Source organism: Misgurnus anguillicaudatus, chromosome 3 (genome assembly GCF_027580225.2).
Source record: "Misgurnus anguillicaudatus chromosome 3, ASM2758022v2, whole genome shotgun sequence".
Classification (NCBI taxonomy): Eukaryota; Metazoa; Chordata; class Actinopteri; order Cypriniformes; family Cobitidae; genus Misgurnus; species Misgurnus anguillicaudatus.
Window position 1 is genome coordinate 3,008,973 of NC_073339.2, and position 277,403 is coordinate 3,286,375.

The following is a 277,403-nucleotide window of genomic DNA, read 5'->3' on the forward strand; positions in this document are numbered from 1 at the left end:
GAAAACTTTCTGAACTATCCAATCATGGCAATGTCATTTAGTTCAGAGAGAAATAAAGAGATAAAAAAATAATTAACAGCACAATTGAATTTCTATTTCAACAAACCACCATTGTGGGCATCAGTTGCATTTCATCTGCTCAATTGCATTTTAAAGGACACCCCCCAAAAAACGTCTCAGGTTACGTATGTAACCCTGGTTCCCTGAGAAGGGAACGAGACGCTGCGTCGCCATAGCAACGCTTTCGGGGAACGCCTCGGCATGACTAATCTGAAGCACGTGTAAAACATAAACAATGATGAGATAATTGTATACTGACCGTGCGGACCAGGGGTATAAGGCGGCATCCCACACAAACACACTCGCTACAAGTGCCGAAGCAAATGCCTGCAGGGATGCAGGGAGTATGGCATGGAGACGCAGCGTCTCGTTCCCTTCTCAGGGAACCAGGGTTACATACGTAACCTGAGACGTTCCCTTTCGAGGTCGCCATAGCAACGCTTTGGGGAACGACCCTAAGGCCTCAGTGGCAGCCATACCCCGAGTAGAGTGGGCACTCACAGCGATGGGTGAGGGTATACCCTGATGTTCATAAGCCAGTGAGATAGCATCCACCATCCATCTGCACAAAGTCTGCTTGGTCACCGGTAAACCTTTTCTGGGTGAACCAAAGCACACAAATAACTGCTCGGACTCCTCCACTGAGCAGTCCTGTAAATATATGTATCCAGTGCTCGCACAGGACACACCAAATTCAGCTTTTCCTGGTCCGTGCTCCTGAAGGGGGGAGGACAGAGGGCCTGCAGAACAATGTGCCTCGGCACATAGTTCAGCACCTTGGGAACATAACCTGGCTTTGGGTATAGAAAAGCCTTAGCTATCCCTGGCGCAAACTCAGACCTGCAGGGGATACTGACAGGGCCTGAAGGTCCCCCACTCGCTTAAGAGAGGTAATAGCAGAAGGAACAGTCTTAAGGCCAGAAACCTATCTGGCGAAGTCTCAAGTGGCTCGAATGGAGCTAACGAGAGCCCTTCCAGCAGACCGCTAGGTCCCAAGTAGGCACCCGAGTGCCACAAGGAAAGCGAGCCACTTATGGGTGTCTACCCACTGATGAGCCTTTCACAAGAGTATTGTAGGCAGAAACTGCTGCCGTTAAACCTTAATGATGGAAGGAGTAAACTCAGAAACGCTCCTGCAGAAACCTCAGAACTACGTCGACAGGGCAGTAAACTGGGTCTGTCAGATGAGCTGATAACCAAGAGGTGAAAATTTCCCACTTAAGGGAATAAAGTTTCCCCGTGGAGGGACAAACAAAACGGGGGGGGGGGGGGGAGGCATACAGACGTAGCCTCGGCCACGCCTGTACCATGGAAAACCACAGTGGGCAAAGTGTGGTGTCCTGGGATGCAAACAAATCTACCTCTGTGCATCCAAACCTTTTCCAGATGTGGTTCACCACATCTAGATGAAGTCTCCACTCCTATCGGAGATGTCTGTTGTCTCGAAGGGGCATCTGCCACATTCAGGTGGCGTGGTATGTAGACTGCCCTCAGAGAGTCCAGAAGTGTATGGTAGGCAGAAACTGCTGCCACCTATACCTTAAAGGTGGAGTAATGATACGGTCTCCACAACCTCAGTTGGTAGCATGACATTCTTCCAAAGGAGTATGGTAGGCAGAGACTGCTGCCACCTAAACCTTAGGGTGGAAGGAGTTAACCCAGCAGAGAATTGCTCCTGCAGAAACCTCAGTACCACATCAAGGGGCAGTTGACTGGGTCTGTCAGGTGAGCTGAACACCGAAAGTTGAAGTTTCTCTACTTTAGGGCATAAGCTTCCTCGTTGAGGGAGCTCTGAAGTAATCATCTGGTTCCCACAACCTCATTTGGGAGCATGAGGTCCTTCCAAAGGAGCATGGTAGGCAGAGACTGCTGCCACCTAGACCTTAAGGGTGGAATGAGTTAAGCCAGCAGAGAATTGCTGCTGCAGAAACCTCATTACCACATAAACAGGGCAGTTGACTGGGTTTGTAAGAGGAGTTAAACACCAATAGGTGAAATATTCTCCACTTAAGGACATAAAGCTCTCTTGAGGGTTGTCCAGACGAGATATGAGGTCCTTCTAGAAGGAGTATGGTAGAGGCAGAAACTGCTGCCACCTAAGCCTTAAGAGTGGAAGGAATTAAGCCAGCAGAGAATTGCTCCAGCAGAAACCTCAGTACCACATAAACAGGGCAGTTGACTGGGTCTGTCAGGTGAGCTGAACACCATGAGGGGAAGTTTCTCCACTTAGTGCCTAAGCTCCTGGGGGAGCTCTGGAGTAATCATATGGTCTCCACAACCTCAGTTGAGAGCATGACATCCTTCCAGGAGTATGGTAGGCAGAGACTGCTGCCACCTAAACCTTAAGAGTGGAAGGAAGTAAGCCAGCCAGCCAGCCAGCAGAGAATTGCTCTTGCAGAAACCTCAGTACCACATAAACAGGACAGTTGACTGGGTCTGTCAGGTGAGCTGAACACCATGAGGTGAAGTTTCTCCACTTAGTGCCTAAGCTCCTGGGGGAGCTCTGGAGTAATCATATGGTCTCCACAACCTCAGTTGAGAGCATGACATCCTTCCAGAGGAGTATGGTAGGCAGAGACTGCTGCCACCTAAACCTTAAGAGTGGAAGGAGTTAAACCAGCAGGGAATTGCTCCTACAAAAACCTCAGCACCACATAAACAGGGCAGTTAACTGGGTTCAACAGGAGTAAAATATGGTCTCCACTAGGGCTGCACGATTAATCGTTTTTAAACCGAAATCGCGATGTGAATGGATGCGATTTTCGAATCGCAAGAAATGCGATTATTTCGATTCAAAACAATCTAACAATCATCTAGTACGCAGTTTTTGACAGTTCGCTTCATGCGCATTTTACGTTTGATGCAGTTTAGACCAATAGAGTGCATGAACACTGTGGTGCTGACTACACGTCATCACACCATTTGGAAAACATGAGCGCGAGCAGCAGTTCAACTCCTCAACAAATTGTACGGCCATATGATTTCCGCGATGAGGAAAACACGGACAGAATCGCGAAATTCATACAAATGGAATTAAATGCACAACGTGGAATGTCATGAAGTCGGCAGATTTTGGATTCAGTCATTTTAAAAACGCATTATAACTCATTAACCGGCAAATGAAAGAACAGAAATGCGCGAAAACATTTCCCTTTTGTGTAATGTTGGACTTAAAGAAAGGTGTATATACGTCCGTTTCTCGTCATGCATCGCAAACAATGACAAGCGCCTCATCAGACTATAAGCAGGTTTCATTAAAGCCCGGAACACAGCAGACGAAAGAGGTACATTATACTTTCTTGCACGCGCACATCTGCACCGCTTTGAATATTTACAGGCATGAGGGTTCATGAAGCGCGCACACAGAGAGAGCAGTCAGCACACGCGTGATCACTAAACTTAAGTTTTCCTTCTTGTCTAAGTGAACATAAACAGCTGGATGTTTATCAGTAGGCTATATTGAAGCAGAGCAGTTTTAAAGCTGTCTTGTGTCTTAAAGTGACAGTAACCTGGTGCTTTCTGTGTCAGAAATGTTTATAACACACCAAAAATTAAAATCACTCCTTACTCTTAACTGAACAAGCTTCTGCAGCTCCACATTTAAAATCCTACAGTGAGGACTGTGCAGTCTTTTATTTGTATTTTTTGCTTATGTTAAATCATAGATTCTAATAACTAATATATTTACATTTATTACAGATGCCTGAAAAGTAAAACAAGATGAGTATAGTCTTATGATTAAAAGAAAAACTAAACATTTGCTTGTAAGAAGCATTGTTGTAGTGACAGCCAAAATACATTGGCCTATATGTTATTTTAAATAAAACTTTCAAAAAAAATTTTTAAATTGTATTTTTTTTATGTTCTTAGATTTAAAAAAAAGTTTGTCTGCAGAATAGCAAAGTCCTGCAGACAACTTGGTAAAATGTTTAAGAGGTTTTAAATAAACAGTAGCACAGCATCTTTCTTTGGTGCTATTAAAACCACCACAACAAACCTGGATGTACCTCTTTTATTATATACTAATGAATCGCACTTTAAATCGCGAATCGCAATTTTGATCAGAAAAATCGCAATTAGATTTTTTCTCCGAATCGTGCAGCCCTAGTCTCCACAACCTCAGTTGGGAGACCTGAGCCTACGAGCCTGGCCCCCTTAGAGGCCAAACCGATAGGCCATATCTCTGGCAAGCTTCCTCCAGAACTTCTGTGGCAGAGTGATTGTGGAAAAAAGAAAGCCACATTGGGCAGTGTGTGCGGTCCTGAGACGCAAACAGATCTACCTCTGCGCGTCCAAATCCTCTCCAAATGGGGTTCACCACATCTGGCTGGAGTCTCAACTCCCCAGCAATGGGTGTTGCCATACAGGGCATCTGCCATATTCAAGTGGCCTGGGATCTAAATTGTCGTCAACGAGCACAGTTTGTCCAGAGAACACAATGCCATTATCCCAAAATCAATAATGTAGTGAAGTTTTGGACGTCTCGGCCTTCCATACTGTACTGCAACCTGTGGGGAGTGCGTCTGTTGTCAGTGTCACACCAGCAGCACGCACCCAAAAACAGGCCTTAGAATGGAAACCAAGGTTTTCTCCACACCACCAGAGCACGCAGGCAACGATGCATGATTTTGATAGCAGATCTCCTTAATAATTTATTAATCAACCACTGATGTGATGTCTATCTGGACAAGTACATGATGGCTTCTCAGGTCTGGAAGGAAATGGGAGTCCAACCCATACCACCATCATTTCCAAGGCAATTTCAGTGCCATATCTGATGAGTTTCAGCGATTTTGATTCTTTTGGCTTTCCATAATCACAACAACCTGTGAGGGACGCGTCTGTTATCAGTGTCACACATCGACAACGCGCACCCAACACAGGACCTTGGGACAGAAGCCATGGCTTTCTTCCTGTTCCCAAAGCACGCAAACAACGGTGCGTAACTTTGATCGTGCGAGATGGGTTTCCCCTCAGGGAAAACCCTCCCATGTTGAATGGAGACATAAGCTCTAATGTAAGGAATCAGTCCTCGGATCTGATTGCATCACAATCGGTTTCAGTCACAGCATAGAACTGAGCCGCATCACTGAACGATTACAAGTCCCCTTCTTTTGGAACAATAAAGTAAAGGCTGTAAGCTGTCATTTCTCTCATGTGGAGGTTCTACAGCCTCCTGCACAAGAATTCAGCCATGCTCCACTACTGGAGCCAGCTGTATGCAGGTGAAGGTTAATGGCGGCTGCCTGTCGTACTACACACCAAAGGGAAGCAGGCACCATAAATGAGGTGAGAGCTGCTTTGATTCAATAAGAAAGTGAGTACCACGAACGAAGACGTCACCCGCCTCAGCAGATGAGGGTCTCGAATCTTAACACACAAAATCATTATCTGAATTATGGCGCGCCAGCGGCCGATCAGGAGAATAAATGCTGTGCACAGCTGTACAAGCAATACACCGCATAGACACAAAATCACTGTTTGACTCATCAAACAGTGACAAACAGCTCATGCAGGCTGTGACAGGCAGATATACATACATAGCCTACACATACAGGTGTAAAAACGTATGTATATATAATACGTTCATACTGTAAAAAGAGGAGGCTTCACATGGAAACTGCATGTTTAGCCTTAAACAGTAAGCGGATTATAAAGATGATCCATCTCTCCGGAGATAGACAGTTGAAAATATATGGCTCTCACGCAGGGCGCCTTCCTGATCCGGCGAGAGAGAGAGAGAGAGGGAAATCATATGGCGACTCCCACGAGTGCAACCGCCGCTAAGAAGCTTCCTAGAGAGAGACAGATGTCACGGGTGTAGGCGAGGATACCGCCGCCTGCACGCACGAGTGCAGTCACCACTTTGCCTCGACAGAAGCGGGACCGGATCCGTGAGGGCGTGAGCCTGAGATATCCGGAGCTGGAGCGCAACACGTGCATGGGAATGCTCACAGTGCACACAGCCAGTTTCCCCAAAAGCCAACTGTGCGTGCTGCGCTCGAAGACACATATACATGTGTATCCTTGTCTGTGATATTGTCCTAATGGAAAACGCGAATGCCTATAAAACTGCTTGCCATTGTATTTAGGGAGCTTCAAATAGCTTTTAGGCTAACCGTATGCATACGGCAGCTGTTACGAACACTGGTCATAGGATTATATAATGCTGACGTTGTTCCGTGATTTTGTGGTATTTATAGGAGTTTTATTCAGCGACCACCAGTCTGACGTTTGGACGCGACGCGTGCTCATAATGCCGCAAGCGAACGCAGGTCATGTGATCAGCCGAACAGCTGATCATAGCTGGACAGGGTGGGTTTTTAATTCTCATCTCCATAAATATATGTAGTAGTAAAAGGCTAAAAATCAATATCCATTGCTGATAGTTTCTCGTCATTGTGGAGAGCGCATTTCATGGTTGCATACGTTTATGGTTGTTAACGCGGAGTTTCGCAGAATTTTCGTCAGCGAAAATAAGAAATTCGACCCAAAGCACTTAGTTCCAAACAGTTCACACATGACTTTTATGTGACCGGAGAAGTGTTTTTTTGTAAGTTTTGTCAACATTTCCGTTCACTGGGAGCGCAAAGATACATGCCCTCTCTCATCCATGTCTCTTTCACTGCACCTCTCCCACGTGCACGCGCTCTATTATCTGACCGAAGTCCGTACACAAATCCTCATGTATTTGTTCAGTTTTATGCGTTATAAGCGAGCTGAGGCAAACTAACTATCCCTCGCATTTATTATAGGGCACTAGGGTGTGTGAGGTACAGAAGTGGGGCATTTGGCATGTTATTCAGAATTCTTAAGTTGTTTTTTGATCAGTATTGCTGTTTACATTTTCCTTGTCTTCTTATTAAAGACATTTGCTCTACAAGAGATTAAGTTAAGTGCACTAAAACTTAGACCTAAGCATTAAATAGGTTGTAAATAGTTGGTTACTTTCATGGATAAAGTAAAGTGTTCCCCTTGTTATGCTGCTTGGTTGCTGCTATTGTGTGCAATGGTGTAATTATTATTTTATTTATGTATTTTAAGCAGCACTGGATTTTCTTACTTGTTCTACCTCACCTTTTCTTACTATTTGTTAAATATAGTTCAGTAAATGTTCCTTTTTTTAAATTAAGAGTTGTAACATTTGGTTTTATCATTGTGTCATTTTTATGATATAAACTGAATGAGAAAAAGCAGTATCGGCTCCAAATATCGGCTAAAGAAAATCGGCAGCCTGTATCGGTCATCGGCTAAGGCTGATGGAAAAAAAATCGGTATCGGCATCGGCAGTGTCGGCGCCAGAGAATACAGAATGAGCGGGCCTCCTGTTTTACTAGGGGGGCACCTGGTTCATCTTATTATTTTATTATTATTATTATTATTACTACATGGCACTGTAAAATGCTTGGTACTGATTGGCCAGTCGCAACATTCAAAGGTATTTTATTCCTTGAACAACCGCCTGAAACACAGCCTCAGGGTACTGCGAGCGAGTCACGTTAACAGGGACAGTTTAATACCTACGAATTAATACAGAATAAATATGCATAATTAATAACGTATATGAGATTGTATTTACAATGATTAAACCGAATGTTCGTCTTTTGACTTTTAACTTGTTTTAACGCGTCTGGAAACGTTTTCCCAGAAGGTTTGTATTTCTTAAAAATAAGCTAATAAAAGACATCAAATCAAAATGTTATGTCTATATATTTACTCATATAGCAACTAGCCGTGAAATTAGCGGGATTGTTACAGCCAGCCAAGTTGTTGTCGCAAATAAATCCCTCACTATAGTAAAACCATAACTTATATTAATGACGTTAAAGTGCAAGACTGGATAACTCACGCAAATCATAAAGACCAGTACATAACCAAATAACAGCAAAAGAAAACAATGTTACTGACATATCTAACACCAGAATGAACTATGCGTTTACCTTCAGAAGAGCTGCAGGAGACGAGAGGACTTAAAACATTTTAAGAAGATCCTTTTAATTGTCGCGAAATTTCTTCGTCTTGCTCAAAAGCCAAGACTTACAAGTATACATTATTTAGACAGAAAATGAGTTCTCACGCATGGTGATTGAGCCCCCGAACGTGACAGTAACTTTCAGTGCAGACAAAACACTGGGAAAGCACAAGAATTTGTGTTGTTCAAATGTAGTGGCTGCGTGTATGTAACTGGCTGACTATGTTAGCATTGCATTGTGGGTTAGTATTTTAATTATTATTTTTTATTAATTATACTCCGAATTTTAATCAGTATTCATTGTATAACAAAATGTATTTGCAGCACATTTTTTAAAATTATTAAGTTCATTGTTATTTTGAGAAGTAAGGGGGCACAGTGACTCAAGTGGCCGGGCCATGCCCCCTAGGGCCCGCTCGTGGCGCCGACACTGGGCATCGGCACAAAAAAATCCATATCGGTGGATCCCTATTTTCTATATACATAGCTCAAATTCATTGCATTTTCCTGTTCTCTTTTGATTGACAGGATATATCGGCCATGACCAACAACATGCAGATAACAAACACTGAAAAAACTTGTGGACACCGGTTGCACATGATTCAATTAATTAACATTCATTTAATTTTAAGAAAACTTGTTTAAATCATGTTGAACTGATGTACATAATTAAATTACGTCACATTTCATTGGGGAAAAAACTTACTTAAATCATGTGCAACCAGTGTTTTTTCAGTGTTCATACATACATACAGCGAGTGCCCTAAAAGTGTCCTAGCCAAAAATGTTCTAGCCAATTGGGGGCCGCGAATTGGTGCCAGGGAGCCACAGTTTTATGACATTTTGTAAAATCCATTAATTTAACCTCAAAAACTAAGGATACTAACCAACAGCACTACTTTTTAATGAAACAAACCATATTAAATTATACAATGTTAAATTTTAAGATAGTTTTTGTCAAATTTTCTTTGGGGGGGAGCGGAAGAATGCACCGTAAACAAGGAGGGCCGCACGCTGAAAAGTTGGGTTGAACACTGCTGTAAAGGGTTGAAAACAGTGGCGAAGCTACGGGTGGGCCTGGACGGGCCTGGGCCCGCCCACTTTGAGTTGTGGCCCATCCAATCAGAAGGCCATTTTCCCGACAAATGTGTTAATAATTCAACAAAAATAAATAATAGTACTACGAATAGACGTCTTATCACACTATAATTTCATATATGTAATAAAATTATAAATATAATTAAAATATAAAATATAAGTGCAAGTTTGCATGTTCAGGCAGTTTCGCAGTTTTCTTTTACCCTATAGGTGCACACGCTTGTCAACATGAAACGTTGAATATGATTCGTCAATCATTGTTAGTTCCGCCTACACGTGATTGAACTGAATTTGAAAATAGCGAGTCGCAAATCATCGAGTTTAACAGCCTTTCCACGATGACATCTGCTGTTGTCTGTTTACTTTTGGAGACAGAGACTATACATCACTCATGAAAATGTTGGATAACTGAGGACATCTTTTCAAACGTCGTCAAAATGAAACAAGCTCTTATTACTTTGATAATGACGTCATGCTGTGTCAAAGACTGTTCTTCACCACATACTGTATAAAAAACATGTAACGTTACGCTCATCGATGATAAATGCGCGTCTGAGAAATGTATTTCTGCTTTTCTTTGCGCGAAGGGACATATTATGATCAAAGATATTGGACTTTGTTATTATGATCGAGACTTTCTCCATCTTTAACCAGAAGCCCCGTCTCAGACTAATACAGTAGGACATCTAAAGGTGAGTTCAGACATTTTCGTAATGTTTATAGTGGTGTCAGTGCTATTTACAGTTTATAGTCAGGAGTATTACTCCAGTCAACTATTTAAGGGGGCAGACTCTGTCTTGTGTCATATGCTGTATTATTTACTGTTGTTGGAATAAAATGTACACTTAAATGACAACACATGCAATTTTGTATTGCGCCATGTTGTTTGATGGCCATTTTCTCATTAAATAACAATCTCTCAAACGAGTTCTTTAGTAAAATCAAATCACTAACGTTACCTGTTGAATCTTCGTATCCTATGACGCTTTCACGTCATGCATTTTGCTGACAAGGAATGACATATCATTGTTCGGAACTATGTTCACGTAACGTAAATAACGTAAAAACGAATTCTTTTACTAATTCAGTTTATATTGAGTTCTGTGTTTTCAAGTGGATTAATAATTTGGTGTGGCACTGCCCATAGACTGTATAAAACAGGCACAGCCCCACCTGCCCATATACTGTAGACAAGCTACTGTTGGTTATTAATAAGTTGTTTTATAATTTTGGCTTAGGTAGTGTGCACACCAAAGTTTTTAAACATGGCTTTGGTTGCTGTGATACTTGAGCTGTGAGCCGGTTGGTTGTTGTGATAGTTGTCCCGCCCTTCGTCCACTGTGATTAAACGGACGTGTGAGAACTTACATTGACGAGCTGAGCTTTTTCAATAAATGGACAGCTGCTGGCTGTTTTGAAAAACACCATGCTTCCATTGAGAAAAAACATACGCCCAGCACGGGCGTAAAAACTTTGTTGTGCACGCCCCCAGTTTATGTACATTCTATGCTTTGCCCACCCTGTTTTAATAAGGCCCACCCACTTAAACATTTCTGGCTTCGCCACTGGTTGAAAATGGAACCAAACACGTTAGGGGAAAATTCTCTGTTTGCTGAGACATGTGAGTGAACTATTGTGAAAAGACAACAGAAGAAACAAACCTGAAGAAATAAAAGCATCATCATGACTGTCATCTTCCGTAGTGTGATCTTCATCTGCTGTGGTTTCTCTTCCCGTCTCCATCATGAGGTTCGAGGAGTCCGTGAGTTTGACTGAACACATGTTGAGTTTGGTCTGCAGGATCTGCTGCTGTTCTCCAGCGTTACAGACAGAATCCAGAGACTCTGTGGAGGTTTGATCAGTAGATTCATCATCCTGTAAGTCCTGATTACTGTCACACACTGTAGTGTCCTGAGCGTCTGTGTGCTTTGACTCAGTATAACAGAGTAAAGTCAGACTGAGCTCGGAGTCCTGTGTGGAAGATTCACAACAAACACACACAGAGTAAGATTAGAAATGATTTGATGTTGTCTGATTCAGGTAAAGGATGTTTAAGCTGTACAAACCTCTCTCTTCAGTCCTTCATCTCCTCTTAATCTCAGCTTTGTCTCCAGTAACGCCACCTCTTTCTTCAGCTGAGAGATTTCTGTGATGAAATCATCAATATCCAGCATGGACAGATCAGTTCCTACTGATTTACAGCACATCACATCCATCATCAACACTAAAATACACAGAGACAAGACTCTGTTTACACTCAATAAAACATTCAAGAGAGAAAAACACGGAGAATACACCACACGCGAGCTCTTTCTTTCTTTCTTTCTTTAGTGGGTTTATCGGAGACTAAAGAGCTGCAGAGCGCCTCCTGCTGTACTGGAGAGAGAAGACGCTCAACAACGTCAGACCATAGACTGTAAAAAATATGGACGACGCCTCTTCGCCCTCTTCCATTGGTGAAAAGTGAAGCAGGTGTCGTGAGCAATTCGGTCCCCCCGGGCAATTCGGTCTCCCCTAGGACCCCGCGCGACTCCATTGGCTGAAAGAACTCCTCATGGGTAGTTTTCTTAGCGCCTTATTACAATTCCTACAAAATCGCGTTATGATTTATGTAGTTAGAACGTTGTTAAAATTATAGTTGATGTCTTTTAAATGATATGTTTCATATAGTAGTATATAAATGAGGCTATAGGTGGGAGATCTACACATTGCTTGTGTCATTTTATTATTAAGATTATTATACTGTACCATTTACACTTTTGACTGTCTACTTATACAATTACTTACTCATTAATTACTTATACAAAACACGATTACTACATAGTTGAATCACACATTTAAATTATAATTATAAGCCATGATTACTACACTTTTACTATTAAAAATATATATTCCGTAAGGTATGTTAATAATTTACAAAAAATAAAAGTATTGTTTTTGTAAAGCAGATGATGACACAAAAGTACTGACGTGTCTGCAACATAAATATTAGTTTATTATATTGTTTTTTTTAGTTAACTTTTATTTTTTTTTAAATGTAATGTTTCTATTTTATACAACATAATTGGCTTGCTAGCCGCGTATGCAGACGAGATATTGCAATGACACATTTTTGAGCAGGCATTAGTGCTAGATACCAATCGGGGTCCTAGGGGAGACCGAATTGCTCGGGGGGACTGGATTGCTCATGACACCGCCAGTTGCCCGATATGGCGCTGACATCTTGGGTCTTGAGTCTGCGCAATAGCGATTTCGGGACCAGTCATGCGCAGTAGTGAGCAGGAAGGGAAGGCGCGAAGTCAAAACCCCGCCCTCGCTCTCGTAGAATGCGCATATCACACGATATCGCAGCTGTCAGTCATGACGTGACACCACCGTTTTTATATCATTAAATAACTAACTAAACACAAACCTATTTTAAAAACAAACATTTGAATTTACACCAGCGTGATAAAAACTACATTACATGACAGAAACCAGCTTCGGAAAAAAGATAATTGAAGTGTAATTAATTTTTTTTGTTGGTCTCAAGTCCCATTGAATAACATGGGGAGGCGGGCTTTATGACCTATACTGGGACCCGTCACTGGGGGGCGATCGAGACGTTTTGGCTTCACTTTTCAGGGCTTGTGCGGCACGCTTGCGTCAGACTCATACTGGAATATTATAATACAGGAGTGGGGAACCCTGGGTCCTGGAGGGCCACTGTCCTGCAGAGTTTAGTTCCAACCCTCATCAAACACACCTGAATTTAATTTCCAAGGAATCCTGAAGACTTGAATTAGATTTTCAGGTGTGTTTAATTAGGTTTGGAACTCTGCAGGACAGTGGCCCTCCAGGACCAGGGTTCCCCACCCTGTTATAATACATAAATACATTTCAATTATAACACTAAACATATTATTACTGCAGTGCAGCCCTAAATATGGGTTACAATTCTAAAATAAAACACGCAGCGTTAGTAATAGAATAGAAAATGCAAAGAAGTTTAAAACTGAACTATAATGAATGACCCTATATGGGTCCTCTTATTCAGCAATGAGTAATAAAACACAGAATTCACTGAGATGGGCTATAAAAATAAACACAAAAAAAGAGAAAGCAATTCAATTCAAATTTGTTTATATAGCGCTTTTCCACAATTGTTTAATTGTTTCAAAGCAGCTCTACATTAATAAAAGCAGGAGAAATCACAGTAAAATCTGTGGGCAACATAAGAAGCAGAATATGCTGTAGTTATGTTACCAGTGACACCGACCGAAGCTCCGAAGCGTGTGTCAAAAAAATGAACCGATTTTCATTGAAGCTTTGGATCGAAGCTTGATTCGTTCTGGCAAAATCACGTGACCAATGACTCCGAAGCTTCGTTTCACATCCACCCACGTGACTGCTTCGTTATCTGATTCAAAGGTTTAGAATTGTGCGATGCGCGGCGCGCCCTCATGGGTTGTATTGGAGTATTGCATTACACGGAATCGATAACTGTATAGTGAGTTTATGATTATATATATATATATATATATATATATATATATATATATATATATATATATATATATATATATATATATATATATATATATAGTAGTAAAAAGCCTTTTCTGCACCACTTAATACCATGATATATATTTTTAATTGGTATACAATTTAAACTTTTGAGACAAGGTCTATCCTTAATTTGTTATTTTTGTTTGGAGTTACCATTAGCATGAAATGGAACATGCTTTGGTCATGTATTTAATATATTGTTACATTTATTTATGAATATATCCTTAATTTGTCCATCCATTAATTTTTGCTTTTATAATTAATACATTGTTTGGTTGTGGAACATGCTGTGATACAGCACTTTCACCAGCAGAGGTCCTCATTGAGCTCTGATTTGAAAAGCTTCGAGTAATGAACCTTTTTCCGATACAATTGGGTTGAAAGCTTCACTGCTTCAAGAAAGCTTCACGCCATCACTAATATGCTGCAGCGGATAAGATTAAACATATTAGTCATGCGTAGTAATAATGTAACATATCCCTTACAAAAACTGACCATGGTTTTACTACAGTTAAAAAAAACATGGTTAAAACCATGGCAACCCCAAAATAACCATGGTTTCAACAACCATGGCTTTCAAGAACCATAGTTAAACCTTGGTTGGTGTAGTAATACTACACTTTTTCCCCAAAAAACATGGTTAATTTTCGTAAGGGATAGAAGACAGCTGACTCTCTATGAGTTAAATAAATCTCCTAGGAGAAAAATAAAAACTATTTTTAATAAGAGGAAAAGTCCCTGTATGTTTTCACATGCTGGTTTGGTGCTTGTTTAGCTGGTGGTCACCAGCACCAAAACACAACATATGCTGGTATGCTGAAAAAAATACATAAAAAATTCTAACAAAAGGTTTCTCAGCTGTTCTTTGTTGTATTAGGTGTCCTTAATAACATACTAAAAGTTTACCCAAGTTTGACCACTAGAAAGGTGTAATTTTCAAGATGGCGTCCAAGATTTTTGATATTGCTTGCCTCATTGAAATGTTGTTGGCAGCACAATGTATTCCATTTTGCTCAAACAAAATACATCCTTGACTACTTAAACCACACACCTGACCATTCATTTTCAATCGGGGTAATTTTTACCCCCAAAGGGACTATTTAAAAGTCACAAAATCTTATTTCACTGAGATGAAGGGAACCATGTTTTTAAACTAAATAAAAGTTGCTTGGGGGTAAGATTGACACAAAGGTTAAATATATGAAGTTTCGTAGCTTAAGTTTTTATGTTTTTTAACATATCTAAAGTTCAAACCAGAAACCCAAGATTTCCACTCCATGCAACTGTCAGGACTATAGCACGGCAGCGCTTCAGTAAACCCCGCCCTTAATACGCCTACAGGATCTAATGTCCTACGATTCTGCCCGTTTCAGCATAAGGAGGAAATCATTTTAATTTGACAGGAGACCCCAGATGAAAAAACCCAGCATCATCAAATCATTTGGACTCTATTCTCTCTCTCGCACGCATGCGTGCGTGTGTCACAGTGGTTGCTCCGCAATTAAAATAAAATGTCAGTTATTTTCTCATTTAATTTTATTGTATGTATGCGAGTAGCTATTTTTTATTTGACAAAATAAAAAAAGTGCACTATTTTGGGCTCTAAAATAGAATGTTTAATAGAATGTTTAAAATGTTTAAAATTGTGTGAATGTTGGTCACATTGAGGATGTTGTACAGGTTCACCCCTTCATTTATCTGTATGCAAAATTTGCATTGTGTTGCATTTATTGATGGTTATTGGACTAAACAAATAAATGCCCCAAATAGTCATTTTCCTTTCCTATGGGTGCCGTCAGCAAAACCCTAAACTTTTGGTTGATCAAACCAGAATTTGCTTACCCTGATCAAGTCGGTTCCAAAACACCAGATAAGAGTTAGTAAGGTCAACCTAATACTGGTAACCAAGAGTTAATGCATGCACACAGGGAATACATTAAGACTTTTTCGAATTCAAACATACCCAGGTATGTCACATAACCAACTGGAATACCCCCCTGATGAACACAATGGAAGATATTTTGAGAAATATTTATAACCAAACCGTTCATGAGCCCTATTCATTATGGAACAACGAATACTATGGTTTGGTTTCAAACATTCCTGAAAATATCTTCATTTGCGTTCATCAGAACAAAGAAATGTATACAGATTTGTAACAACAGAAGAGTGAGAAAATGATGACACAACTTTAATTTTGGGGTGAACTATCCCTTTGAGTTTTTCATTTTCAACAACTTAACATTGTTGAATGAAATCTAGCTTTTTCTGGTATGCTTAGGTGGCAAACGTAGAAAAATGAGTTAAATTTTGTGCCGATCAAGGGGTGCTGTTGGCAACAGTGTTGGGGAAAGTTACTTTTAAAAGTAATGCATTACAATATTAAGTTACTCGCCAAGAAAATAACTAAATGCGTTGTTAATATAATAAGCAATATGCTTGCGTTACTTTTAAAGGGCGATTTATAGTCGTGCGTAGGTCCTACGCCGTAGCTATCCGTAGCCTGACGCTCACCTCACAAAATATCTAACAGCGCGTCGGATCTACGCGGACCGCAAGCGCTGTGATTGGTCCACCACATTCGAGACGGTGAAAACAAAGATGAGCAAAGTTGAGGAGTGATTTAACTCAAACTGCAAGATAAGTCGCTGTTTATTTACTTCCATCATTGCTGGTCTTCTCAAATCATACACAACAAGTTGCTATTTCTTCTTCGTTTGTGGGTTAACTTGCTTAGCTTCTTCTTCTGTGACTTCTTCTGCTGCTACTGTGGTTACACGCGTGTTTACTGCCTACCAGTGGTCTGCGGGTGTGTTTGCACGTCGACGTGGACGACGAAGCAAAAGTATAAATGAAAACCGACGCGGAACCTACGCCGTAGGACCTACGCACGACTATAAATCGCCCTTAAGTTACATTTGCGTTACTTTTTCTTACTTGGCTGAGGCTTGATCTCTTTCAGGCCTCGCAAAAAGTTTAATTCAGTACATTATTTTATTTTTAAATCGAATTAATTAAACTGAAAAGTAACTCGGATTACTTTTTTTAAAAAGTAGCTCAAATATTAATGTGTAAATTTTTAAAGTAATGCGTTACTTTAAAAAAGTAATATTATGTAATGCTGGTTACTTGTAATGCACTGGTTAGCAACGTAGCTGGTTGGCAATGGGAAATTGCAACTTAGTTAGCAACTATATGGTTTTGGGAAACACATCCCAGATTAGGAATATATGGATAATTTTTCCTATAGTTTAGACATAGTTCCCATGTCCTGTCTGGAAATCACTAAATCTGTGCTCAAATATCAGCTCTGTTGTGAGAGTTCATACTTCAAATCAACCATGAGGTAGACACAGAGATGAAGTGATGTTGAATCAAATAAAGATGCTTTATTGAATCTTAGTTGCATTCTCGATGCTCTGACTAACTTTGACTAGAAGCAGATTTAGAAGATGTTTTATATTTATATATATTGTTTTATAACATTATCATGATGTTAAGAAAACCTTGCGATCTAGTCCATTACATAAGATTTGAATAAAATTAAGAAAAATAATGTAGAATAGAATAACTAGATAGAATAAAATGCATATTTTGTCTGGTTGTTGCGTTTGGTTGCACTAATATAATATACTAATATATGTATATATTTATCTGGCAACTTCATATTTGGGCATCTGCTACAGTCTTCTATCCACTCCACTATAGTACACAGATCTGTAGCTGTGTTGAAAAAGTTGATGAAGTCAACTTTTTTAAAATAACTTTCTCTGTCTGTGTTGCTTCACTGCTGATTCTTGCCATACTTATGTTGATAAACTGCGCGCGCATACATTGCCACGTCATAATTTTGTACAAACAGTAAAAGGGTTTATAGGCTATCTGAAAAGAACGAATCAGAATCTGGTATTTTAGAGAGCCGTGTAATAAAACACAATAATTAAAATAAAGGTGAATGATAAAATAAATGAATATGTAAGGGATAATCAACGACTCGTGCATTAAAGGATTTTAAACGCATGACACGGAGACAAAGAACAACCCAAGACGCTGTGCTGTAGATTAACATCGGCTCCGGGAACATGACGTAATGCTCAAATCTCATTGGTCAACCAAATTTGACACGATGGTTAAAAAAAAACATCATTTATTTTCGTCGCAAATAACCAATGTAAAAATCATTAATAATAAAAGCTATTGTTTTCATAGCATGTTATAGCGTTGACATTCATGCAGAATAGGACCTATACACGGTCAGTCTGGAAAGTCTTTTAGATGCTATGATGATTTCAGTGTATTTGTTCATCAGTATGTTCCTTCTGATGCCTTTGAAGACTTTTGGCATGAGTGAATTTCTTCTCACAGATCGAGCAGACGTAAGGTTTCTCTCCTGTATGAAGTCTCTCATGGGCTTTTAAGTTACCTGACTCTGTAAACGTCTTCTCACACTGACAGCATTTGTAAGGTTTCTCTCCAGTATGAACTCTCTGATGGGCTTTAAAGTTAGATGAATGAGCAAACATCTTCTCACACTGAGAGCATTTGAAAGGTTTTTCACCTGTATGAGTTCTCTGATGTTTCACTAAATGTTGACGTCGACTGAAACTCTTCTCACAGACATGACAGTAATAAGGTTTCTCTCCAGTGTGAAGTATCTGATGGGCTGTAAGAGTAGTTTTACGATTGAATCTTTTATCGCAGTGTAAACATTGAAAGAGTTTCTCTTTAGTGTGAATATTTTGGTGTCATTTTAATTGACTTGAACCCCTAAAGGTTTTTCCACATTCACTGCACTGATACGGACTGTCATTGGTGTGTGTAAACACATGTGTCCTCATATTAGATATTTGGCTGAATCTCTTCCCACAGTGAGGACACTCGTGTGGTTTTTCTCCTGTATGAATTCTCTGATGAACATCAAGATTGCTTTTGGTTCTGAAGTAATGGCCACATTCAGTGCAATAGAAAGGTTTTTCAGCATTGTGTGTCCTCATGTGAAATCTCAGATGAGATAAGCAGCCAAAATCCTTCCCACACTGCTCACAGCCAAACTTCTTCTTCTTCTTCTCTCTGTGCTCTTCTGAATGAAGTTTCTTCTCTTTTAAGGTAGTAAAGCTGATCTTAGATCTGGTGAGGGTGAAGAGTTTCTCTTCTGTGTGTTTTCTCTCTAAATGTCTCTGTGAGCTCAATGTCTCTCCACCGGTGATGCAGGAAAGAGTCGAGGACGTTATCTCTCCATCCAAACATAATTCACTCTTTACATCTGAAAGAAACACGAAACAATTAAATTCACTTTTATTTACACAAAGAAAGATGAATTGAGATGCTGTATCTTCTTCTATATTCACACAGAGACAGCTGTCAGTCCTGGGTCATTGCACATCAAATAAACCAAATTATGGTAACATAAACAGCCTAACATAAAGCCTCTTTGGTGAGGAAATACTTTCTTCCACCACGGATAAAAGAGACACTCCAGATAAAGAGAAAACAATTATTTTCATTGCTTTATTCGCAAGGATGACATGATGTGAGATTATTGCGCTAGTTCCTCGAAAGTTTACATCCAGGAGCTCTGATCTTTGAAGGGATTACGGCACAGGGATAATCACTTCTGATTGGGATTGACAGACAGATTTTGAGCTAGGGAACTGATAGACACACGTGAAGTGTTTAAAAACAGCATTTGTGCCCGTGGATGCAGTGCCGGCCCGAGCCTCTTAGGGGCCCTAAGCAAAATTTGTTTGGGGGCCCCCCTCCCACCACATTTTTCATAAAAAAAATAAAGAAATTACAAACATTTATAAAAATAACAAAGTTGCACATTAAGTAAGGTCTAAAATTAGCATTAGGTTCAGAAATCAAATCAAATGAATCATAACACTGTCTTTATTGTATGAATTAAATACAATTATTATTTTTTAGAGCTACAAAAGTGATTTTCTTGTTGTCTAAGTAGGTTAATTGAGGTTACTGTCTCTTTAAGAGAAGCACAGACCTGGTTTCTGCCTAATCTATACATAAACCTAAGACATAAAGAAATGTTTTATTGGAAAGTGGAGATCATTTTGTTTATATGTGCCCTGTCAAGAACAGAACGATTTTATGCTCGCTTGCTTTTTTTTGCTTTGCTGAAACGCGTCTCCACATGTGTGCACTACTGAGTGCACTTAAGCGCGTGCGCACACAGACGGATAAAACGTTACGTTGTTTTTTAGTCCTCGTTTCCTCAAATGTATGTTAATAGACTACAGTATGACACATACATTCATTCATTTATATTACTTGTATAAGTTATTTAATTGTAAAAAAAACGATTGGGGGCCCCTTGGTGGCCACTGGGCCCTAAGCAGCCGCTTAGTTCGCTTATGCCTCGGGCCGGCCCTGCGTGGATGTGTGTGCGCGTGACCAATGACCATTCTTTCCAGTCAGAGATATGTGAGCGTATGGCTCAACTAATTTTAATGACCTATGGACGGTTTCATTGGATGCACGTGCGCTAACGCGATACACGTCTGGATCCAAACTTTACTTCTGTTTTCTTTTTTTAATGGTCTGACTAATTGCTAAACTGATCGCCACGACAGCCGCTTGTTTATGTTGTTACTGCTGAAACCGTCTATAAACAGGAGGTGTCAGAATGATACAAAGAGTATGCCGTTACTGTGATGATACTTGTTGAATATTGCATGGCTAGAAAAGGCTCTTACCCAATCAGATTCAAGTACCAGAAAGAAGAGTTATATTTGCCTTTAACTACTAAAATTCATTGATAGAAACACATTTAATATTTTCATTGTGTAATACTCATTTTAACCTGTGGAGGCCGCCATTAAGTTTATATGACGTTTAACAACAGCTAACTATGGTAAAAACTATAGTTTTTTACGTAAGATTTTTTTTTATTTTCCACACACTCTTACTTCACCTTTAACTTTAACTTATTACCTTTATTTTGATCTTTCATTAGTATGATTTCTGTAGAATTCTTCATGTATGTTACACTCTGTAAAATGTGATGCTGTATTTTTTATGAAATACGACCAAATACGGCCACATGCTGTCTGTGTTTATAACTCTCATCTACTGTTTTACATTATTTTATCTACTGATTGAAGACTCGACAGGTTTTATTGCAACCATTTGACGTCATGTATAGAGATGAAAAAAACAATGGCAGCCTCCTATTAAAAAGATTTTTGAAGAAGTTTATTAAAACTATGACATTTGTACTTTTTTATTTTTACATTCATATTGCTAATCCCGGTGTTAGTCTATTAAACTATACATGATGGGTTTATAACCAGGGTACCTTTAAACAATCACTCATAGCTTTCCCTCTCTTAACCTACAATTGTTAAAATTTCACCATGTCATGAGTTTTCCCAGATCGCATCACTTATGGTAACACTTCTAGAATGAGATGAAGACATTTTTGTGTCTTTTTTAAAAGCCAACATGCCTCAAAAATATGTCATAATCTCGCCTTTAAGATTTTTGAACCTTTTTGTCTTTTGGTATGTGACTTAAAACTCCCTTTTATAAAACCATGACAGTTATGAATAAAAATACAACTATAATTGAGGATACATACCTGAGAGAAAATCTCCATATTAACCAATGTTCTTAAAACTTTAATCTTGCAGCCCTCCTCTGTAAAATTAAGGCCAGACATGCTTAGACTTTTTAATCTTGGAATCACAGGTGAATAACACAATGCACCTTTAACCATCTGAACCAAACCACCAGGAACAGCTTTTAACAAAGCCAAATATAATGACTATAATAATGTTATAATTTCCACAAAAATTTTCATAACTAAGGAAATTTCCTTCTCCATCCATAATGTGTACAATGGACCAGACACCTTTATCCATCCAGTCCTGAAAGAACACTGATTTCCTATTGATAAGGATACACTTATTATTCCACAAAGAACAACTATGTGGGGAAAAATTGTGTTTGTATATCAGTTTCCAATACAATAATACCTGACTATGAAAAGAAGATAATTTACACTTTAGCTTTGAAGGCTCAAAATCACATCTTAAAAGAAAATCAATTCCTCCAAAAGAATCAAAGATTTTTGAAGAAAAACTAGACCAAACAGAATGTTTATTCCTAAGGAAAGCTTGGAGCCATCTCAATTTAAGTGTCCCATTCATAACATCAAAATCAATAAAATTCAAACCTCCTTCACTGATTGGCTTTACTACATCTGATTTTCTTATGTAATGGTGTTTGTTTTTCCAAAGAAATTTATACTGAATTTGATTTATATCCTTAATCCACCTGTCAGAGATATCTAAAGAATATGCAGGATAAATCAGCCTAGAAAGTATTTCAGTTTTCTGTAATAAAATTCTGCCAAAAATGGAAATATCCCTTTGTAACCATACATTTAACATATTTTGACTTTTGGTTATATTGTCAGCCAAATTCATTTTTTCTCTAGTTTTTGTGTCTTTAGTAATAACAATACCTAAATATTTTACCTCATTTTTAAAGGAATATTAAATAATTGAGATTCAGTCCGATTATGCACCGGTCGGGTGGCTCGCGCACTTCCACGATGCCCACTCGCGCACCTCCAGGCACCCCGACCCACTCGCCGAGGCCGACCGAGGTGCGCCGTCCCGGCCGCGGACCGGTCGGGGTCCCCCCTCGGAAGGGACAGTAGTGTGAACAGGTGCCATCGGGTATATAGGGGAAGGGGTCCTCTCGAACCAGGCCTTCGAACCCGCGCGGACTTAGCCCGGCAAGGCTCACCCTCCCCGGCCACGGGGTCGGCCTCTGTCCCCCTGGAGGTCCGGCACCTCCAGGGTCCCCGACCCTGCCTCCCCTGCCCGAGGGGAGGCCTCCGAGGCGGGCCTGACAGGGCGGCCCTCCCTCCCGGTAGTCCGGTTCCTCCAGGGTCCCTGACCCTGCCTCCCCTGCCTGAGGGGAGGCCTCCGAGGCGGGCCTGACAGGGCGGCCCTCCCTCCTGGAAGTCTGGTTCCTCCAGGGCACCCGTCCCTACCTCCATAGCCCAGAGGGGTGACTCGAAAGCGGGCCTGACAGGGCGGCCCTCCCTCCTGGAAGTCTGGTTCCTCCAGGGCGCCCTTCCCTACCTCCATAGCCCAGAGGGGTGACTCGAAAGCGGGCCTGAGAGGGCGGCCCTCCCTCCTGGAAGTCTGGTTCCTCCAGGGCACCCGTCCCTACCTCCATAGCCCAGAGGGGTGACTCGAAAGCGGGCCTGACAGGGCGGCCCTCCCTCCTGGAAGTCTGGTTCCTCCAGGGCACCCGTCCCTACCTCCATAGCCCAGAGGGGTGATTGGAAAGCGGGCCTGACAGGGCGGCCCTCCCTCCTGGAAGTCTGGTTCCTCCAGGGCACCCGTCCCTACCTCCATAGCTCAGAGGGGTGACTCGAAAGCGGGCCTGACAGGGCGGCCCTCCCTCCTGGAAGTCTGGTTCCTCCAGGGCACCCGTCCCTACCTCCATAGCCCAGAGGGGTGATTGGAAAGCGGGCCTGACAGGGCGGCCCTCCCTCCTGGAAGTCTGGTTCCTCCAGGGCACCCGTCCCTACCTCCATAGCTCAGAGGGGTGACTCGAAAGCGGGCCTGACAGGGCGGCCCTCCCTCCTGGAAGTCTGGTTCCTCCAGGGCACCCGTCCCTAACTCCATAGCCCAGAGAGGTGACTCGAAAGCGGGCCTGACAGGGCGGCCCTCCCTCCTGGAAGTCTGGTTCCTCCAGGGCACCCGTCCCTACCTCCATAGCCCAGAGGGGTGACTCGAAAGCGGGCCTGACAGGGCAGCCTTCCCTCCTGGAAGTCTGGTTCCTCCAGGGCACCCGTCCCTACCTCCATAGCCCAGAGAGGTGACTCGAAAGCGGGCCTGACAGGGCGGCCCTCCCTCCTGGAAGTCTGGTTCCTCCAGGGCACACGTCCCTACCTCTATAGCCCAGAGGGGTGACTCGAAAGCGGGCCTGACAGGGCGGCCCTCCCTCCTGGAAGTCTGGTTCCTCCAGGGCACCCGTCCCTACCTCCATAGCCCAGAGGGCTGATTGGAAAGCGGGCCTGACAGGGCGGCCCTCCCTCCTGGAAGTCTGGTTCCTCCAGGGCACCCGTCCCTACCTCCATAGCCCAGAGAGGTGACTCGAAAGCGGGCCTGACAGGGCGGCCCTCCCTCCTGGAAGTCTGGTTCCTCCAGGCACACGTCCCTACCTCCATAGCCCAGAGAGGTGACTCATATGACCTCTTATATTTGATTTCCCTATTTTTGTGTGAGCATACCAGTGAACACCCCTGACCACTCGGTGAGTTTCACGTCTTTGTAAACGAAAGTTTAATATGCATTTTAGGAAGGATTGTTCCAGTGCACCATTAAACACATTGTAAAGGTAGGAGCTGAAACACAAACACCCAAAAGTTCTCGGGGCAGCCACAAATGTCGAAATTTCAGTCAAAACCGTTCTATTTCATCATAAACAATCTGAAAACAGGGCTTTAAGTGTAAAATACCGAACTTGTCCTTTAGACATGATATTTATCCTTGTAATGAGTTTCTCCGACATAGATTTAATATGGAATGTAATGAGTGCACTTTTTGTGAAGCAGACATTGAGTCTTTGGAACATTTATTTTATTTATGCAATTTTTCAAAGAAATTCTGGGATGACCTTTATATTTGGTTAAGTTTGAAATATGTAATACCTGACTTTAACTTTAAAACGATCAAATATTTGTCTTTTTCTATGAATTACGATCTTGAATTTTTGGTGAACAATGTTGTGCTGTTGGCCAATTACTTCATACACAAATGCAGATTTTTTAAGAATCCTCCTACTTTCGTACTTTTCCATAAAGATTTGATGATCTTCTTCAAGTCGTTAAGATTTGTGTATAACAAAAAAGCCCTTAAATTGTATAATCTTCTTAAGGTATTTTTTGATGAGAACCCCCTTGTCTAAAATCTTTTTTTTTTTGTATTTATTTTCTTTGTGTTATCTGTGTTTATTATGTTTACTTATATTTTATGCTGCTATTTGGACTTCTTTGCAAACTATTAAGATGTGTATCTTGAATGTTGTTTGGTTTTTTGTATGATTGTTTAAGCAATAAAACTATAAAAAAAAAAAAACATACCTGAGAGAATAAAATCATGACCATCATTATGTTTGTCTTCATATTTATCTGCTGTGGCTTCTGTTCTCATCTGCATTTGGTTTCCACAGTCCATCGGTTTGACTGAACACATGTTGAGTTTGGTCTGCAGGATCTGCTGCTGTTCTCCAGCGTTACAGACAGAATCCAGAGACTCTGTGGAGGTTTGATCAGTAGATTCATCATCCTGTAAGTCCTGATCAGTTCCTGATTTACAGCACATCACATCCATCTCATCATCAACACTAAAATACACAGAGACAAGACTCTGTTTACACTCAAGAGAGAAAAACACAGAGGATACACAAACACATCACACACGAACTCTCTCTTTCTTTTCTTTCTTTCTTTAGTGGGTTTATCGGCGGACTAAAAAGCTGTAGAGCGCCTCCTGCTGTACTGGAGAGAAAATACTTCATTCATCTCTCATTCAGACATAAACGAATTACTAAACTTACAATTACTACAGAATACCTAAGGTGCTTTAAATTAAAAAATTTTATAAATCTAGTGTGACTGGCCCTTAAAGGGGACATATCATAACAATCAGACTTTTACAATGTTTAAGTGCTATAATCAGATCCCCAGTGCTTCTATCAACCTAGAAAATGTGCAGCATGCGGCCTATCTTTGTGTTTATCTACATATTTTTTCCCCGCCAGCGTTAAAAAAAAAATAGTAGCCAGCTGCGCCAGCATATTTTATGATTTTCACAAAGGTTTAAGCCTTCCAGAATTTTTTTTCTTTAAATAGACGGTTTCAGCAGTAACAACATAAACAAACGGCTATCGTGGTCCTCACGTAACTTCCGGTAAACTCAGTGAAAAATAAATAACAACAAAGTCCTTTTGAAGTAATTTATTTATATTACATAGATTACATAGGAACCCAAAACATTTGTTATTTTTGACGAGGTATTGGTTTAAGAGTTCAATTTCAGCAACTAGTCAGAACATTAAACAAACAGAAACCGGAAGTAAAGTTCAGACCAGACACTTAACGCGTCACCGCATGTGCGCCCAATGAAACGGTCTATAAGCGTGCAATATATGAAATGAAAGAACAGACCCTCTGCTTTAAAAAAACAAAACATTTAATCCTACCTTTATTTGTTGTCTTTTATATCACATCTCAAATATGGGTTGGTTTCTTAAAAAATACAAATTTTTGAGCAAAAAGGTGAGATAATTGCATTTTTGTGAAGGACTTTTGATAGTGATCCAATTCAGAGCGATGATCAAAACATACACAGAGTTTGAACTGTTTGCCCTAAGGGGATACGTCCGCGTTTTATAGGTTGGGTAAGAGTGGCACCTGGTGGATAATAGCGGAAATACGGTTTGCCGGAAAAACTTGTCATTGACAGGAAAGTGTTTTTTCTTAATTGATGAGTTAGCTTGTCAATGGCAAGGGAAGAATTAAAATCACCATCATTCAAGATTTAAATTAGAAAGGATCCCAATGTGCTTTTCCTGGTTTGTCTGATAAAATAACATTATTCAAGTCTGTCATTAAATATGTTTTGGTAAGAGAATATGAAAAGACAAAGAGACAGTGTGAGGAGTTAAGCAATAATGTAATATTTTTACCCTCTTTATAAGCCCTTACGAAAATTAACCATGGTTTTATTGTGGTAAAAGTGTAGTTACCATGTTTTTTTGTTTTAACTGTAGTAAAACCATGATTAATTTTCGTAAGGGAGAATATATCACAAATCTTTATCATCTCTGTAATCAATCTCAATTGTTTCTCATTTCTCCTAAGCAATGAAATTAAATAAAGAAAAAAATTGACATTTGTATTAAAAGTGTTTTCTTTTGAAGAGTAAATTTTGTGTGTAATCTAAAATCTCAGGTGTATATCTTGTAAATATCTCAATCGGATGTTTTTAATATTTTTAACTGTTAATTCTGTAAGGAGAAATCAAAGGCTTCAAAATGAACTCAATTTCTCACCAAATTATTGATTGCAGATGTGTTTTCCACATTCAGTTTACAGGCATCTGAAACAAAACCGATACGATACTTAATAAGAACATGACTGTAAACCCCATAACGTAAAAGCTGATTGGGCAATAACATCTTGCACAACGTAAAAACACATCCCACATTACTCTATAGATTTTACTGTAACTCAAGCACAAGTAGATCCACATGTAGCTGTTCTCTACCTGCAGGCCTGGATTTATTATGGCTGATGTCGTATCCTCAGGGCTTTGCAAACTGATGCTGAGCTCCGCCCTCTTCACGTGTGTCACCACAGACAGGTCGATCCAGTCTGACACACGAGTCCATCAGCAGCATGACTGTCTCTGTCTGTCTGTCTCCACACCTGCTTCAAAAGAAGAACCATACCCGAGGTTATACCGTTCCAGGACGCTGTCACGGTAAGAATGCTATAAACATACAACAAAACTATTCACTTTTTGGAATTTTTATTAGATAAAAATTTTTGCTTTTGAAATGAAGATGAGAAGACAATTTAAATGATTCAATTTAAAACTTGTGAGATACAAATTCTGCTTTAATGAATGAGAGAATGAAGAAACACACCATGTACCTCCACTTAACTATAGTATAGATAAGTACATAAATATATACAAATACATATTGAACCACTTTCTAAAATGCCATATTTGCTATGATTATACTGCATAACTTGTGCCAATGTGTAAATGTAAACTTGGTATGTCAGCATAAAAGAGACACGAATGTTAAAGACTATAAAAGTTTCTTATACTGTACAAGATGTATCTAACCATAGTTTGAATTTGTATTTGTATATTAATTTATTATTATATCATTATTAACGACTGTGTTTAAAACTTGCATTTTTTGTTTTTATAAACAATGTTTTGAGCAATAGCTGAGAACTAGTTAAACACGGATTAACTGAGAGCAGAAACCATCAATCTCAGTTCAGCCCACTCATGTCTGACACAGAGGAACCAGAGGAACTTGAGTGACTAGTTATGAGTTGGGCGGGACTTAACCAGAAAATACTGATTTAGGACTGAACTAAATGTGTAAATAAGATGTTTAGAAAGATAATAATTGAAAATAAAGTTTTCAGATGAAAGACTATGTGGTAAAATGTATTTCAGATGTAAAGCAAACTCTCATTATAATTTACATAAGTAATGTTATTTTGTTCTTTTCATTATCATTTCCTGAATGCCTCAGGCTAAAGTTTCATAGGTGCTTATAAGTTTTATTCAAATGTGATGCTGAACATGACAGAAATTATACAAATGATCCGCTGTGAGACGTAGTGTTAATTTTGTCACCTATTTTTAATTTCGTCTTAGTCTTAGTCTTGTGCATATCTTTTTGTTTTAGTCAAGTTTTAGTCGACTAAAAGTCTCATCATTTTAGTCTAGTTTTAGTCAAAAGACAACTCGAGGTATCTTAGTCAAGTTTTTGTCGACTAAAAGTCCCGTCATTTTAGTCTAGTTTTAGTCAACTAAACGTCTTGTCATTTCAGTCTAATTTTAGTCAAAAGAAGACTTAATACATCTTAGTCACGTTTTAGTTAAAACATTTTTATCTCTTTTTTTAAATAAATTATTTCTGAGATTATTTCTGATAACCATTTCAGTCAAATAGTGTTACACACATCTCAAATACACTTGTTGAATGATTTTTGTTGAATGCAACTTTGTTAATGGCGGTGCCGTATCTCTATAGCATGTAAATTGCGTCAACATTCATTCAGTGATGGGCGATAGGAAAGCACCCAGACAGCGATCAGTAACTTATAATAAGCTTTTGTCCTCACAATATACTGTACATTCAGAATACTTGAATAATGTTATGTACATCAACAATGTTGGTAAATAGCGATGTGGATCAGAAAGACAAGCCGTCTAAGTTACTAAAGACAACAGGTGCACGAGAATACGACACAAAAACATCAACACAATGCTGCATAACACTAAACTTTTTAGCTGTTTGTGAAATATTAATCATAATCAGTGTTGGCTCATTTTACACATGAGACTCTTACTGACCTGATCGCGGATGCCTTTTCCATAGTAGAATCGCTGCGTGTGCAATTGTTGAAAACCATATGAAGATTATTTGATACAAAATCCAATGGAAACAACGGAGAAATATCAACATTTCTCATATGTAATACGTTTGTGGACTTAAACTGCAAACGGATGATATATTGTGAACACTTAGCATGGAGACTTCAGCAGTGCAAGCTCGTTTGGAGTTATGACAGACGCGCAGTTTCATAATAAGAGCACGCAGTCTTTTTATGAATGAATTCACATTTAAATATGACCTCATTGCATAAAATGTAGTAGAGACGATTGTAGACGAAAATGAAGAGAGATTTTATCTTAGTTTTTATTTTATGCAAAACATTTTAGTCTCGTCTTTTTTCGTCAACAAAAATGCATTTTAATTTGGTCTTAGTCAGCGTTTTTGGACATTGGTGCAGTCTCGTCATCGTCTCGTCTTAGTCATGGAAAAAAAGGTCGTTGACGAACATATTTCGTCTCGTCTCGTCTGACGAAATTAACACTAGTGAGACGAACAGTACAGCTTCACATTATCAGAAAAAAGATTACAGCCTCTTGTCTAATAAATGTTTAATTTCTTTCTTTTAAGGACAGTATCATCCATTAGCACAGTCTACAAGCAAGACCATTCGGCCATTGTAGGTTCCAGCCGTCGGCATGAGCATCCCTTCCAAAGACCGTAAGCCAAAAAAGCCCCATTACGTCCCCCGTCCCCCCGGAAAGCCCTTCAAATACCAGTGCTTCCAGTGTCCTTTCACCTGCAACCAGAAATCCCATCTGTTCAACCATATGAAATACAACCTGTGCAAGATCTCCATCTCCATAACTGCTAAACCGAACCAAAGTCCCATCCAAAATTCCACATCATCACCAAACGTCCAGTCTGCAATGGAGCGCAATGGCTCGATGTGTGCCAATGATGAAACATTCTCTGTAGTGGAAGTGACCTCGACTAGTACTGACCATGTAGGCGGATCAAACTCTGAACCATCTCCTCAAAACGGGGACACACAAAAGGAAGCCGATCTTCATTCCTCAGACCCGATGTCATCCTCTATAGGTGACTCCAAGGACATTAAACCCGTGTATAAACCCGAAGCTCTTCTTCCACAACACGTGTATAACCCTGCGACCATCTGGAGACCCCCGATCTCATTCCCACCCAGCACTGTAAGTCCTGAACACAAATCACATCTACAAGACAAAGAGTTGGATTTTCCTTATCACGGTGGCGTCATTCCTGGATATCATTCCTATGTTATTCCATCCCCTCTGCATCCACTCTACAATCAGTATCACCCCTATCTACAGCCAAGCAACATTTATCACTCCACCCTGCCACACCCGCACCTCCTCCCGTACGCCCTGGAAACCCACAGACTCCACCATCTGTTACCAAGGGAACTGTTGCCAATGAATTCTCTATCACCCGTCTCTGAAGAGTATTTTAGGCACCATTACACATTTCTGAGCTATAGCCAGAACCATCCACATGACCAAACCCTTCCCGCCGCACCCTACTTTATCCCGTACTCACAATCAGTCCGTCATGCGATGGATACGGAGAACATTGCGAGTGAACACGGGTATGAAGAGAGAGAGCTCAAGACAAATAAAGAGCTACAGGTGAGCCCGCAGACCGGCCGGTCGGCTTCTGGATCACCAGAGAGACCAAACCCTCACCATGGTTCCCAGGAGTCAGCGGATGCAGTGTCGACCAGCCAATCCGAAGAGAGGGATGGGGATATACAGATAAATGGTGATGGTCAAAATAGCACTGAAAGGTAACATTATACATTTGATTTAATTGATTCAAGCAAACTTAAATAAAAAAATGTTTATTACTAAAACATTAATTTCTTGTCTTTACGAACAGGTCACCAATGTTCACAGAGATGGAGACTGAAGCTAAAAGTGTTGATGATGTCATAGTTCCTCTCAATCTCTCAAGAAAATGTCAGATCAAAAGTGATGCTTCACCTCAGCAGTGGTTTCCCCTGAATCTGTCTGTGAAGTCATCGACAGCTCCATCAGCGAGCCAATCACAGAACGGCTTGAGCGATGAGGAGATTCTGGGTAGCATGACATCACAGGTGGACGATGATGTCATTGTGGAAGATGAGACAACGGCTGCGTTTGCTCTCTGCCAGCTGGCCCAATCCGTTCTGACACCCATGAGCAGAAACACAAACATCTATTCATCTCTTTCAACTGCCTGTGATGAGCCAGAAGCCCACCGCTTTCAAAAGCCAACACCCGATTGTGATCAAACAGAAGCAACTGATACTCCAACAAACATTAACTTCACAAATACTTCTCCAGATCTCAAATCAGATCTGGACATCACCGCCCCTGCATCAAACATGAAACATTCAAAGAGGAAAACACGTGCATCACACGGCACCAAAAGAAAACGATCGAGTGGCCTTAATAACCGCAACCTGAGGAAAAGAACTTGCCATTAATCTCAAGACTCAAGACATTTTAGACAATGTGGTGATATGAATTAAACTATACTAAAGTCCTCCTGATCAGACCGAAATTAGTTTTTTTGGGGGGTGCTGCGTTGTCAAACTATGAAGTGAAACACAATGTATTATATTTATTTTTTTAAACTACTTTGTTTTTATTGTTAATGTTGTCACGCTTCTGGATTAAAAAATAGTCAATAAAAAACAATAATGAAACACCGAAACCTGTCAAAGCTTCTTAAAACAAAAAGTCTGTTTTAAGGGGGCAATATAAAATACATGTGCAGTATGTCCGGTCTGTTACGCAGAATAACAAACCCATACAGAAGGAAAACAGGTGCATGTGAAACCTGCTAAACCGCTAAAATGCAGTTATAATAACTAGCAGGTCCAGGCATGTTAGTTAAGGGAGACTGTTAAACCTGTCGCTCTCTCTCACATACAGACAGAAGGGTCATGAAAGTGTCAAACCACCTACACATAAGATCATTATATTACTCATTATAGTTCAGTTTAAACTAACAAGTTAATTATAATGCGTTATAGCTCATCTGAATATCAAAATGGTTTCATATCCGAACTGAAATGCTGACAACTGGTTTAAAAAGGGACCACTGCTGTCATACCAGGTAGAGTTTCAGTACACAGTAAGTATGGTGACTTTAAGACGAAACATCTACAGTATCTGCCAATTCCAGATATACACGCACCAATAATGCATCAGACATGTGATGTAAAGAATAAACAATAAAAGAAAAAAAAGTGGTCAAGTGATCCCAGCTAGCAATAGACATAATCTTTTTGCTTTGTCTTTTCTGGGGACTGCTTGGAACCTTCTTGAAAATCCCTGGTCTAGGTTAACCAATGACCTGATACGGTAACCCACTTCTAGTGAAAATAAATGTAAAATTGGTTATGTCATTTTTGCCTAAATATCTTGCTAACGTATGACAGTCGATGTACACAAAGTCAACAGTGATTACAATGAGTTTGGTTTAATTTATTTATTTTTGGGCTATGATTAGACATCTATTAAACTGTCATTGACAGCCCAAGTCTTGTTTTATCCTAGACATGTAAGCTGTGATTGGACGGCTATAAGACATCTTTTAAATGCAAAATTGCTTGCTGAGATTTTGTGGATCTTTAAAACATCTACAAAGAAATAAACAAGAAACATAAACAGCATTAAAAGTGACATTCATTTATTAGTGCCATTAATGTACACCATTTATCTCATAGAGGATTAAAAGATTCACCTGGTTAACCTGTAATATGTAATAATTTAATCATATTTACCAGTAGTGAAGTCTAGTAAACTGGTACTTAAATTATTGTTTTAGAGAGAAAAGATATAACAGCATAAGATAATGGTGCGTTCACACCAGACGCGGAAGTGGCGGCAATCGTGAGTGATTTACATGTTAAGTCAATGCAAAGACGCGAATAGGCATCCTGCGGCATGTGTGAATTGAGTGTTGCCTCATGATCCGCATGGGTTAAAAAAATCTGATCTTTTTTGGCAGATTTTCGCCCGCGTTAACCAATCAGGAACATAAGGCGAGCGGAGGCAGAAAAACAAAACAACAATGGAGGACAATCATCATCACTACACGAGACATCTTCGTACTTTTACAGGAATTAAAGCAACACTATGTAGTTTCCATGTAAAAATGACTTACAGCTCCCCCATGTGGTTGAAAAGCGCAACAGTGCCTGGTATCAAACACTCTTCTGCAGGCAGGGGGAGGGGCGGGGCTGTGTTTCCTACCCTCCACCTGCCACTTTCAGAGTGTGCTTGTAGCAGCTAGGAGGCTGCTCAGGTTGCAGCAACAGTACAATTTGTCCAGTTAAAAGTTGTTCTATCACTGAAATAATTTTAGAGACATTATTTAAAGGTAAAAAAACTACATCGTGTTGCTTTAAAAGGATCTTGTTTGGAAGAGTGAGGAGGTCGAACAATCTGGTAAGTTTACTCAATTTAAGCTATATAAGCCCCTCCCATGACGTGAATTTACGTGTGAATGTGTCGAATGAATAGATTTTCATGCGCGACTTTGACGTGCGAATGAATCAATTAAACTCAAAATGTTCAAGTGTCCAACTACGCGTAAATAGCGTGTTTTTGCCGCCTCTTGCACGTCTGGTGTGAACGCACAGTATGTCTGACATACTGCAGCCTTTATAAAACATTTCTTCTTTAAGTCATTCATATTCTCTATTTGAACAGACATCAGCTGTGAGTTTCATTGGCTATGTGGCTTTCAGCGGGTGGCACTCCTGAGATCCGAACAGGAAGTGAGGTGCCAGCCCCGGTGCATTGTGGGACTGTCGGTGAGACAGTCTATTTACAATCAGTGCTGGATCTGGTACATCAAACAGGCATCCACAGATACAAGGCAACAGAAAGTACATAAAGGTGCAGGAGAAAATCATGTATGATGCATATTCTTGGTTTAAGGTTCATTAATTTAATGTTCCTGAAATTTCTTCTTGCGTATGCGTTTCAGTCCCATACATCTAAGGGCTGAGGAGGAGACATTCAAACCCTTTGTAGCAGCATGCTGTTTCTGTATAGCAAAATAAGTTAAAGCCAATATTGTATTAAGATCAACATTTTACTTGTGTAACATTCAAGAAAAAGAAAAATGTGGAGCATAAATTGATCTGATCTATTAAAATCTGACTGGATTGTAAATAGTGTTGGTGTTATAACAGTATGATACCAGACCTGACAGGATTGTGGAGAACCAGAAGCCCCCCATTTCTTTAAAGAGGGGCAATTGATCCACAATCATCTGTTATTATTGCTGTAACCTTATGTAACCTGGCATATTGGCAATATTATAAAGAGGCTGCATTAGTTTAAACACTACCTAACTAGCTGTTTGACAAATGGTTAACACAGACCAATAGCGTGCACCGTCTGAAACAGGAAAGTTGTGATTCAATTTTAAATAACGTGCACTGAACGATCGTGCTGGAACATGTACTGGGAAACAGGCTGAGTTTGACATCATATTGACCTGATATAAATGCTGTAATTTTATATTTCGGTTATCATACAGAATGCATATGGGCATTTGAATGTAAATTAACTTAATGTGTAATATCTTATTGGCAAGTGTTTATAGCTAAAAGTAACAGTAAGACTGTATCATTTAAAAAGTCTGCACCAAACACGAAAGGAATACATTCAGTTCAAAAGAAGTGATTTCAATCTGGATTCAGATCTCTTTCTCTCAGAGGAAGGGGTTGTGGCTCTGGTGATGTGGGTGTATGGTGGAGGGCTGGACAGAGGCGGTGCACAGAGGCAGCAGGGGTTGAGGCAGGTTACTGGGCATGTCCAGAAGGCCGTGGTGAGGTTGGGTGTACGATGAGGTCAGAGACTGAGGTTTCTGCTGTATCAGGGGCAGAGGTAGGGAGGCGCTGTAGGAGAGGGCGTGGCCCGACAGGGGAGAGGTGGAGTTGGGTCTCATCTGATTCAGAGTCAGTCTGGGTTGGTCAAAGTGGAAAGGGTTCGTGGGAGAGGGTGCGCTCAGACCTGCAGAGAAGCAACGAGCGATCAAGTATTACACGCGATTTGACTGTACAGTTAGTTAGGTGTAAATGTTTAATACCTGAAAGGAAAGGGTTTTTGCTCTTGATGGGTGGGTTGCTCGGGATAAGCGCGTCCAGGTTTACGAGGGAAGCGGCCGTGGGTCCGAGGAAAGCTTCGGGGGTCCGGCACGGTCTGGGGGTCAACCCGTCCAGAGGAGGTCCCAGACGAGAGAGGTCAAAACTATCTGGACTGTCACTTTCCCTGCCGTTCATCTGAACACCAGTGACCTCAAACTGCTCAACGTCTGAAGAAGTGAGAGATACTGAATCAGCGAGAGGAAGAACATATTGTTTAGTATAGAGAGTCGAAAAGCACCTGCTGGACTTTCACAACGAGGGCTGAACACTCGGTTTGGCCCCTCCTGCTTGACTCCAGGCCCCTCCTCATCCACCTGAAGCTCCTCCTCCTCTTCCTCATGAATGCAAAATGGGTCCATCCCACCCAGAGCTACATTAGAAAAGAAAGCACATACCTTTAGAAAACCACAATCATTTGCATTTTTAAGGGAATAACATTTTAATAATATAATTTTTGTGCCTCATAATGGGTTCAACATAGCAATATTACTTTAATCCATTGTTAATACAGCTTTCTTGTAAAAACCTGCTCGTGCTGGACTCCTCCAGGCCTGTTCTGCCGTATTCATTGAACTGTTTGAGGGTGAGGCTTCCCAGGGATCACAAGGTGATTGGTTGTGGCCCCAATGATGGGCGGGACTCCCAGAGGAAGGGCGGGTCTTCCACGGACTACCGATTCCAGCTGAAACAGAAACAGCATCTCACTGGTTTGATATCCAAAAAGAGCACATTCATTTTTTTAAAGTTATGTTTTCGGGTCGTTTTTTGCCTTTATTATATAGATAGTATGGTAGGAGAGGACAGGAAAGTATAGGGTGGAGAGAGGGCTACGGGATCGGCAAAGGACCTCGAGCCGGGATTCGAAAGTGCGTCTGCACCATATGTCGGAGCACTTGCCCACTACACCATTGGCTCCGACAAAAGAGAACATTCATAAAGGAAACCTGTGACATCACTGACCTACAGTCTCCCAGGGGTCAGAGGTCACAGGGCATGTGGGTGGGGCATCCCAGGGGTCATCGTCGGCAGGCACAGCAGACGTGGGGCCAAATATATCAACCAGATCGATCACAGCCGACTGTGAGAAAAAAGCAATCATCACTCAACAGCCAATGACACCTCAGAGGATCAATAAGACAGTACTCGCTTACCCCTCCAGTTCCTGAATCTCTCTCGCTCATCTCCTCTTGAACTTTCGGAAGTCGACCTTCGTCTCCGTGATGGGTACGTTGATCCTAAGAGAGAAAAAAATAAGATGATACAAATATACTAACATGAACGCACCAGAAAACCCTCACAGATCAGTTCTTAAGAGAAAGAGGTTAGTGAGATTAAAAGGGCTTTCACATGAACAGGAGAACGGGAGGACAAACATCTCCAGCAGCCCAAACTTGACATTTGAGAAGTGAGAGAAATATCATTAGTGAAACGATAAATATCGTTAGGATTTGAGTGACAGGTGAGATTGAGATGAGGTTAGCCAATCATAACATACAGTACTGACATCTCAAAACACCCCAATGAATTCTTATAATTAATACTGATAAAGTATCAATGTAAGCAACATTAACCAACATAATAATGTACTGTGTGATAAAGTGATACAAAAAGTTCATCAGAAATGAAAAATCACACACTTTTGTTTCTCAGACACCTGCACAGAGTCACCTGGAATCCACCTGCATCTCCATCTACAGTCATGATACACAGAAGAGCAGGTTTAGTCATTGTAGGTTTAGATTTGAGATGGAGATGATTTGGGTTCAGAGCTATCGTTTGACTTGTGTGTCTTGGATTCTACTTGTATAATTCTGATAGTCGTCTGACAGTTATTTGTCTTCTCTGGAGCTTGACAGACAGAAGCCACACTGGTTCAGTGAGTAAATGATGACTGTGTGTGATTGTGTGTCAGGTTTAGAAGGTGATGAAAACTGCTACACTGTGGGGAGCAGATGATGGTTCCTACAAGGAAAATAGCTCATATAATGGTTGAAACTGCAGAAATGTTTGTTTGAGGGTTGTGTGTGTGTACCTCTCTGCTCATGGCCAAGGCGAGCTGTAGCTGAAGTTCTTCTTCTCCACTGGTTTGAGGTCGAGTCTGTTCCAGATCAGATGCTCTCGGTGATGACGACGATGCTGGCAGACAGATAGACAGTTACTGTCAGACAGGCAGTCAGAATAGATATGATCAAGTTAGACGGTTACAGACAGACAAATATACTCAGATACAGATAGAAAGGCAGATACAGAAAGACAGCCAGTCAGATATACTTAGTCAGATACAGATAGACAAGTACAGTTGACAGACAGATACAAATAGACAGGAACAGTCAGTCAGACAGACAGACAGACAGACATGTACCTCAACAAAAAAAATTGTTCTAAAAACGTTCCCTAAAAGTTTCCAACGTTCCCCAAAATGTTCTGCAAACGTAAAAAGTGTCCAATTTTCTTGACGTTCTAAGAACGTTTCTGGGTTGTCTGAATGTAAGAAAAAGGTTACATTCTATCATTTTCAAACTGTTATAAAACATTATTTCTGAATGTTCAGTAAAAATATTGCTATAGAAAATACAATTCACTTAGTTAATTCACTTAATTCAAGTTTAGATGATGATAATTTGTTTCATTTTAAGTCACCATTATGGTGATTAGTGTTTGTTTTATTTGGACCTTGACATTTTGCTTGCTAGTTTTTCCCTGGTTGCATTAACTTTGTGTGTATAAAACACATTTGTCATAGATATGTAAAGTTAGTGCAATTCTATGGTTGTTGGTACATAATGGTAATCATCTTTATTTTGTCTTATAAACTTATCAAAACTTATAGGTATCAACAAATTACAAATCTCATCCAGGACTCCCAGCATGCACTGTGGCATAGATAAATAATGAACCTTTTAGAATTTTCTTCATCACCATTGTTGAGATTCATACACTGATTCTTGATGTTTGTGCTTCCAAAATATATAGCGGTTAATTGTTGCCCAAAGTTTCTAAAATCCTTAATGAAAAACTGCTGGGAGTGTAAAGAAACTTTTGATGAGTAAATCAATTAAATACGTGATTAGGTGACTACCTTTACATTATCAAAACACTTAAATTTATAAACACAAAGTTAATGCAACCAGGAAAAATCTAGCAAGCAAAATGTCAAGGGTCAAGATTCAAACTAAAACAAAGATTGATCACCATAAAAATGACTTAAAAATTAAACAAAACATCAACACCTGTGTTTTTAAAGGAATATGTTTACAAAACAGTCAGAAATAATGTTTTATAACAGTTTTAAAATAATAAAATGCAATCTTTTCTCTTACATAACAAGCAAAAAATTAAATATAGAAAACAGTTGTTTAAAACATTTTGTAAACATTAAAACATGACACTGTCATACTGTTTAAAAATTGTAGAATGTAACATTCCTCTAACGTTCAGATAACTAAGAAACACTTTTAGAATTTTAAAAAACTGGACACTTTTTACGTTGGCGGAACATTTTTGGGAGTTTGGGAACTTTCAAGGAACGTTCTTAGACCTTTTTTCTGTTAGCTGGACGGAAATACAAATATACTCAATAAGGTACAAACAGACAGATACAGTCTGTAGACAAATAAAGTCAGTCAAATACAGACAGACAGGCAGATATAAACAGACAGACAGACACAATAAGTCAGACAAATATTGTCAGTCTGCAGTCAGCAACATAATCAGTCAGATACAGACAGATACAGAAAGACAGACACAGCTAGTCAGTCAGTCAGTCAGTCAGACAGACAGACAGACAGACAGACAGACAGACAGACAGACAGACAGACAGACAGACAGACAGACAGACAGACAGACAGATACAGTCAGACAGACAAATATTGTCAGTCAGTCAGACAGACAGATACAGTCAGACAAGTACAGTCTGCAGTCAGCAACAGACAGACATATAAATATAATCAGTCGGAAACAGAAAAGATGCTTTCAGTTAGACTGACAGATAAAGACAGACAGCTTTATGTTACAGCTCTGGTAGTAGGTTATTTGTTATGTCATTGATTTCTCCATAAGTGTTTGTAATGAGAGAGTTTGTGTGCATTTATTTTTAAACAAAAAATGTGTCAGAAACTGTTTAGTGACAAACAAAAGTAAACTCCGGCCATTTAAGTGTGCAGTATCAAATAGTTCATAAAGGGTCTTTGGGAGGGGTGTCCCTGATGTTCAGACTTTCTTCTAGCTATACATTATGTCAGACTCTCCACAGCCCTGTCTGTGATCACTCTCATATGCATTGTGACCTTTAGTCTGGCACTCTCATGATCCACAGACAGCTCTACACAAACACCAGGTGAACATTTCTGTCTACAGGAAGATTTTCCTAAAGTGACAGTGAGGTCAGAACCCTCAACATTTGATTTGATCAATAAACAAAAAAAATGTGTATAGTGTATGTATAAGTGCCGTATGGACTCACAGTTAAATGAAGATGGAGATCCTCTGGACTGACTCAAGTCTTCTCCGTACAGAGCTGCCATGCTGGGTTGACTGCTACGTCTGCTGGGGTACGCGGGTGGCACTCCTCCCACCCCTCCGCCCCCCGTCATCCTCTCTCTGGTTTTAAGGGCCTGCGCTCTCTCCTGACGCAAACGCTCCTCATCCCTCAGCAGAGCCACCAGCTGCTTGGCTTTCTCGCGCACGTTCACGCCCTGATCTCGCCCGTCTCGGTCCACGTACTGGAAGTCTCTGAGTGTCTGAATAGTGAAGGCGTTCTCGCGACACTGCTGGGCAACCCGTTCAGAGCCCGTCTTAGCCAAATAATCCAAAAGAGTCAAAGCCTAGACCAGACAAACAAAAGAGGGTGATATGTTTGTAGTTACACTTCTATCAGATTACATTAGATCATTAGAAATGTATGCAACAGGAAGATTATACAGCAGTTACTCGGCACATAAATAACAATGAGGCTCTATTAGGATGATGGTATCAGATCTGAACATAAATTTATATGACAGAGCACTAATAAACCTGTCCAGAGAGTTTCCCATCTGTCTAGACAATGATATTTCATACCAATTCGTACTTATTTTACAAAGTGGCTAATTTATATAAATTAGTAGTATGATCACATACATACATTTTTGACTCCTCTGATGTTGGGGTTAGGGGCAGGGTTTCGTTTTTATATATTTATGATAATCGTACGTTTTTGCATGATTAATTTTGTACAAATTCATACGAATTAGCCAACTCATAAAATATGTATGAATTCTCGTGAGCTCAGGCTGGTCTAGAAGTGGTATAAAAAATGGATGGATGGACAACTAATACAGTAACAGTTTTAATTTATAGTATTTAAACATAAAAGTCAACATGGGGACATTTGAGAAACTACCGAGTAGTGACTAATGTGAGTCTGCGAATAATTTTGTGAATTAATGCATCTTTATTTTGTCTAGATGAGATCATGTATGCTTATTACACTTGGATTAGTCATAAATCTGTGTGTTACAGTGTATCATTGATCACGCTGTTTATTATATAACAAGTGTGTTACACCTTGTAAACATGTCTCCAGTTCTTGCCGTGATCATTGAGTCGTTTCCACACCATGGCCATGACCTCGCTGAACGCCACCACACTGAAGGTCAGCTCTGCTATCTCTGACATCAGTGAACTTGACGGACCCCAAGGGTCATTGGATGTCGCCTCTCTCACCTTGATTTCAGCATCTGAGTAGTTGTGCACAATGTTCTTTACCTGTCGCCGCAGGGCCGAGGTCGTCATGGCGACTGTGAAAGTTGTACGTGGGCTGTTCTTTGGCGTATTGGTATGAGATGAGGTGGGCATACAGTCACTTTAAAGAAAGAGCGAGTGAGCGCTGAGAGAGAAGAGAGATTAGAAGAGAGATTTAGTGGGAAAGAGAAAGAGGGGAAACAGACAGACAGACAGACAGACAAGCAGGCAGGCAAATAAATAGAAAGGCAGAGAGACCCACAGACAGGCAAATAGACAGACACACAGGTAGATAGACAGGCAGATAAATAGACAAACAAATAGACAGGCAGGAAAATAAAAAGACAGACAGATAGGCAGGCAGACAGACAGACAGACAGACAGACAGACAGGCAGATAGACAGGCAGGCAGACAGACAGACAGACAGACAGACAGACAGAGAGACAGACAGATAGACCAGCCCAGTCTCCTGAAAATGCGTATAAATAGCACGAAGTGTAAAACTCGTGCAATACATACGCCAAATTCCACTTTGGCGTGCATATGATACACAAGTCCTTCCCATTCACTTGGGCGGGGCATCTTTTTTTGTCGTTTTATTTGTTGGTTTCTCAATTTTTTTGCTTTTTTTTACCATTTTCGCTTTTGTTTAGAGTTAGAACAACTTTTTGTTATTTAAAAATGACATCCTAACCCAAACCCCAACTCTAACCCCAACTCCAAGCGACCATGGCTTAAATATGGACAAAAACATAGAGAAACCTGTATATTAAATAACCTTATTAAGCAAATCTGAAATCTAACCCTAAACCCAAGCGAAAATGGTTTAAAAAACAGAAAAAAATTGAGAAACCAATAAATAAAACGACAAAAAAAGATGCCCCGTTTAAGTGAATGGGAAGGACTTGCGTGTCGTGTGCACGCCGGAGTGGAGTTTGGCGTGTGTGTTGCGCGAGTTTTGCACTTCGTGCTATTTATACGCAACCTCAGGAGACTGGGTAGGATAGACAGCCAGGCAGAGAGGCAGACAGACAGACAGAGGCAGGTAAATAAATAGAAAGGCAAATAGACCCACAAGCAGGCAAATAGATAGACAGATAGATAGGAAGACAAACAGAGGAACAGACAGGCAGGCAAATAGAAAGACAGACTGATAGACAGACAGATACATAGACAGACAGATAGACAGGCAGGCAAATAAAAAAACAGATAAATAAACAGACAGGCAGGCAGACAGATAGATAGACAAACAGGCAGACAGACATACAGAGAGACAGACAGACAGGCAGGCAGGCAGACAGAGAGACAGGCAGACAGATAGGGAGGCAGACAAATAGACAGACATTCAGACAGACAGACAGACAGACAGGCATTCAGACAGACAGACAGGCAGACAGACAGACAGACAGGCAGACAAAGGAACAGGCAGGCATGTAGACAGGCAGGCAGACAATCAGGCAGACAGGCGTACAGAGAGACAGGCATACAGAGAGACAGGCATATAGACAGACATGCGGGCAGACAGACAGACAGACAGACAGACAGGCATACAGAGAGACAGGCATACAGAGAGACAGGCAGACAGAGAGACAGGCAGGCAGACAGATCGACAGCCAGCCAGACAGAAAGGTATACAGAGAGACATGCATACAGAAAGACAGGCAGACAGACAGGCAGTCAGACAGACAGAGAGACAGGCAGACAGACAGGTATACAGAGAGACAGGCAGACAGACAGACAGACAGACAGACAGACAGAGAGACAGGCAGACAGACAGACAGACAGACAGGTATACAGAGAGACAGGCATACAGAGAGACAGGCATACAGAGAGACAGGCAGGCAGGCAGACAGACAGACAGACAAGTATACAGAGAGACAGGCATACAGAGAGATAGACAGACAGACAGAGTGACAGGCATACAGAGAGACAGGCAGACAGAGAGACAGGTAGGCAGACAGATAGACAGACAGACAGGTATACAGAGAGACAGGCAGACAGACAGACAGACAGGCAGGCAGACAGACAGACAGACAGACAGAGAGACAGGCAGACAGACAGGTATACAGAGAGACAGGCAGACAGACAGACAGACAGACAGAGAGACAGGCAGACAGACAGACAGGCAGACAGACAGACAGACAGGTATACAGAGAGACAGGCATACAGAGAGACAGGCAGGCAGGCAGGCAGGCAGACAGACAGACAGACAAGTATACAGAGAGACAGGCATACAGAGAGATAGACAGACAGACAGAGTGACAGGCATACAGAGAGACAGGCAGACAGACAGGCAGGCAGACAGACAGAGAGACAGGCAGGCAGGCAGGCAGACAAACACGCAGACAAACAGGCAGACAGAGAGCCAGGCAGGCGGACAGGCAAATAGACAGACACGCAAATAGATCAAACAGACAAATTGCATATTAGTTCATTTTACCTATAAACTACATTAATTAAAAAACGATCATCAAAAAACTTCTTTATTATAATCCATTGTCATGCATGATTTCTCCAGAAGTTGAGGTTAAAAGTCAAGCACCCACATACTTGGAGGAAACTTTGGAAATCATTTTCAAATAATAATACATAGAATATATTATTATATAATGCATAAAAGCCTTTGAATATATAGGCAGTCCAGCTCATTAAAAGTCACCCTGTCATCTTTGTAGCTTGAGCAGAGCGATTACAGTTTTCAGAGTGATCAATAATTCAGATCCTCTCTGCAGTTGCACTTCTCATGAAAACACAAGCACAAGAGATGAGAGCTGGGTGTCCAAAACCCTCATCAGGTCCAAAACATGCCTAAATTTAACCTGTCAATCACCCGTATGACCTTGTGATCGACTACAATAACAGCCCACCAGATCTGATTTTCTATAGCTCAACTGAAAGAGAGTAACAACAGCAAAGCCCTGGATTCAATTCTTAGAGAAAATGCAAACTGATGTACTGTGGATCTACAATGCAAATGAATAAATATGTGTGTCACTATTGCCTGTATTATCATTCATGAGTCACAGACTCGTTGTGAGCGTATAAAAACACACACAGTTTATCTGCCGCCCACCACAGAAACATTGTAAACCCCAGACCTGCTGTTACACATGAGCAAGATGTTTCATCTCTCCACGTTCACGATTCATCTGATCAGTTCACTTTACACCTCGCTATGAAAGCTATACTAAACAATACTAATTTCTTTCCTTTTTCTTAAAAAAAATGCCAAAAAGTTACAGCAGGAGATATGATGCTATATTGCTATCAAAGTCATCAAATGATAATATTAAGATCTATAAATACAAAATAAAGCCATCAACCTTGTGAATATTGATCATGCCCTACTGTCTAGTGCTGTTAAATGTTTTTACCCTCAATGCAATGATTTTATCTGCTTGCAAAATTTAATAGAAGTGATAGTGCAGTTAAAAATAAAACAGCTTAGTCTGATGTGAAGACGTGGAGGACAGAAGAACACAGACTATAGATTCAGCTGACAGAAGACTGTGTTGACCTTCACATCACACATTCATCATGTCATCTTCTGTATAAATCAATCCTACTACACTTTCCACTTCTCATTCCGTTCCTCGTCCCATTGTGTTTCCCACCTAAGCCTCTAATCCACAATTTCTCTTTTTCAGAGATCTGGTATTTTCTGGGATACAGGACACCCTGCAGAGTACACCGTTAGAGAGAAATGATCAAATAATGTCACTGGGGCTGACTGTACCCTTTCAAAACTTACACCTTGGCATCTAAAGAGTTCCCAGCTAGCAGAAAAAAGTTCTAAGAACGTTCCCTGAAAGTTCACAAGGTTCCCAAAAACATTCTGCCAACGTTAAAACTGTCCAGTTTTCTTTAAGTTCTAAGAACGTTTCTGGGTTGTCTGAACGTTAGAGGAATGTTACATTTTACCATTTTTAAACGTTATGACAATGTCATGTTTTAATGTTCACACAATGTTTAAAACAACAACTGTTTATTATATTGACTTGTTTAATTGTTATGTAAATGATAGAGAAACATTGCATTTTATTATTTTATAAAACATTATTTCTGTTCACTTCACAATTCACTTATTAGGTTTAGATGTTGATGTTTTGTTTCATTTATAGTCACCATTATTGTGATTAGTGTTTCTTTTAGTTGGACCCTTGAAACTTGACTTTTGCTTGCTAGTTTTTTCCTCGTTGTGTTAACTTTGTGTTGATGCACAGCATTTGTTATGAACGTGCAAAGTTGATAGTGTGGTTCTGTGGTTGTTGGCACACAATGGTAAAGATCATCGCCTAATTAATTTACAAATCAAAAGTTTATTTTCTGTCAATAATGTAAATGAGATCCAGCACTTTCACAGCAGTTTGTCATTAAGGAGTTTAAGAAACTTTGGACAAAAACATTCCGCTGTATAATTGGGACGCACAAACGCCAAGAATCAGACCACGAATCTCAACCATGCCGACAAATAAAATTGTTTAAAAAATCCTTATTTATCCATGCTGCAGTGCATGTTGGGAATCCTGAATGAGATTTGTAATTTGTTAATACCCAGCATGCATTGCAGTATGAAGTTTTTCATTTGATTGTCGCCATGGTTGAGATTCGTGGTCTGATTCTTGGTGTTTGTGCGTCCCAGTTATACGGCGGATGTTTTTTGTCCAAAGTTTCTTAAACTCCTTAATGACAAACTGCTGTGAAGGTACTGGATCTCATTTGCATTTTTGACAGAGAATGAACTTTTGATTAGTAAATTAATTAGGTGATGATCTTTACCATTTTGTACCAAGCACCACAGAATTACACTAACTTTTCATAACAAATGTGGTGTATTAACAAAAAGTAAACACAAACAGGAATAAACTAGCAAACAAAAAGTCAAGGGTCAAGAGTCCAACTAAAACAAACACTAATCACAATAATTGTGACTATAAATGGAACAAAACATCAACAACATCTAAACCTAATGAGTGAATTGTGTTTTCTACAGCAATATATTTACTGAACATTCAGAAATAATGTTTTATTAAATAATAAAATGCAATGTTTCTGTCATTTACATAACAATGAAACAAGTCAATATAATAAAGAGTTTTAAACATTGTGTGAACATTAAAACATGACATTGTCATAATGTTTAAAAATGGTAAAATGTAACACTCCTCTATACCTTCAGACAACACAGAAACACCGAAACGTTTTTTTGGGAACTTTCAGGGAACGCTCCCAGAACTTCCTTCCGCTAGCTGGGTTCATATTAGTACCTCAGAGTATAAGTATATATCTGTATAGAGGTACATATTGGTACCAAATCTATACTAAATTGTAAATATTGGGACCTTTATAAAGGGCACTGTCCCATTAATGACTTTTTGGACCATTTTTCCAGACAATGTACAGTTTGATCTCACATCAGGTCCATGACACACTTTCCCACCCATCTTTGGCCCACAGAGACGTTTAATTCTGTCAATGGGCTTTTACACTGTCATTACTGAATTACTCCATTTTCATATTCTTACTTTCACTCACAGAATAAAAGATCAGAGATTTATCTAGCAAAGTCTTAAAAAAGTGACAGAACTTCACTAAGCTCCCATAATACTACTGAAAGAAACTTTAAAGTGCACCTAATTCATTGCTTCTTGTGTTTGCGTATTATTTTTACCGTACATTTTTGTAGCTCCAGATATCTCTGCTTTCCTAAAACGCATAGATTTTCTACAAATCTCATTGATTTGAAAAGCGCTTGTGCCTGATTGGCCAGCTAATCTGTACTTTGTGATTAGCCTGAATACCTCTGACGTCAGCCGGAAATGTGACACCCCTTACTATGTTTGAACTGTTTACTTTGGGGTTTGTACCTTTTGCATATCGTTAACATGTAATAATACACACCAAAGAAAATGTTACAACATGAATCGGATGATAGTTGCTCTTTATAAACTTATCCTAGTCCCAAACTAAAATGCATGTTTAGGTGTATCTTCTTCTTGTGACGGATGCGGTCTAACTCCCACAAATCTAATTCACACGTTTTGGCTCTGTCCTTCACTATGTAATTATTGGAACAACATTTTTAAAACCCTGGCTATATTTTACTGGAAAAGAGAAAATTGAACCAAATGCTCTCACTGCACTGTTTGGAATCTGCCCACACTACCAATTGCCAATTGGGATTGCCTTTGCTTGCTAGGTGACTTATATTGCTCAATTGGAAAACTAGAATCTTTACTTTTTTTGTAAAGATCTCTTTTGTTTCTTTTTTTATGAACAGTGTATATTTATAAATGATTATTATGATATTGATGTTTGTTCTGTATTAATGTATAATGTTTTTTTTATCTTTACACATTACTACGCATACTTGTACCTTCGGTCTATGTAAACAACCCTCTGAAATTAAAATCAATAAAAAGGGGGAATAAATGCATTTTGTGCATGTATGTTTGTAAAAACCACTTAAATGTCCTAAAATAACTATAAGGCTTAATCCCGGATTAATATAAACCCTGTCTGTGAAACTGCCCCTAAAAAACATCCTGGTGCTTCAAACCAAATGATGCCATAGACCTCATCTGAAGAACTTTAAATGTAACATCACACCCCTCTTAAATGAACAATAGCCAACTCCAAAACTACACAATGATTTTGTTCAGGTGAACTAAATGTGCTTTATATCTAAATTAAAAAACTGAATCAACCCAACATTGCCAAAAAGTACACAACACCATCAGTCCAAAGAAACAGAATGAGTGAGAGAGAGATACATAGAGGTCACGTAGAATGAGTGTTTATGCTAATGTGGGCCTTCAGCTGTACTGCAGTATCACAAGCATTACAATACACACAGAATATACTTACACACATAATCCACTAACATAACGACATCATCACTCGTACAGTATACAGTCGAATAAGATTAACGGTCCTGCTCACCTGCAGCATCATTTCACTGTCCAGCCGAGAGGGGGGAGAGAGAGAGAGATGCGCAGATCCAGCAAATATTAGTCGTGTATCTGTCTCTATCAATTGAGCGATGAAGTGATGCTGCGATAGAGCGCGACGCGGGCCATCCACACACGCCTTCCGCTGACACGCGCTCGCACATGCGGCGTGTGGAGGAGCAAACCGTCATCACGAGAGAGAGAGAGAGAGAGAGAGAGAGAGAGAGAGAGAGAGAGAGAGAGAGAGAGAGAGAGAGAGAGAGAGAGAGAGAGAGAGAGAGAGAGAGAGAGAGAGAGAGAGAGGTGGGTGGATGCTCCACGCGCAGTCAGCATTTAACCGCATCATGACCGGAGTCCCGCAAGCACAATGAACTGATGAATATAAACAGGGGCGCTGCTAAGGATTTTGGGCCCCATGAAAAGAATCTTGACACGGCCCCCAACACAGCTGAGACTTTTTTCATATTAATTTACATAAAATCATGCGCTTTTATGGTATTTTGACTACCAATGGGGTGAGAAAATTTTAATTTAATTTTGAATTAAGTGTTTAAGAAAAAAGAAGTCTTATTTCACAATTTTTTTCTCACCGCATTGGCAGATCATTTTGCTCGTTTTAAGGACAATTTCACTTAAATTGTATATTAATTCGTCTTAAAACTAGACTGATTTACTTAGGTCATTTTGCTCATCAAGAAAAATAATTTAAGAATTTTTAGATATTTCTACTGAAAACAAGACAAAAATACTAAGTAAGAAAGTCATTTTTTGCAGTGTTGAATGTTTAACTAAAACTGTGTATTGTTATTTTTTCCAGCGTTTTCTTGAACTAACATGAGGAGAAAATTGAGTTCCCTTATCATGCACTTTTAACACTAGAACGGCCACCAGTAGTCATTTTAACCGCAACATTTAAACCTATGCATTGCAAAAAATGATTTTCAAGAAAAAAATTCTTAGTTTTTTTTTTTTTCAGTAAAAATATCTAAAAATTCTTAAATTAAGATGCTTTTTCTTGATGAAAAACGACCCAAGAAAATAAGTCTAGTTTTGAGACCAAAAATATTACATTTAAGGGATTTTGTGCATAAAACAAGCAAAAAAATCTGCCAATGGGGTAATCAAATTTTTCTTGAATTTAGTGTTTAAGAAAAATGTTCAAGATTTTTTTGCTTACTTCATTGGCAGATTTTTTTGCTTGTTTTATGCACAAAATCCCTTAAATGTAATATTTTTGGTCTGAAAACTAGACTTATTTTCTTGGGTCGTTTTGTTCATCATGAAAAAGCATCTTTATTTAAGCAATTTTAGATATTTTTACTGAAAACAAGACAAAAATACTAAGATTTTTTTCTTGAAATTCATTTTTTGCAGTGTGGTAATTATCTTTAACACTAGAATGAACAAGGGGTCATTTCGACAGTTTGAAATTTGCAATAACTTTGTCTAAATAAATCACGTGCATAAATACACGTGCTTACTTGTCGAAAAATGCTACCGTAGAGACCTGGGGCCTTCTGTACAAAGCGTGCGCGTTAGTTGTCCACTAACAATTTAGGCCTACTTACAAACCCACCTTGGTAACATAATGTCGAGCCTTTGCCTCTTTCACTTCTTATTTTTTTCTCTTTCCGTTTTTGACTTCCAGATTTTTTAGGCATTTTCACTTCCTTGTCAGTCAAGTTGATATTCTGCCGGCACTATAAGTGAAGTCAAGCTGTGTTGCCTGGATTATACTATTTGGGCAGACTAAACCATTTTATGACAATTGAGAGGGGGGAAAGGGGCCCACAGACGTTTGTGTTTCCTAAACAAATACATTTTTTGATACCAGGAAACAGCAAATAGAATAATTTAAAGTTAACAATTTTGGGGGCTTCTCTGGGCCCCCTCTTACTCATGGGCCCCGAGAATCGTCATTGTTTACCCCCCCTTTACAGCACCCCTGAATATAAATGTTGTCCTTTATTGAAATATTTATTTGGTGAGTTGATTCCCAGCAAGCAAAAACAGAGACAGTTAAATGACAGATTAGACTTTCAGACCAAATGTGGCCTTGCTTTAGCCAAAATTGCATAAATAATCTTTTGACAGTTTCTGAATCTGATTTTCAATAAACCAAACAGACAAATTTAAAGGTGCCATGTCAGATTTTTTTAAGATGTAAAATAAATCTTTGGTGCCCCCAGGGTACATATGAGAAGTTTTAGCTCAAAATACCATATGGATGATTTATTATAACATGTTAAAATTGACACTTTGTAGGTGCGAGCAAAATGTGCCATTTTGAGTGTGTCCTTTAAAATGCAAATGAGCTGATGAAATGCAAACACTGATCACCATAATGGTGGTTTGTTGAAATGAAGAATGTCGTTGCAAAACGAGATAAATCCATTTTTTTACATTTTTGTCAAAACATGTTTATTATTATGTTATCATGTTATTATTTTGTTTTATGGTGTAACTTAGCTGTATATTTGAAGTTATGAAGGTTTAAATCAAATCAAACCAACAGCAGTTGAATTGATGTTAATTGGAATGCACAACCAAAAAACTAGATTTCTAAAAAAATAAAAAAACGGAGTTATCTCGTTTTGCAACGAAACTCTTCAAATTGAAACTCAATTGTGCTGTCAATTATTTTCTCTCTCTCTCTCTGCATTAAATGGCAGTGCTGTGGTTGGATAGTGCAGATTAAGTGGCAGTATTATTGTAATAAGATCCCCTTATGATATCATAAGAAGATACAAATTTCAATGACCTAATTTTTCACATGCTTGGACAAAAATTATGTAATAATATTACTTTTCTGAAGTAACGAGTAAAGTAACGCATTAGTTTATGAATGTACATATAAATATTTGAATTTCTTTAAAAAAAGAAGTAATGTGAGTTACTTTTCAGTTTAAATAATTTGATGTAAAAAAATGTACTGCATTAAACTGAACGTATTAACGTAGATAGCGGGAACAGTTTCAGTCAGAGAAGATGTTGGGCCAGAGCTTGACATATGCAATTTTTGAATGCAGAACTTCTCAGTCAAAAAAGCCACCTGCAAGGCCTGAAAGAGGTCAAGAAAAAGTAACGCAAAAGTAACTTAAAAGTAACGTGAATATTACTTTCCATGAAAAGTAACTAAGTAACACAATTAGTTACTTTTTTGGGGAATAACTTAATATTGTAATGCATTACTTTTAAAAGTAACTTTCCCCATTAGGTGAGCCAAATTTCAATGATCTAATTTTTCACATGCTTGCAGAGATGGTCTACCAAAACTAAGTTACTGGGTTGATCTTTTTTACGTTTTCTAGGTTGATAGAAGCCCTGGGGACCCAATAATAGCACTTAAACATTGAAAAGTCCGATTTTCATGCTACAAGACCTTTAATAATCGCAGAACTGCCATGAAGTTCGTTTACTGTAAAAAGTATAAAGGCAGACAGAAATGTGAAGGTTATTCAAATGTTTTGAAAGAGTCTTGTTGAGCCTCTTCGAATAGATCACACAGAGAATCCATCATCCTCTTCATCAGCACAGACACCTGAAACACACAAACACACACACATTATGTGCAATTTGAATTATGTGACTGAAAATTGTATTCATTTTATTCAAGTTAAATTCCATTTTTACTCATTTTAAATGTATGCATGCAAATAATGTTAAGAATGTTTTGGCAATGTGCATGCAGCAGGCATCTATATCAGCTTTGTTGTGCATTTCATTCATGCCTGTGTATGCAGCAGTCGTCTGTATAGCTGATGTGTGTGCGTGTCAACATCAAGGCTAAATTCTCTCTCTCCTCTATCCATGATCTCCTCCGGCACGTTCCCACGTTCCTAAACACACACAAACAGTTTTAAAATGAGCGTGTGTGTTTGCACATATTTTTAAGTGTTAGAGTGTTTATACAGTAGCTGTGAATGTTAGACAGAAAGAGAGACGGACAGACGGGACGGTCACATCGTGTGAAAACATGCACCTGTTCTCCACTGAGAGTCGTTACCGTGAAACCCACGCACATGAGTCAGCGAAGGGGGTAAGACTGTAGTGAGCTGCCTACCTAGAAACACATATGTAGGCACGATCTCGAACACAAGAACCTTCTGATCGGAAACATTATGCTGTCTTTGACTAAACCTAATACTAGAGACATACAGTACTCTAATGATACTGACTTGTGTGATGCCCTAAACTGTGCACGATAAAAGAACAGGTGACCCAGACTGCATTAAATACATGTTGAGTTGCAAAAATGTGTTCATGGTAAATCATTTTAATGTTTGTACATTAAGGTACAATAAACAATTATGCTACTGTTAATCTGGGTCTTGCAGTAAAACGCATAAAAATGTAAAAAATCTGTAATGGTTCGACTGTAATCTGTTGTGTCTGCTTCCCCCTGCTGTTCATCATTTGCACCTCCATCACTGCAGCTCTGGTTCCTCCTTTCTTCACATCTTTCAGCAGGTTCACTCCTCCTCCTCTCTTCAGCTCCGCCTCCTCATTCTTCATCTGCTCAACTGTGGATCATCATGAGATTTGTGTTGTTGTCAAGTCAAAAAATGTGTTACTGTACTACATCTGCTACCTAATGTTTGGGACATATTTCACTTCTTTAGTGCACATAATCCCTAAACATGTTTTTAGGTTGTGCACTCGCATGTTTGTATGCACATGCATGTCAGAATATATAATGTATGTGTGCATGTACTCACAGGTGTGGATGTCACTCCAAACATTGTTTTCAGGAAGTCCCAGTGTATCTCTCAACCTTACAGACTCGCTGACCAAACCATCCACCAGCTCTCTCCATAACTGCAGACTATAAACAACACGCACGCACGCACGCACGCACGCACGCACACACACACACACACACACACACACACACACACACACACACAATCACTTATATTTTTAAATGATGACATTTCACAGAGACATCTATTAATTTTATACATGGTTTAAACAGTTTCAGCTCACTTTTAGGCACAAATTTATTACAAAAATATGGTAAAAGGTAAAGATATCATAAAGTATATAAAGTATACTGTATGTCTCTTTTACTTGATGTTGTGTGTGTCTCTCACCTGATGTTGTGTAGCCTTGAAGGAGACGTGTATATCTGCGGTCGCTGTAATTGTCTCAACAGTAAGTTATATTGACTCAGGCACGTCTCTTTGCTCGGACCATCTGTCTGCTCATCTGTCTCAGGCAGGGACAGCGCCATCTGATGGACATCACACACTGGGTTTTAAACTTTAAAGGTGACATAGAATGAATGAACGGAGTATTTATCCTTGTTCTGTGATGTGACGTAGACACATTTTTTTTTGTTTGGGTCTGTAATGCCTTAGAAGCTTCCTAAAAACCTCTCTCAGATAGCTATATTAGGGTAGGGGATTTTAAACAAGTGGTTTTGCACATATTTGGCTCCCCCTACTGGCTTAACTTGCAATCTCATTACTGATTGGCTAAATTTGCTGCCACTCAAAAAATGTAGCCAATTATTTTAAAGTGGAGGGGCAGTTGGATGCCTGTGATGTCATAAGCATCAGTTTTTCAGATTGGGCTGTTTTCTGGCTGACATTTCTAAAAGAGGAATTTCTATGAGACAGAGATGTTTAGCACTTTTTGTATGTTTGTGAATGTGGGTAGACTACCATTATTCAACAAAGACAAGGTAAAAATGGTTTTTCATTCTCTGTCCCCTTTAAAGGTATCATTTTATGAGATTTTTCTAAAGATGCAAAATAAGTCTTTGGTACCCAGAACGCACATGTGACGTTGTAGCTTAAAATAGCCCACAGATAATTTATGAATCTAACTTATAAATTGACTCAATTGTGCTGTCAAATATTTTTTTCTCTCTCTTTCTCTCTGCACTAAATGTCAGTGCCGTGATTGGATAGTGCAGTATTATTGTATTAAGACTCGCTCCCTACATCACAAAACAGCCAAAATCTGAACAACCTAATTTTTCACATGCTTGCAGAGAATGGTTTACCAAAACAAAGTTACTGGGTTGTTTTTTTCACGTTTTTTCGGTTGATAGAAACACTGGGGACACAATTATAGCACATAAACATGGAAAAAGTCAGATTTTCACAGTTTGACCCCTTTAACGTATAATATAATAATATAATTGTATGAGTTATAAAGCTTACACAAAAAGATTTCGATGAGCAGAGCTTTATGCCTTAAAGGTGTTGTGTGTAGATTTTTAATGTCATCTTGCGTTGCGACTATGAAGTGCAACCAACGGGTCAGTCCACAACTTATCGAAACGCGTAGAGAAGCTACGGGTGCCACCACAGGACAAACATGTCATTGTCTGAGACAACGTAGTGACAAAATATGCTCTATACTGCAGTTTGTCCATTTATGGCTACTGTAGAAACATGGCGGCACGAAAAGGCGACCTCCATTTAAGGGGACGCATGGTGTATGTAGATAAAAACGCATAATTTTAAGGTAATAAAAACAATACAGTTCCTATAGTATTTAAGGTCTTTGTTAATAAAGTTATGTATATTATATTGCATTTTTGTCAAGAGATCCTTTAAAAAGTTACACAGCACACCTTTAATAAAAACTTTTAGTTTACTTTAATTATTATTGTTCAGCCTATAATAAAAATTATACCATTACACTAATTATACATGGGGCTACTGAATGCTTTATTCTGATTGGTTGAGAAATGTTCCACTGGTGTTGACAATTTTTTCTGTAAAACCCTGTCACGGCACTAAGCTACGCGCATTACCACCTTCGGTGTGCTTTTTTTTCAAATAAGTTGCCTGATGAAGATCAGTTGATCGAAATGTTGCAACGCAACTTTCATAAAAAAATTGTTCTTTGTATATTTTGAGACTTTTTGTCGTCTTATCCTACGCACCTATCTATTGACTTCAGGTGTGCGACGCTAATTTGTTTTTGTTTAAATAATGCACACCCATCAATAATTCCTTACTAAATATATAAATATTTTTTTTTTATAAAATGAAGACCATTTAGAGCATTACAATTTTTTGCATTACTTTCATGACGATGCACAATAATGCACCTAAAATGTCATTAGTTAAATAAACAAAAATATACTTCCTTTACCTTGATACTTTTATTTATTTTACTGTACTTTTATGATTTTGTGTTGTATTATGACCTGCACCTGTTCATGACAGATCTTGATGATCCACTCAACAGCAAATTAACCAAATCTATTCAATTGTTTTATCATATTTAAACTGCACCCCTGTCGGTGTGTATTACCTGTCTAAAGGTGTTCAAAGACAGATCCCACGCCTGCCCTGACCTATTGACCTGCTCCCATAACCTCTGTAGCGCCTCCACAGGCTCACGGTGGTACTGCAACTGTAGAAAAATATTTCCATAAAAGAAAAACACAGAAAAAAACCTATAATTTGTTACAAAACATGAAGTATGATTAGAAGAACAACATGTTTCAGGTTGATCGTCTTGGAGAGGATGGTCTGTCAGTTCCAAGGTTCAATAACGCTGTACTTTGCCGGGTACACGTGGGACCCAACACATGCTGAGCTGTTCCCTGAGACCCAGAAACATGTTCTGGACTAAATTACACAACTCAAGCAATTATCCACTTAATACAAATGATTACCGCTGTCCTTCATCTCTCTGCCAGGTTTGTGTGTGAATAGATGGTAGACAGAAAGACAGCAAAAAATAAGAGAATTAAATTAAATTCATTTAATTGTGAATTATAAAACCCTTTAAGCATGCTGATCGTGTTTAACAAACATGATTTTGTGCTTGTGTATAGTTTATGACATTTTTGCCGCGCACATTCAAGATCACAAATGGAAACACAACAAAAATTCACAACTTCATATATATAAAACCCATAATACATAACCTTGACCTAAATTATTTACTTGAAGTACCCCTTGAAGATATTTAATAGCATTTTGCATGTTTAACTTAAAAAACAACAACATTAATTTTCATCAATTTTGAAGTTTCTATCAAAGTTTTTTACATAATTATTGTTATTTTTTACCTGTTATTAGACAGAAAACATTTTAAGTTCTCAGTTTTCTAATACATTGTAGTGTTGTGTAATAATCATGATATTAAGATTAAACAAATAAAATATATATTTTGATATTAATAAGTGTTTTTTTTTTAATTTTTAAATTATTAATTTACATTTTATGATTTAATTGTAATTAATTGTGTTTTATTACACTTCCGGTCATATGGTATGGCAGGTGTGCGTGGTCCAGGAAAAGATTGCAGCGATAAGTAAATAGCAACATGACCCAACTTCCAATTATCAAATCAATTTTCAATGGACGAATTAAATTTGTCATTTCAGAAGCCGTCGTTTCACTCTGACGTCACCACGTGGAAAATAAAACAATCGCTACTTGCATTTTTTTTTTCATTTCTTTTGAACATGTTGAGATTTTTTATTTGTTCATTTTCTGTTATAATATGTTTGGTTACTAATGGTCATGTTCTGAAGAAGAAAAAAAAGAAAAGAATAAAAAAAAATTCATTCATTCATTCATTCATTCATTCATTCAATTCATTTCATGGCGACTTTAAGAATATCGGACATGGACATAAATCACGGCAAGGAACGCAACTTTCTTGTGCACATGATCGACAGATAATCTAGGCGCTCTCTCTTTTTTTAGCAAATTTCTTCCTTTTCTATTTTTAAATTATTTATTTACATTTCATGATTTAATTGTAATTAATTATGTTTAATCAACTCACAAACCCCCTGCAATTCCCTCATGAACCCCAGTTTGGAAAACCCTGATATAGTAAGAGGACAGGGTGTCAATCTTTGTGTGATTCAGCATAATATTACGGCAAACATGTTAGTGAGTCACCTCTAAGTAAGATGACTATTTTGTACAATGGTGTGCTGGGTTTGTATTATGATAATAACGTACATTAGGATTTTGTGTGTAGAATTGCTCCTCTTCTGTTATGTAGAGATCATCCGGTGAGCTTGGCCTGTCTGGAGTACAAATCCCGCTGACTACATCCTTCATGATCCATCTACACAACCATATTGCTTCTTTCTGCTGGAGCTTTCTCTACACACACACACACAGACACAATTTCATCATAAACACACACAGACACATCTCACTATATGTATAAATACTCTATCTATACACACACACCTCCAGTGCTGCTCTCTGGTAGGCGGTTCCGTCCTTGTCCAAGGCCACACCCCTGAATGTGACTTGCAGTGAAGCTCCGCCCATCAGTACAGGGTGTGTGTTGAGTTGCCAAACTTCAGTCATGATGCCCGCAGATGCACTCTTAAAGATGACTGTGATGTGTTTGGTGCTGCCTGGTAATATCACAGCTGAGAGACAGACAGCGAATCATATTGTGTGTGTGCGCGCGCATGTGTGTGTGTGTGTGTCTGTGTGCATGTTTACCTTCAGTGTTGTTAAAGTAGAAGTGTTGAGTGTGTGTTTGTGGTTGAGTCACTTTCTCCCAGCTGTAGTAAATGGCAGTACTGCCTTCATTCTTTAACTCCAGATCATTGCTCACACTTTCTCCTGTTACTGTCTCAAACATTAACCTCGCTGTGACACCCCGTTGTCCCTATACAAACACACACAATCACACAGACACAAAATAAGGTTGTGTAATTACATTAAAACAATGTCACGAAGTATACAGCTGTTCCAAAAATGATGTGTAACTTTAAGTCATTAATATGTAATGTGTGGCCACAGGCTTCCCAGATAGCAAGCAACTATTTAAACAATGTTAAAAATTGTTAATTTGTCAATGTTTATCCAAATGAATCAACATTATGTTTGCACCCTCCATTAATATTGGAAAAATATACAAATTTCAACAAACACCATTATGGGGATCAGTGTTTGCTTTAGTTTTTTTTACTTAAATGTTTTACTTAAAGTTACTAAATTAATCCAACTTATTGTAATACATAATGACTCATATGGTGATATAACAGTTTGGTCATACAGTCCACCCTTTGACTACCCTACTCCTCCTCTCTCTCTGCACCTGGTGGGAGGACTTGGTGCCGGTCCAGCGAGCTAGTTCTCCACAAAACCTCAGAGCAGGAACCAGCTCAACATCCATGATGACATCATCATACAGCGCCAGAGGATCTCTGGAGGGGAGATAAAAAGATAACCACTATTCAAAGAATATAAAAAGCAAACCTTAAACAACCACAATAGGGTTAAAGACAATATTTAGTCCTACATGTTTTCTTTCTGGTCTTTAGGACTCCCTTCTTCCTCCTTCTCTTCCTCATCCAGTAAAGATGAAGATCCCACTGATGTCGAGGTGAAGGGCAGACCTGAGCCAACCACCTCCAGCCCATCAATGTCCTGAAACAACCCACATGAATGAAAAATCACAAAAGATCTCAATTGTTTCTTCCAGACACTAATGTTTCCTGTACAACATTCATAAACTATGCTGAGATTTTATAATATACCAAACACAACACCAAATATTTTACATTCATTTTTTCTCAGATCAGAAATTAATTTTTCAAAACACATTGTTCAACGTCCACATCATCAATTCAGTTATGCACAACATAAAAGCAAATTCTCATAGTTTTGGACAAATTTCAAATGCTTTGATACAATAATGCAGTTGATTATGTACAATTGTCTGCTGTTTGCTACATTTTCAATTGCATTTTTATCAAAATACTTTGTACTGGTTTCTGTTGAATGAAACATTTAGGAAGTAGTTCATCATATAAGGCATTTCATGCAAAATTGTTGACCTTTTTTTGTCTTTTGTACATGTGAACTGAATTGATAAATTGCTGTCAATTGAATCTTGAAATTTAGAGATACAGAAAATGTGACATGTTTTGTAATTTTTTACTTTTTTTATTGTAAAATATGCTTTTTAAAATCACAATGTGTGTAATATGTTGGTATATTGACAACATGGCAAAACATTTTGACTCTCTTATTCATGATGAACAATGACTTGTCATTTTGATGGGACTGACGTGTTCACTGATGTAAAATGTAAAAATTTACTTTAGTTACATGATTTGCAGGAAATACATGACGTTGTACAGTTTCTACAAATTCTTCTGAGAAATGCACTTATTATTTAGCAATTAAATTTAAGAATGAATTGAAAAATGCTCCAAAGAGACTAAACCTGCATAGATGAGACAAACTAAAAGCTCCATTAAAAGAAGTTCAATAAGTTGAGAAATAAATACCCCATTGAACCTAATGGATTATTTGTAATGCTAATGTAAGATGTTTGTTTGAATCTGCAGATAAAGAGTTTGGTGCATTAAGAGTCCATGGAAAAGTACAGTCAGTCCAATAAGAACAAACAGAGCAAACACGCACGCACACACACACCACACACACACGCGCACACACCTAAAAACAGCAGCGTACCACACCAATACTTTTATAAATATTCATAATGATAAATGTTTAGTCAAATCAACTTGTTCTTCTACATAACTCCAGAACAGATGTTGTAGTGTTTGTATAAACACAGACTGTCTCTGTTCTCTTTCTTACACTCGGTTTATTAAAGTGTCCTCATTCTCTCATGATGACAAAGCAGGACGATCTGTGAGTTAGTGCCTAATAAGACGGTCCATCTCAAACACTCACACATGCTACACAAATAACTCACAAACAAAACATACAACAGAAGTGAACCCAAGACATCCATTTAATAAACATACACAAGTATGTGTGTGTTTTCACGTGCTCATGTATATTATTTTGTGTTTATGTGTTGATAATGACTGTTGGCAATGCACACATCTGTTCTGCTTGTACATGATGTTCTGTTGAGTTAATAATATAACCACAGACTAACACAAGCATCATTACACTGCTGGTCGGCTGTATGTGTGTGATATCTGCGTATTAAATTGTGAATGGCCTTTCTTCTATAGAAACAGCATGTGTCGGCAAATATGATGTCAAATTAATTGCCGTTGATTCTCGTGCGCAGCCGACAGAAAACAGTTCACGTGACAGTGCGACACTGAAGCAGTATATCGAGTAGGTCTGATGTTACACCTGTAAATGGATATAGATGTGGCTAAATGGAACAAATGGAACCCAATTGTAAGAAACTCATGCCGTGTTAAATCTGATTCACGTTTCACACGTGTTTTCTGTGCTGACAAGACGTATGATTAAAAACCAGAAGCGTGACTGAAATCAACTAGTGCGTCTCGCTGGAAAATGGGGTCTTGGGTGATTTAGAAGAATCATATTTTAAATTTCGAATGATTTTTCATAAATTTTTGTGTTGTAATGCAGGAAACTGAGATCTAAAGGAAGGTTTGGAGAGGAGCTTAATTGTGTAAACCTGTCAATCACAACGCAAAACATCTACTTCACTCACCAATGTGATGATTCTTCCCTCAATACACAACCAAATTTATTTCTATTTATAAATCACTTCATTATTAACCAATTCAGGGTATTAGAGTCAAAAAGTTCTAAGAAACACTGTTATGCCAACATAAAAAGTTTTTTTATGTTTTAAGAAGGCTTACTGGTTGTGTAAATGTTAGATGAATGTTACATTATAACTTTTTTAAACATTATGTCCATGTCATGTTTCAATCTTTTGTATATTTTCAGAATTTATTTTCTTATTATGTAAATGATAGAGAAATTCTACATTACATTCTACTATTTTAAAACTGGTATAAAACATTATTCTTGAATGTTTTGTAAAAATATTGTGGTAGAAAAAAAGTCACAGTTATGGTGATCAGTGTTTTTTTTTGTTGGGCTCTTTTCTGTTAGCTTTGTTGTTACAACTTTAGGTTAAGGGACAACAGGTTTTTCCCTGCAGAAAATGTACAACTGCAAACCTTGGTTTTGTATAATTCAAATCTAAGGTGCATCTACAGTATAATTTGTTTTATAAACTAGAAGAAATGTAACAATAAAGTTTGAAATGTCTCAATGACCAAGAATGTGGTTGTTAAAAGTGATATCACTGTAATATCTGCATTGTGATCTGTCACAAATACTGCTGCATTTACACTCATGTTTAAAATAACTCCATCCAGATGTTTGTTTTCTAATGTGGCACAGATCGGACATGACACACAAACCAGTGGACTCATTCTTGACTCGACTACAACACATGTAAGCATGAAAAAATTGAGTGGATTCCTATATTTTTAGATCATTTAGGCCACATTTATATGTGAAATTAAATAAAAAATGAATGGGATTCCGCAATGAAGGCAAACATTTCAGATGTTCCTGTGTCAAGACACGTCATACGAAAAAACTTCAGTGAAAAGTTTGTGTTTGTGTCTTACAGGTGGACTAAAGCTGATGTCTCTCTGTGCATCCCTGAGCTCAAGGCGACGCTGTTGCAGGTACAAACTCCGATCCCAGCTGCTGTTAACATCATCACACAAGAAGTTACCTACACACACACAAACAATGCATGCACATCAATATAAATATCACACAAATGCATCTGGTGAAAATTACTCTTAGTTGTATGCTAAACCCATTCAAAACCCATTCATAAATGCAGGTAAATCTATTTCCTTTCTTTTGATTGAATCAGAAACGGCTCATCCTTTATAAAAAAACAAGCATGTGAATCAACAACAATCAATATATTGTGTATATTCTGCATCCAGTATTATTTTTGATAGAGGATGTCCGTGTTCTCCCCATTAAACACAGTCAGTTATGATGATGATGTTCAAAATAAATATTATTTTTCGGACAGACTGTTGCCATAGAGACAGAACATGTGAAACAGATTTGTTGTTGTTTACGAAGTCTGGAAAACACATTTATTCATGTTAAACGTGTCTGTTTGGCAAGACACCATGTTGCACTGTGAGAAAAGATGTTATAGAGTACCAGTTTGTCATTGCCTTAAAAGCCCTAGGCTATATCTAAAAGGTGAGTTTTTCCTAAATGTTTTTGCACAGGTATTTTCAGATGTTTATCTGCTACTACAGTTGTATTTTTGAAACGTTTTTATGTTTAAACCCACTGAGACTCAATGTTGCATTGGGGACATTAAAGAAATGTCACTGGTTTCAGATCTGTGCTGATGTACATTGGCCTTAGTTTAGTACCTGACTCCAGACGTGTTGCGTGAGGATGTCCGATGCGAGTGAGGGGTGGAGGCTTTCCCCTCTCCGTTTCAGTAAGGGTGGCTGTTATTCCACTCAGCTCGTCTCCAAAATGCTGGGGAATATTCCAGAACTCACTGCCCGCGTGCCGACCCTGACAGAGACATTAAAGTCAAAACTTACTTTAATTAAATCCTTTAATAAATTGATGATTCTTTTTTCTCCTCTCTTTTACAAAAAAATTCTAGAAGCACTTCAAATGATTTCAGTGAAAAAATAATGTGGTGTTTAGGTTAAAGAAAATGTTTCAGCGGTGTGAATGTCTTATCAAACACTTTTATTCAATGTACCTTTTAGTGTAATTCAGGTGACAGTGACCTTGGTGTTGCTATGGCTAGCTTTCAGAACTAACTGTGTCCTACCTAAAAGCAAAAACTTTCAAATGTCAAGGAGGAACTAATCAGAGATTTTACTGCAGACAATGTGACAGTAATAAAAACTATTACAAGCCAGCCATTGCAACAATAAAGTTAAGTCAATGATGGTGATGCTATGTGGGTGTGCCATGTAGCTCCATTGGTATTGCATTAGTAGCAAAAAGGTAATAGGTGCGATCCACAAGAAACACACATACTTGCAAAATGTACAAATAAACGGATAGTTCACCCAAAAATGTAATCACATATGTTGCTCACACTTTGAAGAATGTTTATGATCTGGGGCACCATTCACTTTCATGGTATCATTCTTTCTACTATGGAACGGAATGGTACATTCTTCAAAATATCTTCATTTGTGTACAGTAGAACAATTCTTTTATAAAGGTTTGGAAAAGAAAGAGGCTGACATAATTTCTGGGTGAACTATCACTTTAAATGCATTCAGTTACTGTAGGCATCTGCGAAACATCTAAATGTAAAAATATAATTTTGCGTAATTGTGTTTTATTTATGCATGGATGTTTATTAATTAAAATAAATAATCTTGTCTAAGATAGGATGCAATTATTTGTATACAAATTTTCCTGAATGCGAATGCTTCCTACACGTTTAAGACGGTGTATAAAGAAAACGTGATGGACAGACAAGAGAAGACAGAGATGTTGGTCCTACATTTCCTCTGTTGATGAGATCTCTCTGTTCCTGAATCTGTCTGAATCTGCTAGACTGATTCATCAACAGATATCCCACTGGCTTCTGCAGTAATCCTACAACACACACAATATCAATAAAGCTTATTACTTCACCTCGCATGTAAAGTACCCAAACCGCCAACGTGCCTCCTCTTTGTGTTTGCGAATTCAATTTCAGCTGAAGATTTTTGCTTTGGATGAGATGAATGTCATCATAATAGACTAATGCAGGATATAATCCCATTACAAAACCCATGTTTTGAAGTGTGCGCGTGTTTATGTTTTTATGTAATGATAAACTGTATGGTCACTGTAGGATGCACATGCATATAAATATACGCTATAAGAGATGGTCATTGATTTGGTCAGGAGGGGGCTTTAAATCCAACTGACTCATCTGGTTAACTTCTCCATATAAGGAGATAAAACCAAACACAGAAAAGAAGACCAGTTATATAAAGATTTCTCATGACATTTAGTAGTGGGTAGACATATATATATGGTTGTGAATGTTGGAGTTTCTGTACAGACATACTGTAAAAATGATAGTCGTCCTGAGGTCAGCTTGTGTTAGTTGTTACCAATGAAAGCGCAGCATCTGTAAAAAATATCGGCGCTTGGGAAGGTGCAGAGAGTTTTTTACAAGCTCAGCCCTAAATGCTCAGTGGTTTTTACCAGCCGCCAAGAGTTTAAAATGTTTAACTTTGGTTGAAACGCTGATGTCATCAATGTCACTTCATTCAGAATCCAATCACAGTAAAGGAGGGGTGGGACAAATACCATACCAACCAACCAGTGCTTATGGCACAACAACTGATTAACAAAGCATAATTACCGGTAAAAAGACAACCAAAGAGCTAATCACTGGCAAGCGCCCAAAGTCTGCATTTTTAGAAAAGGGTCTGGCTTTTTTAGTTGAGTTTAATCTACAACCCCAAATCAGAAAAAGTTGGGACACTGCAGAAATTGTGAGCAAAAAAGGAATAATTTACAAATCTCACAAACTCATACTCCATTCACAATAGAACACAAACAACACATCAAATGCAGAAAGTGAGTGACTTTGAAATGTCATGCCAAATATTGGCTCATTTGTGATTTCATGAGAGCTACACATTCCAAGGGGAGTTGGGACAGGTAGCAATGAGAGGCCATAAAAGTTGGATGTACATACAAGGAACAGCTGGAGGAGGACCAATGTTTAGGAATAGGAATGTTGTCCCATTCTTGTCTAAAACAGGCTTCTAGTTGCTCAACGGTCTTAGGTCTTCTTTGTCGCATCTTCCTCTTTATGATGCACCAAATGTTTTCTATGGGTGAAAGATCTGGACTGCAGGCTGGCCATTTCAGTACTCAGATCCTTCTTCTACGCAGTCTTGATGTTGTAATTGATGCAGTATGTGGTCTGGCATTGTCATGTTGGAAAATGCAAGGTCTTCCCTGAAAGAGACGACGTCTGAATGGGATCATATGCATCTAGAACTTGAATAAACCTTTCAGCATTGATGGTGCCTTTCCAGATGTGTAAGCTGCCCGTGCCACACGCACTCATGCAACCCCAAACCATCAGAGATGCAGGTTTCTGAAAAGAGCGCTAATAACAACTTGGGTTGTCATTGTCCTCTTTAGTCCGGATGAAATGGCTTCCCAGTTTTTCAAAAAGAACTTCAAATTTTGATTCGTTGGACCACAGAACAGTTTTCCACTTTGCCAAAGTCCATTTTAAATGAGCCTTGCCCAGGGAAAACGCGTGTCCTTCTGGATCATGTTTAGATATGGCTTCTTTTTTGACCTATAGAGTTTTAGCTGGCAACAGCGAATGACACGGTAGATTGTGTTCACTGACAATGTTTTCTGGAAGTATTCCAAAGTCCATGTTGTGATTTCCATTACAGTAGCATTCCTGTATGTGATGCAGTGCAGTCTAAGAGCCCGAAGATCACGGGCATCCGGTATGGTTTTCCGGTCTTGACCCTTACGCACAGAGATTGTTCCAGATTCTCTAAATCTTTGAATGATATTATGCATTGTAGATGATGATAACTTCAATCTCATTGCAATTTTTCTCTGAGAAACTAAGAAAACTATTTTTCGCTGCAGCATTAGGGGAATTGGTGATTCTCTGCCCATCTTGACCTCTGAGAGACACTGCCACTCTGAGAGGCTCTTTTTATACCCAATCATGTTGCCAATTGACCTAATAAGTTGCAAATTGGTCTTTCAACTGTTCCTTATATGTACATTTAATTTTCTGGCCTCTTATTGCTACCTGTCCCAACTTTTTTTGGAATGTGCAGCTCTCATGAAATGCCAAATGAGTCAATATTTGGCACGACATTCCAAAATATCTTACTTTCAACATTTGATATGTTATCTATATTCTACTGTGAATAACATATACGTTTATGAGATTTGTAAATTAGTCCATTCCTTTTTTACTCACAATTTCTACTGTGTCCCAACTTTTTCTGTTTTGGGGTTGTATAGACTGTATAAAACATCTACCTGTCACTTAAGTGAAATTCTAGTCATCAAGACATTTATGCGGAAATTTGTGTCATAAGAGGGGCTTCTGCAACTCCAGCCGCTTCCTGTAATCACGTCACTCAATTACAGTAGAGCAAGCTCCTGATTGGTTAATGTGATGCGTTTTTCCAACAAAGTTCAAATTTTTCAACTTGTGCATTTGCTGACGCAATGCTCAATTCGCACAAACTAGACGCGCGAATGAGCCGGAATTACATCTACAATGCCGCGCTAAACGCCTTATTCGCGCCGTGAGACCTCCAGACACGCGTCAACGTGTTCTTACATTGAACATTGAAAATCACTTAAAGCTCCCGTTCTGTCTGTGATTTTGAAGCTTTGATTGTGTTTATAGTGCACATTATAACATGTGTTCATGTTTCACGTGTAAAAAAAACTGCGGTATTTTTCACACAATTTACTTATCTGTATAGCGCTGTTTTCACCGTCCTCAAAACAGGCTGATGTCTTCCATGTTATGTGAAGTCCCTCCTTCAGAAATACGTAACAAGTTCTGATTGTGTAGTTTGTTTAGTGTGTTGTGATTCGATAGCAGCTTAGCTTAGCAGAGCAGTTTGAGCCAAAGCTGGTGACTGACGTATTCCTGTGGGCGGAGTTTAGTCAACGAACTGTTTTACTGACGCCATTAAAGGAAATAGAGGGCTGTAGTCCAAACCGACCGTTCGTTGTAGGCTTTTAAAGAGGAATTCTATTGAAGAAAATAGATCGCCTGGCAGTGAACTTTGAGCTTTATCATTATATAGGTATTATTTATGCTATTATAGCAACATTACACACTAACTAGGGTTTAAAAAATGGTATCAGGAAGAACGTGACCTTTAACATTGAAATAACTCGCGCTTGACGCCTCTACCCGGCTGGTCTGAACGCAGCATTAGTCACTTCTGTGTTGGATTCACGAGAGAGACCAGAAGGTTGCCCCTTGGTTCAAACACTTTGGTGGACACATGGCCTTAGAATGACATCTGATAATTACACGTCTACAGGTGGTCCAGCTAAACAATATGAAGCCTTTACATTTAAATAATGGATTTCTGACCCCTGAAATTGCTTGTAATTTGAAATGCGATAAAAGTCACATTGGGACATAAAATTATCTGCAACTAGGTACTTTCAGTCGAACAGGTGAGACTCACGGGAAATAAAGTCTTGCTGTCTGCGTCGCTCAGCCATGTGCCGGTACCAGTGCTGGAGGGCGTGGCTTTGTTGTGACTCAATTTTGGATTGGTCGTCGTTTCTCTCACGCTCCACCGGATGAGTCGCAAGTTTCTGTTGGTTCTGGATCTTCTGTAACAGCTGAGAAAAAGCATCCAAACACAAGAGGGTCTCAATACTATAAGTAAACAGTGGCGGCCAGTGACTTCTCTTCTGAGGGGCACAAGTTCAAAATATGTGTTCGGAGTGTCATGTGGGTGGTTCGCATTGAAAGGGTTTATGATAAAAGAGTCGCTCACGTTCACAAAATACTTTCAAGAAACTACTTAACTCTAAATATCTGGCAAACGTGAGCGTCTCTTTAATCATAAACCACTTCGAAGCGTATGCAGCAGGCACATATGTTGACATGACATGTGATGCACATAGATTCACATGACGCGCCAAACACATATTTTGACATGACGAGCCACACACATTAGGGGCTAAATACATGTGACAAGCTTCGCATTGTGTTCCCTTGAAAAAGAAGTCACCGGCCACCACTGTAAATAAATATTTTCATTTACATTATAATTTAATATTTTAATTGCTTAGAATATTAATATAATTAACATGATACCTACAATGTATGCTAATTGTCGAAATGTCTCACAAAAAATATATATTGTTTTTTGTAAGTAAGTTTCAATTTAGTATTTTTTAACAAGATAATCTACATACAATTCCTTTAGTACCACAAATTTACTTTATTGGAAAAATTGCATTGAAATTAATTTTTTTCTCCTGTCCTCACCTCTGTGTCACCTCTCAGTTCCATCTCTCTCTTAAAATCCTCCAGGCTTCCCAGAATGCTGTGCGGTAGGACCATCCCCTGTGTGTCAAACCGTGGCCCACCAGGACCTTTAAACGTTTCAGATGAATTTCTCTAAACTCCAGAACATCAATCACACTGATTTTCCTGCAGGACTCAAACCCATGTTACCTGTGCAGTCGAAAGGCCGAGGAGAAGCATCCTGTGGGAGAGGTCTCGCTACGGTGACCCAAACCTTCCTGCTGACCTCGTCTGGAGGGCGTGTCTTACGGACATATACACGGGTCATTGATTTGGGTTTCCCAGAATCCGTAGGGGGTTTAGGGACTCGCAGCTGCAGAGATACGAGATACAAGAAAACTAAAAACACAAAATGCAAACATATGTCATCATGAGGAGATAAAAATACAGAAGAAGCCATAGAAGCCCCTCCAGACACTGACAGTAATTTGCAGCAGCATCGAATTTGTCAAATTCATTCATGGAAAAGGAAAGTTTACTGAAGGACATGTTTTTGTAGAAAAACATCTCATTCAGAATCTCAGAAGCTATTGCCAGTAGTACTGATAACCAAACATATTAGAACATCCAGACAGATGAATGCCCATTACCACTAACAATACAGCCTTCAGTGATGAAACCAATGTCGGTGTGAATATAATGTACTATATAACACACATACACACCCTTTCCAGGTCCTGTGCTGTGATGCTCAGATTCTGGATGTCATGTTCATTGAGAGTGGAGATCGGATCCGAGTCAGAAGATGAGATCTCATCTTCTCTTACTGGCTTCTTATCTGACAAAGAAGAAAACAGGATGAGACATGAATGAGAGTTGATAAGGGGCTCAACACAAACTTATGCAGCTCCTCAGTCTTAATATGTAAACAGGTGCATTTAATGTTTTCTACATAAAATTACCCTACAGAATGTATTATATGATTGATGTAGCAATGCCATGCCTACTTCGTGGTTAACCTAGTTTAACTGTAATTACTATGCTTTTTGAGGTTTTTGTATTTAAATAGTTAATTTTTTAAAGGGTGATAATGATGTGACACCTTTGTAAATGTTTTTAGCTGATGGTAGATGTTAGTTCATCCAGCTTGATCTCATGGGAATTTGTATACGTATTTTACAAGTTAGCTAATTCATATGAATTTGTACGAAGTGAACTGTACAAAAACCTAATTGTTATTATAATAAAGAAACCCCACCCCTAACCCCAATCATGTCATAGGCGTGAAAGCAAATCCTACAAAAACTTATTGGTGTGGTGATACGAATTAGGCACTTCGTAAAATACAAATTAACATGAGATTGCGTTGGTTCAGCAGCATCTATTTGGATATTTTAGCATCTAATACAGAGACATTTAGATACTGTCAAGTGTGACTTTAAAGGGCACCTACTATGCAAAATTCACTTTTAGAAGGTATTTGGACATCAATGAGTGTTGGCAGTGTTTGAACACAACAACCCTACAAAGAAAGAAAAACGTCCCCCTTTTTAAAATCCCCATTAAACCAAAGCAGTGTCATTAGACACGCCATTTTGATTCTCTTTAATGTGACATCACATTGATAAAGCCCTGCCCACAGTCATTGACTGACAGTTCTGCATTACCACAGGTTACACCCTCAGTGAGGTGTACACTTTCTGCCATATCTCAAGAATGAGATACTATTGTCTCCAACTGTATTTACAGGAATCAGATCTACTTTAAATGAAAGCGCATACTAGCTGCGTTTCCATTGCAAATTTGCACAAAACATAGCGTTATTTTCTAAATGTCGACAAAAGACTATTGCGAAATGATAGCATTTCTATTAATTGATGATATGCAATAGGTTTACTAATATCACATCCACTGCACTAGGCATTATTTTTAATGAAGGAGACGTAAGAGTATTATCCAACTGTTAAGGCCAAGGAAAGTCCCTTATACTTAAAGGGGGGGGGGGGGGGGTTAATGGTATTTCAAGCATTCTGACTTATTAACACAGTTATAGAGTTGTTTCCTCATGCTAAACGCAGGCAAAGTGTCAAAACAGCAGTTGGACGTGTTACAGAGTATTTCTGTGCCGAATGCACTTCGTACAAGTTTCGGCAAATTTTTTTCGATTATGGTTCTAACTGACGTTTCAGGGGTTTTCGATACGTATCACTTCTTTATATGGGCTTCCCCTGGAAAACTTCCCCCGGAAACCCCGCCCACCCGTCAATCAGCGGGAGACGCTAGAGCTTGCTAACAGCTTATCACGCCACTCAGCTTTGTTTAATTTCAAAAGTCAACAATGGCACGACAAGTGCCAACAAGTGTGTTTTTGGATGTAAGGAGAAGACATCCAGCCTTATGGAAACAATGGATATAGTTTATTATCCGGGGAAGCAGCGGAGTTTTGCATGTGTGTTTGATGCGGTGGATTTTCCCAACCAGGTCATGAGTTGCACGTGGTAAGTAAGACTTCTGTCTTATGTTGGAAATAGTCGCGTCCATATTATATAAATGACACGAACATGTAGTGAATCAGTTAAAACAGTGTTGTATAGTGTTGCATGACTCGTACTCGCTCCTCCCGCGGTATAAATCCTCCTTCTTCATTTTTTCGTACATTATCGGAAAGATTCGGTAAAGCTAATCTTTCTTTTATAAATCTGATTAAACTAAAGACTCTTCAGAGATATAAAGGATGTCATACTACTCTATAGGTACTTCAGATTAACATCAGAAATGCAGAAACAGCGTGTGTTATGGGAGCTTTAAGAGCCGCAATGTATAGGTGTTTCTTAGTAGATTATTTTAAATAAAAAGAGATGTAGGAGTGTTATTCAAACATTATTGGCAAGAAAAGCCTCTTATACTTGGGAGCAGACACGTATTAAGATGTTTTTGGGAAGTTTTAGCATATGGCGTGTCATCTTCAAGTAATAATTATGTGATCGTGGTGATATCAGGTACTTGCATCAGGTGACCTAAAAATGTGAATAAACTGTTTCTATTGCAGTTTTGTGAAATACACCTTTTCCAAATTGCCTCAAAAACCACCTCATGTGAGCATAAAAACTTTTTTTGCGATATATGGGAGTTTTTGAAACAAATTACCTGTTTCTATTGGCCGTATTTTCAATTCGCAATGTCAATTTGCGCACCTTGAAGGGTAATAGAAATGCATCTGTCTCTTTTGGTAAGGGAGTGAGGAGGAGTAGCTCATTTGCATTTAAAGGTACAGACACAAAACAGTATGTATTTGTTTCTACCCAAATAGGGATATTTTGGACATTTTGGCGTTAATTAATTATATGTGGGGTGTTTTGAGCTAAAACCTCACAGACACACCTGGGCACACCTGACACTTATATTGCATCTGGTAAAAATGGGCATAATAGGTGCACATCAATTTTTTTACTTTGCTCATCAAATATACAAAATAATCAGACATCTGAACATGACCACAATGTATGGAGACCCACAACAAAACCCTACAGTCTTAGTATTATTTCCATATGGAATCACCTGTTGTCATTACACCCAGAACAAATGAAAAGACAAACTTTCAATGTAAATATCAGCAAATCAAACAATGAGGGGAAATAACCATATCTGATATCAGATCAAACACAACAGCGTTTTTTAGCCGTGGAATAAACTTTAAAGGTGTGCTGGATCCGAACAATGCGTGAACGGGCAGTTTGTATGTGTCTGTATATGTTTATATATACACACAATGTTTTTTTTTTACAAAGGAAAAGCCCTCACATCGAAAACAAGTTTGCTAATACACACAGAGAGAGGGAACAGAAACCCACACTGCTAATAGGAGATACTGAGTCACTATTAAACTCCACACTGACCTCACACGCACACATTCAGATCTGCTATGCTGTTATACAATGTCCTCAGCATCCTGTAGAGGGATTGCCGTTGCCACGGTAACGATACAATAACTTTTTACCCAATTCAAACACACACACACACACACACACACACATTAGTGTATGTCTATATCGGCAATGTCTCTCGCTCTTTCCTGCGAGTCAGAACGTCTTGTATTATCTGACATGAATCTCGGCTTGCAGGATTCACAGGGGACACCTGTGCCTCCAAATATAAAAAAACATAACCAGAAACATCTCACTCACTTTAAAGCTCCCAAAGCATCATGGGACATTTGGTGAAGATGCTACATTGATTGTGCAATTTAGGCATTTATCAGATGCTTTATAAGCCATTTATGTCATATTCACATTCATATACATCAAAGTATATATACAGTACAGTGACCAGAACACATATCAACACATTAAAATGTCTGAATGAGCTCAACAACTTTCTGATTTTTTCATAGTACATTTTTTTTTAGTTATATTTGTAGTAAGACTGTAATATTTGCACAGTAAGTGTGATGATGATGATGATGATGATGATGATGAGACATCTCTGTGAACTGATAAATCACACATTAGCAACAGATGCTTTAATCTCATTGCAAAAATGACTCATAAAAGTGTAAAGTTCACCTAGTTAAGTTTATGACCCATTAAATCATAACGTAATCATACGAGGTTTAATATAAAAGACAATAAAAGACAAGAATGAAAGAGACAAGATCAGATATATTCATACCCACCTGAGGGAGATTGAGGCCTCGTTTCTCTTTTATTGATTTTGCTGGTTGACTTGCAAACACTCGCCATTTTAATGTAAATCTTTTAAAGTCGAAATAAAACCTGTCAATAGATATATTATGGTAAAAAGTAGTCTAGAAAGTAGTTAAAAATAAAGTATTTAGGGTTAAAGATCCGTAAGCGTTGTTTACAGCGCTTCCGCGTGCTGGCGTGTTGTCATGGCAACGGACGCACGCGCAGGGTCCTACTACAGCGTGAGAACATAAAATATAAGTACATGAATAAAAGATTCACTTAAAAATAAAATTTCACATCATCTCAAACTTGACAAACAGTGCAAGTCTGTAGTTTTGTTTACTTTTTTTTTTTTTTTACAAAATTATAAACATAATTTTACAGTTAAACCAGGATATAAATCTGTAAAAAATAAAACATGCTACACTTTTACTTTAATAAAACCTTTTCTAAGGAGTTTAGACATGTTATAAATTGTTTATTGGTTTCATATTTACAAACTTTCAATCATTTTAATATTTATTTATTTATATTACTGTTCTAATATTTTCAATTACATTATGGACTTTTAAACTTTACCAATAGCCTAATTAAAATTGATTTTAGACAGCAGCAATTATGAGATCTGGTCCATATCATCGTGCGCTGCTCTGGAAAACGTTTTGTTCTCTGCGGGTACACGCTCCCCGTGCCTGTCAATCACACGGATGACGTGTGACGCACGTATATAAGGCACAGGCTGGCCGAGCGCACTGACATACCTGAAACAGTACGAGTTGGATGTAATCATAATATATCAAACACATCAATCTGCCATCAAATGTCTCCGGTCATGGAGCTGAATCAGAGCGTCAATGCGGCTTTAGTTTCCAAAACCGGCCTGCAGGTGATCCAGCACACGAGCTGTGCGCTTCCTGGTGCCACCGGCTCACCCGGCGTCCTCTTGGCGTACAAAAACGCGACGCAAAGATCTGGCGCGAGCGAGTTTAATCTAAGTGCCTTCTCCAAAGCAGGAATGGGCATTTTGAAACTAGCCACGACGCAGCTGAAGCACCAGGAGAAGAAAGCCCGGGTGGCGAGGGCGTCCAGTATGGACAAACAGCATCTGAGCACGGACAAAAGCCAGTGCAAAAAATCACCTCTGGACCAACTGACCGCGCTGGTTTTGCACGGACACACGCGTCTCCAGCAGCTTGGGAAAGACCAGCAAAGCACCAAACCACAAATCTGCAGGCGCATCGTGGTGCTCGGAGCGCCACGGGTCGGAAAGACCTCAATCCTGCGCCGGTTCCTGCGCGATGAATTTGAGGAAAGATACGAGCCCACGTGTGAAGACTTTCACAGGAAACTGTACCACATCCGCGGGGAAACTTATCAGATAGACATCCTAGACGCGTCAGGGGAGAGGAGTTTCCCTGCGAAAAGAAGACTGTCAATATTAACCGGTGCGTAAAGCAACACTTTAAAAATATAGCATCTATTCATCATGCATTATAGACAATAAAAGTTATACAGCAGGAAAATACCCAAATTACACAAAGCTCAGGGACGTATAAGGTTCCAAAAAAGTTATTTTTTTTTGGACTACACGGTTTTAAAAATCAGAACCTTCAACATCTCCAAAACCTTCTATTTTACGGATTTTTGTAATGCAAACTTATTTTATTAAAAGGTTATTTGGGAAGAAAAATAGCTATTTTATGGCACCACTATGTAAAACACTTTTCAGCAACATTCATTTTTAAAAAGATATATAATAATAATAAACACAACGATATCACCACGACCAAATCTTTTAGCAAGATGTAACACTGAATGTTGCTTTATGAATATGTTCTGTTTATCCAAACTAATCTTCTATCTAATGTGTTTCAGGTGATATATTTCTGCTCGTATTCAGTCTGGATGACCTGAGTTCGTTTGAAGAGGTGCGCGCCCTGCACACGGAGATTGTTTCAGCCAAAATGGCCTTGAACCGATCCAAGCATAAACTCTGTGTGCCCACTGTTATCTGCGCGAACAAAATGGACTTGCCCTCCGAACAGCACGCGGTCTCGCGCACGGAGATGCTGCGCGCTTTCGGAAACGGCTGCGCGCTGTTCGAGACCTCGGCCAAGGACAGTGCGAATCTGGAGCAGGTGTTTGAAGCGCTTGCGAGGCGCGGTGGACTCCCCCTCGAGACCGGACCTTCACAGCACCGCAAGGTGTCTATCAGGTCTTACCATGCGCTCCGGGCGGCGCGCCAGGCGAACAAGGGAAGCAAGGGTGCGGGGAGCGACACTCCATGCGGTGCGCTCTATCCACTGGCCCGCAGACCGAGCTTTGGCACAGACCTGCGGCTGGTTCTGGGTCCAAACGGCAATAGAAAGCAGAGCAAAGCACTGGACAAATGTCAGATTCAGTGAAACCAAAAGACTGAGAGACAGATATATGTGCTTTAATTTAAAGCGAAAAGAAACAGCATGATAATAGGTTCAACATTTTAATGATATCCAACAAACATGCAACTACACCCATAGGATGGAAGCTATATTTAATTTGGAAAGACTTTTTAAATATTTTATTGTAAATTTTGCATCACTGTGTTTTTCTCACAATTCAAATGAAATATGGTGTCTAATCTTACTGTTGTCTATTGGAAATGGTTAAAAAGTTGAATCATTATCATGCAATATTGTATAATATGTATATTATGATTTTTAATAAAACATTTTTTTTACATCATGATGCATAATGTGTGGATCAATTTAGTGATTTTGTGGAAAGCTTTATTGAAAAACGTCATACAGAAGTACCACGAATCATTCATGAAAAGAATGCATTTTTTAAAGCGGATGTGGGTGTTTAGATGACATGATAAATCCTTGACTCCTCTCATAGTTGCATAACACCCTTCACATACTGCCTGCATATGGTTATGCAGTATGAAGGTGGAAATGAAAGAGAGAAGAGACAGTGCATGTAAACCTTCAATTCAACACCTCATTTATTCACCTCCCAGACACTTTCATCCAAAATACACCAGTTCCTCGAAAAAGTATCACCAATGACCTTTGCAATCCATGAATCAGATGCCCAATAAAAGCACATTTCTTATAAATTTAAGGGCCTCATATATTTAGTAATTGGTCAAATACACTATAAGCAATGAATTTCATTTCCAAGAACTTTATAAAAACACTGTAAAATACTGAAAAAATAAAATAAAATAAAACACTGTATCTCCCAAACCAAATCTCCAGTGCTTGAGAGTTAAATAATAACAACACAAAATCTCTAAGCTGGTCTATATCTATCTAAACAATTTTATTTAAAGTTAGTGTCTGTTGTCATTTAAATTAGCCAACAGTAAATTATGGTTAAAGCTCAAATTATTTTAGTGTACTGCAGTACAGTGTATACACACAGATACAAACAGATAAACACACATGCATACAGAAACACACTGTGCTCTATTTGTTTTGGTTAGGGTTATTGTGTGTGAATGTGAATTTGGTATTTATTTGAGTGCTGGTTGACATTTAGGCAATTGAATAAGGTGAGAGGAGATGAATGTTCGTTGTTTAGAGGCTGGAATTAATTATCGCACCTATTCAAAATGACAAATATGAAACACTGACCCATAATGATGAACACTCATGCGTGTGTGTGTTTACTTTCTAAACTTGACCCTGATGTTTTTGTAGACCCTGGGTATGTACACCCACTCATATATTAATACTATTTCTGCAGTATGCATACAAAATCTGCTACATATGCCAAAATGTGCAACAGAAAATCAAATAACTCTGGCCATAATAAAAGTTAGCTGCATGCTTAGTGCAAAAAAGAAATAAGCAAATATTTCTAAATATTTTTATTTCTAGGATGCATTTAGCAGGTCCGGGTAATTGTATGCATATGAAGAGTGTTCATCTTGTGCAGTAATAGATTGTGTTGTACTGTGCACAGCACATCTAACGCTCAGTAATTATTGTCTGATCTCTACACTCATTAAAACATTGAGTGCATCTGCTGTGACAGCGTAATGCAAGAGGAAACATCATCACATTAACAGAGCCTGTATCAGACAACATGAACTCAAACAAACAGTGTGAAATTTTACCTTCTAACCCTATCCATACACACAGATCCATCTCTCTCTCACATGCAATACAGTACGAGTTTGATTTGTATATAGCTTTATTTTATAGCTATATTTCCTTTCTGGCAGTGCATAACAACTGTCGATGAAATACGTCTTTTACATTGACTCCTTCAGAACAGGTCTGGTTGTTTCATTTGTTGAATGATCCAACATCATCCACTTTAAAAAAATGCTATGTATGTATCATTTACCTTTGTACTGTATATGATAAATCTTTAGTGTTAAAAATTTGTTCAAACCCCTAAACAAAACTATGACAACAGCATTAGAAATACAACATTTTCAGATGCCAATGGCACTAAAGGTGGATTTTTGTGGCAATGCTGAGTTGGCATGACAACATAACTTTGCATGACACATGTGTTGAAAAGTTGCGTCCTTCACACGTTACACAGAACACGAGTGTCATCTTCCTTTTCTCTCTGTCACAAAGTGGTACTTTATAGATGTAAGAGAGGAAACATTAAACTCAATGCGAATTTGCCATGAGGAGGAAAGCTGTAACCTTGAGCATCACATATACCGGAGACGGCCTCTTTTCACTCCTACCAGTAACCAATCACCACATAAAACAACTGAGAACATCTTAGCAACCACATAGCAATGCCCTGACAACCACATCAAGACCTTGCAAGCTGAGATTGAGTTATACAAGAACAAACATACCGAGCATACTTCAGATAATGAACAAATCTAGTTTGTGTACCTGAGTGTCTTCTCTGCCAACAAGGCACTGTCTGCAAAGGTCAGTATTATTTACACCTGTTTGACAAAATGACACCTTCATCTGTGCTTGTGTGGATTTGTTAAGCACTGAGTTTAAAGAGGTATGATCTCCCAAAAAGAAAAACGGACACTTTACCCGTAGTAAATCAAACAGCTAATGTGGGTAGATTTACTATTTTTGTTATTATTAAAACTAAATGAAAACAATGCTATCCCCACTTACATCAAACTGATTTTTGAATCAATTATTGTAATTATATGTAATTTATTAGAAGTTATGATATATTCATGGTAAATCATTGTGACTAGACCTTTAGAATGCCAGACCTTTATAGAAAAAGCAAAAGTCACTGTGATGTCCTCATGTCACGCAAAGAGCCGGCTGCGTAAGTACAGATGAGAGATAGACAGGTGTTTGAAGGAAAAGATGGAAAGCTAAGGAGGAGGAGCAAGGACTGGCACGCAAGGACCAGCTGGAGAAAAGCTCCAATCAAGTACTGTGGAAAAGAGAAAAGAAGCGATGAAAGGCATGAGATGGTGTATACGATTGTGGTGTCTGTCTATGACTGCACAAACAGTATGTTCGTCATACATATTGGCTGTTATTGTGTAAATCTCATAAGAAACATGTGGGTCATGCTTCTGATCAAAATAAAAACAACAACAAATCAATGGAGAAAATCTGGCTAGTTTACAAAAAAAATAAAAGGGCAACTTTTAGTTAGCATATGAAAATTTGTATTAAATAAATACATTTTTATGCAAATATAATTTTTTTTGTATACAGACAGACAAACAATTAAACATTCAGTCAGTCATTAAGTCAGTCACCCAGCTAACAGAAAAAAGTTCTAAGAACGTTCCCTGAAAGTTCCCAACATTCCCAAAACCATTCTGCCAACTTAAAAGTGTCCAGTTTTCTTGACGTTCTAAGAACGTTTCTGTGTTGTCTGAACGTTAGAGGAATGTTACATTTTACCATTTTTAAACGTTATGACAATGTCATGTTTTAATGTTCACACAATGTTTAAAACAACAACTGTTTATTATATTGATTTGTTTAATTGTTATGTAAATGATAGGGAAACATTGCATTTTATTATTTTATAAAACATTATTTCTGAATGTTCAGTAAATATATTGCTGTAGAAAACAAAATTCACTTATTAGGTTTAAATGTTGATGTTTTGTTTCATTTTAAGTCACCATTATTGTGATTAGTGTTTGTTTTAGTTGGACTCTTGACCCTTGGCTTTGCATGCTAGTTTTATCTCTAGTTGTGTTAACGTTGTGTTAATACACCACATTTATTATGAATGTGAAGTTATAAGTGTAGTTCTGTGGTGATTGATACATATTGGTAAAGAACATCACCTAGTTATTTTACTAATCAAAGTTTATATCGTTATGGGTTATTTAGACAGACAGACAGACAGACAGACAGACTTTTTACCCCCTTTCCCTGTGTAAGGTGCATCCCTTGAGTTCTCTCCAAAGAAAAAAACCCTCAAACGGAGAATTTGAATTAAACAAAACATATCAAATAATAAAATGTAGTGCTGTATTTTTCTGAGGTTTAATTACACAGAATTTATGATAATTTAATGAATTTTATAAAATGTCAGGAAACTGTGACACCCTGGCTCACCCCCCCATGTTTGGAAACCACTGGACTAATGCATTCATATGTGTTGTAAATGAAATGCTCGAATGATTCAGTATTCATCCGTGTCAGTCCTCAAGACTGTAATTACAGTCTGTCTGTTTAATGAAATGGCTCAAATGCACTCACAGATCTGATATTGACCATGTCCTCATTATCTTTAATGATCAATTTTCTCTTCCTATAAATCTGAAACGTTTAATTCAGCGCTCCACAGATGAGTCTGTTGAACGGATCTGAACTAAAATCTGATCATAGTTCAGCCCTTTAATGCAGGACTATTCATTAGTTTCATATAATTATGTGAGAGGCTTTGGAGATGAAAACACTTTTGTGAGTGTGTGGCTTGGAGGAAGGTGAGCTTTGTTCAATACAATGTGTATCACAGTTGTCTATCAGCGTCCTTCAATATCAAAGCCAGAATTCAATGCATCTCGCACATTCATTTCTGTGTGAATATAACAAACATGACCTGTCTCACATCTTCCATTATTTCACAAAGAAACTTTAGAGCTTCACCAACACAAAAATGAGAGGATTCATTCAAATTCTTCTTCTGTCAAGGCTGTTGCTACTTAAATTCATTTATAGTCAAACAGTGGAATAAAACTTGACTCATAAACCATACTTAACTTTATTGCAAAGCAAACTTTTTAGCAACATAGATATTCAGTTTCTTGAATATTAAAATGAACTGACTTGGTTTGGTTACTTCAAAATCATTGCAAAAACATGGGAAGTTAGAAAAAAGTTCTAGCATTCTATGTCTTTTTTCTTAAACACTTAATTCAAGCAAAATTTTCTCACCATTGACAGATATTTTTTGCTTGTTTCAAGCACAAATTTACTTAAATTGTATTTTTTTGTCTACAAACTAGACTTATTTTCTTAGGTCATTTTGCTCTTTAAGAAAATACATATTGATTTAAGATTTTTTAGAAATTTCTGCTGAAAACAAGACAAAAATACGAAATTAGCAAAGTAATTTTTTGCAGGGATAATGAAACTCATTTATAAAAATACCACAATATTCCTTAAAAAAATCGTACATTACAATTTCATGATGAGTGACACCCCCCGACAAAAAAGTTACAATAGTCAATTCTTGAGGTCCTAAAAAAGCGTGGATAAGCTTTTCTGCATCTGCCTCTGAATGTCGTATTTTTGAGATATTTCTAAGATGGAAGACGTTGGAGATGTGTCTATATCGAAAGCAACCATCTATGGACAAATTATTATTGGACTTATTTAGTTTGGAGCAATTTGGTTCAATAATGAGTATCTCTGTCTTATTGGAGTTTAGCATAAGGAAGTTATTAGCCATCTAGTTACTGATGAAACTGGTTGGTTTCGCTAGGGTGTGAGATGTAAAGCTGGGAATCATCTGCATAACAATAAAAACTGATGTTATGTTTCCTGATAATGTCTCCTAGAGGTAACAGATATAATTAGAAAATAAAAGGGCCAAAAACCGATCCATGCAGTACACCATATTTAACCTGAGAGTGACATGACTTTTCCTCATTTACAAAACAGAAAAAAACCCAGAAATTTACAAAAACAAAAATAAACCATACATAAAAATTAAGTAATTAAAAATGATTATTTTAAATGGTTTGCCTATTTGCTCTCAGTCCACAAACAGTAGCACAAAGATTTGCCTCTTCTAGCCTCCTCTATGTTTATATATACACATATTCTGTATACATTTGTCTCTTATATTTTCATCTTTAATTTTATTGTTATGCTGTTCTGCCAAAGAAAATTTCTTGTTCGTGCAAGCACGTCTGGCCATAAAACTTTTCCGGATTTAAATTCTCCTTACTCCCTTTCTCCAGAAATGCTTTTCTGACTTACAGGAATTGTTTAATATTGGCAAGTTTTATCTAAGAACCATTTTTGACAAGAAGTTCATATCTAGTGTGCATCATATCTGATCTTGTTACAAATCCAGTTTCTCACTATTCTCTATGTTGAGGGAACTTGTTTAGTCTATCACTTTGTAAATAATAACTGCCCGGGTGATGATAGAATTTCAGAAATATAACACCTCTGTATTACTAAAAAAATTATAAAGAATAATTTTTCAGTATTTCCAGATTAAAAAAAGTATACCTTAAGAGAAACCAAGAATGTATTTTTATTTCATACATATTGTCTTGTTACAGCGTATGCACTTTGTATCACGCATGAGAATTCGTACTTAATTTACGATTTGGCTATTTTGTATGAATTCATATGAAAACAATGTTGAAACCACAGCCCTAACCCTAACATCACTGGGGCAAAAGCAAATCATACAAAAAGCAAAAATGTGGGACTCTTTGCTGACAATAGTACTACTGTACCCACTGTGAAACCCAGTCTTGATTTCAGCATGATTCAGTTAGCATTAGTTGGAAAGCAAACATTATCTTGTTTTCAAAATCATGCCAAAGTTGTTGTTTCATGACCCCCCTCTCTCCAGCCACACAAGCTCTCCCATGGAAGTCAAACATATGCGGGTGATATCTTATTGGCTCCATTAACATGATTCCCAAAAACTGATTACTATGACTTCATCTGATCGAACTAAACCGATCCGATATCATCAGAGCTTCTATATTTTGAGTGTTTTTTGTGACATTTTTTTTTAGTGTAGACTTGCACAAATGCCAACGTTCAGTTTTTACTACTATTAATTGTTTTATGTCATAGACTCTAAAAGTGTAAATTGCTAAACTATCTGAGCAGTATAGCAGTAAATCGCTATACTATCTGAGGATCACATGTTATATTATCTTGAATTTCTCAGTTTCATATCAGTTCATCCTGTGACTATATAAAGACACATATGCTGAAACAATCACCATTGCTGGTCTTACTAACACCATCATCACATTTGCTCACAGGTGAGTATTGACATAATTTCATTTGTTTAAATAATGCTTTGAGCTAAAGAAACTCTTGCTAGAGGTAAAGTCCATAAGAAGTTAGTTTCTTTCAAAGCCAAACCTACACTGTTTTTTTTTTTGTAGAAAAATGACTGTAGATTTTACATTTATGTCATTTACTGGCAACAGTTTGTTTAATGTTTGTGAAACATTTTCAGTCTTTATCTTCTACAACAAGTTACTGGCAACCAGCTGCATAATTACAGCTAATTTTTACAGTATTCTCTTGAAACTTCAATAGCTTCATACACTTTCAGAAGAAAATACAAAAGCTGTCACTGGCTGCTTTCAAAAGGTGCTATACTTGATACCTTGATATGTATTTGCATTTGATAAGAATATGTCATTTTAAATGATATTTAAACTCGCACTAACAGAATTTCATTAACATTACAGGCAAAAAAAAAAAAAAAGAAATTCATCTAGCTCAACGGATTTCAATTGGGTATCTGGTAAAAGTAAGACTTTTATTATATCTTATAAAACAAAGAGAAAACAAAGTTAACACCAACCCTTTAACTGAAATTATTTTGCTTTAATTTGATCAGATTCACATTTCTAAAACGTTGCAAAATATTAATGCACATTTTTAATTTATTAATGCATGCATTTTCTTAAAACAGGAAGAGGATAATTCAAATAAATCAAAGTGAGAACACATGGATTTCTTGAAGAAAATAGGCAACGTGGGTTCAGATATGATGGAGGGCGCGGTGGATGTGGCTAAAGCCGTGGCAGATGCTCCGGTGGATGTGCTGAACGGAACTGCAAAAACTATCCAAGCTGCAAGTGATAAACTCAGCAAACCTGCAGATAGTTTCAAAGCTGCAAGTGATGATTTTCACAAAACAGTTTCATCGGGAACCAAGAAGATGTTCAAAAACCCTGGAAAATTTATGCAGAGCTTTGCAGATGGCATTAAGAAAAGGTTTTAGTTGACTGACAGAACATTTACATTCATGCATTTGGTAAACACTTTAAATCCCAAGTGACAATGCATTCAAGGCATTTATCAGTATATGTGATGAACCCATGATTGTTGATTGGCTAAGAAAATGTTTTAGCCTATTAACTACAGACCGACAGAAAGGTACAGGTAGAAATGTGCCCTGATAAACTTCATTAATTCAACTCATTTATTGACCATGTATTAATGAAGTAAATAAAAACACAAGTAGAGATGTCATTATATATTTATTCTCATTTACAATAAACATTTATAGTTTTGAATGTTTGCATTGTTTAAACTTATTCAACAAAAATACCTTTTAAATTGATCTTAAAAACATGTTTTTAAATAAATAAAACTATAACTGAACATTTGCTTTCTTTGCTGCATTTGCTTTTTGTTTAAAAGCTTCTTTAATCTGATTTATGATGTTTTTCACACAAACAGAGACTTTGTCAGAGTCTTGTGACCTCTGCTGGTGGTTTAAAATGACTGCTCAAGCTAGCACTGGATGAGTGCTGTTTTCATCCTAATTATTAACCCATACCTAACCCTGAATCTAAGATTTTGCAAGATTTTTGCTAAAGCTGTATCCGATCTAGCCAAGAAGCTTAGCAAGTTAAAAAAGATAAAAAGAATAAAAACGATCTTAAGGTTAACAAACAATTTTCTTTAAACTGATTTTTTTATTCGGTTCTATTTTAATGACTTATTAGCTGTAAAGGAAAATTTTGTAATATAATAATAAAATGTGAAACTTTCAAAGCAAATATGAGTTTGTGTCCCTTTGCTGAAAATTACATATGCTACCCAGTAAGCAACAATTAAATTTTTTTCAACATTAATGGAGAGTGCAAATGTGTTATTGATTCAATGGGATTAACAATGACAAATTATTCTTTTTTTAAACATTGTTTCATGGTTGCTTGCTAACTGGGTATTGTGCTCCTGTTTTATATTTCAGATATCAAGATTTTGACTTGAATTAATGAATATTGCATCATGATTAGATAGTATACATTTTGATGCCTTATTTGTTATGATTTCTGTCAATCAGAGATGTAATGTGTTTCTTTGTTCTCCTCCTCTTACTTCAGCATCTATCTGTTGGGCTGCAGAAACATTAAGACAAAGGTGGAATATCAAAACATTTCAATGAATAAAACTAAACAAGTGTGTTTTTGTTCCTTATGTGAGGGAATATGGGAGATTCATATTACATTTATATACTGTATTTGTTTTAGTATCATATGGTTTCTTTACTGAGTGTTTTAACTGTAATGCATCTAAGTGGCAACAGCGGCCGGTAACTGCACGATGTGAAGGTTGTCATGTGTGTGTCTCGTCATTTCAAAATATGTGTCTGGCACGTCATGTAAACTTATGTGCGTCTTGCATGATATCAAAATACAAGCCTGCCTGTATCTTTATGATATAAAGAGATTTAAACTTTAAATGAAACAAAATCTAAACCTAAAGTAAGAAAATGACTCTACAAGTAAGATTCAGATAGGTTTCAGACAGACATGGTGAGAAAAATGATAACAGAGCTTTTAATTCTGCTTCAGTGTTACTTTTTAACACTGGGGACAATATATACATCCAGAAGTGTTCATTTAACTCTTGGTATTTTGCTGTATGAGGGCTTCCTGGGGGCTAAGTGAGGGATGCCTGTGCAGGGCCAGCGTTAAGAGGCCAACGTTTTGCCAATGAGCAAACCTGTGCGGGGACCTTAGACTAGCCCTAAGGTGGCCCATAAAGGGCAATCATAGGCTCGCTTGCAGGGTCGGAAGAAAAGTCACCAGGCACCAAGTTGAAATATTAACAGTCTTCTGTCACTTGAATAGACCCAGCTAGCAGAAAAAAGTTCTAAGAAAGTTCCCTGAAAGTCTTCCCAAGGTTCCCAAAAACGTTTTGCCAACATAAAAAGTGTCCAGTTTTCTTTAAGTTCTAGGAACGTTTTTGTGTTGTCTGAACATTAGAGGAATGTTATATTTTACCATTTTTAAACGTTATGACTATGTCATGGTTTAATGTTCACACAATGTTTAAAACAACAACTGTTTATTATATTGACTTGTTTAATTGTTCTGTAAATGATAGAGAAACATTGCATTTTATTATTTTATAAAACATTATTTCTGAATGTTCAGTAAATATATTGCTGTAGAAACACAATACACTTATTAGGTTTAGATGTTGATGTTTTGTTCCATTTATAGTCACCATTATTGTGATTAGTCTTTGTTTTAGTTGGACTCTTGACCCTTGACTTTTTGCTTGATATTTTTTTCCTGGTTGTGTTAACTTTTTGTTAATACACCACATTTGTTATGAGAAGTTAATAGTGTTATTCTGTGGTGATTGGTACATAATGGTAAAGATCACCTAATTAATTTACAAATCAAAAGTTTATTTTCTTAAATGAAAAACTTCATGCTGCAATGCATGCTGGGTATTAACAAATTACAAATCTCATTCAGGATTCCCAACATGCACTGCAGCATGGATAAATAAGGATTTTTAAACAATTTTATTTGTCAACATGGTTGAGATTCATAGTCTGATTCTTGATGTTTCTGCGTCCCAATTGCACAGCAGAAATTATATGTCCAAAGTTTCTAAAACTCCTTAATGACAAACTGCTGTGAAAGAGCTGGATCTCATATACATTATTGACAGAAAACAAACTTCTGATTAATAAATTACTGATGATCTTTACCATTATGTACCAACAACCACAGAGTTACACTATTAACTTTACATGTTTATAACAAATGTGGTGTATTAACACAAAGTTAACACAACCAGGAAAAAAATAGCAAGCAAAAAGTCAAGTGTCAAGATACCAACTAAAACAAACACTAATCACAATAAGGGTGACTTAAAATGAAACAAAACATCAACATCTAAACCTAATAAGTGAATTGAGTTTTCTACAGCAATATATTTACTGAACATTCAGAAATAATGTTTTATTAAATAATAAAACGCAATGTTTCTCTCATTTTGGAGGGTTGGCACCTCAGTATATTTCTGAGCTTCTTCATAGTTATACCCCGTCAAGGTCACTGAGGTCTGGGGATCAGCTTCGACTGATCGTGCCCAGGACTAGATTGAAGACCAGAGGTGGTCGCTCTTTCACAGCAGTTGCTCCCAAATTGTGGAATGAGCTACCACCCCACATTAAAGCTGCCCCTACTCTCCACACTTTTAAATCTCGTTTAAAAACATATCTTTATTCCCTGGCATTCCCTGCACAATGAAAGCTATTGTGGTCTTCGTTGTCATTGTTGGTGTTATTTTATTTATTTGGTGTTCTAGTTTTTTATTGTCATTTTACTTTTATTTGGTCTTTTTACTTTAGTTTTATTTCTTAATTGTAAAGCACTTTGGTAACCTTGAGGTTTGTTTAAACTGTGCTCTATAAATAAAGTTGGATTGGATTGGATCATTTACATAACAATTAAACAAGTCAATATAATAAACAGTTGTTGTTTTAAACATTGTGTGAACATTAAAACATGACATTGTCATAACGTTTAAAAATGCTAAAATGTAACATTCCTCTAATGTTCAAACAACCCAGAAAGGTTCTTAGAACTTAAAGAAAATTGGACACTTTTAATGTTGGCAGAACGTTTTTGGGAACCTTGAGACCGTTCTTAGAACTTTTTTCTGCTAGCTGGGAACTGGCCAGCTCAAATTAGCAAATGGGAGAGACACAGCATCAGTAGCTGTTGCTTTGGAAGCCTATATTGAAAGGTGTTAAAAATGCTGTCTGATACAATTCTTTAATAAAACAAATAACTTACTGTAAGTGTATCATAAAGATCAGATGATCTGCTCTTCAGTTCAAGGGCTGTGTATGTGTTATTACTGGCATCATCATTCTGTAATGAAACAAAGAGAAGATCTTACAACACCAAACAACTGATGGGCATTTTAAGCTTCTAGCATTTGTTTAAAAAGTTGTCATCTGCATCTCACCTCAGGTTTATGTTTAGAGGTTTTTCTTCTCAAACTCTTTCTTTTGCTGTCAATAGAAAACAAGGAACATAAGATTGTTGGTTTGTTTGTTAGTTGATGAAGTTATTTTTCTTGGTGTAAAAGGGACTTTATACACATTTCTTACCAAATATACATCCCAACAATTACAGTAGCTAATGTTCCACAAACTCCAACACAAAGCCCAACTCCAAAAGCTACAGAGAAAGAGACACAACTGGCAACTGAAAAGAAAAAAGAAAATGAGTCATTAAGCAATGCAATCTCTGAAGTGTCAAGCGTGGCGAAACTTGTGAAAGACATTTAAAGTGACAGCATCATAATTTTTCTCCAACCCAATCTCAAGGCATCTCATTTTGTTATAATTACGAAATATTTGATTCATTAATCTGTGTCATTGACAGCCACTGGAGCACAAATGTCTTTTTCGTGTCACTCAGCACACATTTCTTTAAATAGTTTTTCGTGTCTGTGGCACAACTTCCTTTATCGTGTCATTTTACATTTTGTTTTCTCATTGGTGGCCTATTTTTTACCAATGTTGATTAAGGTTGGGGTTAGAATCACTTTCTGTGACATCCTAACCCTGACTCTAACCCCAACTCCAAGCGAGAAAAGTTTCAAAAGTGGAAGAAAAACATTTAGAAACCAATGCATAAAATTACATCCTAATATAAACCCCAAATTTAACCCGAACCCCATGCGACGATGATTTAAAAATAGAAAAAAAGCATTGAAAAAAATATATAAAATGACATGATAAAAAAGTGCCACAGACATGAAAAACTATTCGAGTGACACGAAAAGAAGGCAGTGCTCAAATGGCATGAATAACACAAATAAATTAATCAAATATTTTGTGACTATAACACATCTTGCTGTGAGATTGGGCAGTTTTTCTCTCACTGTCTAGCATGAATATGTTGTATTGGAGCATTGAAATAATTTAATAAAATCATTATTTAAAGAATGACTCGGTCTGTCATACCTTTAACATTGACTGATACAGCATCAGATCTCTGAGATCCATATTTATTCTGAGCCTCACAGTAAAACCATCCACTGTGACTGGAGTTAATGTTAGTGATGCTGTACGTCTGTCCAGATCCAACAGATGATGTTTCATTCTCTTTAAACCAGCTGTAGGTGTGAACAGGTGGATTTGATTCACTGCTGCAGGTCAGAGTCACTGAATCACCCTCCATTATTTCACCAGATCCACTGATGGATGCTGTCACGTTCTTTGGAGGATCTGAAAGGAAGAGATAACATTCTTTTAAAAAAATACGAATATCAAGTTTGTGTAATAAAAATTACTGTAACAATTTTAACTCACACAAGACATTTAATGTCACTGCTGAAATTTTTTTTCCAAGTTCATTGATTGACTTGCACTTGTATTCTCCACTGTGATCTGATCTGATCTTTGATATGATGTAGGTTTGGCCAGATGCAACAGTTTCATTCTCCTTAAACCAGCTGTAGTTGTGAACAGGTGGATTTGCATCACTGCTGCAGGTCAGAGTCACTGAATCACCCTCCATTATTTCACCAGATGGATTGATAGAGATTACAGGTTTATCTGGAGCATCTAATGAAATAGATTATAAGATTATGGTCCTGCTTAACATTTGAGCATCTGACCTTATGAAGTAGCTACTATAAAAAGCATTAAATAGGTAAAGGATTTCTCCATTTTCAAAAAAAAAATCCTGATAATTTACTCTCCCACATGTCATTACGTAAGCATGTTGAAAGGTCACACGTTACATGAAACGCACACTTGCAGACCATTATAAACAATAAACGGACACAAAGACATTAATTAGTATCATTCCACATACAACAACCTCGGACCGTTCATTTTTTCCATACTTGTAAACACTGGAGCGATAGTTTCGCATACTACATGCCTGACCTTTCGATTTGATGACTTTATATGTAAAAGCTGGTGCAAGACGAAAAGTTGTGGTTTAAAAGTGCATATTTATAAGCCATTTTCTTGCAGAAAATGAAAATCGTTTTACTAGATAAGACCCTTATGCCTTATTTGGAATCATCTAGACGTCTTTGAAGCTGTGTTGAAACTGCAATTTTAAACTGCATTTAAACTGTAAACTGTTAAGGTCCAATAAAGTCTATTAAATTGAGAAAAATCCTGAAATGTTTTCCTAAAAAAACTTATTTTCTTCTAGACATAAACATTTTGGATGACATGGGGTGAGTAAATTATTGGGATTATTTAAGAAAGTGGAGTATTCATATAAATATGAACTTACAGATGACATTGAGATATTGATGAGGTGATGTGAGTTTGTGTCCCTGTACAGCACAGCTATAGTTGCCTGCATCCTCTCTTCTTACTGACTGCAGGATGAGTTGATTGTTTCTGTCTGTTCTCTCACTTAATGACTGTGTGTTTTTAAACCAGATGAATGTTGATCTGTCAGTCAGACTGCATCTGCTTTTACATGTAAGAGTCACTGAATGTCCCTCTGTCACTCTCTCACCTGAAGACTCCACCTGAAGATCTGACAACACAACACACATACAGATATCTTCATGTCATTCAACACACATTATTATCATCAGAGAGTAATTCACTTACCTGTGATATCAAGAGTCACTGCAGGTTTTCCAATCCATTTCCCATCAAGATTATAAGTGATGAATCTGAAATAGTATTCGTGTGAATCTGTCTGTCTCACATCAGTCAGTCTCATGGTGCAGTCCTGATGTTTATCTCCCAGATACTGAATCCTCTGACTGTATTCAGAGTCCTCAGACAGATCTGGAGGATCAGGACTGTTAATCTTAGTCCAGAACACTTTCGTGATCTGATGTCCAGTAGGGTATTTATAAGTGCAGTTTATTATCACTGTTGAACCCTTTAGTGCACAGATGGATGGAGAGCTGTAATTCACACCCCACTCATCATCAGCACTATAAACTCCTGAAACACACAATTCATTAATTTGTTTCAAAGGCTCCTTTAACACAAATGCATGATAAACTTCTAAATAAAGCAACAGCTCATGTGAAGTTTGTCATAATAATGGAGGGTGTGAAAAAATAAACAGAATCAAGTATGAAAGTGGAACAAGACAACATCAGGCACAAAGTAACTGCACCATCAAATAATGATATTTAAAGAAAAACAATGACACAATTTATAAAAGTCCCCAGAGAGAATTACATGTAATAATTACCTTGAACAATGAGCAGAAATATCAGAGGAAGAGGAGGAGCCATTCTGAATGACATCATCATCATCAAACACTATATCTGTATAATACAGAAATAACCATGACCTCAACAGTATACTGCACGCTCTTCCCTCTACAAAAATCTTATACACTACTGTATAGTTTATCTTTTATCAGATTAACTCATCATCATTACTTTATCAGTTTATGTAAATTTAACTTGTTTATATAAACAGAAGTTTCTGTATAATGTTTTCATGTTAAATTCTAAACTTCATCTGCAGAAAGAGACAGCAATTAAATTTATGTAGACTTGTCTTACCGTGTTAAAAGTCTGTGTGATCTTCAGGAACTGAATGCTGGACTATATTAGGACATTGGTTTTAAACTGACTCTGTGGTTAACAGTTTTTTTCTCCTTCAGCAACAAGGAAGTACGTCACAGTTCTAAAACATCTTAAAACTGAATGATCAGGTTTTCCTGAAGATATTCAAAGCATACGTCTGTTTAACAATTTTTGTAGGTTTCCAAAAAGTGAAAGTTATTGTATTGCATGTTTATTTTTCCTTCTTTGCCATCAGTTTGTCCCAAACTAAAACAAGTAAATGCTAATGAGAACAGCAGCAAATCAAACAATCAGAGCAAATAGAACAGATCCAGACACATATAACAGAATCAAAACTGCATTTGTAAAATGTAAGCTAAAGGAAGTCATTGTAATCAGAGTCGGCAGCTTCACCTACAAACCACAAGATGTCGCTACAAACACAAGTTTATATTTCTCGGCTCTGTCTGAGTCTTGATGAACCTGTCTGGGCTTATTTTGTTATAATGATCAGCTGATTTTACATTAATCATTACAGAAGAGCAATCAAACTCTCTGACAGACTTCTTACATTTTACTTGACTCTCAAGGCCTTTAATATACATTTGATAAGTATACGTGATACCTGGGGAACATAGATATCACAACAACATTTATGAGAGTCTTGTGACCTCTGCTGGTGGTTTAAGGTTATTGCTCAAAATGTGTCACTTTAAAAAAATCCAGGAGAGTCAAAAAGATCTCAACTGTAGCTTTACAATCAATATGTCTTATATATTATCTACTGTATGAACTTTTGGTTATATTTTAATGACTCATGAGCTGTAAAGGCAATACAATTATGTTAAACGTTTCAAATAAAAAAAAAATGATCATGTGTCTTTATTGTTTAGATTTCTGTCAATCATCAAAGATGAAAGAATTTGTTTCTTTGTGCTCCGCCTCTTACTTCAGCATTTATCTGTTGAGCTGCAGAAACATTAAGACAAAGACAGATTATCAAAAACGTTTTAAAAAATGACCATACTGTATAAATAAAATGAAATGAGTGCGTTTCTGTTCCTCATACAGACTACCCAGCTAGAAATAAAAAGTTCTAAGAACGTTCCCTGAAAGTTCCCAAATGTTCCCAAAAACATTCTGCCAACGTTAAAAGTGTCCGTTTTTTTTAAGTTCTAGGAACGTTTCTGTTGTCTGAACGTTAGAGTAATGTTACATTTTACCATTTTTAAAGGGGTCATATTATGACATATTTTTAAGATGTAAAATAAATCTTTGCTGTCCCCAGAGTATGTATGTGAAGTTTTAGCTCAAAATACTCCACAGATAATTTATTATAGCATGTAAAAATTGATAATTTGTAGGCCTGAGCAAAAGTGAGCCGTTTTTGGGTGTGTCGTTTAAAATGCAAATGAGCGGATGAAGTGCAAACACTGATCACAATGATGGTGATTTGTTGTAATTGAAACTCAATTGTGCTGTCAAGTACTTTCTCCTTTCTCTCTTTCTCTCTGCACTATGGCAGTGCTGTGGTTGGATATTGCAGATAAAGGGGGCGGTATTATTGTAATTCGCCTTACTACCTACCTCACAAAACAGGCAAAATCTGAACGACCTAATTTTTCACACGCTTGCAGAAAATTGCTTACCCAAACCAAGTTACTGGGTTAATCTTGATTACATTTTCTCGGTTGATAGAAGCACTGGGGACCCAATTATAGCACTTAAAAATGGAAAAAGTCTGATTTTCACGCTATGACCCCTTTAAACGTTATGACAATGTCATGTTTTAATGTTCACACAATGTTTAAATCAACAGCTGTTTATTATATTGACTTGTTTAATTGTTATATAAATGATAGAGAAACATTGCATTTTATTATTTTATAAAACATTATTTCTGAATGTTCAGTAAATATATTGCTGTAGAAAACAAAATTCACTTATTAGGTTTAGATGTTGATGTTTTGTTTCATTTTAAGTCACCCTTATTGTGATTAGTGTTTGTTTTAGTTGGGCTCTTGACCCTTGACTCATTGCTTGCTAGTTTTTTCCCTGGTTGTGTTATCTTTGTGTTAATGCACCACATTTGTTATGAACATGTAAAGGTAATAGTGTATTTCTGTGGTAGTTGGTATAATTTAAAGATCATCACCTAATTCATTTACTAATCAAAAGTTTATTTTCTGCCAATAATGTATATTAGATCCAGCTCTTTCACAGCAGTTTGTCATTAAGGAGTTTTAGAAACTTTGGACAAAAATATCCGTTGTATAATTGGGATGCACAAACATCAAGAATCAGACTGTGAGTCTCAACCATGGTGACAAATAAAATTGTTAAAAAAATCCTTATTTATCCATGCTGCAGTGCATGCTGGGAGTCCTGAATGAGGTTTGTAATTTGTTAATACCCAGCATGCATTGCAGCATGAAGTTTTTCATTTAATTGTCACCATGATTGAGATTCATACTCTGATTCTTGATGTTTGTGCATCCCAGTTATACAGCGGATATTTTGTCCAAAGTTTCTAAAACTCATTAATTACAAACTGCTGTTAAAGAGCTGGATCTAATATACATTATTGGCAGAAAATAAACTTTTGATTGGTGGATGAATTAGGTGATGATCTTTAAATTATGCCAACTACCACAGAAATACACTATTAACTTTACATGTTCATAGCAAATGTGGTGCATTAACACAAAGATAACACAACCAGGGAAAAAACTAGCAAGCAATGAGTCAAGGGTCAAGAGCCCAACTAAAACAAACACTAATCACAATAAGGGTGAATTTAAATTAAACAAAACATCAACATCTAAACCTAATAAGTGAATTGTGTTTTCTACAGCAATATATTTACTGAACATTCAGAAATAATGTTTTATAAAATAATAAAATGCAATGTTTCTCTATCATTTACATAACAATTAAACAAGTCAATTTAAGAAACAGTTGTTGTTTTAAACATTGTGTTAACATTAAAACATGACATTTTCATAACGTTTAAAAATGGTAAAATGTAACATTACTCTAACGTTCAGACAACAGAAACGTTCCTAGAAATGATAGCTTTAGCGTAGCGTTGCGCAAGTTCTACCAGGAAACTTGAATGTTACGTCATTCATTTCACAAGGCGCAATCAATCACCCCTGATACTGAGAGTATATAAGCCTCGTACTCACCTGTCTTTGCGTTCGCAGATACTGATGCCAGCATTTACACGCTTGATGTCCAGTGAATATGCTAATGCTAACCTAAGCGTTAGTTACCCGAATCACGCCGATTTAAATGTTGAGTGATTTTATCGGGCATTCGAACTGGTTTCCTGGGATTTTCTCATCTCGTTTCGTTTCACCTGCAACATCGCGAGGAGCTCTCACAGAAGGTTAAAGACTTAAAAAAGGGAAGTCTGCAAGCTTCCTTATGTGTGTAACCCTGCAGTTCACAGAAAAGGATACCACATGCCGTTTCTTTTTATGAACAGTGCAGGAACATTTGGATGATCTGTAAAGTGTAATATTAATATTGACTGTCGCACACTCTGAACGCCCGCAGCAGATGTCAGTAATCATCATTGATTGGCAAAGCGCCGCACCTGCACGGGTTTGGAAGAATGCCGAAGCTTGTTATCTCCTTCATCACAGGATCTTTGTCTTTCGTCTACAATACCAAATGCTCCGCTTATCACTGGTTTTAAACCGTACGCGAATGTTTTGTGAAGCAAAGACATGGAATCGACTTGGATGAACGACTATTGCTCGCGAAAATTTCACACATTAAATACGGCGTGTATGCAATGCATGACACGCTGCAAACAGGCAAATGACGGGGCCTAATGTTCGTGTGTTTCATTGGAATAAGGAATGCGCAAAGTATACGAGCTTCATCTGAACTGTCCCTTTCAATGTTTCCCTAAAAACATCAATAATATAAGGTACTATTTATTCATGTAACAGGTTCTTGCAACATCCTATACCTGCTACGGTACTACAATGCAAGTTGCTTAATGCCTAACAGTATTCATGCAAACTGTTCATATCAAATGCAAATATTCACGTTAGATCTTCACTCACCTGACCCTAATTACAGACTTTAAGGATACGGGGATACGCTATTTTACGAACTTTAAATCTTATGGTAGGACACACCATTAATATATTATTGGAGAATAAATCCTGGTCATACAGCGTAAAGTTTTCAAGCACACATTTTTGTTGCTGAGCAAATCGTAAGTGTGTGTGTGGTCTGGCAACAGTAATGCATATTGTCAATTTTATTGAGCACGGGGTTCAGCATAAATGTTTCCATCTAAAGCTTTGTGCTTTAAGATCTTCAGTTATTTATGCACATGTATAAAGTACGAGAATGCATCAACTTTTAACTGTACTTTTCAAATGAGACTTTATTCCAGATCTCAGTCAACTTCTTATCCGAGCTCGGTTGCGTTGAACATCCCATCTATTTATTTGGATTATCTATTCCTAAAGTAAGCTCTCTTATTCATTATTCTGGATTGGCTGATAGTGCACAGTACATGCTTTTACAAAGATGGCAATGACTATGTCTTACAGCGCTATATGGAGACGGAGCTGAGGTTGTGTGGTGTATTTAATACAATTAAAACGTGCATTGGTGTTATTCCTGAGGGCTTGGCGTTGTTTTGATCGGTGTGCTTTCTGTGGATGTCTCAACAAAGTTGAGCCTGTACACCCTCATGTTGAGTTTGTTTGTTATGCAGTAGACCTCACAGTTGAAAAACGCGCGCCTTGCTTCTTTAAGAACACGACAGGTTGCATCAGTTTGAACCATTTAATCGCATTGTGCTTTGTTTGCGACGCAGGCACCCAGAGCATGCGCATGGGTAGGCTACAGCGGATGTCTGGACACTGGTTTGAAGATGTAATGTGACTGCTAGCTTTTAAATCACAGCACGTAATTCCAATTTAAAGTGCTGTTAAACGTTGGCAACGTATGTTTCGCCAGAAATGGTGGTGCCACCAGCTATAAACACAGAATACAAACACAATTTCCTTGTTTTAACATGGAACCCAATGGAAATAATGTCTAAATATTTCTTCAAGTGGTGTTATGTTTGAATATGGTGGTGTTCGATTATCTTATGTGTTTCAACTATTTAATTTCAATTGTCTTATGCTGTTTTAATGACGTCCAACATGACTGGAGAATTGGAATGCATCTGAAATAACTTGTTTCTAATTTCTTTCTATGTTCTGTTTAAAGCCTGGAATACACCACAGGATTTTGCACTCCGACAAGATTGTAGCAGCAAACGCATTGTGCGGTGATCATGCTGACTTTCTGACACTGTCAAACCCCATTCACACAGACCTCTGGTCCCAGAAAATACCCGTAAAATTGCCAGACAAACATCTGTGTGAACAAAAACTCGTTCCGTTAATCTTCTGGGATCGTTGCCGGAAAGAGGACCTAGTAAGATACACGGGTAACCCTCTGTGTGAACAAGAAGCCGCAAGAATGCCATAAAGGGCGTGTCGAAGTGAGGACGCGCGCGTCATCATCACAACGCAAGTTATGGTTCAGCTCCTTATAACGAGAGATAACGTGCATATAAACATTCACCACGAGAAATGTTGCAAACTAGATTGAAGCAGTTATCAGGAAATGATAAATGAGACACATAAACAATGACGCACGTGCCGTAGTGAGGACGCGCGTGTCATGGCAACATGAAGTTGGTTCAACTCTTTAAAATGAGGGATTTACAACATTCACGACGAGAAATGTCAGCAAACTGGACTGAAGCAGATATCAGGTAAGTTAGATTTTTACTTACTTCGTTGAAACTGAGATCATTCAGCAGCATAAAAGAATATCGCGCCACTTGCTCATTTGAGCCATAATAAACGAAAATACCCGCACGTCATCCCAACAAGATATATCGTCCAGCTCCTCAAAATGCGGGTTTTAAATGCATATAAACAATCACGATGAGAAATGTCTGAAAACTGTATCAAAGCAGAAATCAGGGAGCTCGTCAAATATCCATTCTGAAGCTGAGATCATTCACCAGAATAGAACTGTGCGTTCACGCGCTCCTTTGTAGTCTTATCATAAACAAAAATGCACGCGAGTTGTTTCTGGAGAGAGGAATAATAAATAATATGCAAACTTCAGACACTGCGTAGAAGAGAGGGCGGGACTTTCAACAGGTCACGTGTCTTTCCGGGACCATCAGATGCCGTGTAAACTTGGCAGTGTGAATGAATAAAATAGCAAGCGGTCCCGTAAAATTCCAGGATGCCTGTCCCGTGTATGTTCCGGCAAATCTGTGTGAAAAGGGCTTCAGAAAACTATTGTAGGCTATCTTGGACACAAGACCAGGAAAACGTCCATCTTTGAACTTCTCCCACCGTACGACACTGTGCCACCGAAGAGCCACGATCATAGAAATCGTGATGACTGTTTCACGATGGAAATCTTCGTCTGGGAAAGCCAAAAATCATGCAGTTATAATTCTAAATGAGAACTTTACAAGGAACTTTGTCTGGAATTAGGTGCGGACAATCCACTTACTCTGCATCCTTAAGAAAATAGCGAAACATGCATCAACTTTCCATATAACCACATTACACCGGCTGCTAGGATTTAAAACATTATAACAGCGCGGCTGCATACATGAGGCAAGCTATTTTAAACCTATATACATGTTTTTACACAGACTACGGACATGCAGTTCTATAAGTGCTTTATTTTCAGTGCCTGCATTACCATCAGGGCTCTTTATCGACTTCCAGGAACTCTAATTGCATACGGCTGCAAGGATTTGAACATGCATAATTGCTACATGTACGAGAAATTAGCTTTCGTTAGCACTGGCCCATGCACACTTGCCGTGCGTACGCAGTTGTCACGTTTCACGTCCGCGGTCGTGTATGGTGCGGACTTCAATCGTTTCTGGATTGCCAGTGTGGCGGAGGATCTTCATTCAACAAATAATTCAGAACTTCTTAAGTGCATATCATGTAAGACTATTTGCACAAAATTGTTACGTTTAATCATGCTATTATGGTTAGTCAAAATTTAAGCTGTAAACTTTCATCTAGAAGGCTATTACGTTAGGAGTACGTCCATCTATCAACTGCACAACCCTACTGGTACCGCGCCTCAGTTTTTGGGGGGTCTTAATTTACATCGTAAACGGAGACTTGTATATAATCATCTGTGTGTCATGGCGAAGCAAGCAAGACAAGGCAATGGGTTATTTCTTAAAACCAAAAGGGCACAAAGCAGAACCAGAATGAAGACCAGAATACAGGACTTAAAAGTGATTGACAGCTAACATAATCGACAAAGGACAACTGAAACACAAGGACTGTATATATTCACATTGGGTAAACAAGATATCAAGACACACCTGGGAAACAATCTAGAACAAGGACCAAATAACTACAAGAACTACAGTCATGGATGACATTACAGAACTTCAAATAAAGAGTACTGGGGAAACCCAAGACACGACAGACACCGTGCATTCTTTAGCATCAGTCAGATTTGTTTGTAACCATCTAATCTTCTCCCTACTTTTATAATGACAATATAAAAGCATGTATAGATCAATTGTCTCTCTTCATCAGGAGCCGCGCTCCTAATTTCACTGTATGCAGGAAAACACTATGACATTCAATTCAATAATGGCAAGCAATAATCAAGGTATGTTTAAGCAAATTACTGGTGATGGTGGTGTATTTAACCTTGCTAAATCATGGCCTTTGCCATTTATATCATTTCTTACTCTGGCATATCGTTGCCTTTCAAAGGTCTACGCGGCCTTTTCTCATTAGGCATATCGTTGCTTTCTATGGCCTACGGGGCCTATCTCTGTCTGCACTGTAAAAAAAGTCTGTATTTTTATGGGAAATAGTGTGTATATTTTACAGTTTCTTTCTGTTTTTGTGGAAAACAGTATTGTTTTGATAATAGTACAGAAATGTACTGTGGAATTAGATTTGTAATATAAAATTACAGGAAAAAACTGTTAATGTAAATAATCATGATTTTCCGTTTTTTCAAAGAAAATGTCCTTTATTTCATAGAAAATGTCCTTTATTTCATATGAAAACACTGTTAAAATACAGGGGCCCAAAACATATTTTATTTACAGTTTGGGGAAATTAATTTTACAATGTTTTCTCAGTTTTTTACATGACAGAAAACGTGTGTTCAAATCACAAGAATATACTGTTTAATAAAATGTGTAACATGATTTTACAAAGAAATTCTGTATAAATGTACTACACAAAATATCAGTTTTTAAACAGATTCTAAATGATTTTAACAAAGTAATCATAAAAATACAGTTTCAATTATGAAAAATTAACTGTAAAGTGAAGTTTACTCATTTGTTAATTTTACTTTTGGAAATAAGGCACAAGACCTTCATGACTATTGATTTGAGGACAACTTGATGATAGTCATTTAGGCAAGACGGTTTATTGTTATTGGGTATATTATACATAACTTTACTATAAGGTTGTTTTTCTTCCTCTGCTTTTCTCTTTTTCTCTTCAGCTAGGGTAAGGAACCATTTTGATGCCATAGTTTACTTAAGCCTACCACCGCAACATCACTAAAATAAGTCTTGTTTTTATCTTTATTGAAAGTAACATGAACATTACGTTGTTATACAATACTACATTACGCATAATCCCAAACGTTTCATTTCAAAGCATGAGCAATGAGACGTATTTGACGCACCTCTGCAAGCGCGTCATTAACATTATGCAAATGAGCCCACTCTGCTCCTATTTTGTAATGTTTTCTGTCTTTATTTATACTGATGTTTTGTATTTATTGTCATTTTACTGTCGATTTTGGTGTGGAGAGTTTATCCTGCTATTAAATCCCTGTATTTTTTTTTCACTCACCGTCTTTGTGATGCTTATGTTAATCAGTAAGGTCCCTGAGCATGCAGCGTATATTATCTGCTAAGCGCGAAGCGCTTACACCGTAACAGACATAGATATGTGACCGGAAGGTCTTTGCTTGTTCTGGATGCCAGGCAATTGCGTGTGCTTCCTGATTGGATAAGCGTGATTTTTGTGTCTTGCATTTAGCTTAAAAGCAAGTATTACAAGTAAATATCATTAATTGAACATGAAATGGCTGCATTATAGCAGCGTTTACCCGTATTTATAGTTTTTTTATTGTTGTATACAAGTAAATATCATTAATTGAACATGAAATGGCTGCATTATAGCAGCGTTTACCCGTATTTATAGTTTTTTTATTGTTGTATACAAGTAAATATCATTAATTAAACATGAAAAGGCTGCATTGTAGCCGCGTTTACCCGTATTTATAGATGTTTTGACTGTTTTTATACAAGTAAATATCATTCATTACACATTTAAAGGCTGTACAAATACACAAAAAAAATGTTTTTGTACATTCGTTATTATACAGTCAAAATCTGTATTTTTACGTCACAGTTTTTCCCTGTTATTTGAAAGTAATTTTCTGGCGCCCCTGCTGCCAGAAAATAACCGTTTTTTTACGAGATTTTTTTTTACAGTGTGGCATATCGTTGCCTTCAAAAGCCTACGCGGCATTTTTCTACTAGGCATATTGTTGCCTTCTACGGCCTACGCGGCCTATCTCTATCTGGCATATCGCTGCCTGCTATGGCCTACGCAGCCTATTTCTCTGGCATATCGTTGCCTTCCAAAGGCCTACGCGGCCTTTTCCCACTAGGCATATCGTTGCCTTCTGTGGCCTGTGCGGCCTATCTCTGTCTGGCATATCGTTGCCTTCTAAAGCCTATGTGGCTTTTCCCACTATGCATATCGTTGCCTTCTACGGCCTACCCAGCTAGAAATAAAAAGTTCTAAGAACGTTCCCTGAAAGTTCCCAATGTTCCCAAAAACATTCTGCCAACGTTAAAAGCGGACAGTTTTTTTAAGTTCTAGGAACGTTTCTGTTGTCTGAACGTTAGAGTAATGTTACATTTTACCATTTTTAAACGTTATGACAATGACATGTTTTAATGTTCACACAATGTTTAAAACAACAGCTGTTTATTATATTGACTTGTTTGATTGTTATGTAAATGATAGAGAAACATTGCATTTTATTATTTTAGAAAACATTATTTCTGAATGTTCAGTAAATATATTGCTGTAGAAAACTCAATTCACTTACTAGGTTTAGATGTTGATGTTTCATTTTAAGTCACCCTTATTGTGATTCGTGTTTGTTTTAGTTGGTCTCTTGACACTTGACTTTTTGCCTACTAGTTTTTTCCTGGTTGTGTTAACTTTGTGGTAATGCACCACATTTGTTGTGAAAAGTTATTAGTGTGTTTCTGTGGTTGTTGGCACACAATGGTAAAGATCACCACCTAGTTCATTTACTAATCAAAAGTTTATTTTCTGCCAATAATGTATATTAGATCCAACTCTTTCACAGCAGTTTGTCATTAAGGAGTTTTAGAAACTTTGGACAAAAAATATCCGCTGTATAATTGGGATGCCCAAACATCAAGAATCAGACCACGAACCTCAACCATGGTGACAATTAAAATTGTTAAAAAAAATCCTTATTTATCCATGCTGCAGTGCATGCTGGGAGTCCTGAATGAGGTTTGTAATTTGTTAATACCCAGCATGCATTGCAGCATGAAGTTTTTCATTTGGTTGTCGCCATGGTTGGGATTCGTGGTCTGGTTCTTGATGTTTGTGCATCCCAATTGTACATCGGATATTTTTATCCAAAGTTTCTAAAACTCCTTAATGAGAAACTGCTGTGAAAGTGCTGGATCTCGTTTGCATTTTTGACAGAAAATAAAGTTTTGATTAGTAAATGAATTAGGTGATGATTTTTACCGTACCAACAACCACAGAATAACACTATTAACTTGGCATGTTCATAACAAATGTGGTGCATTAACACAAAGTTAACACAACCAGGAAAAAACTAGCAAGCAAAAAGTCAAGTGTCAAGAGACCAACTAAAACAAACACTAATCACAATAATGGTGACTAAAAATGAAACAAAACATCAACATCTAAACCTAGTAAGTGAATTGAGTTTTCTACAGCAATATATTTACTGCATATAGAAATAATGTTTTATAAAATAATAAAATGCAATGTTTCTCTATCATTTACATAACAATTAAACAAGTCAATATAATAAACAGCTGTTGTTTTAAACATTGTTTGAACATTAAAACATGACATTGTCATAACCTTTAAAAATGGTAAAATGTAACATTACTCTAACGTTCAGACAACAGAAACGTTCCTAGAACTTAAAAAAAACTAGCCGCTTTTAACGTTGGCAGAATGTTTTTGGGAACATTCGGGAGCTTTCAGGGAACGTTCTTGGAACTTTTTATTTCTAGCTGGGTATGCGGCCTATCTCTCCAGCCTATATCTCTGGGGTATATCGCTGCCTTCTATGGCCTAAGCGGCAATCCCATGGCCTCTTATGGCATCCTTCAATGTCAGTAGATAACCATTTCTCTTATCTGTTTCAGGAACCTCAAAGAAACACTGGTGGGTACCGACCATAGCGATCAATTTTTGGGGATTAGATTCTGGCCTGTCTTCATCTTCAGACAGGAACCGCAAGAATCCGTGACCCCCGGATTTGAACTATGGTCGGGGCCTACGCCAAAGAACTATACTGTGTTACATTCTAACCTTGGTTGCTAACTACTGTTAAATCAACTCATATATCAAGTCTTAACCTATCTTCGAGTCTTTCTGGTAGAAATGATAGCTTTAGCGTAGCGTTGCGCAAGTTCTACCAGGAAACTTGAATGTTACGTCATTCATTTCACAAGGCGCAATCAATCACCCCTGATACTGAGAGTATATAAGCCTCGTACTCACCTGTCTTTGCGTTCGCAGATACTGATGCCAGCATTTACAAACCCACCCTCCCTACCACCATCACCAGGTCGGTTCCGTCCATACTCAAGGGGGATTAGATTCTGGCCTGTCTTCATCTTCAGACAGGAACCGCAAGAATCCGTGACCCCCGGATTTGAACTATGGTCGGGGCCTACGCCAAAGAACTATACTGTGTTACATTCTAACCTTGGTTGCTAACTACTGTTAAATAAACTCATATATCAAGTCTTAACCTATCTTCGAGTCTTTCTGGTAGAACTTAAAAAAACCCGGACACTTTTAACGTTGGCAGAATGTTTTTGGGAACATTTTGGAACTTTCAGGGAATTCTTAGAACTTTTTATTTCTAGCTGGGTAAGGGGCCAGTCACACCAAAAGCGCTTTAAACGCTTGCAAACGCAAGGCGCGACGCACTGCCTTTTTTAAAAAAGAGCAGTGCGACGCGGCTTTTCATATTGCTAAGCAACCACCGAGTCAGCTGTCTTGTCAATCAAATATTGAAGCGTGAGCGCTCTTTTGCTGTTAACTATCATATTAGCCGACACTTTAAAAAGAGGACGCTTGCTCTGACCTTGTTTGAGGGTGAGAGGTGCACAAACACGCAGGAGAGAGTGAGCGAGTGGAGTCCGGTTCTTCAAAGCAACTGTAAACTTCCCTCACCACAATGTAAGGCCCGCCTCTCCCCTCATTCGATTGGACAATGGAAGACGCGAATGACGTCAGGCGCTTCTCCGCTCTCAGCGCTCCTTCAAAAACACGTGCGCGGCAGGCGGCAGAAAACCGCAAGGCGCTCGGCGCGCATAAACAGCGCGTAAACGCGCCCTGCCCATAGAATATCATTCAAAAAAGGCGCCTGCAACTGCCATAAACGCTTTTGGTGTGACTGAGCCCTAATTGAATAGAATTAAACTTACTGTAAGTGTATCATACAGATCAGATGATCTGCTCTTGAGTTCAAGGGCTGTGTATGTTTCATTATTGGCATCATCATTCTGTAATGAAACAAAGAGAAAATCTTATAAGACCAAACAAGCGACTGACAGTTTAATTGTCTAAAAGTATTTGAAAATGATTTAATGTTTTTATTGTTACCTCCGGTTTAGAAGTTTTTCTTCTTAAACTCTTTCTTCTGCTGTCAATAGAAAACAGAATCATCAGCATCATGTGTAAATGTGATTTGACTGTTTAGATTCCTCAGACAGCTTTTCTTCTGAAGTTTATAATATGGGATTTAGTGATACAGACACCCTGATCTTCTAAGTGTATAGATTAAGAACCTTATACAAAAGTGAGAAAAAAGTGAAAGCACTTTTATATGACAGTAAAGCACAGAAAATGAGACTTCTTACTAATGAAATTTCTTACCAAATAAACATCCCAACAATTAAAGTAGCTGATGCTCCACAGACTCCAACACCAAGTCCAACTCTAAAAGCTAAAGGGAAAGAGACAGACGTGACAGCTGAAGAAACAAATAAAAGAGAAGTTAAATTTAATCATCAAGTAGCGCTAAGGAAAAAGAAATGTGCCTGTCAAAGTTGTAAAACTCACAAATGACATTTAAAATCACAGAATCAGAAAATGTCATCCCAAGTTATTGCTGGACTTGCACTTGTATTCTCCACTATGGTCAGAGCTGATGTGTGAGATGATGTAGGTGCTTCCAGATCCTAAAAACTCTTCTCCCTTAAACCAGCTGTAGTTTTGAACAGGTGGATTTGCATCACTGCTGCAGCTCAGATTCACTGAATCACCCTCCATTATTTCACCAGATGGATTCACCACCACATGAGTTTGTTTTGGGGCATACATAATAATATTAAGTGCATGTGTTTTAAAAGTTGTATCAAGATATAAAATACTACACACTGTAAATAATTTATAGGCAAAACTACCACACAATCCGAATCGCAATTTATTTAAAAAATATCTTACACATAATGTTGAGAAATCGATGAGGTGATGTGAGATTGTTTCCCTGTACAGCACAGCTATAGTTGCCTGTATCCTCTCTTCTTACTGACTGCAGGATGAGTTGATTGTTTCTGTCTGTTCTCTCACTTAATGACTGTGTGTTTTTAAACCAGATGAATGTTGATCTGTCAGTCAGACTGCATCTGCTTTTACATGTAAGAGTCACTGAATGTCCCTCTATCACTCTCTCACCTGAAGACTCCAACTGAAGATCTGACAACACAACACAGATATAGATATCTACATGTCATTCAACACACATTATTATCATCAGTGAGTAATTCACTTACCTGTTATTAGTGTGATATTCAGAGTCACTCCAGGTTTTCCAATCCATTTCCCATCAAGATTATAAGTGATGAATCTGAAATAGTATTCGTGTGAATCTGTCTGTCTCACATCAGTCAGTCTCATGGTGCAGACGTGATGTTTATCTCCCAGATACTGAATCCTCTCACTGTATTCAGAGTCCTTAGACAGATCTGAAGGCTCTATACCTTCTCCAATTAGTCTTCTGGTCCAGAACATTTTCGTGATCTGATGTTCTGTAGGGTATTTATAAGTGCAGTTTATTATCACTGTTGAACCCTTTACTGCACAGATGGATGAAGAGCTGTAATTCACACTCCACTCATCATCAGCACTATAAACTCCTGAAACACACAATTCATTAATTTTTTCACAGGGTCCTTCAACACAAATGCATGATAAACTTCTAAATAAAACAACAGCTCATGGCAGAAAACATCATCTTTGAGAATCTTATGTGTGTGCAGTTTGTCTTAAGGGTTAATGGAGGGTGTGAAAAAATAAACAGAATCGCACGTGAAAGCGGAACAACACAACATCAGTACAAACTACACCGTCAAACAATGACATTTATGAAAAAAAAAACAATTACACAATTTATAAAAGTCGCAAGAGAGTATTACATGTAATGATGTAGCATTAGTTACTTACTATGAACTATGAGCAGAACTATCAGAGGAAGAGGAGGAGGAGCCATTCTGACTGACATCATCATCAACCAAATCAGTATACTATGTGTTCTTCCCTCTAAAAATGGTTATACATTACTTACAGTATATCTATCAGATTAATTTGAAATAATTAATTTATCAGTTTATGACATAAACAAATGCTTCTCTATAATGTTTTCATGTCATTTGCTATATAAACTTCAATTCCAGCAATTTTTATTTATTTGTGTAGATTGGTCTTACCGTGCGTGTTCAGTCTGTCTGATCTTTAGGAACTGAATGCTTGACCATAATAGCAGACTGACTTTAAACTGACTCTGTGGTTAATAGTTTGTTATCTCTTCAAATGCACACATGTTCTTCCCTCCTCCAGCAACAAGGAAGCACCAATCTGAAACATCTTAAAGCAAAATAATCAGGTTTTTCTGAAGACAGCACAGGATTGTTTAACTTTTGTAGTTTTATAAGAAGTTAAAGTTACCTCATTGCAGAATTATTTGTACTTTTTTCTTTGCAACCATGTAAGTGCTAACATGTGAGAACAGCAACAAATCAAACCACTAGAGCAAACAAAACAGATCCTGATATCCATATACAAAATAATCAGAGGCGGACAGAGTACACATCTTTATTACTTGAGTAAAAGTACAGATACCCCTGGCTAAATTTTACTCAAGTACAAGTAAAAGTACTACAGTCAGATGTCTACTTAAGTAAAAGTACTGACGTACTTGTTTTTAAAAACAATTGCGTATCAAGAGTACATTTTCTAAATATTGCATTACTACTGCCACAGTGCACATTGAACCACGTGAGATGATTTACAGCTGTACAGCAAATGATAGAGCTCTGAGGTCAAATCTGATGCAAAATCAGGAAGAGGAGACACACATCTCGCTCCGTTTGCTGTTTGAGCTCTTCAGATCGCATAATTCAGTGGAAAATTTATATAAATCTTATTCTGTATGACTAAATATTTTACTAACTTGATAATTAATAATTATTTCTCCAAATATGCACAACATTGAACTAATAGTACTGGCAGATTCTGTATATTTTATGTATTTGAACACAAATAAACTGGAGAAGACGAAAATGAATGTTTTATTAGTGATGATTTCTGTTCAAAATAACAAAGATTACAGATTAATTATTTTGCACTCCTGGCTAAAATTAAGAAATTAATGTCACTGCAAACCAGTTTAATCCTAAACAGTGCTCAAATATTGAAGCTGGAGTCTTAAACCTTTCTTGTGATGCTGAGTTTGTCCAGATCAAGTAGTGTGATGTTTTGAAGAGTAATTAATTGTGAACAACAATAATTCGGGCTCACCAGTGATCCCTGCCGCTCGAGGTTGAATTTTTGTAGGCGGTGATGAAGTTTTGGTTAACACAGCAAACACTTGAAGCGAAAACTCTCATTAACTTGTTCAGAAAATTGAAATAGTCTGGCGAGGTGGAGCCACGGGTTGGAACATTCCCGGGATGGACCTGCTGCGCCTTTATCCATTGTGTCATCCATGCTTTCTTCTCTTATCTAAATCTGACCCTGGTAACTTTGGATTTTTCGACCTACTGATTTAATGAATACTGAGGATTCGGACATACTAGATCTGTTCACGTACTATATTTTAGGAAAGTATGCTGTTTCGGATGATACTTAAGTACACGTGCCTCTGAATCTCGTGAGAAATAGTCCAAAATCCCAGTAATTCTCGCCTACCTTTTTACGTATACTGATGTTTCGGACATACTATTTGTTTGCCTACTGCTTTTTGCCTACTACATAGTATGGCAGTATGCGGTTTCGGATTCAGCCATAGAGAGAGAGAGAAAATAATTCACAGCACAATTGAGTTTCAATTGCAACAAACCACCATCATTGTGATCAGTGTTTGCACTTCATCTGCTCATTTGCATTTTAACTTGTTTGACTCTGTGGACCTTGTACCGGGTCCAGAATTATCTTATTTTGACTTAATATAAAATATTTCTTTAATTTTTAATGGTCTGTCATGGACCCAGTACCACATATGAGATACTGTTTGAAAGCTTAGACTCTCTACTTTCTGCAGATATGCATCACGTTGAGATATGTTTTACTGTAAGAAAGTTATTTACAATTAATTTACACTATCACCCCCACACAAAATTTATATGATTTAATATTCACATACTTCATATTTTTCAAGTATGACAAACACAAATGATACACCATATTTTATCTTACGTCCTACTCTAAACAATGAGTCCATTCACAGCATTTTCTTTGGTTGTGTGCATAATTAATCCCTTGCTATTTATTATATGTGCAAAACAAAAAGTAATATTACTATGAAAAATGTATTTTCACACCGTTCAGTAAAATAAGAATAACTTTTGAATGCGACATGCTAAAGAGTTCATTCTTTTTTTGGGTGTTTACTGTCTGCTGCTGCTAACAACCAGAACAGTCTGCTAGAGCACCCAGAACCAGAGTTATACACTTTCAAAGACAGTATTTACAACATAAAAAAAGACAATTTGGTGTTTCATCATGTGAATATCAACATAAATAACACTATTTGTCACAAACAGCAGCTTTTTATGTAACTTCAAAGGGTTTTCTGCTAAATTAAATAAAGATATTGCATTTATTCCAATGTATGTGGTTATGGGAGCACTTCAAATATTTTTAGGCGGAAATTAAATACAAAAAAATGTATTAATCCTCCCATCAGTTGGAGTAAAATAAATTTAGCATTTATTATGATAGAGAAAAAATTTATTTTCTCCTCTGTAAGCTGGCAATTTCTGGAATCAAACAAAACTATCTGCAGGTTTCGTTACCACTCAGGGCCAGAGTTATTAATTATCTGTGGGAAATTTTGAGCTAGAGCTTCAATTACGCACTCTGGGGACACCAAAGATTTAGTTTACATCTTAAAAAATCTCATAATATGTCCCCTTTAAGATGTAAAAGGAATATTTGGTGTCCACAGAGTGTGTATGTGAAGTTTAAGCTCAAAATACCCCACAGATAATTAATTATAACATGTTTAAATTGCAAATTTGTAGGCCTGAGCAAAAGTGTGCCGTTTTTGGGTGTGTTGTTTAAAATGCAAATGAACGGATGAAGTGCAAACACTGATCACAATGATGGTGGTTTGTTGTAATTGAAACTCAATTGTGCTGTCAAGTATTTTTCTTTCTCTTTGCACTAAACGGAAATGCTTTGATTGGATAGTGCAGATAAGGGGGGGGGGGGGGGTATTATTTTAATTCGCCTTGCTACCTACCTCACAAAACAGGCGAAATCTGAATGACCTAATTTTTGACAATTATGGTGGTTTGTTGAAATTGAAACTCAATTGTGCTGTCAATTATTTTCTCTCTCTTTCTCTCTGCACTACATGGTAGTGCTGTGGTTGGATAGTGCAGATTAAGGGGTGGTGTTATTGTAATTGGCCTTGCTATCTACACCACAAAACAGGCGAAATCTGAACAACCTTCACATGCTTGCACACAATTGCTTACCGAAACTGAGTTACTGGGTTGATCTTTTTCCCATTTTATAGGTTGATAGGAGCACTGGGGACCCAATTATAGCACTTTAACATGGGAAAAGTCACCCTATGACCCCTTTAAGGCTTAAAATAATTTAAACAAATCAGTTACAAAAATATTCCCTCCCCCACAGTTGTCATGAAGGACTAAATTCATCAAGATCAAATAACTTCTTGCACCAGGCTGTAAAAATATTTATTTCTGCTGTAAAGTTGCACATTCTAACAACAAAAACAACAAAGCAACAAAGCTTTTTAAAGGGCCCATGGCATGAAAATGTTAGCATTGCCACTTTGTAGGTGTGAGCAAAAATGTGTCGTTTTGGGTGTGTCCTTTAAAATGCAAATGATCTGATGAAATTCAAACACTGATCACAATGGTGGTTTGATGCAATTGAAACTCAATTGTGCTGTCAATTACTTTTTCTCTCTGCACTAGATGGCAGTGCTGTGGTTGGATAGTGGAGATTAAGGGGGCAGTATGATTATAATAAGATCTCCTTATGACATCATAAGAAGGGACAAATTTCAATGACCAAATTTTTTGCTCACACCTACAAAGTGGCAATGCTAACATGTTCATCCCATGGGTCCTTTAAAGGGGTCATAGCATGAAATGTTAGCATTGCCACTTTGTAGGTTTGAGCAAAAATGTGTCGTTTTGGGTGTGTCCTTTAAAATGCAAACGAGCTGATGAAGTGCAAACACTGATCACAATGATGGTGGTTTGTTGTAATTCAAACTCAATTGTGTTATTAAGTCCTTCTTTTCTCTCTCTTTCTCTCTGCACTAAATGGCAGTGCAGTGGTTGGATAGTGCAGATTAAGGGGGCGGTATTATTCTAATAAGATATTTTTGCTCACACCTACAAAGTGACAATGCCAACATTTTCATGCCATGGCCCGTTTAAGTGAAACACACTTGTGGTTTCTATTGCAGCAAAATCAGAGACTTTATTATATTTACATTAATACAATAACATTATCAATAACATTTAAAGAAAATAAGACTATGACTATATAAACTTTATCTGTAGTTATATTTAACTGTAATGAATACAATCAGTTTTATAATAACAGCTCTTGTATGGGCTTACAATTTACTGAATTTGAATTATCTGGCCCTCAATTTTGTGGGAGGGCATCTTATAAGGTATTTGGTTCGAGTCTGGGAAAAACAGCTCTCATCCACTTCAAATACTGTTGTCTGACCTGAACAAGAGATGAGAGAAGCCATTACAGGAAAAACTTTAAAGGATTGGTTAAATTGATTTAATTGTTGACAGTCATACGAGAGAGACAAATAGCATGACGTTTTTATGAATATGGTACACAATGAGAATAGGAAAATTTACCTCATTATTGAGAACACAGTAGACCAGGAAGATGAAGTTTCCTTGCTGTGAGTTCAGGATCAGGAAGAGAATCTCCATCATCTTACTGTTATTAATGAAGATACCCAGAATCCAGGGACAACCAAAAATCATAAACTGGGCCAGAGTTTTAAAAACCGTAATCCTGGAGAGAGAGAGAGAGAGAGAGAGAGAGAGAGAGAGAGAGAGAGAGAGAGAGAGAGAGAGAGAGAGAGAGAGAGAGAGAGAGAGAGAGAGAGAGAGAGAGAGAGAGAGAGAGAGAGAGAGAGAGAGATTTGAAAGTCACATTATGAAAGTGAATTAAGCACTTCTGAAAAAATATAAAAAACTGATTTCTAATGACTAGACCACTTTAAAATCAGGGTGTTTGTTACTTGGTTTGTCTCCTGTGTGAAACATCAAGGTTGAGGTTTTTGAGAGTTAAGTTCAGACTGATGATGATACTGATGAAGAGAATCGTGTTTATCTGCAGAAACAAAACACAGTAAAGAAACAATCACTTTCTTTTGCAGTGGTTTAAACTTCAACTGGTCTGAAACTAAAACTTACTGCAAGAATGAAGTAAACTGGTCCCAGAAAACTCCAGATGAAGCCTCTCTCCACTTTAATCCAGCATCTGTTTACAGAAAAAAAATCTTAAACAGCACCTATAACATTGCTAAAAACGTTATTTTGTATATTTGGTTTAATACAATGTGTATGTGTGGTTTATGGTTTTAAAAACACATTATCTTCGATACCATACATTATTGTTTCTCCATTACTCTCTGCCCTCCTCAAATGCTCTGATTTGTCAAAAGTGGGAGGAGTTATGATAATGACCGCCGTGTCCACGTCAACAGGCCGGGGAAATAAACTGTTGCCTACAATCCGTGTGTTTGTTGTAAGAGATTTAAGTTGAAACGATAACTCCCGTGATCATTTACTTTGGGATTTGTACCTTTTGCATATCGTTAACATGAACTAATACACACTTACACACCAACGGAAATGTAAAATCGTGAATTGAATAATTTTACCCCATTATTAAGTATTGCATTGGGAGCCAATCTTGCAAACATAGTAAGGAGCATCACATTTCTGGCTGAGGTATTCAGGCCAATCACAACTTTCTGGTTAGCTGGCCAATCAGAGGACACTGCACTTTTCAGAACGATGAGCTTTGTACAAAATCAATGTATTTCAGGGAGGCAGGGCATAGAGGAGCGACAATTATTCATGAAAAATAATGTGTTTTTAGAACCATAAACTACTGAAACACATTGTATTACACCAAAAACACAAAATGACATTGTTTTTAGCAACATAATGGGTGGTCTATAAGTTATAATAAGTACCTCTTGGAACATAAAATAATAGAAAAATACAGGTTATGACTCTTTTAAGATTTAATTTGTTTAATTCAATCAACTGACCAATCATATTTATACATACTTATCACTGCCATAACCTTCAGGAACCAGTCCAGCAGACACGCCTACTATAACAAAATCAATCGCATAACCAATCACAATCAAGAATCCCTTGTTAAGCATCGCCCTCTGTCTGGAGCTGATCTGTGATATATTCTTCACACAGATGAAGAGCAGCACAGCTTCAATGAACATCCACACAAAGCAGGAGAGAAAGAAGAAGTGAAGAGCTCCTGATATCACAGCACACAACTCCTGAAGACAGAGTTTAAACAATAAAAGAGATTTTTTGTTTTCCATTAATTTCTTACTAACTAGTCAAACTAAAGATGTTGGTATTCTGTAATCAAAAGTTCTCACCTTGTGAGGTTTTATGAGATTGATGAATTGTTGTGTGAGTAAGAACAGAAGATGAGCAGACAGCAGACTGATGCAGAGGTTGATTCGAGCTACATTGTTCACTCCAGGTTTCCATCGACAGCAAGCAAAAGTCAACAGAGCCAAACTAGTAAACACCAGACCCACGATCACAAACACCACATTCATCGACTCCATCGGCTGACTATTATCCTGAGAAAATATGTCATAACCAGAGGCGGGTAGAGTACCCAAAATCTGTACTCAAGTAAAAGTACAAATACTTATACAAAATTTACTCAGGTATCAATATAATTATTTACTTGAGTAAGAGTAAAAAAGTATTAGATGAAAAACTACTCAAGTAGTTACCCAGATAGCAAGCAAACCATTAAAACAATGTAAAAAAATTATTGTTGATTTGTCAATATTAATACCATTGAATCAATATCACGTTTGCACACTCCATTAATATTTAAAAATATTGTAATTTTAACAAACCACATTATCGTGATCAGTGTTTGCTTTAGTTAATGGATAAAAAAAATTGTTTTAAAACTGCGGTGCCTTAATATGTGTGCAAATGTTATGTTTTTCTGACCATGCGTACAGGAGCATGATGTGGGCACGTAACCTTGATAGAGACAATAGTCCACAATCTCTACTGGTTTATCGCCCACCCATAGAATGTAACTATGTGTTCACAGAGAGGTGGGCTCGTATTCATTCAAGCTCGTATTGATAAGCCAGAAATACGATAGTATTTCCTAGCTCGCACTATAAATGGATATCTACTCTCCTACCTATATAAGATTCAATCCAGGACACCTGCCTCCAATTTTTGGGTAGCTGTGAAAAGCACCATCTGGTGTGTTTACTTTGAGTTGGAGGTGAACTCTGCAAGAAAGTAGACCTCCAGGAACTGGGTTGGTGACAACTGTTATAGAGGGTATGCACGTGACACCACCTTTGGGCGAAAATGACTGCGGTTATGGCAAAAAACAGAGCGGCAGAATTTGTGTACAGTGTAAAATCTGTGAAAACACAAGGAAAACGTGTCTAAATGGGGAAAAAGGTGTTGTACACCGAAAGGAGATGTAAATAGATTGTTCATGCCAACGTCCATTGACCACAGGTGGGTTGACAAGTTGTCAGGTGCACACTACGGCTATCAGTGTTTTAACCCCTCAACGGAGCCTTCAAGGCAGCGCTGCCTGGAAAGCACTCCCTGCCCCCGAGCGTTTCAGCCAATCACAGCACTTCGCCTGTTTCGAGCCTTCCGCCAGCAGTTCCTTCTGGCAGTTCGAGCTCACCGTTGGTCAGGTAAGTAGCGCAGATATCGTAAGATAGAAATGTTACTGTATTTGAATTCAGCTGAAAATGTTTTGAGTGTTTAAGTGATTATGTTTCTGTGTCTGTGTCACAACTTTTTTTGGTGCAGTTTCATGTATTGGTTACTCAGTTGTTTTTTCTATTTTCAAACCCTTGTTGCTTGGGATTCGGGTTGGATTTGTGGTTGGGGTTAGGATGTCATTCTAACCCCAATTCCAAGCACAAGAAAAACAACTGAGTAACCAATACGTGAAACTGGCACGTCAAACTTTGATTTAAATGCAGAGATAAAGCATGAACTTGAGGATAGAAGTTGTCCACAGCATGACGTTGCCAAGTCCTCTGCTTTTTTGAGTTCAGATTTGGGAAACTGTTTAAATTGTTTCCACCAGTTATTTTTCCTTGGATTAAAGTTTAAAGGATTTCGTTTATTAGTTATTTGGGCTGTGAATAGCATTTGGATACTTTTGGACTAGTATTGAATGTCCGATTGAGATGGTTTTGATAAACTAATCTGGCAACCCTGTCAGTGACGTTCGGTTCGGATTCTATAGAATTTACGTGTAAACGGACATTTTAATCAGATTGCGATGTTTCGGGTGCATGTAAACTGTATCATCGTAACCTTCAATCAGATTAAATTCAGTCGGATTGACAAAACTTTGTGCATGTAAACATAGCCACTGTGTTAAATCTACTGCCGTCGTATCTGCATTTGAGTTAGCAGTGTATGGAGTTCTTGTATCTCTTGATAATTTTTTAAAAACTTTATTTAAGTCACATCTGTGTCAAGTTGTCTTACCTCTGATGTTCTGCTGCTGGTTTGCATGATAAGAGCGAATGTTGACAGATGAACACACGAACACACAGTGAAGCTGCTGTTGGTCTTTACAACAGAACAACCATCTACAATCCACTCACTGATGTTCCAGTACACACAGGAAAGATTACCACGGTCGTTTAACTCCTTTACAGTGAAGAAAAGTACATGTGTGTCAGGCATGACTCCAGTGTAAACAAAAAAAAATCACAAAATCTGTGCGTCTTGTTCCCCCTCACAGGGCAGCAGCAACTTAATGCAAACATTTTACCCCATAACCTTGGACACATCACATGGAACTGAAATATACATGTACACTGGACGAAATAAAACCAAACTACCTGACACACTTTTCAATTGTGGTACCGTTTTATAATTAGGCATAATTCGTAGCTATGATGTTTGCTGCATTGCTTTATTTTACACCAAAACTCAATCTGGAGTCATCTGAAGAGTTTGCTTTGACTCAAGCAAAGAAGTGCATTATGTAAGGAATAATGGATGAAGGGCTGTTTAATTATTCAAAATAATTCAGCATAATTCAGGTAATGCAGCATGACGTGAAGCGTGCCGTTACACCACATCAATTATTCTGCTTATACCATGATTACCACAGAAATTGCTCTGGTTGTTATTTTTAAGACATTGGGCAGGTAAGTTGTGCGGTTATTGAAAAATAATGCACACCCGTGAAACATTTTTCAACCAATCAGAATAAAGCATTCAACAGCATCATGGTTTAAACAATAATAAGTGTTATAGCCAGAACGCAAACATATTAATTCACATAAACTGAATCCCAGATCATCATCTCTAACAGACATAATTACACTGAATTTTTTTTGTAAAGTTATATCCCAAGCCCAGAGTAACAGGAGATGACATTCTTCTTCATATTACATTGCATGCGAATAAGTCAATAAGAGTAACTTACTCTGATGTGTTTGAAGGTGAAGTTGACTGGTTTGGTGAGGGTGGTGTTGATGGTTTTAGGAAGAGTAGCTGAGATGACAGTGGACATCATGGTTTTAACTGTGTTATCTGATGTGTTGAAAAAGTCTGGTTTCAGTAGGTCCTCCATTTTATTGTAGCTCATGAAAACCACAGCAGCTGATCCTGCAACAGATACAAGGAAAATCCAATTTCATTTTTAAAGGGGCCATGGCATGAAAATGTTAGCATTCATTGTTTTTTCACACTAATCACAATGATGGTGGTTTGTTGAAATGGAAACTCAATTGTGCTGTCAATTATTTTCTCTCTCTTTCTTTCTCTCTGCACTTTACACATCAAGAATCAGAATACGAATCCCAACCATTATTATTTTTATTTTTGAAACCATGTATTTATCTGCTCTCTGACAATAATGATTGGCTGTGTTGAAATTCTTTAAATAACAACAATATTATTGCATACCTGAATTCAAATTGGCGATCCCAATAAGATCAATTTCTATAGAAGCATTTGATGTGTGGAGCTGAGGGATTTTATTAAGGTTGGCCTGTGGTCCAACCACAAACATTTCTTCCTCTGATTTAAAATAAACAAATAAACAAACACTAATTTTATGCCTTCCAGAACATCATGAGCATGATTTCAGTTACATTGTACATATTTTACATTTATAGTTCTATAATTACATTAAATGATATTTTAGTGATGGTTGTTTCTCTCTTACCCACAGCTGCATGAGTGAAATTGAGATAGTAATAGGTGTTTGTTGGCCTCACCAACGTTGACACAAGCTTCTCACTGGCTTTTAACATATATGACGCTTGTTTCTTTGGGTCATCTGATGATGTGTTTATCTTCTCTGAAGTGCTGAAGACCATGTCCATGACCTTGTTCACATCCTAAATCAGTAAATAAAAAATAGGTGAAGATCCAAAAACAATCAACATAAACTTAATTTGATAATTTCCCCTGATAGGTTTACCTGTAAATTTAGAACAGTAATATTCTCTATTTGGTCAAGGAGATTCTTTATATATGAAGATTTCTGTGGACAAGAACATAATATTAAAGATTATGATTGACTAGTGAATAGATCAACCTCACTAACCTCACTGTCATCACCCAACACAGAGGCGCTTTTGACATTGAAAGAATAATGTTTGTTGAGTAGAGCAATGGATTTTTTTTAAATGTTTCTCAATATTAAAAACATCATAGTTGCTTTTATACAGAGTAAGAAAATCAATGGAAGTAAATAAAAAGAGCACTTAATACTGTATACTTGTATGGCTCTTTAAATTGACAGATTCTAGTTGTTATCTACTGTAGTAAAAAAAAATCTGTCAACTTACCGTGCAATTTGTAAGCTGTGTTATATTTAAAACTGAAATACATGAACAAAATATTAATTATAGCCATGTAACAAATTAATAGGATTTAAGTACATGAGAAAACTTAGAAGATGAGTGAGATGTCAGTTCATATTATTAAACAGCATTGTGTTGCATGCATTGCACGGTTTAAATGGTGGAAATAAAAAATAAAACCAGTAGACTAGTTTCACATTACTGAGTGTGGTGATTGGTGACGTGACAGTTGTATAAGTGGTAATAGTGCTCTTAACATCTAAAAGGTTTAATGAATTATAATTAATCAACAAAGACATGCATATCTAATCAGATGTACATCACATGTAAAAAAAAGATTTACTACAAATAAGCAAGTGCTGAAAACTGATTGGCGATTGTGGTGAATCCAGACTATGTATTAATGGAGGAAACAGGACTTTACATTACCAGATGTGGTTATCAACGCAATGTAAAAAAACCTGTGTAAAAAAACGGACAAAGTACTGTCTAAATATAAAGGAATTTTCCGTATTTATGTTTTACAGGCGTTTAACCAGTTTTTTTTAATAACGCATTACATGATGGGTGCAATAACCCCTGCTGCTCATCTTTCACTGTTTGCCTCTTTATCACCATCTCTGTTTGAAACCTAAAATTACAACTTGCTTGCAGAATTATTTTCTAAACATGGTTTACCAAAACTAAATTTCTGGGTTGATCTTTATTATGTTTACTGGCTTGAATGAAGCACCGGGGACCCAATTATAGCACTTACAAGGAAAAAGTCAGATTTTCACACTATAACTCTTGAGTGCTGTGATCACAAATACTGTCCTGCATACACCAAAGTTAGCAACAATCTTGTACAGACAGGTTTTGTTCGTTTATATTAAAAGTACAAAAGCAACACACAAAAGAATCTGTAGTTATTGACATTTGGAATAGAATAACATTACACATGCCTACTCTCATTCACGACTTCTCCCATACTCCTAAAACACACAATTTATTTATCTGTTACTGGGTCATTAAAACTCATGAATCATGTTTTACCTTATATTTAAAAACAACGACTCAACAGAAAACATAATCTTTGAAAATGTTGAGTTTTTTTTACTTTGTGCTTAAAATGTGAAGTTCTAAGTGTTAATGGAGGGTGTCAAAAGGTGTGACAGAATCAAGTGTAAAGTTACATTAAGTCAAGCAATGCTGGGACATCATAATATTTCTCTCACTGTCTAGCATGAATATGTTGTACTGCAGCATTGAAATCATTTAATAAACGCATTATTTAAAGAATGACTCAGTCTGTCATACCTTTAACATTGAGTGATACAGCAGCAGATCTCTGAGATCCGACTTCATTCTGAGCCTCACAGTAAAACCATCCACTAATGTTAGTGATGCTGTACGTCAGTCCAGATCCAACAGATGATGTTTCATTCTCCTTAAACCAGCTGTAGTTCTGAACAGGTGGATTTGATTCACTGCTGCAGGTCAGAGTCACTGAAACACCTTCCACTATTTCACCAGATGGATTGATAGAGATTACAGGTTTATCTGGAGCATCTAATGAAATAGCATATACGATTATGGTTCTCTTTTACCTTTGAGCATCTGACCTTATGAAGTAGCTGCTGTAAAAAAGTGTTAACCCAGCTAACAGAAAAAAGTTCTAAGAATTTCCCTGAAAGTTCCCAACGTTCCCAAAAACGTTCTGCCAACATAAAAAGTGTCCAGATTTTTTTGACGTTCTAAGAACGTTAGAGGAATGTTACATTCTACTAGTTTTAAACGTTATGACAATGTCATGTTTTAATGTTCACACAATGTGACATATGTTATAAAACATTACACTGTAAAAAAATTACCGGTACCTTCTTTGTTATGTTTACAGAGATTTCCTTTCATTCAAAAACTTAACATTATGTAGATTTACAGAACCTAATGGAGAAAGTACCAGTTATTTTCTGCCAGGACATTAACTGAGTATTTTTTTACAGTGTACAGTACTTTGTCCATTTTTAACTGACATTTTTTTCAGTGTAACGTTTAGACAACCCATTAAAGTTTTTATGTGGCATTCACAACAGATGCGAAGAGGTGGCAAGCGCAAGTGATTTATGTGTTAAGTCAATGCAAAGACGTGATATGCATACTGTGGGGCAGTACGTGTAAATGCCGCGGTCTGTGTTTCGCACGAATTGAGCGTTGCCACGGGAATTTCCCGAATGACTAGACTTTCACGAGTGGTTTTCACACGCAAATGAAGTGCTTGTAGGGGTGGTTTCCCAGATTAGCTTAAGCCAGGACTAGGACTAGGTTTTAGTAAATTCGAAAATATAACTAGTTTTAACAAATGTGCCTTATTAAAAACATTACTTGTGTGCATTCTGAAGCAAATAAAAGGCACTGATGTATTTTAAGATATGTCAGTGGAAGCTTTCAGTTTGGACAACTCTTACATTTATTTAAGTCTATGACTAGTCTAATCCCTGTCCTGGAAACTGCCCCAAAATGTTCAAGCATCCAACTACTCGTGATTTGCGCGTTTTTGCTGCCTCTACCACGGCTGATGTGAATGAAGGGTTAGAACATCAAGAAAACTGGACACTTTTTATGTTGGCAGAACGTTTTTGGGAACGTTGGGAACTTTCAAGGAAAGTTCTTAGAACTTTTTCTGTAAGCTGGGAAGTTAAAGATAAACTTACAGACGACATTGAGATATTGATGAGGTGATGTGAGTTTGTGTCCCTGTACAGCACAGCTATAGTTGCCTGAATCATTTCTTGTAACTGACTGGAGGATGAGTTGATTGTTTCTGTCTGTTCTCTCACTTAATGACTGTGTGTTTTTAAACCAGATGAATGTTGATCTGTCAGTCAGACTGCATCTGCTTTTACATGTAAGATTCACTGAATGTCTCTCTGTCACTCTCTCACCTGAAGACTCCACCTGAAGATCTAACAACACAACACAGATACAGATATCTACATGTCATTCAACACACATTATTATCATCAATGAGTAATTCACTTACCTGTGATATAAAGAGTCACTCCAGGTTTTCCAACCCATTTTGGTTTATCAGTGATGAATCTGAAATAGTATTTGTGTGAATCTGTCTGTCTCACATCAGTCAGTCTCATGGTGCAGTTGTGATGTTTATCTCCCAGATACTGAATCCTCTCACTGTATTCAGAGACATTAAACAGATCTGGAAACTCTTCATCTTTTGCTGTTTCATTAGTGTTAGTCCAGAACACCTTCATGATCTTATATCCAGTAGGGTATTTATAAGTGCAGTTTATTATCACTGTTGAACCCTTTAGTGCACAGATGGATGAAGAGCTGTAATTCACACCCCACCCATCAGCACTATAAACTCCTGAAACACAGAATTCATTTATCTGTTACAGTCAGGGATGGGCAACTTCGGTCTTGGAGGGCTAATGTCCTGTAGAGTTTAGCTCCAACTTGCCTCAGCACACCTGCCTAAAAGTTTCTATGCTTAGCAAGACCTTAATTGGTTGCTTCAGGTGTGTTTAATTATGGTTGGAGCTGAACTCTGCAGGACACGTGCCCCCCAGAACTGCAATTGCCTATCCCTGTCAGTTACAGGGTCATTTAAACTCATGAATGCATGTTTTCAGTGTTATAGTCGAGTGCAAGCCAAGACCGACTTGAGTCCGGGTCAATCACGCTGTGTTAATTGAATTAATTGATTTCACAATCAATGAAAAATGTGTTAAAGTAACATTGAAGCAGTGTTAGAGTCAATTGGATGCTTAAGTGAACATTTAAGTGATGATTTTTTTTTATTGAACACACCCGATGAGCAGAATCACTGAAGGAAAGAGAAACACGAGAACTACAACTGACTTCCAGCCACTGCCCTAGAAAAAATCAACTCAAAAGACATTAAAGGGCCCATGGCATGAAGATGTTAGCATTGCCACTTTGTAGGTGTGAGCAAAAATGTGTCGTTTTGGGTGTGTCTTTTAAAATGCAAATGAACAGATGAAGTGCAAACATTGATCACAATGATGGTGGTTTGATGCAATTCAAACTGAATTGCGCTGTCAATAATTTTTTATCTCTCTCCGAACTCAGTGTTGCTTCAGGAAACGTGCCAGTTGAAAAATCTAAACTTTCCATGCTGCGTTTACTCAATCAGGACCTTGCTGTAGTAGTGACGTGATTACAGGAAACGAGTGGAGTGGCGGAGTCTCAGCAGAGTGGCAGAAGCCCCTCCCATGACACGATTTTCCGCGTGACCTTCTCGAATGACTAGAATTTCACACGCAGCTTTCACGCGTGAATTAAGCAAGTAAACTCAAATGTTCAAGCCTACAACTACAGTCAAAATAATTTTTATTACATAAGGTATGATAACCTCCTAACTTTCTTTGCAAAAATTGAGGTGTTTATACAACGAAAACAACTTAGAACAAAGAGTCGAACTGTCCAACTAAAGGAAACGCTGATCACAATAATGGTGACCAAACATTTTCAATAAAACATCAACATGCTAAACCAGGGGTCTCAAACGCAAACTGGCTTGGGGCCATTTCTGAGATTGACATTTCATCGGAGGGCCGCAGAGCTATTTTAACATTCAAAAAAGTACAGTTCTATAAATGTACTGTTTAAATATTATTTAATGTATAATACTTGAAAATATATAAGCAGTGGTTTTAATATACATTATTTTATAAAAGTAAGTTCATCTTTTCTTAACCTTATCTTAAATAAGTAAGCCTATTAAACCTTGAACTAACAAATTGCATTTCTGAATACATTTATGAACTATTATACTATTATTACATTTTTACCACCAGAAAGTGTTTCTGTTTTGATTTATCTATTGTTTTCAGTCATAGTATTGACTTCATTATGTTCCATCTTTGTTATTTCAACAGTTTTAATGAATTTGCTATTATATGTGGAAAAATATTAATAAGTGAAAGTGATCCTAAAACTTTTGAATGGGTAGTCAATGTTACATAAGCTAGTTGGGCAGAAAAAAATAGTAATACTGCTCTAATTGCATAGCAAGCTACATAATCATTAAATATAGCAGCATATTATCCTCTGTAACGTTACATTTCTCCTCATCTTTCCTTTTTCTTAACCTAGGCACTTTGATGGCTCTTTTTCTTATCTGTAGTTTAAAGTGTGTTGCATTATATCTACCGCTCTGTCTCCCTATGCAGTGTCTCCATTAGAAGCTGTGTCTTGATGTGAGATATCCCTGTTGCAGCTCTTCTCTGAGTAACAGCTAAGTATCCACCTGGAAGTAACAAATCTTCTATGGACAAACACTACAAAGTCCCGACCAGACTAACTGATCTAATGGTAACAATGATATGATTGACGCAAGGTTCAGATGAGGAAATAAAATCAGATCACGCATTCCGTTATCCTTGTCATCACGGAGCGTGCGGCTTATGGCAGCAGTGTGTAGCAACGGAAGACCCCACGCCACAGAGCGTGACCTCATGCCACAGAGCGCAACCCCCCGAGCACTATGGAAAGTAAGAAACACCTTGACTTGTCTTAAACAGGCGTTGTTAGACGCGACATGTAAACAAACTCTTAAACGTTTAAATAAAAAATCAAACGAATATGAAACAAAATGAATAAAAATCTTTTTGCGGGCCAGATTATAGTATATTGTTGAAAGGTGACGAGGACCGCAGAGAGGGGGAAGGCGACCGCAAATGGCTAAACGATTGTTGCGGAGCCTTCAAGGCAGCACTGCCTGGAAGGCACTCCCCACCCCGAAGCGTTTCAGCCAATCACAGCACTGGTGCTAGACATCAAGCCTTCTGCCAGCTTATGGCAGTTTGAGCTCACCGTTTTTCAGGTGAGTAGCGCAGATATGCTAAGACAGGAATGTGACTATTTTTGAAGTCAGGTTACTCGTAGGGGTGGACAAGGTAAGTATTTCACAGGTCACTGGACTTGTACTCTCTCCTTCTGCAGGCTTGTAGCTGTAACACAGAGGATTACTTTTACAGGTAACTGGGACTTTTCTCTCACCCAGGTAACTCGTAGCGGTGAACAAGGTCAGTATTTCCCAGGTGACTCGTACTCTTTCCTTCTGCAGGCTTGTAGCTGTAACACAGAGGATTACTCTTACAGGTAACTGGGACTTTCTTTCACCCAGGTAAACTCGTAGCGGTGGACAAGGTAAGTGCTTCACAGGTAACTGGACTCGTACTCTCTCCTTCTGCAGGCTTGTAGCTGTAACACAGAGGATTACTCTTACAGGTAACTGGGACTTTTCTCTCACCCAGGTAACTCGTAGCGGTGGACAAGGTAAGTATTTCACAGGTAACTGGACTCATACTTCCTCCTTCTGCAGGCTTGTAGCTGTGAATACAGAGTATTACTTTACAGGTAACTGGGACTTTTCACGTCACTCTGACGGCTCGTAGCAATAGGCAGAGGTAAGTAATTTTTCAGGTAAACTGGGTCGTAGCAACTTTAACTATCAACAGGCATTTCAGCTTCAGATACTGCCCGTGGGCGGTGGGCTTACGATAACTTCACTGCAACCAGTAGGTAGATGTACTCACAGACCTTTGTGTAGTAGAACGTCTTGGCACGGGCAGTTTGTCAGGACACCACCACCAACAACAACAACTGCAACGACTTTTTTCGTGGTGCTCCTTTAATGAAACAACAGCAATGCCTTTCTTTCACCTCCTGCGGCCCCGCACTCTTTCCTCTCGCTTCCCAGCGATCGCCGGATCAACGGAGCCTTCAGGTTCTTAAAAAGGTATGTGTGTTTTCGGTCCGCCCTTGGCGGAAAGGAGCTTACCCCGAAATCAACCGCGCCCTCTTGTGTTTTTACAGATCTATTTATATGTCCCATCTTCATCACCTCTTCCAATCACGAGTTGCCACATTAATTTCCCGCACCTGTTGCTCGTAAGCCGTGATTTGGGTTGTCATAGGAGACCAGGAAGTAATGGTGTTTGAAAAATTTGATCTGGGCGGAAACCATCTTCGGGCGGAACCAATCTTCGTCGCTTTTAGTTCCGCCCTATAAAGTCACCCTGTGACATAAACAGCTGACAGAAATAAGAGCAGCCTGTTTGGTAATAAGAGAGATTTAATGTCTTTTGAGTTGATTTTATCTAAGGCAGTGGCTGGAAGTCAGTTTTAGTTCTTGTGTTTCTCTTTCCTTCAGTGATTCTGCTCATTATCAGGTGTCTTCAGTAATAATAATAAAAAAACATCACTTAAATGTTCACTTAAATATCCAATTGACTCTAACGCTGCTTCAATGTTACACTGCAGGTGCAATCAATGAATTCCATTAACACAGCGTGGTTGACGTGGAATCGAGTTGGACTCTGCTTGGACTCGACTACAACCCTGCATGTTTTAACTTTTATCTAAAAACGACGAGTTCATAGAAAACATAAACCTTGAAAATCTTGAGTTATATTTTAGTTATTTTTATGCTTAGTTAGTTCTTTATAAGTGTTTATGGAGGGTTTCAAAGGGTGTGACAGAATCAAGTGTAAAAGCGGAACAAGATAACATCAGCAAAGAAAAAAACTGCACCATCAATTATAAAATACATAAATTTATAAAATAAATAAACATAATTACACATTTGATTAAAGTCAGCAGTGTGTATTTAATGTAATAATGTAACATTGGTTATTCACCTTGAAATATGAGCAGAAATATCAGAAGAAGAAGAGGAGCCATTCTGACAGACATCATCTTGAAACACATCTACTGTATAATGCAGAAATAATCAAGTATACTGTGTGTTCATCCCTCTAAAAATAGTTTAACAATACTTATAGTTTATCAGATTCATAATTATCATTAATTTATCAGTTTATGTAAATTAACGTATTGAAATAAACAGATGTTTCTGTATAATGGTTTCATGTTATGTGCTATATAATCTTAGGAATATAGGTTATACACTGAAAAAATCATGATTTGGATTACTTAAAAATTGCTGTAATTTTGTTACAGCTAAATGTATTAGTTTTTCCTAAACTTTATTTTTGATTTGGTTGAAACTTAATTTTTTTATTTAATATCAATCGAAATATTTCTTCAGCCCAAGATAAAAAATTACATTGAAACAAAGTTAAAATGTTGTTTTTCATGAAGACCAAATCATTCTTTTTAATTTGGTAAAAATTTTCCTTTCTCTAATTTCTTATAGACTCTTTTTCTGGAAAAAGTAATAATAAAATGATGAAGAAAGTTACAATATTAAATGCAATAGACAAATGAACACTGCCGTGTGTATAAATGACTCCATTTTACAGTTTTAAAAAGAGTTAAAAGCTGTAATCTTTCACATTTCCCTCTCTATCAACATCTCTGTTTGAAACAAATAATTACATATAATTTTATTAAGACTGCTTGTTCATTGCTTGGTTAAGAAAGAATCTATCATGAAATCTAAGACCGTCTAAAATTAAAACATGATAAGATAAAAGAACAGTAAAGAGATAAAGCATTAAAAGTGATGTTCCATGGAAATTACACTATTTTGACATCAACACTTCTGATACAGATCTCAACAATGGTGACAGTAAATGGTAAGAAAGTTGCACAACTTTATCATGGTACAATGCATTGTTAATGTCACAGTGTGTCAGATGAACACCACAGAATAGATTTGCATGAAAAAACAATGCTTCAGGCTTTATGGATTTTTACGGCATGGTTACAGTGCAGGAGCATCACATGATTGACAGAACATAAAATAACTTACATTCAGTGATTTTTTGCTTGAGATAATAGCATCACAATACCTAACAACTAACATTTCCTAACAGTTTCAGACTTAATCTATTGCATTTACTTCTGTTTTAAAAGATGTGCTTTAAAAACACACTGTCATAACTAACAGAAAAATATAACACTAAGTGCCCAACTAAAAGAACACTAATCGACACAATGGTGAATTACTTTATTAATCAGATTTACAGCCGTTCTTTAAAAGTTAAACTTATCATCCCTGTAACTCTGCAAGCAAGTTGTAATTTTAGGTTTCAAACAGAGATGCTGATAGAGAGGCAAAAATGAAAGATTGCAGCTTTTAACTCTTTTTAACACTCTGTAAGATATATATACACACGGCAGTGTTCATATATCTATTACATTTAATATTGTGACTTTCTTCATCATTTTATTGTTAATTTTTCCAGAAAAAAAGACCGTCTAAATTAGAGAAAGGAACATTTTCACCAAAGTAAAAATTATGAAATCATTATTTTAACCTTTTCAATGTAACTTTTTTATCTTGGGCTGAAGAGCTATTTTGATTGATATTAAATTAAAATTGAAAGTTTCAAATAAAAATATAGTTTGAGTTAAGTTGATCCAAAGTATAATTTTTTCCAGTGTATCTATAGATATAACCAGCAATTATTATTCATGTAGATTTGTCTTACCGTGTTGATTTTGTCTGATCTTTAGGAACTGAATGCTGGACTATAATAAAATGTTGGTTTTAGACTGTTTGGTTAATCGTTTTATCTTTTTAGTTGCACAAAAGTTCTTCCCTCTTTCAGCATCAAGGAAGTACATCACTGATCTTAACATCTCAAAATATTCAAATGTTTAACCATATTTGTATCTTTCCCAAAAGTGAAAGTTACTGTATTAATTGTTTATTTTTCCTTCTTTGATATAATAAATTATCTATATCAGTGTTTCTCAACTCCGTTCCTGGAGGCCCACTGCTCTGCACATTTTGTATATCTCTTTTATCTGACAGACTCAGTTCAGTTCATGGAGATCTCTTCTAATGAGCTGCTGATTTGAATCAGTTGTGTTAAATAAGGGAGACATAGGCCTACAAAATGTGCAGAGCAGTGGGCCTTCAGGATTAACGTTAAGAACCACTGATCTATATGGTATTTTGAGCCAAAACTTCACATATGTGCTCTGGGGATACCAAAGATTTATTTGACTTCTTAAAAATTATTGTGACATGTCCCTTTAAAGTCACCATCATGGGGATAAGTGTTTATCTTAGTTGAGCTGTTGCTCCTTAAGTTATTACATTAATCTTTTTTTATTGTTGGAATTTGTGTTTATAAATCACATTTGTTGATAACAAAATCATTGGTGTTGATTGAGTCTCATCGGTGTAACTAATATGTATGCCAGGAGTGTTTCACCATGTGATACTGTAACGTGTTCATCAATGGTGACAAAAACAAAAAAGCTTTACACTGCATTGCATGCTGAGTACCATCAAAGTACAAAACTTATCTATGACTTCCAGCATGCATTAGTGATGGGAGAAATTAAGTTTTTCGCAGAGGTGGGTAATCCATGTGCCATGAGTAAAAGTCCTCTCCAGTATTTTGTTCCAATCACCTGGATTTGCTAATTAGCACAGTTTTTCAGCAGGAGGTGACCTCCTGGCTCGTTGGTGTTTTAAGCCCTCAACAAAGCCTTCAAGGCAGCGCTGCCTGGAAGGCACTCCACGCCCTCGAGCGTTTCAGCCAATCACAGCACTGGTGCTAGATATCGAGCCTTCCTAGAACTTCTGGCAGTTTGAGCTCACCGTTGGTCAGGTGAGTAGCGCAGATATAGTAAGATAGGAATGTGACTGTTTTTGAATTCGGTTAAAAATGTTTCAAGCATTTAAGTGATGTGTTTTTGTGTTTTCACATGTCTGTGCCAAGACTTTCTTTTTGTGCCAGTTTCACGTATTGGTTGCTCAATTTTTTTCTTTTTTCTATCCTTTGTCCCTTGGGATTGGGGTTAAATTTGTGGTTTTTGTCTGATTTTTAAGTTGTTTTCACGCAAGGATAAAGTTGGGTTTGGCATAAATGCGGATGTCATCTTTACCAACCCAGAAGTCCTTGCGAAAGGGCAATCAGACCAATCAGACGACGAAAGGGAGGAGTTCACACTGACGGGCCACTTCTCTACCTATTTCCGGTGTGATGCTCGAGTCTGTCCCAAAATACGACTCCGGTGCACCCACGTGGACTCGCATCAAGGGTCCCTAAAGTCTGGACTTCATGATGTCGTCAAAGTGCGATCCCCTTGAGGAAGACCACAAGTCCGGAGTGTGCCATTTGGGACAGGGCCGTTGAGGGCTTTAAACACCAACGAGTCAGGAGCTCACCTCCTGCTGAAAAACTGTGCTAATTAGCAAATCCAGGTGATTGGAACAAAATACTGGAGAGGACTTTTACTCATGGCACATGGATTGTCCGCCTCTGCTTTTAAAGAGCCAGAAAGATGCAAATTTATGTCCCGGACAACAGATTCAACAACAACTTTTTTATACAAATTGGGGAAATTTCGAGATATATCCAGCTGCAGCCCCATAGCGCCACGATTCAGGGCACACAATCCAGGGCGCTCGTTTCAGGGCAGAAGTCGAACCATATGGTTTGGTGGGACCAGTCTTACTAGAGTCGTGAAAACCAACATTTCTTTAATGTTGCTTTAATGTATGCTTTAATGTTTATGGTTATTTTTTCTTGGGTGTTTTCTGTTGTGCAGTCTCTCGTTCCTCGTGTTTAATGTTGTGTTTGTTGGTGTCTAGGATCCAACTTTGGACTGTCATGGGCTTGCCAGACCTTTTGTACTAGACTCAGGTCTGAGTGTATCTGGCAAGACCATGACAGTACTGTGTTCTGTGTGGGGACACGGGGAGTCATATTGTGTGTGTGGCTTCCACGTGTTTCCAGTGTCTTGTCGCTGTCATGGCCTTGCCAGACCTTGGTGTAAGATTCAGGTCTGATTTCTGAGGGCAAGGTCATGGCAGCATTGTGTTTTGTGTGGGGACACGTGTGTTCACAATATGTATTTGTGTCACGTGTTCCCAGTGTCTCGTCACTTTTACCCTACTCCCTTATGTACTTGTGTCTTACGTAATTAATTATGTTCACCTGTTCCCCATTGATGTCGTGTCTTTATAATGCCCTCTCGTTCTCTGTCGTGTGCGCGTTCGTTGTCGTAAGTCAGAGTGTTCATGTTTTCCGTGTTTCTGACTTCTGCTTCAGTGTTATTTTGGTTTCAGTGTTTTGTTCCTGTGTTTCGTGTTCCATCATGTGTTTTGTTATCATCAGTTTTACCCCCACGTGGGTCTTTGTGTTTAATAAACCTTCAGTTTTTTATTATTTCAGTCGTGTCTGCGTTTGGGTTCTCGTTTGTGTAAAACCAGTCGTGACAGAAGTTTTAGCTCAAAATACCCCACAGATAATTAAAGGGGCCATGACACAAGACTTTTTTTAAGATGTCAAATAAATCTTTGGCATCCCCAGAGCACATATGTGAAGTTTTAGCTCAAAATACCATATAAATAATTTATTATAGCATGTTAAAATTGACACTTTGTTGGTGTGTGCAAAAATGTGCCGTTTTGGGTGTGTCCTTCAAAATGCAAATGAGCGGATGAAGCGCAAACACTGATCACAATGATGGTGGTTTGTTGCAGTTGAAACTCAATTGTGCTGTGACTCTTTTTTTCTCTGCACTGGATGGCAGTGCTGTGGTTGGATGGTGCAGATGGAGGGGGCGGTATTATTCTAATAAGAGCTCTTTATGACATCATAAAGAGGGACACATTTCAACGACCTATTTTTGTATGTGCTTGTAGAGAATGGTTTACCAAAACTAATTTACTGGGTTGATCTTTTTCACATTTTCTAGGTTGATAGAAGCACTGAGGACCCAATTATAGCACTTAAACATGGAAAAGGTCTCGTTTTCATGCCATGGCCCCTTTAACTACACCATGTTAAAACCGCAAGTAGGCCTGAGCAAAAGTGTGCCGTTTTTGGGTGTATCCTTTAAAATGCAAATGAGCCGATGAAATGCGAACACTGTTACAATGATGGTGGTTTGTTGTAATTGAAACTCAATTGTGCTGTCAAGTCCTTCTTTTCTCCCTATTTCTCTCTGCACTAAATGTCAGTGCTGTGATTGGATAGTGCAGATAAAGGGGGCGGTATTATTGTAATTCGCCTTGCTAACTACTTCACAAAACAGGCAAAATCTGAACGACCTAATTTTTCACATTCTTGCAGAAAATGGCTTACCCAAACAAAGTTACTGGGTTGATCTTTTTCACATTTTCTAGGTTGATAGAAGTACCGGGGACCCAATTATAGCACTTAAACATGAAAAAAGTCAATTTTCTTTAAAGGACCCAGGGAAAATGTTAGCATTGCAAATGAGCGGATGAAGTGCAAACACTGATCACAATGATGGTGGTTTGTTGCAGTTGAAACTCAATTGTGCTGTGAATAATTTTCTCTCTCTTTCTCTCTGTACTAAATGGCTGTGCTGTGATTGGATAGTGCAGATAAAGGGGGCGGTAAAATTACAATGACCTATTTATTCACAAACTTGCAGAGAATGGTTTTCCAAAACCAAGTTACTGGGTTGATCTTTTTCACATTTTCTAGGTTTCTGGGGACACAATTATAGCACTTAAACATGGAAAAAGTCAGATTTTCACCCTATGACCCCTTTAAGGATTAAAATTTTTTAAACAAATGAGTTACAAAAATATACCCTCCCCCACAGTTGTCATGAAGATCAAAATCACTTTTGCACCAGGCTGTAAAAATATTTATTTCTGCTGTAAGGTTGCACATTTTAACAACAAAAACAACAAAGCAACAAAGCTTTTTAAATGCTGTAGCAACTGCTCAGTGCCACATTAAGTGAAACACACCTGTGGTTTCTATTGCAGCAAAAGCTGAGATTATATTGTATTTACATTAAAGCTGTATTTTTGTATTATTGTACAAAGTATGGAATGTTGATCAATAACATTTACAGAAAATAAGACTATGACTACATAAACATTTATATGTATTTATATTTAACTGTAATGAATACAATCAGTTTTATAATAACAGCTCTTGTATGGGCTTACAATTTACTAAACATGAATTATCTGGCCCTCATTTTTTTTGGGTGGGAGGGCATCTTATAAGGTATTTGGTTTGAGTCCGGGAAAAACAGCTCTCATCCACTTCAAATACTGTTGTCTGACCTAAACAAGAGATGAGAGAAGCCATTACAGGAAAAACTTAACAAAGGTTTGGTTAGATTGATTTAATTGTTCACAATCATACAAGAGAGACAAATAGCATGACGTTTTTATGGATATTGTACACAATGTGTATGGGAAAATTTACCTCATTATTGAGGACACAGTAGACCAGGAAGATGAAGGTTCCTTGCTGTGAGTTCAGGATCAGGAAGAGAATCTCCATCATCTTACTGTTATTAATGAAGAAACCCAGAATCCAGGGACAACCAAAAATCATAAACTGGGCCAGAGTTTTAAAAATAGTAATCCTTGAGAGAGAGAGAGAGAGAGAGAGAGAGAGACAGAGAGAGAGAGAGCGAGAGAGAGAGACAGAGAGAGAAGCAGAGAGAGAGATTTGAAAGTCACACTATGAAAGTTAATTAAGCACTTCTGAAAAAAAATATAAAAAACTGATTTCTATGACAAGACAACTTTAAAATCAGGATGTTTGTTACCTGGTTTGTCTCCTGTGTGAAACATCAAGGTTGAGGTTTTTGAGAGTTAAGTTCAGACTGATGATGATACTGATGAAGAGAATCATGTTTATCTGCAGAAACAAAACACAGTAAAGAAACAATCACTTTCTTTTCCAGTGGTTCAAAGTACAACTGGTCTGAAACCAGGGGCGAATCTAGAAAATTATTTATGGGGTGGTAAGGGGGTGGCATGAGAACTACGAGGGGTGACAATGAAGTAAGCATCCTTGCATGGTTGTCGTGGATACAAGATATTATATACTGTATTTTCTATATTCGGTGTATACACTGGACCTAAAATTTTTATAACATAATAAAACGCAACAAAAAATGTTCCTATAAGTACCCAAGCAGCTACCTTTAGCATCTCTACTGTAGCATCCTTTGTCTTAATATTAAGTTAATACATACATCTTACCATTATCTAAAAACACTGACTGTAACCATGATGGGCAAGGTTGAACATAATGGTATAAAAACTGTTATATAAATAAAATAGGTTTTCCTAGTTTATATTAATATAAAACATATTTGAAAGGCACACATCTCTTTCTCTCATAACCCTCTTCTTTAATCCTGTTACTCACTTCATGATGGATTTCTGTCTTTTCACTTCTTTTTAGCTCTTTGCCATCCATATGTTTCTTTCTTTCATGACTTCATCTACTCCTTTCCCTTCCATAACATATTTTTGTGTTTTATTTGTACATTCCACTCCCAAAGTATTTGATTTTTCTATTCTTTTAGGTTAAAAAATGGATATCAGCCTTTCTTTTCATAGTATCCTAGAAAAGGCAGCATTAAGTTGTCTTTCAAGCATTCTAAACATACACAACACTGAATAGTTTTGTCTCCTTAATGAAGACAAACAAAAACATTAGACTATATCATAACGAGCGATTTCATATGCACGTATGGAATATTTTGATTGCTGCAGTAGCTAACAAGACATGACAGGCTAACTCTAGAAAGGACTGTTTAAAAGATATTTACTGCTTACACAACCCAGATAGCATGCAACCATTGAAACAATGTTAAAGGGCCCATGGCATGAAGAAGTTAGCATTGCTACTTTGTAGATGTGAGCAAAAATTAGTTCATTAAAATTTTTCCCTCCTTATGATGACATAAGGAGATCTTATTATAATAATACCGCCCCCTAAATCTCCACCATCCAACCACAGCACCGCAATGCAGTGCAGAGAGAAAAAGTAATTGACAGCACAATTGAGTTTCAATTACAACAAACCACCATCACTGTGATCAGTGTTTGCACTTCATCTGTTCATTTGCATTTTAAATGACACACCCAAAACAACACATTTTTGCTCACACCTACAAAGTGGCAATGCTAACAGTTTCATGCCATGGGCCCTATAAAAATCATTGATTTGTCAATGTTAATACCATTGAATCAATATCACGTCTGCACCCTCCACCAATATCGAAAAAAACCGAAATTTCAACAAAGCACCATTATGGTGATCAGTGTTTAGTTGGGCCCTTTACTCTGGTGTTTTAATGGTAAGTTTTCTTTGGCTGTTGAAGCAGTGTGATAAAATACATCTGCTATGACAAAGAAAATAAAGATCAAATGTTATCAAGTAGTTAAATTCTTGTAGATGTAGAACTAAAACTTAAAAAACTTAAATATACCTAAATGATATTAAAGGGGTCATATGATGAAAATGTTAGCATTGCCACTTTGTAGGTGTGAGCAAAAATAGGTCATTGAAATTTGGCTTTCATTATGATGTCATAAGGATATCTTATTAGAATAATACTGCCTCCTTAATCTGAACTCTCCAACCACTGCACTGCCGTTTAGTGCAGAGAGAAAGAGAGAGAAAAGAAGGACTTGACATCACAATTGAGTTGAATTAGAACAAACCACCATCATTGTGATCAGTGTTTGCACTTTATCAGCTCATTTGCATTTTAAAAAACACACCCAAAACGACACATTTTTGGACTTGACAGCACAATAGAGTTTCAATTACAACAAACCACCATCATTGTGATCAGTGTTTGCACTTCATCCGCTCATTTGCATTTTAAAAAACACACCCAAAATGACACATTTTTGCTCAGACCTGCAGGGTGGCAATGCTGACATTTTCATCATATGACCCCTTTAATGAAATACTGTTAAAATTATGCAAAAAATTGAAATTGACTTTACAGTTCTAGTTGGAAGCAGGGTCAGGTCTGTTATTTGAGGATTAGAAAAACACATTTAAGAAGTTAAGCTTCTGAATCTATCTCTGACATCATGAATCGGTCTATGAATCTCATCAATGGTGACGATCAACAAGAGAAAGCTTCATGCTGCAATGCATGCTGGGTATCATCATAGTACTAAACTAATTTATAACTCCCAGCATGCATTGCAGTTGATTGTTTTATATGAATTTGTTTGATGATTGTCACCATTGTTGAGATTTGTAGGATGAGTAATGATCAGCAATTCTGTTTGTCTTGTCACAGTGTATTTTCAAACCAAAACAATTATAAATGTCAAAAATGGATCAACATAATCATGTAAAGCAGCTTAATTTTATATCATCTTGACATCTTCATAAAAAGAAATATTTTTCAACGTAACTTTGAAACACATTTTTCTTTTCCAATGTACATGCGTTTGTACATAAACACATACAAACACTAAAAAAAAGAAAAGAAAGATTTAACTTAGTGAATAACAGGAGTCAGGGACCCAACTAAAGCAAACACTGGTCGCGATAATGGTGATTTGTTGAAATCTCAATGTTTTTTCAATATTGATGGAGGGTGCAAACCTGATATTGATTCAATGCAGTTAACGTTGACTAATCAACTGTTTTTAACATTGTTTCAATGGTTTGCATGCTATCTGGGAAACCTGCAGTTCAGTTGTTTTAACTACCAAGCAACTACCTCAGGCAATATTAAACAATCAATTTTTGTATTTTTATCCTGATGCAACATTTATCTGTAAAATATGACCGTATTCAGTACTCTGATTTGCTGATGTGATGCTCAACTTAATTACTTAAAGGGGTCATATTATGAGATATTTTTAAGATGTAAAATAAATCTTTGGTGTCCCCAGAGTGTATATGTGAAGTTTTAGCTCAAAATACCCAACAGATAATTTACTACACCATGTTAAAATCGCAAATTTGTAGGCCTGAGCAAAAGTGTGCCGTTTTAGGGTGTGTCCTTTAAAATGCAAATGAGCTGAGGAAATGCAAACGCTGATCACAATGATGGTGATTTGTTGTAATTGAAACTCAATTGTGCTGTCAAGTCCTTCTTTTTTCCCTCTTTCTCTCTGCACTAAGTTGCAGTGCTGTGGTTGGATAGTGCAGATAAAGGGGGCGGTATTATTGTAATTCGCCTTGCTACCTACCTCACAAAACAGGCGAAATCTGAACGACCTAATTTTTCATATGCTTGCATAAATTGGCTTACTCAAATTAAGTTACTGGGTTGATCTTTATCAGATTTTCTAGGTTTATAGAAGCACTGGGGACCCAATAATAGCACTTAAACATGGAAAAAGTCAAATTTTCACGCTATGACCCCTTTAAAGACACTAAAAAGGACGAACTAATGTTTTGCCAGCATGTGATGATGTGAGGTGCTTTATTAGATCAGAATTACTTGCTACAGACGTGAAGAGACTCTTTCTTCATGGCCATAAGTTGCACGTTCATAAACATTCTTGCCTTTCACCTCAACGATGGAAAAGTAACGTTTGTGCTTTTTATACTTTGTGCTTGCGTCCACTACCTTAGTTTTGAGATCGTTGTACTTGCCATCGCTCTGTTGTTGCGGGTTTGTGCGACTCGGATCATGGATGGACTGCAGCACGAGAACCGGGCTGAATGTGAGTGCCTTGGATGAGGCGATGCATCCTTTCACGGCAGTTTCCAAAAGTCTCCAACCACGCCAGAAAAGATCGCTGGATTTGTCCTAGTCGCTTTTTTAATAAAGTCGCTAAAGGGGTCTAAAACTTTTCTTAATCTAGCAACAAAGTCACCAAGTTGCCAAGTTTTTTTTACACTGTAAAAGACTTTCTGCTCGGACTGACTGTTCGTGCTTGTGTGAACTCTGCTGCCTCTGGTTGGCTAACGATGGAAATTAAGCCAATCATCATCAGCTATGTGGTTGTCCCACCCCCTCTAAGACACACACACCAATCATAGTCAGATATGTGTCTCCCACCCCTAAACACACGCAGAGACAAACTACATTGCCTTCCTGGTTAAAAGAGCCCACTCCGGTATATATTATATATATTAGGATACCAGCGCTGGGGTGGCATATGGGGTGGCAATGCTTTTATTTAGGGTGGCAAATGCCACCCCGTGCCACCCCGGTAGATCCGCCCCTGTCTGAAAATAAAACATACTGCAAGAATGAAGTAAACAGGTCCCAGAAAACTCCAGACGAAGCCTCTTTCCTCTTTAATCCAGCATCTGTTTATAGAAGAAAAAAACACTTAAACAGCACCTATAACATTGCTAAAACAACGTTATTGTGGTATACAATGTTATTGTGGTATACAATGTATTCGTGTGGTTTATAGTTTTAAAAACACATTACTTTCGACATACCATACATTATTGTTTTTCCATTAATCTCTGCCCTCCTCAAATGCCCTGATTTGTTACAAAGCTCATATTCTGAAAAGCGCAGTGTCATTCGATTGGCTAGACTTTGCAATGCTGACAGGAGTTAATATCATCTTTATATCTTATCAATACAAGCCAAATCTGTTCTAGAAAATGCAGATGACCAAATTGATCAAAACACTTTGCCAGCATGGTGTGAGTAGGCCACAACAGATTGGTAAGGTAAAATTCTTTAAGTATGAAAACAAAGACAACTTACAGTCTGTGAGTCAAAAGTGGGAGGAGTTATGATAATGACCGTCATGTCCACGTCAACAGGCCGAGGAAATAAACTGTTGCCTACAATCCATGTGTTTGTTGTAAGAGATTTAAGTTAAAATGATAACTCGCGTGATCGTTTACTTTGGTATTTGTACCTTTTGCATATCGTTAACATGAACTAATACACACAGTTAATTCCCCGGTGTTAATTTTAACACCGGTCGGTGTACAAAATGGAACCACCAGCAGGGTGCCAAAGCAACACTGAAGCAGTGCTGAAGTCAATGAGACAATGAAGTGATGATTAAGACATTAATGGTGAACACCTGCTGGTCATTCTGTGTCAAATCAACTACATTTTTTGGAAATTTTGATTTAATGACTCTTTTTCTGGAGAAAGTATTACTAAAATGATAAAAAGCCCAAATATTAAATGCAATAGATGAATACAGCAAAATCCCCAGTTAAATAAACACTGTATATATGACTCCATCTTTCAGAGCGTTAAAAAGCAACACTGAAGCAGACCCAAAAGCTGCACTTCTTCACCCCTGCCTCTCCATCATCATCTCTGTCTGAAAACTTAAATAACTTGCAGAGTTATTTTCTAAACCTGGATGATACGTTTAACTTCTAAACAACTGCTGTCAGAACAAGATACAAGTGTTCAACTATTCCAGCATCCAGACATGTGATTTAGTAGACAAATCTTCTTTCTGACGAGAGTGTAATCACAAGTTAAAAAGACATTTACCACAAAATGTATCACATTAAATCTCAAGTTTGTGTTTGTTTTAGATTAATTTGAAGTCACCATTATGGTGATTAATGTTGGCTTTAGGCATTTGTCCCTTGACCTTCACTGAACTAACTCTCCTCTTGTTGCAATTGCAACAGTGTTTCATTGAGATTGCTTGTTAGTTGCTTGATATAAAGGGAATTCTTTCAGAGCATCTGAGGTTCTTTGTTTATAAAACAAACTGCCAGTTATTAAAACCTGAGATTATAAATAAATAATAAAGAAATAAAGTATGCAAAATACATGATCTTTACATATGACACTGCTCTAAGAATGCTGTACTTTTTTTTTTGCTTAAGAGAGACTCAACACTTCGGATACAAATCTCAACAATGGTGACAGTAAATGGTAAGAGAGTCGTACAATTTTGTCATGTTGCAATGCATGATGGGAGTTATGAATGAGTTTTATACACTCTGGTACCCAGCATGCATTGCGGCATGAAGCTTTGTCGTTGATTGTCACCATGATTGTGTTTTATACGCTGATTGTTGATGTCTCAGTGTGTCTGTTTAATATCATAGATTCAATTTGTGTTCTAAATTTTACTCAAGGATATATGGATTTTTTGCAGTACTGTTGGATTTCACAGTACCACAATGATGACAAACGTAAAATTATACAGCTTTACTCAAGCATTATTTTTTCTATTGAATCACAAGATATATGCTTTTATAACAATTAACATAGAGATTTAAAGGGGACATATTATGAGATTTTTTTTAAGATGAAAACTAAGTCTAAAATAGGTCTGAGCAAAATTGTGCCGTTTTGGGTGTGTCATTTAAAATGCAAATGAGCGGATGAAGTGCAACCACTGATCACAATGATGGTGGTTTGTTGCAATTGAAACTCAATTGTGCTGTGAAATTTGTTATCTCTCTCTTTCTGTCCCTACTAAATGGTTGTGCTGTGGTTGGACAGTGCAGATAAAGGGGGCGGCATTACCCCATTCTGACATCACAATAAGGGCCAAATCACAATGACCTATTTTTCACATGCTTGCAGAAAATGGTTTACCAAAACTAAGTTATTGGGTTGATCTTTTTAACATTTTCTAGGTTGATAGAAGCACCGGGGACACAATTATAGCACTTAAACATGGAAAAAGTCTGATTTTCATAATATGTCCCCTTTAAGTTATCGCATCTTCTTCTGATCTAACAGATGTGTTTTATAAACACAGTGTCATGATGAACAGAAGAAAACTAACACTTAACCTCAAGACCCAAGTGCCCAACTAAAGGAGACACTAATCGGCACAATGCTGAATCACTTTATTCACAAGATTTACAGCCGTTGTTTAGAAGTTAAACTTATCATCCATGTAACTCTGCAAGCAAGTTGTAATTTTCATTTTCAAACAGAGATGCCGACAGAGAGCCAAAAGTGAAAGATTACAGCTTTTAAATCTGCTTCAGTGTTACTTTTTTACTCTCTGTAAGATGGAGTTATATATACACCCAGCATCGTTCATTTAACTCTGCGGATTTCATCTATTGCATTTAATATTCTTGTCTTTCTTCATTGATTTTTATAAGGCAGTGGCTGGAAGTCAGCTGTAGTTCTTGTATTTTTTGTCCTTCAGTGATTCATTCTGCTCATTATCATCAGGTGTCTTCAACAATCAAATAATCATCACTCAAATTACCACTTAATTATCTTATCAACTTTAGCACTGCTTCAGAGTTACTTTTAACACCCTGCAGGTGGTTCCCTATGAACACCGACCGGTGTTAAACTAACACCAGGGAATTCACTGTGACACACCAAAGGAAATGTAAAATCGTGAATTGGATAATTTTACCCCATTATTAAGTATTGCATTGGGAGCTAATCTTGCAAACATTGTAAGGAGCATCACATTTTTGGCTGAGGTATTCAGGCCAATCACAACTTTCTGGTTAGCTGGCCAATCAGAGGACACTGCACTTTTCAGAACGATGAGCTTTGTACAAAATCAATGTGTTTCAGGGAGGCAGGGCATAGAGGAGCAACAATTATTCATGGGAAAATAATGTGTTTTTAGAACCATAAAGTACTGAAACACATTGTATTACACTAAAAACACAAAATTACATTATTTTAAGCAACATAATGGGTGGTCTATAAGTTATAATAAGTACTTCTTGGAACATAAAATAATAGAAAAATACAGGTTATGACTCCTTTAAGATTTAATTTGTTTAATTCAATCAACTGACCAATCATCTTTATACATACTTATCACTGCCATAGCCTTCAGGAACCAGTCCAGCAGACACGCCTACTATAACAAAATCAATCGCATAACCAATCACAATCAAGAATCCCTTGTTAAGCATCGCCCTCTGTCTGGAGCTGATCTGTGATATGTTCTTCACACAGATGAAGAGCAGCATGGCTTCAATGAACATCCACACAAAGCAGGAGAGAAAGAAGAAGTGAAGAGCTCCTGATATCACAGCACACAACTCCTGAAGACAGAGTTTAAACAATAAAAGGGATTTCTGTTTTCCAGTAATTTCTTATTAACTAGTCAAACTAAAGATGTTGGTATTCTGTAATCAAAAGTTCTGACCTTGTGAGGTTTTATGAGATTGATGAATTGTTGTGTGAGTAAGAACAGAAGATGAGCAGACAGCAGACTGATGCAGAGGTTGATTCGAGCTACATTGTTCACTCCAGGTTTCCATCGACAGAAAGCAAAAGTCAACAGAGCCAAACTAGTCAACACCAGACCCACGATCACAAACACCACATTCATCGACTCCATCGGCTGACTATTATCCTGAGAAAATATGTCATAACCAGAGGCGGGTAGAGTACCCAAAATCTGTACTCAAGTAAAAGTACAAATACTTATACAAAAATTTACTCAAGTAAAAGTATCAATATAATTATTTACTTGAGTAAGAGTAAAAAAGTATTAGATGAAAAAACTACTCAAGTAGTTACCCAGATAGCAAGCAAACCATTAAAACAATGTAAAAAAAAATTGATTGTTGATTTGTCAATATTAATACCATTGAATCAATATCACATTTGCACACTCCATTAATATTGAAAAATGTTGACATTTTAACAAACCACCATTATCATGATCAGTGTTTGCTTTAGTTAATGGCTTTAAAAAAATTTGTTTTAAAACTGTGGTGCCCTAATATGTGTGCAAATGTTATGTTTTTCTGACCATGCGTACAGGAGCATGATGTGGGCACGTAACCTTTATAGAGACAATAGTCCAAAATCTCTACGTGTTTATCGCCCACCCCTAGAAAGTAACCATGTGTTCAGAGAGGTGGGCTCATATTCATTCAGGCTTATATTGATAAGCCAGAAATATGATAGTATTTCCTAGCTCTCCCTATAAATGGATATATACCCTCATACCTATATAAGATTCAATCCAGCACAACTGCCTCCAATTTTTGGGTAGAAAAAGCACCATCAGGTGTGTTTAATAGGGTTGGAGGTGAACTCTGCAAGAAAGTAGACTTCCAGGAACTGGGTTGGTGACAACTGCTATAGCGGGTATGCACGTGACACCACCTTTGGTGAAAATGACTGCGGTTATGGCAAAAGACAGAGCGGCAGAATTGAACAAAAGGTGTTGTACACCGAAAGGAGATGTAAATAGATTGTTCATGCCAACGTCCATTGACCACAGGTGGGTTGACAAGTTGTTAGGGTCACTATCAAGCAGAGGTGCACACTACGGCTATCAGCTTAACCCCTCAACAGAGCCTTCAAGGCAGCGCTGCCTGGAAGGCACTCCCTGCCCCCGAGCGTTTCAGCCAATCACAGCACTGGCGCTAGATTTCGAGCCTTCCGCCAACTTCTGGCAGTTCGAGCTCACCGTTGGTCAGGTGAGTAGCGCAGATATCGTAAGACAGGAACCTGACTGTATTTTGCATTCAGCTGAAAATGTTTTGAGTGTTTAATTGATGTGTTTTTTGCATTTTCACATGTCTGTGGCATGACTTTCTTTTTTGTGCAGTTTCATGTCTTGGTTAGTCAATTGTTTTTTTCTATTTTCAAACCATTGTCGCTTGGGATTCTGGTTGGATTTGTGGTTGGGGTTAGGATGTCATTCTAACCCCAATTCCAAGCATAAGAAAAACAACTGAGTAACCAATACATGAAACTGGCATGTGAAACTTTGACTTTAATTCAGAGATAAAGCGTGAACTTGAGGATAGAAGTTGTCCACAGCATGGCGTTGCCAAGTCCTCTGCTTTTTTGAGTTCAGATTTGGGAAACTGTTTAAATTGTTTCCACCAGTTATTTTTCCTCGGATTAAAGTTTAACCCTTGTGTGGTGTTCGAATTTTTGTTACTTAGACGATGTTTGTGGGTCTGGTGGACCCAGAGCATTATTAGTATCTTAAACCAATGCATTCATACAAATTTATGTAATATTGTTTACAGATGTTAACTTTAGCCTTATTGCAAGTAATATAGACAAAATTTATGGTTAATATTGGTAATTTACCACTGGTAGAGGACTATTTATAAATTAAAGTGCCATTCGTTTTTGTGGTAATATGAAATGAAAGAATAAAATTCTATTCTGATCCAAATATTGGGGGGCAAAACATGTTTATCTTAAATAAGTTTAAATGAAACAAAGTTTTTCATCACTGTTGATGTTTAATTCTTTAAACTTTTTGAAATTGTACACATTTTTGTCAGTCTACACAGCACAGGCCCCAACTGAACAGATACCGTATCATAAGATTTTATCCACACTGAACACATAACCTGTTCATACCAGCCAACACAACACATAAGAAGCACATTTTTACTGTGTAGTTGTGTTGTGTATGCATTTCTTGCATTTTTTACACATATATTGTGTCCCTTTTATGTTCACACACATTGCAGTACGATGTGTTGCTATTGGCCACAACTTAGAATGATGAAAATACATGGATAATATTTTACTTTCTCTATTATTCACTCTCTCACACACATTCATGCACACACACACATCTTTATGGGACATTTGGTCCCCACAACATGATAAATAGCAGGTACACACACCATAGGTTTTGTGGTAAACCCATGGTTTTACAAATCGTAATCAATATAACATATAACCATGCTTTTACTACAATAAAACTATGGATTTTTTTGTAAGGGAGATAATGGTAAAATGTAGAATGGTTCCTGTTTGACAGAAGTTAAAGTGTTTGGGACAGTAGGTACAGACAAATGTTCATGCATGATATATAACATCTTGTATCCTTGCGGCATTACAGCAAGAGCAAAAGGACAAAACTCTGACAAAGTATTCATCACATATGTCCAGACATATATACAAACACACTCATGCATTCACAAGAGTCCCAGGTAAGAGAAAAACAGAGTAAAGTTACATAGCACATAACATTTTTACACTCTTTTTAACCCCGGGTCCAGTGGACCCGAACACCACATGTGTAATATAAATGTGTAGGGGGGTGTACAGTGTACAGTAATTATAAAGTTGTTTATTTTTATGTTCTTCATAGAAAATGAGCCAAGGCCAGTGAATCTGAGGTTGAAACAACAATGAATTGCATAATTTTTCTTTCAGTAAACATTAAAAACGGGTCCCACAGACCCGAACACCACACAAGGGTTAAAGGATTTCGTTTATTAGTTATTTGGGCTGTGAATAGCATTTGGATACTTTTGGACTAGTTTTGAATGTCCGACTGGGATGGTTTTGATACACTAATCTGGCAACCCTGGCAGTGATGTTCGGTTCGGATTCTATAGAATTTACGTGTAAACGGACATTTTAATCAGATTGCAATGTTTCGGGTGCATGTAAACTGTATCATCGTAACCTTCAATCATATTAAATTCAGTCGGATTGACAAAATTTTGTGCATGTAAACATAGCCACTGTGTTAAATCTACTGCCGTCTTATCTGCATTTGAGTTAGCAGTGTATGGAGTGCTTGTATCTCTTGATACGTTTTTTAAAACTTTATTTAAGTCATATCTGTGTCAAGATGTCTTACCTCTGATGTTCTGCTGCTGGTTTGCATGATAAGAGCGAATGTTGACAGATGATCACACGAACACACAGTGAAGCTGCTGTTGGTCTTTACAACAGAACAACCATCTACAATCCACTCAGTGACGTTCCAGTACACACAGGAAAGAGTACCACTGTCGTTTAACTCCTTTACAGTGAAGAAAAGTACATGCGTGTCAGGCATGACTCCAATGTAAACAAAAAAGATATCACAAAATCTGTGAGCAAACAACAGCAGCAGAAGTTTCAGGAGAAAGCAGCGTCTTGTTCCCGTTCTCAGTGCAGCAGCAACTTAGTGCAAATATTTTACCCAACAACCTTGGAAACATCACATGGAACTGAAATATACTTTTACACTGGACGAAATAAAACCAAACTACCTGACACACTTTTGAATTGTGGTACAATTTTATAATTAAGCATAATTAGTAGCTATGATGTTTGCTGCATTGCTTTATTTTACACCAAAACTCAATCTGGAGTTATCTAAAGAGTTTGCTTTGACTCAAGCAAAGAAGTGCATTATGTAAGGAATAATGGATGAAGGGCCGTTTAATTATTCAAAATAATTCAGCATAATTTAGGTAATGCAGCATGATGCGAAACGGCGTGCCGTTACATCACATCAATTATTCTGCTTATACCATGATTACCACAGAAATGGCTCTGGTGGTTATTTTTAAGACATTTGGCAGGTAAGTTGTGCGGTTATTGAAAAATAATGCACACCTATGAAAAACCAATCAGAATAAAGCATTCAACAGCCTCATGGTATAAACAATAATAAGTGTGATAGCCAGCATGCAAACATATTAAAGGGGTCATGTGATGAGGATGTTAGCATTGCCACTTTGTAGGTTTGAGCAAAAATGTGTCGTTTTGGGTGTGTTTTTTAAAATGCAAATGAGCGGATGAAGTGCAAACACTGATCACAATGATGGTGGTTTGTTGTAATTGAAACTCTATTGTGCTGTCAAGTCCAAAAATGTGTCGTTTTGGGTGTGTTTTTTAAAATGCAAATGAGCGGATAAAGTGCAAACACTGATCACAATGATGGTGGTTTGTTGTAATTCAAACTCAATTGTGCTGTCAAGTCCTTCTTTTCTCTCTCTTTCTCTCTGCACTAAACGGCAGTGCAGTGGTTGGAGAGTTCAGATTAAGGAGGCGGTATTATTCTAATAAGATATCCTTATGACATCATAATGAAAGCCAAATTTCAATGACGTGTTTTTGCTCACAGCTACAAAGTGGCAATGCTAACATTTTCATCATATGACCCCTTTAATTCACATAAACTGAATCCCAGATCATCATCTCTAACAGACACAATTACAATACTTTTGTGTGAAGTTATATCCCAAGCCCAGAGTACTGTAATTGGAGATGTTTGACATTCTTCTTCATATTACATTACATTGCATGCAAATAAGTCAATAAGTGTAACTTACTCTGATGTGTTTGAGGGTGAAGTTGACTGGTTTGGTGAGGGTTTTGTTGGTGGTTTTAGGAAGAGTAGCTGAGATGACAGTGGACATCATGGTTTTAACTGTGTTATCTGATGTGTTGAAGAAGTCTGGTTTCAGTAAGTCCTCCATTGTGTTGTAGCTCATGAAAGCCACAGCAGCTGATCCTGCAACAGATACAAGGACACTACAATTTCATTGACATTTTTAAAGGGGCCATGGCATGAAAATGTTAGTATTGCAACAGTGTTTTTTCACACTGATCACAATGATGGTGGTTTGTTGAAATTGAAACTCAATTGTGCTGTCAATTATTTTCTCTCTTTTTATCTGCACTAAATGGCAGTGCTGTAGTTGGATAGTCCAGTTTAAGGGGCGGTATTATTATAATAAGATCTCCTTATGACATCATAAGGAGAGCCACATTTTAATGACCTAATTATTGCTCACATCTACAAAGTGGCAATGCTAACATTTTCGAGTTCCGGCGTGGTTACGTGGGCAAGTGGCTTGATTTTTTTCCCAAACCAGTTCAGATAGGAGTTTTACTTAAACATGATCTCAGGGGCAGAAAGAAATATGATGTTGATGTTTATAAACACCAGATTTTTAAACTGTTTACATTTGATGTTGGGGTTAGAGTTGGGTGTGGGTGAGTCATTCTAACCCCAAACCACAATTGTAAGAAAATAGGAAAAACAATTGAGTAACCAATACGTGAACCTGGCACGAAAAAAATTGTGCAACAGACACGTGAAACATGGATGTTACTTCGAGCTGAAATCAAAACAGTCACATTCCTATCTAACCATCTGCGTTACTCACTTGACCAATGGTGAGCTCGAACTGCTTCATTGCAGAAGCTGCCTTGAAGGCTGCGTGGAGGGCTTAAAACACCAACGAGCACTTTCCTTGGTCATTTTTGTGAACCATCATGTTTCTTTCTGCCCCTGAGATCATGTTTAAGTAAAACTCTTATCTGAACTGGTTTAGGAAAAAAAGTGACGTCAATGCCTACTCTCTATACAAGAGACAGGAAGTAACTGAAGATGGAGAAAGAATGTCCAAAGTCCAGATTCGGAGAGGGGGCCACCTGGTGAGAGGATGAATAGGTGCACTCCCAATCATTACAATAAAAAAGTCACATGCAACTAGGCTGGGTATATTATGATGTAATTTTTTATTATTTGTATTATTTTTGAAACCATGTATATATCTGCTCTCTGACAATAATTATTGGCTATGTTGAAATTCTTTAAATAACAACAATATTATTGCATACCTGAATTCAAATTGGCGATCCCAATAAGATCAATTTCTATAGAAGCATTTGATGTGTGGAGCTGAGGGATTTTATCAAGGTTGGCCTGTGGTCCAACCACAAACATTTCTTCCTCTGATTTAAAATAAACAAATAAACAAACACTAATTTTATGTCATCCAGAACATCATGAGCATGATTTCAGTTACATTGTACATATTTTACATTTATAGTTCTATAATTACATTAAATGATATTTTAGTGATTGTTGTGTCTCTCTTACCCACAGCTGCATGAGTGAAATTGAGATAGTAATAGGTGTTTGTTGGCCTCACCAACGTTGACACGAGCTTCTCACTGGCTTTTAACATATATGACGCTTGTTTCTTTGGGTCATCTGATGATGTGTTTATCTTCTCTGAAGTGCTGAAGACCATGTCCATGACCTTGTTCACATCCTAATTCAGTAAATAAAAAATAGCTGAAGATACAAAAACAATCAACATAAACTTAATTTGATAATTTCCCCTGATAGGTTTACCTTTAAATTTAGAACAGTAAAATTCTCTATTTGGTCAAGGAGATTCTTTATATATGAAGTTTTCTGTGGACAAGAACATAATATGTAAGAGTTTGGTTGTCTAGTGAATACATCAACCTCACTAACCTCACTGTCATCACCCAACACAATGGCGCTTGTGACATTGAAAGAATAATGTTTGTTGAGTAGAGCAATGGATTTTTTTCTTTTAATGTTTCTCAATATTAAAAACATCATAGTTGCTTTTATACAGAGTAAGAAAATCAATGGAAGTAAATAAAAAGAGCACTTAATACTGTATACTTGTACGGCTCTTTAAATTGACAGAATCTAGTTGTTATCTACTGTAGTAAAAAAATCTGTCAACTTACCGTGCAATTTGTAAGCTGTGTTATATTTAAACCTGAAACAATACATGAACCAAATAATAAATTATAGCCATGTAACAAATTAATAGGATTTCAGTACATGAGAAAACTTCATATTATTAAACAGCATTGTGTTGCATGCATTGCACGGTTTGAATGGTGGAAATAAAAAATAAAACCAGTACTACTTTCACATTACTGGGTGCGGTGATTGCTGACGTGACAATTGTATAGACAAGTTTCCCGGGCACTTCTGGTTTACTTTCTGTTTCTGCCAAGAACTTCCTGTGCAGGCTGAGTAGTGGTGTAAAAATGGCTTTGGAATGGCAACATTTGACTGAAAATCTTGTTAAAAATGGTGTTTTGACCATTCCGCATCCAAGTAAGGTAACATCATGGGCGGACACCATCCAAGATATTTTCTTATTTTGTTGATTCCATGGCGGTGGATGGGAATGCAATTAATAACCTGAAAAGCTCAGAAGCGTTTCAGTCCCTCCATTCCGACAAAGTGGGCTGTGTACTTTTACACAATATGGGCAGTTAATTTAGCCAGTCTTATGCTTGTATTAAGATGTTTGTATGTATCCGTGTGTTAATCTATAACAGAAAATGAAAAGTAATAAAAATAAAAAGTAATCCCCTCTAGCCTTCCTGCCTAGCATTTTAAATGCTCTTTGATCGGCGCTGATAGGAAGAGAGACACTTTGCATACATTGCGAGTTACTTTTACTTTTAGAGTTACTTTTAAGACAACAGCAAGGTGTTTACAGTGAGCGCAGAATGCGGGGGTGTTTGACAGTGCTTTAATTAATTCCCCAGCTAACAGAAAAAAGAAGAACGTTCTAAGAACGTTCCCTGAAAGTTCCCAACGTTCCCAAAACAATCTGCCAATGTAAAAAGTGTCCAGTTTTCTTGACATTCTAAGAACTTTTCTGGGTTGTCTGAATGTTAGAGGAATGTTAAATTTTACCATTTTTAAACGTTATGACAATGTCATGTTTTAATGTTCACACAATGTTTAAAACAACAACTGTTTATTATATTGACTTGTTTGATTGTTATGTAAATGATAGAGAAACGTTGCATTTATTATATTTATTTATTATATTTATATTTTTTATTTTATTATATTTGTTATATATGTTATAAAACATTATTTCTGAATGTTCAATAAATAAATTGCTGTAGAAAACACAATTTACTTATTAGGTTTAGATGTTGATTTTTTGTTTAATTTTAAGTCACCGTTATTGTGATTAGTGTTTGTTTTAGTTGAACTCTTGACCCTTGACTTTTGTTTGCTAGTTTCTTCCCTGGTTGTGTTAACTTTGTGTTAATGCACCACATTTAATATGAGCATGTAAAGTTAATAGTGTAATTCTGAGATGGTTGGTACATAATGGTAAAGATCATCACCTTATTAATTTACTAATCAAAAGTTTATTTTCTATCAATAATGTATATGAGAGCCAGCACTTTCACAGTTTGTCATTAAGGAGTTTTAGAAACTTTGGACAAAAAATATCCGCTGTATAATTGGGACGCACAAACATCAAGAATCAGAGTATGAATCTCAATCATGGTGACAAAGAAAATTGTAAAAAAAAATCATTATTTATCCATTGCAGCATGAAGTTTTTCAATTAATTGTCACCATGGTTGAGATTCATACTCTGATTCTTGATGTTTGTGCATCCCAATTATACAGCAGACATTTTTTTGTGCAAAGTTTCTTAAACTCATTAATGACAAACGGGTGTAAAAGGGCTGGATCTCATACACAATATTTACAGAAAATAAACTTTTGATTAGTACATTAATTAGGTGATGATCTTTACAATTAAACCAACCACCACAGAATTACACTATTAACTTTACATGTTCATAACAAATGTGGTGCATTAACATAAAGTTAACACAACCAGGGACAAAACTAGCAAGCAAAAAGTCAAGAGTCAAGAGTCCAACTAAAACAAACACTAATCACAATAATGGTGACTTAAAATGAAACAAAACATCAACATCTAAACCTAATAAGTGAATTGTGTTTTCTACAGCAATTTATTTACTGAACATTCAAAAATAATGTTTTATAAAATATATAATAAATATAATATAATAAATATAATATAAATATAAAAAATAAATATAATAAAATGCAACGTTTCTCTATCATTTACATAACAATTAAACAAGTCAATATAATAAACAGTTGTTGTTTTAAACATTGTGTGAACATTAAAACATGACATTGTCATAACGTTTAAAAATGGTAAAATGTAACATTCCTCTAACGTTCAGACAACACAAAAACGTTCTTAGAACGTTAAAACTGGACACTTGTAACACCATCCATAGTTTACTTTTTCTGCACGCTAACCAAAGACAGTAAAAGATGCTAACTCGCTAACCGGAAGTGCTTGGCAGACACAACAGGAAGTTGTTGGCAGAGTGAAAGGCTAATGGCGGCCCGCCTATTTCACCCAGGAAACTTGTCTATAAGTGGTAATAGCGCTCTTAAAGGGGTCATATCGTGAAAATGTTAGCACTGCCACTCTGTAGGTGTGAGCAAAAACAGGTCATTGAAATTTGGCTTTCCTTATGATGTCATAAGGATATCTTATTAGAATAATACCGCCCCCTTAATGTGCACTATCCAACCACAGCACTGCCATTTGTGCAGAGAGAAAGAAAAAGAGAAAAAATAATTGACAGCACAATTGAGTTTGAATTACACCAAACCACCATCATTGTGATCAGTGTTTGCACTTCATCATCATTTGCATTTTAAAAGACACACCCAAAATGACACATTTTTGCTCAAACCTACAAAGTGGCAATGCTAACATTTTCACTATAATGTGAAAACATCTAACATCTAAAAGGTTTAATGAATTATAACTAATGACATGCACATCTAATCAGATGTACATAACATGTAAAAATTTTTATAAAATTTAGTAAAAATGAACAAATGCTGAAAACTATATGAATTTTATTCATATTTTAATATATGCAGAAAACCCACTATAATCCAGCTGATGGAATAGACAGCTACACAAGAAAACAAAGTTTGTTGTGAAATTATTACAAATTGTTTTCTAATTATATGCCAACAACTTAAAAAGAAACAGTGGACATACACAAAGACTGCACCACACAAACAAACACAAAACAACATCAGGGCAAGTTATCAAATCGCTCAGTGTCCACATGAGTCCATTTTACAGAGTTAGAAAGTGACACTTAAAGGGGACATATTATGAGATTTTTTTTAAGATGAAAACTAAGTCTAAAATAGGTCTGAGCAAAATTGTGCCGTTTTGGGTGTGTCATTTAAAATGCAAATGAGCGGATGAAGTGCAACCACTGATCACAATGATGGTGGTTTGTTGCAATTGAAACTCAATTGTGCTGTGAAATTTGTTATCTCTCTCTTTCTCTCCATACTAAATGGTTGTGCTGTGGTTGGATAGTGCAGATAAAGGGGGCGGTATTACCTTATTCTGACATCACAATAAGGGCCAAATTACAATGACCTATTTTTCACATGCTTGCAGAAAATGGTTTACCAAAACTAAGTTATTGGGTTGATCTTTTTAACATTTTCTAGGTTGATAGAAGCACTGGGGACACAATTATAGCACTTAAACATGGAAAAAGTCTGATTTTCATAATATGTCCCCTTTAAATAATGACATGATGAATGAACATTAATGATGAAATAGAGAGCAGTCAAAACACAAGTACAACTGAACTACAGACAAAATCTTAGATAAACATTATTTGTATAAATATAACATATAAACACATTCAATCACTCAAGATCTCACCAGAGGAGAATTAAACACAAACACCATTAACGTCTTCACTTATTACAAACCAGTTTGACTTTATTTGGTTTCTTTGAAGTCACCATTATAGTGATCATTGTTTCCCTAAATGGGGCACTTGGCTCGTAGGTCTTGGGGTTAAATCTCCTTTGACTGTTAGAATAATGTGTCAATACACATTAAGTGTGGTCAAGGAAGCCGAAGTAATAAAATCAACCCATGTTTGTAGTATTTAATCACGGTCTAGTCAACCAAGTAATTAAATAAAAACGTTATCAGCATGAACACTTTAAAATGAAATGCATCAAATAGTTTGCCACCATTTGCCACTGAACCTGCATTAACGACAACAGTGGGGCCTTTGGCCTTAGTCAAACGGGTTGACATGTATGCTCGAGTTGCGATTTTGGCACTTTCTTGTATCTTGCGAATAGTATGCCATACAGACAATGAGACAAACAGACCCAGTTCCGGTAGATGTGAAAGTCGGCACACCTCTGATCTACTGGCCCTCCTTCAACGTGATGCCCAGCTGATGCCTGACCAACGATCACCGGCAGAACCCGCTTAATCTCCTCTTGATCTCCTTATCAGTTTATATATATATATATATATATATATATATATATATATATATATATATATATATATATATATATATGTATATATATCTCCCAAGGGTTTTTCCCTCCTAGGACTTTTTTTAATTTCCTCGACTAAAAAGCCCGGGGGGTTTTCTCCTAGGGTTTTTTTTAACCCGGGGAGGCAGCCTTCTTGGGCTTATCTTAGCTTCCTCTTCTAGACCTTACATTAGTAATACGCTTGCTTATAATGTTGAGTCATAGCCGCAGCAAATTTAACTGCTTATGCTATCGTGTATTATGTTGTGCTATCTGTCGCTTTTCTGTGCTTTTCACTGTTTTGAATCAATTAACTATTGTGAAAAGCGCTATATAAATAAAATTGAATTGAATTGAATTGAATCTTAATTTTTTTTAAGCTGGTGCTCTCAAAAAACTTTATACATGAACATTAAGTTTATTCTATCAGCGATCCTGAGGGATTGAATGTGTTTATATCTTATTTACAATTAATCTTCATCTAAGATTTTGTCTGTAGTTCAGTTGTACTTGTGTTTTGACTGCTCTCTATTTCATCATTAATGTTCATTCATCACGTCATTATTTAAGTGTTACTTTTTAACTCTGTAAAATGGACTCATAGACACTGAGCTATTTAATAACTTACCCTGATGTTGTTTTGTATTTGTTTGTATGATACAATCTTTGTGTATGTGCATTGTCTTTTGTTGAAGTTGTAATCCGTATTTATGTTTTACAGGCGTTTACCTGGTTTTTTTTTAAATAACACATTACATTGTGGGTGCAATAACCCCTGCTGCCCATCTTTCACTGTTTTCCTCTTTATCACCATCTGTGTTTGAAACCTAATATTACAACTTGTTTGCAGAGTTATTTTCTAAACATGGTTTACCAAAACTACATTACTGGGTTGATCTTTATTGTGTTTTCTGGGGCGAAAGGCAAATAAGAGTTTCCTTACTCCAACATGTTCTCAGGGCGGAAAGAAATATGATTGGTTCACAAAAATGACCAATCAATCAAAATACTCATTACTGGTTTAAGCCCTCAACGGAGCCTTCAAGGCAGCTTCTGCAGTGAAGCAGTTCGTGCTCACTGTTGGTCAGGTGAGTAGTGCAGATATGGTATTATTCGTTTTTTTTATTATTATTATTATTGTGCTTAAAATGTGAAGTTCTAAGTGTTAATGGAGGGTGTCAAAAGGTGTGACAGAATCAAGTGTAAAGTTACATTAAGTCAAGCAATGCTGGGGCACCATATTATTTCTCTCACTGTCTAGCAGAGGGCCCATGGCATACAGAGGTTAGCATTACTATTTTGTAGGTATGAGGAAAAAATAGGTCATTGAAATTTGGCATTCCTTATGATGTCATAAGGATAACTTATTAGAATAATATTGCCCTCTTAATGTACACTATCCAGCCACAGCACTGTCATTAAGTGCAGAGAGAAAGAAAGAGAGAAAAAATAATTGACAGCACAATTGAGTTTGAATTGCATCAAATCACCATCATTGTGATCAGTGTTTGCACTTCATCAGCTCATTTGCATTTTAAAAGACACACCCAAAACGACACATTTTTGCTCAAACCTACAAAGTGGCAATGCTAACATTTTTACGCTATGACCCCTTTAAATCATTTTATAAACGCATTTTTTAAAGAATGACTCAGTCTGTCATACCTTTAACATTGAGTGATACAGCAGCAGATCTCTGAGATCCGACTTCATTCTGAGCCTCACAGTAAAACCATCCACTGTGTCTGGAGTTAATGTTAGTGATGCTGAACGTCTGTCCAGATCCAACAGATGATGTTTCATTCTTCTTAAACCAGCTGTAGATCTGAACAGGTGGATTTGATTCACTGCTGCAGGTCAGAGTCACTGAATCACCCTCCATTATTTCACCAGAGGGATTGATGGATGCTGTCACGTTCTTTGGAGGATCTAATATGAAACATTTTTTGTTAAAGTACAACATTTGTGTTACTCTTGCCTGAATGTTCTACACTTTTATATTGAACTTACACAAGACATTTAATGTCACTGCTGAATAGTTTTGTCCAAGTTCATTACTTGACTTGCACTTGTATTCTCCACTGTGATCTGATCTGATGTTTGAGATGATGTAGGTTTGGCCAGATGCAACAGTTTCATTCTCCTTAAACCAGCTGTAGTTGTGAACAGGTGGATTTGCATCACTGCTGCAGGTCAGAGTCACTGAATCACCCTCCATTATTTCACCAGATGGATTGATAGAGATTACAGGTTTATCTGGAGCATCTAATGAAATAGCATATACGATTATGGTCCTCCTTAACATTTGAGCATCTGACCTTATGAAGTAGCTGCTGTAATAAAGTGTTAACCCAGCTAACAGAAAAAAGTTCTAAGAACGTTCCCTGAAAGTTCCCAACGTTCCCAAAAACGTTCTGCCAAAATAAAAGTGTCCAGATTTCTTGACATTCTAAGAATGTTAGAGGAATGTTACATTCTACTAGTTTCAAACGTTATGACAATGTCATGTTTTAATGTTCACACAATGTTTAAAACAACAACTGTTTTTTATATTGACTTGTTTGCTTATGTATATGATAGAGAAACATTGTATTTTATTATATCCATTTGTAAGTCAAATGGATATTTACCACAAAATTTGTCACATTAAATCTCCTGTTTGCGTTTGTTTTAGATTCACAATGTTTTGCAAATCTACAGAATTTTCAGTTTTTGAATGAAAGGAAATGTCTGTACACATAACAAAGAAAGTACCAGGTATTTTCTGCCAGGACATTATCTGTATTTTTACTGAGTTTTTTTACAGTGTACACTACTTTGTCCATTTTTAACTGACATTTTTACAGTGTAACTCTTAGACAACCCATAAAAGTTCTTATGTGGCATTCACACCAGATGGGGAAGAGGTGGCAAGCGCGAGAGATTTTCATGTTAAGTCATGTTAAGAGTGTTTTGCATTACGCACGAATTGAGCGTTGCCACGGGAATGTCTCGAATGATTAAAATTTCACAAATGGCTTTCACATGGAAATGAAGTAAGTAAATTTGTAGGGGTGATTTCCCAGACAGGGATTAGCTTAAGCCAGGACTAGATCTTAGTTTAATTAGAAAATACAACTAGTTTTAACAAATGTGCCTTATTAAAAATTTTTTGCATTTTGAGGCAAAATAAAGGGCACTGATGTATTTTAAGATAAATCAGTGCAAGTTTTCACTTTGGACAACTCTTACATTTATTTAAGTCTAGGACTAGTCTAATCCCTGTCCGGGAAACTGCCCCAAAATGTTCAAGCATCCAACTACTCGTGATTAGCGTGTTTTGCTGCCTCTACCGCGGCTGATGTGAATGAAGGGTTAGAACGTCAAGAAAACTGGACACTTTTTATGTTGGCAGAATGTTTTTGGGAACGTTGGGAACTTTCAAGGAACATTCTTAGAACTTTTTCTGTAAGCTGGGAAGTTAAAGATAAACTTACAGACGACATTGAGATATTGATGAGGTGATGTGAGTTTGTGTCCCTGTACAGCACAGCTATAGTTGCCTGCATCCTCTCTTGTAACTGACTGGAGGATGAGTTGATTGTTTCTGTCTGTTCTCTCACTTAATGACTGTGTGTTTTTAAACCAGATGAATGTTGATCTGTCAGTCAGACTGCATCTGCTTTTACATGTAAGAGTCACTGAATCTCTCTCTGTCACTCTCTCACCTGAAGACTCCACCTGAAGATCTGACAACATAACACAGATACAGATATCTATTCAACACACATTATTATCATCAGAGAGTAATTCACTTACCTGTGATATTAAGAGTAACTCCAGGTCTTCCAAGCCATTTGTCTTTATCAGTGATGAATCTGAAATAGTATTTGTGTGAATCTGTCTGTCTCACATCAGTCAGTCTCATGGTGCAGTCGTGATGTTGATCTCCCAGATACTGAATCCTCTGACTGTATTCAGAGTCATTAAACAGATCTGGATGCTCTTTATCTTTTGTTTTTTCTTCGTTGTTGGTCCAGAAAACTTTCATGACTTGTAGTCCAGTAGGGTATTCATAAGTGCAGTTTATTATCACTATTGAACCCTGTAGTGCACAGATGGATGTAGGGCTGTAATTCACATCCCACTCATCATCAGCACTATAAACTCCTGAAACACACAATGCATTTATCTGTTACAGGGTCATTAAATCTCATGAATGCATGTTTTAGCTTTTATCTATAAACAACGACTTAACAGAAAACATAAACTTTGAAAATCTTGAGTTATTTGTTTAGTTATTTATTTGTTTAGTGAGATCTTTGTTAATGTTGGGGTTTCAAAGGGTGTGACAGAATCAAGTGTAAAAGTGGAACAAGATAACATCAGCTAAGAAAAAATTGCACCATCAATTATAAAATACATAAAAATTAAACATAATTACACATTTGATTAAAGTCAGTGTTGTGTATTTATTGTAATAATGTAACATTGGTTATTCACCTTGAACTATGAGGAGAAATATCAGAAGAAGAAGAGGAGCCATTCTGACAGACATCATCTTCAAACACATCTACTGTATAATGCAGAGATAAAGTATACTGTGTGTTCTTCCCTGTAAAAATAGTTTAACAATACTTATAGTTTATCAGATTCATAATTATCATTAATTTATCAGTTTATGTAAATTAACTTGTTATTGTAATAAACAGATGTTTCTGTATAATGTTTTCATGCACTGAAAAAGTTGATTGAACTCAAATGATTTGTGTGAACTCGTTCCCTCAATTTAATTGAGTATTGGGGTCTCCCAAAACGAGCATATTTAAGCTTACTTAACTTGGTACTTATGTAGACTTGACTTAAATTGTTTAGTTCACCAAACTTTATGATTATTTAATGTACTTAAACAATAAAGCTCACTTAACTTGGTGTTAATTTCAAGTGTACTTGTATATTTAAGTAAACTCAACATGACAATTTAACTGAAATTAGAATTTAATTCTAAAGAATTCATTCTAATTCTGTTTCTTTAATTTTAAAGTTTTATTTTAAATTAGTACATTTTTTTTTGATTACAACAAACCACCATCATTGTGATCAGTGTTTGCATTTCATCAGCTCATTTGCATTTTAAAGGACACACCCAAAAACGGCACACTTTTGATCAGGCCTACAAATTTGTGATTTTAACATGCTATAATAAATTATATGTGGAGTATATGTGAGCTAAAACTTCACATACAAACTCTGGGGACATCAAAGATTTATTTTACATCTTAAAAATAGGGATGGCTGACGCGAAACAGTCGTTCTGAAGCTTTGCGAGATCCCGAAGCGCAGATGTGTCGAAACACTGATCCGAAGCGTGATTCAAAACACCCATGTCACGTGACTATGACCAAACGAAGCCTCGAAGTGTTGCACTAAGTGTTTCATCAGGTGTGGTCTGCCGAATCAGCGTTTGATTGGCACGGACGGAACAGACAACACAATCGCACATCTGTATAAAAGTAAAATAAACGCATATTGACCTTTTAGAGGAGTTTTTCAAAGGCTGGAGACATTATCTGTAAAAAAAGAAGTAGGCTAAGTCCTTCCACACACCTTCCTTCATGGTGGCTTGATATATTTTATTAATTTCTTATTGTTTAAGTGGTATTTATCTCTATTCAATTTATTTATTAAATAGACCAGCTTATAGTTATTGACAATGATGAGCCTAAAAGCTCATGTAGTTGTCAAACAGATGTTAAAACAACAACAAAAAATATGTAACTTCATTGTGACGACGGTAATAGTAATGTGTTTCCCAGGGTTCGAAAAGGGTTATTGTATGAGAGTCAACGACACTATCCACTCTCCCACCCGATCACTTGTGTCAACCAATCAGTATGTGTGATACAATTTGTCAGCGATCGCCTAAAACCTTGTCAAGACTGCGCTATGGCTATACGTGCAAATGACCACTAAGTGTCACTGTGGAGGCGGTTTCGAACTATGTTTCGAAGCCTCGACACAATTGATTCAACTGTTTCAGTGTTTCACGAAGCCTCGCTCTGCCCATCACTACTTAAAAATATATCATAATATGACTTCTTTAATGTTTTAATTTTTTCCAATATTCCTGCACTCTTAACCCAGATAAGTTGACATTACTAGAAATTTGTAAGAAAACCTGTTGCATATAACTTTAGTTTTTATCACTTTATATTACTTTTGATGTTATAAAGTGTATTATGACACACAATTAATGACTGACTTTAAACTAATCATTGAATCAATGTCATTCTCCATAGAAATGCACACAAAACTGTGTTTTTGACATACATTGTCAGTACTGTGGAGAGAAATACAATAAATGTACAGAAACACTGATCACCTGAACGGTGATTTCACAAAATTATCATTTACAACAAAACAACATCAATAATATAAGATCTTGAACCTACAACATTTTATTAACAAATATTTGAATAGTGAAAGTTCTTAGGGCTATTTCATAAAACTCGCATGGAAAAGCTAGAATTAAAGTTATAAACTCGACTTGAATTAACCTAACAAAGAAGGCGAGGCTAAAGCGGTTTCAAAAAAGGTAAATTGAAATTGAAAATTATAATTTATTAATTTATAAATAATACATTTTAATTAATTTATAAATTATCAATTATATCCAAACAGTTTATTATCCATTATGTTTTCCAAGAAAAAAGTAAAGACTGATAACTTTGTTGTAAATAGTACATTAAACATGTGGAAAAAAACAAACAGATTATAGGGACGGAGATTGGTACTCCAACTCACATAAAAATTTTGAATAATCCATCTGTTACAATTCAAGGTACTAAATAATGTGGAAGAATTGGATTAATGGAGGTATTGAAACATTATCAGATATTATTAGCCTAAATTATATATCCTCATTTGATACACTAAAAAATAAATTTAAATTAAAAGACACAGAGATATTTAAATATTTGCAGTTAAAGAATTGGGTCACAGAAAATTGTGATATAGTGAATATTGTTCTGGATCTAGTGTTAGGTGTTGATAGATAAACAGAGTTTCATGAATGGTTTCACGGTGAGGATCAGTTGAACACAGGCCTGAGGTATAAACACATTTAAAGTCTGAAGCCCTCCTTGTGTGGCGAACAATTATTGTCTGCAGGACACTGAGAATGGGATCACGGGCAAAAAGGTGCATGAGTTTTAACTTATTACAACAAAATGCCAATGGCATATCATCAAATAATTATACACTGTAAAAAGTGTTTCTGTGCCTTAGTAGATTTAAAAAAAAAATTGAGTAAACTGTATTAAAAAAAATTTAATTCTTGTTTTTTTAATCAAAATATGAGTTAAAATAAAATAAAAATTGGAATAAATTGATTAATTCTAAATGAACACATTATTGAGTAAATTCAACTTAATTTTATTATCTATAATCGATTTAAATTTGTAAGAAAGAAATTAACTTATTAATTTTGTGTTAAAACTACATGAATTATTTTAGTAAACACAACTAACTAGGCAGTGGACTTGCAGTTCCCAGCATGCTTTGCATGGGACTGCATTTGGAGAGTGAAATTTGAATTGAAACTTTTTTTGTTTTGTTTTTAACTAAAAAGAAAGACTTGTTAGTGTTTAATGTTCATTTATCTTCGATATTTGGAAGAGTTTCTGTTTCTTCTTTGAGTTTTGTAGTTACCATTGTTCAGAAGACTGGTGCTTGTGCATAGACTGCATACTGAAGTATGTCGCGCTATACAGCTGCCCAAAACGAAACTGAGTGGGTGCGTTGTTTGAATAAACGTTTCTAGCCCTCATCTCACGGCATAAAAAACAACAACTAACCATAAATATGCTACCTGTACCTAGGCTTGCCGCGATGGTCGGTGAAACGGTGATAACCGGTGCTTCAGCCTCTCACCGGTTAGATCACTTGCCCACCGCGACACCGTCTTTCACCGTCGTGTTGATATTTTCGTGTAATTACATCATTTAGTTTCGTTAGAGAGAGCAAACACTTACAACTGAATGTGTCTGCTGACTGAATTTAGCGGAGCTGAACGCGCGTCACATCACAGAGCATCAGGTGTCAGATTTCATTTATTCCTGTCAGTGTGTGCGAGCGAGACAAGCTGACTGACCAGACGAAGACAGAAGCCGCGCTCGCGTGCTTACTCGTTTTTGTTATAATATACATATATGGCGTTTAATATAACCGAGATCGTTTTGTTCTTGTGTTTTTCATCAAGAAAAATAATAAAGCCATCATTCAAGCAGCGCTTTATGGAGAAGTAGCCGGTTTGCTCTGCTTGGGACTGACAGGTTCTGTGAGAATTACCTACGCACATTAACTCAAGCACTTAATTAAACCAGCTGTTGCACTCGCATTGCACGCAAATTCATACTTGATTTAAAGCAGCGTACGCGAGCACTGCATTTAAACAGTTGTGTAATTCAAAAGTGAAAGTAAAATGTGCACGCCTGCATGCGCATTTATAAGCCCCTCCCACCCGGTGATACCGGGATCACCGGGTTTGTGACGCGCCGATTAACCGGTGAGAAAATTCTGTCACTGCGGCAACCCTACCTGTACCAAGAAAAGAAGGTTTATCTAACTGAGTAATACTAGCACAATTAGTTAACTCAACTCAATTTTATTGCATTCATATTAAGTAATGTTAGTGTGTTCAATATACTTAAAAAAGGTTGAAAGTTGACTCGACCTAAAACTTCCCATGCAGTCACTTGCCTCACTTTTTATAAGTTAGATCTAGGTATTACTTTTTACAGTGTACTTTGTGTTCCTACACACATGCAGACACCATAAAGACTTTTTTTTCAAGAAAAATTTAACAACTAAAGAGTTATACAAATACTGTAGATGCTCACCGAAAAAATTAAATGACTGTACTTGACTTGTCTGTGTTGTATATTTAAATCTCCTTTCTGTATGACAGACAATCTGTTTTTTTATGTCAATACGCGGCAATTATACGGATTTAGATGCAACATTTTTTGTCACTTCTTTAACAATATAATTGTTCAAATTGTACTGCCAGCTATTATCCTTATATATGGGTGTTAAGATGATAATTTATAATAAACATTAGATAGGCCTATAACAAACCATATTATTAAACACATGCACTGTAAATTCTAACATGTTCAGTTTACTTGAAAAAACGAAGGAAACCGATTGCCCTTATTTTTCCAAAGCAAACTTAAAAGGAAAATTAAGGTTAACTTACTAATCAGCGATTGTATAAAACTCATTCATAACTCCCATCATGCATTGTAACTTGACAAAATTGTGCAACTTTCTTACCATTTATCTTCACCATCATTGAGATTTGTATCAAAAGTCATGATGTCTCTCTTAAGCAAAAGAAACCCCCTAAAGCATTACTGCAGTGTTTTTTTTTCGGAGCAGTGCTATATGAGCAGCATTTTTAAGTGTTTAATTTTCTTTATCATTTATTTAGGGACAAACATTTTAATAACAAAATAAATGCATATAAACAACCCCAGATGATCTAAACGGCTTATCAAGCAATAAACAAGTGGTCTTATTAAACTGCTGTTGCAACTGCTAAGAGAGGAGAGTTAGTTCAATGAAATGGGTCAAGGGACAAATGCCTAACTAAAGGAAACACTAATCTTAATAATAGTGACTACAAATGAACACAAACTGGAGATTTAATGTGGTACATTTTGTGGTAAATATCTATTTGACTTGTGATTACATCACATAAGAAAGGAGATTTTTCTACTAAATCACATGTGTGGATGCTGAAATATACTAGTCAACATTCGAAGTGGATCAAAAAACATTCATCAAAGTTGTCCCAAGACAAGAACGGGTATTGGGTATTGGTTAAGACAAATTTTATTAATGGCTTTGATCCAGTTTGAATGTTGACTAGTGTAGTTGAGCACTTGTATTTTGTTCTGACAGCAGTTTAGAAGTTAAACTTATCCCTTTAGAAAATAACACAAGTTATAATTGTTTTCAAACAGAGATGATGATAGAAAGGCAAACGTGAAAGATTGCAGCTTTTGGAGTAGAAACAGGTGTGGAAGAGGGAATTGCGCTCAAATGCGCATGCTCAATAGAACGTCTTGGATATTTTGTGTCATTTTACTTAAATTGCTTCAGTTGTGTGAACTTTATATTTTAAGATTTAAACAACAATAAGCAATTTTAAGTAAACTCAACATTTTAGTTAAAAACAAGTAAACATACTAGCATTTTTATAGTAAGGTATGCTATTTGATTTACAGTGTGTCTATATTGTATTAATTATTATTGTAACAGAATTTAGCAAATGTAATATATAAGTTGATTTTCTTTAATTGTTAGATTGATAGTGGTTAATAAAGTCAAATAAAATGTCAAAGAGTCAGCTGTTATATCCAGGGTGCGATTTGTGAAAAAAACAGGGGGGGGGGGGGGTGTTCTCATAGGCGTCGATTTCGGCGACGGTGGGTACCCACCATATTTCGTTGTGAGTCATTTTGTACCCACCACTAGTTTTAACTTTTTTGACTGTTTTCAGTGGTTATGAAGAGCAAAATGAGAGAGAAATTTGGTAATCATTGTCCGACCTAACAAAAATCCATTATAATATTATTATTCTTTTTTATATATTTCTAATTAAAATATTTCTAATATTCAGAAATGCGCTCTCCGCTCACGAGCTCTGATCGGAACAAACCCGAACCTCACTGCCTGCTGAACTTGCGCAGAAACATAAAAATATAACCAGCTTTTCAAAATGGTTTTAAAGGGGGGGTTTAATGGTATTTCAAGCATTCTGACTTATTAACACAGTTATAGAGTTGTTTCCTCATGCTAAACGTAGGCAAAGTGTCAAAAATGCAGTTGGGCGTGTTTCAGAGTATTTCTGTGCCGAATGCACTTCGCCAGGGTTCGTACAAGTTTCGGCTAATTTTTTTCGATTACGGTTCTAACTGACGTTTCAGGGGTTTTCGATACGTATCACTTCTTTATATGGGCTTCCGCCGGAAAACTTCCCCCGGAAAACCCCGCCCAGCCGTCAGTCAGCGGGAGACGCTAGAGCTTGCTAACAGCTTATCACGCCACTCAGCTTTGTTTAATTTCAAAAGTCAACAATGGCACAACAAGAAGTGTGTTTTTGGATGTAAGGAGAAGACATCCAGCCTTATGGAAACAATGGATATAGTTTATTATCCGGGGTAGCAGCAGAGTTTTGCGTGTGTGTTTGATGCGGTGGATTTTCAGAACCGGGTCATGACGAGTTACACGTGGTAAGTAAGACTTCTGTCTTATGTTGGAAATAGGCGCGTGTATATTATATAAATGACACGAACATGTAGTGAATCATACGTTATAAGTGTTGTATAGTGTTGCATGACTCGTACTCGCTCCTCCCGTGTTATAACTCCTCCTTCTTCATTTTTTCGTACGTTATCGGAAAGATTCGTTAAAGCTAATATTTCTTTTATAAATCTGATTAAACTAAAGACTCTTCAGAGATATAAAGGATGTCATACTACTCTATAGGTACTCCAGATTGATATCAGAAATGCAGAAACAGCGTGTGTTACGTGAGCGTTAAAACTAAACATTTATACTATTTTAGCACAAATTATGAGTTTATTGACAATGTTTTATAATTCTTGACATAATGTGTCGCTGTCCACAGCACATTTCAAAACATTTTAATTCATAAAATTAAATCATGAGAACATGAACTCATCACTACATTTGCAGGAATTGTAAAATCTTTTTTCTTATTAACTCATGAAGCAGCCTAACGCAATATTTTTACTCTAATAGCTTATCTTTACCCACACATATGAACTGTGATCATGCACAACGAAAAAACACGCAAGAATTAAATCTTGAATGGCAAAACTAGCACTGATCACTTTGAGGGGGTGATAAAAATAATTAAGCAGAGGCAGGGATACATTGACCAGAAAGGGGGAAATCCCACGCAAACCCCCCCCCCCCCCCCGGCAAATCGCTCCTTGGTTATATCATTGCATTCACAGTTCAGTGTTAGTGGAAGTCTAGTTAAGCACAACTGAGGCTTAAGGCCCGGGTATACTTTTTTTTGCGTTCGAATCCGGCTCGCGCGTGCAAGCGTCCGCGCAGCTTTCCGAGTATAGTCCCCCGCGGCTACACGCGGATGGCCGCGTTCGACACTATACGCAATTCAAATGATTTCTTATTCAAATTATTAGTCTAACAGGCTGTCAGGGCAGCACTGATTTGGCGACATTTACAGTAGGCTACATTAAAACATTAGGATAGGTGAAGAAAAGTAACTGATCCACAATTGCAAACACAGTTTATAACAAACAATAAGACAACAAATAACAGGAATCAAACAAACATGCTCCAGAGCTTTCTGTTCTTGGAAGAAGTAAAAGTTAAAGAAAAACGATTGTGTGTGTGCAAATGCTGTCTATTTCCTTTGTATAATTGTTTATAGTGGAGTGCCCTGTCTAAATACGTTCACGCGCATGCGCTGTCGTACACGGACTGTACGCGCACTGTCCGCGCGGTCTCAAATTTTGGGCTGCACGCGGACGGTCCGCGCGGCCGGCCGCGAACCCCCTTGATGACGAAAATGACGTCATGCGGACGGCGCGCATACGCAGACGTCCCTAGTATACTTTCGGCTTTAGCCTGACAGTAACCTGCCCCGGACCAGGCTAGTTTCCAAGCATAAGTTTCCATAGTAACCGGGGTTGAACTAATTGAAGTTTGTTTTATGAAATGAAATCCACCGGCAATAAGCCAGACTTAACAAAATAAGCCTGGCTTATTTTGTAATCGAGTTTTATGAAACAGCCCTCTTATCAGTTTTTATTCTGTGAAAATGCAGAAAATAATCAAAATATTCAGGCACAAAGGATTATGGGTATTCCTCACAACATGAACTAATAATTTTAAGTTCATTTTACTTAAAGCTTTGGCTTCAAAACTGAAAATATTAAGTGATGTTTACTTGATTGTTTAGGTAAAGACAATTTCTGGGTTAACAGTTTGCTAAATAAACTTAGGAATATAAGTTATATAGATATAACCATCAATTATTATTCATGCAGATTCATCTTACCGTGTTGAGTTTGTCTGATCTTCAGGAACTGAATGCTGGACTATAATAAAATGTTGGTTTTAAACTGGTTGGTTAATCGTTTTATCTTTTTAGTTGCGCAAAAGTTCTTCCCTCTTTCAGTATCAAGGAAGTGCATCACTGATCTAAACATCTCAAAACTAAATGATCAGCTTTTTCTGAAAATATTCAAATGTTTAACCATATTTGTATCTTTCCAAAAAGTGAAAGTTACTGTATTTAATTGTTTATTTTTCCTTCTTTGCAATCAGTTAGTCACATTCTAAAACAATTAAATGCTAATGAGAACAGCAGAAAATCAAACCATCAGTGCAAACAGAACAGACCCAGACACATACTGTAACAGAATAAGACTCAAATAATATTTTATTCAAAATTGCATTTGTTTGCCATGTTACAAGACTTTTGTAAGATGAAAAATAAATCTTTGGTGTCCCCAGAGTACGTGAAGTTTTAGCTCAAAATACCATATAGATAATTTATTTTAACACTTTGTAGGTGTGAGCAAAAATGTGTCGTTTTGGGTGTGTCCTTTAAAATGCAAATGAGCGGATGAAATGCAAACACTGATCACAATGATGGTGGTTTGTTGCAATTGAAACTCAATTGTCATGTCAAATTTTTCTCTCTCTCCCCCTCTCTCTCTCTCTCTCTCTCTCTCTCTCTCTCTCTCTCTCTCTGCAGTAAATGGCAGTGCCGTGATCAAATTTAGGGTGGTTTCTATGCAGCATTTTTATAAATGAGGCCCCTGGTGTGTCCACATACGTGGACATCACATTTTTTATTGTTTGCACCATAATACTTAATTCTGTGTAACTGGAACCTGTTCTACACAATAGTGGACAATTACACTGCTTTACTACCAAAGAAAAATATTTGGTTATTATATTTATAGTTTTTTTCCTGACCCCAAATAGCTGGAAGACATCTAAAATGCAAGTCAAACCAAAGCTGGGGTCTTGGGAGGTTAATGCATTTGGAATGTTTCTTGGTTAGATTGAGGAACTTACACTCTATAATTTTAAAACTGTTATGAAATCATTTATTTCTGAATGTTCTGTAAAATTATTCCTGTACAAAACACTGTCCACTTGTAGAGTTCACAACAGAGGTTGGTTTGCTTTCATTTAAAGGGCCCATGGCATACAGAGGTTAGCATTGCTATTTTGTAGGTGTGAGCAAAAAATAGGTCATTGAAATTTGGCCCTCTTTATGATGTCATAAGGAGCTCTTATTATAATAAAACCGCCCCCTTTATGTGCACTATCCAGCTACAGCACTGCTATTTAGTGCAGAGAGAAAGAAAGAGAAAAGAAGGACTTGACAGCACAGTTGAGTTTGAATTACAACAAACCACCATCATTGTGATCAGTGTTTGTACTTCATCCGCTCATTTGCATTTTAAAGGACACACCCAAAACGACACATTTTTGCTCACACCTACAAAGTGGCAATGCTAACATCTTCATGCCATGGGCTCTTTAAAGTCACCATCATGGGGATCAGTGTTTGTTTTTGTTGAGCTTTTGCCCCTTGAAAAATTATGTTTCCTTTTTTGATTGTTATAATTTGTGTCTATAAATCACATTTGTTAATAACAAAATCTTTGGTGTCTCATCAGTGTAATTAACATGTATGCCAGAAGTGTTCAATTTGCAATTTGACACTGGTATGTATGCAAGGGCCCATGGCATACAGAGGTTAGCATTGCTACTTTGTAGGTGTGAGCAAAAAATAGGTCATTGAAATTTGGCCCTCTTTATGATGTCATAAGGGGCTCTAATTATAATAATACAGCCCCCTTAATGTGCACTATCCAATCACAGCACTGCTATTTAGTGCAAAGAGAAAGAGAGAGACAAGAAGGACTTGACAACACAATTGAGTTTCAATTACAACAAACCACCATCATTGTGATCAGTGTTTGCATTTCATCCGCTCATTTGCATTTTAAAGGACACACCCAAAACGACACATTTTTACAAAGTAGCAATGCTAGCCTTTGTATGCCATGGGCCCTTTAAAATGTATTGTATGCTGAGAACTTTTACACTTATGATATGGAATTAGATCCAGCTGTGTTCTAGAAATTATAAACGCATCTTGCGCATAATGGATTTATATATTACACACAAATACGTCAAGAGTCAGTGTATGGGTCTCATCAATGGTGACAAAAACAAAAAAGCTTTACACAGCACGGCATGCCGAGTACCATCACAGTACAAAAAGTATCTATGACTCCCAGCATGCATTGCAGCGGGAAGCTTTTCTGATGTTTGTCACAATTGATGAGATCCATACCTTGACTCTTGATGTCTGCGTGTCTTTAAATTAAGATGCAGCATATAGTATTTAACAGTTTTAGCAGTCCATTCACACATTGCATTTTTCCAATACTATTTGCTCCCTAATTGTGGAACGACAATAAACTGTCCACAGACAATAAATGGTAGTTGTAATCAAAGAATCACCCCTTTTGACAAATAAGAGTTAACCAGTATGATTTGAACACATTTTTGCCTTAGCTTTATTGACATAACAGTGATTTAAACCAAATGCAATGCTACAACAACCAAAAATCTAGCAATCAAAATCAAGTGTCAAAAGCTCAACTAAAGCAACCATTGATCACCACAATGGTGACTTTAAATGAATCAACATCTAAATCTCTTTTTATTCAGAACAACAGCTTTTGTACACGTATGACAGGAATAAAGTCAAAGTGGATTGTAATGGAAAAGTGTTTCTTTTACAATACTTTCAGAAATACAGTATTTTAAAACATTTTGAAAATGAATCAAGAATTTAATGTCCAATGGCTGAGTCCAGGACACAGCTGTACAGCACAAATAATTTGCTAACAAATCCTGCAGTATCCACATTTCTCCAGTGTTGAGAAACAGGGAGTAAAATGAATGTGACTGATATCTGAACTGACTTCTGTCAACCTGCTCACATTTGAATTCACAGTGATCTCACATATTACTCACACTATCACTGTCACTGTATCACAGGATGAGAATAGCGTGAAGTCAGTGTGATCATCACGTGAGCTCACGTGGTTTCTGGGTGGGTTTGAACTCATGAACCCATGAAGTTTTGCTATCTTGGGAGCAGTGATCACAAAGTGAATCTCTGAATCAATGCTCTCATTCTGGTCTCAAGTATTTATACTGCATATAGAAAAAAACAACACCCTATCTGGAACATCACATATTCTTCTATTGTTTGCAAACGAGAAATGATTTAAGATCATAAATTTGTCAGTTAACACTCCTGAACCTGCAGAAATAAACTTCCTTTCTCACACTCTTTCTGACCTTGAGTGTCGCTGCTTCATTTAAAAAAATAAGGATGTTTGCTAAAAGAAAAAAAGAGCTGACCATGTTCTCAGCAAAAACATGTCAGCTTTTCTGTCTGTCAAGTTTTTTCCCAGCTAACAGAAAAAAGTTCTAAGACCGTTCATTGAAAGTTCCTAAAGTTTCCAATTATGTTATATGCCAACATAAAACGTGTCCTGTTTTTTAACGTTTCAAGAACTTTTTTTGGTTGTGTGAATGTTACAGAAAGGTAACATTCTTAAATTTCCAAACGTTATGACAATGTCATGTTTTAATGTTCTCGCAATGTTGAAAACCCCTATTTTGTATATTTCAAGTATTTTTTTGGTGTTTATGTAATGATAAAGAAACATTATATTTTTTTTATTTTAAAACTGTAATTAAACATTATTATTCACTGTAAAAAATGTCTGTAAATTGAACAGTAAAATACTGTATAAATGATACAGAATAAAACCGTATTTCACAAAACATGTGATAACCGTACACTCTAAAAAAAATCTGTAAAAAAAACGGACAAAGTGCTGTGTAAATATGAAGAAATTTTCCGTATTTATGTTTTACAGGCATTTATCTGTTTTTTAATAACATGTTGCATTATGGGTACAATAAATCCTGCTGCAATCTTTCACTTTTGCCCCATCTCTGTTTGAAACCTAAAATTACAACTTGCTTGCAGTTATTTTCTAACATGGATGATGTTTAACTTCTAAACAAATGCTGTCAGAACAAGATACAAGTGTTAAACTATTCCAGCATCCACACATGTGATTTAGTAGATAAATCTTCTTTCTGATGTGACGTGTAAGTCAAATGGATATTTACCACAACATTTATCACATTAAATCTCCAGTTTGTGTTTCTTTAAGATTCATTTGAAGTCACCACTATGGTGATTAGTGTTCCCTTTAGTTTGGCTTTTGTCCCTTGACCTTCCAGAACTGACTCTACTCTTTTAGCATTACAACAGTGTTTTTGCTTGTAGCAATTACAAATTGTTTGTTGCTTGAGGAAGGAGAATTGTCTATGTTGTCATCTAAGCTTGATAGTTTTTATGTTTTGGTGCCTAACATTTAAATATGAAATGATGAAATAAGATTAAAGAACTGAAATGTAAAAAAAATGACACTCTATGCTCATCTAAAAACACACTGTATTGAATAAGATTGCTGCAAATGTGTCAGCTGTGGTTTTTGCTTCAGAGACACCAATATTTTGGATACAAATCTCAACAATGGTGAGAGTAAATGTTAAGAAATAGTTTTCTACAATCCTGGTACCCAGCATGCATTGCGGCATGAAGCTATGTTGTTGATTGTCACCATTGTTGCGTTTCATAGGCAGATTGAAGTGCCCCTAAAGGTTACAGAAAATGTTCTGTAAATTTACGGACAGTGTTCTATAAATCTTCAGAATGTTCAGTTTTTGAGTAAACAGAAATGTCTGTAAACATAACGGAAAAAGTGCCAGTAATTTTCTGCCAGGACATTATCTCTTTTTTACGGATTATTATTTTAGAGTGTAGGGTTCACTGTGAAAAACTTTAATTAGTTTTACAGACTAAGACCTTAAATTTAACAGTTAAAAACATATAAAAATATGGTTTATTGCAGTAAAATTAACAAGATACTGTATTACCATAAAAATGAAAAAAAAAAAATCTTGAGCAATATCAGTATAATAGATATGGCATTGTGCATTATTGATGTAACATTAAAACTCTTAGAGAATATATTTGTTACCAATATACTGAACCATCTGTTTATTTTTTACTAAATCCTTGTTGATAGAGTTCAAAATTAGAATAATATCAGTCTGCCCTATAGTGGTCATCATGCAGGCATTTGTCATCAAGTTCCTACTTTTATCTCACTAAAATTACTTTTCAACATAAAATTACAATTATTTTCTAAACATGGACGATAAGTTTAACTTGTAAAAAACTGCTGTCAAAACAAGATACAAGTGCTCAACTATTCCAGCATCCACACACGTGATTTAGTAGACAAATCTTCTTTCTGACGTGATGTAATCACAAGTCAAATGGATATTTTCCAACAAATTTATCCCATTAAATCTCCAGTTTGTGTTTAAGATTCATTTGAAGTCACCATTATTGTGATTAGTGTTTCCTTTAGTTAGGCATTTGTCCTTGTGACCTTCACTGACCTAACTCTCCTCTTTTGGCAATTGCAAGAGTGCTTTATTAAGACCACTTGTTTATTGCCAGAGGGAGTAGGAAAAACTATCATGTGATCTATTGACTGCTTATATGTCATGCATATTAATTTATATACATTAAATTTTATAAACATTTTTTAAACATAAAGTGATAAAAGAACAATAAGGATATAAAGCACAAAAAAATTGATGCTCTATGCAAATGACACTGTTTTGAACAAGACTGCTGTAATGCTTTAGTTAGTTTCTTTTTTGCTTCAGAGAGACATCAACACTTTGGATACAAATCTCAACAAAGGTGACAGTACATGGTAAGAAAGTTGCACAATTTTGTTATGTCACAATGCATGATGGGAGTTATGAATGAGTTTTCTACAATCCTGGTACCCAGCATGCATTGCATCATGAAGCTTTGTTGTTGAATGTCACCATTGTTGCGTTTCATAGGCGGATTAAAGTGTCTGTATAGACTACGGAGGATGTACTGTAAATCTACAGAATTTTAAAAGAATTAAAGGACATGTCCGTAAACATAACAGAAAAAGTACTGCTAATAAATTTTACCGATTTTTTTTTACAGAGTAGTGTTTAAATTAGACAGTTCTGATCTGTAAAATAGATGGTAATGAACCGTCATTTGTACAACATAAACCTTTACACAATAAACAGGTTTGAGCTGTAAAAAATGGTAATGAACCATAAATATTACAATGTTAACCCTTGAATTTGACAGATATAAACTGTTTTAGCATCATAAACATGTTAAATAGACAGTTATAAACTGTAAAAAAAAACATTTAAAATTTGTAAAATATACAGTACAATGGGTGCAATCCCGTAAAGCCAATAACATTGCTACCGTATGTTTGACGGTAAAGTTCTGGCAACCACAGCTGCCGGTTTTCTACCGTAAAATGTACGGTTTATTTTTAACAGTGTTGAATGTTCTGTAAAAATATTGTTGTAGAAAACCTTGCACTATTCACTTAGGTTTAAATATTTAGGTTTAGATACCAGTAAAACAAACACAGATAACATAATGTTGACTTTAAATGAAACAAAACAAACATCTAACAACAATTCAGAAATAATGTTTTATAATAGTTTCTAAAATAATAGAATGTCATGTTTCTCTATCATTTACATAATAAGATTTTTTTTCTTAAATTATACAAAATAAACATTGAGAGAACATTAAAACATTTTCACAAAATGGTTACGCAGACCTACAAACACTGTATAATTGTATAGTTAACTATAGGTTTTTATTTGAATACTCTCACTTTCACACAACATGCTTATTGTTTGCTCAACTTCAAATGTGCAAAAACAACAAATGCAGTCTTTAGAGAAACACCTGAACTCAAAGTTAAAGGGAACATATTATGAGATTTTTTTAAAGATGTAAAATAAATCTTTTGTTTCTGTGTTGTCTGAACGTTAGAGGAATGTTATATTTTACCATTTTTAAACGTTATGACAATGTCATGTTTTAATGTTCACACAATGTTTAAAACAACAACTGTTTATTATATTGACTTGTTTGATTGTTATGTAAATAATAGAGAAACATTGCATTTTATTATTTTATAAAACATTATTTTTTTATGTTGGCAGAACATTTTTGGGAACTTTCAGGGAACGTTCTTAGAACTTTTTTTGTTAGCTGGGTAGGATTAAATTTATTAAATTTAATTAAATTATTTAATTTTCTCTATAGGCAATATACAAAATATAAAACTTCTTTATATTGCAAAATGTAGGATTTAGTATAAACACAGTATAAAAACAGTATAAACAATTAAATGCTTGTCTGAACATGTAGGCTACATGACAGTGTTTTTGTTTGCCATTATCTGTCTTGTCAAGCTTGTTGGAAAAATCTGTAAAGCTTTTTTGGCATTAACTGGCAGTTGAATGGAGGTGAAAAGTCAAAAGCAGAAGCATGTCTAACCTGATAAACTGATAAAATGTTTTGTCAATGTAGCTTACTTTTTCAATAACTCAATTTGAGTTTATATATTTATTCACATCTTAATGTGTATATGTCTTTAAATCTCACCTGGTCTCCCTGTCATGTGACATGACACATGGCAGGAAATAGGAAGCACCAGCATAAAGAAGACAAAGGTGTAAACTTTCCATTCCGGAATACACTTTGGATATAAATTTGATCAGATTGCATATAAATTAGTGGATACATTTATTTGACTGTTTCAGGGTATGGTACAAATGGACTCAAGCTTAAGTTTCTGTTCATATAGTAATGTTTTAAGTTACACCATTCATATTTATTTCACTGTACATCTCATCCTTTTAGCGCTTTTTAAAGTCACACCTCAAGGTCTGACCCCGAATTCATCATTGTAACTCATCCGTTAAGTTATTTGGTGAGAGATGAATACACAGTGAATAGACTTTTACCTCAAACAACATCACACATCGGGCTCAGGTGTATGCTGGAAAAAACCAAGACGACAGAAACTACAAAGAAATCATTGCATAACACACCTGGAGCACCACAACCGATGTATTAATCTACCGTTGACTGAAAGAGGATTACCTGATAACCCTGAGTGCTGTCAACTGTGTCTGAAAAAGGTAAATGTGCTTTTCTTGCAAATGAAGTGGATAAACTAAGGCAATGTTTACACGACAATGATTAAGTAAAAACAAAATATATTTTATAATCGCATCTCAGTCCTCTGAACTGTAATCTGATTGCAATGATTCCCACCCCTACTTAGAATTACTTAAACAAAAATGAAGATATTGATTAACTAGTTCATGTGTGGACAGAGTTGCAGATATTTGTGATGATGTCACTGTAATCAAAATAATTTTGATTGGTTGGTATCTTACATCACTTCTCATACAGTGGTATACCTCAAGACTTGCAACAATGCATTTATGATCTTCTTCAGGAACACAGCTTTTACTGCATACAAATGTATTTGTTATTCCTGCTTTTGATTATAGTAGTGAATTGTTATCAGGAAACACACACAAAGGGCTTATCTGTCTTAAAATGAATTTATCTACCAAAGTACTATTTAAAATATGTGATATTCTTATTCTATATTGTTTTCAAATGTTTGTTAAGATTAACATAAGACTAATATATTTTTCTTTAATATCGTAGAATGTTGAGAACAAGTTCAACTGGAGCTCTGCTGTGTCGTCTAGCTGGTATTGTGGTGGTTGTTGGTTTTGTGTCTTTATACCCCATGTGTTTCTATACTTCTAGAATTTATACCCCATTGCCTGCACCTAAACAATGTTTAGAAAGACTCAATCCGGAGGCACAACTCTCTTCTCCGAAGGAAGAGAAACCAATACTGTTGTTATGGGTCTGGCCTGAAAACTACACGTTCGATCTGAGTGACTGTAAAACTATTTACAATATTGACAGCTGTCAGCTGACCGACGACAGATCTCTCTACAACAATACAGATGCTGTCCTTGTTTTTCATAAGGCTGTTTGTCAGAACCTGACCAACCTTCCTCCTTCTACTCGGCCCCAGTTTCAAAAGTGGATATGGATGAATGTAGAATCACCAACTAACACAAAGAAAGTACCAGGGATTGAAAACCTGTTTAATCTGACTCTCACTTATAGAGAGGACTCTGACATTCCTGTGCGTTTACGACTAAACAGCAAAAAGATCCCAGATGACCATTTTAAAATCCCCAAGAAGGACAAATTGGTCTGTTGGATAGTAAGTAACAAAAATTTTACAACCGGTGTCCGGGAAAGAATCACTTACTATAAAACACTTAGAAGGTACATCAAGATACACGTTTATGGAAAAGTACGTGGATCGTTCATGGATTATAAGGATTACTATCCCACCATAGCTAGCTGCAAATTTTATCTCTCTTTTGAGAACTCCATTCACAAGGACTACATCACTGAGAAGTTAAATGGACCTCTGTCAGTAGGTACGGTACCTGTGGTGCTGGGACCTCCAAGAAAAAACTATGAAAAGTTTGTTCCAAGTGACTCCTTTATTCATGTGAACGACTTCCCAGATGCAAAGTCACTAGCAAAATATCTCTTATACCTGGACACCAATCAGGACGCATATCGCAAGTATTTTAACTGGAGGAGATATTTCTCAGCACAACCTCATTTAATATTAAAAAACCAAGAGTTTATTTTGCCTATTTGCACGGCCTGTGATTATGTAGGAAAACACAGGGAATATAAAGAAGCTCATGATATTTACGAGTGGTTTTTCAGTTAACGTCACATCAGATTAGATGCTATCTGTAGTTTTGGCATCTCTATCGCCATCTCTGTTTGAATAAAAAAATGAATCCATATACCATTCATATGAAGACTTTGTACATATATTCTACTGTACTGACATTTACTTGGCCCATTGTGTTGTAAGTTTTCTGCAGAACAAATACCTTTCTCTTTTATACATTCCTCCTTTTTTCTAATCTGTAAAATGTTGTTACACTAAACAGTTCAGTGTATGTCGTACTGTATGGATGTGCAACCCAGCTCCCAGTAGTTTACTGCAATATTACAGCACATTTTTTTCAATGAATATAAAGAATTTTCATTGCTAAACTAAGACCTAGTTCAGGATAGAAATACAAACAAATGATGTCTAGTAGTTTGAATGACATGAGATGATATTTCCAGCTAATTTCCCCTACCATTTTATGTTGGTTTACATATACAACATGAGTTATGAACAACAATGCACTAGACAATAACCCTTAAAGGTGCACTGTGTACATTTTAGCCGCATTTAGTGATGAGGTTGCGAATTGCAACCAACGGCTCAGTTCACTGCTCACCCCTCGCTTTTGAAACGCATAGAGAAGCTACGGTAGCCGCCACCAGACAAACATGTCATCGTCTGAGACAACTTAGTAAAAAAAGTTTGTCCAATAAGCTTGATTTTTTCCCCAAACCAGTTCAGATAGGAGTTTTACTTAAAGGGGACATATTATGAAAATCTGACTTTTTCCATGTTTAAGTGCTATAATTGTGTCCCCAGTGCTTCTATCAACCTAGAAAATATTAAAAAGATCAACCCAATAATTTAGTTTTGGTAAACCATTTTCTGAAAGCATGTGAAAAAATAGGTCATTGTAATTTGGCCCTTATTGTGATGTCAGAATAAGGTAATACCACCCCCTTTATCTGCACTATCCAACCACAGCACAACCATTTAGTATGGAGAGAAAGAGAGAGATAAAATATTTCACAGCACAATTGAGTTTCAATTGCAATAAACCACCATCATTGTGATCAGTGGTTGCACTTCATCCGCTCATTTGCATTTTAAATGACACACCCAAAACGGCACACTTTTGCTCAGATCTATTTTAGACTTAGTTTACATCTTAAAAAAAATCTCATAATATGTCCCCTTTAAACATGAGCTCAGGGGCAGAAAGAAATTTCACAAAAATGACCAATGAAAGTCCTCTACCGGAGCCTTCAAGGCAGCTTCTGCAGTGAAGCAGTTCGAGCTCACCGTTGGTCAGGTGAGTAGCGCAGATGGTTAGATAGGAATGTGACTGGTTTTGAATTCAGCTCGAAATGTTTCGAGCGTTTAAGTTAAGCGTTTCCACGTTTTCACGTGTCCGTTGCGTGACTTTCATTTTCGTGCCAGAGTTACGTGTTGGTTACTCAATTTGTTCCCATTTTATCAAAACATTGTCAGTTGGGATTGGGGTTAGGTTTGTGGGTTTTTTATTTTTAAACTGTTTTCGCGTGAGGATGAAGTTGGGTCTAGATTAGAATGGCAGTGGTTAATACGTTTATTTGTCAGAAATTTAAACTGTTTTTACTTGATGTTGGGGTTAGAGTTGGGTTTGGATGTCATTTTATGTAACAGAAAGTTTTTCTAACCCCAATCCCAAGCGACAATGGTAAGAAAATAGGAAAAACAATTGAGTAACCAACACGTGAAACTGGCACGAAAATGAAAGTCGTGCAACGTACACGTGAAAAGGTGGAAACACGTAACGTAAACTCTCGAAACATTTTGAGCTGAATTTAAAACCAGTCACATTCCTATCTAACCATCTGGGCTACTCACCTGACCAACGGTGAGCTCAAACTGCTTCACTGCAGAAGCTGCCTTGAAGGCTCCGGTTGGGGACTTTCATTGGTCATTTTTGTGAACCAATTAAATTTCTTTCTGCCCCTGAGCTCATGTTTTAAGTAAAACTCCTATCTGAACTGGTTTGGGGGGAAAAAATCACGCATGGCCAACTTCGGTCCTGGAGGGCTGGTGTCCTGCAGAGTTTAGCTCCAAACATAATTAAACACATCTGAAGCAGCCCATTAAGGTCTTACTAGTCCCAGGCCCTCCAGGACTGAAGTTGCCCATCCCTGCTGTACAACCATGAAGCCACACTCTCTCGTTAATCTCAAAGTATTGCAGTTCCCTTGTTTGCCGGTAGGTGCCCCCAAACACAAACATGAAACTCTGCCTATACTATTCATTTACAATGTCCACAAGATGTCATTCATATTGTACTGCACGTTTCCCCAAATCTTACCCTGGAGGGCCGAAGCACTGCAGGGTTTACCTCCAACCCTTATCAAACACACCTGATGCAGCTAATCAAGGTCTTCATGATCAGAGGTGGATAATCCATGTGCCATGAGTAAAAGTCCTCTCTAGTATTTTGTTCCAATCACCTGGATTTGCTAATAAGCACAGTTTTTCAGCAGGAGGTGACCTCCTGGTTCGCTGGTATTTTAAAGGGCACATGGCATGAAGATGTTAGCATTGCGCCTTTGTAGGTGTGAGCAAAAATGTGTCGTTTTGGGTGTGTCATTTAAAGGGGACATATGAGTTTTTTTTTAAGATGTAAACTAAGTCTTAATCTAGGTCTGAGCAAAAGTGTGCCGTTTTGGGTGTGTCATTTAAAATGCAAATGAGCGGATGAAGTGCAAACACTGATCACAATTGTCTCAGGCAGAGGCGGACCACAGGCTTTTTGTGTCGCGCCCCTCCTTGAGTTCCACCTTGAGGAGGTCCCAAAAGTGCCCCAATGACCAGACATACAAGGAAAAGATAAGTAAAATAGAACAATCTTTATTTAAATTATTTAAAATAACTTTGGGGGAAAGGGAAAGGGATTTTAAAATATGGTCTCTCTCTCTCTCCTACAGGGAAAGACGGGGGTCAAGGGAAGGGGAGTGGCAAGTCATCCAGCCAACAAGGGTAAGTGCCCACAGGGAAAGGACAGGGCGGAGCTCCTTCGTCCCTGTCACACCTCCTGCGCTTTTATTAATCCCGTGGCACCCTTCTCTTCCTCCTGAAGGCAAAGAAACACACAATGAATACTGGGAAATAGATAAATGGCACTACCTTGATCCACTGTGCCCAATGTCCACAGGCCTGTCTCCAGCGGCCTCGTTCTCTTGCTCAAATTGGAATGAGTGTTGGTTTCCGTACTCCCCCTTCTACATGGGACCTTCTGGATGCGTGGACATAGACAGGTGAGTAGTAAGGACTCGTTGATGTTTCACTTCACTCTAAGTCTCTGTCAACACAAAGTGGATTAGCTTTGTCCCAGGGTATAGGTAAGGATCATCTGTCGCCGTATTCGTTCACTCTAGGCTCTCCGGACGTGCAACATAAGATAGCCTTTGCTCTGGGTACAGGTATCGTTCGTCACCGTATTCTTTCACTCTAAGTTCTCGGGATGTGCAAGGGGAGTTAGCTTTAGCTCTGGGTACAGGTAAGTATCATTCATCGCCGTATTCTTTCACTCTAGGTTCTTGGGACGTGCAAGGGGAGTTAGCTTTAGCTCTGGGTACAGGTAAGTTTCGTTCGTCGCCGTATTCTTTCACTCTAGGTCAGGGCTAGTCAACTGGCGGCCCGCGGGCCAAGTGCGGCCCGCCAATCATCTTTATCCGGCCCGCCGGTCACCGTTGGCCGTGTCTCACTCGGAAGGCTGCAGCCTCCGGAGGTCGCATATGCAAACTGCATAGGTCATCAAGTCTAAGTGAACTGAGCACGACATTCACAAATCATAAGCCAATTACAACACTTAACGATTAACTAAGAATAATAGTCAACTTTATAATTGTTAAAATTCTGAAATAAGACTTCTGCAGCCTGGAAATGCGACCTCCGAGGCTGCAGCCTTCCTTCGGAGTGAGAAACGACTATAGTCTGATTTAAATTCAGCGTGGTTACTTTACCTTTCCACTGTACATGACAAATGACAGCCGAAAACAAGGAAAGTGAGTCAGAAAGGTCCTGCCAACCATCTGTGGGTGCTTTATTATCTGATCCAATTCAAGCTTTGGATGCGTTAAAGAAAACAAACGCGGCTTATGCGGCTTCACCACATGTGACGCGGCGACCGGAAGTGATGTATTTCAGTGTGTTCCAAACAAAACTGTGTGCAAAGTAAAAATTATGAATTATTTTTTGTTTCACTTTATCAGTAACACTTGAATACTTTAAAAACGATTGATTACTGGTAAGTAAATTATTAACTATAAATATATTCGTAGATTAAAGGTTCTCTTCCATGACAGATTTACGTTTAAACTACAATTTCATTACGACTGCCTCTAGGGGGCGAACTCCCGACAGTTATATCTGTACAACGTAAAGGCTGTTTAGCCTAAATATCTATAAAATATAAAAAAAGAAAACATGTAGTGCAATTTTAGTCATTAGGAGTGGCTATATGTTGTGAATACTTGACATGTAACAATTAATGAAAGTTAACTCATTCACCGCCAGCCTTTTTGAGAAAAGTTGCCCACCTGCATTTTTGTGATTTTAACAAAAGTTTCACAAAATTCCTTGCAGGAAAAATTATCTTCTATAAATATATAAACATACAAATTATATCAAATTAAAGAACACACCCTCTGCTTTCAAACAAACAATAAACAAACAAACAAACAAACAAAATGGGGAAAAAACGTTTCATTATATATTTACTTTTTCCACTTAATTTAACCACTGAAATATGGATATTTCTCTTCAAAAATACAACATTTTGAGGAAAAAGCTTAAAAAATTGCGTTTTTGTAAAGGAATTTATGTTAGATATCAGACTCAGAATGACTATCAAACATAAAGGCATTTAAAATCTGTCATTACTTTTTTTTAACTTCCGTTTTTGATAAATTCGGTTTTGGCGCCATCCAGTGGATAAAAGCGGTATTACACTTTCACTTTGAAATTCGTCCAGAAAGGCATATTAATTAGTTAAATATTAACTCATAATTGACGAGATAACTGACTGTTTAACTCGTCAATGGCGGGGAATGAGTTAAACAGTTATAAACTAAATATGTTTAAGAGTGTTGATCTTTTACACTTTTACTATTAACATTTACACAGACTCTTACATGTTGCAATTGTTTCTAAATATCAATAAAGAAAATATGAGTTTTCAGTAATTAAAAGGCAACACACTGGATACAAGAGTGTGCATTTGTTTTGAAAATGCATGCTTTTTAATATGTTTTTATATACCATAACAAAAGTAACAAAAACAACAACACCACACACACACACACACACACACACACACACACACACATATATATATATACATATATATATGGTAAAAGTAAAAAAATATGGGTAAAAGTTTGTCTGGCCCTCGTCATATTTACAATTTTAAAATCTGGCCCCCGAAGAAGAGTAGTTGAAGACCCCTGCTCTAGGTTCTTGGGACGTGCAAGGTGAGTAAGCTTTAGCTCTGGGTACAGGTAGGTATCGTTCGTCGCCGTATTCCTTCACTCTAGGTTCTCAAGACGTGCAAGGTGAGTTAACTTTAGCTCTGGGTACAGGTAAGTATCGTTTGTCACCGAAATCCTTTCACCCTAGATTCTCGGGACGTGTAAGGTGAGTTAGCTTTAGCTCTGGGTACAGGTAAGTATCGTTTGTCACCGAAATCCTTTCACCCTAGATTCTCGGGACGTGTAAGGTGAGTTAGCTTTAGCTCTGGGTACGGTAAGTATCGTTCGTCGTTATGATCTTCTTACTGTTAGGCTTTCCACACAAGGTGAATTAGCGTTAGCTCTGTGTACAAGTGAGTATCGTTCATCGTTATAATCTTCTTACTTTTAGGCTTGCCACACAAGGAGAATTAGCTTTAGCTCTGAATACAAGTGAGTATCATTCGTCGTTATAATCTTACTTTTAGGCTTGCCACACAAGAGGAATTAGTATAACGCTGTACAATACCTCCTCAAGGGACTCAATGCACCTCTGTGTCTTCGGGGCCAGAACTGGCAGCGGGTGGTCATAAGGTTTTAAGACGACTACTGGTGACCACAGCTCTCACTCGTTCCAACAGGGGCTCCCCAGACCTGTGAGTCGGTACAGACAGCAAAAGAGACGGCACAGCACTGCAAAGCTTTAAGTGCACACACGTCAAGGTAAAAGCTCACCCACAGCACTCCAGACACACTCCAGTGATTCAATAACGTCTGCACCCTCCACCGGGTTGAGGCCCGTCCTAAGGGGAACTTGGATTCTCTGTACTCACACAATATTCGACCAGTCGGTCAGGCCCGCAAGCCCACCAGGCCCAAATCTGCTGCTTCAACTCCTTCACTGGTGTCCTCATACACAGTGGTCAGGTCCGTACAACAGCTGTGCTTCGTATTAATGTGGCTCTATTAAGAGAAGGTGGTAAGCATCAATATCCGCTTTACTCACAGTCTGTGTTGATATTCGTCTAACTCTCTCCACCATCCGCTTCCCGGATGTTCCACGATTTCGCCGCAGCTTCACCCAGGCTGTCTTCCCTCTCCGTGTCTTTAACACAACACATACACAGAGGTAAATAATTTCCTTTGTCTGTATTTACGTTGCTCACCCCGTTTACTTGTCGACTATCTCTCCTTCGTAACACACAGTCGAAAATCCTCCAGAGCCTCACTCGTCCTGTTGTTCCCAGATACTCACTCACACTTCGCCCGTGGCGCCCTTCTTTCCCAACAATCTCTCCTCTTCCTACATCTCCGTTGCTCCTTTTGTACTCTAGACATCCATAGAAACACCCAGTCAGCGATCGCCACGTCACTCCTCTCACCTGCTGTGAATTTGGCCTGATTTCGGTTGCCCCGGGTTACCCGGAAGTGCCGGTGTTTTCGGTATTCGGTCCGGGCAGAACCTTTGCTCACAACTTTGGTTCCGCCCTAGAAGTCACTCCGTGACACAATGATGGTGGTTTGTTGCAATTGAAACTCAATTGTGCTGTGAATTATTTTCTCTCTCTCTCTCTTTCTCTTTGCACTAAATGGTTGTGCTGTGGTTGGATAGAGCAGATAAAGGGGGCGGTATTACCTTATTCTGACATCACAATAGGAGCCAAATTACAATGACCTATTTTTTCACATGCTTGCAGAAAATGGTTTGCCAAAGCTGGGTTGCTGGGTTGATCTTTTTCACGTTTTCTGGGTTGGTGGAGGCGCTGGGGACGCAATTGTAGCGCTTGAACATGGCAAAAGTCAGATTTTCATAATATGTCCCCTTTAAATAATCAAAGAGATCAAAAACAGAAAAATCAAATAGACATGGTGATAGAGAAGATAAAGTCACAGATTAACTCCACACTATTTCATTTGTGTCTGGGTAATTACCAAAAATGACTCTCATTTGCCTTAATCTCAATATCATTGAATGGCCCTCTATGAACTTTCTGGAACAAATTCACATAATATAAATTACGTGAGAGTTGAGCATTGTCACAACAATTTGATGTCATATCTCTGCCTTGTGTATGAAATCAGTAACAATGAGAATGCAACAATACTGATGATCCATTCCAAGTACAATTGTCAACAGTATTGATTTACCATAAAAGAAAAGAATAACTGGACACTTTTGACCACAAAAGCAAAAAGTTAAATAAACAATCAAGCGATTAATCTTTGAGGCAATAATATCAGAAGTGTTAAAATATAACCTTATTTTTTTAGACACCCGTGAGAAAAGATTGCATTGGACTATAAAGGGTCCTTTTATTTAAATCAGTTATTAAAATAATTTTACATTCTGTTGTATGAAATAATTTGCCATATAGCAACCAAATAGTCAATCACAGTAGTCTTGTATTACAATAATTAGCAAAACAATTCTAATCTCTTTTTGCCTTGAATTCTCTAAACTTTTTGAACATGAACACTCCAGCTGCTCCGATTGCACCTACACCTCCGGCAACTACAACTGCTGGTGCTATGACAACCAATGTTACTACAAGACCTAGACCTCCTGCTACTACAGCTGCTATTCCTGGCGCAGTTGATAATGCAGCTTTAATTTTTTCAATGCGTATCTTTCCTTTTATAATTGCTTTAAGCTTCTCATTTGTGAAATGATTCCATTCATTGCGCTCTGCCATGTTTTCTATCTTTTCCAGCAGCTCGGAGATCTGTTTCTGATTTTCTCTGTCCTGGTTGTTGATTGAGTGATATCTGCCACCACAGCTGTTAACCAGTGCCTGTAGATCTGAACGCTCTCTGATATATTCATCTAATGTTTTACCCCTCAGCTTATCTACATAAGTGAACAATATGATAGTGAAGTTTACAACATCTTCTCCAATAATCTCCTGAATAAATCTTGCTGCTTGTTTCTCCTCCTCTCTGATTCTCGCACCCACTCTGATGACCAGCAGAAACACATGAGGACCAGGAGCACACATGTAGATACAATTCTGAATCTCAGACTTCAACTTCTCCTCTGATGAATTTAACTGTCCTGGAGTGTCAATTATTGTTATGGTCTTTCCATCCACCATTGCTTCATGATTCTTACAGGTTTTAGTTGCTGAATTTGGTGAATTGCAGTATTTTCTCACAAAGTTTTTCCTTGTTGCAGTTTTTCCTGATCCAGTTTTTCCCACCAGCACAATCCTGGGCTTCACTGACCCTGGTAGAATCAGAATCAGAAAAATCCAGTCATTAAGAAAGACTAAATTATTATGTGAAATATTCAGACAAAATAAATTTCAGAATGGTATTTAATTTCAATATGAAATGAAACAGATCTAGAGAAAATCTCCAGAGCATAGCAAAAAAAAATATTTATTGGAAAGGATGTTAAAGGGGCCATAGTGTGAAAATCTGACTTTTCCATGTTTAAAGGGCCCATGGCATGAAAATGTTATCATTGGCACTTTGTAGGTGTGAGCAAAAATGTGTCGTTTTGGGTGTGTCATTTAAAATGCAAATGAGCGGATAAAGTGCAAACACTGATCACAATGATGGTGGTTTGTGCTGTCAATTTTTTTTCTCTCTTTCTTTCTATCTGCACTAAATGGCAGTGCTGTGGTTGGATAGTGCAGATTAAGGGGCTGTATTATTATAATAAGATCTCCTTATGACATCATAAGGAGAGCCAAATTTCAATGACCTATTTTTTCACATGCTTGCGTAGAATGGTTTACCAAAACTACGTTACTGGGTTGATCTTTTTTACATTTTCTAAGTTGATAGAATCACTGGGAACCCAATTATAGCACTTAAATATTGAAAGATTCAGATTTTTATGCCATAGCCCCTTAAATGCAAAGATTGCCAAGTAAACTCCTTGTACTGGGAAAGGAAAATGTTTTACTCACCAATAATAAAAGGAAGGAAACATTTCACAATATTTTTTTAAGTTGTAAAATAAATCTTGGTTTTCCAAAATACATATAGCTCAAAATACCACATATATCATTTATTATAGCATGTTAAAATTTTTACTTTGAAGGTGTGATTAAAATGCATTATTGTAAATACGAATGAGCTGATGAAATGCAAACACTGATCGCCAAGATGGTGGTTTTTGAACTTGAAACTCAATTGTGCTATCATTTTTTTTCTCTCTCTTTGTTTCTCTCTGCACTAAATGGCAGTGGTATTATTATAATTATATCCCATTAAGGGTTCATAGCGTGAAAATGTGACTTTTTCCATGTTTAAGTGCTATAATTGGGTCCCCAGTGCTTCTATCAACCTAGAAAACGTGAAAAAGAAATTAGGTCGTTCAGATGTCGCCTATTTTGTATGGCTGGTAGTAGTAACACTGCTTCAATGTTACTTTAACACACTGCAGGTGAAATCAATTAATTCAATTAACACAGCTTGATTGACCCGGTCTCGAGTCGGTCTCGGCTTGGACTCGACTACAACACTAGCTGGTAGCAAGGCAAATTACATTATTACCGCCCCTTAATCTGCTCTATCCAATCACGTCACTGCCATTTAGTGCAGAGAGAAACAGAGAGAGAGAAAAAATACTGTACAATTGAGTTTCAACAAACCACCAATTGCGATCAGTGTTTGCATTTCATCAGCTCATTTGCATTTTATAGGACACACCCAAAACAGCACATTTTTGCTCACACCTACAAAGTGTCAATTTTAAAATGCTACAATAAATTATCTGTGGGCTATTTTGAGCTAAAACATCACATACGTACTCTGGGGACACCAAAGACTTATTTTACATCTTAAAAAATCTCATAATATGACCAAACATGTTAAATATAACAAGACACATGCACAAATACACACTTACAGAACTTTTCTGTGTCTATCTTCCTTTGAGCCTCCTCAAACATCACTTTGGTGTAATGCTTCCCTCCATTCTTCACCACAATCTCCTCAATCATCTCCAGCAGTTGCGTAACGCGAGAGCGGTTCTCCATGTTCTTATTGTTGAATGAAAGATATCTGCCTTCACATCTGTCAATTAATGCTTGTAGATCTGAACTGTCTGTGATATAATTATCTAATGTTGTACGCTTCAGCCGATCTACATGAGTGAACAGAATAATTGTGTAACGTGCAGCATCTTCACCAAAGTTCTTCTGAAACCATTTCACTGTTTTCTCCTTCGTGGATTTGTCATTGAGTTTGATGACCAGGAGAAACACAAAAGGTGAAGACACACCAACAAACTTCTCTATTTCAGCCCTTATCTCTATTGATGTATCAAACAGTTCTGGTGTGTCAATTATTCTTATGTTCTTTCCATCCACATTTCCATTATGTTTTTCACAGGTTTTAGTTGGTGAATTTTTTGAATTACACTCCTGTCTAAGAATGTTTTTTCTTGTAGCTGTTTTTCCTGATCCACTTTTACCCAGCAGGAAAAATCTGGGTTTCTCTGACCCTGCAAGCAGAATTTAAAGGGGACATATTATGAAAATCTGACTTTTCCATGTTTAACTGCTATAATTGCGTCCCCAGTGCTTTTATCAACCTAGAAAATGTGAAAAAGATCAACCCAGCAACCTAGTCCTGGCAAACCACTCTCTGCAAGCACGCGAAAAAATAGGTCATTGTAATTTGGCCCTTATTGTGATGTCAGAATAAGACCCCTTAATCTGCACTATCCAACCACTGCACTGCCATTTAGTGCGAAGAGAAAGAAAGAGAAAATAATTCACAGCACAATTGAGTTTGAATTGCATCAAACCACCATCATTGTGATCAGTGTTTATATTTAATCAGCTCATTTGAATTTTAAAGGACACACCCAAAAACAACACATTTTTTACTCACATCTACAAACTGTTAATTTAATTTAATTCAATTTTAGCATGCTATAATAAATTATCTATATGGTATTTTGAGCTAAAACTTCACATGTGTACTCTGGGGACACCAAAGATTTATTTGACATCTTTAAAAAGTCTTGTGACATGGCCCGGCCCCTTTAAGATCTGTCAGTACAAGTTATTTTCAGTTGAGACAGCTCAAACATGTGTCTTGGTTTATACAATTACAACAGACAGGATGGTATGACGTGCTCTAGAGAAAATGAGTATTAACTGAATAGCTTGTTACAGTCGCATATATTGTTGTTATTATGTTTTAAAGGGGACATGCAAATGAGCTGGTGGTTTGTTGAAATTTAAACTCAATTGTGCTGTCAATTATTTTTTCTCTCTTTTTCTCTGCACTAAATGGCAGTGCAGTGGTTGGATAGTGCAGATAAAGTGGCAGTATTATTATAATAAGATCCCCTTATCCCAAATTTCAATTACCTAATTTTTCACATGCTTGCAGAGAATGGTTTACCAAAACTAAGTTACTGGGTTGTTCTATGAACCCTTTAAAGACCAAAGCTTGGTAAAAACTAAATGAAAGATGTGCTCAAACCCAGCTAACAGAAAAAAGTTCTAAGAACGTTCCCTGAAAGTTCCCAACGTTCCCAAAAACGTTCTGCCAATGTAAAAAGTGTCCAGTTTTCTTGACGTTTTCTGAACGTTTTCTGGGTTGTCTGAAAGTTAGAGGAATGTTACATGATATTATTTTCAAACGTTATGACAATGTCATGTTTTAATGTTCACACAATGTTTAAAACAACTTTTTTATATTGACTTGTTTGCTTGTTATGTAAATGATAGAGAAACATTGCATTTTGTTGTTTTGTAGAACATTATTTCTGAGTGTTCAGTGGATGTGTTGCTGCAGAAAACACAATTCACTTGTTGGGTTTGGGTGTTGATGTTTTGTTTCATTTTAAGTCACCATTAGAGTGATTAGTGTTTGTTTCAGTGTTTGTTTCAGTTAGACTTGTTACAGTTGACCCTTGACTTTATGATTGCTAGTTTTTCCCTCGGTATGTTAACTTTGTGTTAACACACCACATTTGTTATGAACTTGTAAAATTAATAGTGTAATTCTGTGGTTGTTGATTAATTTAATTTACTAATCAAACGTTTATTCTCTGTCAATAATGTAAATGAGATCCAGCTCTTTCACAGCAGTTGGTCGTTGAGGGGTTTTGGAAACTTTGGACAAAAAATATCTGCTGTATAATTGGGACGCACAAACATCAAGAATCAGAGTATGAATCTCAACCATGGTGACAATGAAATTAAAACTTTCATGCTGCAATGCATGCTGGGTATCAACAAATTACAAATCTCATTCAGAACTCCCAGCTTGCACTGCATGCAGCACGGATCAATAATGATTTTTTTACAATTTTATAATGATCTTTTTGATCTTTACCATTATGTACCAACCACCACAGAATTATACTATTAACTTTACATGCTCATAACAAATGTGGTGCATTAACACAAAATTAACACAATCAGGGAACAAACAACCAGGCAAAAAGTCAAGGGTCAAGATCCAACTAAAACAAATACTAATCACAATCATGGTGACTATAAATGAAACAAAACATCAACATCTAAACCTAATAAGTGAATTGTGTTTTCTACAGCAATATATTTACTGAACATTCAGAAATAATGTTTTCTAAAATAATAAAATGCAATGTTTCTCTATCATTTACATAACAATTAAACAAGTCAATATAATAAACAGTTGTTGTTTTAAACATTGTGTGAACATTAAAACATGACATTGTCATAACGTTTATAAATGGTAAAATGTAACATTCCTCTAACGTTCAGACAACACAAAAACGTTCTTAGAACGTCAAGAAAACTGGACACTTTTTATGTTGGCAGAATGTTTTTGGGAACGTTGGGAACTTTCAGGGAACGTTCTTAGAACTTTTTTGTTAGCTGGGAACACACACTTACAGAACATTTCTTTCAGAATCTTCTTTTGAGCCTCCTGAAACATCTCATTGGTGTAATGTTTTCCTCCATTCTCATTCACCATCTTCACAATCTTGTCCAGCAGTTCTTTGACCTGAGAGCGGTTCTCCATGTCTTCATTGTTGAATGAGTGATATCTGCCTCCACATTTATTAATAAGTGCCTGGATATCATTACTAGCTCCTACAAATCTATCTAATGATATATGCTTCAGCCGATCAGCATGAGTGAACAGAATAATGGTGTAACGTGCAGCACCTTCACCAAAGTTCTCCTGAATCCATTTCACTGCTCTTATTTCCTCATCTGTGACTCTCACATCCAATCTGATGACCAGCAGAAACACGTGAGGACCAGGCGCAGACATGTAGACACACTTCTTTATTTCAGACCTCAGATGCTCTTCAGTTATCGATTTGTCAAATACTCCTGGAGTGTCAATCACTGAAAGCTCCTTTGCATCCACCATCACTTCTTCTTTCTGACAGGTTTTAGTGATTCCAATTGGAGAGAATTCATTTCTGAATGCTGCTCTGGCCAGTATTGTGTTTCCTGTTGCACTCTTTCCTGCTCCCGTTTTGCCCAGCAGCACAATCTTGAGTTTAGATGAATTTACTGAGATAGAAGAAAACATCTTGGTTTCATCATCTTTTAAAAGTAACTATACCAAATAAGACTGCATGTTAATAATGATAACTGCATTCTGAATACACGTAGGTCAGATTAAGTATGTACTTATAGTTATGTGTGCAGTCCTGGTCCGTGTCCTGCTTTGAGCCTTAAAGCTCTGATATCCGTGAGATCGATTGCGGGATCTCCAAAGAATTCCAGCTTCTGTTGTTCTGACTAAAATCAAATTTTATTTTAAGTTCACATTACAAACCATTTACAAACATTACAGTGCATAATATCCGATCTGGTAACACTTTATTTCGATAGTCCACTTTAGACATTTTACTAATTATAAGTAACTTTGCAACTACTTATCAACTACCAATCTTTAGAGAATTAGTAGACTGTCTGCTTAATATCTACTAACACTTAATTGCGATGATATCTCAACAGACATTCAACTGTCTATAAGTATCTTTGCAGGTGCATGTCAACTTCTCCACTAACCAAAACCTCTTCCCTAACCCAAACCCTTACAGTCTACTAATACTCTAATGACAGTTAGTTGACCTATAGTTGCAAATTATTGAAAGTTAGTTGACATGTAGTTGCATAGTTATTTATAGTTAGTAGAATGTCTAAAGTGGACTATCAAAATAAAGTGTAACCGATTTTTCTTTTATTAATAATTAAGTGGCATTTCTTGTGGGTTTACATGCTTGCAGCGTGACTCAGCCTGTTGTTATGTCCCTTTGGGGCAGTTTCCCGGACAGGGTTTAGATTAATCCAGGACGAGTGCCCGGTTGCATAAAGCACCTTAAGTGTAATTTCCCCTTAAGTTCGCCCTTATGTTTTCCTTAAACTTAAGGGTGTTGCACAAATAACCCTTAAGTATTACTTTTGATGTAAATGCCATCAACCCTAAGAATTTCTCTTAAATAGCTGGTTTTCCCTTAAAGGGGACATATTATGAAAATCTGACTTTTTCCATGTTTAACTGCTATAATCAACCCAGTAACTTAGTTTTGGTAAACCATTTTCTGCAAGCATGTGAAAAAATAGGTCATTGTAATTTGGCTCCTATTGTGATGTCAGAATAAGGTAATACTGCCTCCTTTATCTGCACTATCCAACCACAGCACAACCATTTAGTGCAAAGAGAAAGAGAGAGAGAGAAAATAATTCACAGCACAATTGAGTTTCAATTGCAACAAACCACCATCATTGTGATCAGTGTTTGCACTTCATCCGCTCATTTGCATTTTAAATGACACACCCAAAAACGGCACACTTTTGCTCAGACCTAGATTAAGACTATGTCCACATGAAGCCGGTGCATTCCCTATCCGATATTTTTTTTCCGTGCTCTTAAAAAATATTCTGTAAAAACGAAACCACTGAAACCGAGGGTTAGTTGATGATTTATCAAAAATGTTGTGTTTGAAGTCACCATTATGGTGATCAGTGGTTGTTTTAGTTGGGGTCTTGAGCCTCATGGTTACTTATTTCCTCTTTCTTTTTGTCAATTGTGTCAGTGGGTTACACAGAGCACTTATTGATGATGAAAGGGGTTGTAAAAACAAGTCTCCAACATTTCTTTAGTGTTTGATTTATCCACATGAAAATTGTGAACAACGGATAGTTATGGTAAGAGAGAAATTGGTTTAATGTCTGGTGTTTGTGGTCTTTTGCAAATATAGCTGTTGGGCTAGAAAGAGTTTTGTAACGTAATGGTTTTGGGACTGGTTAAAAAAGGTTTTTTGACACTTCATATCCATATCAAGATTCAACCTACAAACCTCAACAGTGGTGACCATCAAAAAACTAATTCAGATTAAGTACAATGCATGCCAGATAAGTTTGTACGATGGTAATACCCAGCATGCATTGCGGCATGCAGCTTTCATGTTTTGGGTCACCATTGTTGTGATTTGTATGCTGATTCTTGATGTCTAGACTGATTTTGTTTAGTCACAGAATTGTCTGACATTACTTTTACTGTTTTTAAGTCTAATTGTCTTGCCACTCTGTAACATCGTCCCATAAGAACATTTGTATAGGGAACAGAAAAAACTTAATGTTCACGTTTAAAGTTTTATAGAGAACACTTGCTTGGTAAACTTTAAGATGACTAGACCATCATTAAAAATCTACCAACATCACTTGATTTTACTTATTTCAGCTTCTTGGACCATAGCTTATGTGTTTTGACACATCATTTTAACAGTCAGAGAAACCTTAACCCAAAGACTTGCGAGCCAAGTGTCCCATTTAAGGAAACAATGATCACCATAATGGTGACTTCAAACAAACCAAATAAAGTCAAACTGGTTTGTAACAAGTGTAGACGCCAATGGTGTTTGTGTTTAATTCCTCCATGGTGAGATCTTGAGCGATTGAATGTGTTTATATGTTATATTTATACAGTTAATGTTCATCTAAGATTTTGTCTGTAGTTCAGTTGTACTTGTGTTTTGACTGCTCTCTATTTCATCATTAATGTTCATTCATCATGTCATTATTTAAGTGTCACTTTCTAACTCTGTAAAATGGACTCATGTAGACACTGAGCGATTTAATAACTTACCCTGATGTTGTTTTGTATTTGTTTGTATGATACAATCTTTGTGCATGTCCACTGTTTCTTTTGAAGTTGTTGGCAAATAGTTAGAAAACAATTTGTAATAATTTCACAACAAACTTTCTTTTTGCAGCTGTCTATTCCATCACCTGGATTATAGTGGTTTTCTGCATATATTAAAATATGAATAAAATAATTTTAATTAATGAAATACAAAAAGTTGTTTACATGTTCATGTATTTTTAAGGCGGTTTTCTGGCAATCACGTCTGCATTTTACCATTAAAAAATAAGAGTTTCTAAACAGTTAAGATCAAAGAAATTCTGTATACAGGTAAGATTTGTAAAATTTACAAAAGTTCGCTATAATGCATACAACTGTGGTGGTGTTATTTTTACGGTTTTAAGTTGTATTTTTTACAGAATTGTTCTGGCAACCACAGCTGCCAGTTTTTCACCGTAAAAACTACAGATTTTTTTTTACAGTGTACGTGTGACGCTTCCGACACGTGATGTGATGACATTTTCGCTTCACAAAATATACGGATTGGCTGTACAGACGAAACCGCAAGGGTGTCGGTTTCAGATTTATCCACTTTAGGACCCGGTTTCAAAAAATAGCGGATTCAGTCTCCCAAAACGCTGGATCCGTGTGGATGAAACGCCAATACGATAACAAATTTTTAAATGTATACAGTGATACGCGTCTCCGTGTGGACAGCCCCTAAGACTTAGTTTACATCTTTACAATTTTTACATTATTTCTGAATGTTCAGTAAATTTATTGCTGTAGAAAACACAATTCACTTATTAGGTTTAGATGTTGATGTTTGTTTCATTTTAAATCACCATTGTTGTGATTAGTGTTTGTTTTAGTTGGACTCTTGACTCTTTACATTTTGCTTGCTAGTTTTTTTCCTGAGGGCTATTTCATAAAACTAGATTACAGAATAAGCCAGGCTTATTTTGTTAAGTCTGGCTTATTGCCGGTGGATTTCGTTTCATAAAACAAACTTGAACTAGCTCAACCCCGGTTACTATGGAAACTTATGCTTGCAAACTAGCCTGGTCTGGAGCAGGCTAACTGTCAGGCTAAGCCTCAGTTGTTGCTTAACTAGACTTCCACTAACACTGAAATGTAAATGCAATGATATTACAGCTGACTCTTTGACATTTTATTTGACTTTATTAACCACTATTAATCTAACAATTAAAGAAAATCAACTTATATATTAAATTTGATAAATTTTGTTACAATAATAATTAATAAAATAATAGACATGTGTTTCAAAATATGGTATATAGGCCTATCAAATGTTGAATATAAATGATAATCTTAACTACCTCAATATAAGGATAATAGTTTATTAACAAATTTAAGATGTATCTAAATTCATATAATTGCAACGTATTGATGAAATATATATATATATATATATATATATATATATCAAGTAAAGTACAGTCATTTAATTTTTTTATGCTTGGTGTGCATAAAAATGCACATTATTTTAAAGATCTACAGTATTTGTATCTTTCTCTAGTTGTTAATTTTTCTTGGCATTTTGTTGTAATGAGTTAAAATTCTTTTTTTATCACAGAGAAGATTGATAGTGTCCTGCATACAATAATTTATCAGCTCACAAGGCTTGTACTGACTTACAGTATAATGTACTTATACCTCAGGCTTTTCTTCAACTGATCCTCACTGTAACCATTCATAAAACTCTGTTTATCTATCAACACCTAACACTACATTGTTAAAAAATTATGTAGAACTTACAGTATTACTGTCAGCTGTTTGGCAGTAACTTACTGTAGATTTAAATTGATGTTATTTACTGGCAAGAGTTTGTTCAAAGTTAAATGAACATTAAACATTAACAAGTCTTTATATTATTTACAGAATAAAACTATAAAATAACAGCCTCATGCAAAGCATTCTGGGAACTAAAATATGAAGGAAACAACAGAAAAAGGTTCATGAGGATTTCTGGTTTACAAAATGCTTTGCATGAGGCTGTTATTTTATAGTTTTATGCTGCAAAATCATAGACTTGTTAATGTTTAATGCTGATTCAACTCCGAACAAACTATTGCCAGCAAACAATAAACCTCTAAATCCACATAAGTTACTGGCAAACAGCTGCATAAATACAGCTAATTTTTTTAACAGTGTGATAATAAACCAGTGGTTTAAAATCTCTCATCTCTCATCTCTCATACTCATCTCATATGCTGTTCACCCACCATGCTCTCAGTTACCCCATTTTTTTCTTTGAAGAACAGTTCATCTGCAGGAGTAAAGCTGTGCTGCTGATAGATGCCAGTGCTCTCCTCATTGCCAGTTAACATCTTTGGCAGCTAACATTATGAGATTAGACACTTCTATGATTATGCTTAAATCAACTACACTTCTTATGAACAATATATTTATATTTTATTTTCACCTGTTACTTTATTGTCCACTCAAGTTGCTGCTTTTGAAATGTACCCCCAAATAAAAAAAATTAAATTTAAGTTACATTTAAAGTTACTGTAAATGTATTAAAATCATTCATCTGCTAAATATGTATTATATAGGTTACTTAGTAAGCTACAAATTGTCTTTTAAAAGTTAAGATTTGTGTTATTTTTAAAAAGTACAGTAAAAAATTAGCAAAGCAAAGCCACAAGAGCATTGACAGGGATCGAACCCGGATCTCAGCGTGTGCTGCTGAAAGCACTAACCACTAGGCCATAATTTCTAACAATGTTTCATGCTTTCATGTGATCACTTTAAAATAAGACAATATATTTAAATTTAGTTTCTGCATGCAAGGATTTAATCCATAAGGACTTTCCAACTATTTTATGGGTTTGTTTATTGCAGCAGTATTATAATTTTCAGTCAGTAGTACATTTTCATACATTTTTACCAAAAATTACCGCTTTCTCTTTAACTTTGATCGATTTGATCCACGCTCGACCTCTAGGGCTGCTCAAGAATAGCGTGCACGCGCAATTATCTTGACTAGGGAAATCTGGATCACATTAGTTGGATTGCGTAAGCTTCATTTGCCTTTTTTGAAACCGCTTTAGCCTCGCCTCATTTGTTAGGTTAATTCAAGTCGAGTTTGTAACTTTAATCCTCGCTTTTTCAAGCGAGTTTTATGAAATAGCCCTCTGGTTGTGTTAACTTTGTGCCAGTACACCACACCTGCCATGAACATGCAAAGTCAACAGTGTAATTCTTTGGTTCTTGATACATAATGGTAAAGATCATCACATTATTAATAGTGATGGCCAAATGAAGCGTTTCGAAGCATTATTGCTTTCCGATACAATTGTGTCGAAAATAGTTCATTACTCGAAGCTTCATTCAAACAGAAAATGCACACCACCATCTGCTGGTGAAGTAAATGTAATGCAACAAAGCTGACAATGCGAGTAGGTTAATATTAACCCGCCCCATTTGGGCTGTCAGAGCTTTGACACTGTGTTCATGTTTCAAACCCTCAATAAAACATTGAACATGAGATGTGTTTGTGTGTGAATATTTAGCCGTAGAATACAGCACTCTACAACTTACTATAACTGGACATTTATGTATTTAAAAATGTATTTATAATGTGGCAGAGGGCAACTGGACAGGGCTTGGACAATGTGGAGGGTATTCATTAAATGGTGTGGTTTTATTCAGAAATATAATTTTATATTAATTATAATATAATTGTATATTTTTTAATAATTTTATAATATAGTCTAATAGGCTATACATTTTGTGGGCGATTTCTTTCTTTTTTTAACAAATTCACCAGCTTCGGAGAATATTCTCTCACGTGAAACAGATGATGCTGGAGTACACAAAAATTGTTTAGAAAGCTTTTCTATGGTTTGGCTTCACTTGTGTGGAAAATAAAGCCGCCAGTTTCAAACCTGTCAACGCCGGATTGGGCTATCAAAACAGTCGTGTGGTTCACTAGAGAAATGAACCAGTGTGTTTGCTTCAGACGTCGTATTTCACGTGACTAGTGACGTAACGATACCAGCTCCGAAGCAGTGGTTCATTGCAAGAACTTTTCGAGTCTGAAGCAAGCATCGAAGCTTCGGTGTCAAATGTAACATCACTAATTATTAATTTACTTATCAAAAGTTTGTTTTCTGTCAATAAAGTTTGAGATTCAGCACTTTCACAGCAGTTTGTCATTAAGGAGTTTTAGAAACTTTGGACAAAAAATATCCGCTTTATAATTGGGATGCACAAACATCAAGAATCAGAGTATCAATCTCAATCATGGTGACAATTAAATGAAAAACTTAATGCTGCAATGCATGCTGGGTATTAACAAATTACAAATCTCATTCAGGACTCCCAGCATGCACTGCAGCATGGATAAATAAGGATTTTTTATTTTTATTTTATTTGTCACCATGGTTGAGATTCATAGTCTGATTCTTGATGTTTGTGCGTTCCAATTTTTCAGCGGATATTTTTGTCCAAAGTTTTTAAAACTCCTCAATGACAAACCGCCGCGAAAGCGCTGGATCCCATTTACATTGACATAAAATAAACCTCTGACCAGCAAATCAACCAGGTGATGCTCCTTACCAGTACCAACCACCACATAACCACAATACCAACTTCACACGTTCACAACAAACCTGGTGTATCAACACAAAGTCAACACAACCAGAGAAAAAACCACCAAATAAAAAATCAAGAGTCAAGAGTCCAACCAAAACAAACACCAACCACAACAACGGTGCCCCAAAATGAAACAAAACATCAACATCCAAACCTGGTGGGTGAGTTGTGTTTCTGCAGCGGTTTATTTGCTGAACATTCAGAAATAATGTTTTCTAACAGTTTTAAAATGGTGGAATGCAGTGTTTCTCTATCATTTACATAACAATCAAATGAGTCAATTTAATAAACAGTGTGTGAACATTAAAACATGACATTGTCATAACGTTTAAAAATGGTAAAATGTATCATTCCTCTAACGTTCAGATAACACAAAAACGTTCTTAGAACGTCAAGAAAACTGGACACTTTTTACGTTGACAGAACGTTTTTGGGAACCTTTGGAACTTTGAGGGAACGTTCTTAGAACTTTTTTCTGTTAGCTGGGCGAGTGGATTCAGGTGTTTCATATAAGGAGACATCTAAAATTTTCTGGGAGGGGGGGCCCGAGGACTGGAGTTAAAAACCACTGTCTAAACCTCATTCACACAGACCTCTGGTCCCAGAAAATACCCGTAAAATTGCCAGACAAGCGTCTGTGTGAACAAAAACTCGTTCCGTTAATCTTCTGGGATCGTTGCCGGAGAGAGGACCTAGTAAGATACGCGGGTAACCCTCTGTGTGAACAAAAAGCCGCAAGAATGCCGTAATAGGCGAGTAGTTATATGGGACCACTATCTGTCAAAATTTGATTGATTTATGACCCCTTTGACAGGGGTCGGGACTATCAATCAAAAGGTGTACAATCTGTCTAGTTTCTGGACTGTCGTATATCAAGGGCTTTAGACAGCGAGTATCCTGTGCGTGTTTTACGATGTGTCAATCAGCTCGTTGTTATTCCTGTGTGTGTGTTTTATGTCAAGCCTATGCTGTCATGTTTATTGCTGTCAAAAATAAAGTTTATAGTTTTAGACTGCGTAGTTTCACAAGCGGTCCTGTGCTGTCAGCGATCTTTCTCTCTCTCTCTTTCTCTCTCTCTCTCCCACTGCGCGTCTCAATACAGCCTGTCACACAGCGATGTGTGTTGTTGAATCTAAAGTTTTGCAACATCAAAAGTTTCTTTAAAGTCGTGCAAGAATCAAATATATATATATATATATATATATTAGATGTAACTGGTTAAACTTAAAGCCGATATTTTCTATCGAACTAGTCTATTTTCTGATCAGACACAATGTTTCTGATGCTGATATTATATCAGTGTGTGTTTGTGTGGGGGTCGTGTGGTGTAATCTTTGAAAGTTTATGACCGAACCTTTATTGGGGAGCGACAAGAGATCTCCGGGATCAGTTTGGATGGAGCAGAGCTGGTATACTCAAACCTGGTGGTACGTATATGTGTTTTACTGGGGTCATTCCAACATATTGTGTGATTATTTAAAAACTAAAAATTCGATCTCTGGCCTTGCAGCGAAATTGTCTAAACTGGTGTTAACTATTCCTGGTAAATCGCTGAGAAGAGTGGACTGAACAAAAAAGACTGATCAAACAGGCCGGTACCTTGGAACCTCCCGCAGCGTAACAAGGAAATCTTGGGACAAAGAGACGCCGAGTGGCTCGTGCCGACCGGTGTGTATTTATTTAATCCTGTTGTGTTTTAAACAAGATGTTTTATTTTAATATCTTCTAATATCAGATGTTATCTGTTAACAGTTTGGATATCAGAGGCAAAGTTTGGATATCGTTGCAAAATATATAGCGGATCTCCACGGTACGCTTATACTGCATTAGAAAAAGTTTTAAACAAATATGGCTTATTTAGATATTTTTATAATAATATGTTTTATCTGTTTACAGTTTAGGATACAGACCACAACGCTTTGGACGTGTCTTTAAAAAAGAGAAAAATCAGAGACTTTATGGACTTGACTTCGAACACTTTAAACATTTTGTGACATATTGGATTTAAAACATTTCGGATACTGGATACCTGTGTTGATTTGTCCACAGAGCTGGTCGCTTTTTAAAATCACATGGGTAAGTGACTATTATAAATTGTTTTGCTGTTGTTTTAAACTTATGTTCTTAATACCTATTTGTTTTATTTTTCATCGTTTATATAATCCGTTTTTATACTCATTTGTAGAGTTTTTTCGCTGTTTTATATATTGTTTGTTTTTGATATGTTATACTCGTTATATTTTTTGGTTTAGTTTTATTGTGTTTACATTGTTTGATTATTTGAAAATTTTGGGGTTTCACTGTGTTTCCGAATATTGTGGTAGAAATGGCCCAAAAACGTTATTCCGACTCTGGCTGTGACCAGGCGAATAAAATTATAAGGCGCGATCAATCCACGTTTGATATATTTGATTATGAATTGGGAATGCAAATACTGATAGAAACTGTCAGAGCCATGAATGGAAATCAAAGTAATGTAGACGGATTCGCAGAGGTGTTAAGCATGGTCGATTCCCTTTCACAACCCCCTCCAGAGCCGAGTATGGTCTTAGATCCTGATGTTTTAAATACGCATCATGTTTTTGAGATTCCAGAAGATGGTTTAATAAATCAACAGATTGAACCTGGAACTTCAGATACCGGTTTCATCAATAATCAAATTGAACCACAGGTTCCAGGTTCTGATCTAAACGATCATCAGGTTCTCGACGGGGGATCTGAGAATTTACATGTTCAACACGGTGGTGAGGGGTCGGACGATCCCCATCATAATTCTGAAATGGCTGATATGGGTCTAACCCCCGACGATGTTGAGAGGCTTGTGAGAGACGGAGGTGAATTTAATGGCTACACCATCGTTCCTCGTACAAGATTTAACAGTCTGGAAATACTTAGGAATACAAATCTGAGGGCAATAGCTTCTACAGATATGGCCTCGTACGTTCTATTTCTGGATGGTGTTCTGAATGAAATAGTCTCAATATCTAGAATATTTGCGGGCGATGGGGGAATAATACATGTATTATTAAGTGGAGAGTCATTAACATCCGACGTTAATGCATTGCTTACCGCCGCCAACGATTATAGCGTCTCCGCGTTCACAGATCAGCTTGAAAATATCATGCAGAGCAACGCAGACGTGTGCGTTGATGACAATCTAATGTTAAAGGTGTCTATTGTCAGAAGCAAAAACGGCGGCGCTCGCAGAAAATTCCGTGATCTAGCACACAACGAGGTTATAAAAAGAAATAGAATGAATCTTTTTTCCCCCGCTAATATGTCTGACAAGCTATGCTTTGCACTTTGTCTGGCACACTTTTTGAATCCCCAAAAAACAGACCCTGAATTAGTGCCCATAGCCGCTTCCATTCAAAATGCCGCTGGATTTTCAATCCAAGACATGATACGCTTTAATGACGTCGCATTGTTTGAGAGATTGTTAAACATCAAAATTGTAGTTTTCCACAGATCAAGCACGGGTGCTTTGGAAAAATACATGACCAAAGATAAGCCCCACTACAAGACGGTGTTTCTCTATCTGTCCGATAGTCATTATTTCATGATAAAAAATTTGAGGGGTTTTATCGGGTGTAAATACGTCTGCGACTATTGCTACAACGGCTTTTCAAATAAAAGGAATCATAGATGCATTTACGCATGTGACATATGCAATGCCCCCGACTGCTACAAACACCCTGTGAAGACGATACACTGTGGTGATTGTTTGAGGTACTGCAAATCAGAATACTGTTATGAGATGCATAAAAAAACAGCACTGAGTCAGCAGTTTGCCCAGTGTGACGTGACCAAATACTGTCCGACATGTAATCGATGCTATTACATTAGCGGTGATAAACCAAAACCGCACAAATGCATGCCGGAGAAGTGCCTGCATTGTGGCATGGAGATGATACCCGATGGGGATCATCAATGTTTTATTCAGCCCTTAAGGCTCGAGAAACCCAGTGAGAAATATATCTTCTATGATTTCGAGACTCGTTACGAGGGTGGTAAGCATGTTGCAAATTTTGTATGCGCCATCACTTTTGCGGGTGAAGAATTCACAGCAGAGGGCACTGACTGTGTTGCACAGCTCGTACAGAGATTCAGACACCCTAGGTACACCAACTACACATGGATAGCCCACAACGCTTCTGGCTTTGACAATTTTATACCTTTGGAATATTTCACAAAGGTGGGGCTCACTCTTAAAATCACGATGCAAGGATGTCGTTTGATATTAATGTTTGACGAAAGCTACAAGCAAAGATTTCTCGATAGCTTCTCATTCCTCCCAATGCGTCTAGCCAAAACTGCATCTGCCATGAATCTGACCTGTGCAGAAAAGGGCTATTTTCCACATCACTTTAACCGGGTGGAGAATGAAAACTACATAGGTCCATATCCGGACAAAAAAATGTACGGATATGACACAATGTCAGAGAAGGAGAGGGAACAGTTTGATGAATGGTACAAGACCGTAGAGGGTGAAGTCTTTGACTTTAAAAAAGAGCTGGCGCTTTACGGCAAGAACGATGTTGTTTTGTTGAGAGAGGCATGCATGAAATATCGTGATGAGTTTATACAATGCACAGCACTTGACCCCTTCAGATACACAACTCTGGCATCGTGCTGCATGGCAGTGTACAAGACCCATTATCTGGAGAGAGACACACTAGCGTTGACGCACAACGGCGCCTACCTGACTAAAAACACAGCCTATTCAAACGCCTCCATCGAATGGCTTGAATATGTCAGCCATTCACGAGGCGTCGATGTCCAGCATGCGTTAAATCGTGGCGAGATGTCGTTCGGGTCCTACCATGTCGATGGTGCGTTCCAAAAGGATGGTAAAATTAAATAGATAATAGCAGATTTAAGTTTAACCAGATACATGTAAAATATTTGATTTTTGCGTGACTTTAAAGAAACTTTTGACAAAACAAACGTTTATATTAAACAGTAGGCTATAAATTTTTGTCAGAGTGGCCAGCATTACATTTATTAAGTTTATTTTAAAACTGCAGATATGCCCATACACCCGGCGCGTGCACCGGTGAGCGAGTTTTAATGCGCGTGAACATAGAGAGCGGGTGATGAAAAGACTCACGGTAAAATTTTTATTTAGTTTATAATAAACAGGTTTTCGTCTAAAGAACCACACAGGTCCGCTGAACACCGACCCCGCTGTGAGACACGCAGTGGGGGTCGAGAAGCGCGCCCGGGAGAGGAGCGCACAGAGGACGGAGAAACTCCGGTCATAAAACCTGCCAGAAACTGGACAGTCTAAAACAATAAACTTATTTTTGACAGCAATAAACATGACACCGCTCCACCTAAAATCTACAATCATACTTTTGTCAGAGCATAAATGATAAGATTCGTTGTATAATAATATACATACATGGTTTTAAGAAGTCAATAATAAAAAACCCTGAAGATGGGATGAAAACGTCTTAAAACATTTAAAAGTTTATTAAGGTCAGATATAAGTGCGCGTTTGCGTAAGATCGCCGTCGGTGCGCGCATTCACATGTTTTAATCAGAGACTTGATTAAAGAAATCCCTAAATCTAAAATAAACTTAATAAATGTAATGCTGGCCACTCTGACAAAAAGTAAAGGTTTATTTTAGATTTAGGGATTTCTTTAATCAAGTCCCTGATCAAAACACGCGAATGCGCGCACCGACGGCGATCCCACGCAAACGCGCACTTATATCTGACCTTAATAAACTTTTAAATGTTTTAAGACGTTTTCATCCCATCTTCAGGGTTTTTTATTATTGACTTCTTAAAACCATGTATGTATATTATTATACAACGAATCTTATCATTTATGCTCTGACAAAAGTATGATTGTAGATTTTAGGTGGAGCGGTGTCATGTTTATTGCTGTCAAAAATAAGTTTATTGTTTTAGACTGTCCAGTTTCTGGCAGGTTTTATGACCGGAGTTTCTCCGTCCTCTGTGCGCTCCTCTCCCGGGCGCGCTTCTCGACCCCCACTGCGTGTCTCACAGCGGGGTCGGTGTTCAGCGGACCTGTGTGGTTCTTTAGACGAAAACCTGTTTATTATAAACTAAATAAAAATTTTACCGTGAGTCTTTTCATCACCCGCTCTCTATGTTCACGCGCATTAAAACTCGCTCACCGGTGCACGCGCCGGGTGTATGGGCATATCTGCAGTTTTAAAATAAACTTAATAAATGTAATGCTGGCCACTCTGACAAAAAGTAAAGGTTTATTTTAGATTTAGCGATTTCTTTAATCAAGTCTCTGATTAAAACATGTGAATGCGCGCACCGACTACGACCTTACGCTGACTCGCACTTATATCTGACCTTAATAAACTTTTAAATGTTTTAAGACGTTTTCATCCCATCTTCAGGGTTTTTTATTATTGACTTCTTAAAACCATGTATGTATATTATTATACAACGAATCTTATCATGTATGCTCTGACAAAAGTATGATCTCTCATGACCGTGTGTGTGTGTCCGTGAGATAATTCACAACAGGGGTGGATTGTAAAGTAGTTAGAGTCTTTTAAAACCATGGTGGTAATAATGTAATACTGTCCACTCTGACAAAAAGTAAAAGATTTATTTTAGATTTTATAGCAAACACTGCAGGATCTAAAAGTTTGTAACATCACAAAATTATTTAATGAAATATTCAGTACATGCATAGCAATGAATTGTACCAAAACCACCAGAGGCCGACAATTCTTTAGACCAAAGTCTATTTATTTTAAACTAAATAAAAGTTTAATCGCTTCACGAGATCCGTGTATCTGTTCATGTACAGCATACTGTTAATGCATTAAAGATCGAGTCCCCGGTGGGTACAACAGAGAACACCCGTGGATGCGCGTTCATATCTACCGTTTAAAATAAACTTAATAAATATAATTCTGTCCGCTCTGACAAAATAAGGTTTTATTTTAGATTTAGGGATTTCTTTAAACAAGTCTGTGATTAAAACATGTTCAGCAATGCGTGCACCGACGGCGACAGAGAACTTACGCTGATGCGCTCTTATATCTGTCGTTAAGAAACTTTTAAACGTTTTAAGACATTTAAGCCCCTCTTGTGGTTTGAATTCATTAATGTCACCTAACATCTGAGTGTGTACATGCGTATTTACGATAAATGTAACACGATACGCATTGTCAAAATAAAAGGTTTCCTGAACATGGTATTCCAGTGCGTGTTTTTTGTCTCGCGAGTGCTCGTCATATTTATTGATGTGAAAAAAGTTTGATGTCTAAGACGTTCAGTTTCTGGACGGTTGGTTTTTACCAGCGGGCTCTCATTCTCACCACCCGTTATCACCCACCCAGTAGACCCCAGTGTGTCTGAACAGCGGTGGTGTTCAGTGGCCCGTATTGTTCCTAAAACTCCGTGTTGGTAAAATAAGTGTAATACAGCCCATTGACAAAAAGTAAAAGGTTTATTTTAGATTTAAGGTGGTCCACCAGCGCCTTTATGGCAAGCACTTCAGGTTCTAAAAGTTTGTAACACCAAGAATTTGTGGAACCTGTGGTTCAATTTGATTATTGATGAAACCGGTATCTGAAGTTCCAGGTTCAATCTGTTGATTTATTAAACCATCTTCTGGAATCTCAAAAACATGATGCGTATTTAAAACATCAGGATCTAAGACCATACTCGGCTCTGGAGGGGGTTGTGAAAGGGAATCGACCATGCTTAACACCTCTGCGAATCCGTCTACATTACTTTGATTTCCATTCATGGCTCTGACAGTTTCTATCAGTATTTGCATTCCCAATTCATAATCAAATATATCAAACGTGGATTGATCGCGCCTTATAATTTTATTCGCCTGGTCACAGCCAGAGTCGGAATAACGTTTTTGGGCCATTTCTACCACAATATTCGGAAACACAGTGAAACATCTGGTTAAACTTAAATCTGCTATTATCTATTTAATTTTACCATCCTTTTGGAACGCACCATCGACATGGTAGGACCCGAACGACATCTCGCCACGATTTAACGCATGCTGGACATCGACGCCTCGGGAATGGCTGACATATTCAAGCCATTCGATGGAGGCGTTTGAATAGGCTTTGTTTTTAGTCAGGTAGGCGCCGTTGTGCGTCAACGCTAGTGTGTCTCTCTCCAGATAATGGGTCTTGTACACTGCCATGCAGCACGATGCCAGAGTTGTGTATCTGAAGGGGTCAAGTGCTGTGCATTGTATAAACTCATCACGATATTTCATGCATGCCTCTCTCAACAAAACAACATCGTTCTTGCCGTAAAGAGCCAGCTCTTTTTTAAAGTCAAAGACTTCACCCTCTACGGTCTTGTACCATTCATCAAACTGTTCCCTCTCCTTCTCTGACATTGTGTCATATCCGTACATTTTTTTGTCCGGATATGGACCTATGTAGTTTTCATTCTCCACCCGGTTAAAGTGATGTGGAAAATAGCCCTTTTCTGCACAGGTCAGATTCATGGCAGATGCAGTTTTGGCTAGACGCATTGGGAGGAATGAGAAGCTATCGAGAAATCTTTGCTTGTAGCTTTCGTCAAACATTAATATCAAACGACATCCTTGCATCGTGATTTTAAGAGTGAGCCCCACCTTTGTGAAATATTCCAAAAGTATAAAATTGTCAAAGCCAGAAGCGTTGTGGGCTATCCACGTGTAGTTGGTGTACCTAGGGTGTCTGAATCTCTGTACGAGTTGTGCGACGCAGTCGGGGCCCTCTGCTGTGAATTCTTCACCCGCAAAAGTGATGGCGCAAACAAAGTTTGCAACATGCTTACCACCCTCGTAACGAGTCTCGAAATCATAGAAGATATATTTCTCACTGGGTTTCTCGAGCCTTAAGGGCTGAATAAAACATTGATGATCCCCATCGGGTATCATCTCCATGCCACAATGCAGGCACTTCTCCGGCATGCATGTGTGCGGTTTTGGTTTATCACCGCTAATGTAATAGCATCGATTACATGTCGGACAGTATTTGGTCACGTCACACTGGGCAAACTGCTGACTCAGTGCTGGTTTTTTATGCATCTCATAACAGTATTCTGATTTGCAGTACCTCAAACAATCACCACAGTGTATCGTCTTCACAGGGTGTTTGTAGCAGTCGGGGGCATTGCATATGTCACATGCGTAAATGCATCTATGATTCCTTTTATTTGAAAAGCCGTTGTAGCAATAGTCGCAGACGTATTTACACCCGATAAAACCCCTCAAATTTTTTATCATGAAATAATGACTATCGGACAGATAGAGAAACACCGTCTTGTAGTGGGGCTTATCTTTGGTCATGTATTTTTCCAAAGCACCCGTGCTTGATCTGTGGAAAACTACAATTTTGATGTTTAACAATCTCTCAAACAATGCGACGTCATTAAAGCGTATCATGTCTTGGATTGAAAATCCAGCGGCATTTTGAATGGAAGCGGCTATGGGCACTAATTCAGGGTCTGTTTTTTGGGGATTCAAAAAGTGTGCCAGACAAAGTGCAAAGCATAGCTTGTCAGACATATTAGCGGGGGAAAAAAGATTCATTCTATTTCTTTTTATAACCTCGTTGTGTGCTAGATCACGGAATTTTCTGCGAGCGCCGCCGTTTTTGCTTCTGACAATAGACACCTTTAACATTAGATTGTCATCAACGCACACGTCTGCGTTGCTCTGCATGATATTTTCAAGCTGATCTGTGAACGCGGAGACGCTATAATCGTTGGCGGCGGTAAGCAATGCATTAACGTCGGATGTTAATGACTCTCCACTTAATAATACATGTATTATTCCCCCATCGCCCGCAAATATTCTAGATATTGAGACTATTTCATTCAGAACACCATCCAGAAATAGAACGTACGAGGCCATATCTGTAGAAGCTATTGCCCTCAGATTTATATTCCTAAGTATTTCCAGACTGTTAAATCTTGTACGAGGAACGATGGTGTAGCCATTAAATTCACCTCCGTCTCTCACAAGCCTCTCAACATCGTCGGGGGTTAGACCCATATCAGCCATTTCAGAATTATGATGGGGATCGTCCGACCCCTCACCACCGTGTTGAACATGTAAATTCTCAGATCCCCCGTCGAGAACCTGATGATCGTTTAGATCAGAACCTGGAACCTGTGGTTCAATTTGATTATTGATGAAACCGGTATCTGAAGTTCCAGGTTCAATCTGTTGATTTATTAAACCATCTTCTGGAATCTCAAAAACATGATGCGTATTTAAAACATCAGGATCTAAGACCATACTCGGCTCTGGAGGGGGTTGTGAAAGGGAATCGACCATGCTTAACACCTCTGCGAATCCGTCTACATTACTTTGATTTCCATTCATGGCTCTGACAGTTTCTATCAGTATTTGCATTCCCAATTCATAATCAAATATATCAAACGTGGATTGATCGCGCCTTATAATTTTATTCGCCTGGTCACAGCCAGAGTCGGAATAACGTTTTTGGGCCATTTCTACCACAATATTCGGAAACACAGTGAAACCCCAAAATTTTCAAATAATCAAACAATGTAAACACAATAAAAACTAAACCAAAAATATAACGAGTATAACATATCAAAAACAAACAATATATAAAACAGCGAAAAAACTCTACAAATGAGTATAAAAACGGATTATATAAACGATGAAAAATAAAACAAATAGGTATTAAGAACATAAGTTTAAAACAACAGCAAAACAATTTATAATAGTCACTTACCCATGTGATTTTAAAAAGCGACCAGCTCTGTGGACAAATCAACACAGGTATCCAGTATCCGAAATGTTTTAAATCCAATATGTCACAAAATGTTTAAAGTGTTCGAAGTCAAGTCCATAAAGTCTCTGATTTTTCTCTTTTTTAAAGACACGTCCAAAGCGTTGTGGTCTGTATCCTAAACTGTAAACAGATAAAACATATTATTATAAAAATATCTAAATAAGCCATATTTGTTTAAAACTTTTTCTAATGCAGTATAAGCGTACCGTGGAGATCCGCTATATATTTTGCAACGATATCCAAACTTTGCCTCTGATATCCAAACTGTTAACAGATAACATCTGATATTAGAAGATATTAAAATAAAACATCTTGTTTAAAACACAACAGGATTAAATAAATACACACCGGTCGGCACGAGCCACTCGGCGTCTCTTTGTCCCAAGATTTCCTTGTTACGCTGCGGGAGGTTCCAAGGTACCGGCCTGTTTGATCAGTCTTTTTTGTTCAGTCCACTCTTCTCAGCGATTTACCAGGAATAGTTAACACCAGTTTAGACAATTTCGCTGCAAGGCCAGAGATCGAATTTTTAGTTTTTAAATAATCACACAATATGTTGGAATGACCCCAGTAAAACACATATACGTACCACCAGGTTTGAGTATACCAGCTCTGCTCCATCCAAACTGATCCCGGAGATCTCTTGTCGCTCCCCAATAAAGGTTCGGTCATAAACTTTCAAAGATTACACCACACGACCCCCACACAAACACACACTGATATAATATCAGCATCAGAAACATTGTGTCTGATCAGAAAATAGACTAGTTCGATAGAAAATATCGGCTTTAAGTTTAACCAGTTACATCTAATATATATATATATATATATATATATATATTTGATTCTTGCACGACTTTAAAGAAACTTTTGATGTTGCAAAACTTTAGATTCAACAACACACATCGCTGTGTGACAGGCTGTATTGAGACGCGCAGTGGGAGAGAGAGAGAGAAAGAGAGAGAGAGAAAGATCGCTGACAGCACAGGACCGCTTGTGAAACTACGCAGTCTAAAACTATAAACTTTATTTTTGACAGCAATAAACATGACAGCATAGGCTTGACATAAAACACACACACAGGAATAACAACGAGCTGATTGACACATCGTAAAACACGCACAGGATACTCGCTGTCTAAAGCCCTTGATATACGACAGTCCAGAAACTAGACAGATTGTACACCTTTTGATTGATAGTCCCGACCCCTGTCAAAGGGGTCATAAATCAATCAAATTTTGACAGATAGTGGTCCCATATAACTACTTAGGCGTGTCGAAGTGAGGACGCGCGCGTCATCATCACAACACAAGTTATGGTTCAGCTCCTTACAACGAGATAACATGCATATAAACATTCATCACGAGAAATGTTGCAAACTAGATTGACGCAGTTATCAGGAAATGATAAATGACACGCATAAACAATGACGCACGTGCCGTAGTTAGGACGCGCGTGTCATGGCAACATGAAGTTGGTTCAACTCTTTAAAATGAGGGATTTACAACATTCACAACGAGAAATGTCAGCAAACTAGACTAAAGCAGATATCAGGTAAGTTAGCTCATTACTTACTGCGTTGAAACGGAGATCATTCAGCAGCATAAAAAAATATCGCGTCACGTGCTCATTTGAGCTATAATAAACGAAAATACCCGCGCGTCATCCCAACAAGTCGTTCAGCTCCTCAAAATGCGGGTTTTAAATGCATATAAACAATCACGATGAGAAATGTCTGAAAACTGTATTAAAGCAGAGCTCAGGGAGCTCGTCAAATATCCACTCTGAAGCTAAGATCATTCACCAGCATTAGAACGGTGCGTCACGCGCTCCTTAATAATCTTATCATAAACAAAAGTGCACGCGAGTGGTTCTTGGAGGGAGAAATAATATATAATATGCAAACTTCAGACGCTGCGTAGAAGAGAGGGCGGGACTTTCAATAGGTCACGTGTCTTTCCGGGACCGTCACATGCCGGATAAACTTGGTAGTGTGAATGAAAAAAAATCTAACTATTCCGGAAAAATCCAGGGTTCATATGCCGTGTATTTTACGGAATTTGTGTGTGAAAAGGGCTCTAGACTAGAGCTGTCCAAACTCAAAACAACTTAGACTGACATATCCTAAAATACATCAGTGTCCTTTGTTTTGTTTTGTAATGTTTTTAGTTAGGCATGTTTGTTAAAACTAGTTATATTTCCTAATTAAACTGAGGCCTATTCCTGGTTTAAGATTATCCCTGTCCAGGAAAACACCCCTTAATGATTTACTTCTCAGTAAGAGCTAATGTACATATAAAATAAAATTTAACTGGTTTGTAATAAGTGAAGATGGTAATGCTGTTTGTAGAGTTTGATGCTCTTCTTGTGAGATCTTAGAAACTCTGAGTAAGTCTTGAGTCTCTTCTAAGTCTGTAAGTTGAGTTTTTGCTTGTTTTCTCTTTAATTTGGTTCTTGTTCATCTTTCATTCAGTGATTGTGTTTGTTAAAGGGACACAAGGCAGCATTTTTATGTTAATAAATCATCTTCGTAAGTCGGTATATGGTTAAATGACTCATTACATGACGAATGAAGACTCTCTCTCACCCGCCCCTACCATCTGTAGGAAGAATACCCCACTTGAAAGTTCGCTGTATCCGACCCGGTGTCCTTCAGTCTCGTATAGTCTCAGATATAGAACGCATTTACTCCCAGACACTAGGGGGAGGTAGTAGAGAAATAATACTCAGACTTGCCTTGTGTGCCTTTAATAGCAGCTGTTCATCATTAACTCAATCATCACTTCATTATCTCATTAACTTCAACATTGGGTCTGTTTCTTTTACTCTTTGTAGTGTGGACACATTAAGCATTGCTCTTTGACACCAAAGATTTTGCTGTGGGGTTTAAAGGGTTAAATGGGTTAAACAGGTAATGTTTTAGCAGGATTTGTTTTGTTAAGATTTGACTCAGTTTTTGGATTACCATTATGCTGAAGAATAGTGTGGTTGTTTAGGTAAAGGATGGGCAATAGATCATTGATGTTATGCTGCCTGTTGTTTTATTACATAAATGTTTGCAGTTTAAGTTTAAAGTTATATTTATTTTCTGTGGACTCAAATGAATTAAGTTTTTCAGTACTAACACCATGTGAATATATATTAGTACTGAAAAACTTAATTCATTTGTATATATATATATATATATATATATATATATATATATATATATATATATATATATATACATATATATTTAAACTTGAATGGATCAGGCAATTGGTTTTCTAAATGAAATGAGTTGTTTTTCAGGGCATTATCAAATTAGCATACTATAAAAATAAACAGTGTTATACCGTATTTATTCAGTTAAAAGCTGTAAAATAACGTCAATAAACAGCAACACAACTACAGCATGGTACCGTTTTTATTTTACGGTAATGTATTGTAATTTCGTATTACGGGACATTACTGTAATTCTACGGGTATTAGCTGGCAACTTAATTGCCAGTAATTTATCGTACATTTCACAAAAAAAAATTACTGTGTAGGTTTCCCGATAACGATTGAACTTAGCACTTAAGAGCCCTTTCTACGATGTACTTAACGAACATTCGTTGTTCATTTACGTGCATTCCCGAAAGATGCACGTAAAAAGATCGCTAGCAGCCAGAGGTGGGTAATCCATGTGCCATGAGTAAAAGTCCTCTCCAGTATTTTGTTCCAATCACCTGGATTTGCTAATTAGCACAATTCTTCAGCAGGAGGTGACCTCCTGACCCGCCGGTGTCTCAAGCCCTCAATGAAGCCTTCAAGGCAGCGCCGCCCGGAAGGCACTCCCCGCGCCCCAAGCGCTCCAGCCAATCACAGCACTGGTGCTAGATATCAACCTTCCGCCAGCTTCTGGCAGTTTGAGCTCACCATTGGTCAGGTGAGTAGTGCAGATATGCTAAGATAGGAATATGACTGTTTATGAATTAAGGCTTTCGAGCTTTTAAGAGACGTGTTTCCATGTTTTCATGTGTCAGCGGCACGACTTTCTTTTTTGTGTCAGTTTCACATATTGGTTAATCAATTTTTTTCCTTTTTTTTTAAACCATTGTCGCTTGGGATTGGGGTTAGATTTCTGGTTTTTGTCTGATTTTTACACTGTTTACACATTTTATGTAATAGAAAGTTGTTTTAATCAATCCCAAGCTACAATGGTAAGAAAATTGGGAAAACAATTAAGTAACCAATACATGAAACTGGCACGAAAAAGACAGTTGTGCCACAGACATGGGGCAACACGTCTCTTAAACACTCGAAACATTTGAGCTGAACATAAATACAGTCACATTCCTATCTTACCATATCTGCGCTACTCACCAGACCAACGGTGAGCTCGAGCTGCCAGAAGCTGGCGGAAGGCTCGATATCTAGCACCAGTGCTGTGATTGGCTGAATTGCATGGGGCATGGGGATTGCCTTTCAGGCAGTGTTGCCTTGAAGGCTTCGTTGAGGGCCCAAAACACCAACGAGCCAGGAGTTCACCTCCTGCTGAAAAACTGTGCTACTTAGCAAATCCAGGTGATTGGAATAAAATACTGGAGAGGACTTTTACTCATGGCACATGAATTACCCACCTCTGGATAGAAGCACTGGGGACACAATTATAGAACTTAAACATGGAAAAAGTCAGATTTTCATAATATGTCCCCTTTAAGTATGTTAATTGAGGTCTCTTTAAGACCAAACAAGCACAGACTGTTTTTTGACTCTCTATACAAAGACATAAAGAAATTTTTTATTAGAAAAAGAATAGTGTGAAGATCATTTTGTTTATATGTGGCCTGTCAAGAAAGATTTTATGTGCGGTTGCTTTTTGGAACGCGTCTCCGTATGTGCACCGTATATTGGTCAGGCCCGGTACTAGGCTTGCTGGACTGGGGGGGCAGTCAGGATTTTTGGGTGGGCAGCCATTTCTCGACTAAAATGATTCATACACTAAAATTATGGATGTTTCAATCCAATATTATTTTGCATATGTCTTATAATAAAAGGCCATTTATATGTCATTTTGCACATTCAAATTTTAAAAGTAGATGCAATTAGATTAATGATTTATAATGTTATAATGATTACACTTAATGTAGTTTTACACATTAAGTCACAGTTAATGAAATCAGGCAAGCAGGTGATAAGAATACAAAGCTGTACACATAGCTATATTTTATTAATGTGTACACTGCATTTAATCTATTATTTCACTTATAGATAAATTAAAGCCATTCTTATATCTACCCTACCCAACATATGCCTTTATTCTAAATAAACACTTGTTAGGAACTTTATTTCCACTTCTCAAACATTTTCTTCATTTAAAATAATGTATTTTCAATGTGATATATCCCACTAAACATGAGACGTCCGCACGACGTGAAGATCATGTCTATATTAGGTCGGTTGGTCCAGGCCCTTATCTGTATGTCTATACAACGTGCAGATCTGGTACAGTATCTGGACGTCTGACTATGACCCCTCTTGGACGTCAGGTAGACGTCCAAAAGGGGTTCGGGAAATCAAAACAAAAATATTTTATACAAATGTGGTCTATGAGTTCTAAGTCAAAAAACATAAACATCACATGTATTTTTGTAGAATATTTTGTTAAGGTGTTAAAATAATGTTATTTTTATATATAAATGAGTGTTCAAAAACATAGCACTGCTCATAGATAAAGTTCCACCTTAAATGCTGTCTCTCTCTCTCTCTCTCTCTCTCTCTCTCTCTCTCTCTCTCTCTCTCTCTCTTTAATTAACAGAGATGTATATGCTGATGTTTCATTGAAAATCTTTTGTCACCATAATGACGATCAGTGATTCCTTTAGTTGGCTAGTTTGACTCTTTGACTTTTTATAGTAGTGTTTGGTTTTTTTAAGAGTGTTTGCTAAAGCATGTTATTTGTGGCAAAGAAAATTTGTTATAATCAAAACTCACATGTGAATCTTACAACTTCACTGAAAGTTTACCAATAGTAATACCACATATGTAAAGTCTGTAAATTATTTTTGTAAACCATGTAGTATTGTCTCAATTTCTCAGTTGATTTGAGGTGTCACAAGCAACTTATTATTTAGGTTTATACCACCACTGGTAAGCATTTATATAAAATTAATAGTCCAGATGTTATTGTCACATATGCAGACATCAAGAATCAGCCCATGAATCACAACAGTGGTGACACTCTCTGGACTCATGAGTTTTATAATACGCTGGTGCAATGCATTGCAACATTTAGAAAACTCACCATCATTGTGATTCAGGGGCTGATTCTTGATGTCTGCATCTGTGTCAAAAAAATCTAGACTTTAGATTTCTGATTACAGCCACGAGGTTCCATGTTTTGTTACAGTAGGCAGCAGTATGCACTGAAGTATGTTTATTGCAGCTCCAAACAAAACTGAGATAGAAGTTTACTTTAAAAAAATTATAATATTTTTTGTGTTGTTAGTTCAGTTGTATCATACCACCATTTCTGACCATCAATGTAATTAAAGTGAAGCCACAAGTAAGTTGCATTGGTAACAAACACTAGGTGCAATAATGTGTTTTCAAAAACACCATCATCAAGCACACACACTACAATATAAAAACAAAGAGTCAAACTACCCAACTAAAGGTAACACTGATCATCATGAGGGTGACAAAACATGTTCAATAAAACATCAGAATCTTGTAAATTCTCAAAAACGAGCCGTATAAATGACAAAAAATAAAGTGAATTTGGTTTGTTTAGTCAGTATGGGCCTACTTCAAAACAATGCTTTGTTAAAACAACTTTTTATAATGGTGATGACATTGTTTTAGAGAATGTGCATTTAACAATTATCCAGCGAGAGCCAGCGTGGGAGGAAGAGTGAAGTTCACGTCACTTCACTTCAATAGAGAGAGAGAGAGAGAGAGAGAGAGAGAGAGAGAGAGAGAGAGAGAGAGAGAGAGAGAGAGAGAGAGAGAGATTGCAGACACAGATAGTTAAGGTGGAACTGGAATATTTGGGAATTATCTATAAGCAATATTTTTGAACATTTATTCATATATAAAGATTATATATACACATCTGATGTCTAAAATGGTCACATTTTAAATAGTTTTAATTTGCGTGGAGGTCCCCTTGCATCAATATTGGATGTTCAGAACACGTCATAAAAAGACGTCATAAAAACTTTCATTTTGGCTCCTCATGGGACGTCGAAATGACGTCTTTTTAAGACGCATTGCTCAGTGGGATGTGATAAGCTGTTTTGTCATTAATTCCTGACCCTATCATACATGCTGCTGCAGCAACCTCAAATAAAACAACAAAGCACAACGCTTTAAATAATATATTTTGAAACATCATGTAAGTAATTTGACATGCATGACAAATTCGTCAAAGGTTATCCTGTTTACCTATAACAGCACCAGACAAAAGCACAAGCCCTAAAATACTGTAAGTGTGATTTGCGAAGAGACCAAAGATAAATCACACTGCTTTGTTCATAACACAGCAAATTAGATATTATAATACAACGCAACATTATAAAATACAAGGTTTACCTTACGATGACCTTGCGGAGTGAAAGCTCCTCTTGAAGTCTGTAGATTTTTGTGTGTGAAGTTTTTCTCAAACGCGAGCTTAATGAGCTGACGAATGACGATGACCAAACTGCTAAAATGTGATTTTAAAACTGCACGCGATGCTCAGCTGTTACAATACTGTATATTTACTGTATAACCATCTTATATCATTTATATCTACTATATAGTATGCCACAACCAGTGTTGGGTAAGTTACTCAAAAAAAGTAATTAATTACTAGTTACTAATTACATCTTCAATCATGTAATTAGATTACTTTACAAATTACTCTCCTCAAAAAGTATTTAATTACTTATTACTAATTACTTTCTAAATCCTATTTAGTAGATGATACAAGGATAGGCTTGAAATGGCTCGAAGAAATAATAAATGAAAGTATATCAATTATTCTAGTCCCACTTTAGGGTCCAATTTTCTCTATTAACTAACTATTAACAACTTTTGCACCAATATACTCCAACTACTGCTTATTAATACTAAAGTAGTTGTTAATTTTAAGTATTGGTAGAAATGGGGAGGGTTAAGGATGTAGAATAAGGTTTTGCCGAATCAGGCATTAATATGTGCTAGTAAGTATTAATAAACAGCCAACATCTCATTAATATGAATCAACCAGTTAATAGTGAGAATTGTAAACTAAAACCATGTTAAATCCACTTTTGTATTATAGTATATATAATTGTTTTACAGTCCATACACAGTATTAAGTTACATCAGAAGTAACTGTAATTAGATTACAATAAAAATAAGAGTAATCCCTTACTTTACTTTTTCAAGGGAAAAGTAATTAAATTACAGTAACTAATTACTTAGTAACTAGTTACACCCAACGCTGGCCACAACCAAACTGCATATTCTAATTTTAATAAACCGAACTACGTCTAAAACAAACACATTAAATGCGGCTGGAGACTTGCCATTGGCTGTTGTATTTGAATGAATAAATAATGAGGTGAGTCTAAGAAAGGATAAGGGGCTATTTTGGACATGTTTTACTATAAAAAAAAAAGTTTTAATTTAAGATGTGTTGGGTTATTACGTTTATGTAATACTAAATTGCATTGTGATGTCAGAATAGGATAATACCGACCTCTTTTTCTGCACTATCCAACCACAGCACAGCCATTTAGTACAGAGAGAAAGAGAGAGAAAGAGAATAATTCACAGCACAACTGAGTTTCAATTGCAACAAACCACCATCATTGTGATCAGTGTTTGCACTTCATCCGCTCATTTGCATTTTCAATGACACACTTTCGCTCAGGTCTACAAAGTGGCAATTTTAACATCTTAAAAATCTCATAATATGTCCCCTTTAATGTACTACAGTGTAATTTAAATACATTAGGTAAGAGGTGAACGCCACCCCCGTATGTTTTTTTTTTTTTATTATATCAGAGCAGGGAAGTATACCGCACTCGGCTTTCTTTTCTTGTTTTATTTTCTTAGTTAGGTTAGTTAAAATTAGAAGTGCTTTTGTTATGTTTCTTTCTTTATTTACTTTTTTGAGTCACTAATGTCTACTTTTATCTTTTTCTTTAAAATAATTTACTCATCAGGTCGTAACACTGTTCATTAAATGTTCCTGCTTATAAATCTGATCTTCACACATACATTGATTGATTGATTGATTGATTGAATAATTTATTGAACAGCAACAAGTTCAAAAGGATAAAAACACAAAAAAGCCCATAGGCTTATTTCCATTGTGGTCCTTTACATGTAAAAATGACCCACATAGCAAGCAAGGTTTCTGGCTGCTCTCTTGCTATCTGGAGCCTGATGACACAGAGATTAAATAAATGAATAACTTTTACCTAATGAATCAGAATCATCTTTTGAAAGTAGAGGAACTATGGAGAAACAAATATTTATGTGATCATTTAAATAAAATGTATTGACTGATTATTTGTATACATGCTGTATACATGAAACATGTAAATGTACTTACCTCGGTCATCCATTGTCTCTCTGATACCACTGCAATGTACTATGAATTTTCAATAACGATAATTGATAAATAACTTCTCAGAAAACCTAAAATCATTCACTAATTTGTTTTTAATTATACATGATCTGTTTTAGGAACACTTCAAGTGTCTGCTTCAAGCTAAAGTGAAACCTTCAGATGCCTCGCTACTTCAAACTAAAGTGAAACCTTCACACAACGAGCTTAAAAGTCTGTCGCAAGAATCATGTGATCACACGTAGCACAGGTGGCTTAACCAATCAAAGTAAATGAGATTGATTGTTGTCATTATCTTAGATGTTTTTAGATAATTTAATCACTAAATGTTCAACTACACATTCTTGCATTCTTGTTTTTAAAGCAATCAACCCTGGTTATAATATAGCATAAAATCAATGATCAGGCATCAAGTCATTGGTGACATTTTTAAATAAGACAAATGTACAAAAACGACATTTACAGTTAACTCACATTGTAGTGTGATGTGGTTGTAAGGTACCACCCACAAGCCCAACGACGGATGCAAGTGGAGTGGGTGAAGGGGACTCGTGTTCGTTCCTTCCTCAGCGCTTCTAGAAGAATAATTCCATATCATGATTAAATTAATTTCGTTGATCTCTGTGTTTAAATTATAATCTGACTCCAATTTAATATATTAAGAATTTTGTGCATTATTCCAATTATCTGTTGATCATAATTTAGATGTTTGATTATTTATATATTCCCATAGTCTTAATTATTCGTTCATTAGGGACCCGATATCGCACAGGATATACGCCGGCCGTTTGCGTACATCTCACGGACACAAAATTGCCAATTCTGATCTTAGTCAGAGGTTGCCGGGTAAACTAATATTTTTATGTCTGGCCGCCCCATGCTTGCTCCGATCATAAAAATAGTTACTTTAGTCACGATCATGCAACTTGCTAAGGCAGGTGATAGACATAAATCTGAGAGTCCTGGTGAATGTGCTACCTGCTCCATCCAACATCAAAACACCAGTGTGTACATATCATGACATACTTATTTTGCGGTAATATCAGACTCCTTCTAATCTACTGGAAATAATAATTTCTGAAAGAATTAAAATAAATCAATACAATTCCTGAAGAATTCAGATGAATCAAATGTAACAATTTATTATACCAGGCAGGTTTCAGCTTCAAACATAAATTAAACAATATCATACAGAATTTGATTCAATTCCAATTAATTAAAATGATCAACAGTTGCAAAAGTTACAAAGTCATACCTGGCAATAGACACTCTGGCTACAGAGTACTTCCATCATGAATATAATATACCCAAAATGGTGTAAGAAGATTCTGTTAAAGATTTCTCCCATAATGTTTGAATACACACACACAAAGTGTGGGGAAGATTCTTGCTAAAGAATACTTCCATAATGTCTGAATACACACACACAAAGTGTGGGGAAGATTCTTGCTAAAGAATACTTCCCAGAGTCTCTTGCCAAGCCACCTTATATACACAGAATGAGACAAAGAATAATAAAATCTCAAAACAGGATTTGGTTGGTCGGTTCTCGTGACCTGAAGGAGCACCAAATGGGACTGTTAACCATCTGTAATCTAGATCTCCTCATGAGTTGACACCCATCACAGGAGTACAGATTATGTCTTAAGTTTTAAACTTTGATATACTTTCTCTTAGCATTATAGAAATTAGACCTTTTTAACCATCGCACCATGACCTTTAAAACAACACCAAACATGAAGATGAAACCTTTGTAGCATCACAACATATGATATATCCAATGTTACATGTGTTTAGTATATTTCCAGTAACCAAACCCTTAATGGAGAAGAGAGAGGGGGTGAAATACAGATCAGTTCCTGTGTATCCGTGACCCCTGTGGAGAGAGACAACACGTCTCTCAAAAATAGACACAGAATGTGTTTTTTATTGTTTTATGGTCCAGCTCCAAAACCAAAACTTGTCCACCTGTCCTACATCTCCTCCCCTGACCATTGGGAAACTGTCAGAGTACCCAAGGGGTCATTTTTGGTGGACTTCTTGGGTCTCCATACGTCCTTTGTAAATGTAACAGTCTTTTCAAGATGAACACCTGTAATGTTAAACAATGCCTGCAGATATCAAAGCAGGAACTTAACTGTGCTGAACAGGTGTCTGTGATGGACAGAATCTCTGTGGTTCTCGTAGTTAGATAATCTCCCAAATGGATCTGGTTGAAATTTGTTGTACAAAGTCCATTGTGTCAGCCAAACGCATGTGCTCTGTTCATGGAACCTGTCTCCTCTCAACATTTAGAAGCATTTGTCTCTAATGGGGTCCTCCCCTGGATATTTTCCTGACCTTTTGAACAGTCCTCTGTTACCTATTGGCAGAAGGTATTTTTTGATAGAAAAGTCAGACCTCCGTAGGTGAAGGAATTCCTCACACTGAGAATGCACCACTGTATGAGAGGGAATTGGAATATAATACACATGACCATGAAATGACTGAACACTGATGAACTTGACTTTCCTTGGAAGGAAATAGTTGTGAATGATTACAATAACACATGACATTATTAGATGTTTCATGATATTGGTGCGAATGGTAAATAAGGTCTCCTTTACTTTTTCAAAATAATTTGTCCCAAAAGGTGATCCCATTACCAAACTCTTCACTACTATGCATATTGAACATAGAGTGGAATTTTGATATAATCTGTGTATTTTAAAGGGAGAGTGGCAAAAGATATTTTAACTATCATATTTACCAGTGGTATACATCATTAAAGCATATAATAACAATACCATTCAAATATAATACAAATAAATGTAAATTATATGTATATAAAATACAGATATTTATACTAAAGTATATATAATATGATATATTTATAATTTTAATAATAATAGAATTATTCAAAACCTTGAAATGCAAGTTAACCATGTATATCTAAGAATTCAATTAAGTACTTAAAACATACCTAGACAACTTAAACTTAAATCAAGATTTCAATGAAGTAACTTAAAACATACCCAGACAATTAAACTTAAATCAAATAATTTATCCATTGTCAATAATTCTTTGCATGTTGTCAAATAATTCTGTACATATATATATGTTGGTTTAGTCACATTCAATGGTAAGGTGTCTGATTTATGTGATTGATCATTAGAAGTGCAAGCACTTCAAATATAACCATTTTGTAAAGTTTGAAATGTTTAGACATGTCTGCAGCCATGCTAGCCATTTCATTCTTCACTTACTTATTTTAATCTGAAAGTCTTATGTAATCAATTAATAGTTCGTATTTTACCTCCTGTATTTGTACAATCAGAGACAAAACAATTGATGTGTGACTATAACCATACATATGTTCCATGCACACTGAAATGTTTCATGTAGTTCAAGAGAAAATTGACCCAATAGTTTATATTACCATGAAATTAAAATCATAAGTTGACCTTTAATTTTCTCTCCTATGTGTGAGATGCTAAATGGGTTTGCATGTATGACAAACTCTAGAGTTTGGATTCTAAGTCATTTATCATACATATGTGTGATGTTTAAGCCTGGATAGTTTTAAAACTTATACCAGGTCGCAGTGTTATGTTGTTGCAATGGTGAAAATATGTGCATTACATGTTCATGCCTGGAAGTGGGTGGATTCTAACCTAAAGTAATCTGTGTTGCAAAATTTTAGTTCCGATGCTACATCGGGAGGTCATATAATGAATATAGTAGTTTATTACTGTGAGATGTGTATGACCCCACAAAGCATTATCACACCCACCTCCTGCATTTTTGGTTTGTGCCTGTATTTGGGCTCAGACACGTCTCTAGTGTCAGGACTCTTAAGGAGTCATAGTAATCCACCTGAAAGGAAAAAAGTTAAGATAGCAAACAAAGAAACATTAATTTCTAAAATTTTGGGCAATTTGCATTAAGACATGGCATCATTTTTAGTTTAAAATGATGTCACTATCACACAGCTATCAATGACAGCAATGCATTAGGGTGTAAATTCTTCCTGGTAAGAAGATTTGTATCATTACTTTCTGCAAATTAATTTCAGAGGCCAGATTAAGTTGGGAATTTTCTGTTATATTTGACTATGTTGTTTTAGTCTGAGTGTGTATAACACCATAAACTGCACTTGCATTTAAACTGTGAGCATAAGAAGTCCCAGTTTTGCTGGGGAAATTTTTGGATTAACTTTCTAATCTTAAACTTAAATGGCTTTACTCTGAGTTGTTCTCAGTACCGTCAGCTCACATGTTTAACTGCTGTGATGTCTGTTTATGGTACACACTATTAAACTTTTCAATCTCTGTGACCTGTAGGATTGTAATTTCTGATGATTTAACATTTCCCACAGTTTTAACCAACTATAAAAGTACATTGACTGATCAGATTTAGTTTAAATTGATGTTTCAAACTTATAAAAGAGTTGTTTGGTTTGCTATCTTGTGCCATGATATTATCAGTGTTCCTGCAAAGCAAAAAACAAAACCAAACAACAACAAACAAACAACAATAAACAACAACAAACAAACAACAACAAACAACAAAACAAACAAAACGAACCACAAGCAAAATCATACACATACCCCCGTTTTGGCACGAGATAGTGGACCAAATAAATCTGAATCTAAATATTCCCTGGGCCTTTTTGTGGGTTTTAATCATGTAAGTTTGAAATGCATGTAATGGATCATTTTTCACCATATTAGGCCTGTCTGGCCATTATAATATAATATATATTATAATGTAATTATAATATAAATTACATTATATTAAAAATAATATTAATTAAAATAAATGTTATAACTGGTCTCAAGGGCTTCTAGAATGATGGTACTTTTGCAAAATTGAGAACACATTTCTGTGAATTGACCCTGCAGTAGCAGCTGCATTAACAGGTTTACTAACAGCAACAACTCTTTGTTGTTTTTAGGATGCAATGCCCCGCAGCACATGCTGGGTACAGGGCTTAACTCATTGCTCAGCTGGGGTTTTATGTGACCCTCTGGAATTGGGCACAATTTTCGCATGTTTTTAGCTGAGGTCTCATTAAGTCTTATTTAGATGTTATTCTATTTGGATATGAAAAGTAATCAATGAATAGGACCGTAAGGCACAATTTTTGTTATAGGTTTTAAAGTCATAAACTTTTAGCCTGAAGACATACAGAATTCTAAAAACACTTTTACTAGCTCCCACTGATTCACTTTAAACAGGAATTCTATATTCCTGCTGTGATGTCAGGATTCAGCTATAAGCTCTATTTTTATGACTTTCACAATCTTTAGACAATTAGACAACAAATTGCTCTTTAACAATTACCACAATCTCATAGAGAAACAAAGACTCAGCTTCAACAATCTCTAGACAACTGGACTAAATTGTTTATTTGACAATTCCCATAATCTCATAAAGAAAGGACTAAGCCTAGAACTTTTAACACCACTGTACTGTATATCATGTTGTTAATCATTGCCTTAAATCACTTTGATTGATTCACAGAAAATAATGATGTATTTTATTTGTTACAACCAAGCTAAAATATTACCCTTGAAACAAGGAGAAACAGCAGATCTTTTCTGAGAGGGGGTTAAAGCCCTTTGATCTCAGTGGTGAAACTTTCTGATCACAGGTGTTTTATTGACCATTTTAGCAGTTTCATCATTATTTTGCTGTGCATCAGTCAAAGCTTTAGCTCAATTTACCTTACTTACACAATGAGAAATCCTGCATTAATTAAGGAATTGTAACAAAACTTCCTGGTTCCATTCTATCTACACTTATCCAGTTCTGAGTGTTCTTTAACAAAATCACTCCTAATCATTCCATATCAATCGATTTGTTACAAATCTCTATCTCCCTACTTGCTTAATATCCAACATTTAGTTCCACTCTGCATGCACTGTACCTCTAACCCCAACAATGCTGCCTTCAATCATTTATACACTTCCATCTCTCCTTCATTCTCCATAATTACAATTATCTTCTTAACTCATCATGTATAGTATGTAAACTGTATAGTTTACTGCATTTACTGATCCTAAAAAGATTAATACAAACATTTGCTCTTGTCATATCAATCATGTAATCCCGAAATTCACTTCTCATATGCAAACACCTTAACTTACACTGTAGTTTAAATGTATATAACATCCTTTATTTAAGTTAATTCTTGTTCTGAAGGATTTTGTTCCTTTAAATGTTGCACATGTGCTGTGAACAACATAAAATCTCATCCAGGGAGTTTAAATGTAGTTATTACTGTATTAATTCAATGTTAACCCTTATTTGAGAACCAGAATACAATTTGGAAGATGTTAATCCATTTTAAATTTATCTTTTGTTGCTTTAACCAACAAAAGCTCTTTGATTTGCTGAAAAAGAATTTATCCTACTCTACACTGCTGTTGTCACGCTGTGTATTTCCATTAACAGAGTTATTATCGCTTGTTTTGAGCTGGTGTGTTTACATACATGGACGCATTGACTTGGGCACGGAGTTTTGTCATCCGACTGGACTTTTATTATTCACGGATATTCGCTAATACTTTATGGTTTTCCGATTTAATTGCGAGATCTTTCCAAGAAGCAAATAGATAATCGCCACGCGATGTTTCCACTTTTAGACTCAAATTTACGACTTTGCGTAATGTACCACGATAACATTTAATCATTAGTCCATGTAATATTCACTCCTACTGAGTGTAAACACAGGAGATGATGTTTGATTCGAAGCGCGAGGAAATATATTATTTCCTTATCCGCAATGTTATTATTTCTCTGACAGCTGTGTTGTTATTCCAATTGTCATGCCTAACCGGATTTCTCCGGACTTTCAATGGGAGTTTAACGTCCCATTCTACAACATACGGGTGCGTTTATGTTCACCCTCAACATTTCTAATAGGCAAATAAAATCAACTTACCAACACAGCTGCACACAGAAAAGTAGACGTTTAAACCTCCTATTTTGCGATGAATGGAATACTCTGTTATTGTTGAAATGTCGCGCTGGAAAGCTTCCTGGAGTACCACGTCACTCTTTCGGGTGTACTACGTCACCAGAATCCTGTGGTATACGTCATCACGTCGGGGTCACCAAGCTGTAAGGTACCACCCACAAGCCCAACGACGGATGCAAGTGGAGTGGGTGAGGGGTCTCGTGTTCGTTCCTTCCTCAGCGCTTCTAGAAGAATAATTCCATATCATGATTAAATTAATTTCGTTGATCTCTGTGTTTAAATTATAATCTGACTCCAATTTAATATATTAAGAATTTTGTGCATTATTCCAATTATCTGTTGATCATAATTTAGATGTTTGATTATTTATATATTCCCATAGTCTTAATTATTCGTTCATTAGGGACCCGATATCGCACAGGATATACGCCGGCCGTTTGCGTACATCTCACGGACACAAAATTGCCAATTCTGATCTTAGTCAGAGGTTGCCGGGTAAACTAATATTTTTATGTCTGGCCGCCCCATGCTTGCTCCGATCATAAAAATAGTTACTTTAGTCACGATCATGCAACTTGCTAAGGCAGGTGATAGACATAAATCTGAGAGTCCTGGTGAATGTGCTACCTGCTCCATCCAACATCAAAACACCAGTGTGTACATATCATGACATACTTATTTTGCGGTAATATCAGACTCCTTCTAATCTACTGGAAATAATAATTTCTGAAAGAATTAAAATAAATCAATACAATTCCTGAAGAATTCAGATGAATCAAATGTAACAATTTATTATACCAGGCAGGTTTCAGCTTCAAACATAAATTAAACAATATCATACAGAATTTGATTCAATTCCAATTAATTAAAATGATCAACAGTTGCAAAAGTTACAAAGTCATACCTGGCAATAGACACTCTGGCTACAGAGTACTTCCATCATGAATATAATATACCCAAAACGGTGTAAGAAGATTCTGTTAAAGATTTCTCCCATAATGTTTGAATATACACACACAAAGTGTGGGGAAGATTCTTGCTAAAGAATACTTCCATAATGTCTGAATACACACACACAAAGTGTGGGGAAGATTCTTGCTAAAGAATACTTCCCAGAGTCTCTTGCCAAGCCACCTTATATACACAGAATGAGACAAAGAATAATAAAATCTCAAAACAGGATTTGGTTGGTCGGTTCTCGTGACCTGAAGGAGCACCAAATGGGACTGTTAACCATCTGTAATCTAGATCTCCTCATGAGTTGACACCCATCACAGAAGTACAGATTATGTCTTAAGTTTTAAACTTTGATATACTTTCTCTTAACATTATAGAAATTAGACCTTTTTAACCATCGCACCATGACCTTTAAAACAACACCAAACATGAAGATGAAACCTTTGTAGCATCACAACATATGATATATCCAATGTTACATGTGTTTAGTATATTTCCAGTAACCAAAACCTTAAAGGAGAAGAGAGAGGGGGTGAAATACAGATCAGTTCCTGGGTATCTGTGACCCCTGTGGAGAGAGACAACACGTCTCTCAAAAATAGACACAGAATGTGTTTTTTATTGTTTTATGGTCCAGCTCCAAAAACAAAACTTGTCCACCTGTCCTACATGGTGATCTCTTTACAGTAATTACTTGTGTCACTGCGCAGTAAACCAAAATAGCAAGCAACCACTGAAGAAATGTTAAAACTTGTTGATTTGTCAATGTTAATCACATTGAATCAATATCACGCTTGCACCCTCTATTGTTATTGACAGAGGTGTAAAATCCATGTGCCATGAGTAAAAGTCCTCTCCATTATTTTGTTCCAATCACATGGATTTGCTAATTAGCACAGTTTTTCAGCAGTGACCTCCTGGCTCGTTGTTGGTTTAAGCCCTCAATGAAGCCTTCAAGGCAGCACTGCCTGGCACTCCCTGTGCCCCGAGCATTTTAGCCAATCACAGCCCTGGTGCTAGATATCGAGCCTTCCGCCAGCTTCTAACAGTTCGAGCTCACCGTTGGTCCAGTGAGTAGCACAGATATGTTAAGATAGGAATATGACTGTATTTGAATGCAGCTCGAAATGTTTAGAGCATTTAAGAGAATGTGTTTCCATGTTTTCGTGGCATGACTTTTGTGTGCCAGTTTAATTTTCTTACCATTGTAGCTTGGGATTGGGGTTAAAACAACTTTGTTACATAAAATGACATCCTAACCAAACTCTAACCCCAAGCGAAAGCAGTTTAAAGTTCTGACAAATTAAAATATAAACCAATGCTTAAAATGACATCCGCATTTATGCCAAACCCAACTTTATCCTGGCGCGAAAACAATTTAAAAATCAGACAAAATGCACAAATCTAACCCCAACCAACAAGAGTTTGAAAAAAGGAAAAATAATTGAGTAACCAATATGTGAAACTGGCATGACACGTGAAAACAAGGAAACACGTCACTTAAACGCTCAAAACATTCGAGCTGAATATAAATACAGTCACATTTCTATCTTACCATATTTGCGCTACTCACCTGACCAACGGTGAGCTCGAACTGCCAGAATCTGGCAGAAGGCTCGATATCTAACACCAGTGCTGTGAAATCTAATTGTTAATTATTTAGATTAACTATTTAATTGCAAATAACCCTCGCTCTGAATCAAGCGGACTGTGGGTGGCAGTAGTCTTCATAGTTTAAGTGCAGAATGAGTGAGAAAAGCAGCAGTGTACAGGTGATTTATCAGACAGTCCATTACTTTTCTTCATCTATCCTGAATTTGTGAATGTCCTGTAAATGACGCGAATCAGTGCTGCTCTGACAGCCTGGTAAAGTAATCATTTGTATAAGAAATCATTTATACTGCGTATGTGTCAAACGGAGCCGGCCGGGCTTGTGAAATTAACAATATAGCAGCAACCCTCCTTTTTTAGTTTAGTGTCAAGATGTGTTATTTTAACACCAAAAGAATTAAAAAGATTTACATGTGCAAAATTAACAAACACATTATTAGTAAAACTGTCTACCCTCTCCTTGGTTGGTAATAAAGGAAGTTGTGTCAATATATTTTATCTTTTGTTAAATAAGAATTAGGCCTAAGAGAAGTGCCCTTTTTTCACTTGAGCATCTGCCCTCTGTGCAGGTCTCTGTGCAGGTCCCTGCTTGCAACAAAAACTGTGTTTCTAACAAAAATAACCATACAATATTTATATACAATTTAATTGTGTGCGTGGGGGGGCCTACAAGACATTGTGCCCAGGGGCCTCCAAATTCTTAATCCGGGCCTGATCATCAGTCTGTTTTTTCCGTTGTCAATCATTATCTGAGTACCTGTAGGTGGCAGTTATCTGGAGGCTATAGTGACAGAGCTCAGATTGGGAATGTATTTTTTTCCCACACCCGGGGTATTATTATTTTTTAGTAATGCAGGGCAAATACGTCAGATTTACGGGAAAATACTAATTCGGGAGGATGGCGGGAAAGAAGGGTAAATACGGGACTTTCCCAGCCAAAACGGGATACTTGACATGATGGAGACATCTAAAACATTCTGGGAGGGGGGGCAAGGACTGAAGTTAAGAACTGTTCTAGGAGACGAGCAGTCGAGGTCATGACTTGCAGCTCCATCACAAGGTACTGGGGGTTTGTGAAATAGGAAGAGAAAGAAAATAGTTAGTATGTGTGTGCTTTTATTACCGCTATTTCGTTTTTATTCACGTGTCACTTCTTTCTGCAAATACTGTACTTCCTTTCTTGCTTTTCTGCCCCAAGACTAAGGTCAAAATGCAGTCAGCACAATTATGTGTGCAACAGACTTTCCTTTGCGTTCAATTGACTTTAAAAAATATCTTAACCTTTTAAAGGGATTATAAGATTTTTTAGATGTAAAATAAGTCCCCAAAGTGTATATATGAAATTTTAGCTCAAAAAACCCCACAGTAAATTTATTATAGCATGTTAAAATTCTTATTGGGTCTGAACAAAAATGTGTTTGTTACAATTGAAACTCAGTTCTGCTGTAATTTATTTTTTTCTGTCTCTCTCTCTTTCCTCTGCACTAAATGGCAGTGCAGTGGTTGGATAGGGCAGATTAATGGGCAGTATTATTATAATAGGGTAGCCAAATTTAAATGACCTAATTTTTCACGTGCTTGCAGAGAATGGTTTACCAAAACTAGGTTACTGGCTTGATCTTTATCCAATTTTCTAGGTTGATAGAAGCACTGGGGACACAATTATAGCAGTTAAACATGGAAAAAGTCAGATTTTTATGCCATGGCCTTTTTAAAATATCCAGTTTATTTTAACCTCCTAAGACTTGGGGCCTCATTTATAAAGCGTGCGAATGCACAGATTTAATCGTAAAGTGTGTGTACACAAAATCTAAAGTCCATATTTATAAAAACTGTCTTTTATGTTGAAAAGTGCTTAGCGCCACGTCAGGGTCTGAGCAGACGTACGCACTTTTGCTTATCTGATTGCTGCAGGTTTTTGTAAATATAAGCTATTCTTGTTGTTTGAAATTGGATTTAAACATTAACAAGCACTCTTTTATATGTCTATGACATTAATTAGGCATCGTTTAAAGGCGGAGATCTGAAACTGCTCGGCTGCACGCACAAGTTCAAGTTCATTTGCGATTTATAGATTTGAAAGGGGTACGCGCGTTTTCTGCGCGTACTTTCAGTTTATGAATCAAACATATGCATTTTTGTTAAATGATTTTATATTCAGCATTTTATAAATGAGGCCCCTGAACTGCCTTCTCTCAACCTGCTCACATTTTGAATTCACAGTGAGCTAGTGATGGCCGTTTTCGAACCACTGCTTCATGAGGCTTCGAAACATTTACGAATCTTTTGTTTCGAATCAGTGGTTCGGAGCTTGTTTCAAACTGGCCCAAGTCACGTGAATTTAGCAAACGAGGCTTCATTACGTCATAACTGTTTCGAAACGTTTCGAAAATCCGATGGCTCACCACTAGGGGGAGTTGATCACATGACCAGTGTCTAATATGAACTCGGGTCAGTTTTATTATTAAGTTCATAAAACATTTATCCTTCTGACTAATAACACTGCCATGTTGTCTACTTTTTGTTTATAGACCGATTTAATGACAAAAATGTGCATAATTAAAAGGGTAGTTAGTTTTAATCATGTTTGCCCTAAATAAAACTAAAAACACATAATACACTTTTAACTTTGTCTTAATTAAGTTAAATCATTTTTTTAACATATTTCAATAAAAATCTTGCTATTATTTTGTAAAAAAAGTGTAAAATGTTTGGGCACATCTGCTTTTACAGTATTTTCACCAGCAGGGGTCGCCAGCATGTGTGGGTTTCGAACTGCTTCGAAAAACTGAATCAATTTTCGAAGCAATTGGTTCAATTGATTCGAAGTTTCGAAAAGCTTAGTTTCTGCCATCACTACAGTGAGCTCACATATTACTCTCACTGTCACTGTATCGCAGTATGAGAATAGCGTGATGTCAGTGTGACCATCATGTGAGCTCACGTGGTTTCTGCGTGGGTTTGAACCCATGAACCCATGAAGTTTTGCTATCTTGGGAGCAGTTATCACAAAGTGAATCTCTGAATCAATGCTCTCATTCTGGTCTCAAGTATTTATAATGTGTATAGAAAAAAATAACACCCTGTCTGGAACATCACAAATTATTCTATTGTTTGCAAACTAGAAATTATTTATGATAATAAATTTGTCAGTTAACACTCCTGAACCTGCAGAAATAAACTTCCTTTCTCACACTCTTTCTGACCTTGAGTGTCACTGCTTCATTTAAAAAAATAAGGATGTGTGCTAAAAAAAAGAAGAAGAACTGACCATGTTCTCAGCAAAAACATGTCAGCTTTTCTGTCTATCAAGTTTTTTGCCAGCTAACAGAAAAAAAGTTCTAAGAACGTTCATTGAAAGTTCCTAATTACGTTATATGCCAACATTATTCATTTAATTTATTTAAAGTAATTTTTTGGTGTTTATGTAATGATAAAGAAACATTATATTCTTTTATTTTAAAACTGTTATTGAACATTATTATTGAATGTTCTCTAAAAATATTGCTGTAGAAAACCTTGCACTTATTAGGTTTAGATATTTAGGTTTAGATACCAGCCCAGATAGCAATTACATTTGGCCCGGATCCGTTTTAAGCCCCTTGCCTTCGTTTCTATCTTAGAGACGTTTTCTGATTGTTAACCAGATCCGTGCCAGATAGAGGTTTCAGCTTAAACATCTAACTGCCATCAGTTCAGTATTTATGTCATTTTACAGATCTGGCCCAGATCATTTTTCCCATATATAACCAAAAGACGTTAGCTGTATCTGACACTAATTTGGTCCAGATCTGCAATACGAATCTGAGCCGATACTGACGATCAGGCGGTGCTGGATCGGTGCTGGATCGGCGCTGGGACATATCCGCAACCAGAGGTGTAAAATCCATGTGGCATGAGTAAAAGTCCTCTCCAGTATTTTGTTTTAATCACCTGGATTTGCTAATCAGCACAGTTTTTCAGCAGGAGGTGACCTCCTGACTCATTGGTGTTTTAAGCCCTCAACGAAGCCTTCAAGGCAGCGCTGCCTGGAAGGCACTCCACGTGCTATTCAGCCAATCACAGCACTGGTGCTAGATATCGAGCCTTCCGCCAGCTTCTGGAAGTTCGAGCTCACCGTTGGTCAGGTGAGTAGCGCAAATATGGTAAGATAGGAATGTGACTGTTTTTGAATTCAACTTGAAATTTTTGATTGTTTAAGTGATGTGTTTCTGCGTTTTCACATGTTCACAACACCCCTTTTTTTTCGTGCCAGTTTCATGCTGCGTCCGAAATCACCTACTACCATACCAGTGGCGGTTCTAGACAAATTTCACTAGGGGGGCCAAGGAGGGGCCAGTGTTTTTCCAGAGGGGCACATAAAAAAATGGCAAGAAATTATATTTAAAGATTTTAGGGGTGGTTACAGGAATTAGTTTAAGACAGGACTAGGCCGTAGTTTAATTAGGAAATATAACTAGTTTTAACAAACATGCCTTACTAAATACATTACTTGTGTGCATTTTGAAGCAAAACAAAGGGCACTGGTGTATTCCCTGCTGAAAAAAACAGCATACCAGCAAGACCAGCATATGTTGTGTTTTGGTGCTGGTATGCTGGTGACCACCAGCTAAACCAGCATCAAACCAGCATAGACCAGCATAATTCCCATGCTGGTTTGATGCAGTTTTTTTCAGCAGGGTTTTAAGATATGGCATTGCAAGTTGTTTTCCGTTTGGACAGCTCTTACATTTACTTTAGTCTAGGACTAGTCTAATCCCTTGCCGGGAAACTGCCCCGTACAACTTTATTTTACTTTACAATCATATAAATATTTATTTAATAAAAGAGTGAGTGCAGGTGCAATGGGGAGCTGGGCTCTTTTCTAAAGCCCCCCAACCGAAAATCATCCGAGCCTACTCAATAAACTTTATGAAATGCAAACTTTTATAAAGACAAACATTTGTTTTAGTTTACATATAAACACACATTGCTAGACAGTTAGGGACCACAATCTAATCAGTATTTAAAATAATATTTATTTTAAATTGTAAAATATTTTATATGTAACATTTAATTTTATTCCTCCAATTGTATGCACGTATATGTTAGAGCATAATAACAGCGCTTTTTACAATGTGTAAACTTTAAAAAGTTAGCGAGATGTTGGTTTTGCCGGTTGTTGATGAGTAACAGCTGTGAATGATCACCGCGCTTAAGCAGCCACGTCACAGGAGAACAAGTGAACTGTGTCCCAATGTGAAGTGAGCTAGAGTCCTTACCAGTGCCCAAATCTGCATACACATTCTCAACATCAGGCGATTGAGAACGAATTGAGACACTCGCTGAGCAGCACCTGCAGCCAGCTACAGTGGTTGGGTGCGCCGTTCTAATTTGCCCGTTTAGAACGTTGCGTCACATTAGTTCCGCTTTTGGTGCTCGCATGTAAAATCAAAATAAATGTATACTTTTTAATTTGGTCAGCACGGGGTGGCCACAGGGGTGGCCAGGGACATGTCTACAGAGGCACGGGCCACCCTTGGCCTCCGTGTAGAACCGCCACTGTACCATACTATATAGTATGCAAAAAGCATTACTTTGCCTACTATATAGTTTGGAAGTAGCTGGTTTCGGACGCAGCGTCAGTAATGTTTACTCAATTTTTCCTTTTTTCAAGCCATCGTTGCATGGGATTGGGGTTAGATTTGTGGTTTTCGTCTGATTTTTAAACTGTTTTCGCGTGAGGATAAAATTGGGTTTGGCATAATGCGGACGTCATTTTAAGCATTGGTTATGTTTTTTGTCAGAATTTTAAACTGTTTTCGCTTGGGGTTAGAGTTGGGTTAGGGTGAGGATGTCATTTTATGTAACAAAGTTGTTAAAATCCAAGCAACAATTGTAAGATAATAAGAAAAAAATGTATCAACCAATACGTGAAACTGGCACAAAAAAGAAAGTCATGCCCACGGACACGTGAAAACACAGAAACAGGTCACATAAATGCTCAAAACATTTTGAGCTGAATTCAATTACCGTCACATTCCTATCTTACCATATCTGCGCTACTCACCTGACCAATGGTGAGCTCAAACTGCGAGAAGCTGGCGGAAGGCTCGATATCTAGCACCAGTGCTATGATTGGCTGAAACGCTCGGGGCACCGGGAGTGCCTTCCAGGCAGCGCTGCCTTGAAGGCTTCGTTGAGGGCTTAAAATACCAGCGAGTCAGGAGGTCATCTCCTGCTGAAAAACTGTGCTAATTAGCAAATCCAGGTGATTGGAACAAAATACTGGACAAGACTTTTACTGTCCGCAACAACCCCGAAAAACAGACCAGAAACGGCTTCGGCCCGATGTACGTTTGGACTCAGGAACGAGTCCGGCTCTATCGTTTTGCGGTTGCGGTCCTGTTCCGTTACAGCATCCAGTGGCTATCAGGGAGTAAAACAAACATAGATAACAATGTTGACTTTAAATGAAACAAAACCAACATCTAAACCTAACAACAATTCAGAAATATTGTTTTATAACAGTTTCTAAAATAATAGAATGTAATGTTTCTCTATCATTTACATAATACGATTTTTTTTCTTAAATTATACAAAATGAACATTGAGAGAACATTAAAACATGAAATTGTCACAAAACGGTTATACACAGACCTAAAAACACTGTATAATTGTATAGCTAACTCTGGGTTTTTATTTGAATACTCTCACTTTCACACACACACACACACAGTAGCGCAGATATGGTAGATAGGAATGTGACTGAATTTGAATTTAGCTCTAAATGTTTTGAGGGTTTAAGTGACTTGTTTCCACGTGTCTGTGACACGTCTTTCTATTTCGTGCCAGTTTCACATATTGGTTACTCAACTGTTTTTCTTATTTTCTTATCATTGTTGCTTGGGATTGGGGTTAAAACAACTTTCTGTTACAGAATATTACATCCTCACCATAACCCAACTCTAACCACAACCACAACCAAAAACAGTTCAAAATTCTGACAAATAAACATATAAACCAATGCATTATATGACATCCAAATTTATCCTGGCGCAAAATCAGCCGAAAAAAGAAATGAGAGGAAAACCACAAATCTAACCCCAATCCTTAGCGACAATGGTTTGAAAAAAGGATAAACGACTGCCTAACGGATACGTGAAACTGGCACAAAAAGAAAGTCGTGCCACAGACACATGAAGATGTGAAAACACGTCATTAAAATTTCGAGCTGAATTCATAAACAGTCATATTCCTATCTAACCATATCTGCGCTACTCACCTGACCAATGGTGAGCTCGAACTGCCTTGAAGGCTTCGTTGAGGGCTTAAAACACCAATGAGCCAGGAGGTCACCTCCTGCTGAAAAACTGTGCTTATTAGCAAATACAGGTGATTGGAACAAAATACTGGAGAGGACTTTTACTCATGGAACATGGATTGTCCGCCTCTGGTAGGATGTATCTGTAGCACAGTGGTTCTCAATCCTGGTCCTGGAGGCCCACTGCTCTGCACATTTTGTGTGTCTCCCTTGTTTAACACAGCTGATTCAAATCATCAGCTCATTAGCAGAGATCCCATTGTCCATCAGATAAGAGAAACATACAAAATGTGCAGAGCAGTGGGCCTCCAGGACCAGGATTGAGAACCACTGCTGTAGCAGCAGGTGTCCTACCATAGGAAGACCCAGAAACATAAACTGTTGTATGAATATGGAATACATTCTGTCTATATATTAATATATATATATATATATATATATATATATATATATATATATATATATATATATATATATATATATATATATATGAAGAGTTTGGTTCCAAAACGCAATAAACGCCATTTTTGAAAAAAATGAGTTACTGCCAAAATCAGCATTATATCAGGTCAGTAGTTAAAAGTAAATTTTTAATTTTACGCAAAATCCAATATCCGCCGTGTTATTCTGTCATCTTTTCTCCCTTTTTTCCCAAAATGCGACAAACGCCACTCCCCCTTTTTTACAGAACGCAATAACTCCATTTCTGATATTACAGCCCACCGTTCACGCAATGTAAACAAACAATGGCGGACGCGCTGAGTACACGGAGTCCTGGGGCCTATACCATGAAGCCGGTTTAGTTGGTTAGCCAGCTTTGTTTAGGATTAGTTTGTGCAAATCCTGGGTTTTGGGTACCATGAAAATAGCTTGTACCAACAAGGCCTGAACATTGGCTTGGCTTTGTCAACCTGAAACTAATCCTGTAACCCTGAGTTTGTTTAACCATTTTCATGGTACGGGCCCCTGGTTTTCCTCATCTACTTTGTACTACGTGATCAACAAACAAAACAAAATAATACTTTAATTGCATTGATAAACCTGTGATGGTTTTCTGTGATGGGAAAGAAACGTAAGCCATCAACATATAATATTTTCCCTGAGAGGCACTCGGGAGACGGGTGCTTGTTCTCCCGACAGCATCAAGCTTCTCATGCTAACACATTGACCCCAGAGGATCTTATGAAAAACTTTCCATTATTTTACTCATAGTCAACGAAAATCGAGCAGGACCAAAAACATTTTACAGATGATCGCTGTGAAAGACGTTAAGCGAAGACGTAACCGCAATGGTAATATGACAAAGTAAGTGTTTTGAATAATAACATTAATGTTTATATTTTTAATTAGTGTGTACAACTAGTGAACTAAATGAATATAACATGGCAAAGATGAATGCACATTTATATAGGCTATTGATTCAATAGATTTATAGCATTTTGAATAAAAACTTGTCATGAATTTATTGCATTTTGTGGAAAAAATAATCCGTTTTTATAATAAATCTTTGAAAATCATTGAGTTATTATGAGATTCAAAGCAGCTGAAAGTGTTACCTGTCATTCTGGCCGCCCTCAAATCCGTGGCGGAAGAAGTAGTTCTCAAACAAAGAGGCTTTTAAAATAACTCCGTTGTTGTTTTCTAGTTTTCGTTTTTCAAAAGTGTGCCGTCAAACTGTTGTATAAAAGCAGTATCGCTCGAGTAGGAGTGTGATATAGCTCTATATCATCACGGCTGTGATTAGGCCAGAGGCACGAGGCCGTATTGCTTATATATATATTTAAGCAATATCGCTCGAGTAGGAGTGTGATATAGCTCTATATCATCACGGCTGTGATTAGGCCAGAGGCACGAGGCCATAGGCCGAGTGCCGGAGGCAATCACAGCCGTGATGATATAGAGCTATATCACACGACTCCGAGAGCGATATTGCTTTTATACAACAGTTCGACGGCACACGTTTGAAAAACGAAAACTAGAAAACAACAACGGAGTTATTTTAAAAGCCTCTTTGTTTGAGAACTACTTCTTCCGCCACGGATTTGAGGGCGGCCAGAATGACAGGTAAAACTTTCGGCTGCTTTGAAGCTCATACCAACTCAATGGACGGAAAAGCCGTTACTTTATATTACCGTTTCTTGGTCACAAAGTGTAGTTTTAAGATTAGTTCAGTCGAGAATGTATATGTATTATAATTAAATCTGCAGTCGATTAGTAAAGATAGCGCCTGTTTGAACGTTTGCTTAGTGAGATTCGGTACGAATGAGAACCAAAGCATGAGCGGACATCAGTGTTCACTCACCCCGCTGACCACCGCCCTCTCTGGGCTACATCTCTGACAGAGATACCCTGGCTCTCATGTTGGCCTTGTTTGTTTATGATCGTCAAAATGAGATCAAATCAGCAGTATTTGGTGTCATGATCAAACTATTACTTGTTTTTTTATTCATATTTAGTGTATTTTGTGTTGTTATTGTTTTGGCGCGAGGTAAAAGTTAATAAAACTACTTGTATAACGTTACTATTGCTTTCTCATTTATTCTTAACGTGATACGAGCACTCGATTATTATTATTAAACTTTGTTCTTGTCAGTACTATATAAAACGGTTTTTTATAAGTGTCAGAGAGATGTTTTTGCATGCTGCTTATAAATATATCAGTGGCGATATCTCATAACATGTTTTAATAGTCACGTCACGATAAAGTAAATGATCAATGTCCACATTTAAAAGCTGCGGTGCTTACCTGCAGTTCCACGGTGTTTTCGCGTTCTGATGATATATAGCTCCAGAAAAAAAACGAGTGTTTATATTCCTCTTTCCAAGTGTTAATCGTCCACACGATGTGACAAGACATTTCTCCCATTAACTTTAACGTAACATCCAATAATAACTTCGGATTGGGGATTCACAGACTGATTTATGAGCTAGTAAACTAGTGAGATACACGGAGAGTGATTCAAAACAGTGCGTCTGTGTTTTTCCATTCAGAGATGAGCCTGCTTAGGACCTCCATTCACTAGGTGGCGGAATGATACGAAAGGTGAAGCGGTTACAGTGCCGATATTAGCACAATATCACATAGCTCTTAGCCAATCAGATTCGAGAACCAGAAAGAACTGTTGTATAAATATATATATATATATATATATATATATATATATATATATATAAGATTTTCTCTATAGCCAATATACAAAATATAAACCTGCTTTATCTTGCAAGATGTAGGATTTTAAAAACTAATATTTTACAGTATAAACAATCAGAGGTGTCAAATCCATGTGCCAGGAGTAAAAGTCCTCTCCAGTATTTTGTTCCAATCACCTGGATTTAATTAGCAGTTTTTCAGCAGGAGCTGACCTCCTGACTCGTTGGTGTTTTAAGCCCTCAACGAAGCCTTCAAGGCAGCGCTGCCTGTAAGGCACTCCCTGTGCCCCGAGCGTTTCAGCCAATCACAGCAATGGTGCTAGATATTAAGCCTTCCGCCAGCTTCTGGCAGTATGAGCTCACCGTTGGTCAGGTGAGTAGCGCATATACGGTAAGATAGGAATGTGACTGTATTTGAGTTCAGCTCGAAATGTTTTCAGCGTTTAAGGGATGTGTTATTGCGTTTTCACATGTCCATACCACAATTTTTTTGTGCCAGTTTCATGTATTGGTTGGGCAATTGTTTTTCCTATTTTTTTACCATTGTTGCTTGGGGCTTAGATTTGTGGCTTTTGTCTAATTTTTAGAATGTTTTCATGCGAGGATAAAGTTGCGTTTGGCATAAATGCGGATGTCATTTTAAGCATTGGTTTATATGTTTATTTAACAGAATAACCCAGGGCCTCATTTATAAAATGCTGAGTAAAAACCATCCTACATTTGATCTTACGATCATTTAACAAAAATGCGTACGTGTGATTCATAAACCGAACGTACGCGCAGAAAACGCGCGTACCCCTTTCAAATCTATCAATCGCAAATGAACTTGAACTTGTGCGCAGCTGAGCAGTTTCAGATCTCCACCTTTAAACGATGCCTAATTAATGTCACAGACATATAAAGGAGCACTTCTCAACGTTTAAACCCAATTTTCGAGCAGCAAGATTGGCTTATTTTCCAAAAACCTGCAGCAATCAGACAAGCAAAAGTGCGTACGTCTGCCCAGACCCTGACGTGGCGCTAAGCACTTTTCCACGTTCAAGACAGTTTTTATAAATATGGACTTTGCCGTGGATTTTTGCCTACGCACACTTTACGATCAAATTTGTGCGTACGCACGGTTTATAAATGAGGCCCCAGGAGTTGGGGTTAAGGTGAGGATGTCATTTTATGTAACAGAAAGTTGTTCTAACCCCAATCACAAGCAACAATGGCAAGCAAATAGGAAAAAGAATTTAGCAACCAATACATGAAACTACCACAAAAAACTTCTGCCATAGACATGTGACAACGCAAAAACACGTCACTTAAACACTCGAAACATTTCGAGCTGGATTCAAACACAGTCACATTCCTATCTTACCGTATCTGCGCTACTCACCTGACCAACGGTGAGCTCATACTGCCAGAAGCTGGCGGAAGGCTCAATATCTAGCACCAGTGCTGTGATTGGCTGAAACGCTCGGGGCACAGGGAGTGCCTTCCAGGCAGCGCTGCCTTGAAGGCTTCGTTGAGGGCTTAAAACACCAACGAGTCAGGAGGTCAGCTTCTGCTGAAAAACTGCTAATTAAATCCAGGTGATTGGAACAAAATACTGGAGAGGACTTTTACTCCTGGCACATGGATTTGACACCTCTGTAAACAATTAAATGCTTGTCTGAACATGTAGGCTACATGAGAGTGTTTTTGTTTGCCATTATCTCTTTCTTGTCAAGCTTGTTGGAACAATCTGTAAAGCTTTTTTGGCATTAACTGGCAGTTGAATGGAGGTGAAAAGTCAAAAGCAGAATCATGTCTAACCTGATAAACTGATAAAATGTTTTGTCAATGTAGCTTACTTTTTCAATAACTCAATTTGAATTTATATATTTATTCACATTTTAATGACACATGGCAGGAAATAGGAAGCACCAGCATAAAGAAGACAAAGGTGTAAACTTTCCGTTCCGGAATACACTTTGGATATAAATTTGATCAGATTGCATATAAATTAGTGGATAAATGTATTTGACTGTTTCAGGGTATGGTACAAATGGACTCAAGCTTAAGTTTCTGTTCATATAGTAATGTTTTAAGTTACACCATTCATATTTATTTCACTGTACATCTCATTCTTTTAGCGCTTTTTAAATGTCACACCTCAAGGTCTGACCCCGAATTCATCATTGTAACTCATCCGTTAAGTTATTTGGTGAGAGATGAATACACAGTGAATAGACTTTTACCTCAAACAACATCACACATCGGGGTCAGGTGTATGCTGGAAAAAACCAAGACGACAGAAACTACAAAGAAATCATTGCATAACACACCTGGAGCACCACAACCGATGTATTAATCTACCGTTGACTGAAAGAGGATTACCTGATAACCCTGAGTGCTGTCAACTGTGTCTGAAAAAGGTAAATGTGCTTTTCTTGCAAATGAAGTGGATAAACTAAGGCAATGTTTACACGACAATGATTAAGTAAAAACAAAATATATTTTATAATCGCATCTCAGTCCTCTGAACTGTAATCCGATGGCAATGATTCCCACCCCTACTTAGAATTACTTAAACAAAAATGAAGATATTGATGAACTAGTGCATGTGTGGATAGAGTTGCCGATCTTTGTGATGATGTCACTGTAATCAAAATAATTTTGATTGGTTGGTATCTTACATCACTTCTCATGCAGTGGTAAATACCTCAAGACTTGCAACAATGCATTTATGATCTTCTTTAGGAACACAGCTTTTTCTGCATACAAATGTATTTGTTATTCCTGCTTTCCCGGCTAGAAATAAAAAGCTCCAAGAACGTTCCCTGAAAGTTCCCGAATGTTCCCAAAAACATTCTGCCAACGTTAAAAGCGGCTAGTTTTTTTTAAGTTCTAGGAACGTTTCTGTTGTCTGAACGTTAGAGTAATGTTACATTTTACCATTTTTAAACGTTATGACAATGTCATGTTTTAATGTTCACACAATGTTTAAAACAACAACTGTTTATTATATTGACTTGTTTGGTTGTTGTGTGGATGATGGAGAATGATTGCATTTTGTTGTTTTGGAAAACATTATTTCTGAATGTTCAGTAAATATATTGCTGTAGAAAACTCAATTCACTTACTAGGTTTAGATGTTGATGTTTCATTTTAAGTCACCCTTATTGTGATTCGTGTTTGTTTTAGTTGGTCTCTTGACACTTGACTTTTTGTCTGCTAGTTTTTTCCTGGTTGTGTTAACTTTGTGGTAATGCACCACATTTGTTACGAAAAGTTATTAGTGTATTTCTGTGGTTGTTGTTACATAATGGTAAAGATCATCACCTAGTTCATTTACTAATCAAAAGTTTATTTTCTGCCAATAATGTATATTAGATCCAGCTCTTTCACAGCAGTTTGTCATTAAGGAGTTTTAGAAACTTTGGACAAAAATATCCACTGTATAGTTGGGATGCCCAAACATCAAGAATCAGACTATGAATCTCAACCATGGTGACAATTAAATTTTTTAAAAAAATCCTTATTTATCCATGCCGCAGTGCATGCTGGGAGTCCTGAATGAGGTTTGTAATTTGTTAATACCCAGCATGCATTGCAGCATGAAGTTTTTCATTTAATTGTCACCATGATTGAGATTCATAGTCTGATTCTTGATGTTTGTGCATCCCAGTTATACAGCAGATATTTTTTGTCCAAAGTTTCTAAAACTCCTTAATGACAAAATGCTGTGAAAGTGCTGGATCTCATTTACATTTTTGACAGAAAATAAAGTTTTGATTAGTAAATAAATTAGGTGATGATCTTTACCATTATGTACCAACAACCACAGAAATACACTATTAACTTTACATAATAAATGTGGTGCATTAACACAAAGTTAACACAACCAGGGAAAAACTAGCAAGCAAAAAGTCAAGTGTCAAGAGACCAACTAAAACAAACACTAATCACAATAAGGGTGACTTAAAATGAAACAAACATCAACATCTAAACCTAGTAAGTGAATTGAGTTTTCTACAGCAATATATTTACTGCATACAGAAATAATGTTTTATAAAATAATAAAATGCAATGTTTCTCTATCATTTATATAACAATTAAACAAGTCAATATAATAAACAGCTGTTGTTTTAAACATTGTTTGAACATTAAAACATGACATTGTCATAACGTTTAAAAATGGTAAAATGTAACATTACTCTAACGTTAAGACAACAGAAACGTTCCTAGAACTTAAAAAAAACTAGCCGTTTTTAACGTTGGCAGAATGTTTTTGGGAACATTCGGGAACTTTCAGGGAACGTTCTTGGAGCTTTTTATTTCTAGCTGGGTTTGATTATAGTAGTGAATTGTTATCAGGAAACACACACAAAGGGCTTATCTACCAAAGTACTATTTAAAATATGTTATATTCTTATTCTATATTGTTTTCAAATGTTTGTTAAGATTAACATAAGACTAATATTTTTTTCTTTAATATCGTATAATGTTGAGAACAAGTTCAACTGGAGCTCTGCTGTGTCGTCTAGCTGGTATTGTGGTGGTTGTTGGTTTTGTGTCTTTATACCCCATGTGTTTCTATACTTCTAGAATTTATACCCCATTGCCTGCACCTAAACAATGTTTAGAAAGACTCAATCCGGAGGCACAACTCTCTTCTCCGAAGGAAGAGAAACCAATACTGTTGTTATGGGTCTGGCCTGAAAACTACACGTTCGATCTGAGTGACTGTAAAACTATTTACAATATTGACAGCTGTCAGCTGACCGACGACAGATCTCTCTACAACAATACAGATGCTGTCCTTGTTTTTCATAAGGCTGTTTGTCAGAACCTGACCAACCTTCCTCCTTCTACTCGGCCCCCGTTTCAAAAGTGGATATGGATGAATGTAGAATCACCAACTAACACAAAGAAAGTGCCAGGGATTGAAAACCTGTTTAATCTGACTCTCACTTATAGAGAGGACTCTGACATTCCTGTGCGTTTACGACTAAACAGCAAAAAGATCCCAGATGACCATTTTAAAATCCCCAAGAAGGACAAATTGGTCTGTTGGATAGTAAGTAACAAAAATTTTACAACCGGTGTCCGGGAAAGAATCACTTACTATAAAACACTTAGAAGGTACATCAAGATACACGTTTATGGAAAAGTACGTGGATCGTTCATGGATTATAAGGATTACTATCCCACCATAGCTAGCTGCAAATTTTATCTCTCTTTTGAGAACTCCATTCACAAGGACTACATCACTGAGAAGTTAAATGGACCTCTGTCAGTAGGAACAGTACCTGTGGTGCTTGGACCTCCCAGAAAAAACTATGAAAAGTTTGTACCAAGTGACTCCTTTATTCATGTGAACGACTTCCCAGATGCAAAGTCACTAGCAAAATATCTCTTGTATCTGGACATGAATAATGATGCATATCGCAAGTATTTTAACTGGAGGAGATATTTCTCAGCACAACCTCATTTAATATTACAAAACCAAGAGTTTATTTTGCCTATTTGCACGGCCTGTGATTATGTAGGAAAACACAGGGAATATAAAGAAGCTCATGATATTTACGAGTGGTTTTTCAGTTAACGTCACATCAGATTAGATGCTATCTGTAGTTTTGGCATCTCTATCACCATCTCTGTTTGAATAAAAAAATGAATCCATATACCATTCATATGAAGACTTTGTACATACACTGTAAAAAATTGCTGTTAAAAAACAGCCAAATTTAACAGTATAATTCTGTTTTTTAACAAAAACAGAAGTATACTGTTAAATTCTGCATTCTGTAAAAAATCAGTTCTCAGAATAATGTGAATTTACAGCCCTGAGAGTCCACCGTTTAAGACTGCGTCCCAAATCACACCCTACACCCTCATTCACTATTCCCTACATTAGTTTCCTAATGATCCACCTGAAATCAAGTCAATGAGTTCAGAAACTGAAGCATTAATGATGGACACCTGCTGCCAACAAACAGAATCACCAAAGAAAACATAAACAAAAAAAGAGAAGACATGAGCAGAAACATTTACAGACACAAAGACTTAGATGAACATCAACTAAAAATAACACAAAACATTAAACATCTCCATATATCACCAGAGGAGAATTAAACATTTACACAAACACCATTACCGCCATCTTCACTTATAAACCACTTTGACTTTATTTCTGTTATACATTTACAAAAGTTCTTACTGAGAACAAACATGTGTTTACTAGACTTTACAAGCATTTTCTTTAAAGTCACCATTATGGTGATCACTGTTTTCATTAGTTGGGCTCTTGACTTGGTGTTCAGTCTGGTTGCTGTAACTGTGTCTTTATGAAGCATGTTTGTTATGCCAAAGAAAACCAAGAGATGTTAGAGTCTCATGAGGTTGGGTGTCTGATTATTGATCAGTAGTTTCTCTCGCCAGCCTTAAGAAGCTTAAACATAACAATTAATAGTACTTAGGGATGTTTATGATCGAGTATTTACATATTTGAATCAGAATCATTACAACTATTATTATTACAGTAATTTGATATCTTGACAGAATTGTATACATATGGACTTTGGTGAACGTGAAACCCTAGCCCTCAGCTGACACACACAGACATCAAGAATCAGCCTATGATTCTCAACTATGGTGACAAAAGAAAATGGGAAAACAGTTCATCTGCATAATTTATTCATGCTGCAATGCATGCTGGGAGTCATGAATGAGTTTTGTACTATGCTGATACCCAGCATGCATTGCAGCATGAAGCTTTTCATTTGATAGTCACCATTGTTGGGATTCATGGCCTGATTCTTGATGTCTGTGTGTGTAGTTTGCTTGTGTTTTTTATTTCATTTATTCCCAATGTTTTTAAGATTCCTCTGGCTACCTCAATACTCAGTTTCTGTCACATTATAAGACTACTACAAAGAGTTTCGTACCATCTAACCACTTATGAGCTTCTGCATAAAGTCAGTAAATTACTTTTAACTCATGACACTAACACCATAATGGTCATTAGTCAGTGATAATACTTTACTTATACTTTTTTGCCATATTCAATGTCTTTCAAATCACATTGAAAAGATCTGAATAAATATAACACCAAAGGGCAAACCCAAGGATCAAGAGTCCTACTAAAGCAACCGCTGATCACGAGAATGGTAACTATTATTTAGGGATCAGACTATTAGACTAGAGCTGTCCAAACTCAAAACAACTTGCACTGACATATCTTAAAATACATCAATGCCCTTTGTTTTGCCTGAAAATGCACAGAAGTAATGTTAGGCATGTTTGTTAAAACTAGTTATATTTTCTAATTAAACTATTCCTGGTTTAAGATAATCCCTGTCCAGGAAACCACACCTTATGATTTACTTCTCAGTAAGAGCTAATGTACATTTAAAATAAAATCATACTGGTTTGTAATAAGTGAAGATGGTAATGCTGTTTGTGGAGTTGTTTGATGATCTTCCTGTGAGATCTTAGGAAATCTGAGTAAGTTTGAGTCTCATCTAAGTCTGCAAGTTGAGTTTCTGCTTGTTTCCTCTTTAATTCGGTTCTTGTTCATCTTTCATTCAGTGATTGTGTTTGTTAAAAGCAGCTGTTCATCATTAACTCAATCATCACTTCATTATCTCATTAATTTCAACATTGGGTCTGTTTCTTTTACTCTTTGTAGTGTGGACACATTAAGCAGTTCTTTGACACCAAGGATTTTGCAATGGGGGTTAAAGGGTTAAATGTGTAAGATATAAAAACACAGAATGCTAATGTTTTTTAACAGTCCGAAGGAGACCGTAAAAAAACAGTATCTTGCTGGCAACCAAGCTTCCAGTTGATTACTGTTATTTAACAGAATGTGCTGTTAGAAACAGAAAACCTAACAGTCAAATTTGCATACAGAAATATGTTAATTTCACACAGACATTAGAGAAAAGTCCTTGTATTTTGTTTTTTAAAGGGGACATATTATGAAAATCAGACTTTTTCCATGTTTAAGTGCTATAATTGTGTCCCCAGTGCTTCTATCAACCTAGAAAATGTTAAAAAGATCAACCCAATAACTTAGTTTTGGTAAACCATTTTCTGCAAGCATGTGAAAAATAGGTCATTGTAATTTGGCCCTTATTGTGATGTCAGAATAAGGTAATACCGCCCCCTTTATCTGCACTATCCAACCACAGCACAACCATTTAGTAGGGAGAGAAAGAGAGAGATAAAATATTTCACAGCACAATTGAGTTTCAATTGCAACAAACCACCATCATTGTGATCAGTGGTTGCACTTCATCCGCTCATTTGCATTTTAAATGACACACCCAAAACGGCACACTTTTGCTCAGACCTATTTTAGACTTAGTTTTTATCTTAAAAAAAAATCTCATAATATGTCCCCTTTAAATCATGTGAACTTAAAAACTGATCAGGGGATTTACACAAGATGATAATGTGAGATACGTCTTAGTGTTTAATGTTTTGTTTTGTTAGGATTTGTCTCAGTTTTTGGGTTACCATTGTGCTGAAGAGTAGTGTGGTTGTTTAGGTCAAGGATGGGCAGTAAATCATTGATGTTATACTGCCTGTTGTTTTATTTTAAAGCAGTAACTGTGTAGTTTACTTGTGACGAACTACATGAGATTTGTGTGAAAGTTTAAATGTTTGGAGTTCAATTTTAGAAGTAATTTTTGTTTTCAGTGGACTCAAATGAATTAAGTTCACAATACTAACACCACCATGTAAATATATCTATTTATAAACTTGAATGGATCCTGCTATTGGTTTCCTAAATGAAATGAGTTGCTTTCAGGGCATTATAACATTAACATACTGTTAAAATAGGGGAGCTGTAAATTAACGGAAGTAGAACTGTATTTAACAGAGGCAGAACCGCTGTAGATAACACAAACAGTACCATGCTGTTAAAATAACAGTTGACTGCTGTAGGTAACAAAACAGTATCATGCTGTTTTTCCTAATAACAGTATCCCGCTGTAAATTAACAGTGCAATGCTGGCAACCACAGCTTCCAGCATAATACCGTTTTTTTACAGGGAAATTTTTTACAGTGATATTCTACTATACTGACATTTTCTTGGCCCATTGTGTTGTAAGTTTTCTGCAGAACAAATACCTTTCTCTTTTATAGATTCCTCCTTTTTTTCTTATCTGTAAAATGTTTATAGTAAACTGTGGAGAGTTGTTACACTAAAAACATTTCAGTGCATGTCGTACTGTATGGATGTGTATGTGACCAATAAAACTTGAAACGTACTGCAACCCAGCTCCCAGTAGTTTACTCTAATATTACAACACATTTTTTTTTCAATGAAGATAAAGAATTTTCATTGCTAAACTAAGACCCAGTTCAGGATAGAAATACAAACAAATGATGACTAGTAGTTTGAATGACATGAGATGATATTTCCAGCTAATTGACCCTACCATTTTATTAAAGAATTCATATTATGGTTCTTATCTTAATTTGTTAATTTTCCATTTTAGTAGGTAGACTGTACAACCATGAAGCCACACTCTCTCTTTAATCTCAAAATATTGCAGTACCCTTGTTTGCCGGTAGGTGCCCCCAAACACAAACATTAAACTCTGCCTATACTATTCATTTACCATGTCCACCAGATGTCATTCATACTGTACTGTCTCTTTTTGCTTGTTTCAGACATTTTTCTAGGTAGATTCACACACACACACACACACACACTCACTCACACACACACACACACACACACACACACACACACACACACACACACACACACACACACACACACATACACACACACAGCTGCAGAAACAAATCCACACACTTGGCATATGCAAAAGCTCAACCTTGCTTTTACCTGGCAACAACATACATCCCCAGCATAAATTCTCCAGATGAATTATTTGTAAAAAATATTGTATGCAATGTTAATAGGAATAATAAATAACCATTGCCTAAGATCCCTAATACGCTATCATTTTGCTTCTTTGTCTACTATTTGTCTTGATAAATGTTCTCATGTGTATTATTTCAACTAGCTAAATTGGCTGCAGCCCAACTAAAATTTTATGCCAGTATTTGGATATGGCTGTCATAAAATATTTTGACAAAATAATTGCTATATAATGTGATCACAACTTAAGAAAATATTTAATTGAGTAATAATTTCACTTTTATATTTTTTTAAACTTTTTTTTACAAAAAAGCATTTCCTAAATAAAGCATTTTCGCTCTGCAGGTATGCAAGCATTTCCCACAGACCCAAGCCAGATGCTTCCCCAGATAGCATGCAACCATTGAAACAATGTTAAAAATCGTTGATTTGTCAATGTTAATACCATTGAATCAATATCACGTTTGCACCCGCCATTAATATTGAAAAAATATTGAAATTTCAACAAATCACCATTATCATGATCAGTGTTTGCTTTAGTTGGGCCCTTGACTCTTGTTTTTTAATGGTAAGTTTTCTTCGGCTGCTGAAGCAGTGTTTTAAAATACATCTGCTATTACAAAGAAAACAAAGATATAATGTTATCAAGTAGTTTAATTCTTGTAGATAATATGAATGAAATACTGTGAAAGTTATGCAAAAAATGGATTTTACAGTTCTAGTTGGAAACAGTGTCAGGTCTGTTATTTTGAGGATTGCAAAAACACATTTAAAAAGTTAAACTACTGAATCTATCTCTGACATCATGAATCGGTCTATGAATCTCCTCAATGGTGACGATCAACAAAAGAAAGCTTCATGCTGCAATGCATTGCAGTTGATCGTTTTATCTGAATTTGTTTGATGATTGTCACCATTGTTGAGATTTGAAGGATGAGTAATGATGTCTGAATGTGTCAGCAATTTTTCTGTTTGTGTTGTTGCAGTGGTATTTACAAACCAAAACAATTATAAATGTCAAAAATGGATCAACATAATCATGTAAAGCAGCTTAATTTTATGTAATCTTGACATCTTCACAAATAGCAATCAGTTTCAACTTAATTTAAAAAAAAACATCTTTCTTTACCAATGCACTTGTGTTTCTACATAAACACATACAAAGCCTAAAACAAGAAAAAAAAATTTACTTAGTTAATGTGAAGAGTCAATGACCGAACTAAAGCAAACACTGATCGCAATAATTGTGATGTGTTGAAATTTAAATATTTTTTCGATATTAATGGAGGGTGCAAACCTGATAGTGATTCAGTGCAGTTAACATTGACAAATCAACTGTTTTTAACATTGTTTCAATGGTTTGCATGCTAGGGTGAAAAAACTGATCCTAGACCAGGAGCAGGTTTTCTATCTAATAGCATTTACAAGCAGCAGTGGGCAGTGGTTTGATTTTTACAGTGAATTGTATGTTGCTTGTCTGAAGTTCATGACCTGGGGAAACCTTACATACTCGCTCCACCCATGCACCCTGGGGCTTTTCTTGTAAATCTGCAGTGTTTCTTTAAGAAAGTGCCAAGTATTTTAAAAATTGAATGAATTTGGCAGATACTTTTATTTAAATTTTGAATGTGAAACTATTCAGAGTCAAAATAAGGCTTTGAAAGAGAAAAGTACGTTTAATGCATTGTATGTTGTTTAAAGTGATGCCATTTATGAATATATGATCATTGTGAGTTGCATGAAGTTATGAAAGGTATGAAAGTATGATTTCTCTCATCTTAAACTAGGCTATTCGGATGATTAAAGGTCTCTGTGTTTGATGCAGGTAGGATGCAGTGCAGTGTGTTGTGTCTTCTGAGGGTTTGCTGAAATTCATCTTAACCAAATATCTATAACGAAATATATAAAAACAAAGCCCTGGTTTTCTAGAAACCCCTCAGGTAAAGTACACTCAAAATGACCAGTGAAAACAGTACAACAGTCAGCTGATCTGAACTTCACACTCTTCAGTCCTTTATAAACACAACATATTTTACTTTGATAATGCAAATGTATTTGTAGTGTGATTACTGTAAATTTTAAATCTCATGTGAAGACATTTGTATTTTGTTTATTTTGATTCCTTTGCTCAAAGTGAAAGCATTTCTTATGTTGTTAGGGCTAAAAAAAGTATTACCGTAACTTTTAATTAGTTAATCCTGGATAACAGGTTTGGCCTGCTGCATTCCTGACAGTAATTTCCCGAAAGGTACTTTCTCGGACATAACTGTGAAGAACCTTAACACCTTTATTTCCAAAAGTGTACTGAATCATCACCACATCATGGTCTTGACAAAGATCCATATTATTCATATCACACATGTATTCAGTTAAAATGTCATCGCTTAGGCTATTTTATGGTGTTGCACAGGATTTAACAAAATGAGGAAAATTGTTTAAAATATCCAAAAAGTATTTTCTGTTGTTGGGCCTACTGTTTGTTTATTTATACTATAATATATTTTTATTCAATGAAAATCCATTGCATACAGTAAACTCCACAATTTTAGTAGAAAAATTATCAACATTTTGTAGTGAAAATTTTAAATAGCATTTTTTTAGACGATTTAATTATAAATCCAGCGTTTCATACTTTAAAAATACCAACAAGTTATTATACAAGATATTTGTCTATATAAATTGACATTTAAATAATAAAATTTTATCTGTTAACTATCAGATGATATGAGTAGGAGGAGTTGTTAACTCTGTTATGAACCTGGATGTTCATTCCTCCCTATTGAGCTTCAAATAAGCGAGACAGAAAGACATCTTTTAATCTGACCATCAAATCAAGCTGACATAAATGCAAGTAAGTTTAATTTCTGATTCCCATTCCACAATCCAGAATTGCTGGGTTGTTTCAAAAAATAGAGAAACCCGTTGGGTTATATTAACCTAGAACACGAAAGCTTTCTTTGATGAAAATGCCACTGTTTGATTATTGAAAGAAATGTTGTGATTGTTTTAAGTGTCTGCACATAAAATATAAAGAATGATTCAAAGTTTAATCCAAGAGAGAATCTAGGAGCGCTTCTTGCTGAAAGGACCACTTTGTGTGTCCCAGAAGGTGCTCTTGGTTGGGTTAGAACTAATATCTGATTAATCAGAATCCAAGGCACTACCCAGCTAGAAATAAAAAGTTCTAAGAACGTTCCCTGAAAGTTCCCGAATGTTCCCAAAAACATTCTGCCAACGTTAAAAGCGGCTAGTTTTTTTTAAGTTCTAGGAACGTTTCTGTTGTCTGAACGTTAGAGTAACGTTACATTTTACCATTTTTAAACGTTATGACAATGTCATGTTTTAATGTTCACACAATGTTTAAAACAACAACTGTTTATTATATTGACTTGTTTAATTGTTATATAAATGATAGAGAAACATTGCATTTTATTATTTTATAAAACATTATTTCTGTATGCAGTAAATATATTGCTGTAGAAAACTCAATTCACTTACTAGGTTTAGATGTTGATGTTTTGTTTAATTTAAAATCACCCTTATTGTGATTCATGTTTGTTTTAGTTGGTCTCTTGACACTTGACTTTTGCCTACTAGTTTTTTCCTGGTTGTGTTAACTTTGTGGTAATGCACCACATTTGTTATGAAAAGTTATAAGTGTATTTCTGTGGTTGTTGGTACATAATGGTAAAGATCATCACCTAGTTCATTTACTAATCAAAAGTTTATTTTCTGCCAATAATGTATATAAGATCCAACTCTTTTACAGCAGTTTGTCATTAAGGAGTTTTAGAAACTTTGGACAAAAAATATCCGCTGTATAGTTGGGATGCCCAAACATCAAGAATCAGACTATGAATCTCAGCCATGGTGACAATTAAAATTGTTAAAAAAATCCTTATTTATCCATGCTGCAGTGCATGCTGGGAGTCCTGAATGAGGTTTGTAATTTGTTAATACCCAGCATGCATTGCAGCATGAAGTTTTTCATTTGATTGTCACCATGATTTAGATTCACAGTCTGACTCTCGATGCCTGCGCATCCCAGCTACACAGCAGACACTTTTCTGCCCAAAGTTTCCGAAACTCCTCAATGACAAACTGCTGTGAAGGTGCTGGATCTCATTTACATTTTTGACAGAAAGTGAAGTTTTGATTGGTGAATGAATTAGGTGATGATCCCCACCATCATGTACCAACAACCACAGAATAACACCATTACCTTGGCATGTTCATAACACATGTGGTGCATTAACACAAAGTCAACACAACCAGGAAAAAACCAGCAAGCAAAAAGCCAAGTGTCAAGAGACCAACTAAAACAAACACTAATCACAATAAGGGTGACTTAAAATGAAACAAACATCAACATCTAAACCTAATAAGTGAATTGTGTTTTCTACAGCAATATATTTACTGAACATTCAGAAATAATGTTTAATAAAATAATAAAATGCAATGTTTCTCTATCATTTGCATAACAACCAAACAAGTCAATACAATAAACAGCTGTTGTTTTAAACATTGTTTGAACATTAAAACATGACATTGTCATAACGTTTAAAATGGTCAAATGCACATTACTCTAACGTTCAGACAACAGAAACGTTCCTAGAACTTAAAAAAAACTAGCCACTTTTAACGTTGGCAGAATGTTTTTGGGAACATTCGGGAACTTTCAGGGAACGTTCTTAGAACTTTTTATTTCTAGCTGGGTACTTCCAGTTCAAAAATATATAAAAAGCCTTTATTCAAAACATGGCTTACTTGAAAAACATTAAAAATGATGACTAAAACACTGCACACTGATGCATTTCGGCCATCAAGCCTTCCTTAGAGTGTGTCAGGTACAAAATTTGTCACAGGTGAACATGTAATCAATTGCTCAGTAGGAATGGAAGAAAATGCAAAAATATGAATGATTCAAAGTGATTTAATGATCATTGACCACAAAAATCACTTCCACTTTCTCTTTTGTTGTTATTTTTATGTGTAATTTTAGAAGCCCCCAAATTCAGGGTCTTTTAGTAAAAGTTCAACATTGGTACTTAGTGTATTTCCAAAGCACCTTTTTATTTTTCTCCTTTTTTGTGGGTTGTTTAAAGCTTTTCATAAACATATTACTACATGTTTTTGTTGAAGGTTTAGCTGAACTGTAAACATTTTCTTCAGCTACAATGGGTGAGTATGAGTTTAATCAAAAATCAATAACAGTTCTTGGTATTATTTATTATTGTTTTAGGTATTTATTTGTAGGAGTGAAGTTTTGTTGTCCATCATTCAATTTATTACATTTTGTTAAGGTTGCAATCAATTTATTTAAGCTACATTTAAACAAACAAAAAATGGGAAAATAAAATAAAACAAAATACTTTTGTTTAAATGTAGCTTAAATAAATTGATTGCAACCACTTACATTAATAAAATATTTTTTTCAGTGCACTAGATATTAAATATTTAGATGAGTAATTAAATATTCAGAATAATAAGGGGGTAGGGTATGCATTGATAGTGAGAAATCTTTAGGATTATAGTCATGTTGTACGTTTACACCATCAGGCACTGATATTATTCTAACCCCAAAGGATATAGATTATGAATAAGTAATAAGTAAAGCTTCAAATGCATGTGCATCAATTTTTAAAATATGTATTCCATGAAGTAATTGAAATATTTTATATCTGTAAAATCCATAAATAAACATGTGTTGTACATGCTTGCCATATAACAGATGTTTGCATGAGTTTTGCTGTGTGTATAAAAAGAGTTTTAACCTCTTACACTCTGAGGCTATTTTGGGGATTTTCGCCTGGATTTGGCCTACCCAATTTCAAAAGCTTCTTATACCCACAAGCAGAGGTGCACATACAAAAGTTTGGTATCATTTTACAGGAAACCCTCTGAAATTACATAAAACACTGTTGAAAGTGCTCAACATGGTTGTATGTGTTGTCAGTCCTCTAATAAACACAAAAATAAATAGGCGCTTTTTGATGTTTTTTTTTCTAAAGTCTGTATTTAAAAGTGTATAACTCTGGCCCTGAGTGGGAACGAAACCTGCAGACAGTTTTATTTGATTCCAGCAATTGCCAGCTTACAGAGGAAAAAGGAATTTTTTCTCTATCATAATAATTGCAAAAGTTATTTTACTCCAACTGATGGGAGGAATAATACGCTTATGGAGTACAATTTGTGCCAAAAAACATTTGAAGTGCTCCCATAACCACATACAGTGGAATAAATGCAATTGCTTTATATCATTTTGCAGAAAACCCTTTGAAGTTACATAAAAAGCTGCTGTTTGTGACAAATATTGTTATTTATGTGGTTTTTCATATGATAAAACACCAAATTTTCTTTTTTTATGTTGTAAATACTGCCTCTGATAGTGTATAACTCTGGTTCTGTGTGCTCTAGCAGACTGCAGACAGTTCTGGTTGTTAACAGCAGCAGACAGTAAACACCCAAAAAAAGAATGAACTCTTTAGCATGTCGCATTCAAAAGTTATTCTCATTTTACTGAAGTGTGCGAAAATACATTTTTCATATAAATATTAATTTTTTGTTTTGCACATATAATAAAAAGCAAGGGATTATTCATGCACACAACCAAAGAAAATGCTGTGAATGGACTCATTTTTTAGAGTAGGACCTAAGAGAAAAGATGGTGTATCATTTGTGGCTATCTGTGGTATCTGAGGCAGTTCACCCTCAATTATCCCATATGTTTACAAAAGACGATTTTTTACATCATTATTCATTCGACGATTGTAGGATATGTGATAATAATAGGACAAAAATAACTGCAGCCTTATTCCTGAGAGTGAGAGCTTTCATTTGATATAAGACTTGCCCATGTTTGTCATACTTGAAAAATATGAAATATGTGAATATTAAATGATATTAAAAATTATGGGGGGGGTGATAGTGTAAATTAAGTGTAACTAACTTTCTTACAGTGAAACATATCTCAAAGTGATGCATATCTGCAGAAAGTAGAGAGTCTAAGCTTTCAAACAGTATCTCATATGTGGTACTGGGTCCATGACAGACCATTAAAAATTAAAGGAATATTTTATATTAAGTCAAAATAAGATAATTCTGGACCCGGTACAGGGTCCACAGAGTCAAACAAGTTAAGGACCAATATCTTTTTGCAGATTATGATATCCCATCTCGTTCATCTGAGTTCAGGATTGTGTTGCTGGGGAAGAATGGAGTTGAAAACAGTGCTGTGGGCAACATAATACTGGGCAGAAAAGCATTTAAAGAGACTGGCACAAGAGTGAGTGAAGTACAGAGAGGAAGAGTAGAAGATCGAAACATCTCAGTTATTAACACTCCTGGATTCTTCAACGCTGCAGTGACTGATGAAGATTTACAGAATATAATGACAAAGGGTCTTTATCTCGCTCGTCCTGGTCCTCATGTCTTCCTGCTGATAGTCAGACCAGACACATTCACAGAAGATGATGTGGAAAAGATTCTTAAAAAAACTGAGATGAACTTTGGAGCACAAGTGTTCAAGTTCACCCTAGTGCTGTTTATTAGAGAAGAATTGTCAAATAAAGAATGGATGGCTTTTAAGTTAGGCAAGAAATTTCAGGAACTCACTGGCTATTGTAAAGGTAAATATCATGTGATAAACATTGAGACGAAAGAGATAACAACACTACTGGAAAGAATCGAGGAACTTGTCAAACAAAATGATAACCAGCATTACAACAATGAGAATTATGTAAAGTTGCCACCAATGCAAAAACAGGAGCAGAAAGAGAAAGTTCAGGTGGAGAAAACAGGTGAGTGCTTGCAAAATATTTAATTAAATGAGAAAATGTTTGTTTGTTAAAAGTAAAATGACATTAGTCTAATTAAGTATCTTTTTCTGGGACAGATCAGAGAATCACATATACACCACCGGTAAAGCCTCCTGTGAAACCTCCTACGGCCAGACCACGTATAGATATAGCATCTGGTGTAATGCATCAGCCTCATACAAGACTTCAAGGTAAAGTCCACAAAAGTCATCACCTTTATGTGCTTTTCTATCATTATAAAATTGAATTATAAGTCTAATTTCTCACCTGCCACAATTCAATCACTTTAGACAAGGGTTGTGAGCTGTTTTCTACCATTATAAAGCTTGGAAGAGAAAAGACTTTTACTAAAATAACTCCAGATGTGTTACTCTAAAAGATGATGGACATATGTATCTCTGATTGCTTAAGGTTGAATAAATCATGGGGTAATTTTGATAATTGCTGAAGTATCCCTTTAATGGTATTTTTTATAATCTTCAGTGAAACAGATAAAACTACATGTTTTTGCTTTCATATTGATGGAAGTAAATACAGTCGCGGTGTTCTCTCTCTATCTCTCGCCCGAGTTAATCCTTATGTTTAACTTTTAGAGAAACAATTAAAACTACATAAGATTATAAGATTATACTGTGTGTGTTTGAGGGAATAAAGTAGCGTTGTGCTTTCAGTCATTCTTTCTCTCTGTCTCTCTCAATAAATGCAGTCGTTGTGGTTCCCAGCTAACAGAAAAAAGTTCTAGGAATGTTCCCTGAAAGTTCCCAGCGTTCCCAAAAACGTTCTGCTAACGTAAGATGTGTCCAGTTTTCTTGACGTTCTAAGAACGTTTTTGTGTTGTCTCAACGTTAGAGGAATGTTAAATTTTACCATTTTTAAACGTTATGACAATGTCATGTTTTAATGTTCATGCAACTGTTTATTATATTGACTAATTTGATTGTTATGTAAATGATAGAGAAACGTTGCATTTTATTATATTTATTTTTTATATTTATATTATATTATTTTATTATATTTATTATATATTTTATAAAACATTATTTCTGAATGTTCAGTAAATAAATTGCTGTAGAAAACACAATTCACTTATTAGGTTTAGCTGTTGATGTTTTGTTTCATTTATAGTCACCATTATTGTGATTAGTGTTTGTTTTAGTGTGACTCTTGACCATTGGCTTTGTGCTTGCTAGTTTTTCCCCTGGTTGTGTTAATACACCACATTTGTTATGAACATGTAAAGTTAATAGTGTAATTCTGTGGTGGTTGGTACTTAATTAATTTACTAAGTTTTATTTTCTGTCAATAATGTGAATGAGATCCAGCACTTTCAAAGCAGTTTGTCACTAAGGAGTTTTAGAAACTTTGGACAAAAAATATCCGCTGTATAATTGGGACGCACAAACATCAAGAATCAGAGTATGAATCTCAACCATGGTGAACTAAAACAACTAAAACAAACACTAATCACAATAATGGTGACTTAAAAAGAAACAAAACATCAACATCTAAACCTAATAAGTGAATTGTGTTTTCTACAGCAATATATTTACTGAACATTCAGAAATAATGTTTTATAAAATAATAAAATGCAATGTTTCTCTATCATTTACATAACAATCAAACAAGTCAATATAATAAACAGTTGTTGTTTTAAAAATTGTGTGAACATTAAAACATGACATTGTCATGGAGTTTAAAAATGGTAAAATGTAACATTCCTCTAACGTTGAGACAGCACAGAGACGTTCTTGGAACGTAAAGAAAACTGGACACTTTTTACATTGGCAGAAAGTTTTTGGGAACGCTGGGAACTTTTAGGGAACGCTCTTAGGAAAGATCATAAGTGTGTTTCAAACTGATTGTCTTTAAATAGTATTGTTAGTGTGCTGTAAGCATTAGTGCTCAATCAGAGCACGAACAATCACCCACCTCCATCCCCAGCTCCACCTGTCTAGATCTGTTTATGGGACATTATCAGCATCACTTGCAAGTTTACCAGCATGTGTGTATTAGCAGTAGCAAATCTTATTATCAAACTTCAAACTAGATCAATTTCAGATCTAGTTCCACCAAGATCAAATTAGATTTTATTAGTTGTGACTGAACTTAATTTCAAATAGCTCACACGCCATAATACGGTATTTGTTTTATCATGTTAGATCTGAGGATCGTGATGGTGGGAAAATCTGGAGCTGGAAAAAGTGCAACAGGAAACACAATCCTGAGAAACAACCTGTTTAAAGAAGAAATGTCATCTGAATCTGTGACCACACAGTGTGAAACACATCAGAAGATGGTTGAAGGTAGAAACATCTCAGTGATCGACACTCCAGGACTCTTTGATACATCAATGAGTGAAGAAATGCTAAAGTCTGAAATAGAGCGATGCGTCTATATGTCTGCTCCTGGTCCTCATGTGTTTCTGCTGGTCATCAGACTGGATGTGAGATACACAAATGAGGAGAAGATGACTGTGAGATGGATTCAGGAGAACTTTTCAGCAGATGCTATGAACTATGCTATGGTTCTGTTCACTAGAGGAGATCAGTTAGACAAACCATTCGAGGAATTTCTGAAAAGAAATAAACCGCTGAAAGAACTAGTTGATAAATGTAAAGCTGGATATCATGTTTTTAATAACAAAGACAAAAATCAAGCACAGGTTACTGAACTGTTAGAGAAGATAGACAGACTGATGAAAGAGAACGGAGGACAGCATTACACAAATGAGATGTACCAGGAAGCTGAGAGAAAAATCATTGAAGAACAGAAGAGCAAGAGAGAGGAAGAAACGGAAGAGAGACAGCGAGAGGAAGGAAAAAGAAAGGGAGAGAAAACCACAGAACAGAGATACAGAGAGGAAGAAATAAGAAGACTAGAAGATGAACTGAAAAACAAAGAAGAAGAACTAAGAAACAGAGAGGAAAAACTGAAAAACAGAGAGGAAGAACTAAGATACAGAGAGAAACAAGAGAAACTGAAACAGCTATATGCAGAAATGAAAAGAAATGAGTTTGTCAGGATGTCTGTAAGGGCAAAAAGAGGTGACAGAGTTATAGTTGTTGCTGTACCAGCAGATTTAATTCCTAAAGGTGCTGCCGCCAGAGAAGATACAAGCAGAAATGTGATGACAGATCAAGACAAAATCACCATACTGCAAAAATTAAACAAAAAACATTAATTTAGGAGAGATGCATGAAGAATCAACGCATAAGTCAAAAATTTGTTTACACAATATTGAATTGAATTATATTATATTAACATTTACTATAGTAAATGGCTAAGAACTGGTTGGGACATTCTGCCATGTCAACAATATAAACTAATTAAATTCACATAATAAAATATATGTAAAAAAATAAAGAATTAATAAAGTTCAATAATGTAAAACTGCACTGAGATGACTTTGGTGAAAATTAAATCAGCAGACATTTATCAACATATTACATATCAACATTTGTGTGATTTGAAGACAAAAAACATGTTAAATCAAAATCATCAAGTTTAATGAATAGAAGAAAAATCATACTGAAGTTTGTATATATATAGGCTTATTGTAATACAGATTAAAGAAACATATGAAATATGTGGTATTATAAAGTTATCTCTCTGGTAATCACTTACAATACATAATGAGCATTCAAAATATTTTCATCACTAGATGGCAGACAACAACATAATAAAGAATAGGTTGGTTTCATTTCCCAGTGTTGACAGGTACACTTAGACATACAACACACATCATACAAACCTCAACAATGGTGACAGTCAGCAATATAAGATAAACGGATTAACTGCAGTGCATGCTGAGAGTCATGGATATGTTTTGTACTATGCTGATATGCATTGCAGTATGGAGCATTTTTGTTGATTGTCACCATTGTTTAGTTTATGCTGCTTATTAATGTCTTTTTGTAATTTGTTTTTTATTTTAAAACTTTTCTATTTTGTTACATGAACTTCCCACAAAGTCTTAGTGTTGTGTGCATATGTTTGGTAAATTGTCTTTTTGCTGGGTGGATTTTTAGCATTGTAATCTTGATGCAAACAACATATACAATTTTTGTTAATCTATTTTGTTAAATTAAGGCTTAATTAAAACCAATAAACATAAACCAATAATTTTTAGGTCAATTAGTTTATATTTATTGCTAAAAATGTATGTCCCATACATTTAACCCCCCTGTGATGAAATTCAAGTTTTTATTGCCTTTTATGTCGTGTAATCCAGGTCTAGGCCTTAGTTTAATTAGGAAATAAAACTAGTTTTAACAAACATGCCTTACTAAAAACATTACCTGTGTGCATTTTGAGGTAAAACAAAGGGCACTGGTGTATTTTAAGATCTGTAAGTGCATGTTGTTTTCAGTTTGGAGAGCTCTTAAAAGTGTTTTAGTCTAGGACTAGTCTAATCCCTGTCCGGGAAACCGCCCCTTAGTGTTCAACTTATACTAAATGAGACAAGGGGTTTCATTCAAGCTGTTTTACAGCATAAAGAGTTTACTGTCAAAGGAAAAAACACTTTAACATCAGTGATTATGATGCTCAAAGATGAGCTTTAAGTGATCCTTTATTCTTTTTTGGTTGATATCAGCTTTCCTCAGCTGTCATGTGTTGTCCTGCTATGCTGTTGAACAAGTTTAGCATGTGGTGAAGGTAAAGTGTGTACCGCAACATTCAATAACGTGACATTCAACAGCTTCGTTTTGTTTTGAAGAACTCAGATCTGCTCAAGAGAGACTGAAGTCCAGAGAACTGATAATCTGTTTGAGTTATATCTTCTGATGACGATACAGCACATAAAATCAGATTTTTTCCAACTAAGCAAGAACATTATAAAATATAAAAGTACAAAATATTGAAGAAATAATAAACACAATCTATGTCTATGTAACAAGACAGTCTATGTTGTTTAAGAAATGTCTTAGATCCTTCAATTCTCAAAAAGTTACTTGTATTTCCTTTATTTTACACTTCTGTGTAAATAACTGATGTTGAAATTGTTTTATACAGTTTCAAAAACACAATAAGTTAGAATATATTCAAATAAGCCACACAAGTATCATATCTAACATTATTTTGTCACAGGATGCATTCCAAACACACAACACATCTTTATAAATATATTTACTCATCACAATAGAGGGAGTTTCACTGTTGTAACAGGTCGAACTGAAATAACTTCATTCTCTCTCACTACGACTGGTTCTGTACCGCGGGAACATACAGATCTTATACACCAACAGAGATACAAAAGACATGAATTCATCTTATAAAGGTACGTCTGAATTGATAAAATAATTTGTAACAAACTAAACTTATAATCATTTTAGAATTGAAATATCTTCACCCAACACAACATGCTAAAATAGACTACAGTTTAGCTCATTGACGTTCACATGTGTGTCATACACATTGTTAAAGGGGGTGTTGGCTGGCAAGTGACTATTTTAAGAAATACAGTTTGAATACAGTTCTTTACATCAACCAAAAAGTAATTAAAATAAAAAGGAATTTACATGTATTACTCAAGGAAAAGACAAAAATTATGAATTATTAGCAGAAAGATTGATCTTGATATAGATTATATGTTTGGGTTATACTAACAAATATTATGAATGTGTTTTATTAAAAGTCACTGTATATTGGAGAATTAGTTGTGTATTTAAAGGTTAAATGTTAAGCAATCCAGTAAATAAAAAAAATCTTAAAAAGTCTTTAAAAAGTCTTAAAAACTTGATCATCATTCTGATCTCCTGAATATTTTATCAGCGTTGTTTGTTTGCAATCTGTCATATTTAAACATTTTGAAATTCATGTGTTAGTTTTAGAGGGTCTATCTTGTTATCAGCACTAATTTCTTTCAATGTTTACTGGTGTTTGGAGGGTTATTGCTGAAATGAATTAGTAATAACAATGTACAAGTTGATGTGTAATGGTCATGGTATTCTAGGTAATACTGTGGCCTTCTAAATCATTGGTTCTCAATTCCAGTCCTCGGGACCCCCCTACCAGAATGTTTTAGATGTCTCCATATATAAAAACACCTGATTCAGATCATCAGCTTGTTAGTGTGTTAATTAAGAAGCCTGATAAGTGAAATCAGGTGTTTTATATAAGAAGACATCTAAAACATTCTGGGAGGGGGGTCCTGAGGACTGGAATTGAGAACCACTGTTCTAAATTATTATAATGTACAATGATTTATGTACCATGACATATCAAACTGCAAATTACTTCAAAGAATACCATGCTACAGTATATAGAAATAGGACTCTACACCAAGCTAAATAAATACATTAAGAGGCAGTTTCCCAGGCAGGGCTTATGCTAGTCCCAGACTAAAATGCATGTTTGAGCTTTCTTAATTTAAAAACACCTTGTACTGCCACATCAAGACTGTCCTCCAAAAAATAACGACCTCATAAGTAATTTGTGCAAGCACCTTATTATGACATAAAGTGATGTATTAAGGGATTAGTGTCCTCTAGCGGCAGTAGCTTTTATAACCTGTTGTTACGCTTTCAGGCGTTGTTACGCCTTATAGATCAGATTAGACATTTAATTTTATGAATTTGTAAATGTAGAAACGGTTTCATAAACATTTATGGTTTTAAAGATATTTTGGATCATCTAACCCCACCCTCACCCTTACCCTAAACCCAACCACTTCTCAACCATATAAAACACAACACGCAAGTAAAAGTACAGTCAGGTATTTATTGAATTAAACAGTGTAAAAGTATTAAAAACCATTCACGTTGCAAACTGAAGCCATACAATTACTTTCTATGAGGAACTCTGTGATCAAAACGCACAGTCAGATCTCATTCAAACATAAACCAGCATGAAGTAGTCAGTCATAAGAGCCAATAGCGCTTCACATTCTTAGCTGACATAATGACGCGATTGGTCATGAGACACATGAAAGCCAATGCCTTTTCACAATTATAGATGGCGTAGCATCGCAGCAGTTTTTAAATCAGTGTACGTCTGGATCTGATATTTACAGCGGATTGTCGTCACTTTTGCATCTTTTCTTCAAATAAATCGATCGTTTGGCCTCGGTACACTTGGTATATTTTAAGTAAATTAAAAAAATTGTATGCTGTGTTTATATCATATAATAAATAAATGGGTACATTATTTGCCCTAAATGCCTGAACAGTGTAATGTGTAATAAAATACAATTAATCCTGGCGGTTTAAATTGAAAATCTTATCCCAGTACATGTAATCATAGCAAAATTATACCCTCAAAATATCATTTACCCTAATATATTAAGTTTCACCTGCTGCCGGTAGAGGCGCTAATTTAGTAAATGCATCTATTGGTCGTATTTGGTGAAATGGACAAATGACCAAAGCTATCATATGGGTTGGAGAATATGTTGGCCATATTTTAAAATATATCAGTGCCATTGTTTGGTCTCAAGATGCACACCATTATTGTTTATGTAAGGTTTGTTTATAAAAACTACTTAAATGTCCTAATATAACTAAGGCCTAGTCGTGGACTAATCTAAACCCTGTCCTGGAAACCGCCCCTATAACTCATGATTCTGTTTATTTCACAGATCCTGTTGAATCTGATTTACAGGAGCTCAGGATTGTGCTGCTGGGAAAACATGGAGTGGGCAAAAGTTCAGTAGGTAACATGATACTGGGCAGAAAGGCGTTTAAAGAGATCAGCACAAGAGTGAGTGAAGTACAGAGAGGAAGAGTAGAAAATCGAAACATCTCAGTTATTGACACTCCAGGATTCTTCAACACTGAACTGACTGATGAAGATCTACAGAATGAAATGATAAAGAGTCTTTCTCTCGCTCGTCCTGGTCCTCATGCCTTCCTGCTCATCATCAGACCAGACACATTCACTGAGCGTGATGTTGTAAAGATCTTAAAACAGATTCAGGTAAACTTTGGAAAAGAAGCTTTCAAGTTCACCATGGTGCTGTTTACTGGCAAACAGGTGATGTCCCAAAGAGAATGGATTGAGTTTAGACTGGAAAGGAAAACTAGAGAACTACTAAGCTTCTGTGAAGAGAAATGTTATGTGATAAATCATAAAGGAAAGCGTGATAAGAACCAGATCTCAAATATGTTGGAGAATATTGATGAAATAGTGAAGAAGAACGATAGAGAACATTCCACTCAGATCTATCAGAAGATGGAGAAGAGAGAAGAAGAGATGAGGAGGAAATCACAAGAAGAAAAATACACAGTTGAGATGAAAACTGTAGATCACAGCAGACCTGCATGTTTGATCAGAGATGAAGAACAAAGTGTTCACAAAGACCAAAAAGTAATAAATGACAGAAATGGATCATGCAGTCCAGATCGAAGTTCTCCACATACAGACAGATGTTTGACTTCAGAAGTGCAGAATGCAAAACCATTAAACACTTTAACAACAGGTAAATGGGTTATAAAAAGTTTTTTTTCTGAGAATCATAAATCAAAAGTGAATTATGTAAATGCAATAATAAATGATTTGAGACTGCATGCATCATGAATTAATATGTCATATAATCTTTTTGCATGATCAGATGTGAGGATTGTGCTGCTGGGTAAAAGTGGATCATCTAAAAGTTCAACTGGAAACACAATACTGGGCAGAGAAGTGTTTACAGTGAATAAGAGATTTCTTTCAGTTACTGAGACCTGTGAGAAGCAAGAAGCAGAAGTGTGTGGAAGAAACATCACATTGATCAAAACTCCAGGACTGTTTGATACATCAGTGACAGAAGAGAAAATGAAGTCTGAGATTGAAAAGTGTGTTGAGATGTCTGCTCCTGGTCCTCATGTGTTTCTGCTGGTCACCAGACTGGATATGAGAATCACAGAGGAGCAGAAGAACACAGTAAAATGGATTCAAGAAAACTTCTCAGAAGATGCTCTAAAATACATCATTGTTCTGTTCACTCATGTAGATCAGCTGAAGAGTAAATCATTAGATGAATATATCAGCGAGAGTTCAGATTTACAGACATTCATTGAGAGATGTGGTGGCAGATATCACTCATTTAACAATGAAGATGTGGGGAATCGCTCTCAGGTCACACAACTGCTTGAGAAGATTGAGAAGATGGTGGAGAGAAATGGAGGGAAGCACTACACTGATGAAATGTACATTACATTTCAAAAGAAGATTGACAATGAAACAGAACAGAAAGCACAAGAAAACCGAGTTAAATGGTTAAAAGGAGGGCTGTTGTTCCTAATAGGGGCTCTAGCAGCTGCAGCAGTAGCTACAAGTGGACTGGAAGGATGAATTTTCTAAAATAATGATAATTAACTAAAATAATTAACAGAAAATAATGGCAGAAAACTGCAAACACAAACAATAAAAACAACAGAAAAATGAAGTCATATCCATAATCAAATCTATATCAAACTATATGCAGTTATTTACTGACCCTGTTGATGTTATATAAACAGGAATTAACATTGATTAACTTTTTTATTTATATTTATTTGCCTGATGTTGTTTCTGATTATCTTTGAGTAATATACAGACTCAAACAGTATCAACACATGAGACCCTTTATCATCTCTTATTTATTTATTAGGCTGGACCTAACTGTATCATTAAACATCCATTATATGAATATAATTTATTTTGTCTGTATGTTTTTGTTGATGTCTTTTATTTTTAAGTTCTGTTCTGTTTCATGGTCTTTTTTAGTTCTTGTATTTTGTCCATGTGTCGTTTTTAGTAGTATGTCTATATGACATATATTCTCCAATGTTTGCTATTGTATAGGTTATTGTTTATCCTACATGTAGTTTCTTGCATGTTCATGTTTATGGAGTATTCTTTGCATTTTAATATATTGGATTCATTTCTGCTTAATGCTTAATGTTTTGGTTGTTCAACAGTATTTAAAAATTATTTTTTAGCAGTTTTTGGAATATAAATTTTAGCATTGTAAGCTTGTGCATGCAGGAAAAAAAACATTGCAGACTCTTAGATATAGATCCTTGTGTTTTGCTGAAGATTCCAGCACCAGCATAGACTTGTTGCATATGAATGTTTCTTAAGGGTAAATTCTTTTGTTGGTCTCTGACAGATCCAGTTTTCTCATGTCATGTCATTCAGACTGACTCACCTATGCTGCGTTTACACCAACAGCGGTAGAGGCGTGAAGCGTGAGTGATTTCAATGTTAAGTCAATGTGAAGACGCGTTGACGCGCGTCAGGAGGTCCCGCGGCACGAATTCAGCGTTGTGCGCGGATTATATATATACACCAAGCAGTGTTTATTTAACATCATTTGTACATTTTTGATTTTAGTACAGCTTTACATTTTCAATAATCAAAAAAGAACTATTTTAACTACAGATTATGTTTAAATTATTATTATTATTGTATTTTTGTTTGTTTTATCTGTAACTGCTATAAAATACCAAAAAGTAAAAAATACAGAATACAGTATAATCATCAGAATTATATAAATCTAGCTGTATAGAGTCATAATTTGGTTATGTCTTACCTTTACATGCTGAGGCCATCATTACTCTATTTTTTTTGTCTCTCAATTTTTTGTTGACTGTTTGCACTGAATCTAAATAGTTTAGCTTTGTTCCTTCAAACAATAATCATAAAAACGCCACCCAGTGGATTTCCTTTGTATGAAAAATGCACAGCATCAGTACAAAAAAATTCAATCATGGTGACAATAAAATAAGTATATTTCATGCTGCAATGCATGCTCGGTGCCAGCATAGTAAAAAAACATGGCTGATCTGAATGATTGTTTTTGATTATTACCATTGTTGATGTCTAAGTGTGTCAATTCAATATTCTGTTCAGCCCCACCTCAAGTATATTTAATTATTTTCTTTAGTATGTCCACGATTAAAGGATGTTTGTATAAAAAAAAATTCTACTTGCTTGAGTATTACATATAATAAGGGTATTATTCTCTCAATGAATAACAGTAAATTAATTCATTTTGTCTGACTTGCAGCCTACATGCACACATAATTAACAGAAAAGGATACTTCTGATAAGTGTGTAAACACTACACTTGCACATAAGTTTTCTAGATGCTGATGATGTTTAGACTTTATGTACTAAACACCACTATGGAATTGCATTATTGTCTTTTCTTTGCTATAACATAACACATTTTAAAAACATAAAGTTAAAGCAGTTGTAAAGAACTAACGTGCTAAGAGACAAGTCCTACTAAAGCAAACACTGATCACAATAATTGTGACTTTAAATGAAACAGCCAACATCTAAACCTAAGTTAAGAAAAAAACTCTACGGGGCGGTTTCCCGGACAGGGATTAGACTAGTCCTAGACTTAAACACTTTTAAAAGCTGTCCAAACTGAAAACAACTTGCTCTGACATATCTTAAAGGGGACATATTATGAGATTTTTTTAAAGATGTTAACTAAGTCTAAAATAGGTCTGAGCAAAAGTGTGCCGTTTTGGGTGTGTCATTTAAAATGCAAATGAGCGGATGAAGTGCAACCACTGATCACAATGATGGTGGTTTGTTGCAATTGAAACTCAATTGTGCTGTGAATTATTTTATCTCTCTCTTTCTCTCCATACTAAATGGTTGTGCTGTGGTTGGATAGTGCAGATAAAGGGGGCGGTATTACCTTATTCTGACATCACAATAAGCGCCAAATTACAATGACCTATTTTTTCACATGCTTGCAGAAAATGGTTTACCAAAACTAAGTTATTGGGTTGATCTTTTTAAAGGGGTCATATGATGAAAATGTTAGCATTGCCACTTTGTAGGTTTGAGCAAAAATGTGTCGTTTTGGGTGTTTTTTTTAAAAATGCAAATGAGCGGATGAAGTGCAAACACTGATCACAATGATGGTGGTTTATTGTAATTGAAACTCTATTGTGCTGTCAAGTCCAAAAATGTGTCGTTTTGGGTGTGTTTTTTAAAATGCAAATGAGCGGATAAAGTGCAAACACTGATCACAATGATGGTGGTTTGTTGTAATTCAAACTCAATTGTGCTGTCAAGTCCTTCTTTTCTCTCTCTTTCAGAGTTCAGATTAAGGAGGCGGTATTATTCTAATAAGATATCCTTATGACATCATAATGAAAGCCAAATTTCAATGACCTGTTTTTGCTCACACCTACAGAGTGGCAATGCTGGCATTTTCATCATATGACCCCTTTAACATTTTCTAGGTTGATAGAAGCACTGGGGACACAATTATAGCACTTAAACATGGAAAAAGTCAGATTTTCATAATATGTCCCCTTTAAAATACATCAGTGCCCCTTGTTTTACCTCAAAATGCACACAAGTAATGTTTTTAGATGTTTGTTAAAACTAGTTATATTTCCTAATTAAACTAAGGCCAAGTCTTGGATTAAGCTAATCCTGGTCCGGGAAACCACCCCAATAAGTTAGATGTAAAATGCAATTTTAGGTTTCAAACACAGATGGTGATAGAGAGAAAATTTTTTTACAGTGTATTTATTAGCTCATTTTCCAACCTCCACTCCATTACAATGTTCAAAGGCAACTGCACAAACATTTGTCCTGAAGGCATTTAATATATCTTGCCTTTAGTAAATGAAAACACATTTACACTTACAGTATTGTGTAATTGCATTACTTGCAGAAATGTGGTCTTGTTATTGAATTTGTGTGCTTTTACAATTGTAAATATTTTATAGTTCCCTGAATTACCCTTCTAACAAACCTCAACCTCTTTCAAATAATACAACATTTTTTTTACGAAAAAGAACAACCCAGCAACTTTGTTTGGGTAAGCCACTTTCCTAAGTTTTTCACTTTGTATATTATGTATTTGATATAAGTTACTCTTGTACATAATATACAATTATAGCTATTATAACTGCAGGAATTATCAGCACAGGATTGGCAGACAGAAGTATAGTTACAGCAACTATTGTCCATACAGCCACTGTCTTGATGCTTCCTGTGTTGTCATCCTGTCTAAGAATTGTGTACATTAACCATTTCTTTTGTAGCTCTCTTTTTTTCATTAGTTTGTTCTCTATGATTTTCAGTTTTGCCTCTCTCTCTCTCTGTTCTCTTTCTCTCTTATTCTTTTCATCCTCTTTCTTTCTCAGGTCATCGTTTAGCTTTCTTAGTTCACCCTCTTTCTTTCTCAGGTCATTTTTTAGCTTTCTTAGTTCATCCTCTTCCTTTCTCAGGTCATCGTTTAGCTTTCTTAGTTCATCATCTCTCTTTCTCTTGTCATTATCTAGCTTTCTTAGTTCATCATCTCTCTTTCTCTTGTCATTATCTAGCTTTCTTAGTTCATCCTCTTTCTTTCTCACATCATCATTTAGCTTTCTTAGTTCATCCTGTTTTCCTTTTAGATCATCCTTTCTTTGTATCTTTTTATGTTCCTCTTCTCTCTTTCCCTCCTGGTGTTCAGTAATTTTTCTCTGAGCATCCTGGCACATCTCATTTGTGTAATGCTGTCCTCTGTTCTCCTGCACCAGTCTATCTATTCTGTCTAACAGTTCAGTAACCTGTGCTAGATTTTTTATTTTGTTATTAAAAACATGATATCCACCTTTACACATAGCTATTAGATCTATCAGTTTTTGGTTTTCTTTCAGAAAATCATGTATTGGTTTGTCTAACTGATCTCCTCTAGTGAACAGAATCATAGCATAGTTCAGAACACCTTTTCCAAAGTTCTCTTGAATCCATCTCACGGTCATCTTCTCCTCATCTGTGAATCTCACATCCAGTCTGATGACCAGCAGAAACACATGAGGACCAGGAGCAGACATCTCTACACACTTCTGTATTTCAGACTCCAGGTTGTTCTTTAAGATTGATGTATAAAAGAGTCCTGGAGTGTCAGTCACTGAGATGTTTCTACCCTCAACCATCTTCTGATGTGTTTCACACTGTATGGTCTCAGATTCAAATGAAACATTTACTCTGAACAGGTTGTTTCCCAGAATTGTGTTTCCTGTGGCACTTTTTCCAACTCCAGATCGACCCACAACCACAATCCTCAGATCTAAAACAATTAAATAAAGATGAAAAGAATCAAGGTCGCCTGGGTGTGGAACGATATGCAGGTGAGTAATTTATGACAGCTCTCATTAGTTCATATCCATGAACCGAACTGAGTAATGTAGGGTTCACACCAGACGCGGTGGCAGCAAGTGTGGGTTATTTACATGTTAAGTCAAAGCAAAGACGCGATTAGGCATATTGTGCAGTAGGTGTGGCGCGATGGGCGCAGAACGCTCTTCCACGCGAATTGAGCATTGCCACGGCGGATTTACGTGCCGCGTTAACCAAAGGACCTTGCTGTAGTAGTGACGTGATTACAGGAAGCCAGCAGAGTCTCAGCGGAGTCGCAGAAGTCCCTCCCATGAAGCCCTCCTATGATTTTCATGTGAATGTCTCGAATTACTTGAATTTAACGAGCGAATGAAGCAAGTACACTTAAAGGGGACATATTATGATATTTTTTTTAAGATGAAAACTAAGTCTAAAATAGGTCTGAGCAAAAGTGTGCCGTTTTGGGTGTGTCATTTAAAATGCAAATGAGCGGATGAAGTGCAACCACTGATCACAATGATGGTGGTTTGTTGCAATTGAAACTCAATTGTGCTGTGAAATGTTTTATCTCTCTCTTTCTCTCCCTACTAAATGGTTGTGCTGTGGTTGGATAGTGCAGATAAAGGGGGCGGTATTACCTTATTCTGACATCACAATAAGGGCCAAATTACAATGACCTATTTTTCACATGCTTGCAGAAAATGGTTTACCAAAACTAAGTTAATGGGTTGACCTTTTTAACATTTTCTAGGTTGATAGAAGCACTGGGGACACAATTATAGCACTTAAACATGGAAAAAGTCTGATTTTCATAATATGTCCCCTTTAAATGTTCAAGCGTCTAACTACGCACGGATAGCACGTTTTTGCCGACTCTACCGCGGCTGGTGTGAATGCAATCATTAGATAAGGATTGGAGTTAAAAACCAAGGAACAAACCCTTTAAACACAACCCAGTTATCAGTGATTACACATAACTCAAAATTGTTTAAAGGGGACATATTATGAAAATCAGACTTTTTCCATGTTTAAGTGCTATAATTGTGTCCCCAGTGCTTCTATCAACCTAGAAAATGTTAAAAAGATCAACCCAATAACTTAGTTTTGGTAAACCATTTTCTGCAAGCATGTGAAAAATAGGTCATTGTAATTTGGCCCTTATTGTGATGTCAGAATAAGGTAATACCGCCCCCTTTATCTGCACTATCCAACCACAGCACAACCATTTAGTAGGGAGAGAAAGAGAGAGATAAAATATTTCACAGCACAATTGAGTTTCAATTGCAACAAACCACCATCATTGTGATCAGTGGTTGCACTTCATCCGCTCTTTTGCATTTTAAATGACACACCCAAAACGGCACACTTTTGCTCAGACCTATTTTAGACTTAGTTTTCATCTTAAAAAAAATCTCATAATATGTCCCCTTTAAAATTGTTTTTTCTTAACCTAATACATGGTAAACCAGCACAAAGTGTCCAGGCTTCGTTATGTTTTTATAAAAGCAATGAATGAAAATAATTTGAGGATGACAATTAAACCGGACACCATCTGCTTTTGGTTGCACTAAAACACTCTTATTTGTAGGAATTTAAGCTGTGCATGTCCCTTGAGAAAATTAGCCATGGTTTTACTACAGTTAAAACCAAAAAACCATGGTTACTGTAGTAAAACCATGGTAACCACAAAATAACCATGGTTTTGACAAACATTTCCCCCTATAGACCCTTTTACTGTACACTCATGTTTTAATGTTTACACAATGTTTAAAACAACAACTGTTTATTATATTGACTTGTTTGATAAATAAATAATAGAGAAACATTGCATTTTATTATTTAATAAAACATTATTTCTGAATGTTCAGTAAATATTTTGCTGTAGAAACACAATTCACTTATTAGGTTTAGATGTTGATGTTTTATTTAATTTTGAGTCACCATTATTGTGATTAGTGGACTCTTGACACTTGACTTTTGCTTGATGCTTCTTTCCCTGGTTGTGTTAACTTTGTGTTAATACACCACATTTGTCATGAACATGTAAAGTTAATAGTGTAATTTTGAGGTGGTTGGTACATAATGGTAAAGATCATCACCTAATTAATTTAGTAATCAAAAGTTTATTTTCTGTCAATAGTGTAAATGAGATCCAGCACTTTCACAGCAGTTTGTCATTAAGGAGTTTTAGACACTTTGTCCGTTGTATAATTGGGAAGCACAAACATCAAGAATCAGAGTATGAATCTGAACCATGGTGACAAATAAATGAAAAACTTCATGCTGTAATGCATGCTGGGTATCAACAAATTACAAATCTCATCCAGGACTCCCAGCATGCACTGCAGCATGGATACATAATGATTATTTTTTTTGGCACCCAGCCGCGTAGCTATGGGTGGGCCTGGGTGGGCCTATCCAGTAAAGCCTATTAGTTATCCTAATGAGTAAATTATGTTGCAATTATCACTATACTTAACCTGTAAAATAAATCTTTTTTTTAAACTCTTGTTTGCTTTTATAATAAGGAATAAGTTAATTTTGTAAATAGTTGTGCAGTAAATAGCGCATTTCGAACAGCCTCCTCACCCCTCCTACACCCCACATCATAGAAATGAACACCCGGTTTAAGGCTGACACGTAAGGGATAATGTAGAGGCAGCCGGTAGTTAGCGGGAAATAAGCCCCGACAGTGTGATCAGTTGTATCACACTGAAGGGGCTTATTTACCCGATAACTACCAGCTGCCTCTACATTATTCCGCTTATTACATGGCTACTTGCCACATAAGAAAAAAATGGACATGAATATGAATTTGAAACATTTTATTGGCATATTTGTTTTAAATTAACATTTTTATCCTTCCGGGAAACTTTGCACAGATGCATAAAATTATCATAATACCTTATTAAGATCCTCTGCTTCATACTTGTCTGTCTCCATTTTTCTCTTTTAGCCAGTCTTGGAGAAGTGTTAATCCCCATTCAGTAGTTTTGGTGAGTTGGCTTCGGAGCTGTGAGGCTCTCTTTGGTCCAGTTCAGGCTCAGTAAGCTGTCTGAGGCTTGTCGTTGTTCTTTCTTCTATCCGCTGTTTAAATGTTTAGTTTTTTCCGTACATGTAAAAATGAAAGTCAAAATTTTCCATTCTTAATTGTGGTTGTCAGTGTTTGTCACAAGATGGTGCCAAACAGTAATCTTTGTTGGCGCGGAGGGATTTAAAACATACAAGTAGCACTGGCTATGCGTTATTACTTTGGAGCGGTTATTATTTGAAAAGAAGGAACCTGCAAATGTCTCAACTGAACCAATCAGAATCAAGCATTCCAGAGAGCCATGTAATAAGTAAGGAATAATGAGAGCTGTGCTGCTTCATTGTCTTAGAATGAAGGTCACGAAGACCTTCGGTGAGAAGACTTTATTACAGCTTGATGGTGCACCCTTTAACATTACCATTGAGGATTCTGAACATGAGGTGTTGGTTCAGCAGCTAAAAAAAGAAAAGTCTTTGCAGATAACATGTGCACCCACTTTTGCGCACATGAGCCTTCTGGTCTGAAAATGAGGTGTGTTCAGGCGCATTGTTGGTGCGTTGCTATTTTGAAGCAAATAAAATAGACTATGCCACTGACCAACTAAAACCTGCTCTAAAGTCAATGGAGCAATATTGCTTTTGTTATTTAATGAGCGCGTTAGTAATATGCGTCTACGGGATGACAACGCGCATTTGCTTATCACATGGATGCGCAGCAGCACACAAACGTTTAAAATATGAAAAATCAAAGGATTAAAATGTAAAAATGTTTAAAAAGATTATTATTGAGTGTCTTGGACATAAATGAGGACCGATTATGAGACGTTACAAGGCGTATAAAGCTGCTTCACCTGTAGCCTGGTAAGTAATTAAATGTTTTGCTTTAAACAAATGCAAATATTGCATTTATTTAGAATTTTTTTAATGCTACCCCACAGATTAATTATATATGATGATTTTGTACCTGTGGATATGATGAGATGAGAACTGTTTTTATGTTATGCTTAAATTAAAAACACCCGGCGCTGTTCTACTGCTGAAACGGCACGCTTGTAAATTATTTATCTCTGTTCATTACAAATAAACTATTTTTAAAGTACAAACCTTTTCTTGCATATTTGTAAATTGTTCTTTGAGATTACACCGATCATGCAATCCATACATTTACAACAATTAAAAGCCTGCCATTTTACTTCCATGACTGAAAGAAAACTGCTTTAAAACGTTTAAATAAAGAATTTCGTTACAAAACAATATAACTACGTTTTTAACATTTTTGTCAAATTATTATTATGTTATCAGGTTATTATTTTGTTTTATAGTGCTACTTAGCTGTATTTTTTAAGTTATGAAGGTTTAAATCAAAACAAACCAACTGCAGTTGAATTGGTATTAACTGGAATGCACAACCAAAAAACGAGATTTCTGAAAAAAAAACGGAATTATCTCTTTTTGCAACTAAACTCTTCAAATACCAACAAATTAGGCTACTATTTAAAGTATTTTTAAAGTACAAAGCTTTTCTTGCATATTTGTAAAATATTTTTTGAGATAAGACTGATCATCTGGGCTATCAATACATTTACAGCAATTAAAAGCCTGCTATTTTTACTTCCATGACTGAAAGAAAACGACTTTTAAAGGTTTTAATATCAAAAAAACAACAATTTCAATACAAATAAAAACAACTACATTTTTTAATATCAATCTTAAACTGGGGGTCTTCTTCCTCCGCTTAGTTTTTTAGTTTACAAATTCTGCCAAAATATGGAATCGGGATGACGCCACCAACTGGCTTTTAAAGGGGATGAGAGATGAGACTCTTATTGGTTTATTGCACATTGTGCTTAGATTGTTAAAATAGGGCCCATACCAAGTATATATCGCTGCAGCCCGGAGACTGCAGGTGGGAGGACCTTATGCCGCAAGTGGGAGGAGCTTATGCCGCAAGTAGGAGGGATTTCAGAAATGTGCAAGTAGGAAGAGTTACGCTTCAAATGGGACGGTGGTGAATCCTCTGGAAGTTTGTACAGCCCACTTGCGGATAAAGCTCCACCCACTTGCTGCTAACCCACCCATTTGCAGCTGGCTCCTACCTCCGTTTATACCCCTTTCGCCCATACAGGCTTTTGTTCTTATTAAACGGTGATATATTGAAGCTGGTGTAGTTGTGTGTTTGTATATTTTGATAACAGATGCATTTTCGGTTAAGGCCCACCTGATTTTCTCTGGGCCCACCTACATTGTGAATCCTGGCTACGCTAGTGTTGTCACCATGGTTGAGATTCATACTCTGATTCTTGATGTTTGTGCGCCCCAATTATAAAGCGGATATTTTTTGTCCAAAGTTTCTAAAACTCCTTAATGAAGCGTGTAAACTCAAATGTTTAAGCGTCCAACTACGCGTGAAGAGCGCATTTTTGCTGCCTTTACCGCGGCTGGTGTGAATACACTTTTAGACTTCATGAGGCGCCAAAAGAACTGACAGGCGGATGACGTTAAAGTTCCGCGATTCGAGAAATCTTACAGAAAATCAAATTTCGACTCGCTCTTGCAGTACTTTGACGTCATCCGACATTTCATCCAGCACCACATTAAGTCGAATGCACCTCTTGTCTAGCTGCTTCAGCTGTGTTTGATGGTGTTGGAGCTAAAATCTGATGTTAGCGATCTCTGCCCGATAGTAATACTTTTTATATTCATCTGGTATGCGTAGGTCTAAATTAGAAGTATAAATCTCATTTTAAGATACAACAAACATTCTTTATTTTGTATTGTAGGTATTTACTCACCTGGATATTGTGGCTGTATTTCACAAAACTGTCTGCTAGTCTTCATCTTTACCTGCTCACTGTTGGAAGGCTGTTCAAAACTGAACTGAAACAATTTAATGCTGTTAACGCACAGCAGTCAAGAATGTCATGAAACAGGATTTTTTCTTTTTGCTGTTCATAGGTTGCTAATGCTTATTTAGAGAACAAAACAGAAAAACATGAAAAGACAAAATTAAACATACCATGGTAACAACAAACAAAAACCTTTGTGACATATAGCCTTCTTAGTAATGAAAAGACCGAATTTTTACCATAGTAAAAGAATGGATCCAGTTAAACAGGATATACGTTAGATAAATATATGCCTTCATGAAGCTTAAAATGGATGAATGTTAGGCATTTATTTATAAAGAATCTTCCCACCTACACATATATATATATATATATATATATATATATATATATATATATATATATATATATATATATATATATATATATATATATATATATATATATCTGAACTAGTCTATCATCTTCCTGTACCTTGATAAGTGATGTTATTACCAAAAAAAAATTTGCTACTTTAATTTCAAACCAACAAAACCCTACTGAGGTTGGGATGCTTTGGGTTTCCCCTTGCACTCCCCCTTAAAAGACAAGAGTCATGAGCCTGATCACCATAATATTAGTTTGTTGAAATTTTATTTTTTAGAGAATATTAATGAAGCATGCAAACATAATATTTATTCAATTGGTTTAACATTGACAAATCAACCGTTTTCAACACTGATTCAATAGTTTCTGCATGCTCTCTTGCTATCTAGGTAATCAGAGGTCTCCTTTATAAAATGCTTTGTACCCAGGTAACAGAAAAAAAGTTCTAAGAACGTTCCCTGAAAGTTCCCAACGTTCCCAAAAACGTTCTGCCAACATAAAAAGTGTCCAGTTTTCTTGACGTTCTAAGAACGTTTTTGTGTTTACGTTAGAGGAATGTTACATTTTTACCATTTTTAAACGTTATGACAATGTCATGTTTTAATGTTCACACAATGTTTAAAACAACAACTGTTTATTATATTGACTTGTTTGATTGTTATGTAAATGATAGAGAAACATTGCATTTTATTATTTTATAAAACATTATTTCTGAATGTTCAGTAAATATATTGCTGTAGAAAACACAATTCACTTATTAGGTTTAGATGTTGATGTTTTGTTTCATTGTAAGTCGCCATTATTGTGATTAGTGTTTGTTTTAGTTGGACTCTTGACACTTGACTTTTTGCTTGCTAGTTTTTCCCTGATTGTGTTAACTTTGTGTTAATACACCACATTTGTCATGAACATGTAAGGTTAATAGTGTAATTCTGTGGTTGTTGGTACATAATGGTAAAGATCATCACCTAATTAATTTACTAATCAAAACTTTATTTTCTTACGATCATTTATCAAAAATATGTGTGATTCATAAACATTCTTCTTTCAGATGTGAAATTTATAAATCGCAAATGATTTTGAACTTATGCACAGCTGACCAGTTTCAGACCTCCGCCTTTAAGCGGTGCCTAATTATTGTCATAGACATTTTAAAGAGCGCTTGTCAATGTTTAAACCCAATTTCGGGCAGCAAAAATGGCTTATATTTCCAAAAACCTGCAGCAATCAGAAAAAGCAAAAGTGCTTACGTCTGCTCAGACCCACCTAAATATGATATTTGCGGCCTGTCAAATAAACCAGTGATGGAAAAATGAAGCATTTCCCTTGCTGTTTTGTAACCATTATGATGGTGACAAAACATTTTCAGTAAAAAATCTCTAAAAATAGACAAATAACAAAAATAAAGTCAGTCTGGTTTGTCTAGTTAGCATGGCCATATTTCAAAACAATGCTTTGTCAAGAAAACTTTAAAGTTTTATGTAACGGTGATAACATTGTTTTAGTTATTTAACAGAGAAGGTACATTTAAAAATTATTCAGCGGGAGTAAGCAAGAAAAATTGAGAGTAGAGAGGGAAAAAGTGTTCATTATGCAGCAAGAAAAAGGGGGCGAATGAGCGAGAGAAAAAGTTTGCAGGTGTAGTTTAAGGTGTAGAGTGCATGATTTCTGAAAAACGCTTTGGAAAAGGGAGTTGGGCCAACTACCAGAACACACTTGTAGCAAAATTAGCAGTAAGGGGCGTGTCTACTAACTGACATCATTGCCTGGGTTGTGTATGTGTGGGGCGGGTCTATCAAAAGAAGGTCCAGATTGCTTGATTTTTCCCCAAACCAGTTCAGATAGGAGTTTTACTTAAACATGAGCTCAGGGGCAGAAAGACATTTGATTGGTTCACAAAAATGACCAATGAAAGTCCTCAACCGGAGCCTTTAAGGCAGCTTCTGCAGTGAAGCAGTTCGAGCTCACCGTTGGTCAGGTGAGTAGCGCAGATGGTTAGATAGGAATGTGACTGGTTTGGAATTCCACTCAAAATGTTTCAAGCGTTTAAGTAACATGTTTACACGTTTTCACGTGTTTGTGGCACGACTTTCATTTTCGTGCCAGATTCAAGTGTTGGTTACTCATTTTTTTTTTTTTTTTTTTTGCAAACCATTGTCGATTGGGATTGGGGTTAGATTTGTGGGTTTTTTTATTTTTAAACTGTTTTCGCGTGAGGATGAAGTTGGGTCTGGGTTAGAATGGCAGTGGTTTATATGTTTATTTGTCAGAAATTTAAGCTGTTTTCACTTGATGTTAGGGTTAGAGTTGGGTTTTGGTTAGGATGTCACTTTATGTAACAGAAAGTTGTAACCCCAATCCCAAGCGACAATGGTAAGAAAATAGGAAAAAAAAAACCAACACGTGAATCTGGCATGATTCACAAATCACGCGTCCAGGCTCTATTGGGGTAGGGGCGTGTTTGTTTAGGTGATTTCAAATGTCAACATTGGCTTTCAAACATCATGCACTCCGACTTTAAGGTGGAACTTGTATATTTGGGAATTATCTATCAGTAATATTTTTATACATGCATTCATATATAACGATTATATATATGTACAGATGATATCTAAAATAACCACTTTTTTTACTTTGTGTGAAGGTCCTTTGGACAACAATATCAGACGTTGAGAAAACGTCATAAAAAGACGTCATAAGAACTTTCATTCTGGATCTTCATAGGACGACAAAGTGACGTATTTTTGACCTGCCTTACTCAGTGGGCAATTTTTAAATGAGCAAATACACTCATGAATAATGCAAATCCTTTGTAAGAATTTTTGATAGGGAATTACAAACGAGTTAGTGTCTATGTTTTCTTTACTCCTCGCTCATCATTCATCTCAGGCCCAGATAGCATGCAGACCATTGAAACTAGGGGTGTGCAGCTGAGTCAGTATTTGTATCTGTATTTGTATCTGTAACAGTCTCAAAATTATTTGTATCTGTATTTGTATTCGGATGGAACCAGAAGTGGTCGGGTCTTAAACCGGAAGTTTGTCATATTACATGAAAATGGCATTTTAAATGCATTTTTGCTTTTTATTATAATTATAACTTAAATAACTGTAAATATTTATAAAAAAATAATCAAAAAGACAACTTGATTAATACCCATTGAAAGCAAACATCCCATTTTTAAAGCCTAATACAGCTTGTGCCTATGTGCTATGCATCATTGTATTGTAGCATTAAAAAAAACAAACTTAAAAGCACATTGACAAAACTGTAGGGTACGTCACCTTTAAACGCTACTTGTGCCTGTCAGTTTCATGAGACCCATTCTGTCTAAATGAGTGAGATGTTTTAAGAAAAAAATAAGAAGCTTATATTTATCCCTCATCTAACGATTCGTATATAGTAATTAAACATCTAAAATGATCGCATTTGTAAGTTTTCTGAGAGTGAAATATAACCTAATACTACTCCTAATACAACCACATGTCTGAGTCTTGGTTTCGGTTTAAAAACATGCAGGAATTTGAAAATAAAATGCAGGACTTGTTTGATGTTTAAAGAGTTATTAAGGGAGATAAAGTTCGGGAACTGATTTATATTAAAAAGTTATTAAGATCGACAAACTCGCGCTGACTGACAGATCCAAAATGCAACGCACAGGCACGCAAGTGTGCGCACTATATACACAGAACAGTTAAAAAACATCTGTTTTGACAAGAATTTACAAAAGCATAACCATTACAACAAACTTGCTGAACTAATTTTTATCTATGTACATATCGTTTGCGCGAACATAACGAATTGTTTTAAAAAAACTTTCTCATTAATCTTCATCTAAATAAATCAGATATTCGTTTTCAAATAACAGTATGCTACCTTAAAAATCAGTTTTGACTTAGTTCAAAACCAGCAACATGATTTTAAACAATAAGGTAATTACAAAGATTTAATATAAATGTTTCAGTTGTTATTTGCTTACTTTATTTTTATGTTAATATGTCATAGTAAACTTCAGTTTAAATGTAGCTTTTAAAATGATACATTTTCATATCTTTGTCTATTTACTTATTCATTTTATATTCACCTAGATTGACAATAAAGCTTGCTTCAACTAGAAGTAATTAAAAAATAATCTACCGGAGTCACACGGAGACACTGAGTTATTAACGAATATTTTATTATCAGAGTGCAGCATTTTATCAAAGTTTTTTGGTCTTGTGTAATTAAATAAAACGAAATAAAAAACTAAAAGGGTAATTTTTACAGCTGGGTTTAAAGACGTTTGATATTAGCAGCGTTTTTAAGATTTTAAACTAATTCCAAAACAGCTTGCGTTTCTAAATAAGGGACACGCAGAAAATGTCATGTCATTTTACAGATGGCACTCATTCATTTCACACACACATTATTCGTGCTTTAAGGGGTTTATAATTTAGTGCTGTTCCAGTAAACACGTGATTATGTCTGGCCGAATATTTTCTCTGTTATTCGGATGAATTCGTTATTCGTTTTTAAGCTATTATCCGTGCCCTTCCGAATAATGTATTCAGCTTCGGGCACATCCCTAATTGAAACAATGTTAAAAACAGTTGCTTTGTCAATGTTAACTGCATTGAGTCGGTGTCGGGTTTGCACCCTCCATTTGTATTGAAAAAGTATTGAGATTTCAACAAATCACCATTATTGTGATCAGTGTTTGCTTAAGTT

The 277,403-nt window shown here is 36.8% G+C and overlaps 17 protein-coding genes and 4 long non-coding RNA genes across 29 annotated transcripts in view; 6 read left to right on the plus strand and 15 right to left on the minus strand.

Annotated features, from left to right (window-relative positions):
• Positions 1-11,976, minus strand: part of LOC141363557 (uncharacterized) — a 16,855-nt gene extending 4,879 nt beyond the window's left edge. Inside the window, exons 1-2 of the mRNA XM_073866408.1 lie at positions 11,197-11,976; positions 10,792-11,101 (exon numbers count right to left, since the gene is read on the minus strand). Coding sequence (XP_073722509.1) covers positions 10,792-11,101; positions 11,197-11,349 — 463 coding nt within the window. The 5' untranslated portion in view covers positions 11,350-11,976. The remainder of the gene's footprint in view (positions 1-10,791; positions 11,102-11,196) is intronic.
• Positions 11,977-17,808: 5,832 nt separating this feature from the next.
• Positions 17,809-25,186, minus strand: LOC141363568 (uncharacterized). 2 transcript variants are annotated; one of them, XM_073866464.1, is made up of 3 exons: positions 24,801-25,186; positions 21,273-21,331; positions 17,809-18,941 (listed from the first exon to the last, which is right to left on the minus strand). In XM_073866464.1, exons 1-3 carry the CDS (start codon positions 25,048-25,050, stop codon positions 18,936-18,938), a joined length of 315 nt encoding a protein of 104 aa, XP_073722565.1. In that variant the 5' UTR covers positions 25,051-25,186; the 3' UTR covers positions 17,809-18,935. The 2 variants fall into 2 exon arrangements, with proteins under 2 accessions (XP_073722565.1, XP_073722564.1); XM_073866463.1 differs by lacking the exon at positions 21,273-21,331 and having other exon boundaries at positions 24,801-25,184.
• Positions 25,187-26,874: 1,688 nt separating this feature from the next.
• LOC129443840 (uncharacterized) lies at positions 26,875-31,543 on the plus strand. 2 transcript variants are annotated; one of them, XM_055204084.2, is made up of 3 exons: positions 26,875-27,204; positions 29,443-30,632; positions 30,725-31,543. In XM_055204084.2, exons 2-3 carry the CDS (start codon positions 29,506-29,508, stop codon positions 31,311-31,313), a joined length of 1,716 nt encoding a protein of 571 aa, XP_055060059.2. In that variant the 5' UTR covers positions 26,875-27,204; positions 29,443-29,505; the 3' UTR covers positions 31,314-31,543. The 2 variants fall into 2 exon arrangements, with proteins under 2 accessions (XP_055060059.2, XP_055060058.2); XM_055204083.2 differs by having other exon boundaries at positions 26,876-27,204; positions 29,438-30,632.
• A 959-nt stretch (positions 31,544-32,502) lies between these two features.
• epn3b (epsin 3b) lies at positions 32,503-48,588 on the minus strand. 2 transcript variants are annotated; one of them, XM_055204082.2, is made up of 10 exons: positions 47,662-48,588; positions 40,542-40,863; positions 39,460-39,820; positions 37,030-37,133; positions 36,149-36,232; positions 35,958-36,075; positions 35,524-35,679; positions 35,236-35,367; positions 34,940-35,164; positions 32,503-34,863 (listed from the first exon to the last, which is right to left on the minus strand). In XM_055204082.2, exons 2-10 carry the CDS (start codon positions 40,830-40,832, stop codon positions 34,562-34,564), a joined length of 1,773 nt encoding a protein of 590 aa, XP_055060057.2. In that variant the 5' UTR covers positions 40,833-40,863; positions 47,662-48,588; the 3' UTR covers positions 32,503-34,561. The 2 variants fall into 2 exon arrangements, with proteins under 2 accessions (XP_055060057.2, XP_073716218.1); XM_073860117.1 differs by lacking the exon at positions 47,662-48,588 and having other exon boundaries at positions 40,542-41,129.
• A 2,446-nt stretch (positions 48,589-51,034) lies between these two features.
• mycbpap (mycbp associated protein) lies at positions 51,035-72,986 on the minus strand. 4 transcript variants are annotated; one of them, XM_055204079.2, is made up of 19 exons: positions 72,850-72,986; positions 68,129-68,241; positions 67,614-67,776; positions 67,425-67,531; positions 66,610-66,769; positions 62,907-63,001; positions 61,798-61,948; positions 61,015-61,124; positions 57,924-58,051; positions 57,720-57,828; positions 57,119-57,287; positions 56,855-57,042; positions 56,618-56,764; positions 54,945-55,046; positions 52,763-52,902; positions 52,388-52,494; positions 52,092-52,192; positions 51,401-51,508; positions 51,035-51,210 (listed from the first exon to the last, which is right to left on the minus strand). In XM_055204079.2, exons 3-19 carry the CDS (start codon positions 67,729-67,731, stop codon positions 51,124-51,126), a joined length of 2,127 nt encoding a protein of 708 aa, XP_055060054.2. In that variant the 5' UTR covers positions 67,732-67,776; positions 68,129-68,241; positions 72,850-72,986; the 3' UTR covers positions 51,035-51,123. The 4 variants fall into 4 exon arrangements, with proteins under 4 accessions (XP_055060054.2, XP_055060048.2, XP_055060053.2 ...); XM_055204073.2 differs by lacking the exon at positions 72,850-72,986 and adding an exon at positions 72,076-72,318; XM_055204078.2 differs by lacking the exon at positions 72,850-72,986 and adding an exon at positions 72,072-72,316.
• Positions 72,909-74,815, plus strand: rasd2b (RASD family member 2b). Its single transcript, XM_055204092.2, has 2 exons — positions 72,909-73,533; positions 73,964-74,815. The coding sequence occupies exons 1-2, from the start codon at positions 72,909-72,911 to the stop codon at positions 74,491-74,493; spliced, it is 1,155 nt and encodes a 384-aa protein (XP_055060067.2). The 3' UTR covers positions 74,494-74,815.
• Positions 74,816-82,725: 7,910 nt separating this feature from the next.
• LOC129445229 (B-cell receptor CD22) lies at positions 82,726-89,800 on the minus strand. Its single transcript, XM_073860118.1, has 9 exons — positions 89,724-89,800; positions 89,123-89,467; positions 88,794-89,045; positions 87,851-88,105; positions 87,503-87,766; positions 86,642-86,738; positions 86,497-86,542; positions 86,322-86,399; positions 82,726-83,618 (listed from the first exon to the last, which is right to left on the minus strand). Exons 1-9 carry the CDS (start codon positions 89,785-89,787, stop codon positions 83,607-83,609), a joined length of 1,413 nt encoding a protein of 470 aa, XP_073716219.1. The 5' UTR covers positions 89,788-89,800; the 3' UTR covers positions 82,726-83,606.
• A 634-nt stretch (positions 89,801-90,434) lies between these two features.
• On the minus strand, positions 90,435-103,102 carry LOC129443854 (uncharacterized). Its single transcript, XR_008644228.2, has 3 exons — positions 103,041-103,102; positions 102,863-102,940; positions 90,435-91,014 (listed from the first exon to the last, which is right to left on the minus strand). It is a non-coding gene; the product is annotated as an uncharacterized lncRNA (long non-coding RNA).
• Positions 103,103-103,863: 761 nt separating this feature from the next.
• Positions 103,864-104,928, minus strand: LOC141354888 (sialoadhesin-like). Its single transcript, XM_073860064.1, has 3 exons — positions 104,883-104,928; positions 104,213-104,575; positions 103,864-104,135 (listed from the first exon to the last, which is right to left on the minus strand). Exons 1-3 carry the CDS (start codon positions 104,926-104,928, stop codon positions 103,864-103,866), a joined length of 681 nt encoding a protein of 226 aa, XP_073716165.1.
• Positions 104,929-108,644: 3,716 nt separating this feature from the next.
• Positions 108,645-110,843, minus strand: LOC141354901 (adhesion G protein-coupled receptor E3-like). The gene is made up of 5 exons (XM_073860065.1): positions 110,839-110,843; positions 110,369-110,435; positions 110,194-110,285; positions 109,802-109,964; positions 108,645-109,658 (listed from the first exon to the last, which is right to left on the minus strand). Exons 1-5 carry the CDS (start codon positions 110,841-110,843, stop codon positions 109,593-109,595), a joined length of 393 nt encoding a protein of 130 aa, XP_073716166.1. The 3' UTR covers positions 108,645-109,592.
• Positions 110,844-114,674: 3,831 nt separating this feature from the next.
• LOC141356117 (uncharacterized) lies at positions 114,675-115,271 on the minus strand. Its single transcript, XR_012362562.1, has 2 exons — positions 115,157-115,271; positions 114,675-114,856 (listed from the first exon to the last, which is right to left on the minus strand). It is a non-coding gene; the product is annotated as an uncharacterized lncRNA (long non-coding RNA).
• A 14,362-nt stretch (positions 115,272-129,633) lies between these two features.
• LOC129443844 (adhesion G protein-coupled receptor E3-like) lies at positions 129,634-152,252 on the minus strand. The gene is made up of 13 exons (XM_073860119.1): positions 152,030-152,252; positions 145,912-145,943; positions 145,541-145,603; positions 145,283-145,457; positions 145,021-145,134; positions 143,724-143,905; positions 142,259-142,423; positions 138,827-139,036; positions 138,490-138,722; positions 134,984-135,050; positions 130,567-130,658; positions 130,218-130,380; positions 129,634-130,072 (listed from the first exon to the last, which is right to left on the minus strand). The coding sequence occupies exons 1-13, from the start codon at positions 152,244-152,246 to the stop codon at positions 130,007-130,009; spliced, it is 1,779 nt and encodes a 592-aa protein (XP_073716220.1). The 5' UTR covers positions 152,247-152,252; the 3' UTR covers positions 129,634-130,006.
• Positions 152,253-152,351: 99 nt separating this feature from the next.
• LOC129445230 (B-cell receptor CD22-like) lies at positions 152,352-155,960 on the minus strand. Its single transcript, XM_073860066.1, has 4 exons — positions 155,951-155,960; positions 154,163-154,513; positions 153,841-154,092; positions 152,352-152,629 (listed from the first exon to the last, which is right to left on the minus strand). Exons 1-4 carry the CDS (start codon positions 155,958-155,960, stop codon positions 152,352-152,354), a joined length of 891 nt encoding a protein of 296 aa, XP_073716167.1.
• A 15,138-nt stretch (positions 155,961-171,098) lies between these two features.
• On the plus strand, positions 171,099-173,914 carry LOC129443847 (4-galactosyl-N-acetylglucosaminide 3-alpha-L-fucosyltransferase 9). Its single transcript, XM_055204094.2, has 3 exons — positions 171,099-171,230; positions 171,330-171,610; positions 172,152-173,914. Exon 3 carries the CDS (start codon positions 172,153-172,155, stop codon positions 173,254-173,256), a length of 1,104 nt encoding a protein of 367 aa, XP_055060069.2. The 5' UTR covers positions 171,099-171,230; positions 171,330-171,610; position 172,152; the 3' UTR covers positions 173,257-173,914.
• Positions 173,915-178,691: 4,777 nt separating this feature from the next.
• On the minus strand, positions 178,692-186,146 carry LOC129441772 (GTPase IMAP family member 8). The gene is made up of 3 exons (XM_073860067.1): positions 186,134-186,146; positions 183,544-184,140; positions 178,692-181,908 (listed from the first exon to the last, which is right to left on the minus strand). Exons 1-3 carry the CDS (start codon positions 186,144-186,146, stop codon positions 181,115-181,117), a joined length of 1,404 nt encoding a protein of 467 aa, XP_073716168.1. The 3' UTR covers positions 178,692-181,114.
• A 24-nt stretch (positions 186,147-186,170) lies between these two features.
• LOC141356145 (GTPase IMAP family member 9-like) lies at positions 186,171-187,373 on the minus strand. The gene has a single exon (XM_073860121.1). The coding sequence runs from the start codon at positions 187,185-187,187 to the stop codon at positions 186,429-186,431; it is 759 nt and encodes a 252-aa protein (XP_073716222.1). The 5' UTR covers positions 187,188-187,373; the 3' UTR covers positions 186,171-186,428.
• A 7,788-nt stretch (positions 187,374-195,161) lies between these two features.
• Positions 195,162-197,200, plus strand: LOC141356163 (uncharacterized). 2 transcript variants are annotated; one of them, XR_012362609.1, is made up of 4 exons: positions 195,162-195,799; positions 195,883-196,040; positions 196,125-196,182; positions 196,269-197,200. It is a non-coding gene; the product is annotated as an uncharacterized lncRNA (long non-coding RNA). The 2 variants fall into 2 exon arrangements; XR_012362605.1 differs by having other exon boundaries at positions 195,164-196,040.
• Positions 197,201-204,128: 6,928 nt separating this feature from the next.
• Positions 204,129-206,395, minus strand: LOC141356158 (uncharacterized). Of its 2 annotated transcripts, XR_012362601.1 has the most exons (4): positions 205,753-206,395; positions 205,512-205,669; positions 205,370-205,427; positions 204,131-205,283 (listed from the first exon to the last, which is right to left on the minus strand). It is a non-coding gene; the product is annotated as an uncharacterized lncRNA (long non-coding RNA). The 2 variants fall into 2 exon arrangements; XR_012362600.1 differs by having other exon boundaries at positions 204,129-205,283; positions 205,512-206,392.
• Positions 206,396-239,126: 32,731 nt separating this feature from the next.
• On the plus strand, positions 239,127-240,690 carry LOC141356136 (4-galactosyl-N-acetylglucosaminide 3-alpha-L-fucosyltransferase 9-like). The gene has a single exon (XM_073860120.1). The coding sequence runs from the start codon at positions 239,185-239,187 to the stop codon at positions 240,286-240,288; it is 1,104 nt and encodes a 367-aa protein (XP_073716221.1). The 5' UTR covers positions 239,127-239,184; the 3' UTR covers positions 240,289-240,690.
• Positions 240,691-247,324: 6,634 nt separating this feature from the next.
• LOC129445231 (uncharacterized) lies at positions 247,325-261,992 on the plus strand. The gene is made up of 7 exons (XM_073860068.1): positions 247,325-247,439; positions 249,731-249,769; positions 251,749-252,387; positions 252,483-252,596; positions 254,565-255,584; positions 259,982-260,821; positions 260,954-261,992. Exons 2-7 carry the CDS (start codon positions 249,766-249,768, stop codon positions 261,676-261,678), a joined length of 3,342 nt encoding a protein of 1,113 aa, XP_073716169.1. The 5' UTR covers positions 247,325-247,439; positions 249,731-249,765; the 3' UTR covers positions 261,679-261,992.
• Positions 261,993-264,976: 2,984 nt separating this feature from the next.
• On the minus strand, positions 264,977-272,322 carry LOC129445232 (uncharacterized). The gene is made up of 2 exons (XM_073860069.1): positions 272,277-272,322; positions 264,977-266,443 (listed from the first exon to the last, which is right to left on the minus strand). The coding sequence occupies exons 1-2, from the start codon at positions 272,320-272,322 to the stop codon at positions 265,218-265,220; spliced, it is 1,272 nt and encodes a 423-aa protein (XP_073716170.1). The 3' UTR covers positions 264,977-265,217.
• Between the last annotated feature and the right edge of the window lie 5,081 nt (positions 272,323-277,403).

Bases quoted from the DNA above. Each gene is read 5' to 3' on its own strand.
- LOC141356145 (XM_073860121.1), bottom strand. From the start codon at position 187,187: ATGTTTTCTTCTATCTCAGTAAATTCATCTAAACTCAAGATTGTGCTG.
- LOC129443844 (XM_073860119.1), bottom strand. From the start codon at position 152,246: ATGGAGGGTGATTCAGTGACTCTGACCTGCAGCAGTGAATCAAATCCA. The intron at 143,906-145,020 runs GTATGCAATAAT...TATCTGTTGCAG, and splicing joins GATCGCCAATTTGAATTCAG to GATCAGCTGCTGTGGCTTTC. The intron at 142,424-143,723 runs GTAAGTTACACT...TTCACTGTAAAG, and splicing joins TCACCCTCAAACACATCAGA to GAGTTAAACGACAGTGGTAC.
- mycbpap (XM_055204073.2), bottom strand. From the start codon at position 72,142: ATGGCGAGTGTTTGCAAGTCAACCAGCAAAATCAATAAAAGAGAAACG. The intron at 61,949-62,906 runs GTAGGACCAACA...TGTCTCTGTCAG, and splicing joins ATCTCATCAACAGAGGAAAT to GGTCGGCACGCGGGCAGTGA. The intron at 57,829-57,923 runs GTAGGACTAAAT...TCTCCCCTCCAG, and splicing joins AAAGACCAGAAAGAAAACAT to AGATCCTCTGGCGCTGTATG.
- LOC129443840 (XM_055204084.2), top strand. From the start codon at position 29,506: ATGAGCATCCCTTCCAAAGACCGTAAGCCAAAAAAGCCCCATTACGTC. The intron at 30,633-30,724 runs GTAACATTATAC...CTTTACGAACAG, and splicing joins GGTCAAAATAGCACTGAAAG to GTCACCAATGTTCACAGAGA.
- LOC141354901 (XM_073860065.1), bottom strand. The intron at 110,286-110,368 runs GTAAGTTTTAGT...TTGTTTCTGCAG, and splicing joins CAGTTTACTTCATTCTTGCA to ATAAACACGATTCTCTTCAT. The intron at 109,965-110,193 runs GTAACAAACACC...CTCTCTCTCCAG, and splicing joins TCACACAGGAGACAAACCAA to GATTACGGTTTTTAAAACTC.
- epn3b (XM_055204082.2), bottom strand. From the start codon at position 40,832: ATGCCCACCTCATCTCATACCAATACGCCAAAGAACAGCCCACGTACA. The intron at 37,134-39,459 runs GTGAGTCCATAC...TCTGTCTGCCAG, and splicing joins ATCTCCATCTTCATTTAACT to CATCGTCGTCATCACCGAGA. The intron at 36,233-37,029 runs GTACACACACAC...TTTCTCTCTTAG, and splicing joins CCTTGGCCATGAGCAGAGAG to GATCAACGTACCCATCACGG.
- rasd2b (XM_055204092.2), top strand. From the start codon at position 72,909: ATGTCTCCGGTCATGGAGCTGAATCAGAGCGTCAATGCGGCTTTAGTT. The intron at 73,534-73,963 runs GTGCGTAAAGCA...AATGTGTTTCAG, and splicing joins AAGACTGTCAATATTAACCG to GTGATATATTTCTGCTCGTA.
- LOC129441772 (XM_073860067.1), bottom strand. The intron at 181,909-183,543 runs GTAAGTGTGTAT...TGATTCTACCAG, and splicing joins GATAGACACAGAAAAGTTCT to GGTCAGTGAAGCCCAGGATT.
- LOC129445229 (XM_073860118.1), bottom strand. From the start codon at position 89,787: ATGATGATGATGTCATTCAGAATGGCTCCTCCTCTTCCTCTGATATTT. The intron at 89,468-89,723 runs GTAATTATTACA...TGTGTGTTTCAG, and splicing joins ATTTCTGCTCATTGTTCAAG to GAGTTTATAGTGCTGATGAT. The intron at 88,106-88,793 runs GTAAGTTCATAT...CTATTTCATTAG, and splicing joins TCAATATCTCAATGTCATCT to ATGCTCCAGATAAACCTGTA.
- LOC141356136 (XM_073860120.1), top strand. From the start codon at position 239,185: ATGTTGAGAACAAGTTCAACTGGAGCTCTGCTGTGTCGTCTAGCTGGT.
- LOC129445230 (XM_073860066.1), bottom strand. The intron at 154,093-154,162 runs GTAAGTGAATTA...TTATGTTGTCAG, and splicing joins AGTTACTCTTAATATCACAG to ATCTTCAGGTGGAGTCTTCA. The intron at 152,630-153,840 runs GTAAGTTTATCT...CTATTTCATTAG, and splicing joins TCAATATCTCAATGTCGTCT to ATGCTCCAGATAAACCTGTA.
- LOC129445231 (XM_073860068.1), top strand. The intron at 252,388-252,482 runs GTGAGTGCTTGC...TTTCTGGGACAG, and splicing joins AGTTCAGGTGGAGAAAACAG to ATCAGAGAATCACATATACA. The intron at 260,822-260,953 runs GTAAATGGGTTA...TTGCATGATCAG, and splicing joins ATTAAACACTTTAACAACAG to ATGTGAGGATTGTGCTGCTG.
- LOC141363568 (XM_073866463.1), bottom strand. From the start codon at position 25,050: ATGGATGTGATGTGCTGTAAATCAGGAACTGATCAGGACTTACAGGAT. The intron at 18,942-24,800 runs GTATGTTTTTTT...TGTTTCTTTCAG, and splicing joins TCATGATTTTATTCTCTCAG to ATGTAAAGAGTGAATTATGT.
- LOC141354888 (XM_073860064.1), bottom strand. From the start codon at position 104,928: ATGGCTCCTCCTCCTCTTCCTCTGATAGTTCTGCTCATAGTTCATA. The intron at 104,576-104,882 runs GTAAGTAACTAA...TGTGTGTTTCAG, and splicing joins AGTTCTGCTCATAGTTCATA to GAGTTTATAGTGCTGATGAT. The intron at 104,136-104,212 runs GTAAGTGAATTA...TTGTGTTGTCAG, and splicing joins GAATATCACACTAATAACAG to ATCTTCAGTTGGAGTCTTCA.
- LOC129445232 (XM_073860069.1), bottom strand. From the start codon at position 272,322: ATGAAGACTAGCAGACAGTTTTGTGAAATACAGCCACAATATCCAG. The intron at 266,444-272,276 runs GTGAGTAAATAC...TTCCACACCCAG, and splicing joins AATACAGCCACAATATCCAG to GCGACCTTGATTCTTTTCAT.
- LOC129443847 (XM_055204094.2), top strand. From the start codon at position 172,153: ATGTTGAGAACAAGTTCAACTGGAGCTCTGCTGTGTCGTCTAGCTGGT.